Genomic DNA, 288358 nt, shown 5'->3' with positions numbered 1-288358 from the left:
ACTGGGTAAGCTCAGAGGTAAAGGTAACAGAGGAGCTAGGAATGCAGGGAAAGGACCCACACTGGAAAGGATCTAGCATGCTTTATAGACCTGTGACCCAAACTTTTACTCAAGAGTTTGGGCTGTAGCTCAGTGGCAGAGTGCTTGCCTAGCACACATGAGGCACTGGATTCAATCCTCAGCATCACATAAAAATAAATAAATAAACACATGTTGTCCATCTACAACTACAAATAACTAAAAAATAACCTTCACCTGAGCTGGTAGTTATATGATATACTGATGAGTAAGGTCAGGAGGAGTCAATTTGTGTAAGGATACCCTCAGTCCATGATGGAAGTATTCTGATGTCAGCCCAGGTTCTAGTACATCTTCCTGGCCTCCAGCTTAGGCTCAGGTTCAGCTTATTCTTGTTTCTCCCACATCATGGATATGTTTTTTTCCTGCCTATTTGCCCTGAGTCTTCAGGTTCCAAAACCAATAGCCCTTGAAACAACAGCCATATACTGACTCTAACTAGCTCCCACAGTGGGAAAGGTCCAATCCCTGTAAGAAATATATAATTATGTAGTATAGTGTATATGATATAAATTATTTATATAAAATAAGCTATACTGTGTAAGATATAATATTAGCAATGTATTCTGTTTCTCTGATAGAATACTGAGTGCTGTGGTTTGGATTATAATTGCTCCACAAAGGCTCATGTGTTGAAGGCTTAATCACCAGCCTGTGGAGCTACTGGAAGGTGGTGAAACTTTTAGGAGGTGGGGCCTAGTGGGAGGAAGTTAGGTCACTGGGAGCATGCCTTTGAAGGGGATATTGGGACCCTGACCCCTTCCTCTCTTTCTCTTTGGTTTTTCATGAAGCAAATTGGCTTCCTTCACCATACATTCACTCCATGGTATACCATGGCACCATAGGCCCAAAAAAACAGGATCAAGTGACTATGGACTGAAACTTCTGGAACCATTAGCCAAAATAAACCTCCCTTATTAAGCTGATATCTCATGTAATCTGATACAGTACCAACCAGAAAGTTGATGAACACACTGAGCAATACAGACAGCCTAAAAAATGAGTAGAGAAAACTTCAAGATGAGTAGAGAAAACTTCAGGTGGCCTCCTCCTGAAGCTTGAAAATAACATTCCTGAGACACCATCAGAAAATCGGAAGAGAAGAAATGTAGAGTACAGGAGCAATGTGGGTACTGCACCATCTAGGGTTTCATTACAAGAGATCCTGCAGCATAAGGGCACCCACGCTTTTTGCACTTGCCAAAGCAGTCATTGATGAGAAAAGAATATTGGAGAATTTATTCAGAGTGGGGAAACCAGCAGCTGGAATAAACACACACACACACACACACACACACACACACACACTGATTAGGGCCTTAGCAACTTAGCAAGGCCCTCAGCAACTTTTGGAGACCCTGTCTCTAAATAAAATATAAAAATGCTGGGGATGTGGCTTAGATGTGGCTAAGTGGTTAATTACCCCTGGGTTCAATCCCCAGTACCAAAAGAAATGGCCTTTAACCTTTTCTCCATTGCAAGAGTCATAATTATACACCTATAATTAAGCAAGATGAAATTTAACATTTCCCTGCAAAAGAAATTCCTGCTTAGGAGGTATTATTTATATAGGCACACACACCACATACACGCACATACAAGTAGATAAACCCAGAAAGGATGTCAAACAGGGAGGTATCCCAGAAGATAATAGATTTAGTGTGATGAGTGCATAATCAGTGTTAGGGATGGCACAATGAGGAAGAAATATTAGTAGGGAATGATGAAGAGACTTACATGGCAAAAACTAATCAGGCTGATAGAATAGTGGGTTGGGGACATTGGTGTCTATATAGTGAGAAATAATCAAAGCCTTATAACAAAAGAAGTTTGGGTCAGTCACAAAGGCAATGAGGTGCTGGGCCTGGTGGTGCCCAGCACCTCAATTATTAGGGAGGCTGAGGCAGGAGAATCACAATTTTGAGACCAGTCTGGAGAATTTAGAAAGACCCTGTCTCAAAATTTAAAAAGGTCTGGCGATATAGGTCAGTGGTAGAGTGCCCCTGGGTGGTTCAGTCCCCAGTGTCACAAATATATATATATATATATATATATATATATATATATATATATATATATATATATATATATATATTTTCAATGTACAGACAGGTACACTCCACAATTTATCAGTTCTATTTATATCACAATCTACATCATGAATTTCTCTGGACTTCTCATATTCTTGATGTGAGAATAAGTGTTAGCCACACAAAATTAGGTTGTGCCATGTATTTTGGTTGTAATGCAAAACACAAATAGTCCCAATCATATTATAGTCTATGCCATGGATCTTCCTAATCTCTTCATATGCTTAATGTGGAGCTAAAAGATGGACACATGGAAATACATTTACCCATACATTTTTAGAAGCACTATATACCTGAAGAAGTGTCATTCACTATCTGGTAAGCTCTATAGTTCTTTCTGAACTGCTCATTTACTAATGTAGTAGGAAGTGATGGTCTTCTGAGTGTTGACTTATTTCAATTATAGATGTAGTATATAAGGCACTATTTAAGGTGTGATAATCACAGTCTCTTCTGCATCATGGATCTTTCTGGAATATTCATGTGGTCAATGTGAAAATTAATGACAGTCATGAAACTAGATTTATTCATACATGGCTGTATACTGTACAAGTTAAGGAGTGCTACACATGTGATGAGTTCTGTACCCACTGTACTGCAGAACTCGAGGGATGACAGTCACATTCTAATCTGTGACATAGATTTTTTTTAAAAAAAATTATATATTATTTATTTATTATTTTATTTATCATTTTATTGTTTTATTTCATGCCACCAGAGATTAAACCCAGGGGGCTCTACTGCTGAGTTACACCCCAAGTCCCTTTTTATTTTTTATTTTGAGACAGGGTCATGCTACATTGCATAGGCTGGCCACAAACTTAAAATTATTCTGTCTCAGCCTCCTGAGTAGCTTAAATTACAGGCATGTACCACTGTACCTGGCTTGTTCTGGTTTTACTCTGAGGCACAAATAACTTCTTAAGTTTTTGCTCTTATTGAGCTACTACTAAGCTCTTTACATATTTGATTTCATTTACTTATTGCCATGACCCTATGAGTTAGATACTATTTGCATGAGGAAACTGAGGCAGTCATACAGCTGGTAAATAATAAAGCCAAAATTTAAATTCAATTCAATCTGAAACCAGAATTTACGGTTTGCTATATTGTTAATAGCTCTTTGAAATATGTTGTCATTCTACAAATGGTCTTTGAGCAGAAAAATTAGCTGTTCTGTAAATATTAATTTTGAAAAAAATGAAACATCTATTGAAGGGAACTAAAAAGTCAGAAGATCTTAGACTGACATAACAATCATCATGTGTGTTAATTAATATAATCTGGTAACTGAGATTTTGTTCTATTCAAAGGAGACAAAATTTAAAGTTAAAAAAAAATCATCTTGGGGCTGGGGATGTGGCTCAAGCGGTAGCGCGCTCGCCTGGCATGCGTGCGGCCCGGGTTCGATCCTCAGCACCACATACAAACAAAGATGTTGTGTCCGCCGAAAACTAAAAAATAAATATTAAAAATTCTCTCTCTCTCTCTCCCTCCCTCCCTCTCTCACAAAAAAAAAAAAAATCATCTTGATTGTAGCCTGCACTTGGATCTATGCCTTAAACAGATAAAACAGTCAAGTATGACTGAAGCAACAGTTCACACACCCCTTCTTTGATTTATTGGTTACTCAGAGGAAGCCCAATCCATACTGGGAAAAGTGAATTACTGCAAAGATAAAAAGAGGTTTCTTGAGGAAATCCTTGAAAAACTGTTTCGTTCCTGATGGGTCTGAGCCTTCAAGCCAATCTTGAGATACTATATCAAGACCTCTCTCAAAGCACAATTATGTAAATTAAAGACTAAATCACTGAAAAGTAAAACTAAACTAAATAAAGATCACTGGGAAAAGAAAATCAATACTCTAGAACAATGATTCCACGACTCAATTAGGCTGACATAATTCTAAAAGTTCTAGCTCTTGGGCCAGTCCATTTTGTCTATCAATTCAGCATTGAATTGACATGCTTTCCACCCACAAGATGCCATTTATAAACACCAGATGTTTCTGGAACCACCACTTCTGCTAAGAAGGTTTAATGTTTCCTTGCAATTCACTAAGAAATAAAAATTGCAGTGGGCATGGTAGCTGAAGCAGAAGGATCTCAAGTTCCAGGCCAGCCTGGTCAATTTACTAAGATCCTATCTCAAAATAATAGGGCCAGGTGAGGTGGTGCACACCTGTAATCCCAGAGGCTCTGAAGGCTGAGGCAAGAGGATTGCCAAATTCAAAGCCAGCCTCAGCAATTTAGTGAGGCCCTAAGCAACTCAGTGAGACCCTGTCTTTAAATAAAATACAAAAAAAAAAAGGGCTGGGGGGTGTGGCGTGTGGTTCAGTGGGTAAGTGTCCCTGAATTCAATCCCCAGTACCAAAAAATTGTTTTAAATAAATAAAATGGCTGAAGATGTATCTCAGTGGCAAAGAACATCCCCAGGTTCAAACCCCCAAGCCAAAAAATGAAAGAAGGAAAAGTAGTGAAGAAAGGAAGGAAGGGAGAATAAAAGATACAGTGGGAGGGAGAGAAAAAAGAAAAATTTCGATAGCTGAAATATATTCTGTAGACTGAAGCATCCCTGAACTTGTGGAACAACCAGTAACAAGTATATTTATTCAAACTTTAAAGTTGAAGTTTTATGGATAAGCAATTCTATGAATATTGAACATCTTTTTAAATAAGAAAATCCCACACTGATTTTTTCGAAAGCCTAGGTTTGATTGAAGTATATCTCCATGAAGCATATCAATTGATGTAAAGCTTTTAAATTTAAAAAAAAAAAATTTAACTGTTTCCTCATTCTTTTGTGTGTACGTGTGTCTACATATTTAGAAAAAAAATTACACAATCCATTATTTTATTTATTTATTGAAGTATTTATTTTTTAGTTGTAGTTGGACACAATCCCTTTATTTTATTTATTTATTATTACATGGTGCTGAGGATTGAACCCAGGGCCCCCCCCAAACGCTAGGGTGTGGTGAGTGCTGTACCGCTGGGCCCACAACCCCAGCCCACAAGCCATTATTTTAGACTAAGCTCTGAGCTACCCTCCAACAAACCATACTAAAAATCAAAATAGAGCACTTGTACTAAAGTTCCAAGTCACCAAACTAAAACTAAGTAGTTTTCTTGGCCTTTCCAGAAATCAAAATGACAGCCAAATTTCCAAAACCAGCCATCAGCATGATAATGAAGTTCCCTCTACTTTAATCCTTATAATCCTTTCAAAAAATAACTGAGAAAGTAAGCTGCTGCTAATCAATTAGTTATTTTTCTAATGTTCTGGCTGCCTGTCTCCACCTTACAAGGGAAGTAAATTTGAAAATGTCCAATCCACTGTACTCTGTCTATAAAATCAACCTCTTCTGCTCAGTTCATTGGATCACATTCTGTTTTCTAGAATTAAGTGTTGCCCAATTCTAGAATCACAAAATACAGACTATTAAGTTCTCCCAATTAAGGAGTAGGAATGTAACTCAGTAAGTAGGTTGAACATTTGCCTAGCACAAGTGAGCCCTGGATTTGATTCTCATTGTTGCACAAAAAATCCTTAAACTATGTTTTTTTTTTTTTTTTGTAATTCTGTTTTTTGACAACACTTATAATCGTCTCAAGGAACAGAAATATGAATAAGATCACTTTAAAAAGAGTTTTCTCTGGTATTTTTTCAAAATAAATTTAAAACAGCCAACAATTCTGTCAAAGTCTGGCTTCCACAAACCCACAGAAGCCCCTTGAGCCTTGAATTTGCATTCCTATTTAATTTGTTCCTGAGTCTCTGCTGTGACTATTTAGTGTGGAAAAATACAACTATTTTAACTAGTGATCCAAAAGAAACAATATTTTTGGTCACAATTCCTCTAGAACTGGAGTTAATAAAACTACATTTGAACTTACTATAAATTTGCAGTGGGTATTGGTGAAAAGACTAATACATACATCAATTGACAGAATAGGATATGTCTAAATAGACCCACACCTATATAAGCAATCATATATAGTTGTCAATGGACCTTTATTTTATTTGTTTATATGTGGTGCTGAGAATCAAACCCCCAGTGCCTCACACTTACTAGGCAAGCACTCTACCACTGAGCCACAACCCCAGCCCAGCAATTGATTCTTTTTCTTTTTTCTTTGCTTTGTATTTTGAACAAATTTGGGAATTGAACCCAGGGGTGCTCAACCACTGAGCCATATCCCCAGACATTTTTTTAACATTAATTTTTTAGTTGTAGGTGGACACAATACCTTTTATTTTATTTTTATGTGGTGCTGAGGATCAAACCCAGTGCCTCAGGCATGCTAGGCAAGCACTCCTCTTCTGAGCCATAATCCCAGCCCCCAACAATTGATTTTTAACATAAAAAAGATCAGTTGCTCTTTAACAACATTAAGAGTCTCAACTTTTTTAAAAAGGCTGTTAAAAAACAAAATAATAAGACAGATTAGGATAAAAATATGCAACAGCATATCTTTGTTTTTGTACTAAAGATTGAACCAAGGTCATTTAACCACTGAACTACATCCCCAGCCCTTTTAAAAAATTTTGAGACAGGGTCTAAGTCCTTAGGGCCTTACTAAATTGCTGAGGTTGGTCTTAGAATTTGCAATCCTCCTGCCTCAGCCTCCTGCATTGCTATGATTACAGGCATGCACTAGCAAGCTCATTGTAAACTGCATATCTTATAAAGAATCAATTATATTAAAAAACAGTCAAATTTTGATAATGAGAAAACAAAATAAATCAATTTTAAAATAGGCAAAAAATTTGAAAAGATACTTTACCAAAGAATACATATGTATGTCAAACCTGTAAACAGATGGTTTAACATCATTTGTTGAGGGAAATGCAAACTAAAATCACAATGAGCTACTACTTTAACACATCTATTAAGATATCTAAAATTAAAATGACTAAACATGGGATGGGGGGAAGATGGTGAAATGAGAAAGACATTATTACCCTATATAAGGGAATGATTGCACAAATGGTGTGACTCTACATCATGTACAATCAGGGAAATGAAATGTTGTGCTCCATTTGTATAAAAAATAAAATAAATTTGTTTAAAAAATGAGCATACTGTTGGTGAGAATGTGGAACAACTGGAACTCTCAAAAATTTCTGTTGGAAATGTAAAAATAATGCAAACATTTCAGAAATTGGACTCTTTAGCTGGGCATGGTGGTGCACCCCTATAATCCCAGTGGCACTGGCCGCTGAGGCAAGAGGATTATGAGTTCAAAGTTGGCCTCAGCAACCTAGCAAGGCCCTAAGCAACTCATGAAGACGCTGTCTCAAAATAAAATATAAAAGAGGGCTGGGGATGTGGCTCAGTGGTTAGGGCCCCTGGGTTCAATCCCTGGTACCCAAAATAAATAAATACAAAGAAATTGTACACTTTATTAAACAAACATACACCTACCACATATATGATTCAGCTATGCACTCCTAGGTATTTGCCCAATGAAAAAGAAATGAAAGCATATATCCACACAAAGACTTGTATACAAAGGTTTGTAACACTTTCACTTGTCAGTAGTCAAAAACTGTTACCAGAATTAAAGATTCATGTTGCTCACTGGGAGACAGAAGTTAGTGAAAGGAAATAGGTTTATTCCAGGCCAGCACTGAGGAAAATAGAGGAAACTCTTTTCTCAAATATCCATCTTCCAGGGGCTCAGTGACGCAAAAGACTTTTATGGGAGAAAATGGAGTAAAATAAGACAATGAGCAGGAAATCTATAGGCTGGGTGGGGCTTTCCTCTCCAAAATACACTTGTCTCTGTCTCCTCTTCTCCCTCTTAGGAATGTGGAAAGGAACCTTGCTCAGCCTCCTGAGAACAACATCTGCATTCTCTTTTCAGACAGACAAATTGCTTTTCTGCAAGTCAATTCATATGAACTGAGGAGAGGAGAAGGCCTTACCAGAAGGGTTTCATTTAAAATTTAGAATACGCTGGGCATTGTGGCCAATGCTTGTAATCTCAGGAGGCTGAGGCAGTAGGATCAGGAGTTCAAAGTCAGCCTCAGCAAAAGCAAGGTGCTGAGCAACTCACTGAGACCCTGTCTCTAAATAAAATACAAAATAGAACTGGGGATGTGGTTCAGTGTTCCAGTGCCTCTGAGTTCAATCCCTGGTACTCTAAATAAACAAATAAAATTTAGAATACTATGTGAAAGGGGTGGGTACTTAAAAGATTAGGGAAAAGATTGCAGAGAATGGTTGGAAATAATGCTGTTAAACACTCTTCCAAGCTGGGAGTGATGGTACACGCCTGTAATTCCAGTGAATCAGGAGGTTGAGGCAGAAGATCACAAGTTCAAGGCCAGCCTCAGCAACTCAGTGGGGGCAAAAGCAACTCAGTGATGCCCTAAGCAACTCAAGGAAACCCTGTCCTTAAATAAAATATTAAAAAGGGCTGGGGTTGTGGCTCAGTGGTTGAGAACCCCCAGATTCAATCCTCAGTACAAAAAAAAAAAAAAGTCTTCTAGAAGGAACTACTCTGTTGCGAGCACCTGCCTAGCAGACACAAGGCCCTGAGTTCAATCCCCAGTACTATAACAAGCAAACAAACCTGGAAACAAATGTCCATCGATAAGTGAATGAACAGGGGCCAGGGATATAGCTCAGTTGGTAGAGTGCTTGCCTTGCATGCACAAGGCCCTGGGTTCAATCCCCAGCACAACAAAATAATAAATAAATATAAAAAGTAAGTAAATGAATTTAAAAAATGTGGTGTGTCATACAATGGAATATTATTAAACAATAAGAAATGGATTCTTGGGCTAAGGTTGTGGCTCAGTGGCAGAGCACTTGCCTAGCACATGCAAGGCACTGGGTTTGATACTAAGCACCACATAAAAATATGAAAATAAAATAAAGGCATGCAGTTCATCTACAACTATGAAACAAATTGCTTTAAAAAAAGAAATGGATTATTGGTACATACAACAACATGGATGAGTCTTGAAATAATTTTTCAGTGTAAAGAAAATGTCAAAAAATGAGTACATACTATATGATTCCATTTAAATGAAACTCTAGAATTATACTAACAAATCAATAGCAGCAGAAAGTATATCAGTGTTTGCTTTGGGATGGAAGATGCAGGAGAGGTTTACAAAATGATACAAAAAAGCTTTTGGGAATACAATGTTTATTATTTTGATTATTGTGATGACTTCATGTGTGTATAAATATATCAAAACTCATGGGGCTGGGGATATGACTCAAGTGGTAGTGCGCTCGCCTGGCATGCATGCCACCCAGGTTCCATCCTCAGCACCACATACAAACAAAGATGTTGTGTCCGCCGAAAACTAAAAAATAAATATTAAAAACTCTCTCTCTCTCTTTAAAAAAAAACTCATAAAATTTTACCCCTTAAATATGTGAAGCTCACTGTATAACCATTATATCTCAATAAGTATATTTAAAATAATATACCTTTTTATTTCTGCAACGGAAAGAAATTTTTATTTCCGCACTGTTAAATTTGGCTTCAGTGCAAGAGATTCAAAGCGATAAGCAAAATGAGGGACATGGTCAAACAGCAGCTGATTCATGAATTAAAAGAATATATAAAAAAAACTTGAATCAACTAAAAAGATAGTACAGATAGAGGAAACAATTTTAGCAATCACTCTCAATTTCATAAATTATTTCTAAATATATAATGCTAGTAGCCTGTTTTGTTCCTTGAAGTGTTTTATTATTGTTTAACACTTTGAAAACAGAAATACCCACATCACACCTCAATAAGGAAGGAGATAGCAATCATTGTAACAAGTCATCAAGAACTCTAGCATGTTTTCCAAAGTAAATTAGGACTAAGAGAAGAACAAAAAAAATCTCTTTCAGTACTGAGGATTGAACCTAAGAATGTTTTAGCACTGAGATACACCTCCTGCCCTTTTTAGTTTTTGTTTTGAGACAAAGTCACTCTTATTTGCCCAGGCTACACTCAAATTTGCAATCCCCCTTCCTCATTTATTTTTTTTTTAATTTATATATGATGCAGAATGCATTACTATTCATATTATACATATAGAGCACATTTTTTTATATCTCTGGTGTTTTTTTTTAGAGAGACAGAGAGAGAGAGAGACAGAGAGAAAGAGAGAGAGAATTTTTAATATTTATTTTTTAGTTTTCGGCGGACACAACATCTTTGTTTGTATGTGGTGCTGAGGATTGAACCCGGGCCGCACGCATGCCAGGCGAGTGCGCTACCGCTTGAGCCACATCCCCAGCCCCATATCTCTGGTTTTATACAAAGTATATTCACACCAATTTGTGTCTTCGTACATGTACTTTGGAAATTATGTCCATCACATTCCACCATCATTTCTAATCCCTTCCCCCTCCCTTCCCCTGCCACCCCTCTGCCCTATATAGAGTTCCTCTATTCCTCCCATATTCCCTTTCCCTATCCCACTATGAATCAGCCTCCTTATATCAGAGAAAACATTGGGCATTTGTTTTTTTGGGGGGGATTGGCTAACTTCACTTAGCATTATCTTCTCTAACTCCATCCATTTACCTGCCAATGCCATGATTTTATTCTCTTTTATTGCTAAGTAATATTCCATTGTGTATATAGGCCAACTTTTTTTTAATCCATTCATCCACTCTGTAAAAGATTGACTTATAACCAAATTCAATGTCAAGACCACTCAGCGTAACTCTTACTTAGAAGTAATTATACTTCCTAGGTGCTCTACGTGAATTGTCAAATACTCATTATTGTTACTCTGTGATAAGTACTTTTTTAATTCACATTTTATAGGTGGTGAAGCCATGAGCAGACAGACTAAGTGACTTGCTGCTCCTCACTAGGCAACTGAGGTGGGATTTTAACTCTGGAAGGTTGATCCCAGAGTCCTTCCTCAGAACTAGGATACTAATCATTTCATGTTAGGAGTTTTTATTTTATTTTATTTATTTTTTATTATTAGTTGTTCAACACATTACAAAGCTCTTGACATATCATATTTCATACATTTGATTCAAGTGGGTTATGAACTCCCATTTTTACCCCGTATACAGATTGCAGAATCACATCAGTTACACATCCATTGATTTACATACAGCCATACTAGTGTCTGTTGTATTCTGCTGCCTTTCCTATCCTCTACTATCCCCCATCCCCTCCCCTCCCCTCCCCTCTTCTCTCTCTACCCCCTCTACTGTCATTCATTTCTCTCCCTTGTTTTTTCCCCTTTCCCCTCACTTCCTCTTATATGTAATTTTGTATAACAATGAGGGTCTCCTTCCATTTCCATGCAATTTCCCTTCTCTCTCCCTTTCCCTCCCACCTCTCATCCCTGTTTAATGGTAATCTTCTTCTCATGCTCTTCCTCCCTGCTCTGTTCTTAGTTGCTCTCCTTATATCAAAGAAGACATTTGGCATTTGTTTTTTAGGGATTGGCTAGCTTCACTTAGCATAATCTGCTCTAATGCCATCCATTTCCCTGCAAATGCCATGATTTTGTCATTTTTAGTGCAGAGTAATACTCCATTGTGGGGCTGGGGATGTGGCTCAAGCGGTAGCGCGCTCGCCTGGCATGCGTGCGGCCCAGGTTCCATCCTCAGCACCACATACAAACAAAGATGTTGTGTCCGTCGAAAAATAAAAAAATAAATATTAAAATTCTCTCTCTCTCTCTAAAAAAAAAAAGAAAAGAAAAAAAAATACTCCATTGTGCATAAATGCCACATTTTTTTATCCATTCATCTATTGAAGGGCATCTAGGTTGGTTCCACAGATTAGCTATTGTGAATTGTGCTGCTATGAACATCGATGTAGCAGTATCCCTATAGTATGCTCTTTTACGGTCTTTAGGGAATAGTCCAAGAAGGGGAATAGCTGGGTCAAATGGTGGTTCCATTCCCAGCTTTCCAAGGAATCTCCATACTGCTTTCCAAATTGGCAACACCAATTTGCAGTCCCACCAGCAATGGACAAGTGTACCCTTTTCCCCACATCCTCGCCAGCACTTGTTTGACTTCATAATGGCTGCCAATCTTACTGGAGTGAGATGGTATCTTAGGGTGGTTTTGATTTGCATTTCTCTGACTGCTAGAGATGGTGAGCATTTTTTCATGTACTTGTTGATTGATTGTATGTCCTCCTCTGAGAAGTGTCTGTTCAGGTCCTTGGCCCATTTGTTGATTGGGTTATTTGTTTTCTTATTGTTTAATTTTTTGAGTTCTTTGTATACTCTGGACACTAGGGCTCTATCTGAAGTGTGAGGAGTAAAAATTTGTTCCTAGGATGTAGGCTCCATATTTACCTCTCTTATTGTTTCTCTTGCTGAGAAAAAAAAACTTTTTAGTTTGAGTAAGTCCCATTTGTTGATTCTTGTTTTTAACTCTTGTGCTATGGGTGTCCTATTAAGGAATTTGGAGCCCAACCCCACAATATGTAGATTGGAGCCAACTTTTTCTTCTATCAGATACAGAGTCTCTGATTTGATATCAAGCTCCTTGATCCATTTTGAGTTAACTTTTGTGCATGGCGAGAGAAAAGGATTCAGTTTCATTTTGTTGCATATGGATTTCCAGTTTTCCCAGCACCATTTGTTGAAGATGCTATCCTTCCTCCATTGCATGCTTTTAGCCCCTTTGTCAAATATAAGATAGTTGTAATTTTGTGGATTGGTCTCTGTGTCCTCTATTCTGTACCATTGGTCCACCTGCCTGTTTTGGTACCAGTACCATGCTGTTTTTGTTACTATTGCTCTGTAGTATAGTTTGAAGTCTGGTATCACTATACCGCCTGATTCACTCTTCCTGCTTAGAATTGCTTTTGCTATTCTGGGTCTTTTATTTTTCCATATGAATTTCATGATTGCTTTACCTATTTCTACAAGAAATGCCGTTGGGATTTTGATTGGCATTGCATTAAACCTATAGAGAACTTTTGGTAATATCGCCATTTTGATGATGTTAGTTCTGCCTATCCATGAACAGGGTATATTTTTCCATCTTCTAAGATCTTCTTCTATTTCTCTCTTTAGGGTTCTGTAGTTTTCATTGTATAAATCTTTCACCTCTTTTGTTAGGTTGATTCCCAAGTATTTAATTTTTTTTTTTTGAGGATATTGTGAATGGGGTGGTTGTCCTCATTTCCATTTCAGAAGATTTGTCACTGAAATACAGGAATGCCTTTGATTTATGCGTGTTGATTTTATATCCTGCCACTTTGCTGAATTCATTTATTAGCTCTAGTAGTTTCTTTGTAGACCCTTTTGGGTCTTCTAGGTATAGAATCATGTTATCCACAAATAGTGATAATTTAAGTTCTTCTTTTCCTATTTTTATGCCTTTAATTTTTTTTTCATCTGTCTCATTGCTCTGGCCATGAGAACTAAGTTTGGAGAACTATGTTGAACAGAAGTGGTGAGAGAGGGCATCCCTGTCTTGTTCCAGATTTTAGAGGGAATGCCTTCAATTTTTCTCCATTCAGAATGATGCTAGCCTGAGGCTTAGCATAGATTGCTTTTACAATATTGAGGTATGTTCTTGTTATCCCTAGTTTTTCTAGTGTTTTGAACATAAACGGATGCTGTACTTTGTCGAATGCTTTTTCTGCATCTATCGATATGATCATATGGTTCTTATCTTTAAGCCTATTGATGTGGTGAATAACATTTATTGATTTCCGTATATTGAACCAGCCTTGCATCCCAGGGATGAATCCTACTTGATCATGATACACGATCTTTTTGATATGTTTCTGTATCCGATTTGCCAGAATTTTATTGAGGATTTTTGCATCTATGTTCATTAGAGATATTGGTCTGTAGTTTTCTTTCTTTGAAGTGTCTTTGGTTTAGCAATCAGGGTGATGTTGGCCTCGTAGAATGAATTTGGAAGTTCTCCCTCTTTTTCTATTTCCTGAAATAGCTTGAAAAGTATTGGTATTAATTCTTCTTTGAAGGTTCTGTAAAACTCTGCTGTATACCCATCTGGTCCTGGGCTTTTCTTAGTTGGTAGTCTTTTGATGGCTTCTTCTATTTCCTCAATTGATATTGGTCTGTTTACGTTGTGTATATCCCCCTGACTCAATCTGGGCACATCACATGACTTAATAAATTTATTGATGACTTCACTATCTTCTATTTTATTGGAGTATAAGGATTCAAAATAATTTCTAATTATCTTCTGTATTTCTGTAGTGTCTGTTGTGATATTGCCTTTTTCATCCCGTATGCTAGTAATTTGAGTTATCTCTCTTCTTCTCTTCATTAGCATGGCTAAGGGTCTGTCGATCTTATTTATTTTTTCAAAGAACCAACTTTTAGTTTTGTCAACTTTTTCAATTGTTTCTTTTGTTTCAATTTCATTGATTTCAGCTCTGATTTTAATTATTTCTTGCCTTCTACTACTTTTGCTGTTGTTTTGCTCTTCTTTTTCTAGGGTTTTGAGATGAAGTGTGAGATCATTTATTTGTTGGTTTTTTTTTCTTTTTTTAAGGAATGAACTCCAAGCAATGAATTTTCCTCTTAGAACTGCTTTCATTGTGTCCCATAGTTTCCGATATGTTGTGTCTGTGTTTTCATTTATCTCTAAGAATTTTTTAATTTCTTCCTTGATGTCTTCTGTAACCCATTGATCATTCAGTAACATATTGTTCATTCTCCAAGTGATGCAGGATTTTTACTTCCTTCTCTTATCGTTGATTTCCAGTTTCATTCCATTATGATCAGATAGGATGCATAGTATTATCTCTACTCCTTTATAATTTCTAAGAGTTGCCCTGTGACATAATATATGGTCCTTTTTTGAGAATGATCCATGTGCTGCTGAGAAAAAAGTGTAACTGCTTGATGTTGGATGGTATATTCTATATATGTCAATTAAATCTAGGTTGTTAATTGTATTATTGAGTTCTATAGTTTATTTATTCAACTTTTGTTTGGAAGATCTGTCCAGTGGTGAGAGAGGTGTGTTGAAGTCTCCTATAATTATTGTATTGTGGTCTATTTGACTCTTGAACTTGAGAGGAGTTTGTTTGATGAACATAGCTGCACCATTGTTTGGGGCATATATATTTATGATTGTTATGTCTTGTTGGTGTATGGTTCCCTTGAGCAGTATGTAGTGTCCGTCTTTATTCCTTTTGATTAACTTTGTCTTGAAGTTTATTTTATTTGATATGAGTATGGACACTCCTGCTTGTTTCCGAGGTCCATATGAGTGATATGATTTTTCCCAACCTTTCACCTTCAGCCTATGTATGTCTTTTCCTATCAAATGCGTCTCCTGTAGGCAGCAGATTGTTGGTTCTTGTTTTGTGATCCATTCTACTAGCCTGTGTCTCTTAGTTGGTGAGGTTAAGCCATTAACATTTAGGGTTATTATTGAGATATGGGTTGTTCTTCCAGCCATATTTGTTTATTTCTGTTACTAAACATGGTTTGTTTTCCTCTTTGATTATTTCCCCCCCTTTACTGTCCTACCTCCCACTGTTGGTTTTCATTGGTATTTTCCATTTCATCTTCCTGTAATGTTTTGCCGAGGATGTTTTGAAGAGATGGTTTTCTAGCTGCAAATTCTTTTAACATTTGTTTATCGTGGAAGGTTTTAATTTCATCTTCCATCCTGAAGCTTAATTTCGCTGGATACACAATTCTTGGTTGGAACCCATTTTCTTTCAGTGTTTGAAATATGTTATTCCAGGATCTTCTAGCTTTCAGAGTCTGTGTTGAAAGATCAGCTGTTATCCTGATTGGCTTACCCCTAAATGTAATCTGCTTCCTTTCTCTTGTAGCTTTTAAAATTCTCTCCTTATTCTGTATGTTGGGCATCTTCATTATAATGTGTCTAGGTGTGGATCTCTTATGATTTTGCACATTCGTCATCCTGTAGGCTTCTAAGATTTGGAATTCTGTTTCATTCTTCAAGTCTGGGAAGTTTTCTCATATTATTTCATTGAACAGTTGCTCATTCCTTTGGTTTAGACCTCGATACCTTTCTGTATCCCAATAACTCTTAAGTTTGGTCTCTTTATGTTATCCCATATTTCTTGGATGTTCTGCTCATGGTTTCTTAACAGTCTTGCTGAGCTGTCTATGTTCTTTTCAAGTTGAAATACTTTATCTTCATTGTCTGATGTTCTATCTTCTAAGTGTTCTACTCTGCTTGTAGAATTCTCATTTGAGTTTTTAATTTAGTTTATTGCTTCCTGCATTTCTAGGATTTCTGTTTGTTTGTTTTTTATAACCTCTATCTCCCTGTATAGTTGATCTTTTGTTTCTTGGATTTGTTTACATAATTCATTGTCGAGGTGATCTTTCATTGTCTGATTTTGCTGTCTAATGTCTTCCTTGAGACTCCAGATCATCTGAAGCATGTATATCCTGAATTCTTTATCTGACATTCCATCTGCTGCAGAAATTACCTCTTCTAAAGTTGAGTTGACCTGCATTGCTGTGGTCCTTTCTTTCCTTGTCTTTTCATACTGCTCACGTTTCTTTCTGCTTTGTGAAACTGTTGTGTTATTGATTTTTCCCCTATATATTTATATTGCTCTTGTATAGTTGCAAAGTCTCCCTTTTGTGGAGAAAGACAATGTTAACAGTTCCCAATATCAATAGTACATCATCTAAGCACACGTTTTCCTTATTACTACATTTATAGCTAGACTTTATGTGTATAAATATTGATTTCGATTATCATTTACAAATATAGTCATTAGTTTCATGAAAGGCATACCGTTTCTGGTAGCTTGAAGTATAACTGAATTTCAGGTGTAGGATGTTATGTTTGGGGGAAAGAGTGGGGGTATGGGGTTAATCTAACTTAGCAACTTTGGAAAGCTCTAACCAATAGATGGGTAATTTATGGAAGAATGTATAAATTCAAATTCCTATCTGTATTTATAAGATTACCCTACTTATAAATAGTAAAATTTAGGGGGTTGCAAGTGGGATAGAGGAAGTAAGAAGTAGAAAAACAAATAACAAGGAAAGAAAGAGAAAAAAGATAGTGGGAAATAGAAAATAAGAGAAAAAAGAAAAGAAATAAAAGGGGGGAGGGAGGTGGGGCATATGCAATTCCTCTATATTATATTATTCTGATGATTCAGTTGTTAAAGACCTTTTTCAGGCACAATTCTTGGTTTCACATATGTTGAGGTTGTGAGGACTAGAGGGGGAAGGGTAGAAGAGACTGGATGAATGGATGAAAAGAGAGAAGAGAAAAAAAGAAAGAAAAAAAATGTCTCTCAGAACTCTTGTTTTCTTTTCTTCCAGTTGGTGGCGTTGTCTATTCCTAGCTTGAGTCTCTGGGTTCAGGGTGGTGGTGGTAGTCAGTGTGAGAGGACTTGAGCTTCCACCTGGGGCCTCTCTACTCTTATTCTCTGAGATGTAAACCAGGTGCCTGATCCACTGCAGAACCAAGCTGGTAGCCATGCCCACCGGTTGGTGGGTTTTAAGGGTTGGTGGGATTTTCCAAGATGAGTTCCATCAGTTTTTCTCATAAGGTGTTTGATGAGGTGGGGGGTGTTGGGGAGACCTTATGTTTGTCCAGAGCTTGGTCAGGTGACCACACAGGCAGGTGGCTGGGCTCCTCCTCCAGTTAGGGTGGTCTGTCTACCGCTCAGGCGGGCCTCTGGGCCCCTTCTCTGGGTCACGTGGTTTGCCTACCGTGCAGGCGGGCCGCTGGGCCCCTCCTCCAGTTAGGGTGGTCTGTCTACCGCACAGGCGGGCAGCTGTCACATGGTAGGATTTTTTAGTTATCATTCTCTCAATTCAAGTGTAATTGAGATAATTCAGATCTGAGAGAACATTAACTTAATAAATCGTGGCCTTACAGCCAAGCAATTGAACTCCCTCACCCAGGTAATTGTTTTTTGTTGTTGTTTTTTTTTTGCCCCTCACCGGGTCTTCCATAACTACCTCTTAATTTCCAAAGAGCAATTAACAAATCCATTAAATATTGCCCAACAGAGACAAGATTCACACAAAATCTAGTTCTTTATTAACTTACGTTAGGAGTCTCTGCAGGTTAGAGCATTGGCTGAACTTTGATTCCTCCTATAAAATACAAAATGAAAAAGACATAGGTTTTTCATTTTCTGATAACCTTGAAGTGGCTTTACTAAATGACCTTCATTAAAAGGTGACTAAAAGTAATAATCTTTTACTTAAAATAAATATTTAATGGTTATAATAGAAATGTAAACAGAGCAATGAAGTGTGATTTCTCAATATGTTCTTCCTCACTGAAGGACATTTAACTAGCTTTGATCCGTAGTCACAATAAACAGAGTGCTAACCTAATATTTCTAACAGTAAGGACACACAGACAGGAAAGACAAACTATAAAATAAAACTTATTTGGAAAAGAAGCATAGCACCATTAAATTTATAATACTAAATTTTTTCCCATTAACTGAGGAAACATAGCTTTATGAAAGTCACCAGGTTGGTCTGGGGGTGTTAACTTTCTTTGGATTTTAACAGAATAATTTTTTAAAAAAAAATTGTTTTGTAGTTGTAAATAGACAGAATGCCTTTATTTTATTCACTTATTTATTTTTTATGTGGTGCTGAGGATCGAACCCAGTGCCCCACACATGCTAGGCAAGTGCTTTGCCACTGAGCTACAGCCCCAACCCCAGAATAATTTTTTTTTCAGTTGACGTGCCTTTTTTTCCCCCCTGAATTCCAAAGTCAATGAGCAAGTTGATATTCAACTTTGAGTGAAGGGGAAAAAAAAGATATACAACTTATAAACAGCTGCCAATGAAGGTATTGCCTTTCTTTGTTGTGCATTTCACAATCAGATTACATAATCTTTCAGGATATGGCAGAAGCAACATATTTAAATAACATAGGCTAAGTACATGAGAATACTTGGTTTTTCAGCAAGGGTGGTTTGAAGTGGGCCTTGTTACTTCCTGTCTTTCCTCTTAGTGAGGAGAATGGAAAGAGAAGGGAGAGACAGGGATAACAGAAATGTTCTTATAGGTTTGCTCAGAGAAAGTCATGAATGTGCTCCTTATTCATCCCCCCAACTTAACACCCACACCCACACCCACATTACATAAGGAACCCCATACAGATGAAAGAAGCTCTTTATATTGCCTTGAAAATGACACAATAATTGTGTGCTTCTCAGCTGTCTTTTCCTGTATTTACATGCCCAAAGCCACACAAAATTTCCACTTCTTATCAAACCCCAACCCTTCCTCATCCCACACCCACACTCTCTTAATATCATTTCCTGGAGAATCAACCATTGTGGAGGCTGTTGCCTGGTTTCTAATATTGTTCACCTTTAAACCAGATGAAAAAATATATTACACTCAAGGGGAAACATGTGTCAAGCTTCAAGCAAATATTTGCTGAGAGCCTGCTGTAGGCCCACACCTTTACCTAGTGCCAGGTGAACAAAATACAGAAAATGCTCTCTTAAGCAAGAAACTATAACCCTGTCTTTTGTCAGTAATGAGGGATTCTGCTCTCTGCATAATCACCTTAGCTTTGAAATTTTCCCTATCCCTTCCAGATAAAACAAGCCTGAATTTTGTCTCCACCTTATTTTTTAGTTTTTTTGGTACCGGGGAGTGAACTCAATGGCACCCAACCACTGAGCCACATCCCCAGCCCTGTTTTGTATTTTATTTAGAGAAAGGGTCTTACTGAGTTGCTTAGTGCCTTGTTTTTTGCTGAGGCTGGATTTGAACTCATGATCCTCCTGCCTCAGCCTCCCAAGTCACTGGGATTATAGATATGCACCATGGTGCCTGACTGTGTCTCCATTTTAAAGAGTAAAACCTCTGGAATTAGAAGTTCTGAGACCTGCACTTAAGTTCTGGCTGAGTTCCCTAATAACTTATACCGCCTATGTAGACAGGTCACTCTTGTTCATGATTAATCACCCCCATTTTGATTCCATTAACTTCATTTCAGATGATGATATCTGTAGGGCATGAAATAACATGTGGGGCATGTTGCATCAGAAAAGAAGAAACCTAACTTGCTACCCGCTTCCAGGTCCTGGGGCCACATGTGTCTAAGATAGTGCCTGGCGATTAGCCAGAAGGCTTGCCATGGGTGGTGATGAAAAATCAGATGCCCTCTAGGATAGGCTCAGAACCCTTCCGCACATTATGACCTGTAGGATGGGTATACACGTGAACTCTCCCCACCCTGCTGACCTTTATCCTGATTGGCTCCTGTACATTATATTAGCTGTGTGTGTTTTCTCATTAAATGAGCTCCTGCTTTGACTGGTCTCCCTGACGCGTCTGATTGTCCTCCGGGAGGGAGGGCTGGGTGCGGGCCGTCAGTTGGCCTTTTCCTTTCTTGGTTCGACCTGGTCAGAGTGTGCTTTCCCCATCTCTCCCACAGGTCAGGAGGAAACGGGGAGGGGGGGCTAAAAACCCCCACAGATATCTTTTTATAGCCTTATTTTCAAATTTTGGGTTGGGTACTACTAATGCCACAAAACCAGGAAGGAAGATTAAGGTAGTGGAAAATCATATAATTATTGAAGAAAATGTGCACTTCTGGAACTTAGGAAGGAATTGATATTCCCAAACTATGATTTTATCTGATCATAGAATCAATTTCTTTTATTACCCCTCAATTAACTTTTACTCCTGAATTTTGCATTAGGTTTTCATTTTAAGCCACACTGAATTCTTTCTTTTCTCACCCAAATCTCCAGAGTAAAATTCATGTATGTGTGTCTATGTATATTACACATACATACCTCAAATAAGCCTTATAAAGCCTGTCTTTTGTCAATTTAGAGTGATGAGAAGTGTGATACAGCAGAAGCTCTAGAAAGTGGTAGAACTTTCTCAAGAGGTGTGCCAAGGACACAAGGAGAAAATACTTTGTGAGAAGACCTTTCTGTCTTTGAAAGTTTTAGGTGTTCTGATGGTTTACAAAGGACTCTGCAAAAGAGCAAATGTACTGATGGAGAAGCAGGGGTAACAAACACATCGTAAAACAAAAAAGTAGCCAGGCTTGGTGTTGCACACCTGTAATCCCAGTGGGTAGGGAGGCTGAGGCAGGAGGATTGCGAATTCAAAGCCAGTCCCAGCAACAGCAAGATGTTAAGCAATTCAGTGAGACCCTGTCTCTAAATAAAATATTAAAAAGGCCTGGGGAAGTGGCTCAGTGGTTGAGTGTCCCTGGGTTCAATCCCTGGTACAAAAAAAAGGGTGGGGGAAGGATGAATTAAGCATTTAGAAGTCCTATTGCTTCCCAAGATCAATTCAGGTATGAAACTAGCATAACAGGTTTTCCTTCAGACTGTACTGAACTAAGTACAGTCAGGGTGAGATCATAAAGCCATATTCAGCCTCTCCAGATAAATAACCAGCATCCCAACCCTTCTGCCTTACATTGGAGACATCTCCACATAGTCCCAGAAGTGGTCCTTGCCTTTAGGTGCTCGGAAAGCAGAATAATGGTATCTGCAAAATGTCAATATTCTAATTCCTGGAAACTGTGAATATGTATCCTTACATGGCAACAGGGAATTAAGGTTAAAAGTTGAATTAAGGTTAATAATTAGATGACCTTATGATGGGAAATTGATCCTAGATTATCTGCTGGGCCGAATGTAATTATGGGCATTCTTAAAAGTGGAAGAGAGTAATGTGATATGAGAAATACTGGGCTAGACTCACAATGCTGTCTTTAAGGTTGACCTGAACCAAAGAAAGTAAGCAATCTCTGTAGTTGAAAAAGAAAACATACTCTCCCCTCGAGCCTCCAAAAAGATAATGAAATCTTGCCAATACCTTGATTTTAGCCCATGAGATCCATTTTGGAATTCTAGCCTCAGAAGTATAAGATAATAAATGTGAAAAAAATAAAATAAAATAAAAATAAAAAAATAAATTGTGTGTGTGTGTGTGTGTGTGTGTGTGAAGTCACTAAATTTGTGGTAACTTTCTACAGCTGCCATGGGAAACTAAATAGATACCATATGACCTGTTTGGGTTTTTTTGTTTGTTTGTTTATTTGTTTGTTTTACTTTCTTGGATGTTTATAAATTTCTTGCTTTATATATAAAGGAAAAGTGTTTTTTTTTTGTTCTTCCTTACTTATTCATCTTAGATTATGAATGAACAGCTATCCTTTCCCAGGTCTTTTTTTTATTATTTTAAGCTTTATTTATTTATTTAGTGTAGCCCTGAGGCCCTATTTTGTATTTATTTAGAGACAGGGTCTCATTGAGTTGTTTAGTGCCTTACTTTTGCTGAGGCTGGCTTTGAACTCATGATCCTACTGCCTCAACCTCCCAAGCTGCTGGGATTATAGGCATACACCACTGCACCCAGCACAACTTGCTTTTTTCACTTAATATTCCATAGGCATGGCCGAGCACATGCTTGTAATTTCAGCTATTCAGGACACTGAGGTAGGAGGATAATAAATTTGAGGTCAATCTCCTCAACTTAGTAAGACCCAGTCTCAAAATAAAATTGAAAAAAAAAAAAAAAGACTAGGGCCAGGCGTGTGTGTGGTGGCACATGTCTGTAATCCCAGTGGCTTTGGAAGGCTGAGACAGGAGGATCACAAGTTCAAAGCCAGCCTCAGCAACCTTGAGGCCCTAAGCAACTCAGTGAGACCCTGTCTCTAAATAAAATACAAAATAGGGCTGGGGATGTGACTCAGTGATCAGTGCCCCTGAATTCAATTGATCCCCAGTACCAAAATAAATAAATAGATAAGAGCTAGATGTGTGACTCAGTGGCAAAACACTCATTGGTTCAATCCCAGTATTGAAAAAAAAATTAAAAAATTCTATGGACAGATTCATATGGATATAACTCAATATAAAAGTTAAAATTTTTTATCCATCTAGGGGCTGGGGTTGTGGCTTAGTGGTAGAGTGCTTGCCTAGCATGCATGGGGCACTGGATTGGATCCTCAGTACCACATAAAAACAAAATAATGTGTCCACCTAAAACTAAAGATACATAAATAAATAAATAAATAATTTTTAAAAAATGTATTCATCTAAATGGAAAAATATAAAGAAAACATACACAGAAGTTGAAACCATAATGAAGGAAAAAATATTGGCCCAAGACTCCATAACCAACTCTGTTGGTAATTTTTAAATATTAGTAATACATGTAAATGGGCAGATTGGTACAAGATTTTAAGTGAAAGCTTTCATCTTTCCCTTCTTCCACATTCCCTCTCTCCAAAGGCAGAGAATGTTCAAAGTTTCTTCTGTTTTATTCTAGAATTCACACACACACACAATCACACACACACACATACATACACATGCATGCTATGCTTTGGATGTCTAAAACTCAAGTTAAAATCATATTGCCACTTTTAAAAATTTTGCAGTACTGGGAATTGAGCCCAGGGGAGCTGTACTACTGAATTACATCCCACATTTCCAGCCCTTTTATTTGATTTTGAGACAAAGGTTTCTAAGTTGCTGAGGTTGCCCTTGAATTTAGGATCCTTCTGCCTCAGCATTCGGAGTAGCTGTGATTACAGCCATGCACCATCACAAGGTGGTGCCCGGCTTATACAGCCATTCTAAAAGTTTTAAGAAGTGAGGTCTTAAAAAAGTTCTAGACTGTGAGGACTTCACCCTCATGGTGTCTTTATGAAAGGTTGGGTTTGGGCCTCCTCTTGCCTTCTCTTGCCCTCTTGCCTTCTGCCACATGTTGACTCAACAGAAGGCCCTTGCTAGATGCTGGAACCTTGATATTGGACTTTCCAGCCTCCAGAACTGCGAGCTAATAAATGTGTGGTCACTAAAATTACCCAATATTGGGTATTCTGTGATAACAACATAAAATGGATTAAGACAACATATACACACACACAAGGGTTCATTCGTGATAAACCTGCTGTTAATTTATCTTATAAGCCTTTCATAATTTCACATATATAGTCTTCCTTATTTTTAGTGGTTGTATAGTATTCCATCCAAAGGATATTCCATACTTTGTCTAACCAGTCTTCAATGATAAATGGGAGTCATTTCTTCCCCTCCCCATACAATAATGTTATAACAAACATCCTTTTGAACACATCTTGAAAACTTTTGCAAACATATCTCTAAGATAAATTCTTAGCAATAGGATTTCTGGATGAAAAGCACGTTTAAATGGTTGGTAGCTAGTCCCATACTGCCCTTCATAAATGACTGCCAATTAATTCTGTCAGTTGACACTCCCTCCAATAGACCATAGTGATGCCTGTTTCCTCACACTATCACTATCACTAGATACCATAATGTATTTAAAAATTTATTGCTAATCTTATAGGTGTTGCATTATGTTTTATTATTTTGATTTTCATGAACAAGGTTGATGCAATAATATTTTTGCAAATGAGTAACTATTTGGTGGATCACATGTTCATTTGGAGGAATAATAAATCAATTTATATGAAAGCAAATATATATATATATATATATATATATATATATATATATATACATACATACATACACACACACACACACATACACACATACATATACATATACACATACACTGGAGATTGAACCCAAGGGCATTTAACCATTGAGCCACATCTCTAGTCCTTTTTGTATTTTATTTAGAGACAGGATCTCACTGAGTTGCTTAGCGCCTCATTACTGCTGAGGCTGACTTTGAACTTGTGATTCTCCTGCCTGAGCTGCTGGGATTATAGGCATGCACCACCACACTGGATGCTAATATATAATTTAAAAATTAATTAGCAACTACAGGGCATGGTGGCATATGCCTGTAATCCCAGCAGCTCTGGAGGCTGTGGCAGGAGGATCAAGAGTTTAAAGCCAGGGGGCTAGGGATGTGGCTCAACTGGTAGCGCTCTCACCTAGCATGCGTAAGGCACTGGGTTTGATTCTTAGCACCACATAAAAATAAAATAAAGATACTGTGTCCACCTAAAATAAAAAATAAATATTAAAAAAATGAGTTCAGGGCTGGAGATGTGGCTCAAGCGGTAGTGCGCTCGCCTGGCATGCATGCAGCCCAGGTTCGATCCTCAGCACCACATACAAAAAACAAAGATGTTGTGTCCGCCGAGAACTGAAAAATAAATATTAAAAAAAATGCTCGCTCTCTCTCTCTCTCTCTCTCTCTCTCTCTCTCTCTCCCTCTCTTAAAAAAAAGAGTTCAAAACTAGCCTCAGCAAAAGTGAGATGCTAGGCAACTCAGTTAGATCCTGTCTCTAAATAAAATTAAAAAAAAAAAAATAGGGCTGGGCATGTGGCTCAGTGGTTGAGTGCCCCTGAGTTCAATCCCCTGTACAAAAAAGAAAAAATTAATTAGCTACCAACAACGGACAGTCATTTAATCTCCTTGGGCCTCAATATTCTCATTCTCAAACTCAGCATATTGAGCTAGATCATCTCTGAAAATATATTTATTCCATGTCTGCAAGTTTAATTGAGAAAAGAAGAAAGGATCAAAGGGAATCACAATTATAAATAGTAAATAAAACTATAATTTGTAAATGTGAAATATTTTAAAAGACAAAAATGATGCATAGTGCCAGGACAGAATTTTAGTCAGCTCTGACTTTTTCAGGTACTTTTACTTTTTTCGGAGGGGAGGGGGGAGCTGAAGATTAAACTCAGGGAGTCCACATCCCCAACAATTAACCACAGAGCTGCACCCCTAGCCATTTTTTTTTTAATTGTGAGACAGGGTCTCACTAAGTTGCTTGGTGTCTCAATAAATTGCTGAGGCTACCTTGAACTTGGAATCGTCTTGCCTCAGCCTCAGGAATCACTGGAATTACAGGCCTATGCCACCACACCCAGCTCTCATTTTTATGTATTAACTTTTAAGTTAGATGGTATCATATAAGATCAAACCAATGTATTTAAATAAGAGGGAACTTTCATTTAAAAAGTATTTGTTACCTGAGGCAGAAGAATCAATTGAGTCCAGCCTAGGCAGTACAATGAAATTCCATCTCATTAAAAGTAAATAAAATAAAAATCATATTCAAGGGGCTCGGAATGTGGCTCAAGTGTTATGCGCTCTCCTGCCATGCATGAGACACTGGGTTCAATCCTCAGCACCGCATAAAAATAAAGATATTGTGTCAATCTAAAACTAAAAAATAAATATTTTAAAAAATCATATTCAAAATCCCACTCATAAATTGATAAAAATCATAATTTGGAGTCATAGAATTTCCTGTTTTATAATAGTATCATTGTGTTTAATAAATTGCTGTAATAAACCTACAGATATTAATTTTAAAAAAGTAAATAAATAATATAAACATTATTTGTTACTTTTCAGAGTCACTTTTGATCTTACTGTTTATATTAGATTTGGAAAATGAAAAACCCCCAAAATAGTGAGACCCAGAGAAAGGGAAATGAGAAGGAAAGCCATACATTGAGACCATTAATCCTTTCCCAATACATTCTTTCCCAGTGACAAAACAAACCCTGGGAAAGAGGCATGTGTCCATCAAACCCAGAAAGGCAGTCTCTGGGAAGAGGCCAAAGCATTAATCCTTCCATAAACAAATCCTTTCCAGATGCCAACCACTGACCCCAGGCCCTCCATGAGGTCCAGTAAGATAAATCCCAGAGACTGACCAATGACCTTGGACTCCCTCCCATTTTGCCCAGTAAAACAGACACCAAATTCCAAAGCACTAACCCCTTCACTGATTCATAGAAAAACCCCAAATTCCTGGGTGCCCAAGAAAACTGATATGCTCACTAGACCACCTCTCAGGCTAACCTCTATAAGACCAGGCCCTTCCTTTGTCCGGGGGCTCATTTTTCACCAGGAAAGTGGGTCCCACTTAATATTTTGTCTCTGCATCCCCTGTTCCTGTGTGAAACTTCATTCCTGAATAAAGCACTGAGCTGATATGTGAAGTTTGCTTTCATCCTGTTTTTTTTTTTTTGTGCTAACAGTTTATGCTATAATTTTTTTGAGGCTGGTACCAAAGTATGTACAGATTTTATTTAACATTAGTTTATATATTTATTTTCAAATTTATATGGTCTTCACATTTGTAGAGACAGGGAATATTAATCGATTGCCTAAATATATTACAATTTGTCTAGCCATTTCTCCATAGGAGTATTTCAAATACTTTCCAATTTTGAATAGAATACAATGTGAAAATGGACTGGGGCTGTAGCTCAGAGGCAGAGTGCTTGCCTAGCATGTGTGAGGCACCAGGTTCAATCCTTAGCACCACATAAAAATGAAATGAATAAAATAAAGACATGCTGTCCATGTATGACTACAAAAAAAAAAAAGATGTAAATGTCTTTGCACAAGTGGGTCATTTTCTCTTCTTTTGAAGTATATCCTTGGCCAACATTCTATCAGCAATGTATAAAAATACCTTTTTCCCACAACCCTGTTAACAAAGACCCATTCAAGTTGATTTATATTTACTAATTTAATGTAACTAAAATGACACTTCACAGTTGCTCTAAGTCATGAAATTTAAAATTCTCCTGGAAGCTTAACTTTCGAATAATGATTACTTACTCCATATATTTCTTGTTGTATAACTATACATTCATATTCCTTGAACATTGCTTCCATTAGAGTGATTATTACTTTTAAAAACCAGTATCTCTTCCTCGTATATTTTGAGACTAAAACTTCTGTTCCTACATATTAAGTAGGAATATGATTCTTGCTCAGTCGCTCATTTTATAATTTATGTTGTCTTACAATATCCTTTTAGCACAGATATTTATATTACTTTAATTATCAAGGAATTTTATTCCTTATAAAGCTGATTTAAGATCTGTGATTTCATCTTCTTCTAGTTTTGTTTATAGATGTTTTTAAATATTTATCACTTTAACTAATTTTAAATGTATTTTGAATGTAACAAAATATATTACTGCATATTTATTTTTCTCCATATTCATATCCATTTTCCTTAACACAATTATTAGTGATTCATTTTTATTCCTTAATGTCACCTGATTTGCCATATATTCATCTTTTTTTTTTAATGATTATAAATATTTTTTTAACCTTCACTTTGTTTATTTGTTATTATGTGGTGCTGAGGATCAAACCCAGGGCCTCACACGTGCTAGGTGAGCACTCTACCGCTGAGCCACAACCCCAGCCCCTGCCATATATTCATCTTAAAGTGCTTTTAGTCTGTCTCCGGAGGAGAGAGGTCTCCAGAGAAGGGTCCTAGGCATTCCCAGAGAGGAGGGGGAACTCACTCAGTACTAGCAAGGTTCTAGTCCTGAGAACCGAAAAGAATTTTAGCATGAGCCAGAGAAAAGGTAGATGGAGGTTTACTTAGGAAGGGGGATACACATTCAAGGGAGAATGCAGGCTGTCTCCAGAATGAAAAGTAGCCTTGATTTGGGCTGGGGGTCCAATATTTATAGAAAGACTATATCAGGGACCAGACTGGAAGTGGATCCAGAGTGGAGCTGCACAGTTTCCCACCAGTTTTCCTGTGCTTGCCTATTTCCCTCATTATACAAGCACAGGGACCAAGGACAAGAGCCAAGGCTTAACATCTGCCTTTTCTGAATCTCAGTTGCTTAATTCTGCATTTCAATGGCTTGATTCTGCATTTTAATGGCTTAAGGGTGTTTCCCTAAAAATTCTGTATTTCTCTCTCCGTATCCTAAATCCCTATCTCAAGTCTACCTTTTATATGTATTCTACTTCAACATTCCATTTTTTTCTAGTTAAGATAGTACCATGGGGGGGAGAAATGAAGGTCAATAGGGGGGGTAGAGAGAGAAGAAGGGTGGGGAGGGGAGGGGAGGGGGGATAGTAGAGGATAGGAAAGGTAGCAGAACATGACAGTCACAAGTATGGCAATATGTAAATCAATGGATGTGTAATTGATGTGATTCTGCAATCTGTATATGGGCTAAAAATGGGAGTTCATAACCCACTTGAAGCAAAGTGTGAAAGATGATATATCAAGAACTATGTAATGTTTTGAACAATCAACAATAAAAAAAAAAAAGAAGGAATAGGGTTGGGGACAGACAAAGAAAGTTGCAGGATCAAAAAAAAAAAAAAAAAAAGATAGTACCATGGGCTGGGGATGTGGCTCAGGAGGTAGCTCGCTCGGCTGGCATGCGATCCTTAGCACCACATACAAAGATGTTGTGTCCGCTGAAAAAATAAAAATTAAAAATTTCTCTCTCTCTTTAAAAAAAAAAAAATAGTACCAGAAAATTGTGACAGTTGTTTAAAATTTGACACAGTAAATCTTACACTTTTATCTTTTTTCTAAAAATATTGCTGGGTGGCATGTTTTTCATAAAAAGTTTACTACAAATACTCAAGTTCTGTTAACTACTCTGTTGAAAATTTAATTAATAATGTACTGAATCTATAAATTAACTTGGGAAAATATCTCTTTATCATACTATCTTCCCAAAGAAGAATGCATATATTTTTTCTTGTGTTCAGAGTTATCATTTCTGCTGTTTGAGTTGCCAAATCTTCCTTTAAAAATTACAGATGTATCTCACTAGATTAGTACCTAAAACTTAATGTTTTTATTATTTTCTACATTTCTAAAGCATGAATCAAATCCAGACTTATTTTGTTGATAACACAGCATTTTCCCATTCATTATCTCATTTGAGCCTCCTACCAATCCTGTAAGACAGGTCCAGTTCCAGGCATGTGACTTCGGAGAAGAAGATTTGTAAGAAGTTAGTCCAGGGTCGCTTAGCAGATGACTACTGGAAATGAGTTTTAGGACTCCAACCTAGACATCTTCTGACCTTCTTATTGAATTGCACAGGAAAACACTGAAACACTATTTTTTTTGTTGTTATTATTCCCTATTATAATTTCCTTCAGAGCAATTCAAATTCATGAAAAGTCACATGGTGGAATTAAGAGCACAACATCCTGGCATGATAATTTATTAATGCTGTGTTAATCAATTAGCAAGTCTCAAACTCTTTGAACCTTAATTTTCTTAGCTATAAAATTGAATACCACTTGTCACATCTACTTTGCAAGGCTTCAAAGATAAAATGACACAAATATACAAAAGAACCCCCAAATGTTACTTAGCAAAGTCACCAAATTTCTCTTAATCTATTTTCAATGTAGAAAATTATAAGTTATCTCTAAGGTGTCTTCCAACTCAAATATTCTGTCATTCAAGACTGCTAATTAGAACAGCTATTTATATTTAAAGATACAATATTGGGCTGAGGTTGTGGCTTATCAGTGGAGCACTCGCCTAGTGCCGCAGTCTGGCTGGGCACAAATGCCGCAGTCTGGCTGGGCATACAATCACGAGCCACCACACAGCTTGTAGATTCAAACAGCAACTCTTTATTCCCGAACTCACACCAGCCGTCTACAATCACGTTCTGGGGAAATCCACGTTCTCTTCCCAAATCCACGTTCTCTGCCAAAATCCCCCTCCACTGGGCTTCTCTCTCCAAAAATATACTGTCTAAATCCCGTGAGAACTCAAGGGGAACTCAGGCAGCAGGATACGCCCTATTCCCAGCAGGAATAATCTTAAACCTTAAACCTGGAACCTAAACTGGGAACGCCCTAAACACGATTATCTTAAAACCGGGAACACCCTAATCTGCCTTGGTCCTTGAGCAAGGTCACCTACATTCAATGTCACTGCAACATGTCAGCAACATGGGGTACGCTGGCAAGGAAATTGTCATACCTACTTGGCTAATGGCTCCCAGCAGCCTAGCACATGGGAGGCCCTGGGTTGGATCCTCAGCACCGCATAAAAATAAATAAATAAAATAAAGGTATTATTTCCAACTACAACTAAAAAAAAATTAAAGATGCATTATTTGTACTTGATAATTGCAATTTCCACCTCTTACTGAAGGTGGCAATGCTGGTCTCTATAGAGAAAAAAATATTGTACAATGGAACAGCAACCTTATTATTTGTTAGATTTCCACAAAATCCTTAGTACCTCTTGTTAACATTTCATATGATACCTGTATATTTTTTTTTGATGGAAATGAAGTGAAGCTCTGTTTTGTGTTAGAATGTGTTGTTGTTTTAAAGGCACACCACTGGTGTCATTAGTACTGAGGTTAGAATTTCTGTCCAGTTATTTGTGCAACTCTTCCAAGATAATTTTTTATGCTTACTTTCCATGTTATGACATTCTTGTTGGCTATCATCATTGCATCCACGTTAGTTAAGTAGGTTAGAAGTCATCCTGCTTCCCCGTCCCTTTTTATTACCTATGTAAATGGTAATGTCAAGTATTTAAAGCAGAGAAGAGTTCATGGAAAGGGTGTAAGATGCTCAGGTCTACCTACATGTACTTGGTATACCTTATTAAGCAGAATTAACCTTTGGGCAAAAATTGGGAAGGTCATATCATTTTTCCTCCGGTTCCTAACTTTTCTCTTGGAGCTCCTGCCTAACCTTTTGCCCAGTTCTCTCCTATCAGAGAGAACCAGATTTGAGAGGCAGAATGTAGAGGAAAGAGCATGGCTTTGGCATCAGAAAGCCTGTGTTGTCATCTTTACTCTACCACTCTTAATTTGATTTACTCTAAAGCAATCATTTGAACTCTGAGCCTTGGTTTTCTTGCTTAGAAATTGAGGTTAATGGTAGCTAACTGAAGACTGCCAGAAGATATGACAATTAGGAAAGTATTGCATAATGTATCTAAACATGAATATCTAATGTATTGCTCCTTATAACAATTTGTAAATAACCTCAGGGCCTTCTCACATACACCTGGCTCTGCTGGAATGACTTATTCCCTATTTACTCTCAGGAGTCTCACTTTTAAAAATTGGTTAGCATTACCTTCTTAGAGTCTCTATAGCACTTATGCTTACTTTTGTTTAGTCTTTACCATATGTTGCTATTCTAGTTTACCTGTTGCATCTCTCTCTAAAGCAAATGGAGTCTTTTGAGAGCAGAAACTTTGAGGATGTGCATCATAGTATGTCCAGAAAATATGGGATGCCCAATAGAGAATTAATACAGAAAGAAGCTGGGAAAAAGATGGGTAAAACAAATACTGGTAAAATAATAATATAAAGCTGACTATGAGATGTGCTATGGGGGTTCAAGGAGGAACAGGTCATGTAGGTTTAGGGAATATACTTTATAGACAGAAACAGGAAAAGGCAGAATCCAAGATGGCTGGAACAGCATGGTGTAAAGCACAGAACAGGGAAAGAGCAAGATGTCTCCAGAGAATGGGAAGCACTCTCCTTGGCAATGGTTAGAGTACACATGGGGAAGTTGTGATACATAAGGCTCCAAAGGTAAACAGGAGCTTACTCTGAATTCAGAGATGAGGAAGTGCAGAGTTCAACCTCCTACTTGGCATATGTCAACTTCTTCCCCTAAGTGCTGGAAGTGTTCCTTTAAACTCTGACATTTTGACTGGTAACAATCTTAAAAGTCAATCCTATAGACAAGTTAGTCCCTCTGTTTTGTGGACCCATTTCTTCTAACTCTTTATCAGTAGTCACCACTACTACCATCCCTGCTAATCCAAACATGAGTATTCAAGACATGAAAAGAAAAAGGTGTACTAGGTGGCATTACTAGCCTCATTTTTCCAGCCCTACTGGCATGCACCTACTTGTCATAGTGTCATCCTGAGTAAAGTTTACTTTTCTGCCCCTTGACTTTGGGCTTAGTCAAATAACTTACTTTGGAGAATGATATCTGAATGGATTTCCAGTGTGACAGTTACAAGTCTAGGCCTTAATGGGCTTGCATGTTTCCACTTATTCTTTTACACTTTTGCCATCAGCATGTAAACACATCCAAGAAAAGCAATCTCATTGGTCCAAGGAAGTTGAGAACACATATCCATACACGGTCTGCTATAAGAATAAAGGTCACCCTTGTTGCCAGAACCTCAAGTGGGAACTCCCAACTGAACCCAGCCTAGATCAGCAGAACTCTAGCCAACAAGCAAATGCACAAGATCTTCTTTCATACTCCATCTATCCCATGTCACCACTATTGACCAGATCATGGTGATCTTAGAAGAAGTAAGAAAAGGTTGAGATAGTCAGATCTTCTTCTTCAAGGTTTGATTTGCAAAATTGATCATAATAAATAAAGGATGGAGCCTTCTAGACTTGGAGACTGTGGTGTCATTTGGAGCCCTGTGCCACCTGAGGAATGGTTGAGAAACCAGTCTTCAGAGTGAAGTAGGAAAATAGAAAAGATGTTGAAAGAGTTTTAGAAAAGAGTGTGCCACAATAGCAAGATTGTGGAACCAACCTAGATGCCCTTCAATAGACGAATGGATAAAAAAAAATGTGGCATTTGGGATTCCACCTCTTGGGTCCCCTTCTTCCTCCAGGAGAAGTCTTTTCTGCTGTCCTTTAATAAACTTCTAATTTCTACTCTGAAAAAAAAATGTGGCATTTATACACAATGGAGTATTACTCTGCATTAAAAAATGACAAAATCATAGAATTTGCAGGGAAATGGATGGCATTAGAGCAGATTATGCTAAGTGAAGCTAGCCAATCCCTAAAAAACAAATGCCAAATGTCTTCTTTGATATAAGGAGAGTAACTAAGATCAGAGTAGGGACGAAGAGCAGGAGAAGAAGATTAACATTTAACAGGGATGAGAGGTGCGAGGGAAAGGGAGAGAGAAGGGAAATTGCATGGTAATGGAAGGAGACCCTCAGGGTTATATAGTGGAGGGGGTAGAGAGAGAGGAGGGGAGGGGAGGGGAGAGGTGGGGAGGGGGGAGGGTGGAGGATGGGAAAGGCAGCGGAGCACAACAGACACTAGTATGGCAATATGTAAATCAATGGATGTGTAACTGATGTGATTCTGCAATCTGTGTATGGGGTGAAGGTGGGAGTTCATAACCCACTTGAATCAAAGTGTGTAATATGATATGTCAAGAAATTTGTAATGTTTTGAACAACCCACAATAAAAAATTAAAAAAAAAAAGAAAAGAGTGTGCCAGAGGGAGTTTTTTGTTTTTAGTTAGCGTAAATTGTTAGTGATTTTGATACTTTCCATAATGACAGAGGAGGAAATGTTATCACTGTTTACTAGTGATGAGTGCTTGCTTCCCCAACTGCTGAAGTATAACACCAGAGAAGCACTCTGAGGCAAGTGTAGAGTGGAAAGTGGAAGGCTTTATTAAAGGACAGCAGAAAAGACTTCTCCCAGGAGGAAGAAGGGGCCCAGAAAGGCGAAAGGCGGAATCCGTGGAAGGGGGAGGTCTTCCCTTTTTTATAGCTAAAGTCTTCTTTCAGCTTTCCCGCACTCCTGTCATCCTCTGTTTCCCTTTATCTTTCAGTGTTAGAATGCAGGTGGGAAGGCCCAAAGGGTAGGAGATAGGTGGGCTGGAGGAGTAATCTGGGCAGGAAAGGGCCTGGGGCAGCTTTTGATTAGCATTTCCTTGTTTTCTGCTTTAGGATGGGTTCCAGGGCATTGGGGACAATAACATTTCAATTTCCCCAAGTGCTGCTTTGCTTTCCAGGACTCCATTCTCAATAATGGCCTTATTTTCTTTATCTTACTTGACATTAGACCCGATTTACCTAACTACCCTAACTACCTATCTTTAAATCTGGCTTCAGAAAGATGGCATCCAGGTGCATAATTAGATGGTATTCCCATCTAATTGACATAAGCTTCAAATTCCCATCAAATATGACATAAGTCTCTGCTTATGTGATATTTACCATTGCTTTCATAGCCAAAAGCAAGTCATTGGTTAGGTGTAGACTCAGGGCACACAAGATGTTAGGGATTGGATATGAGTTATCCCCCAAAAAGCTCAAGTTTTAGGCAGTGCAAGAATGTTCAAAGGTGAAAGGATTAGACTGTGAAAGCTATAGCCACATTGGTGAATTAATCCATTTGATAAATTAATAATTTGAATGGACAACTGGGTGCTAACTATAGGCAAGTGGAGCATGGCTAGAGGAAGTAAGTCACTATGAACATGTTTTGTTTTTTTGTTGTTGTTGTAATTGGACACAATACCTTTATTTTATTTATTTATTTTTATGTGGTGCTGAGCATTGAACCCAGTGCCTCACACATGCTAGGCAAGCGCTCTACTGTGGAGATGCAATTCCAACCCAGGACGTGGTCTTATGGACTATATCTCTCCCCATTCCCTTCTTCTAAGGTGCCATGAACTAAGTAACCTTTTTCCATCATGCCCTTCCACCCTTATATTCTGCCTTACCTCAAGCCCAGAACAATGGAGTCAGTCAGCCATGGACTGAACCTCTGAAACCATGGCCCAAAATAAACTTTTCCTCTTCTAAGTTGTTCTTGTCAGGTATTTTGGTCATAGCAATGAAAAGCTGACTAACATAGAAATTGGTACAGAGAAGTAGGGTCATTGCTATGACTAGCCTGGCCATGTAGTTGAGAGGCGTTTAGAACTGGTTTGTGGGAGGTTAGAAAAGTTTGGAGATTCAGGCTGGAGAAGGCTTAGAATATTGCAAGCAGAACTTTCTGGGTGATTCTGACAGAAGCTCAGAACAGATTGCCCACAGGAAAGAGAATAGTAAAGACTGCACATGAGATTTCAGATGATACCAAGGACTCTATTGAGAATTGGACTAGAGGTATTCCAAGAGTTTTTGTAAGACTAAATTTAAAGGTGATGGACAAATTAATTTGGTGGAAGAAATCTCAAGGCAGTGTAGCATTCAGTGGTAGCATGGATATTGCTATTAGCTTTTAGCTAGGTTTAGTGTGATAAGTGGGAGCAGATAACAGAGTGGAAGAATTTCAAAAACTTATAGTTTGGTCAGAAAAATGTGCATAATATTAGGGCCAATGAAAATGAAGAGATTATCACTACTAAAGAGAAACTAAATATTTTTCACAGAAATATGGGGAAATGCCTTGAGGGTATCTTATCAAACTGCAAAACCCTACCTGTCACAGACTCAAAGGTGTAAAAGTAAAAACTCCTTTGGGAAGAGACCTTGGGGCAACCTTGCATGGGGAAATCTAAAAAGTTGCTTCCCTATGATTTGTTTCATTATGTTCAGATGTCTAGCACTCAGAGGCCATTGCAGCTATGATCCGAGGGGTGGCAACTAAAACAGGCAGCAAACCTTGATGTCATCCATATGGTGCTGGTTCTGCAAGAATGCAGAATGCTGGAGTTAAAGGGTCATGGAGATTTTCATGGTGATTTCAAAGGAAGGCTTGGGAGGCCAGGCAAAGTGTAACAGGGTCAGAATCCCTGGGGGCTACTGCTAAGAAGGCAATGTGTGAAGCTGTGAGATAAACTGAAACTAAAATGGAGAACCCAGGAATTAAGAGATGCCAGGAATGTGAAATGCTAGCTAAGGAAAGCTGTAGGAAGGGAGCAGAACCAGATCAAGAGACAGATCATGTGGGCTACAACTGGCAAGGTTGTAGGGCTGGGGCTGCCCAAGCCCTTTGGAGATCACATCTCACTGCCATGTAACGCAGAGTCGGACATGGAGCTACAGGGTTTAATATTTGCCCAGCTGAGTTTCAGTCTTTTTTTAAATTTTTTTTTTAGTTGTAGATGGACACAATACCTTTATATTATTTATTTTCACGTGGTGCTGAGGATTTAACCCAGTGCCTCACAAGTGCCAGGTGACCACTGAGCTACAACTCCAGTCCTGGGTTTCAGTCTTGCTTTGCTTCCATCCTTTATTTCTATGTCCCTATTTCTCCCTTTTAGAATGGGAATGTTTACTCTGTTCCATTGTACATTGGATGTATGTAACTTGCTTTTGAATTTTATAGGGACTAACAGCTAAGAGTTTCTCTTTAGTCTCAGAGAAGAATTTGGACTTGGAATTTGGGTAATGTTGGAACTATTAAGATTATAGGGACCCTTGGAGATGGAATGAATGCATTTTTCATTGTGAGATGGGCATGAACTTTTGGGGGCCAAGGATCAAATGCTATAGTTTGGAGATGAGGTGTCCCATGAAAAGCTCATGGGTTAGGCAATTCAAAAATATCATCCAGTGATGCCACAAAGGACACCACTTTAAATGGGGTTTGTCCCTTTAAGCTTCATAATCACATAGCTGTGAATCATAATTTAACACTGGACATTCTGTTTCTTATTCTTGAATACATGCCATTCTGGGTCCACATTGATACTGCCAGTTACCGGTACCTAGTCCTCCTTCCCTATATGTTGAAGTTTGAACATTAGAGAAGCATGCTGAGGCAAGCATATAAAACAGAGTTTATTTAAAAAGAGGTAACATAGACTTGTCCCACGAGGGAGAAGGGGACCATAGCTGGTATCCTGATATCCCAAGAGGCGAGGTGTTCCACCCTTTTTATATGTCCTAGGATTCCTTTGTTCTCCTGCTTTCCCCCCTTATCTTTCTCCTTCCTGTGTACGTGTCTAGGCCCAGGAATGCTCAGTGGGGTGGCCAAAAGGTGAGAAATAGGCTGAAGGGGGAAGGGCAGGATGGAGTAGACAAAGACACATTAACAACCTTATAGCTCCCTGTAGGGAGGGGAAATTCTTGGGACAGGTTACATTGGCAACAGGTTGGAGCAGGGGCAGGTTCTTGATAAGATCCCTCAGGGGACAGTCTCCAACTTCCCAGACTTACTCAAAATTGGCCTCCTAGATCCAACCTGACTCCATTTACCTATCTATACTGACTACCTAACTACCTGTCTAATATCATTGCAAGATGCGCAGATCAGAGGTTTCCAATGCTTGAAACAACATGGGCTCTGTAACCATGTAATATGCAGGTATCCCAAAGTGTGTACACATAGACACTACATCAAAGCAAATTCTCTTCAATGGAAAGAGATAGCATATCACCCTATCCAGAAGGAGGAGTCAGGAGTCATACAAACTTACATTTTCTACATTGTACAAATACTAATTTACAAACAGAGGTTGTTTCCCCTTTAACCATGTTCCTCTTATTATGTTGCCTAACTTCAAACCAATGATTGTGACATCACCATTTCCAGGCAGTCAGACACAGACTACAAAAGAGAAAATTTCCATTTGTGGACAAAAGTGCTGTTAACCAGCAACTGGGGGAAGGGGCATGAAGGGGAGGGAGAAATTAATGTACATTTGAAAATGTAAATAGAAAATATACTTGAAATTGTTCTTAATGGTAGGGAATTGGGAGCCAATTGTCTTTAAAAGGAGAAAAAACTATTTTATTCTCCATAAGTTAGTGACTTCATGTTGTGCTAATAGTTTACAAAATAGCTAAAATAGTCTTAGCTTTTAACAATATAATTTATTAATTTAATAATTTAAATAATTATTAATAAGTTAATTATAACCAAAAAGCATTCCAGTAAAATCAATGTCATTATAAGCAAGGAAATATACCAATGCAAGCAATGTGGCCAACAATAAGGAAGGTTAAGTCTGGGGAAATAGAAATGGCAACTGAAAGGGGAAAGTGGTGATTTCTCAACCAAGGTAATGAATGCCTAGCAATAAGCAGTCAGATGAGGATGAGTAAGTGACAGAACCATCCATATCTATCAAAATAATCTCTTTAAAATAAAGTCTTTAAAATACACTTTATTTTGAGAGCAGTTTAAGATTCACAGTGAAACTGAGCAGAAAATACACAGTTTTCCCCACATGGACCCTACCCCCAGAAATGCATAGCCTCTCTCATTATCAACATCTTATCCCAGAGTGGGTGCATTTGTTACAATCAATAAATCTACACTGAGGTCTGGGGTTGTGGCTTAGAGGTAGAGCACTCACCTAGCATGCATGAGGCACTAGGTTCAATCCTCAGCACCACATAAAGTAAAATAAAGACATTGTGTTCTCTTATAACTAAAAAATAAATATTTAGGAGTTGTAGCTCAGTGGTAGAGTGCTTGCCTCCCCCAAACCACATATAAATAAGCAAATAAACAATTTTAAAAATTTAGAAGATATAAATAAATATTTTAAAATAAATAAATAAATCTATACTGAAACATCATCATTCATAGTTTGCATTGGGGTCACTCCTGGTGTTGTAAATTCTGTAGATTTGGACAAATATATATTGATATGTATTCACTATTATAGTATCATACTGAGTATTTTACTGACCTAAAAATCTCCTGTGCTTCATTTATTCATCCTATCTCTCTTTGCATCCGTGATTATCAAAGACCTTTTTCCTGTCTCTATAGTTTTGCCTTTTCTAGAATTTCAAATAGTTGGAATCATGCAGAAGGCAGCTTTTTAGACTGGCTTTGTTCACTTAGTAATATGCATTGAGTTTTCTCCATGTCTTTTCATGACTCAAGAGCTGATTATTTTTGTACTGGGTATTATTGAACCCAGGGGCACTCAACCACTGAGCCACATCCCCACCCCTTTTTGTATGTTTTATTTAGAGACAGGGTCTTTATTTAGAGACTAGGGACTTGCTAAATCCCTGAGGCTGGTTTTGAACTCATGATCCTCCTGCCTCAATCTCCAAAGCTGCTGGGATTACAAGGGTGTGCCACCATGCCCAGCTCAAGAGCTAATTTATTTTTATCACTAAATAATGTTCCATTGAACAGATATACCATAGTTTGTTTATCCATTTACCTACTGAAGGACTTCTTGTTTGCTTCCAAAGTTTTGGAAATTAGCAATAAAGCCACTGTAACTATCCCATGCAGGTCTTTGTGGGGACATAAATTTTCAACTCACTAAGTAAATATCAAGAAGTGTGATTGCTGGATCATATGGTAAGAGTATGTTTAGTTTTGTAAGAAATCATCAAATTGTCTTCCCATTTGTCTATAACATTTTGTGACCTCACCAGTAATGAATGAGGGTTCTTGTTGTTCTAAATCCTTTCCAGCATTTGATGTTCCTCTACAGTTTTAATCCCCATCTCTAACGTCAAGAGATTAATGACAAGGATGAAGACCTAGGTTTTGTAAAAGTGGTGAGGAATGGGGCATTGAGACAATGGAGTACTGAAAGTATAATAGAAAGTTCTCCGAAAAAAATTACTTTTTAAAAGTCATGGCTAAATTATTTATACATATTATGTTTATATGTATTCATTATATTAATTTATACAAATAATGTTTATAATATCTTTGGGGAAATAGTATTGTTGGTTGATTATAGGTTAGGTATGCTCTTTTTATCTTCATGAATAGTGATAAATACAAAAGACATACATGTATATCTCACCACCTGGTGACCATTTATTTAAGTGACCTTGAACAAATTACCCTGATTTTTGTCCTTATTTACTTCATCTCTAGTAAGTATAGTTGAGCTACACAATTTAGGGAGCTCCTTCTGATTCTTTAATTAATAAAAACTAAATCCATACATTGCTTCACAAAGCAGAAATACCCCCCAAAACAAATGTGATCCCAGTGGAATATTTCAAAAAGGTGTAGTACTTTCCCACTAAAAAAAAATACACTTCAATTAAAATCATCATTCCTCTTTCCCTACATGCCATTAAGTAGTGAATGATACGTTTTCTTCATAATCAAGTCTAAATAAATAAAATATAAAGTTGTTTTCAATAGCACATTGTTTAAAGAGCAAATGAATGACTGTGATCTCATTGATTCAATCCATTCGATATGCACTTCATTCTTAATATATTACTTGTGCAGGAGGCTGAATATTCTTTCCTTTGTATGATTTGAATGTTGGATGAAGTATTGAAATGTCAATGCCTCAAAATTATATAAGTAAAACAATTGAACACAATAGTGGTTAAGGCTTCATTTTTGGGGGGAGGGTACTGGGGATTGAACTCAGGGGCACTCGACCACTGAGCCACATCCCCAGCCTTATTTTGTATTTATTTAGAGACAGGGTCTCCCTGAGTTGCTTAGGGCCTTGCTTTTGCTGAGGTTGGCTTTGAACTCACAGCAAGGCTTAATTTTTATCAGCATCCATGTTGCTTTACTTCTATCTATATAGTGGCAAAAGGCAAGAAATCAAAAAGAGCATACATTGTTGTCTCTCTTCAGTAGCCAGTGGTTCCATCTTAACAGAACCAACTATGATTTTAGGGCATTCCCGGTATCATTCTTGTCCCAGAACCTTATTAGGAACAGGTTTTTGAATGGAAGATGTCTCAAATTGTACTAGTTACAAGTTTTCCAAAAATATTTGGGCGATTATAAAGTTTCACATTTGTAATTTTCTGAAAAACCCAGTGCCTTTGTTATAACCAAATATGACCAAGAATTAAATTATGGGGGCTGGGGTTTGGCTCAGTGGTAGAGTGCTTGCTGAGCGTGTGCGGGGCCCTGGGTTTGACCCTCAGCACCATATATAAATAAATGTTAAGATATTATGTCCAACTACAACTAAAAAAGAAATATTAAAAAAGAATTAAATTATGAAGAATAGAGATCACATCAAAATTATACTGATCAGGCTATTTATCTATTGCTGCATCAAAAATGACTTCAAGTTGGGCATAGCGGCGCATGCCTGTAATCCCATCGCCTGGAGAGGCTGAGGCAGGAGGATCTCGAATTCAAAGCCAGCCTCAGCAAAAGCAAGGCGCTAAGCAACTCAGTGAGACCCTGTCTCTAAATAAAATACAAAATAGGGCTGGAGATGTGGCTCAGTGGTTGAGTGCCCCTGAGTTCAATCCCTGGTCAAAAAAAAAAAAAATGACTTCAAGCCAGGCATGGTGCATATGCCTGTAATACCAACTTCCTGGAAGGCAGGAGGATCACAATTTCAAGGCCAAACTGGGCACTTTCAGAGACCCTGTCTCAAAACAAACTTAAAAAGGGCTGGGGATACAGCTCAGTGCACAAGGCGCTGGGTTCAATCCATAGTACCACCAAAAAAAAAAGATGACTCCAAAACCAAGTGGCTAATAACAATAATCGATTATTTCTCATGAGTCTGTGGATTGTGGGTTCATTGGTCTCAGCTGTGTAGTGTTTTGTTGCAGGTGCTATCTAAAGTCGTTCAGTAGCTGGGTTGCTCATTCGGCAGCTGCAATTGGCTGGGAGCTTGGCTGGAGCTAAAATATCCAAGATGGTTTCATACATATATCTAAAGTTGGAGCTGGTTACCTGGGGTGTCTTTGTTTTCCCCAACATGGCCTCTTATTTGGTTGCAGATTACACTGAGTTCCAAGAGGGAAACATTCACTTCTGCACAAGTGCTTTTTGCGGTTCCTATCATGTTTCCTATTATCCCACTGTCTATGCATATCAATGGTCCAAGTCAGAAGGTCATTGTGGGATGGCACAATAAAAGGGCTTTATTACTAGAAAGCATGAGTCATTAGGAGCCACTCATTTGGTTTTTCAGTCTACCATATTTATTCATTCTTTTGATAATCACTTATCATTCTTTTGATATCACTTATAGTTCCTGGGATCATAATAATGATCAGGACAAAATTGCTGGTATCAAGCAGCTTACCTCATTGCATTTATTGGGGTGGGGTAAAAGAGAGTGGCACAAATAAGCCTCCTTAACAAGTGCCCAAGATGATTCTGACATAAACTAATGTTTGAGAACCTTCTTCCTTAAGCCTTCATCTACCATTTTTTAAAATTTAAAATAAAAAAAAATTACTTGCCAATGGATCATTTATTTGTTTGTTTGTTTATTTATTTATATGCAGTGTTAAGGATCAAACCCAGCACCTCACACATGCCAGGCAAGTGCTCTACCACTGAGCCACAACTCCAGCCCCTCATCTACCAATATCTTAAGTAGATGACTTGATTCTTAGCAGAGACCGGAGGTTTAGGAAAAAGGGACATTAACAACTCATAAAACAGAGACCTCTTTTTACCTCAGGGTTTTACTACAGTTTTGTCAAACTCTATCCAGAGCCTAATTGTTCTCAATGTGGGGTCCCTGTATCAGAAGTATCAGCACCACCTGGGAATTTGTTAGCAATGCAAATTCTCAGACCTCACCCATGAAACAAATTGTGGGGTTGTGGCCCAGCAACCCCCGTTTTAACAAATCCTCTAGGTGGTTCTGACACAAGTAGTGAGAACCTGCCCAATCCTTATGTTTTTATGAGTACAACATTGTGTAAAGTGACACACAATTTTAGGCAGTCACGTTTAGATGATTAACATGCATGTGAGTGGATTCTCCAATCTGCAAGTGGAAGAGAGAGGCTCCCAATTTGGCTATTTTTAACAAATACATTTAAATTCTTTTTTTTTTTTTTTGTGGTGCTGGGTATTGAGCCCAGGGTCTTGTGCATGCAAGGCAAGCATTCTACCAACTGAGCTATATCTCCAGCACCCCTATTTAAATTCTTAATCTGTTTTTAACTCCCTCTAATTAGCAGAGGCAGATTACTCCATATATCTGCTTAAAGCATTTCAGTTCTATAAAATAATAAAGTGCCTGGGTTTTTATTGTAAATATTTCTAGCACTAACTTTCCATGTTATGGTTTTCCTATCCATACCAATTCATATTCAAGTCAATAGAATAGTCAGGAGGAATTAAGGAAAGGCTAGTTTTCCAAATAGACTAGACTAGAAAAAGTAAGTGCTACAGCTCAGGAGAACATGAGATCAAGAAGCGATGCCAGAAACAATTAAAAAAAAAAGATTCTCTAGGGAAATGTAGGCTTTTTCTGCTTATATAAATTCTGTGTAAGTTAATAAAGAACAGGAAAAACTAGAGGAGGAATAAGCGAAACACCTAGAGACACTCTAAAGGGGCTTAACTTTGATTTCCTGCTCTACTAGGCAGAAATTATCATAGCAAGCCTTAGATGACTCAAGCTACTTAAATCATTTGCCTGTGAAGAACTTTGGTTCTTCACCTCTAGATCTCTTTGGTAGAAAACAGAAATGACAGGGATACTGCATCTTGCCTTTCATGACACAGGCATTACATCAGTCAAGTCACATTAACCCATCCACGTCAGTATCAGTGACATTTTCCCTATTTTACACATGAGCAAAAGGAAGCCCTGAGAGGAAATGAGTTACTCAAGGTCAAGAAGAGTAAGAGTTCAATGGCAGGGCCAAAATCAGACCAAGTCCTTACATTTCCACTTAAGTGTTTACACCTCTGCTGTTGGGAAAAGTATAAACGGCAGCCATACCCCAGAGAAAAAACCCCAACATGGCGCCTAAGCACCTCTTCTTCCTACCTTCTTCTTTTCTGCAGTGGCGCGAAAAGTTCCCCACCGTGTGAACTCTCCCGCCGGCGCCAATTTCAAATCTCGATGGCAGGGAACCTTAGCCCCAATGAGAACTAATTCCTGGGCTCCGGAGCTGATATCTGAAAGAACTTGCCAATAAACAGGTTGCCTGCCATTTATCTAAGCCCTACCATCTCCCCCTTAGTTCTATATAAGCACACAGCTTTTTGCAATAAAATTGGAATTCTCCCGGCGAAGTGTCTTTGCGTGGGGAATTCTTTCATCTGCTACTTTGCCTTCAGATCTGCAGTGCATGGTAGGGAAATAAAGGTGGACCAGCATCCCATCTTTTCTCTTTTAGTCCATTTTCCTTCAGCTTCCATTGCCTCCATCTGCTGTAAAAGGTTTGCTGCACTAGGTTTGATGTCAGGAGACTGAAATTCAAGTCCTGGTTCTGCCACAGAGGAGGGCTGGTCTCAAACATGCCTATCACTTATCCTGTTTGGGCCTCAGGCCATTGTTATTTCCAATTCTGTCTCAGTATGAAAAATGGAATCAGAATAGGTATTGGTTGATTTTTACATTTATGTAAAATTTGGGGGGCTGGGGTTGTGGCTTAGTGATAGAATGTGAAGCACTGGGTTTAACCCTAACATTTTTAACATTAAAAAAATAAATAAAGTTATTTTAAAAAATTAAAAAAAAAACTATTTTGGACTGCAGCTGGGGCTTGAAGGGGTGAGAAAGGGCAAGCAAGAGAATAATTCTAAAAGGGTAAGAGAAAATTGATTTATGGGAGTTTAGAGTAAATATTTAGAGTGTGGAGTTTAGGCAGGCTGAGGTTGATTCTTCCACTTAGGACACTTCCTTTTGTCTTCCCCTTGTCTTTTAGAGGGCACTTAGATGTGTGTAACTCCTGAAAATTCAAATAATATTTTGGCTTTTCAGTTTTGTTTTGGTGAAAGGATTGAGGATGTGGGGTACACACTGCTGTAGGAACCAGAGGACCAATAAATTTAAGGATCTATCATGTACATACAGTGCAACTTATTTTGAAATGACTGAATTCTGATCCCCACTGTGCCGCTAAACAAATCATTTGCTGTCCTAGTAGAATCTGAGCCAAAAGTGTGAAAGTTCAAACATGGTCAGGGCCTTTTTTTTTTTTTTTAAATAAATGGATCAATGTGATAGGTTTGGCGGCTTTGTTTTTACTGACTTCTAGAACCAAGGAAATCTTTATTTATATATCACTTATTCAATTAATGCCTTTCACAATTTTTAGAGGCAAGTTGACCTAGTTCCTCAACATTTACCTATATGCGTGTCTCTTTTTCCTCTTTCAAGAAAATTCAGAAATACTTACCCATCTGCCCTTCTACCTCAAAGCAAGTCAGTTTATTAATAGTTATCAAGTCCAGTAGCTCCACAAGCAGGCTTCATTTGGAACACCAGAATCTAATGGCTAAAAGGAGTATAGGAAAATTTGCTTCCAGAACAACTGTGGTGTAACTAAATAAATAAATGGAGAAGTAAGGTGGTATAGAGTAATGCAAGAGGAGGAAAAAATAGAAATGATGTTCCAAAAATACTGGGAGATTTGGGAAAGGGATGGAAAGAAATGAGAGAGCTTTTGAAAACTGATAAGCGCATATGATTTACTAAATCAATTTAGTGATTTTTAATATTTCTTAAAAGTGACACACTATAATATAAAAAATATAGACTGTATAGAGCATGGAAAGACAAAAACTGTTTAGGAAACATAATACATACAAATATATATAAAATGTATCTATATATGTAACTGTTATATTTTATATAATGCATGCACGCTCACATACCCACAATCCCCAAGTTGTTTGGAAATTATTTCACATTATGGGTCTGGGTCCAAAATTTGAAAGCCCCTAGAACACATGACTCAACAGGATCTTGGCAAGGTAAATTCAAGGTCAAGTGAGAATCCCTTTTCTCTTCCCTTGACTGTCCAAAGCAGTTAACTAGGGGAGCGGAAATGGCGTGTGGGGGGAGGGGACACCAGACAGAAGCCCAGCCTGGAGCAAGGGCGCGTCAGGACAGGGAGGTGCCGGGTGTCTTCTGTGTGGTTGGTCAATCGAGGGACTCGGGGAAGTTGCTTTTAAATGTTTCCCTTAAATACTAAACCGAAAGAATTACGGTATTTCTTGATTCTGAAAAATCTACAAAGGTTAGGGATTCGCATTGCTCCTTGTAGTGGTCCCACTTGGGGCCAGTCCCAGTAGGCAAGATTATAACTATTATTAACAGGGGCCAAGCGCGGGAGGTGGGCGGGGCGTGGGAAGCGCGGGAAGGTCGGACCCCGGGGAGATTCCCACTGAGATTCACGTCGTTCTCAGCACAGCCCACCGGAGGGAACAAGCAGTTCTGCACTTTTGGACCCATTTGTGGGCTCGGGCGGACTTGTGTTCTTTCTGCGGGGCAGAGGCGCTCCGAGCCAACGGTTAGTACTCGCCTCCGCCCCAGACACTGCAGCAGGCCGGCTAGGCAGCCGGCTCCCTGGCCTCCTCTCCTGTGACCTGCTGCGCGGGCCACCGCCTCCGCCGCGCCCAGACCCCGCCCCCATGACGTCTCACCGCCCTCGGACTGTCCGAACGTTCTTTTTCTTTCCGTGTTCGCTAATTGGCCAGCCTGGCAGACAGCGCCCCCCCTCCACCACGCCCCCGAGGCCGTGGGGGAACGCTCTGGGGGGCGGAGTTTGGGCCGGAGGGGCGGGGTGAGAAGGCTCCGCGCGGGTAAAGGGGCTGCCTCCAGCGCGGTCCGAGTGTTCAGCAGACGCTCGTGGTCTTAGTCTCCGGTCTCTCCGCCCGCCCCTCCCCCGCCCACCGCGGTCACCCGGGAAACCGGCCGCGATAGCCGGACGACTTGAAGCTGGTTTCATGGCAGCGGCGAAGAAAGCAGTTTTGGGGCCGTTGGTGGGGGCAGTGGACCAGGGTACCAGCTCGACACGCTTTTTGGTGAGCCTGGGGTGATATCTGAGGAGGCGGTGAGCCGGGGCGGGAGCCTGAGGACGCTGGGGCTAGGTATCGCGTCCCCATCCCGCGCCTCTCGCGGCCCTGAATTCTGATGGCCGGGCAAGGGGGGAAGGCCGAAGAGGGGCTTGCCACGCTGGGGCTGCCCCGCCCGGGCCTGAGGAACTCAGCTTCCCAGGACCCCGGAGGCACAGTTGAGCAGTTGCAGCTTTGGTCGTGGAGCTGGGTCACGCACTAATAGGGGGACTCTTTGCCCAAATAGAGCGAGGATTATCTGAGCATCCTACGCAGAGCGGCCCGCGTGCAGCAGGGGACAGGTGGCCAAATTGACCGCTGCAGCGGTTTTCCCCAGGAGCATTTGGCCTGAGAGGCACAGGACGTCCTTGGATGGAGGGAAAGCTGTGTCACGGCTGTGGTAGCTCAACCCAGCGTCCTTTCCAGCAGTAGAAAGAATGAAGTATTAGCGTGATGATGCGTTGTCATTCTCTCCCACAGAAATTGCAGAGGGTAGCAAACTGAGGGGGTGGCTGAAAAAATTAGGAAACAGTCACACTACACTGCTTTTTCAAGAATCTATTCAACTTCAAAGATTCGAAAATTTTGGTTTGGATACTTTGCCCATTATAATCAAATGTTGTCCTCTCAGTGCTTCCCAGCATAATGTGTCAGGGAAATTCTTTGTTTCTTTATTTACCATGTATAACAGTAGAGTTTTACCATGTAAGAGTGCTATTTAAGTAACTCTGCTACCATTAGGAAAGTTACTCTTAATGTACAATTGAGTTCATGCTTTCAATGGACATTTGACTAGCCTGGCAAGTTGATGTAAGTATTTAGTGATTATTTAGCTCCCTCTTCATGGTACTTCGAATCATTTTTCCTGTTTTATTTGGCATGTATGTGTGTATATTTGCATTGTGTGTGCGCACATATATTATTCTATTTAGCTGGCACTTGACAAAAAAAATGCATTTGTGCTTTGAAACTGAGAAACTTTCAGTCCACTTTTAGTTTGAATCTTATTTAATAACATACCCTGGTTTGAGCTGTCACACTGACAAGGCATAGTTCCATGTTTTCTGTATTGTGTATCTTTTGATCACCCAAGCCAGGTTTCATTTTGTCTTAAATTTATATAAATGTTCTAATCCTGAATCTTAAGTAAATCTGCTTAACTGGATTTGATTAATATATAAAATACACAATCATTATCTTCCCAACTTAAGACCATTAAGATGTGTGGGTTGAGTTTTAAAGCCATATTCAAAAATCTGACAAAAATGCCTGTAGGGGTCAGGAAGAGGGCCAGCAGATTAGAGGCTAAGGGGATAGCCAGCAGCCAGTAACTGCTAAGTAGAAATGCAAGCACAGGGCTGCTAGATCTTCAGATTCTTTAAGAAAGCCAGTAGTTTAGAGTTCTCAGTGAACTCTTCCAGTTTTGGGGGAGGGGGTACTGGGGATTGAACCCAGAGACACTTGACCACTGAGACACATCCCCAGCTCTTTTTTATATTTTTCTTAGGGACAGGGTCTCGCTGAGTTTCTTAGGGCCTTGCTAAATTGCTGAGGCTAGTTTTGAATTTGGAATCCTCCTGCCTTAGCCTCAGGAGCTGCTGGGATTACAGGCGTTGACCACCCACCCAGATGAACTTTTCAAATTCTTAAGTGATGGCAACTATTTTTTTAAGCAAGGCAATTGTTCTCAAGTTTATACAGTGTTTGCCCTATGTAAAAGTGGATACAATATTTCACAATTTTGTAAGCTTCCTTTTAAGGAGTCAGCCTGAACATGCTTGCCTTCCTTTTTTAGTTTTTCATTGTTGCTGTCCATGTAGCCTAGTGATTGTGGTTATCCACTACAGGTTGTTCCTAGTCCTTATGATTCTGTTGCCAAAAGGCATCTGTCTACACTGATAGAGAAGGAATTGATCAACTTCATAATGCCACAATCATTTGTTCAGCATGTAACATGAACAATATGAACTTTGAAAGACTGGGTTCCCTTTACTAATTTCCACAGGGCATGATCTCAAGCAGTAAGCTAAGTTGCAAATTCAGAAGATTCCCATCCTGCTTAGAGAATGATGTATAAAAGTTAATCAATAAAATCATCTGTTCCTTGAGAAACAACCATGAAATAACTCTTCAGAGACAGATAAAAGACTTAAGGATCATAAGTGAAAGCGGAAAAACTTGGGAATGGTTTAGCAAGGGAGATTTTTCCCTTTGGTTATAAGGAAGAGGTTGCTAAACCACTCCCTGTGAAATGCAGATAATACATTTGCTGAACCAGTGCTTCAATCACAAGGTGATTCCCGGGAGTTATTCCAGTCATATTGTTCTACGTTGTAATTATGACTCAGGAGAGAATATAGTGGATAAGAACTGTCATAATGAAGCTTATGAATTTAAAAGCATTTAATTTCCTGGCCATTATTCATCAATTTGCCTTAGGTTTCACAAGACCAATAACCTCTTTCTTCTCCCCTTTTTTTTATTAGTAATATTAGCTTTCTCCCATAAGGAGAAAAAGCCTTATTTGTGCTCTTTCATCAGAGTAAAATGCCTCCTCCCCTGTCCCCATATCTGCCTCTTGAAATTCTATCCTATCTCTAAATAATGACTCAATCACCACTTTTTAGTAAAAAATTCCTTAGTTGGATTTTCTCTCCCACCCTATAGCACTTTTTTATACCTCTATTAATAACTCTTTTAAAAATATTTTAGTTGCAGTTGGACACAATACCTTTATTTTATTTATTTTTATGTGGTGCTGAGGATTGAACCCAGGGCCTCACACATGCTAGGCCAGCGCTCTACCACTGAGCCACAACCCCTACCCCATCTATTAATAACTTTTATCACCTTCTCCCTTGTATTTGTATACCTTCTATACTTAGGAGCAGAGACCTCCTTTTTAGGTTTGTTCTTCTTTGAATTCCTTAAAACATCTTGATCAAAATGACAAATGAACACATGTTTTGTTACAGAAAGATCTTTATACATGTTTATTGAATAGATTTTTAAATTTCTCTTAATAGGTCAACCAAATTTTATCCCTGGTTTTCTTTCTTATGTTGCCAAAAAAAAAAAAAAATCTGAAAATTTTCTGACTTGGATATACTTGATTAGTTCATTTATTTTAGTGTTAGACCTGTAATTTTAAAATATGTTCATTTCTTCATTAGGTGGAGCCCTATGCATATGTTTTGAACTGGAGGAAAATTTCCACCTTGTCTGATAGGAAAGTGAACTGAGGTTGGCACATGATTACTCAGATTTCAGAATAGGAACTTCCTGGAAAGAATATTAGTGTAACAGGTTTTAAGGAGGGGCCATTTCTTTATGAGACAAAAGTTTCAGCTTTAACAGTCAACTTCCTTCTTTAATTTGGTAACTTAAATTTTCCCCATTACAGAAAGGCTTGAAATATGTTGTGACTTGAAATTTATCAGGTACTGTGTTGGGGACTTCTCCAGCATTATCTCATTTAATGTGATGTAGATGGTATTAGTAAGCTCCTTTGCTATGGCTGAGGATAGTGTCCAAGGTCACAGAGTAATGTTGGAACTAGGATTTAAGTCCAGATCTGTCATACTCTGAAACCAGTCCTCCTTATTACTGCCTTGGGATCCCCAGCTACCTGGAGTACTGTGAAGAGGAGATGGAAGAATGGGGAAGACTATCTCCCCATCTGTCACTCAAGTGTCAGTTTTGATTATGGAATTAGGGTTACAAATGAATGGCTCTTCACCAAGAAAAACATACTTGCTAATTGGTTTCACAAAATATAAAAATGTTGCTTTGGATAAGAACTTCAGGTTAAGATCATCTTGTGACTCATATTCAGCGGGTCCTGGGCAGGGCTTAGGTGTGTCACCATGGATAATGGTTGCATAATCATTTTGTTCCAACAGCCAGTGTATATGAAGAATGACTAGAATTGTAGTTCTGTGCTTGTTTTGGCAGGAAACATTGCCTTGGCCCCAGATGTCTCATCATACCTAGAGATCTCATAAGGTTTATGGATAGATTTCCTCCTTCTTTGTCGCTTCAATTTATTTAACACATATTTATTAGGCACCTGTTATGGGCCAGAGACTGAGAAACGGTAAGTTTCTTAAAATGAATGTGGCTTGCAACTGGAATGAGACCACTTGTATAACAACTGGAACTTGTGATTCTTTTTTGTTATTTTTTTCTCCACTACATTGGCTTGTTTTCTTGCCCATTGTGTTATACAAGGTGGCATGAACACATTCTCCTCAGACAGCTGCCACCTGCACTTTTCCTCCTGTCTCTCAGGCCTAAATTTTTATTGATTGATTAATTGATTGACTGCTACTTGGGATTGAACTCAGGGGCACTTGACCACTGAGCCACATCCCCAGCCCTATTTTGTATTTTATTTAGAGACAGAGTCTCACAGAGTTACTTAGTGCCTTACCATTGCTGAGGCTGCCTTTGAATTTGCAATTCTCCTGCCTCAGCCTCTCCTTAACTTCTGGGATTACAGGTGAGCAACACTGTGCCCTGCTCTCAAGCCTACTTTCATGTTAAAACATTTCAACTTTGAGCCCCTTGAGGATCAAAACAGTGTCTTTATTTCTCCCAAAGGCATGTAATAGGTGATTATTACATGAACTGACCTCAGCAGTGAGGGGGCATGTAGGGCTCAAATGTGTTGACTAGAAGTCTTGTATTAGAAGAATAGCACAATAAAACTTGAAAGGGTCTTTGAACATAACATATTTGGCAAGTATAACTGTGTTAGATACATGCATACCATATTTAATATGATTTCATGTAGAAGAAAAATATGTCTTGTGCTGTTTTCTTTTTCTTAATTCTGTGGCTTGTTGGAAGATGCCATTAGGACTTTTCTGGTAAAATTTGCAATGTGATATATTTGTAGTTCGTATTTTTATTCTTGGTCATTCAAATTTATGCAGTCATGGTGTTCTTGAGAGAGTTTACATTCCTGAACAATGTCTTATCACATAGTGAAGTTTAGTGTGCCATAAAAGACTAGTCTAGTGGGGAAGTCACGTGGGGAGGGAAATGAATGTGCAAGTTTATGATGGGATGACCGAATTAGTAATAGGATGAGAGAGGCAAACCTATAAGACATTTATTTAGTTAGGAGAGCATTTTGTCTGTCCACAATTCTCCTTATGAGACTGGTAAGGCATGCATTTGTTTCAACAGGTTAATTTTTTAATACATTTATTTTATTTATTTTTGTGTGGTGCTGAGGATCGAACCCAGTGCTTTACATGTGCTAGCAAGTTTTCTCCCACTGAGCTACAACTCCAGCCCCTCAACAGGTTATTTCAAAACTTATTGTATAAAAACAAGTTTTCTTGTTTCTTTAATTTTTAACTACTTCCCTACTCCAAACCTAGAATTGAGTCATAATTTAGGCATGGGGTGAATATACACCTGGTGACTTGTACCACTTATAGGTACTAGTGGTAATAAAACACAATAATGTAACAGTAATGGTAGCAGCTACAGTAATAGTAATATCACTTGAGTGTATACTGTGTATCTGCACTTTACTAAATTCTTTTCCTACATTAACTTCCCTTGTTTCTTTTTCTTTTTCTTCCTCCTCCCTTTCTCTTCTTCCTCCTTCTCCTCCTGCTGCTTCTTCTCCTCCTTTAGCCCAGGGCCTCCCACATACTGGGCAAGTATACTACCACTGAGCTAAAACCCCAATTCCTCTTCTATTTTTAATTGTCCTTCCCCCCCAAAACAAAATCTGGAATTAAGACATGATTTACGGTGATGAATCTAGAACTGACATATTGATGTTGTTGGTGGTTGTACTAATAATAGTAATAAGTAGTAACAGTAGTAGTACCAACTATAGTGATAACATTTATATATAGTATGATGTGTATGGATGTGTATATACATATATATGCATACTATATATATATATATATATATATATAATGTGTTTGCTCTGTGCTAAATAATCTTCTTAAATAATTTTACTCAGTCCTTTTACAGGTAGAAAAATTGAGGCTCTTAAACTGTTGACATGGGCAGGACTGGGGGCTTGACTTTCCCAAATCTGTGTGCCTCTGAGCCCTGTGTTCTTCACCTTTACATTACGGCAGACATGAAATTCTCATCTGCCTTCCTGGCCCACATGAAATTCTGAGAATGAATCTCTTTCTTTAAACTTATGACCTAAAAATAGAAGCAACTGACTGCTGGGCATCTCCACTCTAACAGAGCAACACCTCAAACACACAATATCTAAAATGAAGTTTGCAAACTCATTACCTATTCCTGTCCTGCAGCTACTGCTCTACCCTGTCCCTTGGCTTGGAAACATTGCTTACTTATTTGTGCTAACCTGGAATCTATCATCCCTGAGTGTTCCTTCTTTTCCTGTGTATACTTCTGCGTTTACATTTCACTCTTCTCAATCCCTATTTCTGCTGCTGTCCTAGTTGGAGTCTTGTGCAGCTTACCAGGATCTCTACAGACACACTTTGACTGCTCTCCTGGCCCCAGCCTCACCTCCCTAAACAGTAGATAGCAGTGTGTACCCTCGCCCACTTGTACACCCTGTATAGCTGTACTTTGTCTCCCACGTGAATTCACATCTGTTCAATTTGAAGTCCTACTTTAGAAGTTACCTGTTTGGGGAGCTCTTCTGACTCCCACATGTCCTAATCAGAAGATGACTTTTCTCCTCTTCATAGCCCTTGGCAGCCCTATGCAATTATAAGGCTTATTTGTATTCACTGCCACTTAATGGGTGATTAAAAATTGTGAATTGTATCAGTATGATTTTGAACCCAAAAAGTATTGAATTAGTATTCAAAAAACCTGGTGCTTAGTTCTGTTTTTCAGTATTATCTAACCTCCTGGATCTCACCTTGTAAATATGAGAGTATTATATTAGGGCTATGGGTTTGAGTTGGTGGTGTCATTTAATTTTCACCTTGGAACTCCATTGCTAACCATTTTTTTTTCTGCTCCCTGTCCCTCTTTCCCAGCTTCTGGAGGTGCAGTAAGCACATTCTGAAAATGCTGGGCCACAGGATTTCTAACATGCCTACTAACTCCCATGGACTGCTGTGTCTTAATTATTCCTTTTAATTTCTTTAAAAATTTTTTTTGTAGTTGTAGACGAACAGAATGCCTTTATTTTATTTGCTTATTTTTATGTGGTGCTAAGGATCGAATCCAGTGCCTCACACATGCGAGGCAAGTGCTCTGCCATTGAGCTATAGCCCCAGCCCCTAATTTTTTTTCTTAAAGATACTCTTCTAGTCTATATTGTTGTGTATCAGAAGCTTTAAGTGACCTTTAAGTTTGGTGAATTTCAAACTTGAAAAGTGAGTTAAAAAGTAAGGAGTATCTGTAATTCTGCAATGTTTGGCCATTGCCATCAAATGATTTTTAAAAAATATTTATTTTTTAGTTTTAGGTGGACACAACATTTTTATTTTATTTTTATGTGGTGCTGAGAATTGAACCCAGTGCCTCATGCATGTTAGGCAAGCGCGCTACCACTTGAGCCACATCCCCAGCTCCCATCAAATGATTTTTAAACAAATGTCCATGCTAGGCATTTTATAAAACAAATTATACAGCTATTGTCATCTTTAATCTGCATGCTTTTTGAAATCTTAATGAAACCCAGCTAGTATTCTTGCTACTGGGCAATGTGTTCTCATGTGGAGATAGTTACTCTCCATCATAGAATCTTGTGGAAACATCATTAGCTTTCTTTCTACCTTTTTCCAGCTGCAGACAAAAGGACATCCAGGAGGCTTCATTATAATCCTTATTGTAAACCTAGATAATGTAAGAAAAAAGTACTCTAGGAGTTTGTGCAATACAATAGTCATTAGCCACATGTGGCTAGTTCTGGGATGGGGAGTGTAAAGTGGTGGGAGAATGCTTGCTGAGCATGTATGAGACCCTGGATTTGATCCCCAGCACTGCAAAAAAAAAAAAAAAGTATGTATGTATGTGTATATATATATATAAAATGTATGTATGTATATATATATATATAATGTATGTGTATATATATGCTAGATTTCAAAAACAGCATTAAAAAGTGAATGATCTTATTAATAATTTTTTAACATTCATCACATGTTGAAATAATCATGTATAGGCATATTGACTTAAATAAAATATATTATTAAAATTAATTTCACTGGTTTCTTTTTACTGGTTTTATGAGAAAACATAAAATTACACATTTGGATGCCTATAATCCTGGCTACTTGGGAGTCTGAGGCAGGAGGATTGTAAATTCAAGGCTAACCTGGTCATCTTAGTTAAGACCCTGTCTCAAAATAAAAATAAAAAAGGATTGGAGACATAACTCAGTGGTATAGCACTTGTGTGAGGTCCTGAGTTCTATCCCCAGTACCTAATTACATATTTGACTTGGCGTTTATGGCTTGCATTATATTTTATTGGAGAGTGCTATATTGAGAAGTTTCAGATTCTGAAAATATTAAACCTATAAAGTATCCCACAAACTTGGTAGTGGTACCTGCCTAAGGTTCAGAGCTCTATAAAGTAGGGTTACAAATACTGTGTTATTGGATGGCATCATGTTTTACTTAATACAACAAATAGAGCTTGCTAAAATTCTTCTGTTTTCTGTGTCTATTTCAAACGCCTATGAGTTCATGTTTAGCATGAGGTCCTGAAGTTCATTTAGTTAAAAGTAGGAGGTGATGGAAGAGGGATCCCAGTTCATTCAGAGTCCCCTCTGTTTGCTATGAGGTCTTTATTAATTCAACCAGCAAAAAGGGACACCTCATGTCCCTTGACCCAAACTCCTTTGGGGAATTGAGAGTTAAAAGGGAGCAGCAGTGATATGAATAAAAATAATATAATTGTGGTTGATAATTCTTTTATTTGATTTGATAATTTTTCTTCTAATAAGTGCTTGTGACAGACCATTTTTTAGAACTTTAACAAATATTTGTGGTGCACCAGTTCTATGCAAGATACCTTTCTAGGTCTTAGGCATGCTTCAGTGAATAAAACAGAACAAATGGAGCTGACATCCTAGATCTCATACCTTAATGCAAAGTTATAATTGCAGGGATGTTACTTGGGGTTCTGCCAGGTGTCTTTTATTTAGAATGTGTTGGATTAACCTTTGACTTGCAAGATATTTTATCTCCTCTGAGAACTTTAGAATTTGCCCTCTGGGTTTCATTATGTTTATCCTTTTTTCCCAGAAAAGAGGGTGTGCATATGAGGAGGGAGGGAGGCAACAGGTCACAGTGTGTTTTACTTCATCTTTTCCTAGCCTTTGTTGAACAGGTAATTTTCTCCCACAGGAAACCTAGACATGGTAACTCTTTAACTAATTGAAAGTGATTTCACTGCTATAACTACAGTGATTTGGGGAGTTAATTTTAATTAAAATATGCATTCTTACTCTGAAAAAGTAAGTGCGTTGGTACTCAAGTATAGGGACTACCAGGTGAAAATATATAAGAAAAAATCTGCCAATTTTTTTTAAAAAAGTTAATGTTTCAGTAGCACTAAAATTACGGAGGATTATGTAGCAGTTCTTTGTTAGTATTCATCCCTTGATTCTCACGTTTTATCTCAAGGGTCAGGAGTTTATGATAAGGATATCACAGAGAATGCTTGGTTGGTTGGGGCCAGTATATACTTAACTTTGCTGATTGTGCTGTTTCCCTCTCATGATAGCTAGAGGCATTGCAGCACTTCCCTTCAAAGGAATCCACACAGTATGCATCCTTGCCTGTGTGTCATGTGACCCTTCCTGACTACATCTCCAACATGAGTGAGGAATGAATCCTTAAGCCATAGCTATTAGTATTGTATCAGCTCACTTTTATTATTAAGTTTTCCTATTCTTGAAAGGAAGTTCATACTATTAGTTGGTTGATGTATTAAATTTCTTAAAACCAGAGTCATTTTGGTTTATTAAGGAATTTTCTCTTAAATTTACCTTTACCCTCAATAAGTTTCATTTCTTCTAAAGGGAAGTTATTTCTTTTGATTTCATTCAGTTTTTTTGTTTTATTTCCTTTTCTAAGGAGAATTTATTTCTTCTTTCTTTTTCTTTAGTCTCTATGTTGCCTACTCTGGCCTCAAACTCCTAGGCTTAAGTGATGCTCGCACCCCAGCCTCCCAAGTGGCTGGGACTATAGACATGTGCCCTTGACCCTGGCCAGGAGAAGTTATTTCTAATGCTGTCTTATAACTTTTACAATTCCATGTGAAGAGAAAATCTTGTGTATCATTTAATCTGATTGAACTTATTAAAATCTGTGAACAAGAACTTCAGTTGCTGAATAAATTTAGACATGTTTAATATCTTCTTGCATTTTTACACTAATATTGCAATATGTTTTTTCAGGTTTTCAATTCAAAAACAGCTGAACTACTTAGTCATCATCAAGTAGAAATAAAACAGGAGTTCCCAAGAGAAGGGTATGTTTCCTAATTTGATTTGTGAAGACAAATTGTGTTTATTGGTTCATTTTACCCTTCCCTGTAGATTTGTAAAGTAACCTTCCCCAGGCACCCTCCTGAGAAGACTTGAGGGATTGGTATTAGTCAAGAAAAAAAGTAATAACTTTAGGTCAGTAAAAAACATGTGGGTAATTCGTGGTTTATGAAATCAGTGACACAAAAGGAATGAATAATAAAATAATAAGACAAAAGTTTGTGTGTGTGTGTGTGTGTGTGTATGTATGTGTTGGGGGGCAGTGGTGATGAGGGCAGGGAGAGAAACTGAACAAGATATAACCTTCCAGAACATGCTCCCAGTGACCTACTTCCTCCAACTAGGCCCTACCTCCTAAAGTTTCCACCACTTCCCAGTAGTGCCACCAGCTGGGGACCAAGTCTTTAACATATGAACCTTTGGGGACATTCTAGATCCAAACTATAGTAATTATTAAATATCTGAAATTCTATATTTAGTTTTGTGTTCCCATCATTGCCATATGGAGTTTTTACTAATATGAGTGTAAGCTTTTTAAAAAGCATGTATATCTTATCACTAATATGAAATAATCCTTTTTTATTTTTTAAATATATTTTTTATTCTAATTTGTTATGACAACAGAATGTATTACAATTCATATTATACATATAGAGCACAATTTTTTTTTTTTTTTTTTTTTTTAAATAATTGCACAATAATGAATTATAATTCTTTTTTTTTTTTTTTTGAAAGAGGGGGGGGGAGAGAGAGAGAGAGAGAGAGAGAGAGAGAGAGAGAGAGAGTTTTTTAATATCTATTTTTTAATTCTCGGCGGACACAACATCTTTGTTTGTATGTGGTGCTGAGGATCGAACCCGGGCCGCACGCATGCCAGGCGAGCGCGCTACCGCTTGAGCCACATCCCCAGCCCCTAGAGCACAATTTTTTATACTTATTTTTTTTAGTTGTAGTTGGACACAATAACTTTATTTCATTTATTCATTTTTATGTGGTGGTGCTTAGGATCAAACCCAGGGTCTCACACGTGCGAGGCAAGCACTCTACTGCTGAGCCACAAACCCAGGCCTAGAGCACAATTTTTCATATTTCTGGTTGTATACAAAGTATATTCACACCATCGTGTCTTCATACATGTACTTAGGGTAATGATGTCCATCTCTGAAATAATCCTTTTTTAGAATAACATGTGAGAATTGTAATTAAATATAATGTTGTACATTATTTAAAATTTAATGATACTCATGATACAACCCCTTCAAAAACCATATGGTAGTTTCTTGTAATGTTAATCATATATCTGCAGCATTTCAATCTTATGAAAACATATAACTATAGAAAGACTCACATACAAATGTTTATAGCCATTTTATTCATAATAGTCCCAAACTGGAAACTGCCCAGATGTCTGTCCTCGGTACAATGGATAACAGTGGAATGCTATTCAGCATTTTTAAAAAGTGAGCTGATACTTTCAACATGGATGAATCTCATTGAAGTAATGGATGTTGAAAGAAGTACAAAAAAGTATATACTGCATGGCTCAATTTATCTGAAATTCAAAAGTAGACTAAATTAATATAGGATGATAGAAAAGTGATTGCCTATGGGGTATATGATTGAATTGAAAGGAGCATGAAAGAACTTTCTGGGATATGGATTGGGGGAATAGCTCAGTGGTAGAATGCTTGCCTAGCATGTGAGGGACCCCAGGTTCCATCCCCAATACCCAGGTGTGGGGGAGAATTTTCTGGGGTATGATAAATTTTTTTTATCTTGTCTGGGGTATTGATTATATATATATATATATATATATTTGTCCAAACGTGGCCAATTGTCAACTTTAGATACATGTGTTTGAGTCTAAACTTTACCTCAATTTGAGAAAAAAGAAAAATACAATGTCTTAACAAATTGTATTATTTTTTTCCCAAGAAAAAATGATTTGTTTTTTTCGTACTGGGGATTGAACCCAGGGGCTCTCAACCACTGAGCCATATCCCCAGCACTTTTTATTTTATTTTTAAATTTTTATTTATTTATTTTTGATGGTGCTGAGGATGGAACCCAGGGCCTTGGGCATGCTGGGCAAGCACTCTACCAACTGAGCTATATCCCCAGCCCCTTTATATTTTATTTTGAGACAGTGTCTCATTAAGATGTTTAGGGCTTAGCTAAGTTGCTGAAGTCACTGCGCAGCAAAAGACAGCGTCCCTGGATGGGCTCAAACCACCAACCTTTCAGTTAATAGCCAAACTTGCTAATGGATTGCATCACAGAGACTGTGGTTCTCCTATTTTTAAAAGCATTCCTTTGTTAAATATTTAGGAGCATTAGAATGACTGTCTATAGGCCTGATCCTAGTACAATTTGGAAAGAGGATACCTGGTTCTTGGAGGGATGCGAATTAAAATACTGGGTTTTTGAAAAAAAGAAATGTTCCACACAAAGCTTAAAGCTCAGGAAAGGGAAACATTTAATCTGGCTCCAGGAAGGCAGAGAGAAAAGGTGTTTGGAATTCCATTGCTATTTCCAGAACCTCGAAGTAGAATTCTTTTAGTTTGTGTCATTTCTACTTTGGGCTTCCTTAAATTGCTTGTTAAATTGTTTGTTACTCCCAGCCTTCTCTTCCTTCTCATTTTTTATTAGTCTTCTACCCTTCTGAGGTGCTGGGACCTTACCAACACTTTACTCGGATTGAGTATGAATATATGGATCAATAATTCATCTACATGAAATAGTTATTAGAAGTTTAAAAATTTCCCCTAAATTTCAACAAAACATTTTGGGGAAAAAGTGTGGCAAATAATATTACTATATGCCAGGCGTGTTTGGCGCACACCTGTAATCCCAGCAACTCAGGTGGGGGCTGAGGCAGGAGGATCATGAGTTCAAAGCCAGCCTCAGCAATTTAGCAAGGCATTAAGCAACTCAGTGAGACCCTGTCTCTAATAAAATATAAAATAAGGCTGGGGATGTGGCTCAGTGGTCGAGTGTCCCTGAGTTCAATCTCTGGTACCCCCCAAAAAATATATTACTAATGAGTTCCTTTTGATTCCAAAATATATAATTTATAAGAATAATGTATTTTCATCTACTTAGAAGTAACTAATGAAACATGAAGATAGTTTATCAAAATTCATCAAACCCACAGAATATAAAGAATTGGGGAACTAATACATCTTATTTTTGGACTTGAAAAAATGGTCTCCTTTAAAATGATTGATTGCTGTGCAAAGAATAATAAAAATGTAAAGGAAAGCTTTTCTTTAAATCATTTTTTTAGACTATGGGATATAGATATATTTTGTTTATGCACCAGCCACATTCATAAGTTAACATTTTTGTAGAAATTAGTTACAATTATATTGCTTTCTTATGGTTTAACCAAACACATCCTTTTTTTTTAAAGATGGGTGGAACAAGATCCTAAGGAAATTCTGCAGTCTGTCTATGAATGCATAGAGAAAACATGTGAGAAACTTGGACAGCTCAATATTGATATTTCCAACATAAAAGGTATTTTAATGGAATATTATATTTTTGTGGTATGACTCTCAGTTGGATTCATTAATTCATTTTTCAGCTCACAATGAGTACTTACGCAGGGCCAGCCATTTCTTTGGAAACTTGAGGTTACAACTGTTATGAATAGGAAGATTTAAGTTCCTGTTCTGGAGCTTTTATTTTGGTGTGTGTGTGTGGGGGGGTAAGACAACTAAAGCAGACAAATAGAAGCTAATTTCAGATACCAGTAAACTCCATGCAGAAAATAAAACTTAAGTGATGTGGTGGGGTATACCTAGAGGGGCTTACTTGAGGTTGGGTATAAAGGAGACTACACTTTCTGACATTTCCAAGGCTATAAGGGGTCAGCCAGTCATGTGACTATTTGGGAGGAAAGAGTGTTTAAGGCAAAGAAAGTGGCATATGCAAAGACCCTGAGGTGAGAGTGAGCTTAGGACATTCCAGGGTCAGAAAGAAGGCCAGCATGTCAAGAGGACAGTAACAGAAGGTTCAGGTGTGAGAGTGGCTGAGTAGGTGTTTCAGTAGGAATTAAACTCAGGAAAGTGGGTAGGGCCTTGTCAGTTGTAGTTAGTAATTTGTTATTCTTAGCATCATAAGGAGCCATTAGGAGATTCTAAGCAAGGTGGCTAGGGATGGCTTGCACTTGAAAGACAATTCCCCAACTGCTCTGTGGAAAGTAGACCATATATGGGTTTAAGTGCAGATACAGAGAGACCAATATAGAGGCTGAAAGAGGATGGTGGCTTGACCCAACAGTGGCAACACAGAGGTGGGGAAGAAGAGCCAGAACTTGCTGATAGATTGGATATTAGGTATTAGAGAGAGTAAGGGAAAAAAAGATAAGAAAGATAAGAGATGAGTCAAAGGTGATGCTTGTTTATTTTTTCTATTTTGTAGTCCTGAGTATTAAATCCAGGACCACATGCATGCTAGACAAGCGGTGTACCACTGAGTCACACCCCCACCTTAATGCTTGGGTTTTTTTTTTTTTTTCCTGGAGGTCCTGAGTAGATGGGACCTGGATAGATAGACCTCTTATTAAAGGGAGAAAAACTTAAAGGAGCAGGTTGGGGGAAGGGTGTTTGAAATCTAAATGCTTTTCTTATAAAATTTCCTTGCAATAATTACTTGAGGGCTGAGGCCGTAACTCAGAGGCAGAGCGCTCACCTGGCATGCCAGGTGTGAGTCATTGGGTTCGATTCTCAGCACCACATAAAATAAAATAAATTATTGTGTCCACCTATAATTAAAAAATAAATATTTAAAAATAATTACTTGAAAATGTGAGATTATCCAGGCACAGTGGCACACTCCTGTAATCCCAGCAGCTCAGGAGGCTGAGACAGAAATAATGTGAATTCAAAGCCAACCTTAGCAACAGTGAGGCACTAAGCAACTCAGTGAGACCCTGTAAGATAGGGCTGGGAATATGCTCAGTGGTTGGATACCCCCCCCCCCCAGTTCAATCTCCGGTACCCCCCCCAAAAAAGTTTGAGATTATAACAGTTCTGTCTGAATTCCTAGTATTTTAGTAGAATATCTACATTTGATTTTCATACACACAGAGAGAAAATAATGCAGTCATCCAAGATTGATATAACAGCATAAAGGGTAGAAGCATGATGTGGTAATTGCTTTTTTATAGCTATGTTTTTCAAGTTGACCATTCAAGGATAGTTCTGATCTTCTTAGTTTGGCCATAGTAGTGGTGCCTTGATTCACATCATCTTGGCTCTAAGAATTGCCTTCACTCCTGAGACTTTCCCATATTTGTATAAATAGAAACTCATTTAAAAATAAAGACTATGCATAATCACATCATTTAGCAAGTCTGTAGAAAGCCTATCTTATACAGTATACACCTAGGTATACAGTGGGGGCACAAATAGAGTCATGTAGTTAACAGTCAAATGGGGGAAACATGTTAATCTTATAATCACAATGAATGAACAATCAGAACAATAGTAGCTTCTGTTATTACAGAGTTTTAATAGAAACACGTAGGTACAATTTGAAATTTTATTAACAGGTTTTTGTTGTTGTTGTTGTTTGTTTGTTTAGTACTAGGGATTGAACCCAGGGGCGCTTAACCACTGAGCTACATCCCCAGCCCTTTTTTTGTATTTTATTTAGAGACAGGGTCTCACTGAGTTGTTTAGGGCCTCACTAAATTGATGAGGATGGCTTTGAACTCATGACACTACTGCCTCAACCTCCCAAGATGCTGGGAATACAGGTGTACACCACTGTGCTTGGCTATTAGCAGTTTTTAATATCATGTATCTTTTGTGGTATGGGGAATTTAACTCAGAAGTCCTCTACCACTACATCCCCAGCCCTTTATTTTTTATCGTGAGACAGGGTCTCACTAAATTGCTGAGGCTGGCCTCAAACTTGTGACCTCCTCCCTCAGCCTCCCAAGTCACTGGGATTATGGGTGTGTGCCTCATATGGGGATCATTCATGTTTTAATCGTACACTTGTCTTATCCCTACATCTAATTTGGGGTACTTCAAACTTAAGAGTTGCAATCACCAAATTTTAGATGAGTTGTACATCAAAGTGATTGCTCTTGATCATTTCTTAAAGCTATGTTTACATCTCTCGCGTTCTAAGCAGTGCAGATAAATAATAGGCATTCAGAAACACTGTCAAAATAGTCATTCCCAAGACATAGGTAATCTACGTGGCTTAAAGTCATGTTCAGAATGTGGAGTACAGGGGGACTGACTATGCATTGACATTGTTCTACCTTCCTTACAGGTAAGTTGGGCTGTAATATGTTATTCCTTCTGCACCCACTCGGGTGCCACTCATTTTTCCACTTTTTTTGTGTGTGTGTGGTTTATATGAAGATGTACACAACTGCCCAAGGGACTTGTCTTCCACTTGCACTAACTGTTCTATAATTGAACATGAAGCCCTCTTCTTTACACTCCTCTTTCTTTGGCCAACGTGAAACCCCTACCTGAGCCAAGGTGACCCAGCATTTTTTATTCTCCATAATTACCAGCCTATGGCCAAGGATGAAAAGTGTCTCACAAGCCCCTCTATACCAGGCCAGTTGTACTAATCTTTTCTTCTGATAATTTATTGAATTGGCATTGCCAATGGGCAAGCTTTCACTTTCCTGTGTAGAGATCTAAATCTCAAATTGTTAAAGCTCTAAAGATCTTCACTAATATAGACCAATTTCCTCGAGCTGCAATGAGGGAAGGGGACTTACTAGAGATCATGCTGCTGTTTAGTGTTCAATAGCATTAAAGTACAGCTCCTGTAATTCCTAGACCAGTGCTTTTTTCCCCTGAGCTATGCTGATGATAATCTCAAAAACCATTTATTTATATATTTGCTGTGTGGCAGGTAAATTGGCTTTACCAGCTGATGAGTGATGCCATTTATAGTCTTACCTAGTAATTATTAACAGAGCTCATCATACATATCTGGTTGTATTTCCTTCACAAATTCCTGCTTCATTGGTTTTAGTTGTCTTCATCTTTCAAAAAGTGTTGATTTCAGATTACTATGAACAATGTCCTCAGAATTAAAATTCATTCTCAAATTTAACTGCACATTCTAGCCCAAAGCAAGAAAATATTCTGCTTCTTTCCTACTCAACTTTCAGTCAAGCACCTGTGTCATGGGACTTAAAGAATCAGCAAGTATAAAGAATTACAATAGCAAATATTCCTCATTCATTCTCTTTCATGCAAAAAAGCAAAATAAACATAAACTGTGTTAGTAATAAAGGCACAGAATTCTAAAGAATTAAATTCTCTTGTACCTAAAGCAGTTACTTTGTTCTGAGAAAAGGAAAACTCACAAATCCATTCCTTCACTGCCTTACCCTACCCAACATTTACACATTTCTGTCACTCCCGGCCTTCTCTTCCTTTGCATTTATTATTAGTATTTTTTATTTGTTGATAGACCTTTTATTTTATTTATTTATATGTGGTGTTGAGAATTGAACCCTGTCCCTCACAGGTTAGGCAAGTGTGCTACTGCTGAGCCCCAGCCCAAGTACATATCTTCTATATAAAACTGTATAAAGTTTTTGGGGTTTATTTTTTTAACCTGTTAATTTTCGCCTGCCTCTATGTGGTGCAGATGAACTATGGTGGAGAATTACAAAACTTGCATATATTATTCTGAGAAAGGGGATTAAAATTAGGAGCTATTAAAAATGGCATATACATTGGGATTAATAGTCATAAAAGTTTTTTTAAAAGACATAGATTTTAGGGTAAAATAGGAAGAGGTTTGGAAAAACTCAGTCATTGCAAAAGACCTGTGTGCCTTGGGGAGAAATGGGTAATAAGGATGTGCTGGCTGAAAAGAATACTGAGAAGCTATTTTGCTGGACTTTGATTGTCTGCAAGGAAAGCAATTTTACTTGGCATGAAAGAATAGAATTAAGATAGAGGAGATTGAGTAGTCGGGGAGGATCACATGACCAAAGAATCAGATGGAAATAGCTGTAAATTAGAATCTGTGTACAAGTCAGGAGGAGCCAATAAAGAAGGTAGCACTATTTGATGCCTGTCCTAATGGTGACTCAAGGATTGTAGCTAAGGGAGCAGCCAGCTGGTTTACAGGAAAATTAATGTAGTAAGGAGAAAATAGGAGACTTTAGTTTACCATTATAATTTATTATGATTTTGCATTGAAAAGTTGTCACTAAATTAACAAGTTTACAAAACTCCACTGTAGCAACCTACTGCCAAAGTCCCACTGTTGTACCCACAGAGCTTCTGGGAAATTCCTCTATGTGTCTGCTTAATTCTGTCCCATTTTCTGCAACTGTTATGTCACTCTCTCCTCAGTAATGATGATAATGGCAACTGCAGTAGGTAATATTTAGTACTTACTATGTGCCAGGGATCTGTTTTAACATGTATCGACTCACCAATATAACCCAGTAAGGTGGGAACTTTTTTGCCCCTTCATTTTATAGGAGACAAAACTATGACAGAAAACAAAATAGGAAACTCAGAATTGTAATTTGAACCTCAACTGTCTGGCTTCAGAGCCTAAATTCTACTGAAGATCCCCAAACCCCTGCCAATTTTTTTTTCTTTGTATAACTGGAAATTGAATCTATAGTCTTGCACATGCTAGGCACTGAGCTACACCCCTAGCCATTTTTATTTAGTTAATTTTGAGACATTTGAGACATGGTCTCCGTCAGTTCTCCAGGCTTGCCTCAAACTTTAGATTCTCCTGCCTCAGCCTCAGCCTTGAAAGTAGCTGAGATTACAGGTATATCACCTATCCTGACTGCCTCAAACTTTTTTTTTTTTTGTACCAGGAATTGAACCCAGTTATGCTCAACCTCTGAGCCATTTTATATTTTTTATTTAGAGATGGGATCTTGCTGAGTTGCTTAGGGCCTTGATAAATTGCTGAGGCTGGCATTAAACTCACACTCCTAACTTGTTGCTTCTGAGCCACTGGGATTACAGGTGTGTGTCACCATGCTCAGCCCTGCTCCAAACTCTTGATACTGTTTTTGCTTGGCCTCTTTTTAGTATATAACCTTGCCTCCTACTTCACAGAGAAAGGTGAGGCTCTAGGACCTTAATTCCTTCATTTCTTATTTCTGTACTTAATGTGTGGATTTCATGCCCCCCTGTGCCCCCTTTCCTTAATCATAAGGGAAATAGATTCTGTCCCACTTGGGGCTCCTCCCTCCACCTGTGCTATTCATGCCACCTCCTGTCTCTGCACATCACAACCATGTCCCTTTGAATTTCAGCCTCAGTCCTCATTGTCTCTTCTTTCTTCCTATTTTTATAACCAACTAACCCAGGATCTCTTGCCTTTAACTTATGCCTCTAAGTATCTTTGGAAGAGAAGTTCAATCATCTTTGTACCTTGTACCTCTACAAAAGGTGTCAAATGAAGCAAGTAAATCCACATTGGATAAATGGTATTAGAACAAGAGAACTGATGGTCATCCTCAGCTCTGAGCTACTCCAAACACTGCTAGAATATTGTATTTTATTCTGCGTCTACAGTTTGAATGATATGGACAGATAGTTGTATATTCCCAGGAGCTATAGTAAAGGAACTTGTTATGTGGAAACAGAGGCAGCTGAGGAAATTGGATTGTTTAGCCTGGACAGTGGAAGAGAAGACTTAAGGTACAAAGTAGCTACTTGAAGTTTTTGAAAAATTGGCATATGGAAGGAAGATTAACTTTATATTTTAAATACTCCAATGAATATGGCTAAGATCTGTAGGTGGAAGCCACAAGGCAAAGGGTTTTTAAATTTGATTTCTGTGGTGCTAGGGATCAAATCCAGGGCCTCATGAAATCCTAAGCAAATGCTCTACCACTAAGCCTCAGGATTTTTTTTTTTTTTTTTTAAATACCAAAGTTGTCTAGTAGAGATTGGTCTGCCTTGAGAGCTGTAGTATCTTGTTACCAGAAGTACAGTCTGTGTGGTCACATGACAGATGATTTTAGAGGAGATTTGTGCATAAAAGTGTAACTGATTATATAACCTTTAAGGTCTGTCCTCCTCTTAAATTCAGGAAGTGCTCCATTCTTTGGCTCAGAGTGTTCTACCTGGGATGCATGTTAGAATGACCTAGGGAGTTATAGGAACTAATACCAATGTTCAGATCCCACCCCAGATCAGTTAAATTGGAATGTTTTGACCAGGGCTTAGACGTTGATTTTTGTTTTTAAGAAGCTCCCCAGTTGATTTTAAAGTACAGCCAAGTCTGACAATCTCTGATTTACCAGAACCAAATGGATCTGAATAAGATGGTAGAGATTTATACTTTACTTATTAAGTTATTGTAAGTATATAGCACCTGAGTTATGTGTAGTTAGTATAATGTAAATGCCATTACATATTATGTTTGCGCCTAATTCAAACTCTTAGGTTTTGTGACACATTATTAAAATATGGAAGTAAAACTTCATTTCAAACCAATGATAATATGAGGTTGCTCAGCATGCAGGATTTTGTCTGGGCTATTTCTTAAAATTCAGGTCTGCACCCACGCATTTTCATACATATACACAACCACACACATATGGGAAGGGAAATTTTTTATACCAATTGGTAAATAAATGAATGAGGTAAATGTTGGTCTGCTCAGAATAATAAATTAGGTATTATAAACTTGGAAAGTTATTGCATTCCTTAAAGCAATCTGGGAGCCTTTCCTTTGGGTACTTAACTGACTCTATATCTATGTGCTAGTGTTGGAGCTACAAGGCATATGTAGAAATAAAAAGAAAAACTTGACATTATGTGTTTGTTTTTCTTAGGGCCACTCAATGAAAACAAATTTAATACCACTACAAATCTTCCAAAATTTTGGGGGGAATTGTTTGTTTAGTCGTGCCTATAAAAAAACTTGAGATCTGTTCTCCTAAAGCAGTTTTCTATTTGTTTAATTTTCTACTCTCTTTAACTTTTGCTTTAAAGCTATTGGCGTCAGCAACCAGAGGGAAACCACTGTAGTCTGGGACAAGTTAACAGGAGAGCCTCTCTACAATGCTGTGGGTAAGCCATTATGCTTGGAGGTCAAGTACAGGGCCTCTTCCACTTACAAATGTGGTCACACTAAAATATCTTGCTAAAAAAGTATGTAGTCATGTTTTATATAATCTGGGATGAGTAGAAGAATTCTGAATATTTATTTATAATATTATTTATTTATAATATTTATAATATTCAGATCATACTTATTCACACATTGAATTAACTTTCTCTCATATTCTTTCCTATTGTTGATTATTTGTATTACAAAAATGGGTGACTATTACCAGAACTGTTTTATAATTCCTGTTTTTATTATATCTAAATGAGATTCCACATCTTCCTACCCTCAAATCAAAATTACAAATGTTCATAGTCACCTATCTATAAAGTGCTTGTGTACTTCTTCTTTCCTTTAAGAATCTGAATTACTTTTCTGAGGTTATAAAAAATGAAATATCATAATTTTAGCTGCTTATGCTACAAATTTTGCCATTTTGGCATGGGTTAAACAACTCAAATCTCAAATATATTAATTTTAGATATCACATCTTAGATATACATGACCAGGGTTATTTTTCTAGCATGTAATAATTAGTGAACACTGAATGATACTGCCACTTCCTAAAAGGAAAATTGTGTTCTAAGTCTATAATCATTAAAACACTTCTGTCAGAAATAGCAAAGCACAATTTTTTTTAATCAGTAAAATAACAGGTTGTAGGATAGGGAATGAAGTAAAAATTGTCAGAAATGGGATTGATTTATAGAGTAGGCCTTTATTTTCCTTTTGAGAATGGCTCTGGCTATGTTGCCCAGGCTGGTCTGGATATCTTAGGCTCTTGAGTGCTGGCACTACAGGTCTGCACCCCCACCCAACTAGAGTGAGCTATTTTTACTTTATAGTTATTTTAGTAATATAGTTACATTAGTTTTAATTGGGATAAAGAAATATTAAAGCAAAAGGTATGTGAAAAGGGTATATTGTAAGAGTACTGTAAATTCTTTTATAAAGAAATTAAGATATTGGGCTGGGGTTGTGGCTCAGTGATAGAGTGCTTGCCTAGCATGTGTGAGGCACTGGGTTCGATTCTCAGCATCACATATAAATAAATGAATAAAATAAAGATCCATCAATAACTAATAAAAATATTTAAAAGAAATTAAGATTAAATGTTAATGTTTATAAGAAAACATTTAGTGTATGTTCTATATTTGTGATAAAAAATACTTAAAAAAATTTCAAAGAATTGTAACCAAAGATTCTATCACATAAAAGTCCATTTTTTAAAACCTTTTTTTCTCAGTGTCATGAGCAGTTTTTTTTTTTTTTTTTTTAGGTTGAATCTTCTTTATTCTAGCAGTTGGTTATTTTCATTCTTGAATATATGAAGTAATTGTAGGAGGAGCAGCCATTTAGCTCATGAAGACATGAGTTTTGAATTATAATTACCTATCAAAATTTTGAACATACTTTATTTTTTTATCAATTTTTCACGCATAATTGTAATGATAGTTTAATCCAAATGAAAGACTTTAACACTTAGGGTAAAAACTGTTTTTTTTTTATATGAGCTGGGTTTTTTTAATAAATAAAGCAAAACTATTATAATTTTAATAACTGGTATGTAGGGGAATATTTTTCGTATATTAATATTAGCTAACTTCTGGAACTAGTTAGGGTTTGTTGTGACTTAGGATCTTTAAAATGGGGAGTACCCCTTAAATGATTAGGAGAGTCATAAGATAGAAATAATGATATTTTTATTTCTGGCCCCTGGGGATACACATGCCTGGAGTCCATACTCATAGAGATCAGATAACTTAGGCAGGGAGAGATAGGGAGGGACCTATGGGCCAACACCATAATTGTATCCAAAACTTTTTCAAAGAGATTGCCTGTGGGGAATTCTGTTTTATGGGTTTAATACAAGGACAAGTTTAAAGAAGTCATTCTTACTGAAAGGTGGTCACTGGCATATTTGTACAGACCATGTGGGGCATGAGGGTCAGTGGGGCCAGTCAAGTTGGCCATATGTACTGTCCCTTAGGGAGGTGGACACCAGGAAAAAGTGATATAAGGCAAATATCTGGATCACCTATGTCCAGGAACCAAGATAAGGTGTTGAACTAGAAATTGTGTCAAAGGTGACTAAGCCCTGTATGAGAAGTTAAACATATTTAAAATGGATGCTGAGAGAACATAAATGATAAAAGAATTCACAGTAGAATTTTACTTTTTTCCCCTAGTGAAAGGAAGGGCCTATTCAGGGAACCAGAAAGTGCCTATTAAATTCTAAATTTTGAATTGTAAAAATGGAACTTTGGAATTTTGATACCAGAGGTGGGAACTCCTGACCCAGTGACAATAGAAATGAAACTGGGTCAAAGATTATGAACACACAGTCAAGGCTTTAATTGGGAAGATAAAAGCAGTGGTAGTTTCTCCTTGAAGAGAAAGGGGAACAGCAACTGATTAAGAGAAAATTCAGGATGAATAAAGAAAGGAGCTAGCATTACATTGCGAAGCTGAGGTAGGACTGTAGTATTTTTCCTCTAGTCATAAGTATGGTCAATTTTTTTGGAGTTTCTTGTGGAAGATCCTTGGAGACATCTTGGTATCATCTTGTTTCTGTGGTAGAATTTGATTAAAAGGGTAAGGAAGGGCATAGTTCAAAATTGTTGAAGTTGGGGACAGTAGGGAAAGATTTTAGGAGGTAATAGGTTATGGATAAAGGTTCAAGAGTGTATTCCCCTCTTGTTCCTACCTATCTCAATTTGAATTATCATATTTAAATAATGCAACTAGGTTAATTGAAGTCAGGTTTACAGTGAAAATTTTAAGTAAATACTTTTTCACAAAAGTTTTCTATGATGTGCTTTTTATTTCCTTTTCTTTTACCTCTGTACCTCTCCTCTATTGTGTGTTCTTTGGAGTATTCAAATGTACCTATCACAAATGAAGAACTTTCCTTTTCTATACTGAGGTACATCTATGTTTTGAGAACCTCTAATATGTTTGATATTATTATATTATAAAGGATATAAACTTTATTGGTTGTTTTGGCAAGTACTTTATAGTCTAGTTTTGGAAAGGGAACAACAGAAAATTAGGGAGTAGTTGATAATTGTGTCCTGTTAAGTGGATGGGAATTAGAACAAGTCCATATCAGTATGGATTTTTTTCCCATGCCTGTTATAGTAGAAGTTCATCTTAATTTGGACTTTACAGCATGTATTGGATGGCATTAGGAAAAGGGAAAATTGAGGAACAGCATGACCAAGCTTTGAAGTTAAAAATATGTATATATATATATTTTACCAGAATGAAAATTGATCAGATTCAAGCATAGGTTGACTTACATATTATTTTTAATAGAACTAATAGTGATGATAATGCTCAGTAAGTCCTAACTGCTATTATAGTAGGATTGTACTGACCCTGTGAAGTAGATTTACTAGACTTATTTTATGAATTAATTACAGAAACCTCTATAACTTATTTAATATCATGTAGCTTTTAGTTGAAGTTAAGCCCAAAATGTGTGTTCAAGTTTGGATAGATTTGGATCTGTAAGAGCACACTGACAACCATGCACAGAATAGTAGACTTAATACCTTGGACAGCTTGGGACAAAAAGGGTCATGAAGGAGAGTTTAACATGCCATGGGTGGAATGTGTTATTTCAAACACATCATTCTACTGAGAAACAGCTAGAAAAATGAAATGAAATTCAGAGGGACTAGAAAGAAGGTTACTAGAGAAGTGATAAATTATGGGACCAAGATAGAATAGAGAAAGGGAGCCCTGAGAGTTAAGCCTGATATTTGGGGTTGCTTATCCCCTAATGATATCCATGGGTTCTGAAAGGAGGATCTGAGAGGCTAAGCAGCACTTTTTATAGATTCATAAAGATAGGAGTGAAAAAAATGGAGTCAGGTGCTGCCAAGAATGGGGATGAGTATTGGTAAAATACCAGACTTAGGATTGGGACTGTGAAGAGTCAAATCCCAAAGATTAAAATAATATGAAACTCTGATTGAATTGATATTATTTGAGATTGCTAATGCTACTAGCCTTTCAGAAACAGAAGTAAACCACTTCTTGGTAAAAGACAACATTACATGGATTATCTCTAAAAATTTCCATATGTAATGTCTACTTTTCAAAAATAGTCACACATATAAAACAAAACAAGACAGGAATGAAAACCAACATGAAAGAGTGATATTAAAGCTAAACTCATAGGAAATTCCAATATTAATCATCAGATTTTTTTTCTGGTACTAGGAATTATATCAGGAGCACTTTGCTGCTGAGCTACATCCCACTTTTTTTTAAGAGAGAGAGAGAATTTTAATATTTATTTTTCAGTTTTTGGCAGACACAACATCTTTGTTTGTATGTGGTGCTGAGGATCAAACCCAGGACGCACGCATGCCAGGCGAGCGCACTACCGCTTAAGCCACATCCCCAGCCCCCATCCCCACTTCTTTTTATATTTAATTTTGAGGCAGGGTGTTGCTAAGTTGCTGATGCTGGCCTCGAAATTGCAGTCCTCCTGCTTCAGCCTCCCAAGTCACGGGGATTACAGGCATGTGCCACTGCATCATCAGATTTAAAATAATAATAATAATTAACATGTGCAAGGAATTAATTGATAAGATTGATATTCTTGACAAAGAATTGGAAATAACAAATGGAAATTTCAGAGCTGTATTAAGAGCTCACTTGATACATTTTACATCAGAATAGACACAGCTGAAACAAACCAATGAACTGAAAGAGAGATAAGAAGTAAATATCCAGACTGAAACACAAAGGAAAGTTTAGAAAATACAGAAAAAAAATTCAAGTGAAATATGGGCTAAGGTGAGAAAATCTAACATTGTAATTGGAGCTCCAGAAAGAAGGGAGAGAGGAAAATGAGGAAGAAATAATATTTGAAAGAAAATTAGAAAAAGTTTTCCAAAATTGGTTAAAGATATCAAACTGCAGATTCAAGAAGCATTATGGTGCCCAGACAAGAGAAATACTTAGAATATCATATATAAACATATACTGACATCTGAAGACAAAAAGGAAAATGTTAAAGTAACCACAGGAAAAAGAAACATAATCTTCAAGATAGCAACACTGGGGAGTTTTAGGTGATTTTTTTTTTTTTAATTTTTTTATTGTTGGTTGTTCAAAACATTACATAGTTCTTGATATATCATATTTCACACTTTGATTCAAGTGGGTTATGAACTCCCATTTTTACCCCGTATACAAATTGCAGAATCACATCAGTTACACATCCATTGATTTACATATTGCCATACTAGTGTCTGTTGTATCCTGCTGCCTTTCCTATCCTCTACTATCCCCGTCCCCTCCCCTCCCCTCCCCTCTTCTCTCTCTACCCCCTCTACTGTCATTCATTTCTCCCCCTTGTATTATTTTCCCCTTTCCCCTCACTTCCTCTTGTATGAAATTTTGTATAACCCTGAGGGTCTCCTTCCATTTCCATGCAATTTCCCTTCTCTCTCCCTTTCCCTCCCACCTCATGTCTCTGTTTAATGTTAATCTTCTTCTCATGCTCTTCGTCCCTACTCTGTTCTTAGTTACTCTCCTTATATCAAAGAAGACATTTGGCATTTGTTTTTTAGGGATTGGCTAGCTTCACTTAGCGTAATCTGCTCTAATGCCATCCATTTCCCTGCAAATTCTATGATTTTGTCATTTTTTAATGCAGAGTGATACTCCATTGTGTATAAATGCCACATTTTTTTTATCCATTCATCTATTGAAGGGCATCTAGGTTGGTTCCACAGTCTTGCTATTGTGAATTGTGCTGCTATGAACATTGATGTAGCAGTGTCCCTGTAGCATGCTCTTTTTAGGTCTTTAGGGAATAGACCAAGAAGGGGAATAGCTGGGTCAAATGGTGGCTCCATTCCCAGCTTTCCAAGAAATCTCCATACTGCTTTCCAAATTGGCTGCACCAATTTGCAGTCCCACCAGCAATGTACAAGTGTACCCTTTTCCCCACATCCTCGCCAGCACTTGTTGTTGTTTGACTTCATAATGGCTGCCAATCTTACTGGAGTGAGATGGTATCTTAGGGTGGTTTTGATTTGCATTTCTCTGACTGCTAGAGATGGTGAGCATTTTTTCATGTACTTGTTGATTGATTGTATGTCCTCCTCTGAGAAGTGTCTCTGAAATGGAAATGAGGACAACCACCCCATTCACAATATCCTCAAAAAAAAATAAAATACTTGGGAATCAACCTAACAAAAGAGGTGAAAGACTTATACAATGAAAACTACAGAACCCTAAAGAGAGAAATAGAAGAAGATCTTAGAAGATGGAAAAATATACCCTGTTCATGGATAGGCAGAACTAACATCATCAAAATGGCGATACTACCCAAAGTTCTCTATAGGTTTAATGCAATGCCAATCAAAATCCCAACGGCATTTCTTGTAGAAATAGATAAAGCAATCATGAAATTCATATGGAAAAATAAAAGACCCAGAATAGCAAAAACAATGCTAAGCAGGAAGTGTGAATCAGGCAGTATAGCGATACCAGACTTCAAACTATACTACAGAGCAATAGTAACAAAAACAGCATGGTACTGGTACCAAAACAGGCAGGTGGACCAATGGTACAGAATAGAGGACACAGAAACCAATCCACAAAACTACAACTATCTTATATTTGATAAAGGGGCTAAAAGCATGCAATGGAGGAAGGATAGCATCTTCAACAAATGGTGCTGGGAAAACTGGAAATCCATATGCAACAAAATGAAACTGAATCCCTTTCTCTCGCCATGCACAAAAGTTAATTCAAAATGGATCAAGGAGCTTGATATCAAATCAGAGACACGGTGTCTGATAGAAGAAAAAGTTGGCTACGGTCTACATACTGTGGGGTCGGGCTCCAAATTCCTCAATAGGACGCCCATAGCACAAAAGTTAATAACTAGTATCAACAAATGGGACTTACTCAAACTAAAAAGTTTTTTCTCAGCAAGAGAAACAATAAGAGAGGTAAATAGGGAGCCTACATCCTGGGAACAAATCTTTACTCCTCACACTTCAGATAGAGCCCTAATATCCAGAGTATACAAAGAACTCAAAAAATTAGACAATAAGATAACAAATAACCCAATCAACAAATGGGCCAAGGACCTGAACAGACACTTCTCAGAGGTGATTTCTTAATGGAAACAATGCAAAGTCACAATGTGATGAAATAATCTTTAAAGTGCTGAAAGAAAAAAAATCTTCCTAGAGTTCTAGATCCAATGAAAATATCATTCAGAAATGAAAGTAAAATATAAAGGCCAAGACAAAAACAAAGTACTGTAGACTGGTAATTTATAAACAACAGAAGTGTGTTGGTCACAGTTCTGGAAATCTGTAAACTCAAGAAGAACAAAGGCAGCAGCAAGTTTGATGTCTGATCAGGGACTTTTCTTCATAAACTGCCTTCTGTGTATTCTGACATGGCTGAAGGGTCAAGGGAGTTTCCTCAAGCCTCTATTTTAGGGTACTAATCCCATTCATAAAAGTTGGCCCTTGTGATTTAATCACTTCCCAAAGGTCCCACTATGTAATACTATTGCTTTGGATGTTAGGTCTTAACATACAAATTTTGGGGAGACCACATTGTTCATATTGTAGCACCCACTAAAGGAAAAGCTTAACAGTGTTAAGAACAAAAATAATAATCTCAAATGGAAATGTGGAAATTCAGGAAGGAATGCAGACCACTAGGAAGGGTGAATATGCAGATTTTGACTGTATGAAGTGATAACTCATTTTGATGCTTAAAACATATTTAGAATTAACACATTTGGTAACAGTTCTATGTGAAGGGAATTTGGTAAATGAATCTATAGTGTTTAAAGGTCCTTGTGTTATCAAAGATGCATGTTGTAAGCATTAAAGGAAGAGTGATATATAATAAGTGGAATGATATTTTAAAAGAAGGAAGGGAATACGAAACAGGACAAGTAGCAATTTTTTCTTTTTTTGAGATAGGTTTCTGTAAGTTGCTGAGGCTGATCTTGAACTTGCCATCCTCCATCCTCAGCTTCCTGAGTAGCTGGGATTACTTGTGCATTTAAGTAGCATATAAATCTAAATATGTATGTAGTTATATATAAAATGACAAGATTCTTCTCTCTGCCATAAAATCTAGCAAAAGATTCAATTAAAACTGCCAGTGAGGGCTGGGATTGTGGCTCAGTGGTAGAGTGCTTGCCTAGCATGCATGAGGTACTGAGTTTGATTCTCAGCACCATGTACAAATAAATAAAATAAAGGTCCATCAACAACTAAAAAATATTTTTAAAAAATGCCAGTGAGTTGCTTAGTCCAATGAGAATGAAGAAAAGGAAATATACAGCCTGTATGTTTGCATATTGGATATGGTATAAAGTTGAAGGGAAAAAAAAAACAGAGATGTGAGATTTCTATCCTGAGATACTGGAAGGAAATTAAGTCATATATAAGGGATACCAATCTGGGATGAAAAGATAGGAAAAAGTAGCTGTTTTGGATGAGGTAAGTATTAGACTTGAGATCAAAGCTGATTTCTGGGCCATTAGAAATTTGGTTGTTCAATATGTAGACTTGAAAGTTGATAACAGATGTAGTCATCTCAATTTATTTTATGTGAATTCACTATAGAATGAATATAAAATTATGCAATGGAAATTTAGGTGCCTTTCTATGTTCCAAGTTCTGTGATGACCCCTAAACAAATAATGACAAACCAGGTATACACACCAACCAGAGGTCCTTGCCTCTGTGTCTCAGAAGTTCCTAAGGATATGAATTTGGAAGTTAGAAGGAGAACGGGGAACAGAACAGGAGGAGAGAGAAGTAATTAGTTAGAAAACCAAATCACCAAGTAATTGCAAGGATAGATTCTACATCCGGTTTTATTTCTTCAAAGAAAATACTAAGGTGTCATATCTTCATGTAATTCTTCAGTTAAAAATACCATCATAATATAAAAACTTTAGAATCTTTATTCTAAAGGTGGGATTGATAGAACGAGATTTTCTTTTTTTTTTTTTTTTTGTCATGCTGGAGATTGAACCCAGGGCCTTGTGCATGTGAGGCAAACACTCTACCAACAGAGCTATATCCTCAGCCCTCTGGAAGCAGATTTTCACATACATTTGTCTTTGAGCTACTTTGGTTTTATTTATATCATAGTATGTACGTTTCCCTCCCCCTCCCTCTCCCCCACTATCAGTTTGAGCTGCTATAGTAAAAAATATTATAGATTGGATTGCTTATAAAGCAGAAATTTACTCCTCACAGTTCTGTAAGCTACAAGTTTGAGATCAAGGTTGCCAGAAGATCCTGTGTCTGGTGAGGCCCTATTCTCTGATTTGTACATTTATACATTTCTACTTGTATCCTCATGGTTGGTAATAGACAGCAAGAAAGCCAGCTTTCTTCTATCTTTTTGTAAAGGCTCTACTTCCATTCATGAAGGCTCCACCCTCATGACCTGATTATCTCTGGCCACCTCCTAATACCATCAAATTAGGGTTAGGATTTCAAGATGTTAATTTTGGTAGTATATAAACTTTCAGTCCACAACACTCTCTTTGTGTGTTTTCTTTCTTCCTTGTCTCCTCTTCTTGTAAATTTCTGACACTTTAGGTCCATCCTCTTCATTTTTGTCTTTTACTAAATTAAGTAACTGATGAACAATATTTATTACAAACAAGAAAACGAGAGGAGCAGTTAATGTTTCTCTTTTTTTAAACAAAATTACCTTTTATGTGGCCTTATACTATGACTCGGGTGTCCTTGGTAAGCAATAAATACCCTCATCCCCAGTATGATAACAGGGAAATCAAGATAAAAGAATTCCAGAGTACTGTGGATAGGATGGCATAGGTTTGTTGAGAGGAAGTTGAATATTGAGAAAAGCTATTTGTTTTTGATTGCAATAAAGGTGTGTTTGTTTACTGATATCTTTTCTAACAGATAACAATTATAAGCATAGGAGAAAAGTTTTGATGGTCCATTGAAGTACAGATGGTTTGCTTTAGAAGTTCTGTGTATTTTTTATAATTTATGTGTCAGTTCTGAGATTAACAAGGTAAATTCTAGTGCCACTGTGCCATAATGCAGCCATTTACTATGATGACTTCATTGGTGGAGTCACAAGAGCTTTGGGGCCCTGAATCTGAAGCAGGCCTTTGACTTCTCTCCCCTTTCTTCAGTTATCCTTGTCTCCCTGTAACTTTTGTCTTTCCCTTTTAGCATTATCTTCACTGATATTCTTTTCCAAAAGATTTCTTATGCCCACTGAATTTTCTAAGCCTTTTCCTTCCAAATTCAACTTTTATTAGTGGTCTACATGCCTTGCTGTCTTCAAACCATACACTAAACTGATAAACACAAAACTTATCCAAGTGATTCAAATGCAGAGTGGGAGAAGTCTTGAGTCCATAATATTTAAATGTGCACACACACACTCATTTCATTAATGCTACCAGTAAAATGTTCGAACTTAACTAGGATTTTTGAAGAATTTCCCCTTATTGGCCAGGTTGGGTCACTCGCCACTGCAATTGATTATTATACATGGTACACTTAGTACTGTAAGGGTCCGGCGAAGCGTCGGAGAAAGAGACCACCGAGAGACCACTCATGCAATTGGCAGAAGGGGATTTATTGAGAATCCGATTCAGCGCGCTGAGGCTCCAGGCTCACTCAGGAAGGGAAAGCAGCCCAGAGCCCAGAGCAGGGGTTGTGCAATGTTTAAGTACACTTTTTGGGGAGGGCGGGACTTTACATACATCACAGTCTCCTTTAACAAATCATCATACACCGCGGGAAAGTCAAACAACAATTCCTAGACTTGATTAGTACATTCATTGGTGGGAACAGGTCAGGCTGGAGATAGGTCATTCCTAAGGAGGGGGTTACATTCAAACTGATTGGTTTGGGCCTTGAATGCTTACGTGACAAGCTGCACAGGATCTTGGGCTATAAATCAACTAAATGGCCAGTAGGGCATTGTCTTAACTGCCTCAGGAATTTAACCCATGCTTTGCAGTTTAGAAGCAGGTTTACAATGCCTGCTCCTTTACATTTTAACTCAGGCTTTGCAGCTTAGAAACTTTACAATGCCCGGTCTTTTACACTTTAACTTCAATTTCTTTTACCCTTACAGTACAATATGACTCTCACTATGGTAGCTTTCTACAGACACAATTAATGTTTTAATGTAAAAATATCAGTCATAAAAATCAGTCATAATAAGGGATAATATCCAGTGAGACAAGAGTCACTGGCTAAAGACTTTTGGTGTATTGAAAAACCATCCACAAAAATAATTTCTTTGTAAAACTTTTTCCTTATTTAAATGGTATTGAAGTTTTTTTCTAACACGTTGGATTTAAAGTTCCCTATAATATAACTCTGTGCAACTGTTAAATTTAAAACATTGTTCATTCTTGCCCTCCTTTTTTTGACTTATCAGTTAATTCTGAGCCAGTTATTAAACCTCTCATCATCTGTGAGATCTGAATGAACCTTGAGCTCAATGCTTTTATATTTTTTTGTAGAACTGGATTTTGTTTCAAAAAATTAGCAAGAAAGAAAACCAGAGATGGCAAACCACCTAAAACTACTAAGTGCACTTGTGTGCATGTGCATGTGTGTGTGTGTGTGGGGGTGCTGTTATTGTCTCTTTGGAAGTGAGAAGATATTTTATCTTTGTAAAATCTAGGATATTCAGCTTCATCAAACTTTATTCTCAATTACTTCAAGTCTTTTATTACCTAATTCTTTGAAAGCTTTGTAACTCCTTGAATCCTGAGAAAAGTAATACTACTGTATTTTGTAGTGATTGAATTCTTCAACACTGGCTAGTTTAAATTTTTTTTAAAAAGTCTTAGCTTTCAACATTGAAGTCTTTAATCTTTAATATTTCTTTTTATCCCATTTAAGACCCACATCATAGATATTTAATTCTGGATTCAAGAGTCTGAGTTCAAATTCTGGATTTTCCACCTCCACCCATTCTATATCTTTTCCTTTGACAGTTAAACTGAAAATTTAAAGTTTGGACATTGTAGGCGTAAGGTGAAGATCAGTGAGTTAATTCATGTAAGGTACTTTAACTCTGGCAGATTATAAGGTACTTCAGTAGGTATTACCCATGGCTACTGTTCTGAACTAGCCAATAGCCTTTAAATCCAGAATGCCAGGTAAAGTGATTGGTTTATAACTGGATCATTTTCCTAGGGGAAATGGAAAGCCTATCTGGGGTCATCTACACTTGGGCCTGTCATTGGCATTTTGGCTTTTATATACCTAAGAGCCAAAGTAGATTCCTTTCTGGCCCATGTGCATGTGTTTATACACACACACACACCTCTTGAGGAAATAGGTTTTAACTTACTCCTTACCTCCACACTTTCCCACCTATTTCTCAAAATGTCATCAAGTAAGGGACAGTCATCAGTATAGTGTCTTAGCCCTCACAAATGACCTCTTACCCAACTTAATAATTTAACTTATGACAAGTGGTAAACAGTAGTTAGATCTATTTTACAATTATATTAATGGGGAAAACTCGATAAGATGGTGTGCAACTGTTGGTCCTGGCTTAAGATATGTTTCCATAAGCTGGAGTCTCCCAGTCATTTCACTTCTTTTCAAGCTAGAAGTTCTTCAGGACAAACCCTCCCAGTGGAGATTTACTATTTGCCTTTGTTTCTGGTCAGCTGAAAGTAATTTAGATGATATCTAGTGGTTTGATTTTTAGCTTTTATTTTGTTTCTTAGGTGCTTTTTTCTTCTATTGTTCTGACAATCCCCAAATTATGTAAATTTGTGAGGTTTATTATTTTAAATACTCCAAAATAATGTCTTTCTCTGTACTATTACTACATAATTAAACCATGGTTCACGCGGACTGAGGCTACTACATTTCTCTTCACTCTTAAAACTTTTCCCAGTACTAAATCTGACATGTGTTGGATATGACTTTATTTAATACATACATGTTTCAGATCATCCAGTTTTTTTAACTTATTCATTTGATAGTCTGGACCATTTAATTCCAATATACTTACTGTAGATAAAGGACATATCTTCTAGAAGAAGGTGTACGATCGTCTGGACTCCCTGGTATCTATTTTCCTTCAATTGTTTTTTTCCTAATCACTTTGGAAGTTAGCAATTCCCTGTTCTTTTTAGACATGCTATTCCTTTCTGTGGAGGTGGCCTTTACCTCCAGCTACCTTACTAGGAAAGTGCTTTCTTGGGGCTATGCTTTCCCAAAGGAACCCTTTTGTATCTTATAGCAGATGGCCACAACAGAGTGTAGCATGCTCCTTAGCATTCCTTTCTAACATCCCTTGGGGATGTACACACTCATAACATCATGCGTTGTTTCAATTCAGTGGTCAATAATCAACTGAGCCACTTTTCTAACTATGATGCATGCATGTGGGCAGGTAGGAAAGAGTCACTTTGAATAAGAAGCAGATATTTACCTGGTCTTCATCCAAATGGAAATACTATTGAACTAGATGTTCAGACTGCCTTTCCTTTTTTCCCCTTCTACTCCATATCTCTTCCTTTTCTACACTCAACATGTGTAGAAAGATTTTCATTCTGATGAACTTGCCCAACTGATCTAAAGTTCCTAAGTGGTCAAAAAGAGTAAATAGACCTTGAACCTGGCCATCTCTAGCATGAACTGCCATTATTTCTCCTAATGCTCCAGCTGCTCCAGTTTCTCCTGGCCCTTCAGTTCCAGTTGCCGTTGTTCCCTCTGGTGCTTCAGTTCCAGCTGCTGGTACTTCCTCAGGTATTGGTGCTCTGGCTATTGCTTATGTCCCAGCCTTCCAACTCAGATGTGTTGGGGGAAATTGACTGCTGCTGCCAGATCTGGATCTGTCACTTCTTTTGATTGTTCTCAGAAAGTACTTGCAAAAGCACCTTAGTCCTCCAGCTTGGGGTCTTCTCTTTGGCTTTTGATCTCTTATTCTGCAAATCTAATTCTGTTCATCTTAGCTTCTTTAATGAGTTTTCTAATTTTTTGTTTTTAATTCAATTAATTATGAGCATTTGTGAATTGCTTGGTAGTTATCAACCACTGACACATCTCCTTGGCAATTTTACTAATTCATTCCATGCATTTTAATTGCCTTAAAGTCTTTGGCTATGAAAACAAAGTAAATATTATGACAGCCTTCTGTGAGCATGGAACAATGGAAGGAGAAAAACTTCAGAAACCATCAAGTCTGGTTTCCTTATTTTGTATTTAGGAAATCCAGACCAAGAGGGTAAAAGACTGGTCTAAGTCACAAAGCTATTGGTGACAAAGCCAAACAAAGAACTTGTAATTCATGATGTCACATGCAGTGTTTGATTCTTTCTGGTGAGGATTAACACGCTGAGCACCACTGTTGTCAGTCATAACTACAAACTTTCATGTGAAGAATAAAAGACCAGTTACTAGAGTGATCCTTGTTAAGGAACAGTAGAGTCACAGAGCCACTGGGACTCAGGGAGCATCAAAATATCAGTTTTTTAAGAGATTGAAACCCATATAATATTATAAAGAACATGTCCTATGAAAGAGGTTCTCAAGTTTTAGTAATATATTGGATATCTTGAAATCCTCTTAAACAAAAGTACAGAGGTTCAGGTTTTATCTAGGCCTGTAACCAGTATCCTGGTGCATAGGGCCTAAATATGTGATATCAAAGTTTTTCAGGTGGTTTTGGCTTGCTTTCTAAATATGAACCACTGCTATGGAGTCTAGCAGTGTTTTTCAAGATAGGACACTTAAAATAAATAGAAATACTACTTGAAAAAAAAAAGATAGGACACTTATTTAAAAGGCATTTTTCTGGGCCCATTCCCAGACCTACTATCCCACAATTTCAGGGAATGGGGCCCATCATGAAGCTTCCTGGTAAATGGTATGTCCATTATTAAAATATGAGAAAACACTGGTCTAAGAGGCTTAAGTCCTTAAATAAAAGGGCTAGAACAATGGCTTTCAAATGTATTGTTCATGTCCTTTTTTTTTTAAGAGAGAGAGAGAATTTTTTTAATATTTATTTATTATTTGTTTGTATGTGGTGCTGAGGATCGAACCTGGGCCGCACGCATGCCAGGCGAGCGCGCTACCACTTGAGCCACATCCCCAGCCCCTGTTCATGTCCTTTTGGCAAGAACTATATTTTACATTGTGGTTCAGCAACCCACATAACTAAAACAAAAGTTTCATAGTATTTATCTTATCTAGTGCACTGAACTCAGTATTTACCATTCTAATCTATCCTATTTTGTTTTTAAATTAGGCAATCAGACCCACTAAATTGATTTTTAAACTCATATCTCACTGTAGTTTGAAACACTGAGGATTGAGATGTGCCTGTTAACGTTACATATCACAAATTTAAAATTTTTCGAATTCTTTCACTTTACTCTTTTTTATGCTAGTAATACCTGCTAGGGTTGCTTGCCTGAGAGGAGGTTCCACCTTTTTTTCCCACAGTCATACAGTACTTTCACTGTATGTACGTATAAAGTGGATTGCCCTTGTTCCCTGGGCATGAGATCTTGCCACCTCTATGATGATATCACTATCATATCAATCAGTATGAAATAATAGAAAACTCTAATTAAGTGAAGTGGGGGAAAAAGGAATTACTTTGCTATTACAACTAGTCATCCAAGGGTAGCATAGTGCTATTAAGTGCTGTTTGATTTCAAATTCAGAGATCCCCCTCAAGTCTGTCTTTTCCCAGATGGCTCCTGATGGGGCAGATTGAAATCTACCTTCATGAGGGTAGCAGGCCTACACCACACACTGGCATACTTACCTGGGAAGAGTTGTGCTTGCAGACTTCCTAGAACTTTCTCTTGGGCTCTTTGATCACATATTTTCTTCTGAATCAACCCCTGAGATCCAGACCCAATATTGGAGATAGAGGTAGGGTCAAAGCTCAGGTAAACCATAAGGCTAAGGATGAAGGAGACCTGATTTACTAAAGAGAATTTGAGGTACTGGTTCTAGACTTAGGAGGAGTAGATACTGGGCAGCAAATGCAGATCTCGTCTATAAGCCATCTATTTTCATAGTCATCTTTTCCCTCTTATTTTCTTGGTTGTGATGAGTCTTTTTCTTGATGCTTTTTATACCTATGGAAACCATTATTGTATCCTAAAGTCCCCAACTTAAATCTCATGGGAAGTAGCCACTGCCAGAATCAAGCACAGGGCCCTCAAGAGAAATGACAGTTTAAGTAACTAGAAAGAATTGATTAAAATGTACCACAGTTAAGAATGGATTTTAAATGAAGAGAACAAAGTAATATAGTTAAAAGTGAACGAAACTAGACTATAATAACTGTCAGTATTCAAATGTGTAGTGGGTAAGCTTGTATTATCTTCCCTGGAATCCTTTAAATAGAATACAGGCCTTGAGTTTTTTTTTTTTAGGAGGTCCTAAAAATATTGAGTGACCATTAATAGATTTAGTTAAGCACAAGACTTAAATAATGACAAATAAAGCTCATTCGATTGTATTTATTACCTTTCACAATTGTTGTATGTACTATTTAATGCTTTCTCTTCCTCAAGCCTTCTGTCATGAAGCTTTCTACTAGGGGATCAGAAAGTATTTGATAGCTATTTAGTGAAGATAATGTTGACCTCTTAAAATGGCCATTTTTGCCCCCTGCAATCCAGCATAGGGAAAGAATGGTGTCTTTTACATGATTCCATTAACCATTTTAACTGAAAGTTTTTAATGTAAATAAGCATTTCATACACAAGAAACTCAATATTTTGTTCTTTCAATAATAGGATCAGGTTCTCTTTGTCACAGATTGCTACCGAATTTTCTGAGATACACATATTATCCTGGGCTGTGCATTTTACACTGCCGACCAGACTGCCTAGGTCTCAGGTCTTCCTTGCATTCATATATGCTTAGAAAATCCATACTCCAAGCACTTCTTTCATATTTTTTCTATGAAAAGAATAAAAGTAAGAGGCCTAAGGTTTGTATTGTTCTCCTAACTTGGTTTATAATTTAGCATAAAAGCTTTAAATTCTCCTTCATAAATTTATCCTCTCCTAACAATATGCCCATTCATTTCTAATTTTCTAATTTCTGTCTATTAAAAGCTATAGCATTTCAATTGCTTATGTAAACTAATCAGTCTCCTATCCTTGAGAGTGATTTCATTATGAAGTTTTTAATGAAGTTTTTTATATATATTATTGTATTTTGGTCCATAGTGTGGCTTGATCTAAGAACCCAGTCTACCGTTGAAAATCTTTATAAAAGAATTCCAGGAAATAATAACTTTGTCAAGGTAAGAGATCTCTTTAAAAGTATATTATATGAATGTTTGTTTTAAAAAAATGTTTGCAGTTTCACCAGAAAGACTATCTGGGCCTTATATCTTTTGGCAAAAAAGATAGTTATTTTATACAATTTATAGAATATTTCTTGCAGATAACTGAGGCCAAATCAAGTCTTTGCCTTCCTCTCTTCCTAACCCATAGTAGGTTTGAAAATAATACTCCACATTGAAAGGCTGGAGGGGATTATTATGAGTCTCAGTGGCTTAAGCCATATTCCCCAAGGGGTGCTTTCTGTATTTAAGCCATGTTTTCTGAATTCATCCATATTGTTTCCTGTCTGGATTCAGGGGGAGAAAGTAGAAAATACTCTAGCACTTGGTTGAATACCTTTTCCACTTTCTTCATATGAAGAAGGCTAGTAAAAATTGCCTAATTTTTAGTCCTTGTGTTGATCTCTCTCTTAAGATAAATGAAGGGAGAGAGAATTTTTGGGCAAGACATTTTTCTTAGGAAGGTCAAGATCAAGTTCTTCTAGAATCAAAAGGAAGTTCCCTTTTTCTGTTTTTTCTTTTTAAATCCCCTTTTTTGTTGTCAGTGGGACACTTAAGGCATTTTCTTTTGGTTCTTGGATCCAAAAATAGTGATCAAATCCCATTATTTGCAGTGATCTAGCAAACCATTCCATGCCCCTCTCCCTACCCAATAACTTCAGGCTCCTCCTGAAAAACCCCTTAAAACCCCTTGCCCATTTCCTATTCTGTTCTTTTTGTCACTCTGCCTAACCCTCACTCCCACCTGCAGCTGCACTCTGCTTCAAGGGATGCATGTTTTTCTTCTCTACATTGCCATTTAGGCAACTTTTACATTTCTTGCCTTCATCATAAAAATGAGATGTTATATACTATCTCACTTTTGACTTTGTGGAATCTTCCTGGGTCATCCTATGGCATGACCCTTGGTCCTTCAAGTCAGATAATAATTTTTCCATAAGTTATTTTCTTCCATTATTTCTGAGCATTGATCCTTTTTCTAGGAAAGCTAGGAAGCCTTGAGTTAAGATTCTTAACTTGTAGGTTGCATTGAAGTAAATTCTTTGGTTTGAGTTTTCTTATGAAACATGAGATAAGAAGGGGAAATGTTATCACTTTCAGCAGTTAAATGAGAATAGAGATCAAAGGGAAAGATACTTGTATTATTTTTAGGTATGAATTTTCTTAACCACTTAACTTTAATCAGCATTTGCAAATAAATTTGATAGTAAATATTCCAACAGAAATAAGAATTGGACCTGATCCATTCTCAAGGAAGATTGATAAGCCCATATGTAAACTAATCAGTATCCTATCTGACTGTGATTTCATTATGAAGTTTAGCCTTTATTTATTACCTCTAGCCTTTTATTCAATCCACATTCCTTCTGTTCACTGTACTTGCTGACTTGAGCCAGCTACTTTGTTACACAGAGCAATTCTGTGTCACTTTACCCTGGTGTGGCTTTGAGTTCTATTTTAGTTTCCAGTAATTTTATATTATTATATTATTTAAATATGTGTATGTGTGTATATAAACAAATATATTATTATTAAGTTTCGTGTTGGAAAAAATTAAATTTTCCAGCTGTAGTCATTTTTATGATTTGATGTAGTTATGATTTAATGTAGTCTCTGCGAATGGGTTAACTATCATTTTTGTGAAATATAAAATAAACTGCAGAGTTTTGGGTTAGGCTCTACATATGATGGTAATGTATTGCAGAAGTTCACATCTACATTGTCAGTATCTAATTATAGGACATTGCGTCATTTAATTTTCTCTTTACTTTGCTACGTGGATGTTCTTTGAACTGCAAACATAATCACTCTGATCTTTGTTCATGAACGTGCTTCCTGTGCCATGAGATAGGAAAAGTATTTCATTCATAATACAATGGGATTGCCTTTAGAACCAGTGAATATTTTGTGATTTGTTGAGTTCTTTGGTTTGGAGGTTTTATTTAAAACTGTTATAAATTTAATTTTCTGACCGAACTTCATAACTGTTTTAGTCCAAGACAGGCCTTCCACTTAGCACTTACTTCAGTGCAGTGAAACTTCGTTGGCTCCTTGACAATGTGAGAAAAGTTCAAAAGGCTGTTGAAGAAAATAGAGCTCTTTTTGGGACCATTGATTCATGGCTTATTTGGGTATGTTTAAATATAATGTATACGTGGAGGATTTTTTTTCACAACTTTTTTTAGACTGCCTTGCCTATCTATTTTCTACCACATTTTAAACTTTTAGTTAGCAGCATTCCTGACAAAAACCACTCAAGGCAGCAGAACATTTCAGTCTCCGTTTGAGAGTCATTTTTGTCTACTTTCTCTTTATTTTTTCTTGCCTTATTTCAGTGAAAATGGTGGACAACTATCAAACCATATCTCATATATCTATTATTTTTAGGATAAGTAATTTAGGTATAGCTTTTCTCTTCTTTGCCACTAGCCATTTCTTAAGAAGAAATAGCTATTTAACACGACAAAACACTTAGGGTACTTTTGTCATTCGCTTTCAACATCACACAGATGTCTTTTGTGTAATCAAGCCATAATATGAAGGTAAATCAGAGTGGAAATTTCTGTTAATCTTTTTGCCTAGGCTGAACATGGACAAGTAAAACTTAATATTTCAAATATTTCCAACAGGTATCTTAAAAGTACATGTCCTGTGGTGCTTCTCCCTCTCCCTCATTATATTATTTTTAAAATATTTTATATACCTTTATTTTATTTATTTATCGTTATATGGTGCTGAGGATTGAACCCAGGGCTTCTTATGTGCTAGGCGAGTGCTCTACCACTAAGCCACAACCCCAGCCCTCTCATTATATTATTTTTATGATGATTTTACAGTATTTCCAAGAGTAATATAGACAGTAGTATAATGAACAACTTCAACTGTGAGACAGGGACAGTGATCATCAACCTGTGGACTATTTATTTCAAAGATACCCATATATTCTTTTCTTCCTGTAGATAATTTTAATGCAAATCCTAGACATAATATTTTATTTGTGAATATGTAAGGTTACAAGGGAACTTCAAGGGAATTTTGTCCCAAATCTCACTTGCTGGATCCACAGAGCAGGTCTTTCAGAACCACTTCTAAAAAGAGGTGCCTTCTCCTATACTTGGATGGGGCAAGTTGGGCTTTGTGCTCTGGACCAGGTGTTTTTCCATGTGTGAGTCATAATTGAATGAGTAGCTCTGACAATGCCTTGAACTAGAGTGAGGCAAGAGTAAGAACTGTGAACTGCAGGAGACTGGAGGGAGCACATCTTGGTTTTACCCGGGTGGGATGCCATTTACCCACTTTTGTTCCTTCTTATCTCGTATTGCTTCTGCATAAAGGAAGATAGCATTGCTTCTAGTTCCAGTGAGAGGGTGTTAACATGGAGAGTTTAAAACTCCACTTTCAGAATATGTGCTTGGGTCAGTACAGATACAGCCCAGTGCCAATTGTCATAAAAAAGAGAAAAATAAAGCAACAGTGACATGGGGCTCTCAAAAATCTTCAGGAGGCAGATATTTCTATTTATTTCACCCAGCCAAATTTAACGAGACTCTGAATTTTCCAAAGATAAGATGAAAACAAAACTGATTTTTTAAACCATCAATTAACTGCAGTTGCACTATTACAGTAAGCCACGAGCCACATGAGGCTGTGAATACTTTAAATGCAGTCAATCTTAATTGAGATATGCTATGAGTGTAAAATACTTAGCCCAAAACAAGAAAGTAAAATGTCTCAGTATCAATTTTTTAATTGATTACATGTTCAAATGATATTTTGATCCATTGGGCTAAATAAAATCTAGGGATTTATTAAAATTAATTTCATGTGATTATGTTTTTAATGTGGCTACTAGAAATTTTGCAATTATGTACGTTGTTTCTATTTCATTCCCATTGGACACTTGAAAACTAAAAAGCTACATAATTGAGACATTTCTTTCTTTTGTTTTATGTGCTCTGTTGCTGATTGTGGCCCTTAACAATGTGTGAATTAAGTAGCAAGTAAGTACAAATTTAACCTGGCTTTTTATCCTGTTTAGAGTTTGACAGGAGGAGTCAATGGAGGCGTCCACTGTACTGATGTAACGAATGCAAGTAGGACAATGCTTTTCAACATTCATTCTTTGGAATGGGATAAAGAGCTCTGCGAGTGAGTTGTGTTTTGTCCCAAGGATAGCTTTCCCAATACTTTACCTATTTGTAACCTAAATCACACTGTTTTCAGATGTCAGTGAAGCAGTAAAATTTAACAGTTGATATTTCAACTACAATATGCCAAGTTTATGTTTTGTGTCTTTTTAAGAGAGGCATGCATGTATAATAAAGAGGCCAAATTAACTATTCTTCATGGATTTGTTCCTTTTAGAAATGTTCTTTGGTTTTGTGTGTGCCCTTAAATTTTTATTGGTTCTATTGCATAAAGTTAGATTATTGAATATTCAAGTATATTTTTTATTACTCTCTATACTCAAATATATCCATTTTCTAATTTAAATTTTTCTTTGAACATATACATATGTTTCTAGATGTTTATTTAAAATTGTTATATACCCAAACTTATTCTTTTTCAGTTTTTTTGGAATTCCAATGGAAATTCTTCCCAATGTTCGGAGTTCTTCTGAGATCTATGGCCTAATGGTAAAAAATGAAATAAAATAAATGGAGGAGGGAACTTTGTTTTTTAAAAAACTTTACCATTCAGAATTCAGCAGCCAATATTGTTGTATTATAGTTTGGAGATTTGTGACTTTGCTGTGAAAGTTGGTAGTATGTTAGCTAAGAATTTAGTATTATTTAAATAGTTTATAACTGAAAACATTAGAATTCTTCTTACCAATTGATTTTATATTCATAAACTTTAATTGGCTTTTCTTTGAAAAATATTAGTATTTTTTAAGTATGAACAGTGGTGTGGGAATGTTTGAGCCAGTTTATTCTTTCAATCCAAATAACTGTTTTGTAGTTGTGATGTCTGCTTTTAATTTAGAGAATGACTGTTCACATTTTAATGGTGTTCTTTTTTCCTGTTGAATCTCTTTTAATAGCCAAAACATTGTTATATATTATATTCTTAGCCTGAGAAAAATTTATGGAAGAAACTGAAAACAGAGAATCTAGTCTTGAATTGGGATGACTAATGAAACTGACATCCATAATGGACATTTTTACTTTTGTTTTCATTGAAACCCAGGGAAAAGTAGTTTTAGCAAAAAGTGTGCTTAGCATCATTGAGAGTCTATCATAACAAAGGAGGAATGAAAACCTCTAAGAGGATTGAACTGGTGTTTGAGCACAATATCGTGGAATTTATGATAAAACTTAAAAAATAAGTTTAAGATGAAGTGCAAAAAGATTGTGTAGATATTTCATGAAGAATATCAGAAATTCCATTTATAGAGTTACTAATCATGGAGTTGAACACTAAGTGCTCTGGACAAAGCTTGAATAAGAATTCTGAACTGTTTCATTTATTATAAAGCTTTAAGGCAACACAGAATTCTTCTTTTCATTTTTTTCTGTTTTTTATTCAACATGGAATTTCTTAAGGGAGACATAGTCACTGCTTATCTATAATAAAAGCACTTTTGTGGTTTCATAGCTATTACAAACTGGATCAGAGAAAAAGAAACTACTCTTGAGAATTAGTTTCAGAGAATGATTGAAAGAAAACATTTAACTGGCCTAGTTTTCTCTTGCATTTAAAATATTGTGCTTCTGTCCCTTTTTCCCCCGTGCTGACTATAGAAAATCTCTCATAGCCTGGTGAGTAGGTTGCCCACCAATTATGCTACCCATTCATTTGGAAAAGATACAGTGCATTTCCATTTATATTTAGACAAGTGGAAGTCTATTTACTTAATATATGGATCTAGAATGTTCATGACCCTCCAGAAATATTATAAGCTCTAGTCAGATTTTAGATTTTTTAAAAAGAGTTTAATTTTGTTTTTTCATTTCTTTAAAAAGTTTTCCATAGACTTGAGAGTGATGGTTCTAAAATAAAAGACTTAGGTAGTTTCCTGGAATGAGAGATTCTAATATTATCTGTTACAAAGCACAGTTGTGATGTGCTTTGGACTTTAGCATAAAGTAGGGAAATTTTGATACAGTTTTTAAATGTCTTGAACATCTATCTTATGAGATACTTTAAGCAGACTTTCAGACAAGTTAGTTGGAAATGCGCTGTCACTTTTTCTGCATGCTTCATCAGAAGACACTCCGGGAATCCTCTAAATGCTCCCCACTGTGAAGAAAAAGGAGTGCTTTACATGCCTGAATACACAATAGATCCTGCTGAGAGTTTGATAATTTCAAAAGTACAAGTGGACTTCTTGTAGTATTTAAATATATCAAGATTTAAATTCTTAGGGGTGTAACTCAGAGGTAAAGCACTTGCCTAACATGCACAAGGCCTTGGGTTCCATTTCTAGCACAACAAAACAAAGAAGACATAAAGCCTAGGTTTTCTATTGATTTAGTTTAAGCCTCTTTATGGAATTTAGGCTTTACTTAGTATCCAGGTTCAGATTCTCAAAGAAATATACAATAAATAAAAGTAGCAGGTCTTGGGGCTGGTGCTGTGGCTTGGCCATAGAGCACTTGCCTAGCATGTGTGAGGCACTGGGTTCAATTCTCAGCACTGCATATAAATAAATAAAATAAAGGTCTATCAACAACTAAGAAAAATATTTTTTTTTTTTTTTTACAAATAAGTAGCGGGTCTTTAATTTAAACAGAAGGCATGAAAGAAATAGAATAATACCAGATATCTAGAGGGCATTTTTTTCCTTCCATCATGTATGAGGAAGGATTTTATTTTTACCCTCACTTTAACAGATAGGGTACCCAAAACTCCCAGGATCCAAGAGACTTGCTCACAAATGGCAGAGGAGTGAGTCCAAAGCTTTAATTTGCTCTTCCTGGTACATCATCATTACCTCAAGGATTATGTTTCTTAATCCCCCTAATTCCTTAAAATCAATAAAACGTGCTTTGTATTAGTGGTTTTTTGTTTATTTTTGGCAATGCTAGGGATGAAACCCAGGGCCCTGCTCATGCTAAGCAAAGGCTTACCACTGAGCTAAACCCCCAGCCATAGTAGATTTTTTAATTAAATTTATAGTATCCACAACCAGCCACTTCAATCTCAGTATTCTTCCTAGAATGTTGGCCATATTGATCAAAATAAAGTCAAGTATTCGGTTCATAATTTAACTGTTCCTTATCTAAATTTGAAGATTGATGTTTGCTATGAACAAATATCTAATACCTGTATACTCTTGTTTCTTAAGAGCAACTTGAATAGAAAGAAGAGTTGATAAAAATACAGCCTTCCCCCAAAAATATATTCCATGTTGGTCTGATAGCTATTTAAAGGATATATTAATCATATAATTTTGTAATACGTTGAGGCATAGAGAGGTTTCAGCAGCCTGCTTGTGCCCTAACACCAACTAACCAGGAATAGAGCCCATGTCTCCCGACTACCAGTCCAGTGTTCCATGTTCATTCTCCAGCACCACGTCTATTCTCATCGTTCTAGGTATACTTCTAGTATCTGTCTCTGTACTACTCATGTAGTTGAAACACTTGCTTTGTCTTGTCTGCCCACATCCTCTGGCACGTTGCTCTCTCTTTATGTCTATTCCTGTTGCAATAATATTAGCAGAGTCAACAGTTTGTGACTGTTCATAATCCTTTTTTAAAATTTTTATTAGAAAGCTGGGGCCTTGGAAGGTGTGCCAATATCTGGGGTAAGTTTTGTCACCAAATATCTCCCTGATGCTTCTCCTTGCCCACTCCTCTGTGTTGTGGTTTTCTTCCTCTATCTTAATCAGTCAGCCTCTCCCTAAACTGGAGAAAACCAGTGAGAGTCACAAAATTGGCTAATTTTTGTTCTTTTGTGACAGTGTGAGTCATTGAGAATCTTTTGAAGAAATTAATTTTACCTCTCCCTTCCCATACCTATTATATTGTAGGGTATGGGTATTAACAAATGTGGGGAATGGCCAAATAGAGGACATGCAGGAAGCATAGATAGAATGATAAATAAAAAGAAATTCTGTCACTCTTTTAAGAAAGAAATTAGTAATGTTATTTTAGTGTTCTTTACTATCATTTTATACTTTCAGTGTCTGGGGGACCAGTCTGCTGCTTTGGTGGGACAAATGTGTTTCCAGGATGGACAAGCCAAAAACACGTGAGTTTAAGAAACAGAATTAAAAACCACTGTGGTGTGTGTTTGTTTTTCTCCTTTGGTGCTTTGCGGAAGGAAAACTTTTAAGTTCATCCAGACTGAAAATCAATACCTTACTCTCTCCAATATGAATATGTAGTTTTTACATTATTCTTATTTATTTTATTTTGTGATAACGAAGATTAAACCCAGGGGTGCTCTACATCTCTAAGTTGCCCAAGCTTGCCTCAAACTTGCTATGCTCCTGTCTCAGCCTCTGAAATTGCTGAAATTAAAGATATGGGCCACTATGCCCAGCAAATGTGTACTTTTTATTTATTTATTTATTCTTTTTACCGTTTGTTTTTCTTTGTCTCCTTCAAATAAAATGCATTATACCATATGCAAACACACTGATGCAGTTTGGAAAGATCTGAGTTTATAGTTTATTACCTTTTTCTCCACAGGAACTAAATTTAGGTTCATAGTATTCTTGCCTTTTTATGGGAAGATTGGTGGGGCAGGAGAGAGGGCTGGGAAGAGGTGAGGTAGAGCCATAGAATAAAGTACAATTTTGAGCATATTACTCCTACTCAAGTTTTCAATGTAATCATAAGCTCATATTTTTAAGGTTATTTTCCTGGCACTGTGCTTCCCCTACTCCTAATCTGAAGTGTCTTCTGTGACAAGAAGTAGAAAGAATGAAGGAAGTAGAGAGGAGTATTTTTCTCCTAATCTTATCTCCTTACTACTTACCCATGTAGAGTCTGGAACAAGCCTCTTACCCACTTTAGGGTAAGAAAATGGATGCTCAGAGAAAGGTCATAGCCTTGACTTAAAAGGCAGAGCCAGATCTCAAGCCCACATCTTCTCAGTCTGGTGCTCTTTCTTTAATACCATTAATTGTATTTGAAGGTAATCTTTTAAATTTTAAAGAAAACACTTGTCAATTACATGTATTTATGAACAGAAATAGATATGCCCCAAAGACTGAAATAATACTGATTATAACACAGGCTCAGCCAATGGCTATTGGGTTATATATAATGTTCCATATATTTGAATGACATTATATCATTTCATCCATATTGTATGATTATCATTTTATGGATTGGGGAACTGAGAATTAAATAGGAGAACTAATTTCCGCAGCATCACACATTCAATGAGTGTGAAATGTATTATTTGCATCCCAGTCATCTCATTCCTTAGCTGGGGCTCTTACCCTCCATACTTTACTGTCCATGTGTGGAAAAGATTTCTAGTTACCTAGCAAGAGGCAAAAGACTCTTTATATTTAATGGTTCTCATGATGATTTATTAATTTTCTCATCAGTTTTTACTTCAGTGAATAATGGAATGGCTGGATGCAGTGGCTCACACCTATAAATCCATTGACTGGGAAAGCTGAGGCAGGAGGATCACAAGTTCAAAGCCAGCCTCAGCAACTTAGCGAGGCCCTAAGCAATTCAATGAGACCCTGTTACTACTGAAATATAAAAAAAAGGGCTGGGGATGTGGTTCAGTGGTTAAGTGCCCCTGGGTTAAATCCCTGGTATAATAATCATAGTAATCATAATCATCATCATCATCGTAATAGAATGTCTAACAATTTTAATAAATGTTCTTATAGTCCAGTGGTCCAGCAGGGTCATCAGTCCTCATGTAACGAGTGTAGCATTATTTATGTGAGAATTTGTTGGGGATGGTGAAATATGAAAATTCTTTGCAGGTCTTGGTAAGGTTACTTATGTCAGCTTGAGTAAGGGAACATATTCTCCGAATCCTAGTTTCAGGCAGCTGTTTGAGGTGTCATAGAAAATGAGGATATTTTTGCCTTATTTCCTCCTCTGCCAGGAACACTAATGCTAGTAAATCAGATGCTGTCTCTGTATGTCAAGTGCCTACCATAGTAGATAACACATGGTAGGGACCCAATGAAATAGCATATTTTTCCTTCTTTATTTCTCTCCCCCTTAAGCATTATCAGCCATATCCTTAAGTGTAATCAGTGAAGTTAAGGAGTGCATGTTTGAGTACCTCTGTTGCTACTACAGGTTGGAGGAGGGAAATAACAAATTATAAAACCCTAGATTTCATATTTTTTTTCTCTGAGAGAGAGGACACAGATACACAATTATATATCAATCAGAACTTACGTGCTGTAAGAAAATTAGAAGTAATGCTTTTAGATTTCTTTTTCTATTTTCTTTCCTTGGGGGGCGGGTCAGTAGTAGGGAATTGAACTAAGGGGCACCTTGCCACCAAGCTGCAGCCAGAGTCCCCCTTTTTTATTTTTAATATTTTAAGGCAAATTCCCACTAAGTTGTTGAGGCTGGTCTTAAACTTTCCATCCTCCTGCCATAGCCTCCTGAGTAGCTAGAATTACAGGCATGCACCACCACATGCAGCATGCTATTGGGTTTTAAAGCAAGAGAAGAAAAATCACAAAAGATTATGTTAGGGGCTGGGGATGTGGCTCAAGCTGTAGCGCGCTCGCCTGGCATGCGTGCGGCCCGGATTCGATCCTCAGCACCACATACAAACAAAGATGTTGTGTCTGCTGAAAACTAAAAAAATAAATATTAAAAAAAATTTAAAAAAGATTATGTTAGTAACGAGATGTTTTACAGAATGAGCAATATTGGAGAGTGTAGAAAACATTGAACAATGATAATAGGGAAATTGAAGTCTTAGTTTAGAGAATGTAGAGAACCTTAGAGTAAGGTAGTAGAAAATGGAATTAGGATCATGTTATGAAGCCCCAAATTTCAAGCCAAGAAGCTTTTTCTTGATACGTAGTGGGAAACTTTTGAAATGTGTAGAGAGATGGTGGGAACTTTCAGTTAATTATATGGCAGTCCTGGCTTAAAGCAAGGAGAAACAAGAAAAAAAGAGACAAAGAGGCCAAGGAAGAAGCCACTCCCAGTGATGAGGATATGGACTCACCAGAGGAGGACACAGAAGGAGACTGTAGGTGGATGTGCATAACACTGCAGAAATTAATTATGGAGTCTAGGTCCTGGGACAAAGTGGTTAGGCTTAGCCAAAGTAAGGAATAGGTCCATGTTAGGAGTATTACTGTTTGTGGTATAGGTAGGTAATATGTCACAAATACTTAAAAATGTGAAATAAGTTTGATATAAAAGGCTGGGGATATGACTCAGTGGTAAAGTGCTTGCCTGGCATGCATGAGGTTCTGGGTTAAAATCCCCAAACACCCCCAAAAAAGTTCAATATGAAAGTTGAGATTTTTTTAAAATTTCCCCTATAAAGAAGTAATAGTTATAGGTGATATTACCAAGAATAAGTATACGGGTCAAGGAGATATTTAGGACAATTAGGCACCAGAATAGAGAACTCAGAAACATAGAATACAGTATCCATTAGTGTGGAAAGCCACAGTAGGGATATTTAAAACTGAGGCATGGTCAGCAATGCAGAGTATTACAAAGAGGTTATGGAGGCTGAGAATGGAAAACAGACCATTGTGTGTAGAAATTAGATCTTCATTTGGTTATCTCCAAGAAGGAAGTTTTAGTAGAATGCTCAAGATGGAAGCTAAGTTGTAAATGGTCACAAAGAGATGTGAGTAGAGACATGATGGAATGTGTTTTCCAGAAATGCAACCATTTAGGAATAGTGACAGAAGTACAAAGTTTGTGGCGTTCACAGAATTATTGAACATTTTGGGAATTTTGGTTTTATTTTTAAGTTATAAACAGAATGTTCCTTTGGAGTCTGAGCAGAGAACAGATGGAAGTTGTAAAATACATGGTAGATAGATGATAGGCAGAATGAAGTTCTAAGAGGCTGGAAAAATTAGGGTTGAACAATTAGTTAATCTCTCCCATTCTCAGCAGGGAGAAAATGACAGGCAGCACAGAATTTAATGGAAAGCCCATCACTGATTTAGGGTGGGAGAACAGATTGTGCCTGCTTCTAATTTGTCTTTCAGTTTAGCTGTATTTCCCAATCTTTCTAGAAAGAACATGGATTCTTTGAATATTAAATTACATTTTTCAGGGGCTGGGGTTGTGGCTCAGCAGTAGAGTGCTTTCCTGGCACATGCAGGGCCCTGAGTTCAATCCTTAGCTCCACATAAAAATAAATGGAATAAAGGTATTGAGTCCAACTGAAAATAAATAATAAATGTTTTAAAAAATTACATTTTTCAGGAAGACAACCTCCTCTCCCTAGGGACACTGATTAGTATAATACTGTCTTTTACCTCCCTCCCAGCTTTGCTCAAGGCTACTTGCCCTGCCCCTGTGTGCCATCTTCTTTACCTTTGCAGAGTTAGAAAAATCAGATATCTTTCTGGGATATTTAAAATGGTACAATGTTGAGACAAGTTATGTAGACCACATAAATGCTGATAGCTTCACATGTGTTTGATGACTGAGAAGACAGAATAATATAATTTAAGAGGAAATTAATTGCCCGTGTACTGCTTTGAAAGCTACAGTCTAAAGGTACCAAAAAAATCTCTTCATACATTGATAAAACTTATAATTACTAAGTATATTAATTGAAGAATTCACTTCAACACTTATACACAACCATTCAGTATAAAGAGTGTTTAAGCCACCAGGTATGGTCGTGTATGCCTGTAATCCCAGTGGCTCAGGAGCCTGAAGCAGGAGGATTGAAAGTTCAAAGCCAGCCATAGCAATTTATCAAGGCCCTCACCAATTTAGCAAGACGTTGTCCCAAAATAAAAAAGGGCTGGGGATATCGCTTAATAGTTAAGCACCCTGGGTTCAATCCCCAGTAACCCCACCCAATAAAGAAAGAAACAAACAAAGAGTGTTAACTGAAAAAAAAAATGTTAAGATAGGGTGTTTAGCCGGACACTAAATTGGTACCTGCTTTTCCCTTAAAAAGAATGGAATTAGCTAGGCATCATGGTGCATACCTGTAATCCCAGCCCCTGGGAGGCAAAGGCAGGAGGATTGCTAGCTCAAAGCTAGCCTCAGTGACAGTGAGGCACTAAGCAACTCAGTGAGACCCTGTCTCATTTAAATAAAATACAAAATAGGACTGGGATGTGGCTCAGTGGTCAAGTGCCCCTGAGTTCAATCCCGAGTGTCCCCCCCACAAAAAAAAACCGTGAAACGAATGACACATGCTTGTAATTCTAGCCTCAAGCCACTGAGGCAGGAGGATCACAAGTTTGAGGACAGACTGGGCAGTTTAGCAAGACCCTATTTCAAAATAAGATTATTTTTGAAGGAGTGTGGGTTGTAGCTCACTAGTAGAGCATCTCTGAGTTCAAATCTCAGTACCAGTACCACCTCCCCAAAAAAGAAAAAACACCATGAAATGATAACTAAATTTTATTTTATTTTATTTATTTTTTGTGGTGCTGGAGATTGAACACAGGACCTTTGCATGCGAGGCATGCACTCTACCAACTGAGCTATATATCCCCAGCCCTAAATTTTATTTTTATTAAGAGATTAACGTGGAATATACAATATAGCCTTTTAAGCAATTTGGCAAGAAAAAGGTACAGCTATTATGTGTTTTCACTTGTAAATGTATGTATTTATTTATTTTTAGTTGTAGTTGGACACAATACCTTTATTTAATTAATTAATTTATTTTTATGTGGTGCTGAGTTCAAACCCAGGGTCTCGCATGTGTGATGCTAGAGCTGTACTGCTGAGCTACAACCCCAGCCCCCTGTAAATGTATTACCTGTATCTGGTGTTATTTGGCAAGTGTCTTTACAAAATTGGGTATTCATTAGTGCTGTGCTCCTTGAATGTGTCACCTGTTCATCAAGCAAGCCAAGAGTCTGGGTAAGAAGAGATGGAATTACCTTGGGCTAAATGTTTATTAGGAAAAAATTGCCTTTGGTTCATGTTTGTTGCACAAGAAAAATGCAGCTGATGAATCTGTTGACTGATAGTAAATTCTGTTGGGACCCTTCTGCTAGCCCCTGGACTGAGCACTATCCCTTGTCCCACTTGTGGAATGTTACCAGCAGAGAACTGTGGTAGCTCAGTGCACATTAAGCAAGGCTTGAGGGGAGGGAATCCCAAGCTTGGGCAGAGCCATCGGTTACCCTTGTTACCCCATCTCAGTTTAAAACTGTTTCTTTATGACTCTTACTGGTATCAGTTAGGACTGCTTATCTGCCTGGCACAAGTCAAAACTACTCATTACTGTCAAGTGCCAGACTGGTTGCAGAGTCTAAAGCTTATACTGATAAGTCTGCCATAGGAAATTCCGTTCTTCCCTATCACCTGTGTTGCATTCTGGCTCTGATTATGCCACCACTGTTATAATTCCCTCTCCTGCAGAAAGAATGGGAAATGTAGACCTTGAATAGTTTGTCTTTCTATGCTGCTCTTGTCCTGGCTTTTCAGCTACACTTTTCCATACTTTGCTCCTAGTCTCCTTACCCTGCCAGAAGATAGAGATATTTCTCAGTTTATTAATGTATTGAAAGGGAAGCACAATGAAATGAATATGACCAAACTGAATAGAGCACAGTGCATCCCAACATCAAGACATTAAATATATATATAAATTACAGAAAAATCAGTAGGGTAGAGGGAGGGAAGCAGGGGGAGGGAGAAAGGAGAAGGGGTAAGTTCTGGGGACTGAATTAGAGCAAATTATATTCCATGCTTTTGTGGTTATGTCAAAATGTATCCTACTGGGGCTGGGGATGTGGCTCAAGCGGTAGCGCGCTCGCCTGACATGCATGCGGCCCGGGTTCGATCCTCAGCACCACATACAAACAAAGATGTTGTGTCCACCGAAAACTAAAAAATAAACATTAAAAAAAATTCTCTCTCTCTCTCTCTCTCTCTCTCTTTCTAAAAAATGTATCCTACTTAAAAAAGAATTTAAAAATGCATATTAAAAATAACTATTAATGATAGAGCTAAGCTGGTGAACTCCATTGGTGAGTGGCTGTTAAGTCATGATGCTTTATTCCACATGACTTAGTAACATCACTGCAACGAAACACAGAATTTGTTGTAATTTAATCTTTTTTTTAAAGTAAACACAGCCATGGGTGATGACCAAGTATAAATACTATAGCTACATTTTTGTCCCATTATACCAAGTAAATTTTCTTCTAGACTGATGTGTGAAGCATTCTACCATAAAGGGTATATGATACTTGGTAGCTTTCAGGACTTGCCTAAAACTTTAATATAATGACTTATGTTGTACTAAATTAAATGTCAGTTTAGATCATTTGTATTGTTAATACTTTATCATTTGTTTTAAATAAAATTGTCATACTCTTTATTCTTCCTTCCACTTATAGGTATGGTACAGGATGTTTCTTACTATGTAATACAGGCCATAAGGTTGGTTTTTCTTTTAAATAAAAAGATTGATGACAGTCTTCTTTAAGTTCATATGAATAATGCTTGAATATAATTTGCTATTAATTGACTTTTGAGACTTAAGTTTTTACTTAATCTTTATCAGTGTTTAACTTAGAGTTCAATAAAAATGATGAAACTCATGACATTTGAATGATTTTTATATAGGAAGAACCATTTTATGTTCTTTGAATTCTATGTATGTGTATGTGTGTTTTTTTAAAAAAATATTAGTTATTGATGGACCTTTATTTATTTGTTTGTTTATACTTGGTGTTGAGAATCAAGTGTCTCCTGCATGCTAGGCAAGCACTCTACCACTGAGCCACAACCCCAGCCCCTATGTGTGTGCTTTTAATTGTGTTAGTTGAAATCTAGACAGTGATCTTGTCAGATTTCTAATACAAATCTAATTTGGAATAAGCAATAAACTTTTTGCACAACTCAAGTGTTTTTTAAAAATATTTATTTAGTTGTAGATGAACACACGGTATTTTTTATTTATTTTTATGTGGTGCTGAGGATTGAATCCTGTACCTCACACATGGGAGGCAAGCACTTTACCACTGAGATACAGCCTCAGCCCCTCAAGTGTTGTTAATACTGATGATTTTGACTAATATTTTTTAAATTGACCTATTGATTAAATTAGTTTGAAGCTATCACTTTAAGATTTTTCTAATATTATTTTTATTGAGATATAACTGATAAATAAAAATTGTATACATTTAAAGCATGTAGCATTATGAAACTATGTCAGTTTAGATTTTAAAAATATGCTATGTTTTAATTTTCTCCACATTGACGTGTTTTATTTTTCTTTCTGATAGTGTGTATTTTCTGAACATGGCCTTCTGACCACAGTGGCTTACAAACTTGGCAGAGACAAACCAGTATATTATGCATTGGAAGTAAGTTCTTTTCAATCAATATGAATGATATGACAAACATTCAAATGAAATGAAAATTACAGTGTTTTCTAATATCTTTTCTGCTAAATATAAATATATAGGACTCAAAAATTTCCTTTTTTTCCCCTTTGCCTTTGATTGAGTGGAAAGAACCTGGGACTGAGCTGGGGATCACTACATTGTGTCCTTAATTATTATACCAATTAATTGTGTCACCTTGGGAATATTATTTGACTCTGTAATGTAAGTTTTGTTTCTACCCTTGAAGTTTAAGGAAGGGATTGCCTTACTTGAAAAAGTCTATTTTTATGATTGCACAGTTTTTTTAAAGAGAACCCCAGCACATAAAAAGGCAGAACAGATTTCTTCACCTCTATCCTCGTTAAAATCAGTTCTGTGTAAAATTTTTTGGTTTTTGTGTAACATTTGACGCAGAAAAGAAAGTGAGGTAATTTACCCTATTTGTTATTGGAAGTATTTGTTTCAGACACTTGTAAATTTTAGATGAATATATCAGCCAAATCCTATAGGATATGGTAAGTTCGTGTGAGAAAAATTAGAAACATTTGTTTATAAAGTCAAAGACGCAATATTCTTTTTGTAAAATCAGATATATTTCTTATGAGCATTTCTACACAAATAATTTAGGAATGGCTACCTTGTAACATTGATAATATTATTGATTCGAAAACTTTTTAAGGTCTGTTTTCTAGAGTGTCTGATAATAATTTGGTCAAAATTTCAAACTTATAATTATAGTTTTAAAATATTTTCTTGTTCATTAGGCTTAGAACATGAAGAATATTACTTCATTCCAGGTTTTCTGCACATTTCCCCACCCCCCACCCCCTATAAACAGTGTAATCTCTCCCTCTAGTCTCTTCTTTGGAGAGAAGAATTTTTGAAATACTTGCTCTGTGTATTTAAGGTATCTTAACATTCCTCAGAACTTAAGACCCTATGAGCCCACTTTCTCTCTTTTCCTTCTATGGAGAGTACTTAGCATGGCAATAGCAACATAGAATATGCACTTGATCAGTTTTACCTATGATGATGATGATGATGATGATAATGGTAGTAAGATGTTCTCTTTTTTCCTTGCACAGGAGACAATTAGCAGTTAGAATTAGTTTCCTTAGACTTGGCAAAGACCTCAGGGATAGGAGACACCTGATCTTAACTTCCCACCCAATAGGAAAGCCTTCTCTTGGTCTCTTTACCAACTTGTTTGAAGATGGCACCCAAAACTGCTTTTGTAATTTTTTTTTTTATTATAACATTATAATTATACATAGTATTTGGGTTCATTTTGACAAAGTTACACATGCAAGAAATTTGATTTCAATTCTTGTCCCCCTCTTTTACTCCAGTCCCCACTCTTTTCTCCTCCTCTATGCTACTGATCTTCTGTTCAACCCTTTATTTATTTTTGATTGGCACTTTCTACATATGCATAAACATGAAATTCTCTTTGGCACATTTATGTATCTATATAACATGATTTTGTTAAATTAATTTCATATTTTTTTCAAAACCCTTTCCCTTCCTCCCTCCCTCCCTCCCTCTGGTTCTGCATCTATTCCACTGATCTTGCTGTCTTCATAATATTCAATGCCCTTCCCACTGCTTTCTTTCCCTTATTTTGCTCTAGCTTCTACACAAAAACACTTCTTAATACATCTTGCAGTGGACCTAGTTTGTTTGTCAAGTGTTCAAACACTTGGAGGCAGCTATCAGTTTGTGTGAGTCTTGCTCCTCCAGGATAAACTGCCCCAGTGCCTGATATCACATGATTTCTAGATGCTCGCTAGTTCTGAGCTCCCTGTAAGAAATGCATTCCGATTGGCCAGTCAGTGTCTTCCCAAACAGAACATAAAATCCTACATGTAATCTGACCTGTGCTCAATAGTGTGATTTTTGCCTCTTAAAGTATAAGTACTATTTTTGGTAATCTAGTCCATGAGTTCATTAATTTAGTCTAATAGTTCCTTCATACATTGGCCTGGAAATATGCTAAAATACCTACCTCACTTTCAAATGAATCATTGTCAAACCATATCTACTCCATTGTATGTACAAGATTTTTTTATTATTCTAATTTTAGATCTTTGTTTCTTTCTGTTTAATTTCACAATAGATATTTAAGCCTATTCTGGTATAGTCTGAATTATTTTTCATTGTTTGGTCTATTACTCTTAAATTTTTGTCTCATCTGGAGACTTAACAAGCTTATGTTTCATGATTTTCTTTCAATTCATGTAATATTTTTAGATTTATAGAATTTTAAGACTGAGAGAGACATTACATTAGATCACAGGACAACACACTTAGTACACTCTCCTTATTGTTTTAAACACAATCTAAAAATAGAGAAGTGAAATTGGAGTAACTTGGTCAGTGTAATTTTTGACAGGCAGTGAGTAGCAGATAGATACAGGATGCAAATTCAGGTTAATGAACATCAAGGTTTCATTGTATAGGACACCCCATTTACTATCTCCTTCTTTCTAAGTTTGGATATGTTAGGCATCAGCCTGAGTCCTGTGTTGTTTTCATTGCAAACTCACATGTGTCCCCCCACCCTTTGTCTGCTAATTTAGCAGTCTCAGCAGGAGCAACACACACAGACAGGAATATGTTTACCTTGCTAATTTTAGTTGATCAAATTATTTTCAATAATTTTTTCAATTAATGAACATTAAAGAACGTTTAAAAAATTAAACCACATTAAAAATAGGAAATAATACTAATCTGATAAAACTTTTTCTCAATAAATTCACACCAATTCCTTTTTTAAAAAGTGCTTACAAAATATATATTGAATAATCAAGTCTTTAACTTGACATGTTGTCAATAGGCTTGGAAGTCTGAGATATTAAAATTTTACTTTCTACCCTCTTTAAAAACTGAAACTGTAGCTACCCATCTTTAGTCAGTAAGCCTGCCTTCATTTTCCCTCTGCTGGTTTGAAAGTAGCATGATGCAAATCTGTTTTGGGGGGTTTAGTAATCTTTTTCTCTTTTGTTTGTAGTTTGAAATTTTTAAGATATTATTTAATATATAGTTGTTTAATATTTTTAATCTCCCAAGGATTAAATTTGAGAACCTCAAATACCTTACCCCCACTATCTCCACCAGCAATCAATATTTTAAGTTTTCATTTTCCTATTATCCTTCAACATACAATAATTACTAATATTTGCTTCACAGTCGAGTAATTCATATCTACTGACTTGTATCCATTTCTGTGCTAGTATCATGTCTTTGATTTTGCCCCTTTTTTGTCCTCATCCACATAATTTTTCTTGCTAAGGGACATCATTTTATATTTCACTTATTAAGATTATAGTATAGTAAGCCTATTTTTTTTAGGTTTATCTTTATTTTGCTTTCCCTCTGAAGTAGGTATAAAATCCTAGATTTAACAGTTTTTCCCACATCCCTTCTGGCTGTTTTTTATGCTAATGAGACCTGCTGTCATTTGTAAATGTGGTTCCTTTGTAGATAATCTGGTTGGTTTATTGTCTGAGAGTTTTTAATATTGTCTCTTTATCATTGATGCTCTGTAGTTTTACTGTGATGTGCCTGGGTTTGGATTTATTTTTATTTATCCTGTTAGGTGCTTGGATCCAAGTCTGTCTTCAAATCTGGAAAATTCTCAGCAGTTATTTCTTCAAATATTGCTCCTCTACCATTACCTCCATCCTCTTCTGGAATTGCTATTGGATGAATGTCGGAACCTTTCAAACCATCCTCCATGTCTCTTAACTGCCCTTTATATTTTTAAAATCTCTTTGTTTCTCTGTGCTGCATCCTTGGTGAGTTTCTCAGTAACTATCTTCCATTTCCAAATACTTTCTTTAAAAACAGACAATAAACCTCTTTTGTATTGTAAAACATAAGATACATACAGAAAAATTCATCTAAACATCACTGTCAGCTTAACAAATTGTTATAAAGAGAAGATCATGTAACCTGTGCTCAGGTCAGGAAATAGAACACTGCCAACACCTGGGAATTCCTATAAGCCACCCTTGCTCTTCCCTGAGATAAATCCTGCCCTGCCTTTTATCATTAATCACTTCCTTACTTTTCTTTATAGTTCTAACACTAAAATGATGTACAACCCTAAACACTAGAATTGAGTTTGCATGACTTTAATAGTTTATATATTAAAAATGTAAATGAAATCAAGAAAGAGCACGTGCATGCATGTCTGAGCCAGATACTGTGGCTTCTTTTACTCAATATTTGTTTGTGAGATTCATCCATGTTGTTAGATATAGCTGTTTTTTTTTTCATTCTTTCCCATTGCTACAACTTAGTATGTATTCAGTGTCGATGACATTCAAGTTTTTGATATTGGCTCTTATAAAAAAATACTGCTGTGAACATTTTTATATATGTACATGTACACATTTCTGTAGGGTTAGAATTTCTGTGCCATGGAATGTGTCTTCACTTTGAGTAGATACTGAAAACCATTTCACAAGATGTAGTAAGTTGTACTCTCATCAGCCATTTATGGGAACACAAATTTATTCATCATCTCCGTTTAGACTAGGATGTATCCCAACTATTACATTTCTAAATTTAATTCAGTATGTTAACTTACATGGTTTTTATTTGGTTATTTTTCAGATCAATCCAATTTTGTTTCATTCCTCTTTTCTTTTGATTATAATTTCATGTTTGTTTTTAATGGAAGTCATGCCTCAATTTATCTCTTTGAATACGTTCAGCATATTTATTTTAATGTCTTTGTCAGACTAAAATGATTTCTATTCCAGATGTTCAGTTTTGTTGGCTGATTACTTATCATAGATTTCTTCATGTAGTTTAGAATTTTCAGTTCCAGCCTCCTTTCTTGTTAAGCCATAGCCTTAGTCAGCAAGAATAGACAGTTACTTTATTTTTCCAGCATCCATGCACAAGTAGGAGAGCGCCACCTAGCTCGTGGCTTCAAGCATAGAACCTGATTCTGTTTCCTGTCTTGCACAAAGCATTTTGGACACCTTTCCTCTGGAGGAACCAGTTCCTGGCCATTATTCCTACTCCATGACACAACCAGAAAAATAAGTCAGAACCCATCATGCTTCTGCCTTCAGTCCTACTCAGTAGAACATTTTCTCTTCCATCCATGTAGACATTATTCTGTATTTCATCATGTGTTGCTTTAGTTCTCTCTCTGTTCCCTTTGTGTTTAGAATAAATGGGATTTTTGAAGTACAAATTCACTATCTTTGTTGATATAAACATGTGCATCTTCTTTTTTTTTTTTTTTACCACAAAGAGGACTCTTCATATTTTTTTTTTTCCTCTCAAGGCCCTGTCAGGTGATTCTAAACATGACATTTTAACATCTCTGATTTCTTATTTTTATATCTGTATAAGGAAATTGGGGCACATGATCCTTAAATTATTCTACAACTTTAAATTTGTCCTACCCTTTCTAGTTTGGAAAATGTTTCCCAGAGGTGGAAGATACTGGAGCAAATAGAGCAATTGAGTGGTTCTGCTTTCCTCTGTCATCTGCTAATAGTACACTATCTTCCTGAAGCCGTGCTTTCCCTTTTCCTTGTTCCTCTTCATTTTCTAAGTATTGCTTCATAAAACAAAAATCCTTTGGCGGGTTGCGGGAGCTTCAATATAATTATGAACTTGAACTTACTTAGGTTATGAGACTTCCATGTTTGGGATCTAGGATTCCTGAGGTCGGGGTATTTGTCTGTATTGTTCATTCCTCTATCCTAGCAGGCTGGCAGACAGACAGTAAATATTATTTAAACACCAAATTCTGTTTTTATGCCATTTTTCTTTTTAAATATAACCTTCAAAGAGGATTTTTTAATATCACCTCATTGGTTTCTTTAAATGTCTTTGCCCATCTATTCTTTGGTTTAATTTATGATTATAGTATTAAGATTTCCTTTGTGAGAGCTTTTCATTCTTCTTGAGCTAACTTTTGCATTTTAGGTATAAGCCTATGTAGTAGTCATTTATTGCTATATAACAATGTCATCACAAACATAAGTGGCTTAAAATAACACATTTATCATCTCTCAGTTCTCGTGGGTCCAGGCACAGCTTAGCTGGTTATGCTGTTCAGAGTCTCATGAGGCTGCAGTCAAGGTGTCGGCTGAGGCTGTGGTCTTATCTGAGGCTCCATCTGCTTCCAAGCTCAGGCAAGCTATTGGCAGAATTTCATTCCTTGTGGTTGTAGAACTAAGAGCTTCAGTTTCTTGGTGGCTCTCAGCTGGAGGTGACCCTCAGCTCCTAGAGGTCACCTAGAGTTCCTTGCCACGTGGGGTTTCCCAACATAGCCTCTGCTTCCTCTAAGCCAGAAAGGGAAGGGTTTTCCAGCAAGACAGAGCAATGATCTTATGTATCATAATCATACCTATATCATTGCATACATAGTATCACCTTTGATGTGTACTGTTGGTTAGAAGAAACTCAAAGGTCCCACCACACTCAAGGAGAGGGAATCAAAAGGGTATAAACACCAGGAAGTGAGGATTATGGGGACCACCTAAATTAAGAGTTTGATTGTCAAAATTTATAAACATTGTTTATAGACTTTCATAATGTACTTTCTTGAGAAGTATATCTTCTGATCAATAAATGCCATTTTGAATTTTAGTTTCCTCACTTATTACTGAAATATCAATGAAATGGACTATGTTTCAAAATTATGTTGCCCCAGCTCAACTCTGTAATCCCCTTTTCTCTGCGGTTAATGTTGCTATGGAAGCTGGGCACAGTGGCACATACTTGTAATCCCAGTGCTTCAGGAAGCTGAGGCGGAAGGATTGAAAGTTCAAGGCACCCTACACAACTTTGAGACACTGTCTCAAAAGAAAAAAGGGGACTCAAGATGTAGTTCAGTGGTAGAACCAACCCCCTTCCAAATTCAATTCCAGTACCTCCAAAAAAAATTCCACAGAGCCAGACACGGTGGTACACAACTTTAATCCCTGCTACTTGGGAGGCAGAGGCAGAAGGATCACACATTTGAGGCCAGCCTGGGCAACTTATCAATACTGTGTGTGTCTCAAAAAATGTTTAAAAGGGCTCGAGTCTAGCTCAGTTGTAGAGTACTTCCCTAGTATGTATGAGGACCTAGACAAAATCTCCTGTACCACCAAAAAAAAAAAAAAAATTCTGTGGAGTTAGACTTTGCATTTGTAATCTAATATATACAAATTAAGTACAGTATAAATTATACATGTAGGATACATTGTACTGCAGTATGCACAAAATTGTGTTTACCATGCCTAATGAGTGGTTTTAAACAATTTTTAATGATAATCTTGATTTTACATTATTATCTCCACTCTCACCAACTGCCTTTTGAGATACAAGTCTAGCGCATTCTGAAGTATTCTCCTTTGTACATATACTGTTGTGACAGTGGCATTCATGTCAAGGAATTTTGGAGGAAGAGTTCATGCACTTGCTATGATGTTACATCAGTGCTACTTGATTTTTTAAAAAAATTTTTAGTTGTAGTTGGACCCAATACCTTTATTTCATTCACTTATTTTTATGTGGTGCTGAGGAGCAAACTCAGGGCCCCAAGCATGCTAGGCAAGCTCTCTACCACTGAGCCACAGTCCCAGCCCCGCTATTTGATTATTTTTAATCTAGTCTTCCCATAGCCTTTCATTTTCCAGACTACATTGTCTAATTTTTACATAATTTATTCCTCATATCATTTAATTTATTCTTCATTATACCCTCTCGGTTCCATTGTGTCTTCCTTAGAGTACAACAATTGCGTGCATGTTTCCCAGGGGGTCAAGACTCATAACTAGGGCTGCTTCATTTTTGTAGATAGTGCACCAAAGTATTGGATTTTTATATTTTAGCTTTGTGGTAACTTAATTGATAACAAAGTGGACAGTTACATTCTATCATATCATTTTAGGTTTCTGTTTCTGTTTTCTTGTCCAGCTTCAAAATTTTATACCTTTCATTTTATCCCCTGCCTCTGATTTCAGAAAACTACATTTTTGTGTGAATTTAGAGGTTTCTCTCATTTTTAGTAATTTCTGTAAAAGCTAAACCACACTGTGTATTATATCCTGATACCAAAATTTTATACTTCTTTCAGATCAGTGTTTTTAATCTATATTTTATTTTCTTATATTCACTCTATTTCTTTGATTACAGCACAATACTTCTATATCTCCTGATGACCAAATTTAACACTTTTCTTCTGAAGTCTTGGCAGTGGCTTTGTATTTTGTTTCTTTTGTTTTAAGTCAAAGTAATGCCCTCTGCTTGTCAACCGATAATCAAAACCTTGATTTTCATTTTGCTGAAGCCATATTGCTTCCTCTTTTTTAAAAAATGTCTCAAGTACATAGTATTCTACCATTTTCAATGGAAATATGGTATATCAGCACTTGGTTTCCCAAAGTTTTCCACTAGCTAATAGGCATAGAATCACCCTGCTAGACTTCTAGCAAAGCAACTTTAAAAAATTCATAGTTGAATTTCGTTCAGAATTCACTCTACTTGCCTTAAACTATTGAAAATGTATGTTTCTTGATTAGATCCAAGTTATGCATAGTGTCCTTTGAGAGCAGAAAGGGAAAAGACGTTTGTTTTATGAATGAGGTCTAGAACTGTGCTGCCCAATATGGTAGCCACTAGCCATATCTGGCTATTGGGTATTGGTAATGTGGCTAGTTTGAATTGAGATGTACTGTAAATTTAAAATATTTACCAGATTTCAGACATAGTACAAAAAATAAAATATCTCAGTAATTTTGTCTTGACCTTGCAATCCTCCTGCCTCAGCTTCTCAAGTCACTAGGATTATAGGCATATACCGCTGCACCCAGATGTTTAGTTTTTTTTAATGTGGTAAAAATTTACCTATGATTCTCATTATATTTCATTGGATAACACCAGACTAGTAGTATTTGACAGTTACTATCTTTGAATTGTCTGCTCCAAAGGAAATCCAAAGGTAAAGTCTCTCTAAAAAAATTTTTACTTAGTACTCCTGAATAGTCCCTCTACGTGTCTAAATGTAAACATATCAAAGATGGGAAATGTACTAATAAGATTCACTGGGAGTAGTGAAGTAGGTTAAGGTTTAAGGTTGCTACTTAATTGAATTGCTTTTGTCCTGCCCCCTTGTTTTTTTTTTTTTTTTTTTTGTTTGTTTGTTTTTTTACTGGGAGGAAGGTGTTTTGTTTTTGCCATGCTGGGGATGGAACCCTGGCACTTATTCATGGATAAGCACTCTATCACTGAGTTGCACCGCAGCCCAGTCCCAGTTTTAAAGCTTCATTATCTTTGTACTGTTATGTAAATATGCTCCACATATAATTATTTGTAGTTAAAAAGCCATTGTATAAATAGAACAGTTATGGCATTCTGTGGCTTTGTAGTAACATAGTGACTTCTCATAGAATGTATGAATGAAGAACTTTATCAGTACATTCATCCTCTGATTTGTATATATCTTGAAAAATGACAACAAGAAGGGATGACATTTGTAATTCAGTTAATTGAACTGACAGGTTTCTACATTTAATATCATGTGACATTTGATTTGGAGTGACTCGGTGGTAGTAATTTACATTGAAAATCTATATCATCAGAGCAAAATATTTTTAAAAATTCCTGTTGATTCACGCTGATACTTTTTCTGACCTTAATGTCTTTTTTGTAATAGTTTTAATTTTTTTAGCTATAGATGGACATAATACCTTTATTTTATTTTTATGTGGTGCTGAGGATTGAACCTAGTGCTTCACATGTGCAAGGCAAATATTCTACCACTGAGCTACAACCCCAGCCCTATAGTAGTTTTATTGAGATTTAATTCACATTCCACAAAATTTACTCCTTAGAAGTATATAAGTAACTGGTTTTTAGAATATTCACAGATTTTTACAACCATCATCACAGTCCAACTTTAAAACTTTTCATTATCCTCAAGAGAAACCCCATGACTGCCAACCTTTACCCTAAACAACTACTGATCTTTCTGTCTCTATGGCTTTGCCTATGCCAGATATTTCATATAAATGGAGTCATGCAGTACATGATATTTTATACCTGGTTTCTTTTACTTTACATGTTTTCAAGGCTTCCCCATTGTTGTACTTCATTCATTTTACTGGACAAATAATATTACATAGTGTTATTGTTTCACATTTTTATCCATTCATCTGTTGATGGAATTTGGCTGATATATCTGTTATATAAATATATTTTTGGTGATATTAGGAATTGAACTTGGAACCTTATACATGGTAGGCATTGGGTTACACCCCTAGCTGATATTTATTGAACACTTTAACAAAGTTAGGGCTGGGGTTGTAGCTTCAGTGATAGAGTACTTGCCTAGCATGTAAGGCATGGGGTTTGATTCTCAGCACCACATATGAAGAAAAATAAAGGTCTATCAACAATTAAAAAAAGAAATTAACAAAGTTAATAATTTTACATTAAGAACCTTTACATGTATTCTCATACTGAGCCTTACAGTAATTTTGTTTAAGTACATATTGTGATAGTCACTGTCATTTTACATGTAAAGAAATGAAGTGCAGAGCTGGGTGCAAAGATACACACCTATAATCCTAGCAACTCAGAACACTGAGACAGAAGGATCATAATTCAAGGCCAACACAGGCAATTTTTTAAAAAAAATATTTTAGTTGTAGATGGACATAATAGATATTTCATTTACTTATTCATTTTTATGTGGTGCTGAGGACTGAACCCAGTGACTCACAAGTGTGAGGCAAACGCTCTACCGCTGAGCTACAACCCTAGCCCCAGCACAGGCAATTTAGCAAGACCTTGTCTCAAAAAAGAGGCTGGGAGTATAGCACAGAAAAAAGGAAGGAAAGAAGCTCAGAAAGCCTAAATAATTTGTCTAAGATTACACAGAAGTTAAGTTCTAGAAATGGGACTCAAACTCATTTTATCTGACTCTGAATTGTATTTTTCATCCTTGTGACACAGTCCCTACCTCCAAATCCATTGGTGATTGATTGGTCTTAAAGAATAATTACTTTGGAGCTAGTGTCTTTGTTAAACTTCTTTGGGGGGTATTAAATATTGAACCCAAGGGTGCTTTGCCACTGAACTACATCCCCAGTCCAAAAATAATTAAAAAATTATTTTTGCAGTGCTAGGGATTGGACTCAGGGCTTCATGCATACTAGGATTTTTTTTTTTTTTTAATTTTGAGATAGGGCCTTGCTAAGTTGCTGAGGGTTTCACTAAATTTCTTAGGCTGGCCTTGAACTTCTGCTCCCTGTCTCAGCCTCTCAAATCACTGGGATTTTACATCCACCACCATGACCAGCTTTTTGCTTGATTTTTATATGCTGTTGGATGTGGAAAATGGATTTGAAGAAACTTATTTTGACAGTACTGGGGAATGAACCCAGTGACACTCTACCACTAAGCTACATCCCAAGCCTATCTATCAATCTATCTATTTTGGTACTGAGGATTGAACCCAGGGGCACTTAACCTCTGAGTCACATCCCCAGCCCTTTTAAATATTTTATTTAGAGACTGGTTCTCATTGAATTGCTTAGTGCCTTGCTAAGTTGCTGAGGCTGACCTTGAACTCACGATCCTCTTATATTAGCCTCTTGAGTTGCTGGGATTATAGGTATGTGCCACTATGCCCAGCTATTTTATTTTCTTTTATTTTGAGACAGGATCTCTAAATTGCCAGGCTGGCCAGTCAGTCCTCCTGCCTCAGCCTCCAGAATAGCTGGGATTATAGGCATGCATCATTGTACCCAGGTTGAAGAAACTTAATGCGGCCTCTCCCAATAACTTTGTGAATAAAATGGAAATTTACTCTAGGTGATAGCATGCCTCAGTAGCTTAGCAACAAATAAAAATGGTAAAAGAATCAAACTGCTTAAAAGATTCGACAGGGGACAGGTCCAAGGGTATCTGGAGGGCTCATTTTTCCCTATCCCATGAAAAACTTTTATTAGTGAACTATATTTATATTAGAAGTACTATATTCATATTAGAAGACCTAATTTATTATATTTATGGGATTCCCAAGGTTGAATTGCTTGGAATTTATCCATTTGCTAGTGCCATATACAGAGAATAGGGTCAATAAAAATGCTTTGTAGTGCTAACGTATATTCTGTCTTGGATTTCTTTTTTCCCTCAGGGTTCTGTAGCTATAGCTGGAGCTGTTATTCGCTGGCTACGAGACAATCTTGGTATTATCAAGTCCTCAGAAGAAATTGGTGAGTATGTTCTAACAACAGGTTAGAAAATCTGAAAAATGAAAACTTCTAATATTTTATCTCTGCATAGATTGCATTGCCACACAGATGTTCTATAAGTGAGGTGGGCCCCTATTATAGATTTGACTTAAACTATATTGTGAAGGTTTCTTAAACAACAAATTGATGTAGTTAGCAGTAGTTATTAATAAACTGGAAATGGAAAGGGAGGGCATAAAAATTACCCAAATGTAAAATCAAACACCAGAGATCGCCCAAATTTGCAGGTAAAGCAGTCTATTTACATTTATCTGATAAGAAAGAACTTTAGCTGTGTGCTGTGACACATACAAAATAGGTGGGGGATGCGGGTTAGTGGGCGAGTGCTCCTGAGTTCAATCCCAGCACCCTCCCCACCCCAAAAAAAGAGCTTTAACCACTAGATTACAGTGAACATTAAAACTCTTTACTAATATGGTTATAGTCAATTGATGAGTAATTAGTTTGAACTTAGCTACTCACTCTCCACTTGTATAGACACTTGTATAGACAATCAGAAATATTTAGGCACAGAAGAGGCCACTTCTTCATCTTTTAATCAGCAACCTTAAAAAAAATAGAAAAGAGCTAAAATACCTTAAGGAAATGAATCCAGTTCCTTGATTTCTTGAGCTGGGTTATATTTTAGTGGGGGAGGGGTTTCAGTGTAAAAAAAACTTTTTGTTGCTCCTAACATACTTCTATAATTAGGAACATTTGGCTTTCCCAATGAATTGGAAACCAAAACCCTGAAATAATTTTGAAAATAGGTATATTTATTCAAAATGTAGGATATTTGTGTGATTTTTGATCTTTTTCTTTTTCTTTTAACTATTAGAAAAACTCGCTAAAGAAGTAGGTACTTCTTATGGCTGCTACTTTGTTCCGGCATTTTCAGGGTTATATGCACCTTATTGGGAACCTAGTGCAAGAGGGTAAGTATTGCTATAGTTAACAATAATTTACTATGTATGTCAAAATAACTAGAAGAGAGGATTTTGAATGTTCCCAACGGAGAGAAATGATAAACATTTGAGGTGATATATATGCTAAGCATCCTGATTTGATCATCACATATTGTGTGTATATATTGAAATACCACACTATACTCCACAAATATGTAAAACTATTATCAATTAGAAAATAAAGAAGGTAAGTATTGACAATATGTTCTACTTTTTGGTGTTTTGTTTCTTTTAACAAATTAGTTAACAGTTTCCTATTTTCTTTTAAATTAATTTTTTTAAGAGAGAGAGAGAATTTTTATTTATTTTTTTTAGTTTTCGGCGGACACAACATCTTTGTTTGTATGTGGTGCTGAGGATCGAACCCGGGCCGCACGCATGCCAGGCGAGCACGCTACGCTTGAGCCACATCCCCAGCCCTGGTTTCCTATTTTCATGATTTTAAAATGTTAAGAAAACCTTTCCTGTTTGGAGACTCTAACTTCAGAACCTTAAACTACAAAAAGTTATAAATCAGTTTACTATAGCTTCTGCTATATTCATATTCATGATAATACTGTTATCCTTTTTCTTCATGGCATCTACAAGTTGTATAGCAAATGGCCATCATCTAAATGAATATAGATTTGATTTTGCCTTACTGTCATCTATTTAGATGGCTCATGAACTTTTCCATATGTGAATGCAGGATTGTGTACTATAAAGACTTTCCAAGTTATTTTATGATTATATTGAATTTTCTTTTTCTGAATGTTTCTGTTCACCAAATTCACTCTTTGCATATTTGGGACATTTCAAATGGATGACTTATTCATAACACTTTAATCTGAAAATGTTTTGTGTATTTTTAGGATAATCTGTGGACTTACTCAATTCACCAATAAATGCCATATTGCTTTTGCTGCACTAGAAGCTGTTTGTTTTCAAACCCGAGAGGTAATAAATATTGGCCTGTTTTCTTGTAAATTATCCTCTATTATGAATTTTAAAATGATATATTAATGCCTGAAATTTGTTAAATGCCAAAAGTATACTTAATAAAAAAAACAGAACTAGTATAAACAAATATAAATGTTTCCCCCCGTTTCCCAGCTTTTATTACTAGGCATTTTATAATTTCAGGGAGTCTGAGTGCTACATAGTAAACAGAGGAGACAACACAGACATAGACTTATCAAGCCAGGAAACCAGGGTGCAGAACAGAATCATATGGCTTGCTGAATATCATAGTGCAGAGATAAAATGAGAGAAAAGATTGACTGTGACCAGATCAAGGAGGGCTTGGAAAATGAATATAAGATATCTCAATTTCATATTGTAGGTTTCGGAAAGTTCCTTAGGGTTTTTGAGTGGAGGATTGCTATTTTCATAGATGATACTATGAAGTAGTTTCATAATGTTAATTGCATTGGTTTATTTAAGATTTTGGATGCCATGAATCGCGACTGTGGAATTCCACTCAGCCATTTGCAGGTAGATGGAGGAATGACCAGCAACAAAATTCTTATGCAGCTGCAAGCGGACATCCTGTATATTCCAGTAGGTTAGTAAGTCTTCATTCCTTTAACTCCAGGAGTAATGGTTCCTTCAGAAGAACTTAGGCATATATAACTGCAAAACTGTTGATGTATCTTTCGCCCCTCAGTGAAGCCCTCCATGCCTGAAACAACTGCACTCGGTGCTGCAATGGCAGCAGGGGCTGCAGAAGGAGTTGGCGTTTGGAGTCTTGAACCTGAGGATTTGTCAGCTGTCACGATGGAGCGGTTTGAACCTCAGATCAATGCTGAGGGTAAATATAAAGAATGAAACTTTGAATGGTATTCTGTGAAAATGACTTCAGTTTCAGGGGGTTTGCCTTTCTGTTTACTTTTTAAGTTAAGGAACAAAGTAAAATAGCAAAAGTTACTATTTCAAATGTGGCTGCTAAGCCATATTGGGCTATGCTGAATAAGTGTGGAGGAAAGAATTGTTTCCTTTTAAAAAACTTCTAAAATCACTTTATTTTTTTTCAGTTGTAGATTTATACAGTGCCTTTATTTTACTTATTATCTTTATGTGGTGCTGAGGATCGGACCCAGGGCCTCACACATACTAGGCAAGCACTCTACCACTGAGCTATAACCCGAGTCCCTAAAGTCACTTTTTAAACCATTCATTTCTACACTGTTTAGGAGAATAGGAGAATAACAAAGTGATAAATGAGATATATTAGCCACCCACCTCTAATGTGTATACCAAGTCACCCTCAGTGTGATGGCCTGGCTCCTAGAATATGATTAGCTGATTTAAGAGACACTCTGGTAATGTTTTAGCACAACAGGACTACCCTAACAAGAGTGGCAGCAATTTAAATAAATGAGCATTAAATATCAGATTCACTGTCCTCAGCAATTAAACTAGGCCAAAAGCTCTGCTCAACATGTTTATTAAAATATAGTGATACTTTTCTTAAAGATGTGAATAGGAAAATATGATTTTATTTATTAATTTGATTTTATAACCTTTTATGCATAAAAGAGCATCAAAGTGGATTTTGAGCTTTTGGAAAATAAATTTTCAAATGCATTTTTCTTGAATTTTCTAGAATTTATACTAGAGTTTCATATACAATAAAATGAGTTATAATACTATAATTTTATAGTCAGACATTAGACCATGTACCAAGATGTAGAAATTTGTTTCAAAATCTGATATTCTGTCGGAATTTTTAAATTTTTTTAAAATAATTTTTTAACCTTTATTTATTGATTTTTATGTGGTGCTGAGGATCAAACCCAGGGACTCGCACATGCTAGGTGAGTGCTCTACCGCTGAGCCACAGCCCCAGCCCTGGAATTTTTTAATTTTTGTAATACTGGATAAAATATGAAGTTCAAAATTTTTTTTCTTCTGAAAAAACATACCAACTTAATAGGCAGATTATATTCAGAACATGTATGTGGCCTCTAAATGCTTATCCAACTTTTAAAGCAAGGAAGTTTTGAGCAAAGGGGATAAGATTATTGTTTCCTTAGGTGAGCCATCTTTGACATCATTTAAGGCCTTATCCTGGAGTTGATCAGTTCTGCCAGCTTTCCTCCCTTTCACGGATTGCTTCCCACTGTCCCCCACATACTAATAGGCACCTACTTCATCCTTTCAGCTAACAGTTATTTAGAGCCAACTGCATGTCAGAGATTGTTACTTTCATGAGGCTACAAAGATGTAAAAGACCAAATCCTTTCCCCTCAGGAGACTCACATAAACTGGGAGAGGTAGACCAAACCATAAAAATTCACTTGGTAACCAACATCTTAAGGGATGTGAGAAGGCAAGGGTGGGGATGGGGTTACAAGTGGGACATTGGAAAACTTTCTGAAGCAAGTGATCTTTGAGCCTTATCTCCAGGGAGTTTCAGGTTTCAGGAGCTGTGGAAAGGCTGGGGAGGCTTGACAGAAGGCTAGTCTTACTCATGATTTGGTAGACTTTAGAGTATAGCGTCAATGTTCATTTTTTTGTTTAGTCCTCCTGTTGTAGATTTTCACCTTAAGAGATCTTGCTTTCAGGTGTCAGGGGAGCCTCACAGGAATTCACTTTGAATCTTGTGAGAAATCAGTATTTGCTAAATCCTTTAACTGGACCAAAAGCAATTCTAGTTTTTCCACATCATACTAAACCCTTCTCCTCACATTAGTCCCCTCTTCCTGGAGAGGGGAGGAGGGGGAGGGGGAGAGAAAGAGAAATCAAATGGGAAATGGGATTCCGTTTTCAAATTGACCACCACTTATTTCTGAATAGCCCCATCTTCATAGCAGGTAGTCTGTCTCCCAATCTCCCTTCACCCTGCGGTCCCATGCGGAATTTCCCATCATGCTTCTTTCTCTACAACACTCTATAACATCTAAGCAAATGTCTCTTTTTGTCACCGCCCATTAACCTACAACCATGTGCTCCCAAATCTGAGTCCTCACTTTAGTGTAATGTATACAACAATGTCAAGAATACAAAGTGATGCCAGGCACAGTAGCACATACCTGTAATACCAGCAACTCAGGAGGCTGGGGCAGGAGGACCACAAGTTCAAAAGCATCCTCAGCAACTTAGCGAGACCTGTCTCAAAAAAGGGGTAGGAATGTAGTTCTGTGATAGAGCACCTTTGGGTTCAATCCTCAGTACAAAAAATAATCATTGTAAAATGCAGAGTGATAAGTATGACACAGAACACCTCTGCAAATTACCTTTCATATCTGTTTTCTTTTTTCTCCTTTCAAATTCTAGAAAGTGAAATTCGTTATTCTACGTGGAAGAAAGCTGTGATGAAGTCAATGGGTTGGGTTACAACTCAGTCTCCGGAAAGTGGTAAAATATTTTCATTGTTTATTATTTCTATCTTTTCTAAGTATATTAAACAATTTATCTACGTATCTGGCCATTCATACTTACTTAGCCAGGCTGTTTTGAAGAAAAGCATTATCATATGTCCAAAGTTTCTAATATTTTGAAAGCACTTTAAAGTTCTTAACATAAAATGGAAATTATCAGGTTAATGTAAATTCTTTAACTCTGTTCTGTCATATCTTTCCTTATAAGTTTATTCCTGGCACTTCAATTGATAATTAAATATTCCAAAAGTAAAATTATTTCTAGTTTATTCTTAATGAACAAAAAATCAACTAGAATCCTCTCTCTTTCTCCCTCCTCTTTCCTCTCTCTTGTCTTATCTTACCTTTTTGGGAGGCTATCTTTATGAACTGAACCAGTCGAACCTATTTTAATTTCAGAATATATTCTACTACTTCCTATCCTGATTCAAAGTACTTAGGAAATTTATACAATGGGAATACTCTAGAAACAGGAAGAAATCTACCAAACATTGTAAATCAGAAGTATTATAACAGATTGAGATAGGCTTTTAGCAGAAAATTAAGGACTTTACTTTTCAAATCATTTAGGCAGGAAGATATTTAGCCCAAGTAAACCATTTAGATTTAAACAGCCTCAAACTGCCTTTAATTAAATTCTTTGCTAAATACAAGAGTATAATGAACAAAACAATGGCCAATAATATGATTAGGAATATATTTTAATGGAGAAGATTTGTAAATGAAATATTACCTGCCTTACAACCCCCAAAGTGAGTATAGAACCACTTTTGAATTTTTTAAAAACAATTTTTGTAGTTGTAGATGGACAAAATGCTTTTATTTTATTTTGTTTTATTTTTATGTGGCACTGAGGATCGAACCCAGTGCCTCATGCATGCTAGGCAAGTGCTCTACCACTGAGCCACCCACTAGAACCACTTTTTAAAAATATTTTTTAGTTTTCGGTGGCATCTTTATTTTTATGTGGTGCTGAGGATCGAACCCAGCGCCCCACATATGCCAGGCGAGTGCGCTACCACTTGAGCCACATCCCCAGCCCCCTAGAACCACTTTTAAAATATCTGGCTTTTAAGACAAGCCTCTAGAACAGTCTATCACCATAGCTCCGTGTGTGATCTGTATTTTCAGTCCTGATGTTCCTACTTTTGGAGCTTTCATTTTTTCCTCCAAAATGAGCTTGATATCCTTTTTGTTCTCAGATTCAGCTGCCTTTTCCAAGATGACAGCCAAGCCTTTCTTTCAAGACTGCTATTTTGAGATCCTTTACAATTACACTTCTTAGTCATATGTATTTTTCTAGCATAATGCTAGTTATGTGAGATGTATGTATTATATGTGATGTTACATTATATACATATGTTATGTGAGATGTAATAGATGTGGTACCTGACTTCTTTTTTAATTGTTCTGAATTAATGAGAAGTTGGGTTACAAGATTTCTTTTAGTAGGTGAATTTTTGTTAATAGCACAATCTTCCTGTCTTCCTCCTTGTATGCCATACCTTGTACTCTCACAGTTCTCTATATTGGTAGTTGAAGATATAACTTTTAATTGCAGAATTCCCCCCAAATCAATTTTCCCATTTTTATGTACCTATTTTTTCCCATTTCCCATTGTTTATGTACCTATCAATTAATTTAAAATGCTAAGAAAAAGTTGGTAAAAACAAACAAAAAATTACATTTCTTCAGTTCTGCTTATCAGCATTGATGACAAAAGTAATTTGAGTTTTTGAGAGTTTTAGATTTTCTTTTGTTTTTGTTTCAGCTAGACAATAGTAGCTTTAAGGTCAAAGTTCTAAAAACATTATTTAATATGTGGGGTATTTCTAAGCTGTTTATTAATAAGCTCCAAATAATATTTAATTAATAAATTGCTAATTATATTCTTTTAAGCTATATAATTATAATATAATGAGCTATGTGATAATAGAATTACAAAGGGCCCTATTTTAATAAACTCGAAAGGATGTTAGAATTGCTTTAAATTATGGGAAGAGTATTGGTTGCTTGATTTCCAAAGCACTTTGTCAACATTAGAACAGTCATTTATTTTTTGCTTGTAACTATATGTGAATGCATTATTAATATACATTTGTTATGTGTTTTAGATGTAGAAGTAATTAGAGGTTTGGGCTTGGTTTGGGCTCCAACCCACCATAATGGCATTTTGAAAGCAGGTCAAATTGGTTTATATATATTATACATATCAAATAGAAAGCATATTACATATATAACTATATATACATATACTATATATTACATAATAAGTATCTGTATATTACTAGTATATGTATATAATGTAACATCATGTGGGTATATATATGATAATATATCAATATGTATATTAATTATATATATGATAATATATCAATATGTAATATATATATGTATATATGTTATGTATATATATATATATATATATATATATATATATATATATATGATAATCTTAGACTTATCTGCATCCAAGAGTTACTATCAACTTAGGTGGGATATTTTTAATGAAGTTATTTCTCTTGGTGGAATTAATGAGAAATAGTTTCATTAACACTATATATACATATATGAGTGATATAAGCATATATGTAATATATAAACATGTATATATTCCACCAAAAGAGAAATAGCTTCATCAACATCATAAATAAATAGCAACTCCTGAATATAGATAATCTTCAGAAATCTTTTCAAAATAGAATTCACTGTAGGAATATCCAAAAATCAGATGTTGTACCTTAGCATATCTTATAACTTGCTGTAAGAGAACCAGAACATAGATTTTCCTTTTCTAAAATCTAATTAAAATATAGTCTCTGTTTTATTCAGCTTTTCATTGCTGTGACCAAAAATATCCTACAAGAACCACCTAGACGAGGAATAATTTATTTTATTTAATATTTTTTTAGTTGTATATAGACACAGTACCTTTATTTTATTTATTTATTTTTATGTGGTGCTGAGAATTAAACCCAGTGCCTCACACACGGTAGACAAGGACTCTACCACAGAGCCACAACCCCAGCCCAGGAAAAATTTATTTTGAGCTCATGGTTTCAGAGGTTCAGTCTTTGGTTGATCCTCCATTGCTCTGGGCCCCAGGTGAGGTAGCACACCATGAAGGAAGGGCCCAGCAGAGGAAAGCTGCTCAGATCCCAGCTGAGTTAGGAAGCAAAGAGAGTCACAAGGGGCCACAGGGAAGATGCATGTTTCCAGGGCATGTCCCCAGTGACCCACCTCCTCCACGCCACACTTCCTCGTGGGTACAGGTACCACACAGTCCATTCAAACTAGGATGGACTGATTAGGTTACTGATCTCACAATCCAATCATTTCACACCTCCAGACATTCCTAAATTAACACAAGAGCTTTTGGGGGACACCTCATATCCAAGCCTTAGCAGTCAGTATAAATAGGGAATAAAACCCTATTTTATTTGAAAACAAAAATAACATAAACAGTGACAAAGTAGGGAAAATGGATAATGTCCCTCTAATGAAAAATTACCTCTACAGGGAAAGAAATGCATGGTGAGGGAGGAAAAATCCTTTCCTTGAAAAGCAAAGAAATTACTGTCATTAGTTTACTGTATTACACAGTACACCCACAGAGAATCTTTAACCACATTTCAGTGAAGCCCCTGTCTAATGGTTATGCTTCCTCAACTCTTGGGCGTTGTTTTTTAATAAGCTTCTTCTTTAAAGAGTTATTAAATATTCTAGGGGTTAGAGATATAGCTTGGAAGTCCTAGGTTCAATACCCAACACCAAAATAAAAAGTACTATACATTCTAAATATATAATCTCTTTAAACTTTATTTTAATAATGTTATTGTATTTAAAGTTTTTTTTAGTTGTTGATATTTATTTATTTATGTATTTATATGCAGTGCTGAGACTCAAACCCAGTGCCTCACACATGCCAGGCGAGTGCGCTACCACTGAGCCATAGCCTCAGCCCATTATTGTATTTTTATGCCTTTATTTAATTAATTTATTTTTATGTAGTGCTTAGGATCGAGCCCAGTGCCTCACACATGCTAGGCAAGTGCTCTACCACTGAGCTACAACCCCAGTACCCCGCCCCTTTTTTTTTACTTTTTTAGAAAATATTTTTTTCGTTGTCAATGGACCTTTACTTATTTATATGTGGTGCTGAGAATCGAATCCAGTGCCTCACACATGCTAGGCAAGTGCTCTGCCACTGTGTAACAACCCCAGCCCTAAATATATAATATTTAAATTTTAAAAATGGGTATATATAAGGAATGTTCTTTAAAAAAGGGATTCCAATAGATGTCAGATTAGAAAATACCAAAATAGTTGTTCTTGGGTAATTTTAAAATGTAGATTAATATATTACAGGTACATTTCCTTACACATCAACATCTATTTAAAAAATGAAACAGAATCAATGTTTTAGCAAAGAAGGGATTTGGAATTCATTTTTAATAGACTAATATAACTCTTCTCTGACAGCCAAAGGATGTATAATTTGAACTTTGAGTGCATATGCTCATTTAGTATCTTTGGGGGAGAAAACCCCAAAACTCATCAGCCTCCCAAAAAGTTCTCCATAGGCTCTCTTTGGCTTTGCCAAAGAGGCTAATGTTGGTCTATATGTACTATGTTCTTGGCTACTTGTGGCATGGTCTCTGTATTGTTTGTTATCTGTCATAAGCCTTTGATATTGATTATATTTTTGATTTAAAGTAATAACTCTTTGCTAGCTTTTATGAATATGCTATTTTTATAACTTATTTTGTTTTGCTATCATGTGATTCTTAACATAAATATTGTAATTATGTGTCTCTCTTTTGGTTTGCTTGACTGGAATTCCCTTCTACTTGGATGACCACAGGTGACCCTAGTATCTTCTGTAGTCTGCCCTTGGGCATTTTTATAGTGAGTAGCATGGTAATGTTAATCGGAGCAAGGTACATCTCAGGTTAGTTACTCTTTAAATTAGACAATTGTTATTAGTTAGCTTTAATGTGTTTATGTATAATTCAGCAGAAAGTTTTCAGTGTTTTTCATTCTTTCTGTGTTTAGGAACCTGGAAAATCAATGAAAGATATAATTATATCAATTAATCTTTTGGAACAATTGGAATTAAGGACTGTGACTTTGCTTAAGCTTTTATTTTTAGTATATAGTTTCTTTCAGGGGCTACATTCTGCTGTCAGCTACATCAATAAGTTAAAGTGGAAGACTACAAATGTTAATGTTTAAATGAAAGGACTTTCAGAGTGACTGATGAAAGTCAAAGTGTAATTTTGACATTAATTAAGTATATAAATTGTTTTTCATACTTTTGAAAATTTGCTAAACAAGACTTGATAGTTCATTTCTGGCAAGATTCTAAGCCAGAGCATGTTAGTAGAGTTCTTATAAAACTCTAAAATCAGAGAAGATTTGTAGTCACTTCTATTTTAGTTAAAAGAATATATTTGGTGAGCTGAAATTTTTAAATTTATTATGTAAATTGGAGATTAAACAAAAACTGAATTATTTTTGCATATTAACAGCTACTGAATATTCTTGTAAAGTAAAATGTCTCAGCATATTATGAAATGGAAAACATAATCTGTGTTTATTTAAATAGTAGTCATTTTGGAAGTTGCTCCTGATGATAGCTCAGTTTTTCTTCAAATTACTGGCTTAAATGGAAATAACTTGCTTCTTATTTATGTGCTTCCATGAAAGTAAAACATTTTATAAAATCATAATGATTACAGAAAGAGTTAAATTATCTCTCTTCGTTAATATGATGATGACCTGGATTTAAAATGCAAATTTTAAACATATTAATGTGGGAGAAACATCTGTTTGTAGAAATTTGAGAAGTATTTATTTTGCTTGGCATCATCAGTTTAGTGCTATGTGTTATGAAATGAAAATTACATATCAGAACATTAGATTATCTTTTAATGAAAAATTTGAGTTACTTGCATGAGAATTTAAAACTAGATTCCATATTCAAGTATACTCAAGATAATTTTTTTTTTCCAAATCATCGCTTGTGTACTAACAGTATCCTGGTATTAGTGCTAATGTGCTAAGGGATTCTGTATACATAAATCTATATGGAATTAGCAAATGTCTGTTCTCTTTCTGCTTCTCGGGAATGTTTAGTGGAAGACTCTAAATGTTGCAATGAGAACTGTAATTTAAATTTATAGAGAAATATAAACATACACTTTTAGAAACTGTTCTGTTACTTTTCATTATCCCGAGTATTTTGAGATGCATAATGATGGTATGGAAAGGAAGGAAAAAAAAAACAAAAAACATTGCAGCTGAAAGTTTTCATTGATTTTTTTTTTTTTTTGGGGGGGGGGCGCGGTGGCAGTGGTAATGGTGTTGGTATTTTTCTTTTGGTACTCTGACAGTGAGATAAGGCTGTAGCCTATCTGTAAACTAAAGGACACATTGTATTCAAATTGGTAGGCTTCTAGAATACATATTGTCACCATCTTTAGGTTCTTTTTGTGACATATACCAAAATTCAAGAATAGTGGAATTGTTTGCCTTGTAAACAACTAGCAACAGTAGTTGTATTTGCCAATTTTGGAATAGGCTTAGTTACATTTGTTGCATTTTAACTAGAAGGCATTATTTTGAAATCATTGAATTTCTAGCTCAATAAATGATTGAATAGTCTTCATTGCTTTTACTCCTGAATTGCATATATGTCTTATTGATTTATATGGTTTTTGTCCCCTATTTTAGGTATCCCATAAATAATACCAACTCATGGATTCCCAAGATGCAAGCTTTTTATGTAATGAGAGAATCCAGCAATTCTGTCTCTTAATGTGATGACACTATTCATAGACTCTGATTTTATTTATAAGCCACTTGCTGCATGATCCTCCAAGTAGACCTGTGGCTTGAGATAAAGAAAATGCCGCAGAAAGAATGCTACAGAAATATGTGGTGTGTTTTTTAACACTGACAGTTAAGGTTGGGCCAGCTACATTTGGGGCTGACCCCCTCCATTGTCATAACATCCTGCCCCATTCCCTCTAAGATTTAGGAAGAATTCAGATCCTATCCATTGGAGTCTTTCATCAAACATATTCAGATTCTAATGGACCAGGATTTTGATTATCTGCACCTTACATGCCTGATTAAGGGGTTAATACTAACCTGTTAAAAAGAGTGATTTTTTTGGTTTGCCAAAAGTTTTCTTTTCTATATATTAGAAAACCACATCTTCATTGAATGTTTAAATGTAAAATTCTACTAAAATTATTAAGACGACAATTTAGTATCTCATAGTTTGGATATTTTTCTGAAAAGTATTTGCCAAAACTGAAATGCTTCAGTATTTTACATTGTCTGACTAATTAGAGTGACTTTTTGTCTGGATCTTATAGGAAAGGATGTTTTCTTTTTCTTATTTCTTCCATCTCTCCTTTTTATATTTTTTTACTTTATATGTATAACATACATGCCTATATATTTTATATACTACTGGTAGCCCATTTATAAATTTAGGAGCACATTGTATTTAGTAGGTTAACATGGCTGGTTTTAAGTGGACTACTATGTATATAAATAGTTTGGGGGAAACAGCTGTATACATGTTTGGGCAACGGTTATGCATATTATTTAACCAAGAGAAATTTTTCTTAAAGAGCCAATATTTAAAATTTAAGTATATCTCCTATGTCAGTAAAAGAAAATGTACTTTATTATGATTTCAGCTATATTTCTTATACTTTACCTTTTTATTTGTCTAGCTGGATATATCTTTTAAAAAGAAAACTATGGAATATTACAGTAAACATTGTTCTCAAACACAAGCGTTAGTCAAAATAAAATTATTTTTTGTTTCAATTAATCTTTTATATATTTGGGATTCTTTTGAGGGATTGAGGGAATGTCAGATTTTAAAAACAAAAGGAAAATGTAGGAATAAAGACAATCTCTTTCAATCTGGAGATGCTAGAGAATTATCAATGCTCATTGTCATATTACAAATGAAAAAAGGTTTACCATTAGAAATGCCTTCCAGTGAAACTAATTATTTCTCAAAATATTTAGTATTATATAAGAATTCACCTAGTTCCTTAACATTCATTTTTAAAATTATTTTTTGTAGTAAACAAGAAAATATTGCCTCCTAATTCTTTTCTTCTATCAGTGTCAAATGGGAAAATATTTATATGTTGATAAAAGAGGTTTTGTTTGGAATTAATCATAGTTTGTATTTACTGTTCTGATTGTGCTGTTTCTAAATTATTAAATCTGCTGGGTTTTATTGATGCAGCTGGCATTTAAGTGACACAAATGCTAAAGAAAGGTACTGTGAAATTATCACTTTTTGGCAGGGATAATTTTAAACATAATTACCTTTCTACAAAGGTAGGTTGAGATAATTGTAAATAATGGTGCAAATCACTGTTCAGATAATCTTAATATTACATTAATTTTTCTACAGATTGCAAGATTTGTAAATGTTTGAATTGTACACATTGATATTTATGATAAATTTTCACAAAATAAATTGACCCCTCATTCTTACTTGCATTTCTCATTTAGATCAAGTTAAATTAACAAAGATGTTTCAGCAAACTTGAAACTCAGCTGTTAGCACTTGATCAGGCATACTCGGAAGAATTAAACAACAGCCGAAGAAATAGTTTCTGGAATGATGAACACCTTAATCAGTCTATTAGAACAGACTAAAATGTTCCATCTCAGCATTTCCAGCCTCTCTCTACCTGGGTTAGTCAGTGGAGTCTAGTGTACCATTGTTCTCTCAACTCGATAGCCAACACCTCAGTCTTTTGTTCTCCAACTAATCAGTAAAATAAATAATGCATCTTTTCTTCTGTGATGATATCTTAGAGTTTTCCATGCATTTTTGAAGTGTTCAAAGCCCAATACTTTGGAATGTTTATTGGTATACTGTAGCCTTGTGCAAAATGAAGAGTAGAAGCTATTTCAGAGAAACCACCCAATAAAAATTGTCATAGCATAGAAACTAATGACATTAACAATAGGGTAGGAACTATTTATTCCATGTTTACCTAATAGTAATAGATGTAAAAAATATTTTTATTCTTTTTAGTCATACATTTGCAGTAGAATGTTTAAAAATTTTTTTTAGTTGTACATGGACACAATACCTCCATTTTATTTATTTTTATGTGGTGCTGAGGATAGAACCCAGTGCCTCACAGGTGCCAGGCAAGTGCTGCACCACTGAGCCACAACCCCAGCCCAGTAGAATGTATTTTGATATACATGGAGTATAACTTCACATTTTTGTGGTTGGGCATGATATGGAGTTACATTGGTCATGTATTCATATGTGAACATAGGAATGTTACGTCCTAATCATTCTGCGGTCTTTCGCATTCCTATCTTTCCTCCCTTCCTCCTTTCCCCCCACTCCCTCCTGTCCAATCTGGCGAACCTCCACTCCTCTCTCCCCTGCTGCCTATTGTGACAAAAATTATTCTTAACAAACTGTTTAATAGCTTGTTTTAACTAATATTTAAATGTTGAAGTTTAGTTGATCCCTTGTTCTTGCAACTTAACAAGTATCTTAATATATTCGCATAGTAAGCAATTAGAAAAATGAGAAAGCAGTTTGGTTGCTACATTGTCTATACTTCTTAGGTTTGTATCTTAAGTTTTTCCTATATGAAAAAACCTCTTAGATTTCCCTGTATTGGATTTAATGAAAATGACCCATTAAATTAAATTTGAGGACTATAAAAATATTCTGAGAAGGAGAAGTAGTTTAAAAACAAATTGCTTATGTGTAAGGCCCTGGGTTGCTCCCTCACCATACAAAACCCCACGTTGCTTAACTAGGCTAATATCTTTGATTACCGATTTTTCAGTTTCAGTTTTACCTAATGACATAACAATTAAGAGGATGGCACTTCTTTTATTTCTCATTATTAAATCTCATAGTATTTATCTCATTGGTTGTTTATTATTGTATGACTAGTTGACAAGTGAATTTTGTAAAAAGCAAATATTTAGATCACCAAAGTAATCATAAAAAGGAGAGTAGATAAACTGTGGTATAGCTGCTCAAGAGAAATGTGTAGAAGAGAATGAAGATACTGTCTAAAAATAAATAGAAACATTCAAGATAAGTGAAAAATCAAGGTACTGAGAAGCACATTTCTATTAAAAAGAAAAAAGCCTGGGAGTGTTACCTAGCATGCATGGGGTCCTGGATTCCATCCCCAGCACCCCTCCTCCAATAAATAAATTAATTTATTTAAGTTGTAGATGGACACAATACTTTTATATTTATGTGGTGCTGAGGATCAAACCCAGTGCCTTCCACTTGCAAGGCAAGCACTCTACCACAGAGCTACAACCCCAACACAAATAAATTATCCTGCTTTCAGGAATACATAAATGATTAATGGGGTCCTGGGCACAGTGGCGTACACACCTGTAATTCCAGGGGCTTGGGAGGGTGAGGCTGGAGGAACAAGTCAAAGCCAGCTTCAGTAATGGAGAGGCACTAAACAACTCAGTGAGACCCTGTCTCTAAAATAGGGCTGGGAATATGGCTCAGTGATCAAGTGCCCCTGTATTCAATCCCAGCTACCTAAATAAAAAATAAAAATAGTGTTCATCTTCTGGGACAGAATGGAGGGAATGAAAATTGGACATTTGGGAGACAAGGATGGGAAGAACTTTCACTATATATTTGAACTATCTTAAGTGTTAGTATGTATACTATTGAATCATGTTTAATATATCCACTATTTATAAAACTAAAATTTGAACTTAAATTCAGAAGTCATTGCACATGAATAATTATAGCATTATTCGTAATAGCCGAAAGAGGAAACAACCCAAATATCCATTGATGGGTTAATAAACAAAAGTTGCATATCCATATAGTAAATGTTATTCAGCCATAGAAATGAGTAAAGTACTGTTGTGTCTTGAAAAGATGGATGAGCCTTGAAAATATTATGCAAAATGAAAGAACCCATACACAAAACACTACATATTGTATGATTCCTTTTATATAAAATGTTCAGAATATATAAATCCATAGAGACTGAAAGTTTAGTGATTGCCAGGGGCAAGGAAGGAAAAATGGGAACTTACAGACTGTGTATGGGGTTTCTTTGGGGGGTGGTGAAAATTATCTGGAATTAGATGTGAAGGGTGCCAAATTTTGTGAATTTACTAAAAACCACTGACTTTACTTGAAAGGGGTGCATTTTCTAATATGAATTCTATCTCTAAAAGTAATTTAAAATACCAGAGGTCATGAGTTAGTAATCTACATGCCAAATTCACTCCCACGGGCTCATTTAAAACAAAATTATTTTTAAAATTTGCACTATGTAAAGTAACAAATACCTAGTCCCTGATGGAAGGTGAATTTGAGATCCCTAAAATGAATTTTATTTATTCCTTGAAAAATGGAAGTTAGTAAGTTTGACTCTTCCCTCCTTCTTGGTGGTGCTGGGGAACTTTTATTCCACTTCCATTAACTTATTGTTTCAAGTGTTTAATATTGGGGAAAAACTAAGGTGCTTTTGTCACTGATGCCTTTCCATTCACCCTCTAGGGATTTTTATGGTATGCTCAATAGAGTATACTGATAATAAGGGATGCAGATAACTGGTCCCCACTACCCCCACCAAAAAAAAAAAAAAACTTGATAAATGAAGAGGAAGTCTTCTGAAAGTATTAACCACAACATTATCATAATTCTTAGTAACTTGACTTTTTCTTAAGTGAAAATTTTAACTGTGCTATTTCCTAAAAGGTTTAATTTTATCTGTTTATCAACTTCTTTAAACCGTCAGCCTTTAATTAATTTTCTACTAAATGTGCTCTTTGTTTTCTACAAAGCTTCTGGAAGACAACAGTAGGTTTGTTTGTAATATACTGCTTTAAAACAAAGTATAAAAAGGTGTTGGGTTTGTAGCATAGTGGTAAAGCACCTCTGGGTTCAATCCCCAGTACCAAAAGAAAAAGGGACATTGGAAAAATAAAAGGTTACAAAGACTGGAAAAATCATCCATAATCCTAAAATAATCCCTGTGGTTATCATTTTGATCCCCCCAAACTTTAAGGGAATATTTCACACATCTTGAATATTCATAAACTTTATATAAAGATTTTTAACATGTTAGATTATATGAGGTACCATGTACCTCATACAAATGAACATGAGGTATAAAACATGGTTAGAGATAATAACCAAGTTTAGAGTGGTTACCTCTGGAATGGGGGATGGAAAGGGACTTCCCTGAAACCTGAAAAGCTGTTTCTAAAAAAATAAAGAGCTACAGCAAATATCACAAAATCTTTAGATTTGACACTGCTTAATGGTAAGTACACATGTATTTACTATATCCCCTACATTTATGTACTTGATCTATTTATGTAATACTTGATCTATTTCATAATAAAAAAGATATATTGCCTTCATGATTGTTTGAATCTAAATCTATCACTCACTGGCCATCAGTTTAATTGTTTATCCTGACATCCTTCTCAATTAAAAAAGTTTGAAATCTTATCTTGTTTTCCAGCAAAAAAATTCTAAGCACCTCAAATACAGAAGAGGTATAATTTCAAATATATCCTAAAATTATATTTGAAATTATATCCTAAAAATAATTTCACCCTTAACCATTCACTTGTTATGAAGTGAATTTTAAAAGTTCAAAAAGAAATTCCCATTTGTTTTATTTTTTAATTCAGTAACTACTTATTAAGAAGTGTGTGTGTGTGTATATGTATGTGTGTGTGTGTATGTATGTGTGTATATATATATATATATATATATATAAAACTTTAGTCATTACACACACACGTATTTTTTTCTTGGTTTGTGGTTAGGATTAAGTACCTTCACCAGATTTTTTTTTTGTAACCTGGATGGTATTCCAAGAGATAAAATATACTTGGGCTTTCCTGTGATAAATTCAATATAAGGATGCCTAACCCACATCTAAGGAGACTTTACCAGAGAACTCAAAGGGCCTCAGATATTTTCACCTGAAAAAACTGTCCTAGGGAGAATTAAATCACATCTTGAGGCCCTAGTCTTCTGATGTAACCATCTGTGTTAGCTAATTGATTTTAAAAGAATAGTCACGAGTAGTGACTAAAATAAAGTTGTCAGGATCCTTCTGAATTTCAATGTTTTCCATTCCATGGACAGAGTTAATTCTCTAATTCTATGTGTTAAATATATATGTGTATATGTATATCCTGTAAAGTTGTACTTCTGCTCCCCAACACACACCAAGTAACTTGGGGTTACTGGAGATTGAATGCAGAGGTTCCTTACCACTGAACTGCATCTATAGGTCTCACCAAGTTAGCTTTCAATCCTACTGCATTAGCCTCTCAGGTTGCTGCAATTACAGGTGTGTGCCACTGTGCCCAGGCAGAGTATATATTTTTATTCAGTATACTCACATGTGAGCATACGAGAGTTCTGTAAACTTTCTATTAAGTCTGTACATTTAGAATACCCAAGATTAGGGCTATTCTATGGGTTACAGAATGGAATAATAAGTATTGCTGAAGGGACAGCTTGGGAGACTAAAGCAGGAGGATCACAAGTTCCAGGACAGCCTGGGCAACTTAGCAAGACCTTGCCTCAAATAAAAAGGGGCTGAGGATGTAGCTTAGTGGTGAAGTGCTTGCCTAGCATGCTCAAGATCCTGGGGTACCACAAGTAAGACATTATTGAAGGGAAATTTTTACCAGGTGTCCAGTGTACACATTTGTTCTTCTACAACAGCACATTCCCCTTCCTTCTCTCTCAGACACACAGATGTATGCTAGGGCTGAGGGCCTATACCTATTATAATGGCTTCATATACTCTGGAGCCTATTGCATTTTATGGCTGTCTCCTAATTAACTCCAATGTCTATGTTTAGCTAATTGAACTACTCTTTGGTAACCACATGGGCCTCCCCCACAAAAAAGATTGGCCTTCAAAATTAAGGAAAGAAAATCCTCCATCCGTACTCTTGTCTCAGATTCTTGGCTTGAGCCAAGATATTAAGTCGCTCAAGGTAAAGATTCTTGCCCCCATCTTGAAGGACTGGGGAAGGTACAGTGTAAAACTGTGTTAACACAGGTTTCTTTTATTTGGTCATAGTAGACAGGACTTCAAATTTAGTGGTGCTGTTTTTTTTTTTTTTTTTTCCAGTTGAATCTGAAGACACCATAATGCCAATAAAATAATCATAACATACACAGATGACAAGTCGTTTATGCTGAAATGTGTCAAGTATCCAATCACATTTATTAAGGAATAGGCCATACAATACTCCCAATCTTTTCCAAATCCATCACTTGTAGTCTAAACTTTTATCAGCTTGCTAAAGGCCATCTGGAATAGTATCTGGTTACCTTTTGAAAAGCTGGTTTCGTGTAAGAAACAAATTTTACCACTAGATGGAGCTGCTTCCCACAGTCAAGGATTCTCTGTCTTCTTGAGACTCCCAGCAGCAAGTGATGTAGAAATTAGTCTTTGGTAATCAAAGTTAAACAAAAGCACCGTTGGGAGATGCACACGGTGCTTTCATGCTAGATGATAAAAACCAAAAGCTTAACTCATGCCATAAATTCACCTACACTCTCCCGCATCTTTGCTTTTCCTTAGACTTTTCAATATATCATAAAAGTCAGGTTTATAGATATTCATCTTCATAACTTAAAGTTCATCATTTAATAGTTGAAACTTTGATAATTACACATTATGTACTTGCCTACATTTATTCAGTCACAAATATATTCTTAGTTATGTCCTGTTTTATTTTTGAAACTTTAAAATATAAAAACTGGGGCTGGGGATGTGGCTCAAGCGGTAGCGCGCTCGCCTGGCATGCGTGCGGCCCGGGTTCGATCCTCAGCACCACATACAAACAAAGATGTTGTGTCCGCCAAAACTAAAAAATAAATATTAAAATTCATTCTCTCTCTCTTTAAAAAATAAAATAAAATAATAAAATATAAAAACCTGGGGGCTGGGGTTATGGCTCAGTGGTAGAGTCCTGGCCTAGCACGTGCAAGGTGCTGGGTTCGATCCTCAGCACACATAAAAATAAATAAGTAAAATAAAGGTATTGTGTTCATCTGCAACTAAAAAAAATACAAAAATAATATAAAAACCTCTGTTCATAATTGGTTGTTTAGATACTATATGTAATAGAATCAACCAATTCCAAGGCAAAATACAGTCCCCATTATAGTCCCAATACAAACCAAATTATTTTTCACTCTTCCTTATTTTATTATTTTTGCCTTTCACCTATTTGGTTGTAGAAAATTTTAAAGAAAAAGAATCTCTCTCTAATAATCCATAAACATGACCAAATTAAAATAAAGTCGTGTTAATTGTATGGCATAATTATGGTCTCAATATGTGGCAAATCTTTTTTAACTATTATCATTGTCATTAGCTTCTTACATATTGAACTTTACAAAGCTATTAAGAAAGTTTTCTGTATTACTATAAACCATCAACATTTTGATCAAATGTTCTAAGCACCATAAGCACCATAGCATTCAAATATATTAAAATCTAGCTAATTTGGAAAAAGATGAATAATCTAATTTATAGGATATTATGTAGTTAAAATAATGAATTTATACAGTTGTATGAGACAATGGGTATACTTGTAATATAAGATCACAATAAGGGGGCTGGAGTTGTAGCTCAGTGGTAGAGCGCTTGGGAGGCACTGGGTTCAATCCTCAGCACCACATAAAAATAAAATAAAGGTATTGTGTTCACCTACCACTAAAAAAATATTTAAAAAGATCACAATAAGTTCATGTCAATGTTAAAAAGCTATAAACAGGATTAAATTCTTTTAATCATAAAACAGTTACTGAGCCAACAACTTTACCATCCTAATTCCAAAGACTTTTTTTTTGAGTAAAGCATATTTTCCATGGAATTGTTTTTATAAAAATAAGAAATTTAAATTTTCTTCTTTAATATAGTACTCTTAAAAGTATCATGAACTACATTGGAATTGAGCAATCCAAATTAATTATTATCCAAGGGAGGTAATGACATTCATCATTGCATTACACTATTAGTGAGAAATTTAGTTGTAGATGTATAGATGGATGCTAAAAATACTCACCATAAAGATGTAGTCAAAGAGATTGTCTTGCTTCCCAAACTGTTTTTGGAGTTCTCTTGTAGAAAGTTATAGAAAAGCTTTTTTTATTTAAAACATAAGTAAGATGTTAACTTGAAATACAGTGAATGGCCTTAGGGTTATACTATTTTTTTCCTCTACTTTCAGGTTTCTAGGTTAAAGAGTCATGAATTTTGTTTCTAAATATTACTATAGCAGTTAATTTTAGTCCTCTAGGAAGTGATTAGAGAAAGGAAGGTACAATTTTTCTTACCAAGGTTTAGTAATCAATTGACTATGGTGTATCCAAATGAACTTGGCAATTTTTAATATTTATTTTTATTTTAGTTATAGTTGGACATAATACCTTCATTTATTTATATTTATGTGGTGCTGAGGATCAAACACAGAGCTTCACAAGTGCTAGGAAAGTGCTCTACCACTGAGCCACAACCCCAGCCCTCAACTTGGCAATTTTAAGTGTGCATTCAGGAAGATTTTCCTGAAATCAAAAGAAAATTATCCATTCTGCTATCAAATATTGGGTTAGTACTATAAAATATATGTAGTTTATTAATACATTTTACATAAATATCTTCTTAGAGTAATGCATGACAAAAACTTAAGTTAATGATGTTTTTGGCATTAAAATTTCAGTTAAGGCTGGGTGAGGTGGCGTACGCCTGTAACCCAGCGGCTGAAGAGGCTAAGGAAGGAGGATTGGGAGTTCAAAGTTAGCCTCAACAACTTAGTGAGGCCCTAAGCAACTCAGCAAGAGCCTATCTCTAAATAAAATATAAAAAGGGCGGGGGTGTGGCCCAGTGGTTAAACGCTCCTGGGTTCAATCCCCAGTACCAAAAAAAAAAAAAAAAAAAAAAAAAAATTCAGTTAAAGGTGATTGTAGATTTTGATATACAGTAAGTTGTGTGTATGAGTTATCTATTGATTCATAATAGACTACCCCAAAACTTAGTGACTTGAAACAGCAGCCATTTTACTGGTCACAATTCTATAGACCATTAGTCTGCTCTGGCCTCAGTAGGGGCATTTCTCTTGGTCTCACTTGAATCACTCCTGGGCCTACAGTCAGATGGCCCATAGGATGCAGGCTGGTTGGCCCAGGTTGACCTCACTCACACGTTGGCAGGAACCTGGGCTGTTGAACAGGACAACTCAGTTGTTTTCCACACTGGCTATCCAGCAGGATATCTCAAACATCTTTCCCCTGGTGGCTGAGTTCCAAGAGGGCAAAAGTGTAAATTGTAAAGCTTCTTGAATTCCTGGCCTAGGAAACTCCACAGTGTGATTTCCACTGTTTTCTATTGGTCAAAGCAAATCCGAAGGCCAGACTAGATTGAAGGGAAGGGAAAATAGACTTAAGTGCATGATAACAAAGAGAGAGAGAGCTGCAAATAGTTTGTGGTCATATTAATCTATCACATAGGGTTATTCAGATCAACTTTCTCATTGTAAATGTCAAAACAAGACCTTTAAAGTGTTGAGATGAAGAGACAGTAATGAACTTCTCAGGCAATTTAAAATATTTGGATGATAGCCTATAATCAGAGAGATGAGCTATTGGAGCATCAAAGATGATCAGGCTTCATGCTTGGGGATCCAGATCCAGAAGATCAGAATGAGGATGTATTCAAAATACAGGGAATCTTACAGGGGATTCTCCAGGTTTATAGAAGGGTTAAAAAGACCACAACCCCAGGATAAGGACTGGTTCAATTCCTTCACTCCCTATCTGAGGAGAAGGCTGCCTTGGATCTGAGCAGAGCAAGAGAAAAAGAATGAAAATGTAAAGAATCCCTGAGAGGGACATATCTTCCCTTATACAAATGTGCACCCCAATGAGCAGGGGCCATCAGGCCCTGAACTTGGTTGATGCAACTGGACTAGAAGTGCTCTCAGGCACATGACTGAATTGAATCACAAAGTCTCTTCATCCTAGGCCTTGGGAGGCCACCAGAAAAAAATTCTTCAAAGGCAATGACCAGCACGAAAGTCAGATAGTACTAGAAAACAAGGCACCATGAAAGAGAACCTGATAACATATATTTTAACAATTTCAGATATTTTTTGACAAGTTTCAAAGAATAAATGCCTTGCAAGGAAGAAAGTTGTAAAAGTCAACATAGCCAGTTTGAAAAAGAATGAACCTGAACTTCAAGGAATGGAAAACTCAATTACCAAAATTAAGAATACTGTGGCTTGCCAGGCATAGTGGTGCAAGCCTGTAATCCCAGTGGCTCGGGAGGTTGAGGCAGGAAGATTGTGAGTTCAAAGCCAGCCTCAGCAACAGTGAGGTGCTAAGCAACTCAGTGAGACCCTGTCTCTAAATAAAATACAAAATAGAAAATAGGGCTGGGGATGTGGCTCATTGGTTGAGTGCCCCTAAGTTAAATCCCTGGTCAAAAAAAAAGAAAAGAAAAGAAAAGAAAAAGAATACAGTGGCTTACAATAAGGGAGGGAAGGGAAAAGTAGAAGTTAATTGGGTTAGACACAGGCAATGAAGAGAAGGGAGGAGAATGGGAATAGGAAAGACAGTAGAATGAATCAGACATAACTTTCCTATGTTCATACATGAATACATGACCAATGAAACTCCACATTATGTACAACCACAAGAATGGGAACCTAATTAGAATAAGTTATAGTCTATGTATGTATGATACGTCAAAATACACTATACTGTCATGTATAACTATAAAGAACAACAACTACAAAAGAATCTGGTGGCTTACAACAGATTGAACATATTAAATCTTCCCCTAGTAAACCGGAAGGTAGATCAGGACAAATTACCCAATTTGGAGAACCCAAAGAAAAGAAGGTGGAAAATCTCTGCCACCCCAAATGGGAGTTCTGGAATGAAGATTGCTAAAGGAGTCCCATATAGGGAAGAAATGTCCAGGCCTGAGTATCACCATCTGCTCAGTCATTGTCCAGAGGCCACCCCTTGAGAAGAACATGACGTCTGTTCAAAATCTGAAAGGGAGACAGTAGAAATATTCTGACAGAACTCTCCTCTGTTCATATATGAATTCATGACCAGTGAACTCCACATCATGTACAACCACAAGAATCGGAAGTGATACTCCATGTATGTATGATATGTGAAAATATTTTCCACTGTCATGTATAACTAAAAAGAACAAATGAAGAAAGAAAAAAACAAAATTGGAAAGGGCCCTGAGGAACTAATAGCTGGGAATCATACATAGATAATAAAACTATCAAAATTGCAAGGGATTGATAAGCATAGAAGATTGGACAGTGGAGGGGCAGTGGCTGGGCAGTAGCATTGCTAGAAGCTTTTAGGATGATGGCCGTACTAGCTTATCCATACAGGAGTATTCACTTTATAATAACAAATAATTTGTTTAGTTTTCTATTCATCTCTTATGTAGTTTAAAATTTGGGGGGAGAGGGGTACAGGTATTGAACCCAGGAGTGCTTAACCAATGAGCCACATCACCACCCCTTTTTATATTTTATTTAGAGACAAGGTCTTGCTAAGTTGCTCAGGGCCTTGCTAAGTTGCTGAGGCTGGCTTTGAACTCATGTTCCTCCTTCCTCAGCCTCCCAAGCCACCAGGATTACAGGTGTGTGCCACCATGCCAAGCTTCTTGTGTACTTTTCTATCTATCAATTATATATTACAATAAAAAGCCAAAAAATCAAGCAGAGGCAAAATCACAAGCCTACTCAATATACTTGACCCTCTTCCCTAATATTTTTTTTGCATAGTATTTATCACCACCTCACACACTAAGTATTTTGTTAAATTACTTTGTTTGCTGCCTATTTCCCTTACCCACTTCTAGAAATGTAAGCTCCATGAAGACAGGGATTTTTTTCACATTTGTTTATTTTTAACCTCCAGTGCCTAGGAATGGGTAGCACATGTTAAGTGCTGAAAGGACATGTATTGAATGAATGAATAACTGAGTGAATGAATGAATGAATGAATGAATAACATTCTAAGAATTTACCTTTAGCTATAAGAGATACTGTACTAAGTACATTGGGAATGGCACTTTAGAATGACACTCTATGAATGATGGTCCTCCTGATGGCTTAGGTAATGATTTTTCTCCCCACGTGTGGTGATCAGTCATTGCAGTTTGGCATGAAGGAAGGAACGTTAGCCATTTTATCTCCTGGAAGTTGCCCCTGGAGTCACTTTTCGGCTTCTCCATTCTCCTTAATGGTTGAGGCAAAGTGAGGAAAGCTTAACAGAAATTGTCAGAACTCAGAGTGCAATTCTGGACATAGTTCGTGCTTATTGCAGTCATCCAACTATAAACTCCATCATAGTAGTTTTCTCCTAATACGGCCATTGTGGTGTATCCAGAGAATGCTATTGAGATTTATAAAAAAAGTCTACATCAAACTCATAGTAGTAATTTCCTAGTGAATTATGGGAAAGTGAACTTTCTGCTTCCTATTGGATACACATTTGTATTGTTTGATTTTTTAAAAGGTTTAATAAATAATTGCAACTCTATAGAGAATGGCATAAAACTAAAAGCAGATCACAACTCGTGAGAATCCTGACGAAAAAGAAACCACATTTTTAAAACATTAGAGGAAAACAACGTGTGGAGGGGAGCATATTAATTAAAATCTTGAATTGTCTGCTTGGATTTGACACACAATGAGTTATGAATCAGTTATTAATTGTTAATAATTTATTTGATTGCATCATTCCCTCATCTAGAAAATAAACAATCCCTACCTCTTAGAGATTGTGAGGATTAAATAGAACAATACATACAAATTTCATAGAGCATGGATGTCATAGAACAGCTGCTCAATAAATACTAACTAGTGTTATCATTTAATAAGCAGAAAAAATAGTAATAAAAAGGCACATAAAAGGAAAAGGGGTTACTGAGTTTTTTTCTCCTTTCCTTTGTACCCTCTGGTTCCTATGCCTGTGTCAAAATGTCCGATGCCCAAAGAAGCCAGATAAGCAATGTAAAGAGGGAAGAGGGAAAGTAAAGAAGAAAAGGAGACAGAGAACTCTGTAGAACAAGGATTATATACACTGTGTGAATGGGAATTGTCACCATGAGGGGAATAAGGGCCCCGGTTGCAAGATCCATCATGGTGGGAGTACCCAGTGGAGCAACACCACTCACTTCATTATGCCTTGAAGGGGGCTGTGGGACTCCAGAACCCCCCCACACTTGCTTCCTGACAATAAAGTGTGGTGCTAATGGGAGGTGGTGGAAACTTGAAGGGGTGAGACCTAGCGAAGACTTCCACATTGAGGACCTAGACTTTAACAGTTCAGCCGTAAACTATAACAACAAACTAGACCTCTGGGGAATAAGAATAGATTACATTAAATTTTGGAATCTTTTGGGAAATAAAATTATTCCCAGAGCTTGAAAAAGTATTGCATTTCTCTACAAAGAAGGAGCCAAGAGTTGAGTCAAGATCTCTTACTTTAAGGAAAAATGTAAAAAAAAAAAATTAGAAATTTTTTAAATAAAGCAAAATGCCTAAGAGGTTTAATATAGTGTATATTAACAGTTTATAAACTGTTGCTCAGGTGAGGGAATAGGCAAGCAACAATAATATTTATTTAATTGTTACTATGTTTGCAGCTTAGGTGTTTTAGGTGCTTTTTCATACAATATGACTTCTTGTTCTTTCCTAAATACCCTTTAAATTAGTTACTATTATTTCCCCACTTAAACTAGACAGTTTATTGTGCTAAGAGAATGTTTTTTCCCTGGTGTACATTTTTCCATTTTTACTGCTTTGGGGGATTTATGCTTTGAGGGAAGGGAAAGAGATAAATGTTTCTAAATGCAGTGAGTGAGGAAAAAAGGAAAAGAAAGAGGGAAGCTCAGGTTCTGCTCCTTAAAGAGACTTGGGAAGAAAACTTCAGAGCCCCAAAGAGTAGTCAAGAATGAGAAGGGGCAGATGACAGAATGGTACAAAGAGGTTGCTCCTAGGACTAGAATTTTCCCCAAGAAGAGACAAACTTCCTGAATCCCTAGCAGCTGCTCAGAGAAGGGTGATTTGCCCAAGGTCAAAGAGTGACAGAACTGAGTGTGTCAGACTTCAAAGCCAAATCTCTTAACCACTCTCCCAAACTTCTTAGCACTGTTGATTCTATTCTTATCATAATCAATTATTTTTTTGTCATATGCATTCCTGGGGCCAAAAGTTGGGTGATGTGCTGGGCACGATGGTGCACACTGGTAATTCCAGTGCCTTGGGAGGCTGAGGCAGGAGGATAGCCTCAGCAACTTAGTGAGGCCCTAAGCAACTCAGCAAGACCCTGTCTCTAAATAAAATATAAAAAAGGGCTAGGGAACGTGGTTAAGTGCCCCTGGGTTCAATCCCTGGTGCCAAATAAGTAAATAAATAAATAAGTTGGATGATGTACACATGCAAATATGCTACCCACAAATGCTAGTGACCCAATCTATGGTCATGTGCATTGCTTCCACCTGTCTTAAAATCCTGCTAGAGTTAGCTTAGATTCCACATACTAGTCTATGACACAGACATTCTTCCTACTATATTTACTTCCAAGCCTTTATTTTCTACTTCAGTACCTTCTGTCATTAATACTTATTATAAATCCATAAAGCTTACATGACTGTACCTAAGTAGATGACCCTAAAGTAACAATTCTTATCCTATCAACCACAGAAGATTTATTTGTTCTAGGGTTATTATTTTTAATCACTGGTTCTCTAAGGGGATTTTAGAACTGCTTCCATGGCCATTGCTTCTCAGCTAACTGGCAAAATAGCCTGAGTAGCCTTTGAAAGTGTTAGATGCTTGAAAAATGTCCAGAACTTTTATTTAAAAATGAGAACAGAAGGTGATCCTTCCTCTATGAATAATAAAATACCACAAAAGAAAATAATCTGTTGTCATACTTGGGGTTAAGAGGACATAGTGTGAAATATACTCAATAATTTAGTTTTACAAATTTCTTACTCACCTGTGCTGGGAACACACAAGAACAGAAACAATGGGCAACTAGAATGTCTCCATAATTTTTGTAAATAAAATGGAAAGAAAGAAAAATATTTCCAATAATGTTAACTGCCATTTAGGGAAGAGATTGGCAGTTAAAATTATTGGAAATATTTTTCTTTCAAAAGATCAAAGAAATAAATCTTCATGTCTTAAACTTTTGAATATGTCTTCTTGTACATCTGTCATCATAAGAAGAATGTGCCTTACTTAGCTCACCCTTGGGATCAAGGACAATGAGACACATGGAGTTGACCCTGATCCAGCTTAGATCAGCAGACTCCCTGGCCGATCTACAGCATGTGAGCAAGAGCAATGTTTTGTCATATACTATAGACATTTTGTAGTTTATCATTACTTCCCATATCTATTCTAAAGAGAGGACATTTTTAAAAAGAAATCCTACATAAACAAGTGTACAGTGATCCAGGATGCACTTTGAGTCAGCCACAAGATGTTTGATAAACCAAAAGATAATTCAAAGAATCATATTAGATACACAAACCCACAAGAAAAGAAGCTGCAGAGATTCTAGAATTTTCTATGAAATAAATGCATCAAAGGCATAAGATGGGTGAGCATCAATCAACTCCATGCTTCAGTCTTGAATACTTAAAATTTATATTACCTCAATACACACTAGATCTAGAACACCAGGTCAAGTAGTTGGTGTTCATAAGCTAGTATTTTGACCCTATATAAATGTGAATAAATTCCTGGGATCACAGAAAATCCTCCCTCTCTCTCTCTCTCTCTCTCTCTCTCTCTCTCTCTCTCTCTCTCTCTCTCTCGGCAGCAGGGTGGGTGGTGGTACCAGGGATTGAACTCAGGGGTACTCAACCACTGAGCCACATCCGCAGTCCTTCATTATATTTGATTGAACTCAGGGGTACTCAACCACTGAGCCACATCCGCAGTCCTTCATTATATTTTATTTAGAGACAGGATCTTGCTGAGTTGCTTAGTGCCTTGCTTTTGCTGATGCTGGCTTTGAACTTGTGATTCTCCTGCTTCAGCCTCCTAAGCTGCTGGGATTACAAGTGTGCACAACCGCACCTAGCTCCTCTCACAGTTTTGAAGTCACTCACTGTTAAAACAATGAAACCACATGTGGCAATTTGTTTCAGTAATGGTCTCCAATTTGGTCATGGCTCTCTATATCCATGTTCTTGTACAATGATTCTGAATTTGTCCAAAAGACAAGAGTAAATGAGATGCAAGCAAAACTGGAAAAGTGGCAGCACTTAAGGGATGGTCTTTTTTTGTTGATTTTTGGAGCTCTGACAATACCATGTGAAGAAGCCAGGCTAAAAGATGAGACCACAGAGAGCAGCCACCAGGCCATGTGGGCTGAAGGCTCTTAGCTGACCTCCTAGCTGACTGTGTTCACAAGTGTGAGCCCAGAACTACCCATTTGAGCACAACCCAAATTGCCATGCCTCAAAATCATGGATAAAAAAAATTATTGTCATTACATTTTGGGAGTGGTTTTTTTATACAGTTTCAGCTGATACACCATGTGAATGACTCACATGGACAACCTCATGTGAATGCATTTGCCATTCTTCTCCAAAAGAAAACATGGATTGTTTCTACCTCTAGGAAGTTTGTCAAAACCTTAATAAAGGTAATAAACAACAGCAAAAAAAGTTCAATGTTCAAAGAAACCATTCAACGACCTGTTTAAAAAATAAGTTAATATTGAAACTTTGGGAGATTTAGGAGTCAATTTTGGTGTTTCCCTCTCCCTCAGAATTAAAAAATTTTTTTTTTTAGTTGTTGATGGACCTTTATTTCATTTATTTATATGTGGTACTGAGAATCGAACCCAGTGCTTCACACGTGCTAGGCAAGCACTCTTCCACTGAGCCATAATCCCAGCCCCTCTCCCTCAGAATTTATGACAGAAACACTACCAGTTTCAACTGATGGGGACAGAGATTTTCCAAAATAAGGGAAGGCTGTTAGATTTCTCTTTTTCATTGGAAAGAGATAATTCAGGTATGAGCACACACTATTCTTCAATACCTTTACTTTATTTATTTATTTATTTTTTATGTAGTGCTAGGGGTCAAACCCAGTGCCTCATGCATGCTAGGCATGCACCACTGAACCACAATCCCAGCCCACTTGTGTTCTTCTTATCAGCATGGAGGAGACTTTTGGACCTGCATTTCTCCTCCAAGTAGTACCTGGTTGGTTGCTGAGGAATGTAGCATATTCTATTGACTTGAGCCAGGCACTGTCAGAGCAGCCTTAGGCAAATCACCCTTCAGATGAAAGCATATGGGGGTCACTACAGTAGGCCCAGCCTATAGTTATCCATCACTGACATGTACCCACCTCCAAGGTCTGTTTTTATCCTGTGTAAATCTGAAATCCATCTCCTTTTCTCCATTTTCACTGACCCCAGTGTTGCCCAGACTCCCACCTGGAATGCTAAATGGGGATTGCTCTTAACCTGTTTCCTTGAATCCACAGTGGCCCCACTCTGATCTGGGCTCCACATGACATTCACAGCAATCATTCTTGTATTTATTCTATTTAGATATACATGACAGTAGAGTGTACTTTGACATATTATACATATATGGAGTATAATTTATTCTAATTAGGATCCCATTCCATATTTTTGGTACCAGGGATTGAACCCATTATAAACTCTAGAAAGCAAAGAAGGCCGAACATTGCTCACTCTTGGAGCACTAACATCAAGCACAGTGATATGCTGGCACATAACTGATATGCAGTACGTATTTGTTGATTGAATGAATGAGTATGATGTGTGGAGTTGCAATTATACTTGGGGTACAAAATCTACTTGATTAGATATTTACTGAATGAATGAATAAGCCTGGGATGGGGGTTTAGCAAATGGGAAACTCTATCTTACATGGTGTTGAATATTGTTCCTTGCACAAAATAAGCCAAATAACTATTTTTGGAATAAATGACTAATGAGAAGATTTTAAAGAGATTACAAAGACTATGAACAAAAAGAGAATAAGAATTTGTTTCCTTTATATTTGAAGTAATCATGAATTATGGTCTCCTTTGTGTAGGCATGGAACTGATTTGTAAACAAAAAATAAATTCAGTGCTAGGGTATAGCTCAGTGATAGAGTACTTGCCTATTATGCACAAGGTCTTAGGATTTGATATCCAGCTTCATAAAAAAAGTAAATAAATAAACAGTTACTTCTCTGGATGTGAAGCGGTAAATAGTGGTGACAATACCCCGTGATCATAATTTCCTAATATTTCTATAATGTCTATGGGATGAAATTTCTTATAAAGCCAGTTTAGAAATGAGCATAAGCCATATAGTGAACTTTTCTTAAACATAAATAGAAATCAAAATAGAACACATATATTAACCTGTTACCCAATTGTCCTCCTTGTTAACCTTATTTAAAGTTTCATCTTTTTTTTTAATATTTATTTTTTAGTTATAGGTGGACACAATAACTTTATTTTATTTTTGTGTGGTGCTGAGGATTGAACCCAGTGCCTCACGAATGCGAGGCGAAAGCTCTCCCTCTGAGCCACAATCCCAGCCCCTAAAGTCTCATCTTTTTTGCTTGTTTATTGTGCTGGGGATGAACCCAAGATCTTACCATGCTAGGCAAGCACTCTATCACTGAGTTACATTCCCAAACCTTCTTGTCTTTTTTTGTTTTTTTTTTTTTGTTGTTGTTTGTTTGTTTGTTTTTTAGACAGGATCTCACTAAGTTACTGATGCCTTGAGCTTGTGATCCTCCTGCCTTGGCCTCCTGAGTAGCTGAGAATATAGACATGTGCTATTGCATCCTGCTTTATCACCTCTTGAATATACACAAATATATAAACATCACCAGGGTCATAGAATATCCACCCATAATGTGTTTGGTTTGTTTTTTGAGATAGGGTCTCACTATGTTGCCCAGGATGGTCTTGAACTTTGGTGAGCTCAGGTGATCCTTTCACCTTAGCTTCCTAAATAGCTGGGGCTATATTGTGTGCCACAGGACCCAGCTCTCATCCTTAAGGGTTTGTTTTATTTCTGTTGTTGTTGTTTTATTTTGGTACCAGGAATTGAACCTAGGGGCACTTAACCACTGAGCTACATCTCCAGCCCTTATTATTTTTTATCTTGGGACAGGATCTCACTAAGTTGCTTAGGGGCTTGCTAAATTGATGAGGCTGGCCTTGAACCTAGGATCCTTCTGCCTTAACCTCTTGAGCTGCCGGGATTATAGGACTATGCCACTATATCTGGCTCCATCCTTAAATTTTAAAGTAACTCATTTGTGATACAATTAAACCCTCTGCTGCAGATGGCCCAAATTGATCACACCTTTCTGTATCCACGCCTTTGACTGGGCCCCATGTGTACTAAGTTAAGAATTGAAGAAATAAGAATATTTTAATAATTTCCTTTACCCTTGGACTCATGAGCAATAAAATAATAGTTTAAGTTTCTATGTTTGGGGTTCATTGTTTTACATAGCAAAACCACCTCAACTTGACACTAACAAAGTTTTCTAAATGTTAGTCTGATATATCACTCCACTACCTTAAAATGCTCATGATTCAGTAGTGGCCTTGAAGAAGGAACCATCAACTCTGAGGGGTCAGGGTCTGGATGAGGAGATGCCTTTCAGAAGAGAAGTCATTATTTATTCAGAAGTTTGGTCAGGCATCTGTGTGTGTATGCACATGCATGCACACACATGCATGTACACACATGCATGTGTATGTTTGGGGTAAGAGGAGGCAGGGAGAGACTGAGTGTCCATGAAATTACATATGCTTTTGTAGAGTCTAATCTAGTGGCAAGTTCTAACCTTATTTATTTATTCGTACCAGGTACTGAACCTAGAGGCACTTAACCACTGAGCCACATCCTCAGCCCTTTTTTTAAAAAATGTTTTTTTTTAGTTGTAGTTGGACACAATACCTTTATTTTATTTATTTATTTATTTTTATGTGGTGCTGAGGATCAAACCCAGCACCTTGCATTTGGTAGGTGAGCACTCTACCACTGAGCCACAACCCCAGCATCCCCCCCGACCCAAATCCTTTTTAATATTTTATTAGAGACAGGGTCTCACTGAGTTGCTTAAGGCCTTGCTAAGTTGCTGAGGCTGGGCTTGAACTCACCATCCTCTTGCTTCAGCCTCCCGAGTGTCTGGGATTACATGTGTGAGCCACCATGCCTGGCTTTTAACCTTATTTTAAAAATTCAAAAACACTCGAAAATATGGAAGCATGAATTGGGGACCTGGGGCCATACATGACACTGAGAGTTCTAAGTCTCTAGGGAGGGAGAACTGTTGGCAGTCATTTGCTCCCAGTTGAATTTCTTTCTGATGCCTATTCAGCATGTCAGTGCAATCCTCTGGTTAGGATGCAATCTCCTTCACATTGTTAAACAGTGATAAATAGGTCCAGATGCTTTACTTTAAAAGGACATTTTAGTTAATGTTCCTTGAGGAGAGGCAATAGTAACCAATGTTGCCCATTTGTCTGGTCATTCTGGGCTCCAGATGGCTTCATCAATGCTTGAAGAAATAGGAATGTTTTATTGAGCTGCAAGAATAAATATTTGCTGAGCCATTTCTACCACTTTGGGAGGGGTTTTAAGGCAAAGCCTACAGCATTTCTGGTAAAACTCACATGAAGTGTGACAAAGCAATCAAAAGTGCTTTCTACTGCAACAGGATGAGCTAGCTGTTTTTGTGTTTTCCACAACCAACAATTTATAGAACTGTTCTTCTGCCTACTAGCAGAAAAGCACTTTGGAGTATTACCAAGTGCATTTGCAAAGGAAGCAGTTTCAGGACAAAGAATAAATATACACAATATGTGTCTCTGAGATCATTAATTAAATAGCCCATCCAAAATCCTTGCAAATGGGAGTACCCTGTTAAAATGCCAGCAGGAGATTGCTTTGAAGGCACTGTTGGTTTAAAACCTTGAAAAACATTTCTTGTAGTTTGCCTGCTTACTTGTAAGTGATTGCTCTTGCAACGAGATATGATTGTAAACATTATTTCACAAAAACACTTTTCTTTATTTGTATTGGCATTTGGAGCACAAGTAATAAATCCAATTTGAAGTAGCTGTGGTAGATTGCAAACGTCACCAAAATTTGTTTCTTCCCTTCACAGGGTGTAGTCTATTTCTCTAGCAGAGGAATCGAGTTGACCACATGACTTGCTCTGGCCAATGGACACTAAAATATGTGAGGCAATCAGAGGCTTAAAAAGTGTTTGCACATTGAGGCTTGCCTCCTCCTATGTTTTTTTTTTTTTTTTTTTTTTTTTTTTACTGGGGATTGAACTCAGGTGTGCTTAAACACTGAGCCACATCCCCAGCTCCATTTTGTATCTTATTTAGAGACATAGTCTTGCTGAGTTGCTCAGGGCCTCACGAAGTTGCTGCGGCTGGCTTTGAACTTGTGATCCTCCTGCCTCAGCCTCCTAAGCCACTGGGATTACAGGCATGCACCACCACACCCAGCTTTCTTTTGAATTTTGAATGGAAGCCTGCAATTGCTATGTGGAGAAACTGAGATAGACTGCCAAGGAAAGGAAATTACATGGCCCAGTCACTGCCCCTAGTACCCTGGCCAACAGCTATTGGGTGAGGCTGGGCACGTGACCACAAATTTGCATGAGTAGACCCAGGTGAGAGCAATAAAGTCAACCCAGCCCGGAATCATCCAGGTGATCCACATTGTTAGAGACTAAATAAATACTGGCTTTAAGCTACAGAGTTGTGGGAGAAGTTGTGCAGTAGAGAGTGATGGCTACATTGCTTAAGCTAAAAAAAAAAAAAAAAGAAAAGAAAAAAAAGATTCATCAGAAGATTCTTGTGCATTTTGAGGTCGAACCAAGTGGGGATAAAAGGAGAAGATATCCTTGGCCTCAGAAACAACCAGAATCAAGGATTTGAATATCAGCACAAAAACAAAACCCATATTGTCTGAGGTGAAGATATTTTACAGGCTTGTATATCTGGTAAGCAATGAAAAAACCCAAACGTCAACCCAAACAGATTTCCCAGTCCAATTTTTTTAACCCATCCTCAGTACCTCCCATTTTACTGTTTCTATGTATTCGGTTTTCATATTTTAGGATTCCCTCTGGGTGCAGTGGCACACTTAGCAACTTAGCGAGAACCTGTCTCAAAAAAAAAAAAAAAAAAAAGAGCTGGAGATGTTGCTCATTGGTTAAGCATCCCTGGGTTCAATACCTGGCACAAATATAAATAAATTCCACATATAAATGAGATCATGCAGTACTTTTCTCTCTGGCTTATCTCAATCAGCATAATGTTTTTAGGTTTTTCCGTGTTCTTATAAATGGCAGGATTTCCTTTTTTTTTTTTTTTTTTTTTTTTTGTACCAGGGAATGAGCCCTGGGACACTTAATCACTGAGCCACATCCCCAGCTCTTTTTATTTTATATTTTGAGATACAGTCTCACTAAATTGTTGGGGCTGGGCTTGAACAACTGATCCTCCTGCCTTAGCCTCCAGAGCCACTGGGATTAAAGGCATGTGTCACTGTGCCAGGCCCTTTGCCTGACTTTTAACCAGTTATTTGGGGGGTTTGCTATGGAGTTATGTGGGTTCCTTATCTCTTGGATATTAACCTTTTATCATATAGCTCACAATATTTTCTCCCAACCTCTAGGTTGCCTTTTCATTTTGTTGAATGATTCCTTTGCTATTCAAAAGTTTTTTAGTTTATTATTCTACTTATTTCTGCTTTCTATGCCTGTGCTTTGGACATCATAACAAAAAATCAATCCCAAGACCTTGTGAACAATTTCACCTGTTTTCTTCTAGGATTTTTGTGGTTTCAGTGGTTTTGGATTTTATGCTTAGTTCTTTAATCCACTGTTTTACTTGACTTTTGTGTATGATATAAGATCAGAGTCTGATTTCATTCTTTTGCATGTAAATATTCAGTTTCCCTAACACCATTTGTTGAAAAGGTTATTTCCCCATGAAATATTTTTGGTTCCCTTGTTGAAAACTAGTTGCTCATATATGCTTGGGTTTATTTCTGGGCTTTCTATTCTGTTCCATTGGTCTAAGTATTTGTTTTTATGCCAATATTATATTGCTTTGATTACTATAGATTTGTGGTAGATTTTGAGATCAGGTAGCAGGATACTCCAACTTTGTTCTTTTTGCTCATGCTTGCTTTGGCTACACAGGATCTTTTGTGATTCTATATGAATTTCAGGATTTTCTATTTCTGAAAATGTCATTAGGATTTTGCCATGAATTGCATTGAATTTGTAAATTGCCTTGGGTAATATGAACATGTTAACAATGTTAATTTTCAAATCCATGAACACAGGACATCATTCTGATAATTTGTCTAATCCCTTTCATTGATGTTTTGTAATGTTCTGTGTGCAAATCTTTCGCTTCTGTGGTTTAATTTATTCCTAAGCATTTTTACTACTTTAAATGGGATTATTTTCTTGGTTTTATTTTTTCAGTAAAAATGTTCATTGTTATATGGAAATGTTGCCAGTTTTTGTTTTTTATACCCTATAAGTTTACTAAATTTGTTTATTCTAATGATTTGTCTAATGAAGACCTTTAGGGTTTTCTATATATAAAATTCTGTCATTGGTGAACAAATAATTTAACTTGTATCCCATTTAGATGCCTTTCACTTATTTAAAAAATTTTTTTAAGTTGTAGATGGACACAACATCTTTATTTTTATGTGATGTTGAGGATCAAACCCAGTGACTCACACATGCTAGGCAAGTGCTCTGCCACTGAGCTACAACCCCAGCCCTCACTTATTTTTGTTGCCTAATTGCTTTCACTGGGACTTCTAGTACTCTGTTAAACAAAAGTGATAAGAGTGGGCATCCTTAACTTGTTCCTAATTTTTACATGAAAAGCTTTCAACTTTTCACTATTATGTTAGCAGTGGGTTTGCTGTAAATGGCCTTTGTCATGTTGAGCTACATACAATGAAATGCAGTGTACAATAAGATACTGATATATGCCTATTAGAATGACCCAAATCCAGAACAGTAACACCAAATGGTGGTGATAATGTGACTCATCAGACACTCATTAGTTGGCTGGTTAGAATGCAAAATGATACAGCCACTTTGAAAAGCAGTTAGAAGTTTCTTATAAAACTAAACATGTTCTTTTGTATTAAGATTTTTATTGATTCTTTTTAGTTATATATGATAGTAGAATCCATTCTGATATAATTATATAGGCATGGAATATTTCTTATTCTAGTTAGGACCCCATTCTTGTGGATATACATGATGGTGGGATTCACTGTGGTGTATTTATATATGTACACAGGAAAATTATATCAGATTCCTTCCACTGTCTTTCCTATCTTCCTCCCTTCCCTTCATTCCCCTTTGTCTAACCTACAGAATTTCTTTTTTTTAATACCTGTATTTTATTTTTTTTATGTGGTGCTGGGGAGCGAACCCAGTGCTTCATGCATGCTAGGCACGTGCTCTACCACTGAGCCACAACCCCGGCCTCTAACCTACAGAATTTCTGTTCTTCCCCTTTCCCTCCCCACTTATTGTGGATTAGCTTCCACACATTGGTGAAAACATTTGACCTTTAGGTTTTTTTTTTTTTTTTTTTTTTTGCATTTGGCTTATTTCACTTAGCATTTACTGGCAGATGTCATAAAGTCATTCTTCTTAATGGCTGAGTAATACTGTTTTTATCACATTTTCTGTGATATATATATACCACATTTTTTTCATTCATCTGTTGAAGGGCACCTAGGTTGGCTCCACAGCTTAGCTATTGTCAATTGTTCTGCTATAAACATTGATGTGGCTATGTCACCATAGTATGGTGATTTAAAATCTTTTGGATATCTACCAAGGAGTGGTAGTGGTTCCATTCCTAGTTTTTTGAGGCATCTCTGCTTTCCAGAGTGGTTGCGCCAATTCGCAGTCCCACCAACAATGAAGGAATGTACCCTTTTCCCCACATCCTCACCAATATTTATTGTTCCTTGTATTCTTGATAATTGCTATTCTGACTGGAATGAGATGAAATCTCAGTGTAGTTTTGATTTGCATTTCTCTTATTGCTGGAGATGTTGAACATTTTTCATATACTTGTTGACCATTTGTATTCTTTTGAGAAGTGTCTGTTCATTTCTTTTGTCCATTTATTGATTTACTAAACATGTTTTATTGTATGATCCAGCAATCATGTTTCTTGGTATTTACCCAAAGGAATTGAAAAAACTTATATCCACACAAAAACCTGTACGTGAATATTTATAGTGGTGGTATTCATAATTGCCAATATTTGAAAGCAATCAAGATGTGCTTTAGTGGGTGAACATATAAATAAAAACTGATACATCCAGACAATGGAATATTATTCAGTGCTAAAAGAAATGTTACCAAGCCATCAGGCTCCTGTCACTCTTTTTGTGTCTCTGCAATCAAAGCTGATTCTTCTCTATCACTCCAAATAGGCACTATTTCTAATTCACAGATAACAAATTACACCTACCACAACTGCCCAAGCTTCAAACTTTGTTTAAAGGATCATGGGGACACTCCATCACTCTTTCTCTTGCAATTGTAAAACCAAGTGTCTTGACGGAGCCTCTAAGTCCCTACAATAGCCATTTTAATCAGAAGTCACAAAATCTTTCTGGTGCCTAGCCACTGAGATTTGGGATTTTTGTTACCATGGCCGGTCCTCACAATCTTTCCAGGCTAATAGGAAAATCCTTAGTGTTTAAAGCCTTTGTAGATTTTTCTCTGAAATGGAAATTTTAGAAAAGGAACTTACTCTGAAAAATAATGGGCATCTTGTATATCAAAGCTTATTCCACAAGTGATCATAATGGTATGAATAGCAACTCAACAACTGGCGTTAGCCAGAAACTAAAACATGATCTCCTCAAAGAGTGAGTTTGCTTATTGGCTAGAGCATAATTTTTTTATAGTATATTCTTGCCTACCAGTAGAAAACATAGTATTTGAAAGCTACATGGGGAAAAAATTGGATATTTGATTGATAAAATCGAGATTTGAATAATTTATTGCAGTTATTGCTTTAAATAGATTATAAATAGAACATTATAGAAGTATATTTAAGTGGTTTATGTTTGTCTAATATCACTGTAGCAAAAACTGAATGAATGGAAGTGACCAGGGTTAGAAGCACTTCCAGGCCCAGTATTTGATAAGTTCAAAGCAATACTTTATTGTAGTTCTAATCTAGCAACTTCCTTCTCTTTATCTTTCTCTTTCTTTGAGATACAATAGAAGGCCAAAAGTAAAGGGCAGGGAGAATATGATTACAAGCAAACATCATTAAAATATCAAATATGGGCTCATAAATATTTGGTCATTCACCATTACCATAGGCAAGAGCAGGAAAATAGAATTTTTTAATCATAAATTTATCAAGAAGTCTTTTCCTTGAACGTACTATTATTGAATTAAATATTGTATGCTAGAATAGAGAAATCTAATATTAAAATTATAAAATACTACTGAATTTAATTACATATAATATTTGATTTTTTGTATATTGAGTGAAAAGTATATATTTGTGTATGATACTTTTAAATCTAGTTTGAAATTAGTTATGATTTCATTCAATAGATATGTCTTTTAACAGGAAATTTGGCTTCAAAGGGTATTTTTCAGATTTGCATGTTATGCTACCAGTAAATTAAACTTTGACCTCTTTGTTGATCTACTGATTATAGTTATGAGAAATTTGTTTCATATCATCTAAACTTTATTGCTTCCAGACAGTTGTTTCTATTTTGTGTGGATTTTGTGCTTATGTAGGTGGTAAAGCACTAAGGTCATAAATTAATATTTAATATAAATATTAAAATTAGCTTATGAAACAGGATGTGAGCTCAGAGATAGAGCATGTGCTTCACATGTGTGAGGCCCTGGGCTCAGATCCTAGCACCCCCTGAAAAATTAGTTTTTAATTTCCTGCTTGCTTAAATCAATATTTTGTCCTTAAGTCATTGCCCAATATATTCCAAGAATGCAAATTATGTGCATTCAAATATTTAGGTATGTTTGAAAGATGTTGTAACTATATTCCTGTAATCAAGAATACTTGTTTTTGGTAGTACAGGGGTGTTGTATTTTGAGACAAGTTCTTGCTAAGTTGCTGAGGCTGACTTGGAACTTGTGATTCTCCTGCTTCAGCCTCCCGAGTTATTAAACAGAAAATCACTCCTTTTCCTTCCAAATGAGGTTTTGGGGGGAAAAATTGGTGAGGATAGCTGTTTAAAGTTCTTCATTAATGTTAATTGGGGCATTTGTTTCAACCAATGGATCAAATTGCCTTAGGGGCAAAAGCCTGGGGCAAAAATGCACATATCTCTACAGTGTTACAGACCACAAGGCAGAAAAACTTCCTCCCCAGCCACGGTTTAGAAAAGTATAAGGAAGAAATTTGGCCCATCTCAGACTAAGGAACTCTGAATAAGGAGGTGGAAGGAGTACAGGTGGCAGTTCCAAAGGCATAAGGAGGTGAGGGAGGAACAGCTCCCTAAAGATCATTGTTCTGTTGAGATAGACAATAAACATTCTCTAAATAAAGCTTGTAATCTGATTGTAAACCAAGATACCTAAACATAGAATAGAATGCAGAAAGTCTTATCAAAAAAAAAGTTTCAAGTGATCATTACATTATGATATAAGGTTCAATGTTTCTAAGAAGTTATAACAATTTGAGCTGGGGCTATAGCTCAGTGGCAGAGCGCTTGCCTAGCATGTGTGAGGCACTGGGTTTTATTCTTAGCACCACATAAAAAATTTTAAATAAAGGTATGCTGTCTACAACTGTTTAAAAAAAGTTTTAACAACTTAAAACTTTTCTGCACTTAAGACTCCAAATATATAGAGCAAAAATAGATCAAGAAAGAGACGAATCCATATTCTTAACAAGAGACATTCATCTAGATATTCTAGTTTAATATATCAAGAAGATAGTCTATATCCTCAATGATTTCTTTTTTTTTTATTTATTTTTTACTTCTTGGCGGACACAACATCTTTGTTTGTATGTGGTGCTGAGGATCGAACCCGGGCTGCACGCATGCCATGTGAGCGCGCTACCGCTTGAGCCACATCCTCAGCCCTATCCTCAATGATTTCTATTTCAACTACACAATTAATCACATTTGACTGGCTAGAAAGACTATTAAGCAGATATCAAGATATAGGGATTATTAGTGGAGTGAAAGGAGATTGAGGAGGAATGGGAAAAGGGAGGAGATATAGTGTGATTTTTATTAAATTTATTCCATATGTGTATATTAATATGCCCCAGGGAATTTCACCTTTATTTATGAAAGCACTAATCAAAAATAAACAAGTGAAGTCCGGTGCAGTGGCAGGCGCCTGTAATCCCAGAGGCTGGGGAGGCTGAGGCAGGAGGATCACAAGTTCAAAACCAGCCTCAGCAAAAGCAAGGCATTAAGCAACTCAGTGAGACCCTGTCTCTAAATAAAATACAAAATAGGGCTGGGGGTGTGGCTCAGTGGTTGAGTGCTCCTGAGTTCAATACCTGGTACCAAAAAATAAAAAAATGAAATAAATGAGTGAAGGGAAGATCAGTAGAGTGGTGGAAGGAGAAAAACGGGAAGTCGAGAGGTGGGAAAGCAGGGAGCACTGGGGATTGAAATGGAGTAAATCAAATTCCATGCATGTATGTTTTTTGTCAAAATGAACCCAACTATTATATATAACTGTAATGTTCTAGTTAAAAAATAATTACAATAAAGAAAGATACTGCATCAGTGGCAAAATACATATTTTCAAACACACAATTGATATAAAAAATGGTCCTTAAGACAAATATCAATATATTTCAAAGAATCCGCATCCTACAGTGTAGTTCAATAGGAGCTGCACTTCCTGTGTGGCCAAGCAGGTACCCAATTAAATGATCCTATAATAGATAACCAAAAATCACTGGACAAAACACAAAAAGCAACTACCTAAAGACTCCAGAGAGTGAACCAAAATATTAAAGTTGAAGTAAGATACTAGTCCAGAGTGACTTAACAATGTTTATGGTCTTTTACTTCAAACTTTCCTCTAAAACTAGGGCTGGAATCTCAACAACTCAGGAGGCTGAGGCAAGAGGATTGCAAATTAGAGGCCAGCTTTAGCAACATAGCAAGGCTCTCAGCACTGTAGTGAGACCCTGTCTCAAAATTAAAAAGGCTAGGGATGTGGCTCAATGGTAGAAAGCCTCTGAGTTCAATCCTCAGTACACGCCCCCCCCCCCCCCCCCCCCCCCCCCCCCCCCGTCCCACACACACACAAAGAAAAAATTTAGGGCTGGGATCAAGTTTAGTGGTAAATCATTTGCAAGGCCCTGGGCTCAATCTGCACACAAAACAACCACCACAACAAAACTACCAGTGTGCAAAGATTTTCAGCAATGTTCCTCACTTATTCATGGGTTGCTTGATGTGGGAAATTAACTTGAAGTAGAGATTTTGTTACTACTTGGTTATGATGTGGGAAATTAACTTGAAGTAGAGATTTTGTTACTACTTGGTTACTACCTTTTTATTGTGAAAGTCTGTGCCTGTCATCACCTTGGCTAAATAATCCTTATAGTTGCCCCCCCCCCAAAAAAAATCCATCCCTCCTAAAATCAATCCTGTCTGGAATCCTATCCCTTAAGCTAGTTGGACTCCCTACATCCATCTCATAATTGTGATCCTGAAATTGAGTAGTTGTAGCTCACTGCATTCACTTCAAAAATTCATTCCAAATAACATGCATTTTAGGGGCTGAGGTTGTAGCTCAGGGGTAGAGTGCTTGCCTGGTATGTGTGAGGCACTGGGTTCAATTCTCAGCACCACATAAAAATAAATATATTGTGTCCATTTAAAATTAAAAATATTTCAAGAAAACTTTTAAAAACATGCATTTATGTCAATATCATGGTAAGATGACCAAAACTTTCACCATAGGGGAAATTATAATTCATTTACTATTCTTCATCACTCCATTCATTTTCTTCCAATAAGTGAGAAATTTAATGCCTCTGAAATCTTATTTTTAGATAAGTTAATGATTGGTTTGTAGTTAGGGTGAAATTTTTTCCATTTGCCCATGTTACTTTTTCAAGATGAGTTTAGTCTCAGTAATAAGGTAGAAATTGGTAAATAGAGCCAACTTAAGCTTTACTGTATCTATGTGGCTTTTGTACATTTGTGACAGTTTTGACTGGGAAAGGCTCCAAGGACAAGTGTCAATACACTTGCTAAAAGTCTGATAAGAAATTGATCGGGGTAGTTGAATTAAAGAACACATTAAAAAAACAATAATTTGCTGAAAAAACATAGTACCCCCCCCAAAATGTCAAGATCCCCTCAAAAAAGTAGAGGTTCTTGAACAATCTGCTTTTCACTTTTGCATGGAGAAGGTACTCTTGGCAAAAAGGTCCTTGTAATGAGTCAAGTAAAGGAAATGGTTTTGATTATATGAAGAATTTTCTAAAGAAAGAGAATGGGACATATTTATAACTTGTCAGTAATTGTGAGTTTTATGGCTGTAACTTCTTGCTTAACTGCCAAGTGAGCAAGATGAATGCTTTTCTATCTTCTGGCACTCCCTCAGTCTCCATTCCTGGTACTCTTAACAAAAGTTAAATGGGGGGCTGGGGTATAGCTTAGTTGGTAGAGTGCTTGCCTCCACATGCACAAGGCCCTGGGTTCAATCCCCAGCACCCCCCCCCCCCCACACACACACAAAATTAAATGGCATGTCAGTCAGTTGGGTTTTATTTCAACACATAAATGTTTTAAATACATTTTAAAAATAGGGAATAGTTAAATCCATTTGCTCTTTTCAGAAGAAGTTTTTACTTTGCTTGGAAGTTAGTAACAAGATGAGAATCCATAGGAAAAAAGACTGAAGAATAATCTGAAGCATTAAGAATGGTTATTTCTTAGCAACTGGATTTTACTTAATTTTACTGTCCTCTTTTCATTGTTTTTCTTTTTTTTTTTTTAAATTTTTAATATTTATTTTTTTTAGTTTTCAGCGGACACAACATCTTTTTTTGTATGTGGTGCTGAGGATCGAACCCGGGCTGCACGCATGCCAGGCAAGCGTGCTACCGCTTGAGCCACATCCCCAGCCCCCTTTTCATTGTTTTTCTACCGTGAACATATATTTCAAAATCAGGAAGGCAAAAGAGACATTTAAATGAAAATATCTGAGAAAAGCCGCATTAAAACCAGTACATTTCTCAAGGCAATAATTTCATTTATGTAATGTTTTAGTCAGCTTTTTCACCACTGTGACCAAAAGACCCAATAGAAACAATTTTAGAGGAGGAAAAGTTTATTTGGGGCTCATGGTTTCAGAGTCAATGGTTGGTTGATTCCATAACTCTGGGCCTGAGATGAGGTAGAACATCATGGCAGAAGGTATGGAGGAGGAATACAACTCAGGATATAGCAACAAGGAAGCAGGGAACTCAACTCACCAGGGACAAAAATATAAAATCCAAAGGCTCACCCCTAGTGATCTACTTCCTCTAGACACATCCTAGAAAAACATCCTACGGTTACCGTCCAGTTAATCCATTCAAGTGGACCAATCCACTGATTAAGTTTCAGCTTTCCTAATCTGATCATTTCACCTCTGAACATTCGTGTGTGTGTGTGTGTGTGTGTATTATATATATTTTATATATATATATATGGGCATTTCTGGTCTAGGCTATATATATATTTTTCAGTTGCCAATGGACTTTATTTACTTATATGTAGTGCTGAGAATTGAACCCAGTGCCTCACACATGCTAAGGCAAGTGCTCTACCACTGAGCCACACCCCCCAGCCCCTGAACATTCTTGCATTGTCTCACACATGAACTTTTGGGGAACACCTCATATTAAACCATAATAGAGACCCTGGGTTGAATCCCTAGCACTACAGAAAAAAGTATATCTTGAATATATAGGTCACATGATTTGCTATGCCCAATGGGACATTAGCAAACTGAATACAAGCAGAGCCTTGAAAAGTACTTTGCCACTGGGGATTGTCCTCTTGTTGCTCTTTGAAATGCTGATTCTTTCATATGAAGAAGACTGAGCCAGTCTGTTAGAAGATAAGACATGTGGAGCAGAAAGGAGCCCTCACCGCTGAGGTGCACATGACACACTAGTCTGACAGTTGCTGCACATGTGAGTGATGTCAGACTTCAGTTTCAATAAAGCATCCAAATAATTTCAGGAATCAGGTGAGCTAGCCTGGACCAGAACTGCCCAGCAAGGTCTACAGAATTGTAAGAAACAAGGTTTATTGCTTTAGTCCATTAAGTTTTGGAGTAGTTTTTTATGCACACAAAGGCTGTTATGTTATCTGGTGACCAAATCTGAATTTGATCTTTCTCCATTTCCCCCCTCTGAAACTCTGATCTTTCCTGTCATATGCACTGACTACCACTCCCTGCCAGCTTTCAAACAAATGAAAGGGATGTTCATGACCCAAATAACTAAAATAGCAGTGTTAGACACATGTGCAATTTATAGTCTACCAAATAAAAAGTCTGCCCATAAGACTAAATCATGTAGAGATAAAATTACCCTTGAAAATGTCTTAGGTCCAGGCAGAAGACCTGAGAGTCACAGAAGATGGTCTTAGAGAGGTAGGTAGGGCCTTGCAGACCATGGTTGAAGAGGCATTTATCAACAAATGCAATGAACTGTGGGATTTTTATTTTATAGGAAAAATGAATAGATGTAGATTTCCAAGCAAAATTATAGTAAGATGGATCAAAAAATAAGTGGAGGAAGGAAGAAGAGATGGGGGGATGATTGCAGCAATTTAGAGAAGAAGCGAGGTTATAGCCATATTGATGGAAAGGGTACAGTAGAATCCAAGCAAGCCACTAAAGCTTAGTTGCTAGCATTTACTGACTAAGTATATATGGAGGATGAAAGCAAAAAAAAAAAAAAAAAGTCATCGAGCATTTTGAAAAGTACATGGAAGGATAGGGAATTCTATAATTTGTTCTTTTTAGCAATACATGAAAGTAGAATACATTTTGACAGATTATACTTGAAGAGAATAAGTTATGATCTACATAAGATCCCACTCTTGTGGTTATAATCTATGTAAGATCCCACTCTTGTGGAGTTACCCTGATCGTGTATTCAAATACAAGCCTAGAAAGTTATGACCAATTAATTTTGTTTTTCCTATTACCCTCACCCTCCCCTCTCTTCATTTCTTTTTGTCTTATCCAATGGATTTCTATTATTCCCCTCCCCCACCTCCCTCGTTTTGGGTTAGCATCCACAATTCAGAACATTTGGACTTTGGTTTTGGGAAACTGGCTTATTTCACTTAGCTTGATATTCTCCAGTTTCATTCATTATTTACCAGCAAATTCCATAATTTCATTCTTTATGGCTGAGTAATATTCCATTGTGTATATATACCACATTTTCTTTATCTACTCATCCGTTGAGGGACACCTAGGTTGTTTCCATAGCTTGACTATTGTTAAATTAAGATGCTATAAACATTGGTGTGGCTGTGTCACTGTAGTATGCTGTTTTTAAGTCCTTTGGGTATATACTGAGGAGTGGGATGACTGGGTCAAATGGTAATTACATTCCAAGTTTTCTAAGGAATCTCCATAACACTTTGCATAGCGATTGCACCAATCTGCATTTTCGCCAACAATGTATAATACCTTTCTCCCCACATCCTTGCCAACATTTATTGTTATTCGTATTCTTGATAATTGCCATTCTGACTTGGAGTGAGATGGAATCTCAGTTTTAATTTGTATTTTTCTAATTGCTAGAGATGTTGAACTTCGTATTTTTTGACCATTCCTATTTCTTCTGTGAAGTGTTTGTTCAGTTCCTTGGCTCATTTATTGATTGGGCTATTTTTCTGATAAGTTTTCTGAGTTTTTGTATATCCTGGAAATTATCGCTTTATCTGAGGTACTGGTGGTGAAGGTTTTCTTCTATTCTGTAGGATCTCTGTTCACATTCTTGACTGTCTTCTTTGCCTTGAAGAAGCTTTTCAGTTTGATACATTTTTTTTTTCTTGATTTTACTTCTTGCGCTTTAGGAGACTTGTTGAGGAATTCAGTTTGTAAAAGCTGACATGTTGGAGAGTTGGGCTTACTTTTTCTTCTAGTAAGTGCAGGTCTGTGGTCTAATGCCTAGGTCATTGATCCACTTTGAGTTGAGTTTTGTGCAGGGTGAGATATAGGGATTCAATTTCATTCTACTATGTATGGATTTCTGGTTTTCCCAACACCATTTGTTGAAGAGGCTATATTTTCTCCAATGTATGTTTATGACACCTTTGTCTAGGATGCGATAACTGTATTTATGTGGGTGTGTCTATGTGTCTTCTGTTTTGGTGCCAATACCATGCTGTTTTTGTTACTATAGCTCTGTAGTATAATTAAAGTTCTGGTATTTTGATGCCTCCTGCTTCACTTTTTGTGCTAAGGATTACTTTGGCTATTCTGGGTCTCTTATTTTTCCAAATGAATTTCACGATTGCTTTTTCTATTTCTGTAAAGAACATCAGTGGGATCCTTGTGGAAATTGCATTAAATCTGTATAGTATAGTACTTTTGGTAGTATGGCCATTTTGATAATATTTATTCTGCCTATCCAGGAACATGGGATATCTTTCCATTTTCTGAGATATTCTTCAATTCTTTCTTTAGTGTTCTGTAGTTTTCATTATAGAGGTCTTTCAACTCTTTTGTTAGGTTGATTCATAAATATTTTTTGAGGTTATTATAAAAGGAATAGTTTTCCTGATTTCTCTTTCAGATGATATATCCTTGTTGTATAGAAATGCAATTTGATTTATTAGTGTTGATTTTTAAACCCTGATACTTTACTGAACTTGTTTATTCTAGGGGCTTTCTAGTAGAGTTTTTTAGTTTTCTAAATATAGAATCATGTTGTTGGCAAATAGGGATAGTTTTAGCTCTTCTTTTCCAATTCATATCCCTTTAATTTCTTTCTTTTTTTCTGATTGCCCTGGCTAGGGTTTTGAGGACTATGTTGAATAGGAATGATGAAAGAGGGCATTGCTCTCTTGTTCAGTTTTTAGAGGGAATACTTTCAATTTTTCTCCATTTAAAATGATGTTGTTCTTGGGTTTAGTGTATATAGCTTTTACAATGTTGAAGTATGTTACTATTATCCCTAGTTTTTCTACTTTTTGAGCATGAATGGGTACTGAATTTTGTCAAATGCTTTTTTCCTCATCTATTGACATTATAATGTGTTTCTTGACAAGGAATTTTTTATATGCAGTATGCCATGCATTTTGAAGTTGGTGTCTCCTTTAATTTTTACACCAATTTTAAAGAAAATAAATATTATCATCCACATTGTACAAAAGAGAAAATGAAAGCTAGAGAAATGGGCTAAATATCAAGGGATGGTAAAGTCAGAATCTGAACCCAAGTCTGTGTGCTATCTTGTTGGGTGGGGTTAGTACCATCGGGACAATGAGAGAGTCTGCAGGAAGAGTTAAGGTGAATTTGAAACCTAACTGCCTTTGAGGCACTAGAAAACATTCAGGTATGGATGTTCAGCTACTAGGGAAATGGGGACTATAGAGCTTTCATTAGAAGCAAGAAAGCCATTTGGGATCAGCTTTGTTTGAGTTGGCCTCTTGTATATACTGAAATATTTTCATATTAAAATTTAATCCTAAGTAAAGCTATACATACCAGTTTGTATTCCAGGTCATATCTTTATTTCCTTGAACTGGGTGAGTTAATTCTCTCCAGTGGGGGAAAAATAGCTCATCTTTAAACCATTTTTAATGTTTTCAAGGAAACAGTGGCACAAATAATCAAGGTCTTATATTAATGATGTCAACTTACTGTCAACAGGATTTGCAGGAAGCAAAAAATCAAGTCAAATGTAGGTCAAACACTGGAAACTATACAAATAACAAGAAAAACTTTGGTTTATTTTTCATTTATCAATTTCTAATTTTATTGCATTGTACTGAAAAGTTACTTGATATTAATTCGATTTTTAAAAATGTGTTGAGACTTATTTTGGGGCCTAACATATGATCTATCTTGGAGAATGTTCCATGCACTGATGAGAAAAATGTGTATTCAAGTTTTCACCAGACAGCTGGACCTGCTAGCATCTTGATCTTGTACATCCCAGTCTCCAGAACTATTAGAAAATAAAATTATATTATTTGTATTCAGCAGCGTTGGATGTAATGTTCTGTAAATATCTGTTAAGTCCATTTGGTCTAGGATGAAATTTTACTGCTGGTTCTTTATATTTTCTGTCTGGATGATCTGGCCTTTGATGAAAGTAGGGTGTTAAAATCCACAATGATTATTGTGTTAGAGATTTTTTTAACATTTATTTTTTAGTTTTAGGTGGACACAATATCTTTATTTTTTATTTTTATATGGTGCTGAGGATCGAACCCAGTGCCTCATGCTTGCTAGGCAAGCACTCTACCACTGAGCCACAACCCCAGCCCTGAGTGTTAGAGTTTTTAATGTTTGAGAGGTGTGTGTTGTGTATGCACACACTTTCTGATATTGGGTGTGTATCCATTCAGCATTATTTCCTCTTACTGAATTGACCCCAGAGTAATTTTATTTTGACATCTTTTCTCACTGCTTTTGATTTAGTCTATTTTATCTGACTATAACTATGGCTGTTCCTACTTTCTTTTGGCTCCTATATGCATGGAATATCTTATATAAATTATCCCTTCACTTTTAGTCTGCATATCCTTAGATGAAGCAAGTTTCCTTTACAAGCAACATATAGTTGGGTTTTATTAATCTATTCACTGATTTTTTTGTTCAATTGAAGAATCTAATACATTTACATTCAAGGTAATTATTGATAGGTAAGGTCTTACTACAGCTATTATGTAACTTGTTTTCTAGTTTTGTTGTAGTTCTTTTTAAAACTTATTTTCTTACAGTCTTCCTTTGTGGTTAAGTGAATTACTCTAAAAGTTTTTTGATTCCTTGCTTATTCTTTGTTTAGTTTCTCTTATAGATTTTTGCTTTATGGTTACCATGAGACTTACAAAAACATCTTTTGATTATAATGAGCTATTTTTGAAATGATAGCAGCTTAACCATGATACTTAACTTATAACAATAAGTATTTTCTGGTTTAAATGTACATTCTAAACCTTTTCTAGGGTATATATTAATTTTATTGCTTTAAAAATTATCTTACCTTTGCATGTGGATATAATTCAGATTTTGAGGGAAGAAACCATTTCTTATTTATCTTTGTATCTCCTGCACCTCACTCAGTGCATGACATATATTCAGTGCTTGCTTAATGCTAACTTATAAACTGATGAATAAATTGCACTCAACCAACCAACCTACTCACCTCAGAGGTAAGGGTATGGTACCTTTGAAGAAGCACTGAAGCTAGTACAGATGTTTGGATGTAGCTTCTACTTCTGATTCTGGCTGTAACACTAAATTGCAACAAGCTGCTTCTCTGGTCTAGATAACAGTTTCATCATCTGGACAAGGGAGTTGAATTGAGGCAGACCCTGTTAGTTGCTACATGACTGTCATTCTTAACCTTTTTATACCTTGTCTATCTCCCTACATATGCTAAATATGCCATATTCTCACTTATCCATTATAATCTGTTGTTAGAATTGAATATGACCTAAATTTAACCAGAAAGAGAATCATAGGAGGCTTCTGAGGAAGAATTCTCCCACCTCTGAAAGGAGGAAGTCCTATAAGCAGATTCCTTTTTATTTTTCACTTTGGATACCCTGTCCTTTGAGGACAGAATACCTACAGCTGTTGCAGCCATGTTGCAACAATATGGCCAAAGCCTTTAGGAAGCCATAGTCATGTTTAGCTCTGTGGCTATTATTTTACTGCCAATGTGATTTTCATAGTACCTTTCCATCAATGATTAGTCATATATGCAGTTATAGAGAACTGAACTGAGCCTTGAACTTGGTGGTGGTGGTGTTGTTGTTTGTTTTTTGGTACCAGGAATTGAACCTAAGGCTGCCTAACCACTGAGCTATCATCCCCAGCCCTGTTTTAAATTCTTAATTTTGAAATAGGGTCTCACTAATTTGCTTAGCACCTTGCTAAGTTTCTGAGGCTGGAGTTGAACTTGACAATCCTCCTGTCTCCGCCTCTCCAACTGTTGGGATTATGGGCATGTACCACCACACCCCGCTTAAATTCAGTTCTTAATGTGCATGCTTACTAGTATACAACCCTTTTTTTAAAATTTATTTTTTAGTTGTAGTTGGACACAATACCTTTATTTATTTATCTTTGTGTGGTGCTGATGATCAAACCCAGGGCCTTGCATGTGCTAGGTGAGCGCTCTACCACTGAGCCATAACCCCAGCCCCGTAGTATACAAATCTTTATTTAAAAGTTCCAGTTTATATTTGACTCATTCATTGACTAAACTTTATTGTGACTGGCCTATAACATAGTCACTGTATTAAACAGACATTGATGTCCATTGTCCATAGAGGGTATTCTTTTCATGGATATCTCCCAAAAGGACAATTGACTGAGATAAGCCACAGCAAATACTGAGGGCTTTTTTTTTCCCTAAGTATGTATGCCAACAAAAAAAATTATAAATGGAATTTTGATATGTAGAGTTGGAAAACACTGAGCAGTGTTATTTGATATTTGATGAAAACCAAACTGTTCAATTCTAAGTAGGCCAAATAGAACACTTCTGGTTCAGCTGGGGAAATGTTGCTGTGACAACTTGCAACACAAATTCCCTTTCAGATTACACCAGAAAAATTTAGAAGACATGGACTAATTAAAGTTTATTCAGTTGCCTCCAATTCAAAATAACCCTTTCATTAGGTATTTTCTTCTTTTTGTTATAAACTCAAGAATACCCTTGCATAGCAGAGAAACATTTGAGACCAAATATTTAAAGAAAATTTATTTTGTGCAGTCAATGGACCAGAAAGGATTTATAGAAACATAGGAATATATCTAAGAGCTGGAGGGAAATTAATCAAAATCTGATAATCTGGAACATTAATGGGACAGATGGCACTGTCAAAATATCAAAATTAAAAAACAGTATCAAGACTTAAGCTGTTGCTTACTAGTGAATTAACAGCAATATGGCATCTTGGAATAATGTTGCAAGTTTTAATTATAGAAAGTTTTATTAAATGGAAAAGAAAAAAGATAAAAACTAAGAAGAACAAGTAAATGAAATCAATAGAGCAAATATAATTTGAATAGTCACTTCTATCTAAACAGAGTAGGAAGGACCCCCCCATTCTTCCCAGCCTCTAAAAACCACTATCCTACTCTTCAACATCTGTTATAGCAACATTTTTGATTACACATGTGACATTTTGCAGTCCTTGTCTTTTCTGTTACTTCAGTTAACATAATGCTCTCCAGTTCTATCCACGTTGCTACCCATGACAGGATTTCATTCATTTTATGGCTACAATTGTGTAAATGTACACAATCCATTCACCATTCAGTGGACATGTAGGTTGTTTCCATTTTGTTTTTCCTTTGAAGGGTATATTTTTGTCCTAGATCCCTCCCCATTCCCCATCTCTCTGCTTCCCAGCCATCATGAGGTAAGCAGCTTTGATCTACCACCACCACCATTATCCCTCACTATGATGTTCTGCCTTGCCACAGGCCAATAGCAATGGGACAAAGTGACCATGAACTGAAACCATGAGCCAAAATAAATCTTCTCTTTCCCTTTAAAGTTACTTTTTTGGGTATCTTGTCTCAGTGGTAGAAAGTAGAATAACACATGATCTCTTCATGTTTTCTATTTCTTCATGATTTGGTCTTGGTACAGTGCATGTGTCCAACAGTTTGTCGTCTTCTTCGATGGTATCAAATTTGTTGCTGTATAAGTTGTTCATAATAATCTCTAATGATCGTATGTATTTCTGTGGTGTCACTTGTAATATTTCTGTTTATAAATGATTTACAGAGCAGCAATAAGTAGAGAAAAATATAAAATATCATTAAAACAAAGAGCGAGTATTTCAAAAAGAACAACAAAATTGAAAAATTCTTATCAGAGCAGTGATTTTTTTTCTTAGTCTAGCTATTAATTACTTTTTCCTACTACTAATTTTGGATCTGGTTTATTCTTGTTTTTCTTGTTCCCTGAGCTATACAAATAGGTTGTTTGGGGTCTGATTTTTTTTTTAATTTAGATGTCATTTGCTATAAACTTCCCCTGTAGTTGTATTTTTCTGGTTATACACAATGCAGAGTTGCACCATTAGTGCAATCATACATGTACGTAGGGTAATAATGTCTGTCTCATTCCACTATCTTTCCCATCCTTACACCCCCCTCCCCTTTTTTTCTTGATTGGTCTACTTAAAAGTTTGTCAATGTTCATCTTCTCAAAAAACAAATCTGTTTAATCTTTTATATCTTTAATCTCCATTTTATGTATTTCTCCTGTGATTTTTTTTTTTTTTACTTTTTTTCCTTTACTAATCTGGGGTGTGGTTTATTCTTTTCTAAATATTCAAATTGTATCATTAGGTTGTTTATTTGAAATCTGGTGTGTGTGTTAGGTTGTTTATTTGAAATCTGGTGTGTGTGTGTGTGTGTGTGTGTAAATATATTTTTTTAGTTGTAGGTGAACACAATGCCTTTATTTTTATGTAGTGCTGAGGATCAAACTCAGAGCATCACCCGTGCTAGGCACTCTACCACTGAGCTACAACCCCAGCTCCTGTGTGTGTGTGTGTGTGTGTGTGCGCACGTGCGCGCTAAATATTTTTTAGATGTTCATGGACCTGTATTTTATTCATTTATTTATCTGTGGTGCTGAGAATCAAACCCAGTGCCTCACACATGCTAGGCAAGTGTTCTACCATTGAGCCACAACTCCAGCCCCTGTGTGTGTGTTTTATGTTTGTACTCATTGCTATAAATTTCCCTCTCAATTTTGTGTTTGCTCTATTCCATAAGTTTCAGTATGTTGTTTCAATTTTCATTTGTTTTGAGAATTTTTTGAAACTTCTCTGATTTCTTTGATTCTTCATTCAAAAATGTTTTATTTCTTAAATTTCATTATTGACTTCTAGTTTTATTCCATTATAATTGGGCAAGATACAATATATGACTTCTTAAAATTTGTTAAGACTTTTTATGTGGGCTACTATATGGTCTATTTTAGAGGAAGTTTCAGGCACTAATGAATGTGTATTCACTGATTGGATGGAATGTTCTATATATGTCTGTTAATTCCCTCTGATTGTTTAACTGTTTTATCTGATGTCTATTGATAAAAGTAAGCTATTGGAATCTCTCACTATTACTATATTTGCATCTATCTTGCCTTTAAGTTTAATAGCATTTATTTTATATAATTTGGTGCTTCAACATTAGGTAAATACAGATTTAGAATCATATCTTCTTGTGGAATTGATCCCTGGACTATTCTATAGTGATCTTCTTTATCTTTTTTTTGTTGTTGTTGTTTTGTACCCAGGATTTAACTAAGGGATGCTAAACCACTGAGCAACATCCCCAGCCCTTTTTATAATTTTCTTTTTTAATTTTGAGACAGGGTCTTGCTAAGTTGCTTAGGGCCTCACTAAGTTGCTGAGGTTGGCTTTGAACCTGTCATCATCCTGCCTCATTCTCCTAAATTGCTGAGATTATATACACATTGTCCACTGCATCTGGCTTCTTTGTCTCTTACAACTCTTGTCTTAAAGTTTATTATTTTTTAGGAAATATTTTTAGTTTTATTTTTAGTTATAGATGGACACAATACCTTTATTTTGCTTATTTAGCTTTTTTTAATGTGCCCCTGGGGATCAAACCCAGTGCCTCACACATGCTAGGCAAGCACTCTAGCACGGAGTCACAACCCCAGCCCCTTAAAGTTTATCCTTTGAGATACAAGCATAACTATTCCTGCTCACTTCAGGTTTTGATTTGCTTGAGATATCATTTTCTATCCTTTCACATTCAATCTGTGAATGTCCTTACTGATGTAAGTTTCCTGTAGGCAGTATTCTGTTAACCTTTCTTATCCATTCAGCCAGTCTGTATCTTTTTTTTAATGCTTATAATTTTATTTAGGTATTTTGGATTAGAATAAAGTTTGAGAGCCAGTGTACTATATCTAACACACACATGCTGACACAGAATCATGTATGTAGATAAATTCCCATAAACACATACATACCCATTAACATAATATTCTGCCTCAGAGTGGTCCAGCCAAATCATCACATCAAGAAATTTGCATAGGTGCTGGGATTGTGGCTCAGTGGTAGAGTGCTCACCTAGCATGTGTGAGTGCTGGGTTTGATCCTCAGCACCACATAAAAATAAAATAAAATAAAGGATTGTGTCCAACTACCACTAAAAAATTATAAAAAGAAATTTGCATAATGTATGATTATGATACACCAATAAAAAGAAATCTGCATAAGGAATTTCACATTCCTGCCTCCATAGTAAAAATGGGTATGAAAATATATTGGCCTCACAGGAGAGTGGCTGGCTGCCCAGACTTACACCCTTTCCTCCTCCCGCTACTGACTCCAAGTCTGTCCATTAGATTATGCCATAAGTCAATTTCAAAAGAAGGTGAAGATGCAAAGGAGGCACAGGTATAAAAGATCTTTGGTTTGGCTAATTCTCAGCTATGTAGATTTAAACAAGTTAATAATCACTCTTGCTTCAGTTTTCTCATCTGTAAAACTGGGATGATAATCGGTCTGTGTCTTTTAATTGGATAATTTAGCCCATTTAAATTCTAGGTAGGTAAGGACTTCTGTCATTTTGTTTTCCTCTAGTTTTGAATATTTTTCTTCCTGTGTTCATGTTTGTGGTTTGATGGTCTACTACATTGTGTATCTATTCTTCTAGTGGGATTTATACTTTCACATGCTTTCATGATGTTATCTTTCTTTCACTTCTGGATGTAGAGCTTTCCTAAGTATCTTTTTTAAGACTGGCCTGGTTGTCATGAATACCCTTAATTTTTGCTTGTCTTAAAAAAGACTTTATTTCTTCATTTCTGAAAGATAGCCTTGGTGGGTAGAATAGTCTTTGTGGGAAGTTATCTCATTTCAGAACTTGGAACTCTAAAACTCCATTCCCTCCTGGCTTATAGGATTTGTGCTGAGAAATCAGCTGTTAGTCTAACGGAGATACACTTTAATATGACTTTATACTTTTCTCTTGGAAGTTTGCATTTTTTCCCCATCTTGTACTTCTGACAATTTGACTACAATATACCATGGTGAAGACTTTTCTGGTTACATCTATTCAGGGTCCTACAAATCTCCTAACCATACGTGTCCTTATTTCACTGGATAGTTTTGCTATGCCATTAACATTTTTCTCTTCACCTTTGGATATTGTGAAATTTTGGACATTTGTACAGTTAATCACTATTAATATCAATGTTCTTGAATAATCTCTCCATGTCTTCTAGTTCTTTTCTTTTTGTCTGCCTAGAATATTTCAAAAGACCTTCTTCAAGTTCATATATTCTTTCTTCCACTTGATATAATCTGTTAAGAGTTCCCACTATGTTTCTTTATTTGACTTATTAAGCTCTTCATTTATAAGATTTATGTTTGGTTCTTTTTCAAGATCTCTCTTTGCTCAATTTCTTATCCATATCCTGCATTTTCTTCCTAATTTCATTTAACTGTTTACCTGTATTCTGTTGGATCTCATTGAGATTTTTTATAATCATTCTTTTAAATGACTTATCAGATATTCCATCTGATATTCAAGTTATTATGTTCTTTTAGAGGTATCATATTACCTTTTTTCATATTTCTTTTGTTCCCATGTTGAGATTTTCACATCTGTTTAATGACATATCTCTATCACTTTCATGAAGTTGCCTTCTTAATAAGCAACATTCTCCTGGAAATGTATAAGTGTCAGTTTGTTACTGCAGTGTTGGCTTTGATTCTACTTGGGCACCATAGTGTATTTTCCTAATAACTTCTTTGGGTGTGATTAATGACATTGGGCACTGTGGTTACTGTGCCAGAGTGGGAGAGAACCACTATCTCTGTGGGCCATGTAAGAGTAGGGATAGTGTATCCATTCAGGCAGATGAGATGCAAACAGCAGTATGTATAGCATGCTCACTGTGTAGCTACTCCCACAATGGGAGTGGTGGCCCTTATTGGGTGACTGGGAATTTCCTCAAGCGCTGTGATGCTAGATCTACTATTAGCAAGATTCTCTGGCTCTGACAGACCCATCAGTGGTCAGAGTCTTGAAGAATTTATCCTCCAATTGGCCAGTGGTCCAGGCCCAGATGCTGCACAGGGAGAAGCCATGGTAGGAACCACATGACCCCCTCTGTGGGGCTCATACCAAGTTCTGATAGTAAGGTGTGGTCAGACAAGGGAGGGTAAGGTGATTGCAGGAACCACATAGGTTGGGTAGCAATAGGAACTGTGATGACCCTCTCTGCCAGTGGCAGTTCATACCCAGGAACAGGTCTTTGGCTGAAATTGGGTAAAGTTCTCAGTTCCTTTAGTAATTTTCACCCAGGGCTGGAGGCAACAGCTGAAACCACCCCCACCCCATACACACATACTCCTTCAATTTTAGCACATATCTGGGGACAGGGTGACAGAAGAACTCAAGTTGTTCAAGGTTCTCTCAGCTTGCCCTTGTGGGCAGGATAGCAGTAAGAACCAGGGTATTCCTTCCCTACTGTCAGTAACAAGAACCTGAGCATTGGCAGCAGAAAACACATGGGCACCTGCCTTCAGTCCAGGCACTGGTGAGAGACTGTGTGCCTGGCCATGCCCTTGGTCTCAAGACAAGCACCCTGATATCCTGGCTTTTGAAGGTGGTATCCTCCATTTCCCTCTGTCACAACACCCATCCCCTTCAGTGAAGAACATCCATCAGGCATATATCATAGTCACTGTACTTGGCTAAGTTGATTTCACAATTCAGCTACCCACAAGCCAGTACAGTGTAATGTCTGCAGAGTCTCACAAATGGGAAATCATGTCAGGGTCTCTGACCCCTAGAACTGTTCAAACTCTCACAATAGTTCACTTCTCTACATGGCTCCCGGGTACATCACTGGGAGATTATGTGAGCTCCTTTTCCAAAGCAAGGCTACTATGCAGATTTCAGGTGACTTATCTAAGTTGGCTAAGCCTGTGAAGGTTGTATAACTTTCTAGTAGCTAGGATTACCAATATCTGCATCCTTAGTTCGCTGGGACTCTTTCACCCTTACAAAGGAGACTACCCATCCCCAATCTATGGAGATGGCAGACACCAGGGTACTTTTTTTTTTTTTTGGAAGAGAGAGGGAGAATTTTTAATACTTATTTTTCAGTTTTTCGGTGGACACAACATCTTTATCTTATGTGGTGCTGAGTATCGAACCCAGCGCCCGGCGCATACCAGGCAAGCGCGTTACCGCTTGAGCCACATCCCCAGCCCAGGGTACTTTGTTTCTGTGCTTTGGTTCCAGGTTTCTGAATTTCCACGGTTCCAGTCTCTCTCTTGATTATTTCCAGTGTTTCTCTTGTGGGCACCACCTCAAAATGCAGCTATACATTTGTTCTGTTTTTTTTTTTTTTTTCTGTGAAGGAGGTGATGAGTGCTGAGTACCTCTTTTCCACCATCTTGGTTTTCTCCTGAAGGCTCTTGATACTTGTTGACATGCAATATCATCTGGGCATTAAATGGTTAGATATAAATCACAGTATTTGCAATCTGGCTTTGTCTGTGCCTATCTGTCCAGAAATTCTAGCAGGCTGCTTATTTTCTCTGTTCCCTGTAGTCACTTCTACTATTTCAGCACTGGATGGTACCCAGGCCCAGGTTTGCTGAATGTGCTCTTGGTGCATAGTCGTTGTTTTGGCACTAGAGGGCTATCAAAGCCCAGATTCTTCCTACATCGACAGTTGGGTTTGTTATCCAGAATGAATTAAAGGAGTACCAAGAAACGGGAGTTTCTCTCCACAAGCCTCTTCCTAGAGCGGGGTAGGTTCTGATGCCTCATCTACAGTCACCAGCCAATGGTCATGTGCAGAGTCACCAAGGATGGGCTAGCCAGTCTATGCTGTGCCTATAGCCACTAATGCCACCAAGCTGTTTTATGCTGCATCCACAACCCTCCAAGAAGAAACAGTTTTAGCCAGATTATCCCTGATATTTCCTCTTAGCAATTTTCTACTGACCTTGCTTGCCCTGCTCCTTAGCTATGAATTCTCACTTTTCATTGCTTGATCTCTCTTCCTTACTGAAAACCCCCACTGAAGTACTCCCTATACATACTATGATGATCCTGAATAGGTTTGCCTTATGGTCTTTAACAAGTGTTATTAAACATTTTAACATTTTTTTGTGTAGGGGGGATAGATGGGTGGGTGGTACTAGGGATTGACTCTAGGATGCTTCCTCACTGAGCTACATCCCCAGCTCTTTTTCTTATTTTGAGACGGGGTCTAACTAAGTTGCTGAGGCTGGCTTTGAACTCGTGATCCTCCTGTCTCAACCTCTTGAGTAGCTGGAATTATAGACTTGAGTCACCATATCCAGCAATATTTTTGATTTATCAACTTTATATCTAGTGATGTTCTGCTTTCATAGAGGATTTGACTCATTCACATCTACTTCCCATTTCCCTTTTCTCCAAATATAGTAATATTACTGTTTGTTCCCTTCTTGGTTGCCTTTGAAACTGTGAATAACATACTTATGGTTCTACTTTTTATGAACTATAGCTGATGTCCTTTGTCCCCACTTCATAAGTTTGTGACATCAACTTCAGTTTCAACTCCTGATTCAGGTTAATAGCATTTATACTGTATCCTGCAACCAAATTCAGTCATTCTGGCTTTGTTTCCAAGTTGGCACTAACAGCTGAAAATCAATAGTGTTCACAATGCTATGACTTATTTACTGCAGAACCATATTGAGTATTAATGTGTTGTTTCCTGGAGTTTCTAAGATGGAACACTTCCGCTCCATAGACTTCTGTCCACAGGATGCAATCTGAATTGATTGCTTTTGCACAGCTGTCACCCAGAGGTGGCTTTTCACTGGTCACCTAAGATGCACCATCTGTTTCCTAGTGACCATTTCTCTTCCTCCTCCTCCTCCTTGTTTACCTGCTCCTTTTGCCAGAGCATATCCCTCAGAAATTTCTCCAAAAGGGTGTAGAAATGGGAATCTGCTGAATATTCACTTTGGGTGTTGCTTTGTCTAAGCATGTCTTTATTCTCAACTCATTCTTGACTGAAATGTCCTTAAGTATATAATTTCAGTTTGAAAATCACTTTTTCCTTAAAAATTAGGATGGAAATTCAATGTTAATGTTGAAAAGGAATTGTCATTCCTTTTTAGATGATGAGTTTTATTCTTTCTGGATGCTCTGAGTCTTTTAAGAAAATTCCATGGGAGGTGTGTGGGTCTTTTGTTATTTATCTTGAATGCCACTTAGTAAGATATTATGTGTTTCTTAAACTTCTAGGAATTTTGTTTTCTCCTTTTTGATAAGTTTCTCCCACTGTTTTCTATTTAGAGCTGTCAGTATTTGGAGATTAAATATCCAAGGTTGAAATTCTATATAATTGGTTTCCCCGTATTTTTCCTGTCCTTGTGTTGCTATACATTTGGGAAATTCAGTTTCCACCAAGGAAGTAGATATTTAGTATTTTAGTAATTGTATTGTTCTGTTTTTTTTCTGTACTCCAGTTATTAGTGTTATGTTTTAGTTTAATGAATGTGATTTCTCCCCATTCTTTTCTCTTGTTGAAATAGATTTCATAGACATATCTGATCCCTGAACTTTTTTTTCTGAAGTTATTTCTGTTTCACTTGGTCAATTTTAAGTTGCAAGTTTTGCTTAAATTCCTGGTGATCCTTGATTATCAGTTGGATTTAAAAGCTGAGAAACAGGGCTTACCTCTTAGCAGAATGTATTGGCAAAATCAGCCAATATTCCCAGTTTTTACCTTTTCTTTAGAGAAATTGCCTGTTTTGTTGCTCTGTTTTGCCAGATGAGTAAACACTCTGTTTTGAGCTTGAGTTAGAAGCAGTATAAGGATTTTATGGTTTTTCCAATTCTATTTCTCTCTTTTGTCCTCCACAGAACCTACAGATTCTGAACCTAAGAACTCATCAGGACTTTCTATTAATGCTGGCTGCCACTCAGTTGTGAGATCTTCCATGCATGCCTAAACTCTGAGTTCCTCCATCTACTTTCATCATACCCTATTACTCCCACCAGCAATCTGTTCTGATCTTTTGTCTCTCAATGTTCCCCATTATCCTCTATGCAAAGTTGTAGGTTTGTATCTTTTAAAATCCTTTATTATTTTAATAAGCTCTTCATAGGGAGAAGAAAAATATGTGCTTATTTCAAGACTTGGAACACAAATTCTGGAGGATTTGGGGGGGGATAACTTCTATATGGATAAAACTTCAAACTTTCGAGATGATTTCATCAAAGACTGTAGATCCGATTCACAGATTATTCACATTACTTTTGGCACCTTTAGCATCTACTGCTCCTTCTAAAACTGGATATGGCGTGTAACTGAGGAAAAGAACCAGATAGGCAAGGGACAGGAAGAGAATGATCAATTTGCATTCTATGCTTTTGTATAACATTCAGATGATGAGCATTTTGGTCACATTACCGTTACAACTATCAATTGGAAAAGAGTTTTCCTAATCGTTCTGAAAAGTAGTTGATTTTTTTCTTTACCAGTTAAATTGGACAAAAAAATTAATGATTCATAATTATCATAACTTTATCAGTATTTTTTCTAAGTACAACTATTATTGTAAGTTTGTCTTTAATTTTTTTCATTGAGCTCTTTCAGACAAGTGTAGATTTACATGCAGTTGTAAGAAATAATAGAGATCCCGAGAAACCTTTACCCAGTTTCTTCCAAATGATACCATTTTGCAAAACTATAGTATAATATACAATTATATTTCAGTTATCAAGAATACAAGCAACAATAAGTGTTGGTGAGGCTGTGGGGGAAGAGATACACTGTTTACATTGCTGGTGGGACTGAAAATTGGTGTAACCGATCTGGAAAGTATTATGGAGATTCCTTAGAAAACTTGGAATGGAACCACCATTTGACCCAGCTATCCTACTCCTTGGTCTATATCCGAAGGTCTTAAAAACATTGATGCAGCCACATCAATGTTTATAGAAGCACAATTCACAATAGACAAACTGTGGAACCAATTGAGATGCCCTCCTATAGAGTAATGGATAAAGAAACTGGTATGTATACATGATGGAATATTACTCAGTATTAAGATTTAAAAAAAATATATTTTTTAGTTGTAGATGGACACAATACCTTTATTTTTATGAGGATCGAACCCAGTGCTTCACACATGCTAGGTAAGCACTCTACCACTAAGCCACAACCACATCCCAAAAGAAAAGAAAAAATTATGGCATTTGCAGGTAAACGTATGGAGTTGAATATCATGCTAAGTGAAGTAAGCCAATCCCCCCAAACCAAAGGCTGAATGTTTTTCTCTGATAAATGGATGCTAATCTATAATGGGGGGCAAGAAACAAGTGGAGGAACTTTAGACTGGGCACAGGGTGGGCGGGGAGGGGGAATGGGGGTAGGAAAGAAGGTAGAATGAGATGGACATCATTACCCTAGGTACATATATGATTGCACGAATGGTGTGACCCTACTTTGGATTCAACCAGAGAAGTTAAAAATTGTACTCCATTTGTGCACAATGAATCAAAGAGCATTCTGCTGTTATAAATAACTGATTAAAACAAATAAAAATAAATTTAAAAACATACATACAATTATATAAAACATATATATACAATTATCACATTGATACAGTCAAGATACAGAGTACTTCTATCACCACAGGATCCTTCAAGTTGCCCTTTTATAACCTTACCTGCTTTACTCCCATCTTCACTTCTCCTTAATGTTTGGGAGCATGACTATTTAAGATGTGTTGAGCATGTTGCAGTGGTGTGTGGTTGTAAACCCAGAGGCTGGGGAGGCTGAGGCTCACAAATTCAAAGCCAATCTCGGCAACTTAGTGAGACCCTGTCTCAAAAAATAAAAGGGGGGGGGTGACTGGGGACATAGCTCAGTGGTTAAGTGCCCCCTGGGTTCAATCCTTGGTACAAAAAATTTGTGTTGATTGTGTATATATTTAATAAAGTTCTTTTTAGATATGAACTCCTATGATATAAAAAGGAACATAAGGTATTGTCTTCTTTTCCTCTGCCTTTATTAGTAAAGTAGCTTAGTAAGACTAATTCTGCCTACTAAGGTTATGTAGATGGAAAATATTCATGATCTTTTCTATCAAAGGCTAGTGGAACTTACTGCTTTATTTTGGGGAACCAGGGATTAAACTAGGGCACTCAATCACTGAGCCACATCCCCAGCCCTATTTTGTATTTAGAGACAGGGTCTCACTGACTTGCTTAGCACTTCACTTTTGCTGAGGCTGGCTTTGAACTTGTGATCCTCCTGCCTCAGCCTCCTGAGTGGCTGGTTTTACAGGCGTACACCACCACGCCCAGCTACTACTTTATTTTTTTAATAAACTTTATTCTAGAATAACTTTAGACTTATAGAATAGTTGTAAAGATAGTACCATCTATGAATGGTTTATCAAAGTGCATAAATGCAGTCTACTGTCATGTATAACTAATTAAAACAAGTAAAAATATTATTAAAAAGTAGAGTTCCCATATACCCTTTACCCAACTTCCTTTATCAGGTCACTTTATTCAGCACTGGAATTGAAACTAGGGCAGGAGGTATGCCAATACTTGCTTTACCACTGAGCTATACCCACCAACCCCCTACCCAACTTTCTCTAATGTTAACAACTTATATAACCATAATATATTTGTCAGAAGTCAAGAGTTGACTATTTATATTACTGTTTATAAACTCCAGACTTTATTTGGAATTTATCATTCCCCCCCAATATACCATAGTATATTTAGTTACAGCATTTTAGTTATAAGAATTTGTCCATGCTGGAGAGTGATATTGGCCAAATTATGTTACATATTTGTTACATGTACACAATATAACAACAAATCCCATCAAGATGTACAACTATAATGCACTAATAAAAGAGTAAGGGGAAATTTTGTCTAGTACTTCTTAAAGAACAAAAAAATGAACAATTCTATTTTTCATCTAAAATAGTTGCATGTTAAGATGCTACCCATAATATTGGTTTAATATTATGTTAGTTTGGTCACAGTGAGAGAAACTGACTGCCTGACAAGAGCAACTTAGGGGAAAAAAGTTTATTTTCGGCTTGGTTTCAAAGGTTTATTCCATGGTGAGCTGACTCCATAGCCTTAGTACCAAGGTGAGGTATGATCACAGTGGAAGGATGTGATACAGGAAAACTTCTCAGTTCATGGTGGCCAGGAAGTGAGTGGGGTGGTGGTATAGCAGAGGGAAGATGCACCCTTCAATGGCATACCCCAGGGACCCAACTCCTTCAGCCATGATCCCTCCCATACTGTTACTACCCAGTCCATTCAAACAAGGATGAAGTAACTAGGTTATAGCTCTCACAATCTGATCATCTGAACATTCCTGCATTAACACAGGAGCTTTTGGTGGACACCTCATATCCAAACCATAATAAACATTTTTCCTGGAATATCTGCCCTAGTACCAAGAGGGAGAAAAAAGTGAACCAATAAACTGATGGGTTATTAGGTAATTCCAAACTGCTTAGGGGATTGTGCTCATTGTTTTAGGATTATTTGCTTGAGAGACAATTGAACTAGGTGCCGCAGTCTGGCTGGGCACAATTCAGGAGCCACTTGTCAAAAGAAACGAACTTTATTTTTAGAACACACACACCACACCACACAGCTCCTCAGGAAAAACCTTCAGAGCCCAACTGCCACCACCAGCTTCCCACAAGCCTCTCAACCTCCACCCCCTCCTCCTGTTCTTGAGGCCGATTGGCTGGGTCGCGTGGGCAGAGCCAAAAAAAAGTCCCCCAATGAGCAGCTCTGTAGTCTGAAAGGGCGGGGAAACAGCCCAATGAGCATCACTGCAGAGGAGCCAATCTGCTAGAAGTTGCTGGGGCTGCTGTGAGCCAATCATTAGCTGGCAGTCTGAAAGTTTGCTGGGGCCCCTTCGGCTGTGGCTCTCAACATCTCCCCCTCTCTGTTTAAACAACAAGCATGTGGCTTAGAGACCGTGCCTGCCTTAGGTTGTCCAATAGTACATATGGTCCTTACCCGTTATCAGATGAGCTGACCTCAAGGCGTCAGCCTCCTGTCTTAGGTTGGTACCATTGCAATTGGATCTTACCCGTCACTGACTACCGGTCCAGTATACAGCCACACCTGTGGATAGGTCTTTGTACCAGTGGGGGGGTGAGGTTCTTTGCCTCACCTCTGTTGGCCCCCAAATTTTAGCTGAACGATCATGACAAGCAGAAGGGAGGAAGATACACCAAGCCAATTGATGGCTCCTTTTGGAAAAATTGTACCACCGATGACATCATCAGAAAAAATACCCCAACACTACCACAAGTTGCTGCACCAACAGATAGTTCACAATGCATACAGGTGAGTTCACAATGCATACAAGTGATACATAGTCCAGGCAAGTTCTGCAAGCAGTTCAGTGATGGCTATTGCAGAAGCTGTAGATTGGTTTTATCTTTGTCTTTACCGGCACTGGGATGAAGATAGGAATTCTGGCAATAATGGCTAAAGAAAAAATTATGTAACATTCCAGAAGGCACTAAAAGAAAACAATTTTCTTAACAATTTACATTATCTTGAAGAGAATTATTAAATATAATGAAAAGGAAAGGTGAAAGTAAACAAACAGATCTGTTAACCTCCTTTTTTGTTCACATATTAAAACAATCCTCAACAGTTGTTTACCCAATTTAAATTAAACCATTTAAATCATGTGAATAAAAAAAAATATTTGGATCCATTTTTTCATGAGCGCTCATCATATATGATATATGGACATACATACATACAAACATACAACATAAAACACAAGTGTGCACACAACACATAACATAATAGTAAAGGCCTTATAACTTTTTACAGGTGAAATCTCCATTGCAATGTTTAAAAACTCTATAGTCAAAAAATAGAACTGATCAGCAAAACATTAACCTAGGTCTGTATGAGCTCAAAAAACAAAATAGAACTTCATGATGTGGGAAAGGGCAATAATAAAATAGATATTGAAAAAGCATCCTGGTTCTGTCACAGATGTAAGTGTAGCCAAACTGGAGTTCTGGATATCAGCTGTTATGGATTTGAGCCAAATCATCTTCTTTTTGGTCTGTAGAAATCGCTTTAGTTAATCTTTCTGGAATCCAAATTGGCTGCTGTTCTCCCTGTGGAAACACACAAACAGACCCCCGACTCCAGACAATTACTGGGTCAGGACCTTTCCATTGTCCTGTTAGAATATCCTTCCAAAGTGCCTTGGGCTTATGTACATTTTTTGGACACATATGCCTTTCCGCAGCACTAAGCCCTGATGAATCCAAATTTAAAAAGTTTAGAGTAAAAAGGGTTATTTTAAGTTTATCTTTGGGGAATATATACCCCTTCCCAATTCCTTCTTTTTGCTTTAATAAGTACATTTTAATAGTTTGATGAGCTCTTTCAACTATGCCTTGTCCCTGTGGATTGTATGGGATTCCTGTTATATGAGTAATGCCAAATGTTGAGCAAAATTGTTTAAAAGAGGTAGAAGTATAACCAGGGGCATTATCTGTTTTTAACTGTTTTGGAATGCCCACAGTGGCAAAATTTTGTAAGCAATGAGCTATAACATCTTTAGTTTTTTCTCCGGCATGAAGGGAACCCATCAAAAATCCAGAAGTAGTATCAACTGTAACATGAAAATATTTTAATTTTCCATATTCTGGCAAGTGTGTGACATCCATCTGCCAAATATGGTTAGGTATCAATCCTCTAGGATTGACTCCAAGATTAACTTGTGGTAAAAAAGGTCACACAATTTTGATATTGTTTTATTATTTGTCTAGCTTGTTCCTTAGTTATTTTAAAACGCTTTTGTAAAGTATTAGCATTGACATGGAACTTTTTATGAAAATTTGTAGCTTCTTCTAGTGTAGAGAAAATATGTATGTCATGTGTAGTTTTATCTGCTAAATCATTGCCCAAACTAAGGGCTCCAGGCAATCCTGTATGTGCCCTGATATGTCCTATAAAGAACGGATCTTTTCTGTCCCAGATTAGACTTTGTATAGTGGAAAGCAAAGAGAAAACAGTAGAGGAAGGGGAATCCTACCAGCATCTTCAAGGGATACTATAACATTAACTATATACTGACTATCGGAAAATAAATTAAATACAGAATCTTTAAACATCACAAAAGCTTGTAATACTGCATTAAGCTCTACCTTTTGAGCTGATTGTTTGGGTACTAAAAATGTAAAAGTTTGATCAGGTGTAACTATTGCTGCTGTACCATTATTTGACCCATCAGTGAATATATTTGGAGCATTCTGATAGGTGTTTTTCTTGTCATTTTTGGAAAAATTACAGGATGCGATGACCAAAAAGACAATAAAGGATTAGATGGTAAGTGGTTATCAAATGAAACATTAGATTTGCACATGATTATTGCCCAAGTATTTAACTCATTAGCTAACTCATCAATTTGATTCATAGTATATGGAGTAATAATTTTATTGGGAGAAATTCCAAACACTCCCTTTGCTGCTTTTATTCCTTTGAGTATTAATTGTCCTACAGCCTCAGGATACCTAGTAAGAATAGTGTTAGGAGAATAAGATAAATGTATCCATAATAATGGACCTTCTTGCCAAAATACTCCTGTAGGAATATTTTTTGTTGGTAGTACAATAAATAATAAAGGCAAACTTATATCAATTCTATCCAAATGCATATTTTCCATATATGTTTCAATGATTTTTAATGCCTTTCTCGCTTCAGGCGTTAACATTCGGGGTGAATTTGGATCTGATGGACCTTTTAGGATATCAAATAAAGGTCCCAACTCTCCTGTTGGTATACCTAGATAAGGCCTTATCCAATTTATGTCTCCTAATAACTTTTGAAAGTCGTTAAGTGATTTGAGTTGATCTACTCGTATTTGAATTTTTGGTGGACGGACCATGGTTGAGAATAATAGAACTCCTAAATAATTAATTGGAAAATTTAATTGTACTTTATCTATTGCTATCTCTAGATTATAATTTTTTAATAAGTTTGTAAGTGTGGCATAACATTCTAGCAATGTGTTTTTATCTTTGTGTGCTAATAATACATCATCCATATAGTGAAATATTTGTAGTTCAGGATTTTGATTTCTAAGTGGCTGGATTACTTTGTTAACATAAATTTGACACATAGTTGGGCTGTTAGCCATCCCTTGAGGGAGTACTTTCCATTCATATCTCTGATCAGGACCTTCATGATTCAGTGCAGGGATAGTAAATGCAAAACGTGGACTATCCTCAGGATGAATTGGAATTGAAAAAAAAACAATCTTTAATATCTATAACTAAAACATACCAGGTTTTTGGCAAAGCAGACAACTGAGGAATCCCTGATTGAGCAGGTCCCATAATAACCATCTCATTATTAATGGCTCTTAAATCTTGCAATAATCTCCATTTACCAGATTTCTTTTTGATGACAAAAATGGGAGTATTATGGGGAGATACAGAAGGTTGTATATGTCCTTCCGCTAATTGTTGTTTGACCAGGTCATGGGCTGCTTGTATCTTTTCTTTAGTCAGGGGCCACTGAGGAACCCATACTGGTCTTTCTGATTTCCAAGTAATTTTTATTGTCTCAGTGGCCCTTTCTGAAAATCCAATCCATGTCTGTCCGTTCCTTGATCTATTTGTATTGGTGCTGCTATACCTTGTTCTTGTTTTTCTAATCTTTTTCCTTTCCTAAAACCTTGTCTAGTCATAATAGTGGGTGCATTTTGGTTGATGTTATTTGTTAATGTCAAACCTAATTGATCTAGGACATCTCGTCCCCATAAATTCACGGGAAGATGATCCAATACATATGGCTGCATAGTTCCTTCACATCCTTCAGGATCCTTCCAATCTAATACCATTGCACTTCTATGGGGATTAGTTGCCACTCCTAGGCCTCGAAGCGTTTGAGTGGCTTGTTGTAATGGCCAATGTTTTGGCCATTCTTGATGAGAGATGATGCTAAGGTCTGCACCTGTATCCAGTAGTCCATTAAATTCATGTCCTTGAATATTTAGTTTTAGCATGGGGCGAGAATCTAAATTTAAAGAAAGCATAGCCCAATCTACACCTGTGGAGCCTAATCCCTTGGAACCTCTTTCTACAGCACGACTGGAAAATTTATCATGTAGGCTGGGTATTATTAGTAACTGTGCCATTCTATCTCCTGGTGAAATTACTGATATACCCTTTGGAGAACTGACTATAATTTTTATTTCACCTTCATAATCGGGATCAATTACCCCAGGACTTAATCATAAGTCCTTTTAGAGTAGAAGAGCTGCGTCCCAATAATAAGCCTACTGTTCCTTTGGGAAGAGGTCCTTTTACCCCTGTGGGAATGATTTGAACTCTCATCTCTGGAGTTAGTACTGCTCTGGCGGAGGCGCAGATGTCCAATCCTGCGCTCCCTCTGGTTTGTCTGATGAGGGATCTGATGGACAATGTGTCCTGGGCACTACCCTGATGGGGTTGCTGGGTTCCTCCAGTGCTCCGTATATTTGTGGTTTTGGGCCCCGGAGCATTGGGCCCCCCTGTCCATTTTTTGGCAATGGAGCCCGATGCCTTTCTCCACGATATCCTGGATAAATACCTGGTCCTTGTTCGTTTTTTGATAATGGAGTACCCTCTATGGTGGTTTGAGAACGGCATTCATTAGCCCAATATCTCCCTCTATGGCATCGTGGGCAAATACCCGGTGTTCTACTCCTTTGATACCTAGTTTTGTTAAACCCTCCTCCTATGGGGCAATTACTCTTAAATTGTCCTGTTGTTCACAATTGTAGCATGTTCTTGGCCTGGCATCTAAAGCCTGTTTTACTGCAGCTGCCACGATTTGCCCTTGTTCATTAATGTGTCTGGCATCTAAAGCCTGTTTTACTGCAGCTGCCACGACTTGCCCTTGTTCATTAATGTCTCTACATAATTTAATATATGTGTTTAAATCTTCATGTTTCCATGGTCTAATGACTTCTCTGCACCAACGATTCACTTGCTCATAAGCCAGGTGTTTTAGTAATGGCATTGCTTGTTCTGTATTCCCAAAAACTCTGGTAGCTGTTTGAATAAGCCTATCTACAAATTCAGCGTAAGATTCATTAGCTCCTTGTATTACCTTAGATAATTGACCTTGTAAACCTCCATGCCCTTGTAATGTCTTCCATGCCCTAACTGCATCTGCAGCAATTTGTGCATATACACCAGGATCATATTGTTGCTGCTGATCCTCATAAGGTCCCTTTCCTAACAACATATCTAGATTTCTCTGAGGATAACCAGCTGCTGCATTTTGCCTAGCCGTCTCCTTGCAAAATTCCTCATTGGCAACCTTCCATAACAGTATTGTCCTCCATTTAGCACAGCTGTACACATATTAGCCCAATCTGCTGGCATCATGTTCAAGTTGGTAATGGATTCGACCATGCTTACAGTGAAGGGTGTTTGAGGACCATATGTTGTTACAGCCTCTTTTAGCTGCTTCACTTTTTTGAAATTTAAAGCATGGTAAATTCGCTGCCCTCCTTCCTCAATTACAGGGCATGTTAATATTTGAGATCCTGTCTCAGGATCCCAACTATCAACTGCGGGAGTTGGGAGCCTCCCAGCATATGGAGGTGGCACTGTTGGTTGGACACTTACGCCCTCTGGTGATAGAAAGGTGTTAGTAGCAGTCTCCTGTAGAGGTGGTGCTGTTGGTTGGACACTTACACCCTCTGGTGATAGAAAGGTGTTAGTAGCAGTCTCCTGTTGTAACTTTCCCCCTGATGGCTTTTTCTGTTTTACACTTTCTTTCTCTGTCTGACTAGCTTGAGAGACCTTCTCTTTTACTTGAATCTTTTCCTCTGTCTAACTTGAGAGACCTTCTCTTTTACTTGAATCTTTTCCTCTGTCTGACTAACTTGAGAGACCTCTTTTACTTGAATCAATATGTCTTCTCCTTCCTCTACCATTGTCTGAACTGAAGGCTTTGGACTAAGCAAACAAGATACGAACATCCACAATGGCAATGTGCCAACTGGCAGAGTCCCTGGGCTTTTCTTTTCTTTTTAAATCTTCACCATGATGGTTCCATTGTGATATATTCAACAACTCCTCCTTAAAAAGCCATGGGCTACATTTTTGTATTGTATCAACGTATGCCCTGACTGCTCTTGATTTTACTGGGATGCCTCCTTCCTCTAACAATTTACTTAACACTCTTTTGGTTTGTTTTTTTACTAATTTCTGATCCCGTATTTCTACTATAATACAACCCAACAAGATGACGCCAAACAAAACCGAGACAGAATGAAATAAAAAGGGAACAACAAAAAAGTACTCTTATAAAATGATGGTTTGTAGCAACATTGTGAAAATTTCAAGGCCTAGACTGGATTCAACATTCAACAAATCACTTCTGAGAATGGAGATGATTTGTGTTTAAGATAATTTGATGTTTTTACAAACCTTTGGTGTCATTTTTAAAATTTTTATTTGGAAATAATAATCACACAGGAAGTAACAAAAACAATACATAGAATCTGATGAACCCTTCACCCAGCTTCCCATAATGGTGAAATCTTATGTAAATGTAGAATATTGTCAAGATAGCGTTTGTTGTTTGTTGTTAATGTCTTAAGTTCCTTCAATATTTGCAACAGAGGAAGCAAAATAATTGGCTAAATTTCACCTTAGATGTAACCACTGAGAATATTGCATAGAAAAGAATGGTGGGTTTGCCCTTCTAGGAAAAATAACTCTTAAGTAAGAGGTGTTCATTTGTATATACAAAATAAATATTCTTTAGTTAGAACCTGGTCTAAGATTCATCTGCTTTAAATTTAACATAGTGTGTAATGGTTATCTGATAAACCTCACTTCTCTACAAATTCATGTAACTCTGAAATTTTAGTTGAAAGTCTTCTATATTCACTTGCCTATAATTAATGTCACAATTCTTAAGTCACATCATAACATTCAATTCTGTAGAATTAATTAGGCTTTGATAAAAGATGATATGGCAGTTTAAAATCTGATACTCCCACACATTAATATTCCAATGTAAATAATCATTATAATCACTATTTGATATCTGCTTAACTGAAGTATCTATAATATTTTGGCAAAGCAACTCATCCATGTGAATGGATGAAGACAGCTAAGATTTCCAGTATCTTTATTTTTTATATCATTTTATATATAAAAACTATATATATTTAATCTTGGTAAGTTTGGGGATAAGTAGATACTTGTGGAACCATCATTACCATTAAGATCATCCACATATGACACCTCTAAAAGTTTCCTTTATTTTTTTCCTTTTGCATGTGTATAGTCAGAGTTCTTAACATAAGATTTGCCCTTCTCAGCAAATTTTAAGTGTTCGATAAAGCATTGTTAGCTACAGGTACTATGCTGTACAGCAGATCTCCAGAACTTACCTTTCAAAGCTGAAATTTTGTACTCTTGAATGATCACTTCCCTATTTTCTCATTCCCCCAGCCGTGGCAACCATTCTACTTTCCATTTCCATGAATTTGACTATTGTTTGTTTTTTGCAGTGCTGGGAATGAAACCCTGGTAAGTGCTCTACCACTGAACTATGTCCCTGTCTCCCGATATTGACTACTTTAGATTTCACATATAGGAGACATCATACAATATTTGGTTTTCTTTGTTTGACCTATCTTACTTGACATACTGCCCTCCAGATCTGTGTGTTATAGCAAAGGCAGGATTTCCTTCCATATTAATATTGAATAATGTGGGCTGGGGTTGTGGCTCAGTGGTAGACTGCTCACCTGGCATGCATGAGGAACTGAGTTTGATCCTCAGCACCACATAAAAATGAATAAATAAAATAAAGATATTGTGTCCATCTTCAACTAAAAAAATTTTAAATTGGTAAAATCATAAAAAAATTGAATAAGGTTTCTGTGTGTGTGGACGTGCGTGGACGTGCACATACATGTACAAACACGTGTCTTACAACTTTATCCATCTATCAATGAACATTAAGTTCCCATATCTTTTAGTGGGAATAATGTGTCAATGAACATGTAACTAATAGATATATAGTCAAGATTACAATTTCAATTCATTAGAATAACAAACTTAGAACTGGAATTGTCAAATCATAGGGTAATTCAATTTTTAATGTTTTGAGGGAGCTCCATACTGTATTCCATGATGGCTGCAGTAATTTGTATTCCCAACAATGTACAACGATTCCCTTTCCTTTACATTCTTGATGACATTTGTTTAAATAATAGGCATACTAGGCATACTAGCAGATGTGAAATATCATCTCATTGTGGTTTTGATTTGCATTTCCCTGACAATTTGTGTTGAGTATTTTTTTCATGTATATGTTAGCCATTTGTAAATATTCCTTAGAGAAATGTCTATTTAGGTCTTTTGCCCATTTTCAGTCACATTGTTTGTTGCTATTAAGTTGCTCGAGTTCTTTATGTAGTCTGGGTATTAACTCTCTATCAGATGAATACTTGGTTAAATGTTTTCGCACATTCTATAGGTTGTCTCTTCACTCTGTTAATTGCTTCCTTTTCTGTGCATTAGTTTTCTAGTTTGAAGCAATCCCATTTGTCTATTTTTACTTTTGTCTCCTATGTTTTGTGGTCTTGCTCAAAAACATTCTTATCCATTCTAATGTCCCAAAGTATTTCCTCCATGTTTCCTTTGAGAAGTTTCATGGCTTCAGGTCTTCTCAATAAGCCTTTAAAGGATTTTGAATTGATTTTTATATTTGGGGAGAGAAGGGGTCTATGGTTTCATTTTTCTGCAGGTAGATACCCATTTCCAATCATTTTTTAAAACTTAAAAAAAAATTAGTTGTCAATGGACCTTTATTTTATTTCTTTATATGCGGTGCTGAGAATCGAACCCAATGTCTCATGCTTGCAAGGCAAGTGCTCTACCACTGAGCCACAATTCCAGCCCCACTAGCATCATTTTTTGAAAAGACTATGGTGTGTGCTCTATCATCTTGTCAAAGATCCACCAGCTATAGATCTGTGGATTTACTTTTAGGCTCTATTTCTATTCCAATGGTCTATTTGTCTGTTTTTATGCCAATATCATGCTGTATTGATTACTACAGTTTAGTGGTACATTTTAAAGTCATGTAGTGCAATGCTTCCTGCTTTGTTCTTTTTGCTCAAGATGGCTTTGGGTATTTGGGGATTTTTGTGGTTCCACATAAATTTTAGGATTTTTTAAGCTCTGTGAACAATGCCATTGGTGTCTTGATAAGGATTGTATTGAAACTATAAATTGTTTTGGGTAGGATGAACATTTTAACAATATTGATTCTTCCCACCCATGAACTCGGTATGTCTTTCTATTTATGTCCTCTTCAATTTCCTTCATCAGTGTTTTCATTAAGATCTTTCACATCTTGGATTTATTTCTGGGCTCTTCATTTGATTTTTTTTGTAGCTATTATACATGAGATTGCTTTCTTGATTTCCTTTTCAGATAATTCACTATTGGCATATAATAGTGCTACTGATTTTAGCATATTTATTTCATATCCTGCAAATTTGCTGAATTCTTTTATTCTAATAGTTTTATGGAATCTTTGGGTTTACACACACATGGGAGCCCACTCAGGAAATCACATCATGTGGAAACAGTAACAATTTGACTTATTCTTTGCCAATTTGGATGGCTTTTCTTTCTCTTGCCTGGTTATTCTGCCTAGGACTTCTGGTACTATGATGAGTTAAAAGGGTAAAAGTGAGCATCCTTATTTCGGATCTTAGAGAAAGCTTTTAGCTTTTCTCTAATAAGTGTGATATTACCTGTTGGCTTGTTTTATATATAGCCTTTATTATGTTGACATATATTCTTTCTATAACTAATTCAGTATTTTTTATCATGAAGTGGTGCTGAATGCATTTTCTGAAACTTTTGAGGATTTTTATGCTTCATTCTGTTGATGTGGTGTATCATGTTTATTGATTTGCATCTATTGAACCATGTTTGCATCCCTGGGATGAATCCCACTTGATCATAGCAAATCATTTTTTAATGTGCACTTGGAGTCAGTTTGCTAGTATTTTGTTAAAGATTTTTGTGTCTGTTCATTTGACTTGTAGTTTTCTTTCTTTTCCTTTTTTTACCATTTCTTTTTTTCACTTTTTTCTCATTTTGCATTCACACGTATATATGTGTATCCTTGTCTAGGTTGGAAGAATTCCCTCCTCTTCAGTTTTTTCTTTCTTTTAGAATTGGTATGAGTTCTCCTTTAAATAAATATTTGGTAGAACTTGGCAATTAGAAGCCATCTGATTCGAGGGGCTTTTTGTTGATGGGAGACTTACTAATTTGTTTTCATTACTTGTTGATCTGTTCAGATTTTCTATTCAAGATTCAGCCTTGGTAAAGTGTATGTGTCCAGGAATTTGTCTGTTTCTTCTAGTTTATCAAATTTGTTGGTGTATAATTATTCATAATAATCTCTAATGATCCCTTGTATTCATGTGGGGTCAGTTGTAATGTTTCCTTTTTCATATCTGATTATATTTTTGGCTTCTCTTTTTCTTAGCCTAGCTAAGGATTTGCCATTTTTTTCTTTTTCATAATAACCAGCTGTTTTGATGCCATTTCACATTTTTTATTTATTTCATTTACTTCTGCTCTGATATTTACTATTTTTTCTTCTACTAATCTGGGTTTGGTTTATTCTTGTTTTTCTGGTTCCCTGATCTATAGCAATAGGTTGTTTGAAATCTTTTTTTTTTATGTAGGTGTCAATTCCTGTAAACTTCCCATCTAGCTGTGCTATTGTTGTATCCCATAGGTTTTGGAATGTTCCATGTTTATGTGTTTCAAGAAACTTAAATTTTATTGATTCATTCCTTGAACCATTGGTTGTTCAAAAATAAGTTGTTTAATTTCCATGCATTTGTATAGTTTCCAAAGTTTTTCTTATTGATCTCCAGTTTTACTGCATTGTGGTTGGAAAAGATACTTGATATGACTTCCATTTTTAAAAAATTGAGACTTGTATTGTGGCCTACCAGGCCTATCCTGGAGAATGGCTTATGTGTTGTTGACAGAATGTGTACCCTGAAGCTTCTGGGTGGAATGTTCTGTAGATGTCTGTTAGGTGTTAGGTCCGTTTGGTCTAGGGTGCAATTTTACCTTTTTTTTTTTTTGGTTTGGATATTTGTCCATTGACAAGTAGGTGTTAAAGTTCCCTACTATTATTGTATTGAAGTCTCTCTCCTTATAGGTCTATTCATATTTGTTTTATATATTTGGGTGTTCCAATATTGGGTGCATATAATATTTATAGTTGTTATTGAATTGACCCCTTTATCATTATGTAATGACCTTTTATATCTCTGTATTGCTTTTCATACAGAATTTATTTTATCTGATATAAGTATGGCTATTCTTGCTTTTTTATTTTTTTAGATTCTATCTACCTTTGGAATCTGGCCGTGTTTGTGCCCATCCCAGAAATTCTAAAGAGTTGGCTTCTCTAAGCCTAAGGATGCTTCTGCTCTTTCAGCACTAGATGACACCCTAAATCCAGATTTGCCTGAGTCGGCTCTTAGTGTATTGTTGCTGTTTTGGCACTAGAGGGCGCTCTAAGTCCAAGTTGTCCTAAATCTGCAGTTGGCGTATCATTCAGAATGAACTGGAGGAATACCTAAAACATATAGTCCATCTCTGTTGTCCTCCATTTGAGGTCAGGATAGACCCAGATGCTTTGTTCACAATCACTGGCCTCTGTTCGGGTACCACAGGATTCTTCCTGGCTCTGGGCCTCGCCTTGACAAGACCAACCCCAGGTTTCTATATTGTGACTTGGCACCTACCTCCCTTTGCCCCCACCCCCAGTGGATAATTTATCTCTCCATATTGTGCTACCTGGGGTGGGAAAGTTGGAAAATCCCATGGCCACTAACACTGCAATGGTAGGTCACACCTGGAGTTCATGGCTTGCCAAGACCACTGCAGTGCTACTGTAGGATCAAGGCCCACACTGCTATGGACTGCCGTCTGTTAAGGTAGACTCATGGACCAAGACCACTGCAGCCAGATACAGGTAATACTGGTTGGATTACAAATCCAATTGACTAGGGCCACAGGTCTCTTCCTAGCATGGGGGCTGATTCGGAGGTTCTATCTGCAGACACTGGCCCTGGAAATTAGGACTCTGAAGATCAGCCCACAATTAGGTTTCACTAGCCCTGCACTGAGTCTTGGAACTCACTTTTGCCCTACATCCAGTGGGAGGAGCCTTGTTCTTCACTGTTCTGCCTGAGGGTGGTAGAAGCAGTCCCTAAGCTGATGCTAAGCTGGATCACACCTGATTCTCACAGCTGCAGAGACCTGCACAATCTCAGGCAATGATGTGCCATGACTGGCAGTGATGCAGGCTGAAACATGAGTGTATTCCACTGAGATTCAGGTTTCTGCATGATGTAGAGGCAAGTCTAGAGTTTTAGTCCATGAGGACTGGCCTGGGGATGGGGGCCATGGGGCTCTTTCTGGTGCTGGGTCCCAATGCAGCAAGTCTTGTATAGAACTCCAAAGCAAAGTCTATTCTCACTTTCCTGCCTTACTTACAAGTAAGTAGTCGTGCTCCCCACTCTGTTGCCAGAGGTTGAGGGAGGGGGTGGTGGTGGCAGTCCCTTGGCCACCTTGGCTAAGGAAGATCCAGAAATCTTTGGGCACTGGCCTGGGGACAGGGGTCCTGAGTCTCTTCCTGGCACTGTTTCCCTGTGGCAGGCCCGGTATTGGGGTTCAAGTCTAAAGTCTGTATTTAATTGTTCTCCCTCTCCCAAGTGGGAGGGGTGTCTCTCCATGCTGCACGGCTTAAAGTTGGGGGGAGGTGTGAAACAGGCAACTCTATCCTTTCTGCCCTCCTCAATGTATCTTTTCTTAGGCTAAAACTAGGCCTGGTAGCCTCTTACCTGGTTTCCTTAGCTTTTGTGGTGTTAGTTTGATATGTGAGTAGCTGTTCAAATTGGTTTCTCTGTGGGGAGATAGTTGCTTGAGCATTTTGGCCATTTTGCTCCCAACCCAAGGTAGTGTCCAAATATGGATGCCTTTTAGTTCTGTAAGTGCTTTTATTTGAATTCTTTTTTGTAGTTGTCGATGGACATCATGCCTTTATTTTTAAAATTTGTTTATGTGGTGCTAAGGACTGAACCCAGTGCCTCACATATGATAGGCAAACACTTTGTCACTGAGCCACAGCCCCAGTCCTCTGTAAGTGCCTTTGCTGGAACTTCCAACACAACGTTGAAAAGCAGTGGTGAAGGTAACCATCCTTACCAAGTATGATGTTAACTACATCACTGAGCTACATCCCCAGCCCAGCTTGATTTTTTTAAAATATATTTGCAGCTGTAAATTTTTCTCCAAGCACTGTCTCTGCTGTAACTCTAAGTTTTGGTATGCTTTGTTTTCCTTTTCATTCATATCTATGCATTTTTGTATATCCCTTGTGATTTCTTTGACCCATCAGTTGTTTAAGAGTATGTTGTTTAATTTCCACATATTTGTAAATTTTCTGCATTTCCTTTTTAAATATCATTCCATTGTCGTCAGAGATACTATATGATTTTACTTTTTTTAATATATCTATTGGGATTCTTATATGACCTAAGATTTTGTCTATCCTGGAAAATGTTCTATATGAACTGGAGAAGAATGTGCATTCTGCTATGGTTGAATGGTGTGTTCTATATGCAACGGTTAGGTATAGATGATTTATAGTTTTATTTCAATCCCCTATTTATTGATAGTCTACCTAGATGTATTATCTATTTAAAGTCTTGTATTGAAGCCTTCAAATAATTCTCACTGAAGGATATGGAAAATCACAACCCCCAGAGAGAAAAGGAGAAGAATGGGCTCTGGACTTTCACAATTTCCCATATCTTTACAACTGTTCCCCTGACTGCCCAACTGACACATCCCTGCTATGACTCAGCCCCAGTGAACCTTATAAAACTCAGACCCCAATTGTAACCAGTTGACATTTTCCTCTTGAAAATGTGCCCCTCTGCTGCTTTATTAAGCATCACTGATCTGTTGAGGTCTGTTCTTTTTCTTTTTTCATTTGCTTTCACTCACTATCTTGATTCTGTTTGCTTCTTATATTTGTAATAATAGTTTTAAATAGTAATCATAGCATGTGATAATTGCTAACATCGTTTCAGCACTTAGCATATGCTAGGCATTTTTCTATGTGCTTTAAATACAATAACTCAGTTAATGTTCACAACCACTCAATGAAGTTGAGTTTTATTAACTGATACCACAGAAATACAAAGGATCATAAAACTTCTATGAACAACTATATATCAACAATTTGTATAACCCAGAAAAACGGGTTATTATGTATCTAGGAATTTATCTATTAAGACTGATCATGAAGAGAGAGGAGATCAAAACAGACCAATAATGACTAAGGAGCTCAGATCAGTAATAAAAAGTCTTCCATCAAAGAAAAACCAGAACCTGATGCTGAGTTTTACCAAGCATTTAAACAAGTATAACTAAAAAGAACAAATTAAAAATTAAAAAAAGAACTAACCCCAAACCTTCCAAAAGTTTCCCAAAATTGAAGAAGAGGAAACACTTCCAAATTAATTGTATGAAGCCAGTCTTACCCTAGTATCAATGCCAGTTAAGGACACAAGAAAATTATAGGCCAATATCCTTGATGAAGATAGATGCAAAATCCTCAATAAAAACTAGCAAACTGAACTCAACAGCACATTTAAAAAAGCATATAACACAATCAAGTGGCATTTATTCCTGGGATGCAAGAATGTTTCAACATAAACAAATCTATAAATGTGGTTTAATAACATTAACAGAATCAAAGACAAAAAACGTGATTAACTCGGTGATGCAAAAAATGCATTTGAAAAAAGTCAATGTCCTTCTGTGATTAAAAACTCTCAAACATTAGGTGCAGAAGGAACTTTGCCTCAACATAATAAGTCACATATGACAAACCCACAGCTAACATACTCATCAGTGGAAGTTTTTTCTCTAAGATCAGGAACAAGACAAGGATACACACTGTTACTTCTATTTAACACAAAACTGAAGATCCTAGTCAGAGCAACTAGGCAAAAGAAAGAAATGAAAGGCATTCAAATTGGAAAGGAAGAAGTTAATTTTTCTCCAGAAGACATCATTTTATATATCGAGAACCATACAGACTCTAAACCAACCAACCACTGTTTAAAACTAATAAATGTATTCAGTAAAGTTGCAGGGTACAAAATCAACATCCAAAAATCAGTAGTGTTCCAATACACTAACAACAAACTATTGAAAAAACAAATCAAAATCCCAATTCTTGGGAATAAATTTAATCGAGGAGGTGAAAGATTTGCACACAGAAAACCATAAAATGTTGATTAAAGAAATTAGACATAAATGGATTGGTATCATGTGTTCACAAGCTGGAAAAATTAATATCTTTAAATACCACTCAAATTGATCTACAGATTCAGTATACTTCCTATCAAAATTCTAATGATATTTTCACAGAAATAGGAACCCTAAATTTCACATAGAACTACAAAAAAAACCCTCAAATATCCAAAACAAACTGAAACAAAAACAACTCTGGAGGCATTAAACCACCCGACTTCAAAATATATTACCAAATGATAGTAAAACAGCATGACACTGGTATAAAAACATAGACCAATGGAGTGGAATAGAGAGACCAGAAACAAATCCACAAATTTTGTTAATTTTTTTAACAAAAGTGCCAAATACCCAAAATGTGAAAAGGATAGTCTTTCCAATAAATGGTATTGGCAAAACTAGAAATTCACATACAAGAGAATGAAATTAGGCCTTTGTCACATCATATACATAAATCAACTCAAAATGGATTAAAGATTTACACATAAGATCTGAATTTGTAAAAATTACCAGAAGAAAACACAGGGGGAATCTCCATGACATTGGTCTTGGCGATGTTATTTTTAATATGGTCCCCAAAGCACAGGCAACATAACTAAAAGTAGGCCAATAGGATTATATCAAACTAAAAAGCTCTGCACAGCCAGGGAAACGCCTGACAGAGTGAAGACACAGCCTACAGAATGGGAGAAAAATATTTGTAGATCCTGTATCTAATTAAAGATTAACATCTAAAACATATTAAAGGGGCTAGGGATGTAACTCACTGGTAGAATGCTTGCCTAGCGTGTATAAGGCCCTGGGTTCCATCCCCAGAACCACGTACACAAAAATTTTATTTATATATAACAGCAGAATTCATTGGCAAGAAAACAACTCAATTTCAATTAAAAAATGAGCAAAAGCCTTCTTTGGTAAACTGTCTCAAAAGACGGCCAACAGGTATATGAAAAATTAATCAACACCACTAATCAACAGGGGAATGGAATCTAAACCTGAATGACACCTGTTAGGATGACTACTTTCAAAAAGACTAAAGCTAACAAGTACTAGTGAGGATATGGAGAAAAGGGAATCCTTGCACACTGTTGGAGGGAATGTAAAAAATACAACAATTATAGTAAATACTATGAAATTTCCTCAAAAAATTATAAATAGGCCTACTATATGATCCAGCAATCCCACTACTGGGAATAATTCCAAAGGAAATGATGTTAATATGTCAAAGACATATCTGCATTCCGTGTTCATTACAGCATTATTTAGGATAGCCAAGAATGGAATCAACCAGAAAAAGAAAATGTGGTACATATGCACAATGAAATACCATTTAGCCATAAAGAATGAAGTTCTGTCACTTGGGACAACATGGATAGAACTAGAGATCACTTGCTAACTGAAATAATCCAGATATAGAAAGACATACTGCATGCTCTCATATATACAATCTAAAACAGCAAACTTGTAAAAACAGAGTACAATGGTAGTTAACCAAGGGCCGGTGCATGGGGTAAATATCTTTCCACCCAAGTGGCAGATGTAGTTTGACTCCTTTGTGAGTAGTTATGTGCCTTCTTAAAGCTGCTCACGTCTAAAAACACTTTCCCACAGGTTATATCCCATCTTGGCCTTGGAATGATTTTGATTCAGCCCTTTCTTTTTTTTTATTTATATATAACAGCAGAATGCGTTACAATTCTTAGTACATATATAGAGCCCAATTTTTCATCTCTGGTTGTATACAAAGTATATTCACACCAATTCGTGTCTTCATACATGTACCTTGGATAATAGTGATCATCACATTCAACCATCATTAATTACCCCATGCCCTCTCCCTTCCCCTCCCACCACTCTGCCCTATCAACTCTTCCTCAGAGCTTTCTGGCTGGTAAAGATTCTTGACATGGCCATCTTAAGAGTGTTCTCTTAGCATATAGTTGTGATTTCCCACCCCCCACCCCCATTTTCCCATTTCACTGTTAAGAGTTGCCACAGAGACATCTTGTGCTGGAAATATTTCCCCAAGAGACATCACTTTGAATTCTGAATTGTCATTTCATGTGACTTGTTCTGTTATAGGTGTGGATTACTTATTTCCATCTAGAAATAATTCAAAATTTGCAGCCTCTGAAATGTCACTAGGATATAGTATTCTTATTCCATTCTGTTATTTGGGGAGTTGAAAGTCTTTTTAATTTGAGATAATGTCTTTGCTAGAACCTCTTTTTGAGAATTTGCCTGAACCAATCTGTTTTATTCCACTTTTGAATCAAGAGTTTAGAAGAGCTTTTTAAGTTTTCAGATGGCTTGATTCATTTTACTAACTTCTAGATTTAATACCTTATGGTAAAAAAAAAATATGGCCTGTATAATTGTTTTTGAAATTGGGATTTTCTTGATTTCTGTGTGTAAATGTTTGGTGGATATTAGGAAAAATAGTTTTTACAAAATATAAAGTTTCAATATATAGAGAATTAACCAAGTTAATCATAATACCATTAAGTCTATTTTGCACATCAAAATAAGAGAATTGTATCTTCTATACAAAGACTTAGGAAAATTCTGATATCACCTGGATTGTTTACCCTTGTAGGTAATATTTTCTCAACCCTCCTGCCCCCATGTCTCTATATAGTTATGTGTCTCTTAACAGGAATATGATCTGAGAAATGTGTTGTTAGGTGCTTTTGTTATTGTGCAAAGATCATAGAATATACTTCCACAAACTTAGATGTCTTCTTAATGTAATTGAGATGTAGTGAATGAGTTGTATGGGGTTGCTGCTAACATATCATGGCACAATTTTCTTCTATATCCACTGTCTGTTCCCTCTGGTATTCCTTATCACATTTCCTGGATATACATTAATTTTATTAGTTCTTTTTAGTTATACATGACAGTAGAGTCCATTTTTATATAACTATACAAACATGGATTATACCCTATTCTAACTAGGAGTCCATTGTGGATGTACATGATGGTGGGATTCACTGTGGTGTTTATATGTGCATAGGAAAATTATGTCAGGTTCATTCCATTGTCTTTACTTTTCCTATACCCATGCCTTCTCTTCATTCGCCTTTGTTTAACCTACTGAATTTCTATTCTCCCCTTCTTCCTGCTTTTTGTGGGTTAACTTCCACATATCAGCAAAACATTCAACCTTTATTTTTTTGGGACTGGCATGATATTCTCCAGTTCCAAGTGCCATTATTTCTTTGTGGCTGAGTAATAAATATTCCCAAATATATACCATATTTTCTTTATCCATTCATTCATTGAGGAACACCTAGGTTATTTCTGTGACTTGACTATTGTGAATTGAGCCGTTATAAACATTGACGTGGCTGTATCATTATATATGCTGTTTTTAAGTTCTTTGGGTACGTACCAAGCAGTGGAATAAATGGGTCAAATGGTGGTTCTATTCCAAGTTTTCTAAGGAATCTCCATACTGCAGATTGGTTGCACCAATTCCCACCAACAGTGTATGAGAGTACCTTTCTCCCACATCCTTGCCAACATTTGTTACTTGTATTATTTATAATTGCTATTCTGACTGTAGTGAGATGGAATTTTAGTGTGGTTTTTTAAGAAAATATTTTTTAGTTGTAGACGAACATAATACCTTTATTTTTTTGTGGTGCTGAGGATTGAACCCTGTGCCTCACACACACCAGGCAGGCAGGCACTCTACCACTGAGCCACAACCCCAGGACTTCAGTGTAGTTTTAATTTGCATTTCTCTAATTGCTAGGGATGTTGAACATTTTTCATGTATTTTTGACCATTCATATTTCTTCTTCTGTGAAGTGTTTGTTCATTTCCTTTGCCCATTTATTGACTGGGTTATTTTTCTGATGTTAGGTTTTTTGAGTTCTTTGTATATCCTGAAAATTAATGCCTTATCTGGGGTACTGGTGGTGAAAGTTTTCTCCCATTCTGTAGGCTCTCTGTTCACATTCTTGACTGTTTCCATCACTGTGAAGCTTTTCAGTTTGATACCATCATATTAATATCCAACAAAACTGAAAACAAGTTTTCTACTTTGGTAGTTTTATATATCACTTGGTTGGAAATTACTTGATTACAAAGTATTGGGAAGATTGGGAAGTTCAATACCTTTTAAGCATTTGTTTTTGGCCACTCAACAGTAGACAGTGAGTACTGTTTTCAGTATTTACTGTGGGGTTGAAAACCTCTTCCTGGAATCCTCAGGGGACCAAACAAGATTTTTATCTGTGTTCATCGTGGCAGCCTGAAGTTACTTGTTGCCTTATGCCCCTTAACTAGTGGCCAAGTAACTCTCAGTAACTGTTTTCCTTATTTTAGTGAACTGTGGTGCCAAGTGAGTCAGGAAGCAAATGCAATCTACATGCTTTCTGTCTAGATTCTATTTGCTCACTGTTCAGAGCTTGGGGATCTTCATGGGTCCTATTGGGGAATCCCAAAGGCATGCTTTGCAGGTTGACCTTCACTCATGGCTAGAGTTGTGGCCTGGTTGACAGCAGTTGCTATTGCCCTCTATACATCCATCAACTTCCTGTCATTTCTGACCCCTTGAGAGTACCCTTCCCTGTTTTCCAATCCTTAAAAATGTTTTTTTTTTTAATGTTTCAGTGGAATTTGGGAAGAGAAACTAAAATTGCAATCTTGAAATCAGAGTCCCCTGCCACATGTGGCAATTTGAAAAATATATTCACCAATGTTCAAAAGGCAGGAAAAGTGAGATGATTTGATTGGTCACAATTTTGCAAAATAAAATCTCAACCACAGGTTGGGGATATAGCTCAGTGGTTGAGCATCTACTTAGCATGCTTGCCCCACTGGGTTCAACCCTCAGCAATAACCCTCCACATATTGTATATACTATCTTAAAAATCTCCATCATAAAACATTACCTGTTCTATGTTCTAGAAAAAGGCCAATAGGACAAAGTCAGGAAGTCTTTGGAGGAATACAGGTGGGATACAAACACTGGGCATCTCCCACACAACAGTCCCCCAAGTCTTCTGTATGAAAACTGAGCTGGTCAATTTCTAAATAAATCATTATATGGATACAGGAATTAAAGGTAAATAATGTAGTCCTCACAGATAACTCTACAAAACAGACACCACAGCAAACCACATCTGTGCTAACTGAACATTTGAAGTAACTAAAAATAATTCAACTGCTTAAGGCAACCTAGGATGTGGGAATTGATTTGGAGTTAAAAACACTTTACTACTTTTAAAGTTATCTTTGATATTTAGTGTATGCATTAACTGTAAGATGTGGTAGAGTATAACTAAATAGGTGATGAAGAAAACTTTCCTTAGAAGATATTCCAGTTAATAAATGACTGGTTTCCTGGCAGGGAGAGAAGAAAACTCTGAGGATGTGCATGCATGTACACATACTGCACATTGTGAGACATGACAAATTTCAAGTACTCCATCTATACTATAATTTGAGAAACCTTATTTTTAAAAATGTGTGAGACTTGGGAAATTTAAAACACTGGATATTCAATATTTAAACAGCAGTAATTCTATAAGGTGTGATGAGTACAATGTGCTTATGTTAAAATGTATTTCCAAATGAACTGATGTCTGGGATTTATTTAAAAATAATCCAGGGAAAAGTGAGAGGTGATAAGAATATAGATGAAATAAGGATGTCTATTTAATTTTGGAAGCTGGGTAATGAATAAATGGGGTATCATTATACAATTCTATACTTATGTATATAAAATGTAGAAATGATTTAAAAACATTTTTTTAGTTGTAGATGGACACACAATATCATTTTTTTATGTGGTGCTGAGGATTGAACAAAGTGCCGCCTCACACATGCGAGGCAAGTGGTTTACCACTGAGCTACAGCCCCAGCCCTAGAAATGATTTTTAAATGTATTTAATCACAAAAGAGTTGTCTAATAGAATTCATCTGTGGTGATTTCTGTGCAAAAAGTTGGGAAGGTTTACTTCAGACCCTAGGCAAGGTAAGTGACAGAACCTCTGTTTGCCTTTGGAAAACTAATTACAAATTATATCAATAGCTAGATGCAGTGGTGGGGCCCTATAACACCAGCTATTAGGGATTCTGAGATAGGAAATTGCCAAGTTTCAGGACAGCCTGAGCAACATGGCAAGATGTAGACTCAAAATAAAAATAAAAAGGGCTGGGAGTGTGGCTCGGTGGTAGAGTGCCCCTAGATTCAATCCCCAGTACTACAAAAAGGAAAAAAATGTAAAGAAGAAAAATAGTTTGTTGGTAAATAACATTAAGTGGAATGAAAAAAATATTAAGTTTCTAACATGTTCCAACTTATAAAAACCTGCGCGCACACACACACACTCGCCCACAAATTTTCAAGTCAGAACAATATGCACTTAATACTTACCCACGTCTAACATTACTAATGTTCTAAGAAGATGAAATGTGATAGTTAAGTTAGTGCATCCAGAAATGTTTAGAACTAGAACTAGCTTGATATTATGAATTATTTCTAACTATACAGAAAAGATGCAGAATGTAGTGTTTGCTTTTAGTTTATTAATTTATTTTTCAGGAAACTTTTGACTTTCTGAATATGTACTGTTTGGAAGTACGATGCATGCATAGCCTTTTAAAATGCCTTTGTACAATTTCATCTCAAAATAATTTCATTCACAGCATACACAGAAATCTAAGAGACATGGTATTTACAAGATTTAATAAGTTCTTGCTGCTTTAATGAAGAAACTGATCAATTCCTTTACAGTAGGGAAAGAAACATGGACATTGCGTGTTCTCATAAATAAGAATTCAGAATTGCTCAGTCTCAAAGCAACTTTTCATGGCTTTAGAAATTAAAATTGACTCATCATTCTATAAATCTCTGAATGCCCAAGCCATGCAAAATCTACTTGTATTAAATATTTGGGGATGCAAATAATACAGAAAAAAAATTTCTGGTGAATGTGAAAACGTCATCAGAATTAACTTTCACAATAGGAAAATACTGTTAATTCTTTCAAAAAGATACAGTAGTGGTGCAACACAGACAGTGCCCAACTTTGATTTTTTTAAAGTAGCATTTCACTTGTCATTTTCCTTTCTCTACAGATATACATACACACACTGTAACATAGACTCATTCAAGGTCTAACAATGGTACAATATTAAAATAATTTTTAACTATAAAGGGACATCTTCACATTCCAGGATACATCATTGATAATTTTTAAAGAACAATTCTTCTATGTCTTATATTCTTGCTTTTTGTTTATACTGTCAGCAAGACATTACAATTACCTTTTAAAAGACTATATAAAATTGAGTTGCCACAGAAAGTTGGATATGAACCCTAGATAATTGTGACAAAGCAATGACAAAATTTAAGGAAACATCGATTTATAATTAAAAAGTACTAAAATTGAGACCAGCTCCTTAAAAATTAAACTGCTTATCACACTTCCCATTTCTTCCAGGGAAATAAACAAATTAGCAACACTTTCCCCACCATCATTAATCTGCTCTAAAACTACATTTTTACAATGCATTTCTTTTGTTTCTTTAAAATCTCCTGCCTCTACTCTCTCCCAAACTAGCTCAATATCAACATTTTACAATGCTTAGAAAGTTTCTGGCTCCTCTATTACCACTTTAAACTTTTAAGAACTCCAAAATTTAAGGGGCAATGTACTGTAGCAGAATGGCAAACGTGCTTTCTAAAAACCCAGTTACGAAACGGTGAAATAATGTAAAATGTATAGTCAGGTCTATATGTTACCAGATATATCAAACCAGTTGTATTTTAAGAAAGCAAATCTCTTACAAGAAACAAGGAGTGCACCAACTCAACCAAAGGGCGTAGGTGCCTCAGTGGCTAGGCATCACCCAACTTAATTCCTACCAATTGTTTATGCATACCAATCTGACTAGGAGATCCTTTGGAAAAGATACCTTGAAAGCTGGGTGGATTCTTACTCAATCTGGTCATAGGCAAGAAGAAGTCTATGGGATACAGTTAAACATAGCAAATTTATCAGTGTCAAACAATATGCATATTTTAAAAAACTGAATACGGCCTAAGTTGGCAGATGAAACTTGTGCACAATCACAAATTGGCATGTACAAAACTTCCTTAAAATCAATCTCTGATATCTCATACCCCACCTTCCACACCTAGCAAATGGACTGTTTTCTCATTTTTCCTGGCAGGAAAGCAATGATTGACTAGATATGTCATCAAAGGACTGAAACCATGCATCTACTGTATGATAACAGCTTATTAACCTGGATGTATTTTCATGCAATAGTTTTAAAAGTCATCTACATGGTTTTAATAAAGCATCTGACTATTTTCAAACATGCTACTTTCATTTCAACTGACAACTGCCAAGTTAATTGCTGCCACTTCAGCGTATCATTATGAATACTGGTAAACCTTTTAGCTAGAACACCAAGCAGTATATATAGGTTTGTCCCCCTAAATTGTTTATTAACACCAAGTGGGGTTGACCACCACCAACATGATACAAAACCACACAGAGGCAAAGGAATCTTACAGGATAGTAGGACTGCTGGACTGTTGTTGGAGACTGACAGATACCAGTGTTACAAAAGTCTGTTTAAAAAAAAAAAAAAAACTGTTTTCAAGTCCATGCTTTAAAGCCTGTCTGCTTTCTCACCATCTTTTTCACAGTTTTGCCACAATTGTTATATGAGAAATGTTTTATCAGTGTAATTACATAACCACATTTAACTTTGGGAGACGAGTGGACATATTTTGGGGAGTTTTCCACATATGAAAAAATGTTTTCAAAGCTATAGGCAGAGTATGAAATTATGATTTGATGGAAAACTATGATGAGTTATGCCTTTGGTTTCATTATGCTATTAAGTGCAGCTTGTTTTTCCAGGCCTGCCAGAGATTACTGCTAAATTAGAATACAATGAGAACACAAAGGGTGTGTGTGTGTGTGTGTGTGTAGGGGGGTACCTGCTGGTATTCCTAAGGTTATAACCTTAGCCAAAATGCTTCAGAATGGGAAAATATACCAACTTTATTGCTGTTTATACTCACCCAAATGAGGGGTTTGGATTTTAAAATTAATTCTGAGCCAAGAAGGAAACTGAACAGTGGCAGAGACCTTATTTAGATGTGCTATTAAATTTCCAGTGATGCACCCTAATGAGTCACATGATTTTATCTCTTCAGTTATCCAAACCTTGAAGTTCTGTTTCATAGGTTGCTGTGATGCCTGGACAAATTCAATATGACCTCTGAAAACACTTTTATTTAAAAAGTTGTTCATTTTAAACTCTTGTATTCATCTTTTTTCTTTTTGTGGTACTGGGGGGGTCAAACTTAGGGCCTTGTGCATGTTAAGCATATGCTCTACCACTGAGCTACACCCCCATCCAATATTTCCTAACCATTTTTTTCTTGCTCCCCAAACAATGCAGTGTGCAACTTTGATATTGGCCAACTGTAATTTCCCTCACATTGGTTTATTACATATGTGTAAATAAATCTTTATTGAACAGCTAATATTGATTTTTTTTCTTCAGCTAAATTAGGATTATGGCACAAAGTATTATCTGTGCTGTAAACATCATGAATTCATCACAAAATTGGAAGGAGGCAAAAAAAAAAGCCCTATGAACTGCAAACATTTCTTAAGAACCACAGCTGAGCTCAAGATTTCCAAATAGATTTTGGAATGGACTTGCATTTGGCATACATTCACTGTGCTATTGGCAAAGCGCAGTTTTACAAGAATGTCATTTATAAAATCATACTTTGTAAGGATTTGTTATTTTTTAAAACGGCCTAATAAAAGCATACAGTAACTTAAAAATATATCTCTTATATGGCATAATCAGGTCTTAGTTACCAGTGTTGATATAGCTTGATGAAACCTTGTACAAGCCAAAGGGATCTTACCACCTCTGATTGTACTTTCCAATGATGGGCATAATATGCCTAATTCCTGACTGCTACAAATCACATTTTAAAACATATTGTTTGTGTTTGAAATTACCCCTGAAAAAAAGCAGCAATTAAAAATATCTCTATTATTTTGCAAAAAAAAAATCATATTCTGGGTGCTTTTTCCTGTCCTTCTCTTCATAGGAAGCATGGGAAGAAGCACAGGGAGCCTTGGTTTTCCAGAGAGCTGTGGCCAGGTAAGCCTACTCTGGAATTCACAGTTTGTCTGCATAAACTGTTAACTTTTCATAATATCATTCAAGGTTTGACTTCAAAAAAAACATAAGGGCCACTCAGCAGTAACTTTAACAATTGGGATTCCACAGAAGAGCTCTTGACTTAGCTCTGTGTACATTCTTTCAGGAGTGAATCCTTCCCCAGTTTCAAGTATTCCTTTCTACCTCTAACTCTGCAATGAGTTAAGAAAGGAAAAAAGAAAGACCTCACCATATTCCTTTTGTGAGCACAGTGACCACAGTGCCATTCCTCCTCCTACCCCCCCCCTGTGCAATTGAAAATGAAAAGGCTGGGCAGATGAATAGACTCCTGAGGTTTCCTTTTCTCATGGTGCTCAAAAAGTTTCACTCTTAACCTGGTGCCAACTCTTCTGAATTCAAGTGTACCGTGGCATCTCACACTGCTCACAGCGATTTAGTGCTGGGTGGTTAAGAAAGGTGCAGCTGTCACAATTCCACGGAGCCCCTTCGTAGTCTTCATCTCGGGGTTGTATCCGAGGACTGTGTGTGGAGCCAGTTAGATTCTCTGAGGGAAGTGAAGATTAAAGAGAGAGGGGGGTAAAGATAAAGTTTTTTTCCCCCCAAGTACAATCCAAAAAGCAAGGGACGTAACTTTCTGCCTTATGTGTAAGGCACTTAGTAAGCACATCTACTAGAAAAGCATAACTGAGCAGAATGCAAAATATAAAGTTTGTTCTAAACAGTCCATTTTTTTTTTTTTTTTTTTTTGCTATAAGACAGAAGCTGAGTGTGGTGTTGCTCACCTGTATCCCAGCTGCTTGAGAGGCTGAGACAGGAGGATGACAATTTCAAGACCAGCCTGGGCAATTTAGCAAGACCCTGCCTCAAAATTAAAAAGGGGGCTGGGGATGTAACTAATATCTAGCATGCACAAGGCCCTGGGTTCAATCCCCAGCACTGCCAAAATGAAAAAAGATGGACAGAAGTCCAGAACAGATTATCTTCCTAAAAGATTACTCATAGATAGTGGATATTTATGCTTTATTCCAGCCAAATGGAAAAAAAAATGGACATGTAAGAAAACATGTCTTCCCTGACAATCTCGGCCTACTTTGACTTTTTTTCTGTTACTATACACATAATATAGCAAATATCTGATATATGTGCCTTTTCCCATGAGATATTTAAACTCCAATACACATGTGCTTTGTACTAATGGTTCATAAATGGCAGGGGAGAGTTCGTAAGAAAAATTTCCCCAGAATAGTGAAAAGATAGACTTCAGTTTTTCTGAAAGCCAAATTACATTCAATATAAAAGGCTATTATTCCCAGATTCTTTCTTACTTTTTTGGCATTCAAATGTCCTTCATATGTTTTGAAAAAAAATGTCTATAATTGGCAAAATCAAATGCTGGCAAATTTAAGTTGGCCTCCAAGGTTTTATAAAAATTCGAAACTTGTATTCGTGTTGAATCTTCATTCTTCCTAATCATCACACTTAAAAAGGCTCTGCTTCTAGGGTCCATTTGTAAATCCTGCCTTTTAGGAACAGTCCCTATTAAGAGCAGGGTGAGTGAAGAGAAGGCTAAAGGTTTCCTGATGAAATCTTCCCTGGAATCTGGGGTAAGATCAAGAGGCTGGGAATGTCCACCTATAGGACACTGGAAACCCTCACTATGTTCTGGAAATACGATTAAGATCTAAGGTAAGCAATCTTTCCAAATAGTTAACAAAAATAAACTGAGATATGGGAAAGCTCTGTCAGTTATGGTTCTGGGTTAGCATATTTCCCACTAAAAATTAACTAGCTTACTTCTGGGTTATCAATTTGTCTTTCATGGCAAATGACTAGTGTGACCATTCCCTGAGAACTGAGGTTCAGATTCTGAACCTTACCCTATGATAAGGCTCAGCCCCTATTGGGAAGGTTGTCTTAGTTATACAATGACTAAAAATTGCTGGGTTCTTTACCCTATTCCTTTGACTACATAAGAAAGATGGGCTCATTTCTCTTGTTTCAATTGCTGCATTAAGGGGAATTTAAGAACTAGCAAGTAGTATACTTACACAAACATATACAATACTTTTAGAAATCTCATTTCAACTGAATGCCAGGATAAACCATTAGAATATTTCAGTGAGAAGTTCATAATAATCCAGAACTTTCAAGTCATTTTGAAATTGTTTATTTGGCCTTGCTCTCTATATATGCTATTTCCTTGGAGCTTGACCCACCTAATATGGTGGCCACTGAGTGTTTGAAAGGTGATGAGTCTGATTTGAGATGTACTGTAAGTGGATAAAAATCACTAACTTTACCCTGATTTCATATTGAAATATTTTATATATATTGGATTAAATAAAATATATTAATCTTTATTTACTATTTAGGGTGATTACTAGAACATTTTGAATTATATACATGGCTTGCAATATATTTCAATTGGACAGCATAGCCTTAAAATTTAACTCTGTATAGAGAAAAAAATTTGCAGGGTAGCGGGGTGGTTTCTGGGAATTGAGCCCTGGGGCACTTTTGTCACTCAGCTATATCTCTAAGGTCTTGCTAAGTTGTTAAGACTCAAACTTGGAATCTTCCTGTCTCAGCCTCCCAAGTAGTTGGAATTATAGGTGTGTGCTCCCTATTCCTGGCTTAGGGAATAATTTTTGAAAGCAAAAATTAAGTTTGGTTTTACTTTTATGGTAACTCTACATAAGTTAACATGTGTCTGTGGACATTCTGGACACACAAGTACAAACCATCTGCAGCTGCTGCCTGGGTGTCATGAACATCCGCCTGTACTTTGGAGGTCACACTAATTCTTCGAGCTTTTCTCTCAATTGTGCAGGGGTCTGAGGAGTCTGTTTATTTAAAAAAAGGAAAGAAAAAAGAAAAAGAAAAAAAGAAGAAAAAGGAAAAAAAAGCAAGAAAAAAAGAAAAAAAAAGAAAAAAGCAAAGCCAGTAAGAAGAGATCAAGTGATTCTTTAGCAAGAGTAAAAAGGCTCACAAAGTTTACTCCTGCAACCCACACAGCTGAGTACATTTCCTATCACTTCATGCTACCTTTAGTTGTCCTGTGAGGGCAAATACTACATTTAATTCTGCACTGCAACCTGAGCCACAACCTGGCTCTTACAACTTTTTCCATTCTCTGATTACCCAGAACCAATGGCCTATTTTATCAGATTCCTACTTGTTAGTGGATTAGGGGTACAAACAGTGATAGCAATGAAATGTCAATGTGGAAGTAAAATTAGGAAGATTACAATACAGTAATTCTCCAATTAAGCAATAATTAACAGGAAATTATAGGGTGAAAACAGACTACCCATACAAGGCTAACTATTACAATAATGATGATGAAATACAGATTTTATAGTTAAAGAGCAAGAATAATAGTACTTAAAGTCAAAATCGACTCAATACTATGTCCTGATCAACCTGTGCTCCCAAATTGTTTCATGAATTCTAATTACCCACATCTGCAGCAGACATTTTGCAACATAGGCAATAATTGTATGTATCCTGACTTCTTGTAGAATGTTTCTATGAATTAATAGGTTATTAGTAAATAATCTTTGTATTAAGTAAAAATGAAAAATGGCAGACTTCATATTATTTTTGCATTTAAGAATCAAAGAAAAATATTGCATTTTCTAATTGGTTTGGAGCCCCTGTGCAATCCCCTAATGCAACCCACCTTTGGAGATCACTGTTCTAGAATTCTAAGCATGATGCTTAAACACTTCAACACTCCATTATCAGAATTAAACAAGAGCAGAGTCAATGTTTCCATAGACCCCAACAAACAAGGGTAAAGTTCTATTTCTTAGGTTTTGTAAAGCACTTTTACAGCATCACATGCCTACATGTCACTAACTCTTAGAAAAACTTTGTAAAATATCCTGGTAAATATTTGAACAGATCAACTGTGGTGCAGATTAGAGCTGAACAAGGCCATGTGGCTAAGATGACCAGAATCAGTACTTAGCATCTGGAAGCCAAGGTCAGTGCTTTTACCACTGTATGAGTTTCCAATGGGGAAGTGAGGAGACTTGCTGAGTCACCTGAGGGGTAATACACACTGTATTGCTTAACTGCCAAGTCCAATTCAAAAAAGTTTGTCTTCCTTTCTGTCTCTCTTCTCTACCTGTTTTTCTCTTTATCACATTTATGCACATAAACTTCTATATCCCATATGGATTTCTTGCATATAACTCCAAGACATTTATTCAAACCAATATGCCAGTTCTACCAGTTGTGAGCATTTTATTCATTTGGTTTGTTACTGAGTACTATTGCAATCATTCTGTGCTAAACTAGATGTACTTTTACAAAGGCCATGTTAGTTTAAAAAACAAAGTGGGAAAATATGCAAGTGCCTAAAAGAAAACAAATTTGAATTCATAAAGAAAAATGAGTAGCTTTTGAGAAACCTGTTATGAAAAGGCTTCCAATGAAATTGGAGAATTTAATCAAGTTTTATTATAAATTTTAACAGAAAAAAAAATGTGAAAGTTTAGAAACTATGGTAAATAGTATAATTTTTTATTGACATTTATAATAGCTTATGCTAGTATATAATTAAAACAAATTTCTAAAATAAAATATTGTGAAATGTTTTAGGTGTCTTTCTAGCCTTTTATATTAAAACTGTACATATAGAGTAGAAACTGCTTAGGGTAGGAGTCTTAGAATCAAGCATCTGTATAATTAATCTACATATGAGCATCTGATACATATTTAAGAAATGGGTTGAAACTGGACCCATTACAGCTAACTTCATGGGACTATCCAATATCGGCTTTAGCAAATTTTATTTGAATTAAACAAGCCACGAAAAAAACCTTTTTAGTGTACAAGTACTTGTAGAGAGCTAGATGAAGGTTGATATTTATGAGACTACATCATGGAATATTAATGCAAACCTTGCACAATTTCTAGCCAAGTAGGATACCAAACAGGAACCTCCTACCTCAATTACATGGTGTTGGTCCCAGAGACAGAAAACAAAATGACATATTGACACTATCACTACCACTGCTAGAAAATCACCACTCGGACTCAACAGGCTCTTGGCAATAGATCCATCATGTCGCCTCAAGAAATTTCTTTGTATATGGTCTTTCGTGTGTATTCCTTTGTGAAGGTCTGATTAAATGTTTTTGCTTTTTAAAGTCGGGTGTTTTTTGTCTCTTTACTATTGTCTTGTAGAAGTTCTTTAGGCTATGGATACCAATCTTTTATCAGACATACTTCACAAATATTTTCTCAAGAGTCTCTCCAGCAGAAGTGTTGAATTTTAATGAAGGTTTGTTGATCAATTGTGTTTATTGCTTCTTGTGTCCTGTTTAAGTACACCCAAGTAGCAAAGATACTATGTTTGTTCTGGAAGCTTTATAAAGCTTAGTGTTTAAAAACACTTAGGTGAATGAACAACAAATTAAAATTTTTGTATTATGATGATGATGTGAGGCAGAGATCAAAATTTGTGTTTTCCCCACAAGGATATTCAGTTCTTCCAGTCCTGCTTGTTGAAGATTTTCCTTTCTCTGTTGGTTGCTTTGTTGCTTCTATCAAAATATCAACTGACAGTTGAGTGGTGGATCTATATCCAGGTTTTCTATTCTGTTCTAGTGTTCAATTTCTTTATTCTTATGCCAGCATCACACTGTAATTACCCTAGCTTTATAGTTAAGTCCTAAAGTTGGTTAGCTTAAGGTTTCTGGCTTTTGCTTTTTTTTTTTTTTTTCCAAGATTGCTTTGCATTTCCATTTGAATTTAGAATCAATTTTGTTAAATAAAAAGTTTAGTGGGTATGGTGGAACACAGCTGTTATCCCAGCTATTCAGGAGGCTGAGGCAAGAGGATTGCAAGTTCATTGCCAGCCTCAGCAACTTTGGGAGACCCTGTCCCAAAACTTAAAAAAAAAAAAAAAAAAAAGTGCTGGGTGGGGGTATAGCCTAGTGATTCAGTGCCCCAGGGTTCAATCACCAGTACTGCCCCCCCCCAAAAGGGGGGGTAAAAAGTCTTAGTGGGGTTAATTTGGTATTGTATCTGCATATCAGGCTTGAAAAATGGGTATCTAAACATTACTCAGTCGTGAATTATTAATCAAAATTTCTTAGTTTATATGATTTAGATGGAATTTATATATGGCTTAATTAAAACAAATCTAAGATTTTAAAATGTTATATCAAGTAATTTTAAAAAATATTCACTCTTCAGAATGTCTTTAATCAATAGTTTGAACTGCTTAAAACAAAAAGGACTAAAATATGAAATGTATACTTCAATTCAGCCTAGAACTATAATTATGAAGCAACTTGGGCTGTTCGTTAATAATGGGATAGAAATGTTACCTACATTTAATAACTCAAATTAATTTGATTAAACTTAAGATACTATAATGCCGAGTAAACATTGATACATAAAAATAGAACAGATTTTTTTAAAAAAATTATTCTACTTAGTTGTACATGACAGCAGAATGCATTTCAAATAAAACAGATTTTGATATTAAACCATTTCTACATAAAAAAAATCTGAAAATGTTTGTTATATAGAATTTATTTTGTCCTTGATAAGAAAACACCCCTCCCCTCCCCTAATTGTTATGCTCAACTTCTGAGTACACAAGGACTCCTGTTGCCTACAAAATAATCTCAGATCTATTACAAATCTAACTTTGTAGTTTAACATTAGACCTTTGAAATTCCTATTGTTTTGTACCATTAATTATATAATACAGTTTCAATAAAGTTATATATTCCATTCAATTCTGTGCTTTTAAAAAAATTAACATTTTGGGATGTATCATTATTGCCTTGCTATGGTAACATCAAGATGGTAACTTTGTTAATGATGAACAAGCTAAAGATGACCTCAAACGGAAATTTCTTCAGTTTCAAAGAATTTTGTCATTTGTTTCTACAATGATTATGGCATGTCCCTACTTACCTTTCTTGGATGGTTTTGGTGGTACAACTGGACCAGGTTCTATGTTGTCATAAAAATTATTCATGGCTTTTGGATCAAAGTTTCCTATAAATAAAATAAAATCAACCAGGCATTTAGGACTTTTTCTTCTGCTATTTGATTTTTTTTAAAAAAGAAAATATATAAAGACATAAGAAGGGAGAATGTTTTCCAGGGTTTCAAATCTCATTATACTATTCTGTCCTCCCACTGAAATTGTGTTTTCTTTATCACTGTGAAAAAAGAACTGAGAAAACCACATCAGTGTTTGTCTCCAATGTGTTACCTGAAGGACTATTTCTCTAAATGTAAAGCTAGTCCTCCTCAGGCAGGATTAAGCATGTTGGGCATTTGAAGAGGTAAATGAAGAAACGAAAGGATGGCTGACCTGTATTCTGTTTTAATTTAATGAACAAACCATAAGAGAAGACAAATAGTGAAGACTCACTTTCATGTCTTTCATAATTTACCTTAAAAATGTATCCATTATAAATTCACCTATGGAAGGGGCCAAAAAATTATTAGTTATATTTTGAGATAGCTAAGTGACCTGGATAACTGAAATAGCAGCTCATGGATTCCTATTTTCAAAATTGGATAATCTTAACTTCAATATTAAATTTAATGTAGCCCATATGATTTATCAATGATAAAAGATGATGTGGTGCCAATTTCAGTATAGAACATTCCTTGAGAAATCTGTCTTGCCACAAAATTTTTCACTTCTCCTAAGATATTCATTCTCTGATACAGACACTGGTCTGCATTTCAACTAGTGTTGAGTCCTACAAGGTTCATTTTGATATAGTGCCAGTTTTGAGTCCTAACCTCTCTCTCTCTCTCTACTCTGGTTGTTCTACACAATTCCAGTAAAAGTTTAACTGTTATGTTTATTTACAGAGGATGGAGTAGGATACCGACAATTTAATTATACTAAATAGTTAAGTCCTGATTTCTAGACTTTTTTTCTCAAAAATTATTACCAAAACCAACAATGAAGTTACTTTTCATCAATGTATACACTGATTTGTATCTAGTCTAAATGCCACCCACTATACCTCAAAAAGAAAGTTCAGACTGGAAACTTGGTCAACCTGGTATAAAAAGTTTTCTAGAGTGTATAAAAGTACAATTCAGTATAAATTAGCTAGGTTTGGACCCCTTACGTAAAGACTTGGAAATGCTTCAGTACCAAAAAGAACTCATTGCAAGGTCACTGCCCAACAAAGCCCCAAAACACAGCTCTTTACTTACAAAACCTTAATAGTGGTTCCCCCTTTGCAGGTCCTATTACAAGTAGTTTATCCACTTGGATATGTTTTGTTTTGGGAGAATTTCCTGTAAACAATTCCTATGGTAGCTCATAAATACCATGATGCTATTTGATGTTTTATGATAAAATGCTACATATGTATTTCTTTGATTCCTTAAGTCACAGCTAATATTCTAATTTCTAGATCCCATAAGGTTTACTATAAATCCTAACCAAATTTTTGAGTTAAATGTTTCTTGTTTTGCTTCAAAGACCACTCAAGTAAAAAAAATAGATGTAAATTTCTATGATATAGTAGCAAGAGTCTTTATAACCTACATGTTATGCATAGTAAATCTTTCACTGCTTAAAGCTATCAGGCTACACAGTGACTAAGCTTCTGAAAATAACTTCAAGGGTACCTGACGAGATTGCTCAACTTTCACAGTCCAATTTTTCTGTTTATTGTTCAGACAGTTCCATTTTGTTTGTGTTCTCCTGCCTCTACTGTTCAGTCTTGCCTAGAAGTGGCAATGAGATATTATATTGTATACTCTTAAAAGATCATAGAAGCTCTCTTAGCTGCCATAATTAAGAGAAATTGTGGGGGCTCAGGGAAAAGGCTGGCTAAAACATTAAGGAAAAATCTGCATCAACTTTAATGTAAAAAAAATGGATATAGCAGTAGTTTAATGTTTAAGACAAAGACCTTTTCTTTATGGCTCAAGTTCCATATTATCTTATGTAAACCAAACCCTGGGTGACCAAAAGCAAAGGTCAGCACAGTTTTTCTGTCAAGGGTCTGATAATAGTTTAGACTTTGTGGACCTGTAATACAGTCTCTGTTGCATTTGTGCCACTGATGCACAAAGGCAACCATAGATAACATACAAACAAATGGGGATAGTTATCATTTCACTAAAATTTTATTTATAAATAAATAAAACAGCAGACCATAGTTTGCTAAACCCCGGATCTGTAAATTTTCTGTTTTGATTTCTTTAGAATGGAGCAAGAAAGATTCTAAGGACATTTCTATAAATCACTGAGAATCCTTTTAGATTTTTATGATTTTAGTTCCTATCATAGCCCTTATCTTTTCAGTGTTTTGTCTTTGAGGCTTAAAAAAACATTTGCCTTTGGTTTTTAGACACAGGCTTTCTCTGGATTCATCTCAGCTTATGAAACATTACATTACAGAAGTATGGTAACTGGCAGAAACAGTGTTGGGGACTGACTCATGGTAAGCAGACAATTTGACCAATGAAAGCAATGGTACATGGGCGTATCACTCACATCACTTTATTTCCTAGAGGAAATGAATGAAGGCTGTCTCTAATCTAGTGAACTGGGTAAATGAAAGTTAAGAGAGCTGCTTTAGTAGTATACTAATGTAAGAAATCAAAACACTAAAACTCTTCATGTATCAAAAAAAAAAATGGCATAGAGTATTTAAAGCTGAAACATCTGATAAACTGATTTGGGATTCCCCATATTTTTCAGATATTTTAGATGACTGACTAAACTGTACTATATCTTAAAACCCATTGATTTATAAAACATTCACAGTAAGATTAAGAGGAATAAATGCAAAGATATGACATAAAACACTCTAGGTAAGAATAATGATGAAATCGCCAAAGTAAAACCGTTTTTTGATCCCCCAAATCTGATCCATGAGCAAGGGGAAGGGTGATCTCTTTTATAAGGATTATAATCTTATAATGGACAAAAATTGTCTCTTAAATCTACAAAATCAAAATTATTGCTATTTACGCAGCTTAAAAATACCACACTATTAACTTATGGTTTACCAAATAATCAAGTCTATACCTCTAGATTGAAGGAGGTCAACTTCTTTCAGTGTACAGTCAACATTTATCTGGAGTTGTCTGTTCATGCTTCTCAATCTTGTCATTTCCTCAGGCTAGTAAGAAAGGACCCAAAATAGCAATTGTGGGAAAGTCATTATCAAGCCCAACATTTAAGAACTGCGTTTCATGTTAATTGTTCTGATTGGGTATTACCAAGAATTCTGCCTTAGTCCATAAGAGGGCATGTTTAAGAAGTCCTAAATGTATATTTTTAAAGGAATAATCAGGTAAAATGGGGACACTGAAATGGCCACATATAAACAAAAGCTGCAATGTAGTGGTAGGCTACAATATTGGACTGTTCTATCATACAATATACTACCATTTTAATCACAGAATATTCTGCTTCTATATTTTCATGACAAGGGAAACTAAGATAAACAACCTTCTAAACAAACAATGTTCATGATTTTGGTTTTGTCCAACCTGCTAAAAATTATAACAGTACTAATTTTACTAAGTGCTTAGTGTCAGGCATTGTGTTTACCAGGATTCTCCCATTTCTTCCTCTGAACAATTCCCTATTTACTGAATAGGAGATGGAGGCATAGGTCAATTTTCCTTTCTTCAACTGTTTCTTCTGCCTCAACCTTTCTAGCCCACCCAGTTCCTAGGCCTTTCAGGAGCACACATAAGGAGAGAGTTCTAATCTTCAGGTAAGTAAGACTTTTTGGAAGTCTTTACTTCTCTTGCCATTGTCAATTTCTTTACTATTTATATATGCATATATGCGTGTGTGTGTGTGTGTGTGAGAGAGAGAGAGAGAGAACGGTAAAAAAATAAGGTCAGTGTTTGGACTCTAGAGGCACAGGTACTGAAACTTTCAGCATAGTCCAGGTATTAACTCAATTACTAGGGTAGTTTCAACTATAAAAAGAAAAAAAAAAAAACATGTATCTGCTACTGCGGGAAAACAGAAAAAAAAATTCTATTCTGTTAATGTCTTTAACCTTTACCAAAATACATGTATTCAACAGTGAAGAAAAATGAGAAAGAATATCTTAATTCACAAAATTGTATGCTATTAGGAGGTATTATTAGAATAACTGGGAATGTCCATTAAATGAGAAAGGATCAAAAGTTTAAGAGATTTAAAAGGCTTAATAGAAGCTACTATCCCTTAGAATGCTAGAAAAACAAACAAACAAAATCACTCAAAAATATTAGGTATTGTTTTTCTTTCCTCACTTCTATGGGAAACTATGTAGCATTAACATGTAAAATGCTTATACCTTGCCTACCAGGCAACATTGTAACAGTTTAAAAGGTATAATTGAGCATTTACATTAAAGATAAAGCAATTAATTAAGGGATCCAAAGAGTGATGCTATCTTCCTAGGACCATGTAATATAGTCTCTTGAAGGCACTGATCCTTCCTATGTATTTTTGACGGTGCAAAGAGATTTTTCAGCCGTGCCCCTGCATAGTAAAGGTTACTACACATTTGCTTATAACAAAAACAAAAAAATCACTCTGGTCATTAGGCTCATTTTCAAACACACCAGAGCCACTGGAATCCACTAAACTCAGGGTTTATCTGTAAAATTCCTATGTCCCTTTCCTAACTTCTGATTGAGAGGGGAAAGTTGTTTCTGAATAGTTACTGCCACTTGCCAAAAGTATGCTGTGTTTTCATGGAGGACAGGTTTTAGTTAGAATTATTTGCATCTAAAATTCTAAGTTTTTTTTTTTTTTTTTTTTTTTTTTTTTTTAAGGGTGGCAGAAATACCTAAGTCAACTGTTATGGCACTTTAACTCTGTGGCAACCATTGTGCCACAGAGACCAACATCGAAGACCACTGTTGATGTTTGGTGACTTATCCACAGATATGCATTTGGGACTCAAAGCTGTGGGGTATCCAAAAATCAACCAGAATAAGATGAATAGTGAGAAATAGCTTGGTAGAAGGAAAACTGGCAGTTCTTTGCCTAAAATTTCCCTTCCTCCATGAAACTGTCTCATCTTTGGATCCAATTAGCAAAAGGCTGTTTCTATCTCTGAACTCTGAAAGTACTTATGTCATTACCAATTAGCAGGCCAACACTTTTGATTTACTACCCTACATAACTTTTCTCTTTCTCACACACACATATATAGATTTACAGTTAGATGCACATATCTAAACCATCTTCTGCATCATTTAATATAGTACTTTGTAAACAGCAGACTGAGGGAAAATGACATGCCACATCTCAACATTTCTATTCTCCTTAGGAAAAGATTATTTCACTTCTACACTAAGTTTCTGAAACACACATATGGCTGGTCACAAATGTGCCTTGCAACCTCATTAGGCAAGCACTTCTTAACCAACTTTTTGTACACTGTTTGATTAGAAATTAATTTGTCTAAACTTGAAGGTAGCAATATGTGCAAAAATGTCAACACTCTATTGGCTATTCTTACAACAAAGTGGGACAATGACAGCATTTGCCGAGCACCTACTTCATACCAGGCATATTACATACATTGTCTCTTTCATGTTTACAACAATATTGTATTTGTTATAATTTCCCTTTTATAGAAAGGACAAATCAAATAAGACCAGTTGACTATAGCCAGTGAGTGCCAGACTCCTAAGCCTAGACAGTTATCTTTTCCATTATCTTATGATTCCTCAAATGAGCCTCAATGAGAATTTTGACTAAATGATTTATTTCTTGGTTAATTTCTTACACTAGGAACATGCACAACATAATTCCTTAAGTTAAAGCAAAACCAAAGTTTTGTAAATTGCTTCGGATTTGTATATTAACAGGTGGGGGTGTGTGGGGGTGTGTGGGTGTGTGTGTGTATCATATATAGTAAGCAAAATTCTAGTATTTTGCAACCAATGTTTTATAAGAACACTACTGCTTATTGTATCTTATATAATTCTAAAGAAAATCCCATGGGATGGGAACTCTCCCATACACATTTTATAGAGAAGAAAATAAGCATAGAGAATGTAATTTATCCAAAGATATGAGTGACACAAGTAGGGGAAATAGAAATCAAATTTATACCCGACTCAAAAGCCCACTCACAATCTTAACCACCACGTACAACAAACTGTTCCTCAGCCATGCACTCCTAAGTGTCTTCCATTTTACTATAGGTCTGACAGCAGAATTACAAGGCAATCACAAACCTCTCATCTCTTGATTATCACCCATCTAACTACCAATTTCTGAAGCTTGAAGATGGTTCTACACACACTATACTCACTTTATCTTTGAAATCCTCTTTTTAAAAAGTTAAAAATATAGTCAGGGAAGTTTTATCAACTTATCTTTTTTGGTTTTCGAAACTGACTCATCAATAAAAGCTCCAATCTAAAATCTGGGTGCTTTTTTTTGAAGAACGAACCCAGGTTACATTAGACAGTTTCTGACTTCCAATTTTTTTTAAATAGTTTTATTTAGCAGAGGGTATCATGTAGCAAGTAGTTGATAAGCAAGGTTTATAAGATTAAAGAAAATGCTTAATTTGTTTATGCTGTACAGGTAACTAGAGAATTACAAAGTACACAACCATCATTAAGTAGATTCCCATATGGGTTTTATACTTCAATAACTTTCCTAACCAGAAGACTCAATTAAGATTTTCAAATAGAGAAAATGAGGCAGAAACTGAATTTACAGTAACATCACCTTTAGTTAAAAGATAGCATTGTAATTTTCCAAGTGCTTAATGAAAACTCTTCCTTCTAATGTTAACTGAGAAGAGTCAAAATTAGAAAAAATCTGATTAAATTATTGAATATGCCTAATTCTCAAAAACCCCTTCCTCAAATACTTCTACTGGTTCCCTGTTACCAGCAGAATAAAATTCAAATGCCTTGATGCAGCTTTCAAGGTCTAAACCATATTATACCTCTATGCACATTCATCTTTGGAAACTCATCAGAAATCAGCTTAAGCCAGGGAACTCTATTTATTGCCTTGAGAAAATTAGTCCCTGTCTTGACTTCAAGCCCTCATTATCTTGTGTTCTTTACCTTTTAAAATGCCTTCCCCCTTTCCTCCCTGACTATAGCAATACTAGCAATTGTTTAGGGCAGTGGTTTCTCACCCTTTTTTTTCCTTTAATAATTTTATGAAAATCAGATGAAAGCTATTTTTCCACCTCCCATATGATCACACATATGAAACTGTGCACTTAATTTCAGGGATTTCACAGATCCCCTTTGAAGCTGGGAACCTCAAGTAAAATTTTCTCTATGAGAAAGGAGCTATAGCTATGCTGATAAGAGGCCTGATACATATATGCTTGTTTCTTTGAACCTATAAGCTGAGAGATAACCCTAAACTTAGTGAGGGAAGGAAAAGTGAGGAAAGGCTCCACAGAAAAAGGTAGAGTTATGTGAGCCTTGAACTACAGGATTTATACATGCAAAATTTTAGAAGGGTCATTCCAGGAGGATAATGTGAGAGGAAAGAAGTGCATAGAATATACTGACAAACCAGATAATGTAGGTGTTCTCTCATTAACCCGGCACCATATATGGCACTTAACCCCAATGTATTAATACAATTATCTATTTTTCCCATTGGCAGGTATGCACTAAGCACCTAGCATAGCACCACACTCCTAAGCTGAATGCAAAAACTGGAATCCATGAATGTTGAAAGGTGAAATGATAGGTTGGATCACAGAAAGCTTGTGGAGTCCCAAGATTTTAGGAGACGTGCTTTAGAATTTTGGGAGTTATTTGAGATCATTAGAACTCCTATATATTAACCAACATGTTGAAAATACCCAAATATTTTCATTAGAGAAGTTCCCTGAAGGACCACTATCAATCAATACTGTCATCTCAGTTTCTACAATGACTTACATTTGGTGAAATTGCTTTGCCTTAAAACATCCTATAGTCAATACTGTCCCCAAATTCATATTTAACTATTTGAACAAATATATATCCTCTGCTTAGAAGAATAAATGAATACATGGAGAATAATTTATAAAACTTTTGATCAGGGTGCATATTTCTATTTTAACAGAAAGCAATTTGCAATAAATGAGATGCTATACCTTGATTATAACTGTCTTTGACAATACTGATGAGCCTATTTGCACATGTGAAAAAAAATAATTCTGACAAGTCCTGCATCCATTGTTTTAAAAAAAAAAACCTGTCAGGAACAGAACTTAAAAGAAAAACAAATGGCCACTTTCCTATCAAGATCACTTACCGTGGGGATCGCAGTGGTGCAGCTGACTCTTCTGAGGCGTCTCTGCATCAGGTCGTGCTCCATACCATTAACTTCAGCCTTCAACCGCTCTAGCTCCTCTTTCTCAACTTTCAATTGCTTTGCTAACCTCTCCATCCTTGCTCGCTGATGTAACAGCAAGGCTATAGCATTATAGATAAAGTCATTGCAGAGAATAACATTGAATAAGTGACTGGAAAATTTCTATACGCACTGCTAATGTATAAAGCACTCATCCAACTTGGGGGTCAGCATTTACTCTAATGCTTTAATTTAGCTCTTAACTACCAAAATACATCACCTGCACATCCGTCTTGTTCATTCATCTTTTATTTCCCTAAGGATATCCCTCAGTTTCCACAAGATTCTCTTTAACTGGACTTGTGTTTTAAAAGGCTTAATATCAGGCAAACTAACTTAGAATTATAATCACTCCCCATCCACTGCAAGATTACTAAAAAGTACTAAATTCTCCTCTCTTAAAACTATCTGAACATGGGTCTGGGATTGTGGCCCAGTGGTAGAGTGCTCGCCTAGCACGTGGGAGGCCCTGGGTTCAATCCTCAGCACCATATAAAAATAAATAAATAAAGATATTGTGTCCAGTTACAACCAAAAAATAAATATTAAAAGTTAAGATTTTTAAAAATCTCAATTTTCTATAGGTTTAGCTACTCCAATAATATTCTTCATTACTAATTTCACTTCTTTTATATTACTTATCAGTACTGTTATGCTCTTCAGACCATCTTCAGAAAAGATTCACATTCTTTGAACTACAGTCCACCCTCCACCCTGTCTGAATCTATTTTTCCTATTCTGTAGTTGTGACTATCCATTTCACTTATTATTTCACTGGTTGGTATTTTTCCCCAATGAATGTTCTCCCACACAAAATGTTAATAAGTCACAATTTTCACACCTATACATTCATATTTTAAAACAGTGTATAGATGACTCTGAAGCATTAATGTCACTGCCCAACATTTAATAAATATTAAACATTTAATTAAAACTAACCAGCTAACAGAGTGTTATTCAAATAGGAGACTGCCACTTTACCACAAAGATTAACTTTTATAAAAAGGGCTAAAATTTACCTTGTGTATAGGCATAGTCATCTGATCCAGAACTAGAGCTCCTCTGATATTTATGGCTTCCCTTTTCTCCCCCAGAGCCTGGTATCACTGAAATGGGCTGAATAGGTTCTGGTGCTGCAGAGTGCTCTTCTTGGTCCACTAAATTTAAAAGATTTTCAGTTGTTGCTCGGCCTACAGTAATTTTAAAAACTGTAGTTGGGTTTGGTATCACCCGAGGAGATGGCGATGGAGCACATGAAGGTCCAGTTGGTTGTGTATATGTAATATACACAGGATTAACATTAAATGGAGGTTTTGGTTGACTAGACATCCCTCTTGAAGGAGAACTTGAAGGTGGCGTGGTGGCTGTGTACAGTGAATGCTGATTCCGAGGAGAGGGTTGATTACTGATGGGTGAAGGACTCCTAGTAATTGTTGTCCCAGGTCTTTGAGGAGGTTCAACTGTAATTTCTATCTTCTTCATGGAACCTTTGGGTAAGCTAGATGCTGTGTATGGGAGATAGGCTACTGAGTGGCTTCCCTGTTTCTGATAGCTAGGAGGTCCTTGTTGATATAGATGGGGTGGAGTAGTTGAAGGACTAGGTGGCATAAACACATGGGAGCTTGGGTGGCCCAACTGGGAAGGTTGTACTTGATGCTGTGGAGAGCTGAAGGGTGAAGGACACTGAGAAGGAGGAGGTGAATGGTAAGCAGACTGGGGAATCTGCTGCTGTTTGGGAGAATACTGTGAAGGTTGATAGTTCTGTTGGTGTGGATAAACAGGTAAAGGACGTTGGCTATAATGAGGCACTGGGCCTTGTGGTGAGGACTGCCATGGCGTACTCTGAGGAGTTTGTCTTCCTGATGAACTCTGAGATGTCTGTCTAATATAAATAGAACCAGGAGACCCATAGAGATTGCTTGGAATTTGTGGAAGAATCTGTAAAGCTCTTGGTACAGTCTGTCCAGAAGGGAGGTTTTGGGACACTGTAACAGTAATTGGATTTGTACTATACCGAGGTATGTGCATGTATGAAGGAGGTGGTGGCGGCGGCGGTGAAGGCCCTTGCATAGCAGATGGATTCATTCCTGTTTGCAGGGAAGATGGCTGTTGAGGTGGCTGTGAAGGAGGAGTAGCTGCACTTCTGTTCTGTTCATTCATAAAAAATGGATTGTAGTTGGGAGTAGCAGCCACAACAGCTGGAGCTGAGTGTGGTTCCTGAACTAAGCAAATCAACTGTTTACCTGCTGTATGCTGTGGATCAATGTGTCCATCACTTGAGCTATGTACCAGTGTTCGACCACCATTAAGTTGAGCTCCATCTCCTGGGTGGTAGCTACCAGGAGAATGTATACCCAGGTTAATATGCAAAAGGCGATTTCTATTCATTCTATTGTCATCTGGACTATGGTATTCCATATATAAGTATTTGCTACTCTCCTGGGAAAGGGCTCGGCAACAGGCTTCAAGATTGTTGTTATTCTAGGGGAGAAAAATGGTAAAAATAACATTGGCAAAATTAACGAATCTTAATAGTGGAAATCAGGCTTTATACTACTGTCATAGAGTTAAGTAGAGAACAGTATTTTAAACACAAAAAAACTTGATGGTCATCTACCCTGAAAAGAAGATGCCAAATCAATCATATTAGTTTATAAACATTTAGTTCACATTACTAGTACTACCACTACTACTACTGCTACAGAAATGTAAAGTACCTACTAATGAACATTGTGACTCAACCCCAAGTTTTCTGACTCCAAATCCAGGACTCATTTTACACTTGTTGCATCTCAACAAATTAAAATGTTGGGCTAATCTTGGATTCACCACAATTGCTGCAATATATAAGTATAAGCAATATCCATCATTAATAGTTAAATTGATAAAATGAAAACCATTCTTTAGTTTTTAACAGGTACTCTAAACACTGAAGAATAAAACATAATAAAACTGCTGAAATGTTAAAAACAACAAAAATTCTAAAGCAGCCTTTTGCTTTTCTTTTACCCAAATTTATCCCTATATAATTTAAACCTCTATCACTGTAAAGATTTAGGCAAAGCAAAACGATCAGTTAAAAAAACAATTTCATATTTTGAACCATGACTCTGACTTTGCCAGAGTTGATGGTAATTTAACAAAAATGGTCTCAACTGCCTTAAATTCATTCACACTCCCGCTGTCTCAAGTTTCTATCTGCTAAAGGTGACTTGATAAACTTTCAAAATCAAAGATTTGAATTTTCTTAGTTATACACATAGATAGTACTAATAAACTCACATTTTAGTAGTTCTAATCAACAGAAATCAAAGTAATAAAGCCTCCTTTTTTAAAACTTTAAGATATTATAAAGCAGTTGTCCATTAAAATAAAGAATTTTTAACTATTAGAGTAAAACATTATATATGATAAATCTATATAATCCATCATAATCCAATTATGACTTTCTATGTAGCTCATAAACATACACACAAACATAAACATACATACATGTATGTATACACATACATATTTATTTAAGGAGAAGTACATTTTATATAAAAAATTAAACACTTCTGATGAAGCAAATAAGGTTAAACCTAAAACAGAACCAACAATACAGTAATCTTAGAATTGGGTGAACTCACGAGTTCATCTACTCAAACTCATACTTACAAATGAGGAAAGAGATGGCTGAGGGAAGTTACCATGGCTTAACAACAGGCACTGAACTAGTTAACTGGAGACCTAGTCTAGATTCCTGGTCTCCTGAGCCTCAGTGCTCTTTCCACACAGTAATTCCAAGGGAGAGGTTGTTTGGCCAAAAGGATATTACTAAACTGGAGCTTTAGAAGTGAAACAACACATTCAGTCAAGCAAACTTTTGCAAAATAAATTCTCAGGAATTTAAAGAATTGGCTTCATTGAAACTTCATATCTAATTTTGATCTTTTCCTTATATAAAGCTTTTGATATTAAACTTCAAATGCTTTAAAAAATACTAGAGAAAGAAGTGTTAGTTGACAGTTAAGAAAACAAGAACACAAAGATTTAACTTTTTCTTATCCTCCTTGAAATCTTGTTGAGCAAGAGAAAGGGGCTAGATATCAAAAATAATTTTGGAGCTAAAGGATTCGGACTGCCAACTAGAATGTGTCACTGACAGAGTTAAAGGAAAAAAATTGAAAAATGAAAACACAGTTATCTCCAAGCTTTTTATAAACTTATGGATTATGGGGAAACATATTTTACTATTTGATATTTTTATTAATACTCTTGAAATTGCATGCTTTCCACATAATGAATTATGCCCTCTAAATAGTCTCATTACAAAAAGGATCCAAATTCAAACTGATAAAAATGGATTTATCAACTTATTCAATTACATGCCTACAGTGACAGTAAATTTTCCTCTTTATTAAAACCACCAGACAGATTAAAATGCCATATTGGACTTGCTAAATGTCATAAAACAAGAAAAATGGGTGAAAGTGTCAAAGAGTTAATAAATGGTTAAATCAAAATTGTCCAGCTGGATAAAGAGATCAGAATGACTGCCCTGAGACAGGTTTTAAGGCCTGTGTTTTAAATGCAAACTTCTAAATTTCACAGTTTTAGAGTGAAGAAACTTTCTAGAGCCAGCAGGTAGTAAATCTGATACACTGTACTAATCCCAAAGGAAGAAAAAAAGTGACTTAGAACAATGTAAATATCAACAAATGTTCACCACACAGAATTTCAAAGGTCTATTCCTTCAGTACAGTTAAGTGACCATAAAATAATGCATGTAATCAAAGGCCAAACAAAATAAGGTCAGAACTCAGTGGGGCCCTAGAATGGGTGAAGAAAGTGATTCCTGGATGTGTTTTCAAGTGGAAGACTCTCTCCTGCTTGGTTTTAGTCCAGTGGGAAGTACCTTTGTTCTACCAGAGACCCAAATGGGGCTAAAGATCTGAGATTCAGACTGGGAATGTGTGTTACAAAAAACAAAGGCAAGCAGGGCATGGTGGTACACCTGCAATCCCAAGCGACATGAAGTAGGAGGCTGAGGCAGGAGGATTCTAATTTCAAGGCCAGCCTCAGCAACTTAGTAAGACCCTCTCTCAAAATAAAAAGGGGATGAGGCTAAGTGGTAAAGTGCCTCTGGGTTTAATCCCTGGTACCAAAACAAACCAAACCAAAAAGGCAAGCTGTAACACAGAAACCATAAGCCCAAGGGCTAGACCTAGTAAAGGGTCTGCAAAGGAAGCACCTGTTACCACCATTATTCTGTACATCTCTATTTGTAACTAAACTTCCCTGTATATAGCTAGGTTATATCCTCAGCTACTTGTACTGCAGTAAGGTAGTATGAACATAAGTACTGACTACCATGTGAAGAAGACCATGGGTAGAGTGGTAGAACAGCTCCCCAAAGTAAATGAATTCGGGAAGTGCCATAACCCCAAACACACCAAGATCCTGTGAAAAATGATACAAAACAGAGGAAGCAGCAGGCCTGTTTTCTGTTATCTCTTTAGTGGGAAGACTTGTCCCTGTAGTACAAGACAAGGGAAATCCTTATGAACTAAAAGTGGATTTACACCTCAAATCAGATATTAGTTTAAGGATTTACCAAACGGAAAAATGGTAAGAAAGACTCAGAAGTGTATAGTCTACTTCTAAAGAAGTTAACATGATAAATTTGAGATTCAAAATTCAATTTTAGGGGTTGGGCTGTAGCTCGGGGGGTGGAGTACTTGCCTAGCATGCATGAAAGTCTGGGTTCCATCCCCAAAATTCAAAAGTTAAATGTAAAGAGAATATTTTTTTCTCTTTGGTACATGCCTTTACTCTTTTCTCAACATCAGCGGTTCTCCATGGGAGAGATTTTTGCCTCTCACGGCACATTTAGCAATGCTTGGAGATATTTTTGGTTGGTACAACTATGGAGAAGCTACTGATACCTAGTGGGTAGAGGCCAGGGAGGCCGCTAAACATCCTACTGGGCACAAAGCTGACGTCCATAACAAAGAATTATTCAGCCCCAAATATCAACAGTGCCAAGATTGAGAAATCCCACTCAAATTGTCCTAGCCCCCTGCTCCCACACACCTGAAAATTTAAGTTTGTTACCACAATACAAAGCCAACTCTAATTAGGAAAAACTAACTTAAAATCAGTATCACTGGCAGGAAATTTACCTGTAACATGCACTGAGAAACCACACCCTCTGGAATTTCAGGAAAACGTTGCCGAAGATCATGGAGAACCTGAATATCAAGCTGTGGACTGCTTTGCGCCATGCCAGAACAAATGATGGTCAAATTTCTCTTAGGAATTGATGCTAATCGGCTTTCCAAAAGTAATGATCTTCCAACACCACAGTCATTTTCTATTAAAAGAAATTAAAATACAGTTAAGCCTAGCTACATATTTTACTTTATTCAGTTATCAATATTTTAAAAATCAAAAATGCTAAGATAAGTATATCTAATTTTAAGGTTAGAAAACTGAGGGATTCAACTTAGCCAGAGAGTCTGCTGATGTAATATAACCAGTCAGTGGCTTAAAAAAATTCAGCTTCATTTTAATGTGAAAAAAATAATCAGCAGCTAGATTTAAAGTACGTAGTGTTATTATTTGGCAACCATATTATTTTAGCCTTGAGAGAATGTACTTAGGCATAATCACTCATGTTTTTCCAAGGGCTATTTCACTCCTTTAAAGCACAGTAATTATTTTGATGTCTGAAAAGTCACAGATGACACAACGGGACATCTGCCAGAAATGTTTTCTATCTTCCCTCCCAACCACCCTATTTCTCCAAGTCCTGCTGGTCCTGTACTTGTCAACTGTGGTATAACCTCCTCTAAGGAGGCTCCCATTGACATCCTGCCATCCAGTCCTGCTGCCATGCCTACATTAGCTAGAAAGCCTTCTGTGCTACCACTGCAGGATGTGCTTACCCTCATACTAGCCTAAAACTAACTGAATACCTAAGAATCTCTCATATAAAACTTCAGCATCTTCTGGACCATGCTATTATGCCAGAGAGTAGGGAAGTAATCAAAAAATGATGAGAGCATGTGAAAAGGAATGGAAGACAGCCTGAAGAGGCTCCCAACAGTCAAACCTGTAAGAATTTGGACAACAAAATAAAGAACAGTAATGAATTGTATGTCTGTGGAAAAGAGGACTCCATAAGTTCATACCAAAGATAGTTAAATAATAGGTGTGTGTGTGTGTGTGTGTGTGTGTGTATGTATGTATATATATGGAAGAGAAGGGAGGATTCCTACTGACAGTAGAATCCAAGTGGTAAATGTGCAGAATGCTGCAGCAGAAAAAATCATTTTGCAGCCATCACAGTATAGACTGCTTCAAGTAAGTATTATCCATCAATGGATGCTAAATCTCGGGGAAATTTGGATGAAGAATAGAATATATTATGCATGATCTCACAAGTGTTTTTCCAAAGCTTGTTAATTGGAAGGGAGTGAATGTAATTATCTAGTGGATAAACTGAACAACACCAGGCCTGTGTGATCAAAATGAAATATTGCCAATGAGGGCCAGATAGACAGTATATACTTCCAGATGTGACATCCTCAAAAAGATACATCACTTTATAGTATTCCAGTCAGGAACGTATAACCTAAAACTACTCATGAAGAAACTGACAAATCCAAAGAGAAATGTTCTATTTTTAAAAGGGGGGAGGAGCAAGGTGTGGTGGCACACACCTGTAATCCTACCTCGTTGGGAGGTTAAGGCAGGAGGATCAAAAGTTTGAGGCCAGTCTTAGCAATTTAGCCAGACCCTATCTCAAAATAAAAGAGGGCTGGAGATAAAAACGCAGTAGTAGAGCACCACTGGGTTCAATCCCCAGTGCTGGATGTGTGTGTTATTGAGGGCGGCGGCGGGGGGGGGGGGTGTTGGGTAATGTTGTCTTCAAAAATGCCAATGTCATATATGACAAAGGCCAGAAAAATGTCCCAAGTTAAAATAACAAAACCGTGACAACTAAAACTAACCTGATCCTAAATTGAATCTTAAGGTTCAGGAAAGATGTCATACAAAAAACGGATCAACAGACAAAAATGAAATATGGATGTTATATTACAAGTATTCTACTCACATTGAATGTACTAAGTGTACTGAATTGATAACTGTTGTGGCTGCATACAGGAATATTCCTAATTTTAGGAATTAGACAATGAAGCTTTTAGAGATAAAGGGTATACAACTTATTCTCAAATAGGTTAGGAAAAATATATATCTTATATATGTGTGCAGACTCAAACGTGCATATATACATATATACACACAGAGAAGAAACGAACTATAAAGCAAACAGGGAAACGTTTTGACATGTGCATCTAGGTAAAAGCTACACAGTATTCTTTGTACTTTTATTTTTGCAATTTCTGTGAGTTTCAAATTACTTACAAATAAAAAGTAAAAACAAAAAGATGAAAACAAAACCCAAATACCAAAAAAAAGCCTGTAGTCTTTTCAAGATCCATGCTTCATTCACTACTGCATTTCCACAGCCCAACCCCAATATCTGCTCAAATACATTAAAAGATGAATTGACTGTACTAAACTATCCTGATAAAACATTATTTGTATTTAGAAATATATATATATATTTTTTTTTCTTTGAGGGGGGACCAGGAATTGAACCCAGGAGCCTTAACCACTGAGCCACACCCCCAGCCCTTTTTATATTTTATTTAGAGACAAGTTCTTGCTAAGTTGCTGAGGCAACCGATCCTCCTATCTCAGTCTCCCAAGCTGCTGGGATTATAGGCATGCACCACCATGCCTGACCTTCCTAACTTGTCCCCCACCCAACCCTTCACAAACACTGGGGGAGCACAGATCACTTATGTACAGCAAACTGTAAATACTTAGGAAAAAGAAAAATAAGTTCTGGCCACTATATCAATGGGTACATTTTCCCAGTTTGCCCCTTTCAAAAGTATTCCAAATCTGAAATGCTGGGATTCTACTAGATTAATCATCTAGGCTTTAATTTAAAATGCAAATTATTTCAAAGCCCTAAGTAATTATTTAACTTTTTTTTTCTGAAACAGGGTTTTAATAATCCTCTTTTTTTTTGGAGGGGAGGAGGTACTAGGAATTGAACCCAGGGGTACTTTAGCACTGAGCTTCATCCCCTGTACTTTTAATTTTTATTTATTTTTTAAATAACTTTTTATTGTATTTATTTTTATGTGGTGCTGAGGATTGAACCAAGTGCCGCACGTGTGCTAGGCAAGTGCTCTACCACTGGGCCACAACTCCAGCCCTGTACTTTTTATTTTTTTGAGAGTGGGTCTTGCTAAAATTGCTGAGGGTCTCTCTCAGCTGCCGAGGCTGACCTTGAACTTGCAATCCTCCTGCCTCAGCCTCCCAAGTTACTGTGTTTACACATGAATACCACCTAATAATTGACCTTTTTGATCAAAACAAACACTGCCTGCCACTTTCACAATAAAGCAATCTATAATTTACACTAACCAAAGGAATCTCAGCTAGATAAGTACACTTGCCAAGTCACTGAAGCTCTAAGGCAACACTGTCCAATAAAAATATAAAGCAATTTTAAATGCTCTAGTGACTACATTAAAACATAAAAACAAATAGGTAAAAATAATTTAAAGCTAGTATATAAAAATAATGTCTTAACATGTAATCAATATAACAATTATTGATATTTTACATTATTTTTGTAAAACTAAGTCCTTGAAATCCAGTGTATATTTTATGCTAATAGCACACCTCAGTTCAGACTGTTCACATTTTTCAATGCTCAGTACCCATCTATGGTTAGTAACTATTGTACCAGAGAGTACGGCTCTAAAATTTTAGGATCTTCATTTAAATGAGAAACTAAGACAACTCTTGGATTCCTTAATTCAATATAGGTGGAGCATTCCAAATCCAAAGGTCCAAAATCTAAAATGTTCCAAAATCTGAAACTTTTTGAGCACCAACGCAATGTTCAAAATATTTTTGGGTTTTGGAACATTTCAGATTTTCATATTAGGGATATTCAACCAAAAAAGCCTATGCAAATATTCTCAAATCTAAAAAAATATGACCTCTGGAATACCTTTGGTTCCAAGCACTTTGAATAAGGGATATTTAACTTGTATCTCCTTTGAGGGTATACAAACGACGAGGCATAGGACCTAGCACAGACCAGGTATTCAATATATATTCATTAGGTGAAATGAAAAAAAAAATCAGTAACAAGAATGACTAATCAAATCTACTTGTATTTACAGAAATAACTTCCCTACCAGGAAATGATCCCTAACATTTGAGGTTCTGACCATATTCAGAATACCTCATAGCAACTTAATCAAAGCTTCAGTAAAGAGCTTCTCATGTACCCAAAGTCTTAACTTGAGATTTCCTAGTGGCACCAAAAAATTTCCCAACCCCAAAAGCCTTTAATACAAGGACAATATAATTGTCTTTTTATCAGATAGAAGAAAAGATGACAAGAGTCAACAAGGACAGAGAAGTTTCAGATGTCAAAAGCATAGGCTTTGTATATCTCAGAGCTACTGGGAGCTACTGGTTCTTAGATAGTTTTGTCAGCCTCCAGAGATCTCAGGCACTACACCAAGGCCAAAGTTACTGTTAATTTTATCACTATTATTAGCTACCATTTACTAAACCACTATGTCATTAGTAGCATATGATTATGTCCAATTTACAAATAAGAAAATGAACTCAAAGAATGAGCAGATGGCAGACTCTTGACTCAAATCCAAGCCTGTCTTTTTCAAAGTCTGCAGTCTTCCCTACATCACTCACTGGTAGATAGATACCAAGGACATCCTCAAGACACATTCCCAATAATTGAGTGCCTTTCTTTCACTGGCAGGGTAAAAAAAACACAGCAAACCCTCATTGGTTTATCATCCAAATAAAGAGTTATAGGTATGTGAGGAGGTGGAGGGTTGAGAGGGGGAAGGAATTCTTTAACAAATAAATTTAGCTTTTTCAGGACACACAAAAAACAGTTATAAAGGGAACAAGTTACCTTATATGTACATTTGAAAAATCATATTAAAGAATCTTTCAAATCAAAGCCAACAACTTGCACACCCATAAGATGATTACTATCTGAAAAGATGATTAATAGTAGGCTGACTTTTCACAACAAATAGGATCTAAACTGATAAAGAGCCATGGGTGGTGGCACATGCCTATAATCCCAGCAACTTGGGAGGCTGGGACAGGAGGATTGTGAGTTTAAGGCCAGCTTCAGCAACTCAGAGAGACCCTAAGCGACTTAGTAAGACACTCAAATCCAAGTCTCAAAATATAAAATAAAAAGGGCAAAGGATGTTGCCCAGTGGTAAAGCCCTTAGGCTAAATCCCCAGTACCCTCCCTACAAAAATTGATAAAGATATTTTCCTTAAGGGATTATGTATGTAATCTTATTTTTGGCACTTTGCCCTCTACATTCACTCACATAAGCACTGATTGACGTGGATAATCATTTAATATTTCATAGTACATTATAACACTCAAATAAACTTAATTTCTTAAACATTATATAACATTAAAATGTTTTAAAGAGTGATTTCCCTTTTGTGCACAAAGAGGTTAAGTCAACAGCTTACAAACAGAAAATATCCCAGTCAACAAGTTAAGTCAGCTTCCTTTAAAAACACTTAACATTTTACAGTAAAATACTATATTTTTGTGTTTAGTCCCATAGAAAACAACTAAAATGAAAATACTGTTGTCTGTCATATAGTGTTGTACAGATCTGGCCACAATGCAGATCAAAGCACACACTCTATTCTTATCCATAAATATCAATTTATGCACCAGTTACTATGAAAAATACACACTGACTTTAACATTAAAGTGGGCTATTTTTAACCCAATATTAAAACTATTGAATGATGGTTTGACACTTTAAAACTAGGCAGAGGACTCAAACAGTATCTACACCAATGTGACCAAATTCCTGGGACACCCTTGAAACACCCCCACCAAAGAAGCCCAGATGGAATGTGGAGCTGTGTGGGCAGTAACCCTAGATCAAGAAAGAAGAAATACTGAAGGTTTAAGCCCTACGATCACCGTATAGTTCGGGGCCAAGTGAACCAAGAGATTCTGCAGGGTTGAGCCATCATTGCTTGTCAGCTTTGTGGGGACTCTAATTTTTGAAGGCAAGGCAATGTCTGAAGGGACCAGATACTAGGCTCAGCAGTGGCATCATGGAGGCTTCCGTCAGTTGTGCAGCCACCTCCTAATTCAGGAGTACTAGCACCACAAGGCAGAGAGGGCTCTGCTTCTGAAAATGCAGCTGCTAGGATTTCTCCCCAAAGAATTTCTCCACCCACAGAGGAAGTTCCCCTACAGGTCTGCTCTGATACCACAATTCCCCACACTTGAGAGAAAATGACGTGGACAGTTAAGTGCTTTGTTTCTACAGCCTTTTCTGAGCTCAGCAAATACATAGGATGGTGCCATTACGGCTCAGAGTGCTGTACCTCTGCCAGAATTTTAGCTCACTTCCTAAAATAATTATATCAGAAGTTGCAAACCAATGGTCTGTGGGCCAAATCCAGCCCACAGCCTACAGATCTGCCTGGTTTGGACTTGGTGGTGTTTAAAAAAAAAGTTGAGCTACATTTTAAAATAAGAAAACTTCACATAAAAATTTAGATATCTACTTTTTTCTGAAAATTCAGACCATCTAGCAACTACTGGCAACAACTTGTTGAAGCTAGGGTACCACTCCCCTTTTAGAAAGGCCAAATCAGCTCCAGTTTGCCTAGTTCTTACACTCCCTAGGGATCCTAGATACTGAGGCCTGGCCTTGCTTCATTCACTTACACAGCTGCTGGGTCTGTCACACCAGAAATGTGTTCTAAAAGAGGTTTAAAGACACTATGGTAAGTATCAGTTTAGTCAAATGTGTCCAAAGACATACTATTGAGGCAATAATTTGGGGCATAATTATGAAAGATTGTCTCAGGACAAGGAAAGGAATTTGCTGCCCGGACCCCTTCCATAAAATCCCAGAAGCCCCATGCAGCCCCTAATGGCAATAATAGTTCATAATCACTGCTATCATGTTAACATTGGTGAGATGCCATCTCACAGGTTTGAAGTGTGTCTTGTTTTGAAGAACTTTTAAGAATAAATAAATGAAAAAACCATTCATTTTTCTGATTAGGCTAGCCCAGTAATAACTGTTGAACTAAAACAAGTATGTATACCAGTATAAAGCTTTGAATTTTATCCATTGTTTTCCTGTTTCGGAGGATTTGATTTTAGATACTATTAACTAAATAATATTTACATACCAATAATGGTGCTAAGTGCTTTATCTCATTTTATCCCCAAAATAATCCCATGAGAGAGCTAATAATATCATTCACATTATATAAGTGAGGAAATTTGAGACTCAGAGACAGTAAAAAAAATTTGCCTACTGTCACAATGTTAACAAGTAGCAAAGTTAGAACACAAACTTGAAGTCTAAACTTTTAACCATTATTCTCTTGTACTGCTGGCTACCTGGTAAAAATCTGACAATGTCATAACTATTAAAGACAGGATAAAGCAAGCCTTGCTTTTAAACAGAAGAATATTTGTACTAGACTATGAATTTTTCCAGTTAAATAGCAACAAGCTGTGGCTGATACTGGAGCATAAGCTTTCACTGACAGAGGGTTAGAGTTCCAATTTCAAGATTACTTTTTGTTCATATATTAAGAGTGCTACCAAATAACAACAGGTTAGGAAATAATAATTGCTATTTTCCCTAAATGAGTCTTCTGAATAATATATATATATATATATATATATATATATATATATATATATATATATATATATATATTTTTGGTACTAGGGATTGAATCCAGGGGCCGTCTACCACTGAGCCCCACCCAAGCTTTTTAAAATTTTTTATTTTGAGACAGGGTCTTGCCAAGTTGCTTAGGGCCTCCCCAAGTTGCTGAGGCTGGCCTTGAACTTTCGATCCTCCTGCCTCAGCCACCCGAGCCACTGGGATTACAGGCGTGTGCCACCATGCCCAGCAACGTTCCAAATAATTTCAAAAACAATCATCTTATAGGATATTCATTACAGTGGAAACCATTTTGAAATCATCACAATATTCACTACATCTATCTCATATTGTTACATTCTAAAAAGAGAAATGAGACCCAAATAATGTTTATATTAAAATAGAACTGAAACATTTTCAAATTAAATATAACCCCCAAGAAACAGAAGCATAATCAGATATCATTTAACTGTAACACCACCCCAAATGAATATTTATTTGTCAATTGCAACCTATACACAGAAATATTTATAGATATGCATAAATATGTAGGTAGCAAACGCACAGAATTCCAGCCAAGAAAGGCAAGAAGGAACAATGCCCCAGTTTTCTAACAGCATTCTCTAATAAAAGGAACCAGGGCCCTATAGAGAAATGGCTGATTCTAGAACTGGGTCAGGAAATATACAAGATAAGCCTGAAGCATCTTGTAGTACCAGAGAATATGGAAGTACTCAAACAAAACTACACATTATTTCAACCACAAGAATGGGATCATAGTTAGAATAAGTTATACTTCATGTATGTATAATATGTCAAAATGCATTCTACTGTCATGTATTTCTAAAAAGAATTAAAAAAAAATCCACGCTCATGGGGACATGACAAAACAACTGAAGGATCTCCCAATGGCCAAAGCGGGAAAAACTGGAACATCAAAACAAATAAAATAGTATTAGATTATAATTCAAGCTGTAAAATAAATATCCACAAACCCATACTGATATAAAAAAATGGTTAAGTAAATGGGCAGGTGGAAGATGAATCTCTCTCTTGACACTGAAGTATTCCAAATAATTTATGTGGATCATTTACCCAAGGAAGAGGAGCATACCTTCCCACTTCTTAATGTGCACTGTTGTTAGTATGTACTTTGGATGTGATGGGATAAGAATGTCAAAAGGCACTTAATCTTGTGGTCTTCTCAAAAATCCATAACTCTATTCTAACCATGAGAAAAACATCTAAGTAATCCCATCTGAGGCATATTCTTAAAAATGCCTGATCAGTACTCCTCAAAACTGTCCAGGTCATTAAAAACAAGGAAAGTTAAGAAAGTGTCACAGCCAAGAGAAGCCTAAGGAGACATAATAACCAAATGTGATGTGGTTTCCTACATGTAATCTTGAAACACACCAAAAAATATCAGATTAAAAACTAAGAAAATCCAAATAATATAGATTTTAGTTAATTAAAATAGTTTAGTATTGGTTCATTAATTGTAACAAATGCATCAAGCTAACATAGGGTATTAATAATACTGGGAATTATGTATAGGATCTATGGGGACTCTCCATACCAGTTTCTCAATTTTGCTGTAAAAATAAAACTGTTACTTAAAAAAGTGTTTAAAATTAGGAAGAAAAAAATACCTCAATATGGTCTGTGAACCCTGGCCCAGGAGTTTTTAAGTTCACATCTCTGGCTCTGAAAATGCCTTCTTTTCAGTAGTCTACAAATCTGCAAAAATGAAAAGATAATTATCTTTTTGTTAATTTCCCAACTCAATATGGAAAATGACAAAAACTAGTAAAGTTCTGGTGCCTTAAAGTAACAGCAGACAGAATGCTAGACCACACTTTTATGGCTGGTGGCTCTTTCCCAAGTATCATCATAAGCGAAATCTTCCACTTTTCTTTTAGATCATTTTAGATCAAAAATATCTTCTATAGTGGGGTTGGGGACATAGCTCAGTGGTAGAGTGCTTGCCTTGCATGCACAAAGCCCTGGGTTCAATTCACAGCCCCCCCCCCAAAAAAAATCTTCCATAGTAATTAAATTTTATATACTCCATAGAAGAAAGTCACAGATCAAAAAGGCAAAAACATAGTCTACTGCTTATTTTCTCAAGGTTTTTATGGCATTTGGTTGTAACTTACATGCTGAGCCTCCTATTCTATTTACAAATGATTATGCCTGAGCCTATGACATAAGCACATAGTTTGTAATTGCATAGGTGAAATAGTATATAACATTTTTTAAAGGCTGAATACTATACAAATTGTTTTTGTCCCGTGAAAAGCAATTTATATAGAATAGTAAAATTATTCACTTATTTTGAAAGATGGGCATACTCCCTCCACCATTTGGAGGTTATCTGCAATCTCAGTAAACCTAGTAATTCAATATTAATGTTATCATTTTAGGGTAAATATTGGCTTATATCAGAGCTATCATGCATACAAGTTTCTAACTAATCTACTGGGTAAACTTCATGTTACAACCACCATAGAGCTAAAATTACATACCCTGTTTATAACCTATATTTTCAGCATTTTATATACCTTTTTAGTATTTGTTAACTTCTCACTTTATCCTATTATACAAAAAATAAACTTCAAGTATGAGACAAAAGTACTGCACACCTATCTGAATACTGTTTCTACCATGCATAATATCTTTTTCCACTTTCTGATATGACAATGCAAAATCTATCACACAATCATGTTATTTTTCTATCATGAACCTCAATTAGCACAGCTTTCTCCCTTTCTTAACACCTATAAAGATCACTTTGTATTTATTACCTCTTTTAGGACTTGAAACAATATATTTATTAACTTAATTTCCTCTAGGTTTTATCAACATAAATCTTGAGAACAAGAACCAAATATACTCTTTTGACGACATTACCTTGTACATACTAAATACTCAAAATAAATGACAAAATATAGGACTTTAATTGGAAATGTAATTTGTTCTGGTTAAGGTGTTACAATATCTTTGTTGGGTCAATTCTTAAGTGACATTATTTAAAAAGAAAGGACAACCTATTAGTGACATAAACCAGAGGTAGATCATCTCTACATTTTATTACTTAATGTTTTTCAAATGCTGGGTTGTGACCTTTTACTAAATTATATAATAAATTTACTGATGATGCCCACTCTTTTTTTAAAGAGAGAGAGAGAGAGAGAGAGAGAGAGAGAGAGAGAGAGAGAGAATTTTTAATATTTATTTTTTAGTTCTCGGTGGACACAACATCTTTGTTTGTATGTGGTGCTGAGGATTGAACCCTGGCTGCAAGCATGCCAGGTGAGCGCGCTACCGCTTGAGCCACATCCCCAGCCCTGATGCCCACTCTTTAAGAAAAAAAAGGAAAGAAACAAAAGAGCATCAAAATGTTACATACATAGTAACGATAAATACTAATTTAAAAATCTTGTTTCAGGTATATGCATATGCACTAGACCATGGTTAAAATGTATTACTACTCTGGGTTGCTTTGAGAAATATTTAGAATATGGTGAGGAATAATGTAAGGTGACAGGTATGTAAAAAAAAACCACAAAAAATATTTACTACCTTTCCTGTTTACTTATTTCTGAGTAGATGGAAGCTAAGTAATTAATAAAGTAGAATTATTTTAGAGCCCTCTAGATATAAAAAACTGAAACAGCTCAACTCTGTTATGAATTTTTGTGTGACTTTCTTTCTCTCAGTCTAGATGTGTTTGTGTAGATCTCTCACATACATATAGGAAGCTCCTGTCAGCTAATCTATCTAAAAAAATCAAAAAAGTGGGTAATTGGTTTCATTAACCCAGAAATTCAAATTTGGTGGCAATTTCCTAGTGGAAGTGTTTGAAAGATTAACAAAAATGCCATTTGAAACCATTTACTTAACAATTTCTAATCTGATGATATTCCTGAATTCACTGTTCATAATAAAATCTGAGCTGAGAAATACAGGAGACCCATGCCCTAAAATGAGAGAAACACACTAGTAGTTATAGAAGAGTGGTGTTAAATTCTATAAGTACTCAAAAAAGAATTAAGGTAGGACAAAGAGGAAGCAATCTGAGGAAAACTTCATGGAAGAGATGACATCTAAGCTGGATTGCAAAGAGAAGGTTTTGTTTTTGTTTTAATAAAAACAACAGAATTATGAAGCTGCAAGGAACTCTAATACATCATTTAACCCAGTGGTTCTCAATCCAGGATGATTTTGCCCTATAAAGGACATTTGCCAATGTCTAGAGCCATTTGTGGTTGTCATACTGGAGAGTGGTTCTATTGACATCTGGTGGGAAGAGGCCAAGGATGCTCCTAAAGTCCGTAGTCCCTGTTGACAAAGAATTACCAGGCGCAAGATGTCAAAAGTGCTAAAGCTAGAAAACCCTGAGCCCAATCCCAATGTAAACCTCTGTTTTATACAATAAGATAACTGAAGGCTAGTAAGGTTTGTAAACTTGCTAAAAAGATGAACTGAACAGGCCACATAACATCTTGTCCAGTGCTTAATTTACAACAAGCACCAATGTGTGTTAATAATCTAGGACATAGACATTTAAAAGAGCAGGAACATTTTCATAAGGTGGAAAAACACACTATCTAGAAATCAAAGTCTATATTCTCAGTCTTTCTTGATACAGATCTGCCAATGGCCCAAAGCAAGAACTATCATTACAATGCCCTTATTTGTTCATAATAACAGTAGATTAACCATCTGTTCAATTTAGATATTGAACATAAATTTGAGAATTAAAAAATTACAAAAAGTACTAGGAAGCTGGGCGAGGCACTGTGGCACATATCTGTAATCCCTGCTACTTGGGAAGGTGAGGCAGGCGGATCACAAATTTGAGGTTAGCCTGGGCAACTTAATGAGACACTGTTTCAAAATAAAAAGGGCTGGGAATGTAACTCAATGGTAGAGCATTTACCTAGAATGCATGAGGTCCTGGATTCAATCTCCAGCACCACAAACAAAACAAAACAAAACAAAACAAACAAAAAACAAACTAGGAAGCTGGAAAATCTGCATATACACACATGTGCAGTTATTTTTGGTGGGGGGATAGCTATTTATTGGGGGATATCTTTCAAGATCCACTGCTCCAACCAATAAGGGATCTGGTCTCTGGGCAGGATTAGCCTCTTTTATTCAAAACCAACTGCTAAATTACCTTCCATTCTCTGGTGAGGTTTCTAATAGCAAATGAACTATCAAAAGAACTTGTACCTCCTACTGCTAAAGAGTGAGTAGCAGCTGCTTAGCATCCTGATTTAAGGCCTATTATCTACACAAATGAAATTGCATGATCCATGTGATACAAGAAAAAGTTGACTACGCGATGTACATACTGTGGGGTCGGGCTCCAAATTCCTCAATAGGACACCCATAGCACAAGAGTTAATAACTAGAATCAACAAATGGGACTTACTCAAACTAAAAAGTTTTTTCTCAGCAAATGAAACAATAAGAGAGGTAAATAGGGAGCCTACATCCTGGGAACAAATCTTTACTCCTCACACTTCAGATAGAGCCCTAATATCCAGAGTATACAAAGAACTCAAAAAATTGAACAATAAGAAAACAAATAACCCAATCAACAAATGGGCCAAGGACCTGAACAGACACTTCTCAGAGGAGGACATACAATCAATCAATAAGTACATGAAAAAATGCTCACCATCTCTAGCAGTCAGAGAAATGCAAATCAAAACCACCCTAAGATACCATCTCACTCCAGTAAGATTGGCAGCCATTATGAAGTCAAACAACAAGTGCTGGCGAGGATGTGGGGAAAAGGGTACACTTGTACACTGCTGGTGGGACTGCAAATTGGTGCAGCCAATTTGGAAAGCAGTATGGAGATTTCTTGGAAAGCTGGGAATGGAACCACCATTTGACCCAGCTATTCCCCTTCTTGGTCTATTCCCTAAAGACCTGAAAAGAGCATGCTACAGGGACACTGCTACATCGATGTTCATAGCAGCACAATTCACAATAGCAAGACTGTGGAACCAACCTAGATGCCCTTCAATAGACGAATGGATAAAAAAAATGTGGCATTTATACACAATGGAGTATTACTCTGCATTAAAAAATGACAAAATCATAGAATTTGCAGGGAAATGGATGGAATTAGAACAGATTATGCTAAGTGAAGCTAGCCAATCCCTAAAAAACAAATGCCAAATGTTTTCTTTGATATAAGGAGAGTAACTAAGAACAGAGTTAGGAGGAAGAGCATGAGAAGAAGATTAACATTAAACAGGGGAGAGAGGTGGGAGGGAAAAGGAAAGAGAAGGGAAATTGCATGGAAATGGAAGGAGACCCTCATGGTTATACAAAATTACATACAAGAGGAAGTGAGGGGAAAGGGGGGAAAAACAAGGGGGAGAAATGAATTACAGTAGATGGGGTAGAGAGAGAAGATGGGAGGGGAGGGGATGGGGGATAGTAGAGGATAGGAAAGGCAGCAGAATACAACAGACACTAGTATAGCAATATGTAAATCAATGGATGTGTAACCGATGTGATGCTGCAATCTGTATACGGGGTAAAAATGGGAGTTCATAACCCACTTGAATCAAAGTGTGAAAGATGATATGTCAAGAACTATGCAATGTTTTGAACAACCAACAATAAAAATTAAAGGCAAAAAAAAAAAGAAATTGCATGGACATCATCTTTTTCTCTTACTCTTGAGTAAACGGAGGGGAGAAGACTAGACAGTGGAGGGGTGTAAACATGAAACTTGTTATCAGCAACATACATTCGTTTTCAAAAAAGACATATATACATTTCTTACCTCTAATTTTACAACTGATGAAACTTCAACTAAGACACCTTGTGTAGTCTGATGTGCTACAATTCACGATGAAGTGAAGAAAACCTGAAGACACGGTCCTAAAAAATGAAAACTAAAGATTTTAGATTCCAACTATGAACAGTTTAAAAATGAAAGCATGAGCAAGTGATACACTGTACAAATAAAAGGTCATTAAAATGCAAGCAGTCATTTTCCTACATGAAATTTCAGTGAATGAAGTTTATATTTAATCAATGCTAAGATAAAATTATCCTGGCTGCCTGAGCCACCCTGCTTCCCTCTCAGTCACCTCTAATGCCTAAGGCAGAGCTCCAAATGGCAGAGGGCACAATAAAGGTTTGCTGAAATTCTGCCTTTAGAGAAAGCTAGCAAGAGGAGCTTTAGTTATATCCCTGGCAAATCATCAGGGGTCCCTGCAGCTTCCCAAGATATACTAGTCATTAAAATTTAATGAGTTCGATTACAAAACTGTGCTGGAGCCCTTTTTAGGGCCCTAGGTCTTTAAAATTTAAATGACTCCACAATGAGACTGACTTGTCTCTGGTTAAGCACAGGACTTTTTAAATTCCCACACTTCAAGCAAGTACCACACCCTCACTGCAAGCCAGTAGCATTAAAAAAGTTATACCATCTTTTCTTACTGTTATTTTCTCTGCTATCCTATGCCTCAAGAGAATGACAATTGCTCACTCAGGACTGGGAGACTCTCCCATAATTTGGCCCACTAAATCACTAATCTACCACTCAGGAATGACTTTAACTCCCTGAAAAAGGAAAAAAGCTAATTTGTTATAATCATAAATAAACTAATACCATTTTAGTTTACAAAGAGGAAAGCAGTCTTCAGTTTCCCAATTAGGGATTTTAATAGCTCAAGAACTGACTAGATATTTCATGTTAACCAAATAGCCCTAGTGAAAAAGGAAAAAAAAAATTCTACCATCTAGAAAAAATTCAGCTAATAATGCCAGAAGTGAGCAAATTAGAATAATCACAACTTCGCAAACTTTAATTAGGTAACTAATTCACTTACTCATAATCAATAAATAATAAGAACACTAAGTGAAAAGTTAAGCTTCATGAAAAGATCAAGCTGTCCACCTGAACCCTCTGATAAATCATGGCAATATTCAAAAAGTGAAATGATCAGACATTACATGCCTCTGGATGAGACATAATATGAAATGACAGCAAGTACTCTTATTTATTCCCCTAAGAAAGTATAATCTGAAAGTAATTAAGCATATAGTTCTAATTGTCAGTCCACATAAAATACAAAGGATAAAGGAACAAGTTAACACACCCCAAGAATGGACATGTGAGCATGAATAAAAGCAGAGAGGGTTGGTATAGTTTACAAGAGAATAAAGAGAGATTTAACTGAGGGAACTTGAATACGGACTGAAGTGTTGTCTATGTTATTAAGGAATTATTATTAGACGCGCTGTGGATGATAAGAACACTACAGTTATGTAAAAATGTTTTGTTTTAGAGGCATATTAATTTAGAGGTGAAATTATATCTTAGATATGCTTTAAATTCTCAGCAAAAGTAAAGGAGTAAGGAGATGATGAAACAAGTAGTGAACTGTTGATAACCACAACATCAGAAGTTCAGTGAACTTTTTATTTGTGTATATTTGGAATGCTCACAAAGTTAAAAGTAATGAACTAGAAGACACTATAGTCCTTTAAGGAGAAAAAAGTAGTATATTCAAAATATTTGCTAGAGATATAAAGCTACTAAGAGGGTTCTTCAGCCAGTCCAGAGGTTAAAAACCTTTAAAATACCAACACTATTTTATTTAAATATTTATTGAAAACTACAGTAAGTGATAAAGCAAGAAGTATGAAGGCCATGCCCGGTCTTGAACCATCTCTTGAGCTGGTGAAGAAGTGCACTTTCTGGAATCCTGATGAGAAAGTTCACAAAGGTAGTGACAGATTCAGTAAAACAAGCTTACTGAACAAAAATAAAACAGACAAAAGAAAAGATGAGAGATTAAACAATAAAAAGAGTGAAGATACAAATGTCCTACATGAGGAAATTCAGTTCTATCAACATTTCAAGGCAGGACAGATTTGTGAGTAGGACAGGGGAAAAATCTGATGAATGAACTTTCAAAACAAAAGAATCCTTAGGGATAAAGGAAATAGTTCTCAAGAAAAAAATGGAGTGATACTAAATTTTAGGAGGAGGCATTCTTATACCCCAAAACATGTAGTAACTGAATATGCTCCAAATTAAATAAGGGCATTTGACGTCACAGGTCTAATGTAAGATAACTAACTCTTTGAGGCTATCATTCAAAGGAGTAGCAAGAATGTTGAAAACAAGAATGTACAGGAGCACAGACTCTATTGCTGGGAAAGGGGTCTGAGGTGGGTCAGCTTTTGGCCCTAAGACTAAGAAGGACAGAGCTAACAAGATTTTGGTTAGGATTTCATCAAGAGTGATTGAAGAAGCAAAAAACAAAGACTTACAGAAGGTATCCAGGAATGAAGTTAGTAAAGAAGTATGACATTAATCATAAAAGACAGAAAATGCATTAGATAAAAAAGAGGCAATTTTGTTGGAACTGGAAAATGGAGGCATATCTGAAGAGAGGAAAGGGAACTATACATGTAGGGATGAAAGAAGACTTGTGACAAAGCAAGCTTTCAAACAGGGCAGAGGTTGACAAATTCAGAGCCAGTGGGACTATGTTCTAGAAATGAGGTGTGGTGGGGGACAGTGAGAATGGGATATGAAGAAATATTCTCCCAATTGTCTCTATCTTTAGGACATGAGTCATGGGGTCATGATACATGGTTTACAGAAAGAAGAAAGCATAGAACGATAAAACTTGGAGTCAGTGAGCGTCTGTAGGCCATTATAGCTGAAATAAAATGTGTAATAATAATAATAGACAAAGAACATACACAATTCGCCAGGTGTGGGACAACAAGAAAGTTACTTAAGCTCTCAGGCCCTGTTTCCTAATCCTTTGCTTAAAACCACACCTAATTATCACATACTTACTTCAGAGGCTCCTATGGGAATTAATTTACATAAAATGAAAAAGTTTATAACTGATAATGTACCATATTTATTCATTAGGTTGAGAGCTCTCATACGGCAGCAAATTTAAGAATCTCATCAGAACTGCCTCTTTCTTCTATTTCACAAGGGCAGATATATATTATACCCACATACAAGTATACTAAGAAGTCATAAGGGTAAACAGATAACTAAAAAAATATTCTTTTCAATTAGAGGGGGGAAACTTAGTTGATATTATGCATACTAATTTCAATAGCAATTAAGAGATATTTCATATTATGAGAATCATTTTAGACCACTGTAACTGACATTTCAGTAAATTTACCCATTGGTTAAGGTCTAAAAATTATCCAAGGTTATAGAGGCTCAAAATGTTGCTGACTAATCACAAAATAATGTACTTACATTTATATAAATATACAGAATATGTAGCTTTTAAATAAAAATGTACATAATTACACGAGTAAATAAACTCTTTAAAACAAAGCACATATGGAACTAGGGAACAAGTCTCAGGTCTTAAAAAAGAGCGATAAAGTCACTGCCATTGTAAATAAATTCTGCCCATAAAGAGCCAACAAGAAGCCTCCCTACCTTGGTTATAGAATATGAGGTAATTTGAATCAACCCTCCCATTGAGATAAGTAACAGAGTTGGACAAAATGTAAGTAATGACTTTCTTCAAAGGGTCAAAGAATTAACAGGACAGTGCTTTCAGATTCATTAAAGGACTGAAATTCAAAAAGGTAAGCTCAGCAATCTAAAAGAGGAAGTCAGAGGTTCAAATGTATCTGACAGTTGGGCTCTTGAATGTCCCTCAAAAGTTCGTATGTTGAGGACTTACTTGGTCCCCAGTGCAACAATGTCCAGAGGTGGGTAATATGGGCAGTGAGTGGATCATGAGAGTTCTGAACACACGTGTGGATTAATACACTGACAGCTGAATGGACAACTAGGAAATGGTGGAAACTATAGGCAGATGGGGTGTGGTTGGAGGAAGTAGGTCACTAAGAGTGTGTCACTGGGGATAAAACTTATTCCTTGCTCCCACCCCCAGACTGCCATAGCTGACAGCTTTCCTCTGCCATCCTGTTCCACAGTAATGTTCTGTCTCACCTCAGGCCCAGAGCAATGGAACAGACTGGCAGACTGACAAAGACTGAAACTTCTCAAACTCTGAGTCAAAGTAAATCTTTCCTCCTTTAAGTTGTTCTTGTCAAGTATTTTAGTCACAGCAATGAAAAGCTGCCAACACAGCCAGTCTGACAGACCAGAGGGACAAAGGGGAAAAAGCCCCTTCTCCCATCTTCAGGCTGGAATCCTTGAAGACCTCAGAAATAAGGGTAAACTAAAAATGAATCAGTCCATACACTGAATGTAATATGATCTTGTATGATCTTGAGTCATGTGGCTGACCCAGGAACGGTGTGATTTGATTAAGTAATCCTGGGTTCTCTCAAGCAAATGAAAATACACATACACACACACACAAACACAAACACACACAATCCTTTATGAAATGTATCATTTCAAATGATTTCTCAAATAAAATTCCATATACAATGCCCAGCATACAATTAGAACACGAGGAGACAAGAGAAGATGACCAAAAGCCAAAGAAACAATAACAAAAACAGAACCACAGGGACTACAAGTATTGGACTTATCAGGCATTGATTTTAAATTACTTACTATGTTGAAGATACTATCAAAACAGAAAAACCTCGGCAACAAACTAGAAACCATAAAAAGTGACAAAATACAGTTGTGTCACTTAATGGCATATGATTTGAGACATGCACCATTGTGCAAATATTACAGAGGGTACCAAGTAAGATGGCTACAATATCACGAGGCAATATATTCTTAAGGGACCTCCATCTTATGTGTGGTCAATCATTGGTAGAAATGTTATACAGCATATGATTATGGATCTTAAAAGGAACAGAGTAATTGTTACTAAAAAATGTAAAAAATTAAAATTAATTCAAGGAACAGACTTAACAGCTGACACAGTTGAGACAATGAACCAAAAGACAGATTGAAGAAGGGCTCAGAATGATGAGAGAGGGATGTAAGAAACATTAGGATTCAGTGAGATGGTCCCATATCCAATAGTTAATTGGAATCCCAGAAGGAAAAGAGAGAATGGAGCAGAAGCAATATTTGCATATATGAAAATTTTCCAAAAATGATGAAAGGCGCCAAACCACAGACTTAACAATCTTAATGAATTCCTAGCTGAAAAATCAAAAAAGGAAAAATTAAATGCATCCTTAAAAGGTAAAAACTACTTTCAAAGACACAACAGGTAGACTGACAGCTTAATTTTCAACAATAAAAATGAAAACTATAAGAGGAGCAAAAAGAAAATAATTGTTGGGCTGGGGTTATAGCTCAGCGGTAGAGTGCTTACCTAGCACGTGCAAGGTCCTGGGTTCAATCCTCAGCACCACGTAAAAATAAATAAAATAAAGATTAAAAAAAAGAAAAGAATTGTCAATCTAGTATTCCACTGCAGAGAAAATACTCTTCAAGATTGAAACTGAAATACATCTCAAATAAAAACAGAGTTAACATTCAGTGGATACTAAGAAATCAGCACAAAGGAAAACTGACCCAAGATGGGAGTGTCATAAATGCAGAAAGGAATGAAGAACTACAAAGGTATAAATGAGCATGTAAAAAAATCTATGGGACACAGATTTTACAAAAATCTCTTGTGGTGTTTAAAATATATACAGAAATAAATTCCAGGTTAAAAAAAATAGCACGTATGTCAAAAGATAGGTAAATGGAACGGAGGTGTTTTAATGTACTTACTTCAACCAGGAGGAAGGTAAAAGTACCTAAACACCAGACTTTGATAAGTGAGGGATAGATACATGCTCGACTAGTTATTCCAGGGTGATAACTATTAAAAAAGAATAATTATGAAGAAGCAAGAGATGACAATGATGACAATGACGAAGAAGACTGTAATTCTATGGTAATCACACACACAAATGGAATAGAAACAAATATGTGATATCTGAGCCTTAAATAAAGGGAAAAAGCTAATATAAAAATAAATCAATGGAAGAAAAAAGGAAACAGCAGAGTTAGAGGAATAAAAATGTAATGTTCCACTTAGTTCCCAAATATCAGTAATTACATTAAATTTAAATTTAATTTAAATAGATTGAATGTTACAAAAAGAGAATGATTATCACACTGGATTAACAAAAAGAAATCTACAAATGTATATGCTATTTTCAAGAAACCCATCTGAAACATAAGAACACAGAAAGGTTAAAAGTAATAGAAAAGTATGTATCATGCAAACAGCCAAAATAAAGATGGAATAACTATACTAGTTTCAGTTAAAATAGATATAAAAAAAGCATCATTAAAAAGAGTTACTCTAGGGGCTGGGGTTGTGGCTCAGTGGTAGAGTGCTTGCTTAGTATGTGTGAGGCACTGGGTTTGAATCTCAGAACCACATATAAATAAATAAAATAAAAGTTCATCGACAACTAAAAAATATATATGTGTGTGTGTGTGTGTGTGTGTATATATATATAGATAGATAGATAGATATAGATAGATAAAATACATTCTTTAAAAAGTCACTCCATAATGATAAAAGGTTTAAATTCACCAGAACAAACTAAATTTGCATGCACTTAATAAATGGCCTCCAATTATGTATAAAGCAAAAGTTCAAAAATTACTAGGAGAAATACACATGCATCAGTGTCATGCTGGCAGATTTTAAGATATCACTCTCAGTGAAAGATAGTTGAAAGAATAAACAGACTAAAAAAATTAGTAGAGACCGAGCCACAACACAATTAACATGCTTCATCATTGGGCATACATTGAAGGCTGTATCTAAAAACTGCAGAATATACGCTTTTCAAATGCTTACGTATTTTTAAAAAAATTGATTATTTGCTGAGCCAAAAGTAAGCCTCAAGAAATTTTAAAAGATTAAAATCACTCAAGGGAGTTCTTTAAAGTGTGATAAAGCCACAAACCAATTACAAAAAATACATAGAAAATTCTCTTATTATTAGAAATTAAGAGACACTTCTGAATAACCCATAGATTAAAAATAGGGTGGAAATTAGAAATATGAAATAAATAATGAAACGATTACATATCAAAAATCACAAGATGCTGGTAAAGCTACACTTGAAAGTGAAATGTGGTTTTAAATGTGTCAGGAAGGAAATAAGGATGCAAACTAATACCTAACTACCCATCTCCATTAGTTAGGGAGAAGGAAAAAAGAAAAAAAAATCCCTAAAGAACTAAAAGGAAAATGAATATAAAAACAGATCTTAACAAGATAGAAAAACATGCATATAGAAGAATCAACAATGTTGAAAGTTCTTGGGGAAAACCATTATAACTGCTAAACCTCTAGTGAAATTAATCATTTAAAAGAGAAGGATCTGGGCACAGTGGTGCATGCCTGTAATTCCAGTGGCTCAGGGGACTGAGGCAGGAGGATTCCAAGTTCAAAGCCAGTCCCAGCAACTTAGCAAGACCCTGAGAACGTTAGCAAGACCCTGTCTCAAAATTTTAAAAAAGGAGAGAGGGAAAAAAGATTCATATATCCAGTATTAAGAATTAAAAAGTACCAAGAGAATGAAAACAAATGGCTAGACAAAAATCTGTACACAAATGTTCACTGCAGTGTTATAAATAATATTCCAAAAGGGAAACAACCCAAATGTCCATCACTGATGAATAAATACAATGTGGTATATGCATACAATGAATACTATTTGGCAATAAAAACAAATGAAGTATTGATATATACTACAACATAGGTGAACCTAGAAAACATTATGCTAAGTCTGGTTGTTTGCATGATACCATTTATATGAAAATTTCAGAATAGGCCAGTCTACAGAAATGAAGAGACTTGTGATTACCTAACGATGATGGGAAGGGGAGAAGATAAGAATGACTATTAACAGGTGCAGAGATTCTTTGGGGGATGATGAAAATATTTTAAAATTGACTGTGGTGATAGATGTACAATTTTGAAAAATAATAAAAACTAATAACTGTACACCTTATTTATTTTATTTTTGGTACTGGATATTGAACCCAAAGGCACTCAAACACTGAGCCACATCTCCAGCCTTTTAAAAATATTTTATTTAGAGGCAGGGTCTTGCTGAGTCGCTTAGTGCCTCATAAAGTTTCTGAGCCTAGCTTTGAACTTGTAATCTTCTTGCCTCAGCTTCCCAAATGGCTAGTATTACAAGCATACACCACTGCACCTGGCTATAAAATAAATCTTAACATAATCTCTTCCAGAGAACGAAAAAAATAAGTATATTCTTTAAGTCATTTTATAAGGCTACCCAAACCTGACAAGGACAGTATAAGAAAACAATACTAAAGGTCAATCTCATTCATGGGCAAAGATCTAAAACTCCAAAATAAAATTAAACAAAAATGTGATATTGACCAAAGTGGGTTTATTTCTAGAATTCGAAGCCGATTTAGTAACAGGAAATCAATCAATGTAATTTAATTTGAGAAACAAAATCATACAGTTATTTTAACATTAGCAAAGCATCTGTTAAAATCCAATATCCATTCATGATGTAAGCTCCTAACAAAATAAAAACAGAATGAAACTTCCTTAATTTTATAATGTCTGGGGAAAAAATTAAAGCAAACATCATACTAGGTGGAAAAATGCTGGAAATTTTCCTTTGAGAAAGGGAACAAGACAATGGTGCCCACTCATACCACTTCTATTTAATATTACATTGAAGTACTAACCAGCACTATAAGAATAACAATTAGAAGGAATAAAATTTTCTTAACTTGCAGATCAAAAGATTGAATACATAGCAAAAGATTCTAAAGAAGAATATCATAAGTAGTAAAAGTTTAGGACAACTCCTATGTACAATGTCAACATAAAAATATAAACATTTATAACATCAAAAAATATCACATATCTAGGAATAAAACTCTCCGAAGTTGTGAACAACTTCCTGGAGAAAATTGTAAACATTATTGAGAAAAATTAAGAAGGACCTAAACAAATGGAGCAGTGTATCATGTTTAACAAGTATTGAAAACAGCCAGGCATGGTGGCACATGCCTGTAATCCCAGCAGCTCAGGAGGCTGAGGCAGAAGGATAACGAGATCAAAGCCAGCCTCAGCAAAAGCGAGGCGCTGAGCAACTCAGTGAGATCCTGTCTCTAAATAAAATACAAAATAGGGCTGGGGACGTGACTCAGTGGTTGAGTGCTCCTGAGTTCAATACCCAGTATCTCCCCACACACACACACACACACACACACAAAATAAGTAAAAACAATATTATAAAGATGTTAATTCTCCCTAAATTGGTCTATGGATTCCATGCAATTCCAATCAAAACCATGGACTGTGGGGTGCAGGGGTAGGGATTGATGGCAAGATGATACTAAAATTCATATAAACGAACAAATGGTCAAGAGTAGCCAAAATGTTGTCAAAAAGGACAACGTCGAAGAACTTGTTATACTGACTATTAAGACTTATTATAGGGGCTAGGGTTGTGGCTCAGAGGTAGAGCACTCACCTAGCACGTGTGAGGCACTGGGTTTGATCCTCAGCACCACATAAAATAAAATAAAGATAAAAAGACTTATTATAAAGCTTTTATAAGTAAGAAAATGTTGTATGAGAACAAGGACAGACAGACCACTGGAACAAAACAGCACAGAAATAAAATCAAATACATGTAGATATTTGATTACTCACAACAGTATCGAAAAGACAGTGCACTGGGACAATTAGCTATCCTTATAGTGGGGGGGGAACCTCAGTATTGTCCCCTAACAGGATACATAAAAATCAGTTTCAGGTGCAAAAGCCCAAACCCTAAAACTTTTGGAAGGTGAGAGAATATATCCCTCACCCTGGGACAGGAAAAGATACTTTAAACTGAACCTGATACCTGATTTAAACATAAAGGAAATGATTAATTACATTGAAAATGAGAACTTCAGATTATGAAGACACATTAAAAATGAAAAAGCATGCCACACAGTGGGAGAATATATTTGCCACCAGCAAAGGCTCATTTCCAGCTTATAATAAAGAACTCCTATAAATCAACAAAAAAAGGCAAGGAAGAACATGGCACATTTTCTTAAGAAATTATACCCACAATAGTTATTAAGGCATAAACCTCTGTCTGGAAGACTTAGCTACAAATACTGACACACTCTCTGAGATTTACTGAGTAAAAACTTTTAACTATATATTCACATTTTTAAAAATTTTTCAAATGCTCTTATTTCAGTAGACAAGTTCTCCTGTTCCTTCTCCAATCTGAACACTAAGAGGAATAATTATCATTGAAAAAGTCTTGTTTAAGAAATCTTTATCCACTCTAAGGTCACAAAGACATTTTCTTAAAAACAGCATCCAAACAACATATACAGTGGATATATTCACACAGTGGAATAGTATATAGCAAAAAGAATGAATACAACTACAAGTAATACAGATCTCACATTCACAATTCTGCACAAAAGAAGTTAGACACAAAAGAGTACAAGTAGCAACTTGATCTTGTAGGTTTTTGTTAAACAGGCCAGTTTTTAAATCTTATAAATTAACTAATAAATGTAAAGTATAAAAGTAGGCAAAACTAATCTAAAAGTGGTCAAGAAAATGGCTGGGGTGGGAAGGGTGGTAAGCAGGATTTCTAAGTTGCTGATGATGTTTACTTTCTTGATCTAGGTGCTGATACAAAAATGTACTTAGTTGGTGAAAATCCTCTGAGTTGTTCACTACTGATAATGTGTACTTTCTTCATATTAAAGTTCAGTAAAAAGTTTTCTTGTTTTTTTTTTTTTTTTTTTTTTTTTTTTTTTAAGTATGAAGGAGTACATTTTTTCAAATTTATTCAGGGAATAGAACAGCAAAAAAGGTTTCAAAGTCCACTGCTTCAAGTTATAGCACAAAAACCAAATGACAAACACTTTAAAAGCAATATGCTAATTATCAGAAAGCATTTATAGAGGTGTCAAACCAACTAGTAACTCTAATATTTGTAGTATTGTTGATATGGAACTACTTGGATAGGGAAAACTGACTTATAGCTAGATTTAGTGAAGAGTATTGAATAAAGATCTAAGTATGAATAAAGATCTAAGACAAGCAACCTGATCTTGTAGGTTTTTGTTAAATAGGACAGTTTTTAAATTTTATAAATTAACTATAAGATTTAAATTTAAATTTAGATTGACACATCCAGCCAAACCCCCTCATTTTACAAATAAAGAAACCAAGATCCTTTGAAGTTGGATGCTTTGTTCCAGGTCATAAAAAGCTCTGAATAAGTATAAACAATTGAAGTTATTTAATTAAGTTCACCCACTCCCAATTTTCTAAGTTCTGGGGGATTTCCACCCACCAAGAAAGTTTATTTACTGGCAGTGTCACTCAATACAAGCCATATTCAACTGAAACATTTTCATCCAAACAACTCAAAATGAATTTCTTTGCCACCCATGACTAATAGCCAAAAGTTATTTCTGTGGCAAAAAAAGATAAGACTTTCTAAAAGTGAAGTTCATGATGTGCAGCCTAACAGATAACTTTCTGTTACACAAGTGACGACTCTGACATCAAATTTAAGTCATGAGTGATAATTTAGAATAACAAGGGCACCTACTGCATATGCTAGTCCAGAAAAAGACCCTAAAAAATCAATCATGGGGGCTGGGATTGTGGTTCAGTGGTAGAGCACTTGCCTAGCATGTGTGGGCACTGGGTTCGATTCTTAGCACCACATATAAATAAAGATCCACTGACAACAAAAAAATGTTAAAGAAAAAAGACTTAAAAAAATCAATTATGACCACAAACTGAAATCAAGAATTTTCTAAAAGCTCATATAAACACACAAATGTGCTAAGTCACTGACATTACCTCAATACCAATTTCTTAAATCAATCACAATTATGAGTCCTAAAAAATTAAAAGTCTCCAATTCATCTCAATTCACTTGCATATATAAAAATAAGAAGTATGCTTAACATTTTAAAAATAATGTGTCATTTTGAAACTAAATACATCAAAAGTGAACAGTACGTAAAATAACTCATTTAGTGTTGTGAAAACATAGTTTAAAGTTATAAAAGTGCTTTAGCCTCAACCCAAATCCTATAGGGTTCTTTCCACTATCATAGCACTCCTTTTATTTCAAACCATAAAGTTCAGTACCAATATTAATGACTGTCCTTGTCATCCCTAAAGGAAACACCTGGCCTTTGAGGACCTGAGGAAAACCGAAAAGTAAATCAGAAAATCATTCTATAGTCACAGAAATTTATTCACCAAAGAACTGGAGATTTCAGCCAGGCATGTTGTCTCACACCTATAATCCCAGCTACTGGGGAGGCTGAATCAGGAAGATTGCAAGTTTATTGCCAGAGTAGATGGCAGATTTGGACTATGTTTGCAAATTTACTGTAAGTCAAAAATTATTCCAAAGTAATAAAATGTATTTAAAAAGAAATGAATAAGCCAGGCATGGTAGCACATGCTCATAATCTTAGCTACTTGGGAGGCTGAGGCAGAAAGATCACAAGCATGAGGCCAGCCTGGGCAACTTAGCAAGACCTTGTCAGAAATTAAACACACACACACACACACACACACAAACACACACACACACACAAACACACACACAAACACAGAGGTGGGGGGACACTAATGTAGATCATTGGTAGAGTGCTTGTCTAACATACATAAGGTCCCGAGTTTATCTACAGTAAGCAAAAAGGAAAAAGAAAAGAAAGAAATGACTTAGCAAAAAAACTACCTTAGGTTGAGAAATTTATATCTAATTCGGACCCAATCAAATGTCCATAGTCATTATGTATCTTCAATTTATCTAAGGCCTAAATGGGAGCTACAGTGAATTCACAGAAAGAACTACAAATGCTATCTATTTCTCCACCATTATAAAACCCCCCAAAAGCATTAAAAAACCCCACCATTTTACCAATAATGAAAAGTCTGATATCATTCCTCCATGGAAAATGAAGAAAAAAATTCCTATTCAAGAACAGATGTAGGCAGTGGACAGCCAAGTAACAAGGGTATTCTAGAGGTTCTAAAACCATAAAGCTTAATAAAAACACATTTCTTATGTACTCATCTACTGGTCAGGGGCTGCTTCACTTGCTTCACGTATATTAACACATTTAATCCTTCCAAGAACCCTACTGGGAGGACCCTACTTTTTAATCTCCATTTTACAGATGAGAAGTTCTATAAGTAATGGAACAGAGACTAGAAAGCAAGCATTCTGGGCAGACAGTCCACGCTCTTAACCACTGTATGCAGTTTAGCCTTTTAAGAAGCCTATCCAGGAAAAAGTCCCTGCCTTCTAAAAACCAGCCCCCATTATTCACCCTATTCTCAGCCTTCCCTAGAAAAAACTCTCTTCCCAAGTTGGGGGGGGGGAACCTTAGAAGGACCATGGAGGAAGACGACCCAACTGCCCCATCTACAAGACTGTGTTCATAATCTTTTAGTATAGGACGAGACACTGTTATATACAGAAGTTAATTTTTATAGTACTATCTATATTCAAATTCAGATATGTTGGGTTGGCCTGAGAATCTGAACACCATATGTGACATTTTTTTTCTGTGGGAAAATGGTGCTGATTTCAAAATAAAATGAAAAAAGAAAGTCTTTATAGACCGTTTAGAAATTGAAGCTCCTCTACACAGCCTTATAGATGCCAAGATCATTAAATTTTAATAAAGGCACTGACTGCAGTTACTCAATCCAGTTTTGCTCATACATCAAAGAAGCATAGCTCTTTATACTTAACATGATGGGAATGGAGCTACAGAAAAAAAATAGCTTACTATTCTATGGATTTCCTACACTACGGCCAATTGTGGATGTATCTAGCAGTTAATATATTGGTCTTCCTGGTCCCCTCAATAAACTGCTTTAAAAAACTACTATTGAGCAAACATACATTTTTCACAGCTACCTGCTGCCCAAGAATAGAAGGGTGTCATCTCAGAAGGTAGCTAAAGTAGTAACAGTAGTCATGATGATGACAAAGTAATAACAACAAGAATTAACTCTTTTTGAGCAGATACCATTGCTAGGCATGTTTTAAATACAATGCATCCTTTGGCTCATTTAATCCTTACAAGAGGTAGATACCACATTATCCCCATTTCAAAAAATGAGGAAACAGGTCAGAGATTAAGCAATTTGCCCAAGAACACAGAGCTAGCTAGTGTCAGAAGATCGCAATATTTGAACATTCACTCCCTAGAGATCATGTTTTTTAACCACCATACTCTGTATAATTATAAGAATTTTGTAAACTCTTAAAATTAACAGAGGGTCTTACTCAAATTCATTTTTTCAAACCAAAGAGTGGTTTGGAGAACAAAAACTAAAAAAGATCCATCTTGCCTTTTATTAGGAATATTTCCTTCAACCAACCTAAGATTAAACACATTTTATGCAGAACAAATATAAAATGCTTTGGCTTTGCTTTTATCACTTTGAAATCTTTCACTTAATTGTTTGAACACTACAAATAATGGTAACATTATGTAACTCCAACAGACTAATAAAACTTTATTTTAAAATCTTCAGGTAAAACAAACATACTGTCCATATTTACCACTAAGTAAACTAGGGTAAAATAGCTTCATGAGGTCCAATACCTTTGAAAAGTTTCAAAACATCAGCAAGAAAGGAACAAGATATTCCTTTCATGACAAACTAAAACTCTGTACTGTCAACAATACTGTAAGATCTTCTTTAACAACAAACTGAAATGGACTGAATTTAAATTTTATTTCCAAACATGTACCTAAATTCAGAAATTCTTTTTTGACAATCTAATAAGCCTATCAGATTATTTCCCAGAAGAGCCAGTACATTAGAAAAACAAACCTAATTTTGAATAGCTAAAGGTATGATACCTACCACCTCACTAGGTAATTCACAAAATGCTGACAATCTCCAGTGACTTCTGGGACTCAAGTTGATTTTTTATATTTATTTCTTTATTAGAGCATTATAATTATACATAGTAGTTGGGTTCATTTTGATATATGGAATTTTATTTACTCCATTTCAGTCTCAATTCCCCCACTTTCACTCTTCTCATCCCTTTCTCTATTCCTCCTCTGATCTTCCTTTCATTCATTTATTTTTGATTGGTGACAAGCTGATTTTTTAAATCATCTATTTGAACCTCAGATCTCAGCTTTCTGGAAACAATGGTCAATGTGCTAGGTTTCCAAGCTACCCCACAAAAGCTTGACCAAGGTTACAGGAGAATAACAAAATATTTAACCTGTGCGAGCAATGTTTCTATGGGAAAACCCATTTAACATTCCAACTTCAGATAAAAGCAACTACCCCTGCCCCATTCAGTCCTGAAAGTAGAAAAAGGAAATCTTCCCAGCCCAAACTGGGAATCTGAGCTTCTCTAGGACCACAGCCTCAGCCTCTCTGATCAAGGGAGAGCAGGAAGTAAGGCATGAATGCGGACAAAAAGTAGAGCTAGAGTAGAAGACTCAGAACTGGGAAGGCAAGACACTTAGAAGAGAAGTATCAAGCTGAAAAGAAAGAGGAAAAAGTATGACAGTGGGGTGGCTGGTGAAGAGGATGAGGGAACAGTGCCTGCTCCTGCAACACAAGGTTTTTTTTTTTGTTTTTTTTTTTTTTTTTACAAACTTTCCTCCTTAATGCTTAAGGAAAGGGAAGAAGAAAACCCGAAGTAGGTGTCTTGACACTACCTCCCTGGCCTGGGTTATTCTCATTCACTTCAGAGAACTAAGGGGAAGGACCTGGTACCACGGAAGGGAGGGAGGGAGGGAGGGAGAGAGAGAGAGAAAAAAAGAAAGAGAGAAAGAAAGGAAAGAAAGGAGGGATGGAGGCAGTCAGAAAGGCAGGCAGGAAGACAGGGAGGAAAATAAGATGAGAAATTTTAGGTAGGGAGGGAAGTGGGAATTTGGAGAATTGGAAAAATAAAATAATAGACCTGTCAATGAATTATACTGTAATAAATGTTCTTAAATATTCAGGATTCAGTTTGACAGTTACAAATATTTCATCAGGTCCACTTCACTATTAGACAAATATCTGTGTCCCTGGTAATAATTTGAGGTTTTATTATGCAGAAAGTATTAAAATAAACTTCTAAATACATGAGGCAATTTTCTGGTGTCTTTCTTTATATAGTGACAATATAAATCATTTCAGGAAGGTTTTCTTACTTGGTAAGCTCTCAGTTACATTATCACTTGTCAATTTTTTCACCCTCGTAGCCCAAATAACATGAGTCATTACTGTCACAAGTAAAGAAGTACTCTTTTTTTTTTTTTTGGTACTGGAGATTGAACCTGGGGTGCTCTACCACTGAGCAACATGCCCTACTTTTTATTTTGAGGTAGGGTCTTACTTCATTGGCCAGTGGCCTTGAACTTGCAATTCTCCTGCCTCAGCCTCCCCAGTTGCTGGGATTACAGGCATGTGCCACCACACTGAACTACATTTAACTTCATTCTTGGAAGTACAACTATAATTAAAAACTTGCTCATTCAGACTAAGAGACTGCCTGTCAAGACTCCAAGGTATTATTTAAAAATCCACTCCAACACTCTGTGTAACACACATGTATGCTGCTATGTACTGAAAAACACAAGATTTCTTTTTCCATTTCTAGAAGACATGACTATCTCATTAAAGGCAACCAAACAATTTACTTCTTAAAAGATGAAGTAGCAAATCCCAAATTGCGTAACTTTTCTAGAAATTCCTGCCAGAGATAATCACACAGGTAAAACTGACCAAATGACCTTTTAGAGATGAGGGCCACTTAATACCTTTATTTTCCTACAGTTGTTGTTCCAGTTGAACTCTACCCAGATACCCAGATGTAGGGCCTCTCTCTTGCAGAGATAAGGGCCAGGACGACAGGGCTCAACAGCACATCAGAGATGCAACAGCAGAGACCAGTGGGAGACAAAAGTGACACCCCCCACAATGTTTCTGCTTTCATCAACGTCTCAGATACTGCTGGGAACCTCTAAAGTTTTTCATTGCCATCCCCATAAGAGATTATGCTGTTTCCCATAATAACTGCCGTATTTTCTACAAACCATGACCTGAGTCCAAAACCTTTGTACTAAATTAAAGGGAAGAAAAACAGGGTAGGCTACCAAGTACTCTAATTGCTAGAGATGGTAAGGGTGTATGCATATACCTCCAATGTGCCAGAAAACAAATCCAAAACCCTATGAATAGTTACTATTTTAATAATGTAAAGGATCAGAACAAATAAAATATCTTTTGTGTGGGTGTGGGTACTGGGGATTGAACACAGGGGTGATCTGCCATTGAGCTACATCTCTAACACTTTTTTATTTTTTGAGATAGGGTCTTGCTAAGTTGGCCTGGCTGGTCTCAAACTTGCAATCCTCTTACCTTGGCCTCCCGAGTAGAAAATATCTGATCTTTGCAGTATTTTGGCATGCTGAAATAGGAGGAAAAGTTACTGAAAACATCTGAATTCCAGATAGGTCACTATGAGTTATTAGGAATCTTTTACAGATCAACAAAATTCTGAAATTTTGCCCAAATATTACCTCTGGGTAGAAAACGAACACATTTGAAAAGGAAAAAAAAAAAAAGAACCTTAAGATTATATTGAGTCAAGGACACTGAAAGCTTTCAAGATTACCAACAGAACTGAAAGGTTTCTTTGTAATAAAAATTCCCATTTTCATAAAATTTGTATTAGTCAGCACATAAACTTATGCAGAATATGATAGAGCATATGTTCTAGAATTAGTTTGAGTTCTAGTTCTGCAATTTACCAGCTATATGATCTCCTTAACTACCCACGTAAGTTACAGGATACTGGAGGTTATTGTCTATATCTGTGCAACATGTATAAGATTATCTTTACATAGGGTAGCTTCAAGGATTAATGCAAATGCACATTACACACTAAGCCCAGTGCCTGAACATACTCTGTGTTAGCTCCAGCACAAACTATAGAATGGTCTATAATTAAGGAGAAGAATGTATCAAATAAACATAAGGAAGAAAATTCAGGGTGAGTGAACACAGGTAATGTTCTGTTAGCTGTCAAGATGAAAATCATATTTAATATTTACCTTCACTGAAGTTTAATTTTCCCTTGACTGAGCCAAGTATGCTAATGGGGTGAGGGGATCTAAAGTTGTAAAAAAATTCTATCACACGTGGGCTTAAAATTATGGGTATATGTTTGCATTCTTCCAGTGTTCATAAAAAGACAAAGTGACAAAATGTACCATGGTTGGTGATGCCTTTTAATAATTTAACACTGCAAAATTAAACTCTCATCTCAAAAGCCCTTTCTTCATCAAAAAATGTTTTTTCTTACACATGCTCTTGTTTACTATTGCAAATCAGTACAAAAGCAAAGAGTTTACTTTCTGTAAACTCTCCTATCTTTCCAAAATAAAAGTGGGTATAGGGAGCTCAGTTGTCAAACTGTTCTTTTATCCCACTCATTCCTATCCTTTTACAAACCATAAGTAAATATATAATACACCAAAATTACTGTCTGATAGACAAACGTCAATAAAGAACACACCAAATTGAAAAGCTCTGTCTCGACCAAAGGTAGCTAATTTTTTAAAGAATTTAATGTTTCGTAAAGACAGAAAATGCTTTATATTTTAACACATCAACAATACCAACTTTTGATTTTCATGCAGTTTATTCCTCACCTTGTCCCCATCTCATCCGCACCCCCCCATCCTGCTTTTATGCACTTTATAGGCAGGCACACGGTACTAAACTAAAGAAGTCCAACTGGGATAATTCTAGTCTGTTGCTGGACCTCAGAGTACTGCTTATGTGATCTTTAAATGAACGCAGACAATGTTTTCTCTTTACTCGACACTTGCTAACAATTATTACTATTACTACTAACCTTTTCCACATGTCTCAACACACTCAACAGACCTAACCTTATGTGCTGCTAGTCCTCATCACCAAATACATTGCCAGGGTGTCAAACCGGTGCAGAGGTAGGAACCCGCGAAGGAGGACATCATCCCCTCACTCCGGGGACGAAAGCCAATCAAGCCCCCCCCCCCACCGGCCACTCCCTCTCCCCTCCGCCTCTCGCCTCTCGGGGTGTCCCGGGCGGGCACGGACGCGCCAGGCCCTGCGCAGACCTCCGGCAGCCCTGCAGTTCCCAGTGGCAGCCTCAGCTCCAGGCCAAGCCGAGCTCGCAGGATACCCGCAGTCGCGCACACGCCCACCGTCCTAGGCGCGAGATCACCAGGACGACCCCAAGGCACCATCGACGCCCTGGCATCGGCAGGTGCCGGGCCTCCTCGCGGACACTCACCCAGCGACCGCAGCTCCTCGTTCGCAGCCGCCGCCTCGCCCTCACGCCCGTCGTCTGCTCCCGCAGGGGGGGTCCGGGCCGGAGCCGTTTCCGCGCCCGAACCCCCTCGGGTGCGCGCCGCGCAGAGCCCGGATCCGGTGTGAGCCGCCGCCGCCGCCGCCGCCGCCGCCCCCTTCCCTCCCTCCTCCTTCAGTGCGTCCCTCCCACCGAGGCCCGCCTAGTATTTCCTGGATCCGGTCTCCGCGATAGCTTGGCAGGCGAGCCGCTGGCTTCAGGGCTTCCGTCGGGAGTCGTCGCTCGCCAGGCACAAAGATGGCGCCGCCGGGGACTGCCGTAGGCAATCTCGCGAGGCTTACCCCACAGGAACCATAGGGCGGGGGACCACAGGAAAGGTGATAAATTAGCCAGAGCAAACGCTCCCCCATATCGGAAATGGGCAGCACCGGTTACAAGGGGGAAGTTAGTGCGCCTGCGCAGGAGCGTGGGATAGCGCATGCCCAGAATGACCGTAGGGCGGGACCCAGTTCTCCGGGTTTTACCTGTTTTCTCTAGAGGCGGGCGGCGGAGGGACTGGGAGTGAAACCTGGTGAAGGGCTTGGCAGGACCAGGTGACATAGTGAGAGGCATCTCTTAGGGCTTGGTCATCCTTCAGAAGCTCAAATGTCCAACACACTTCTGCGTCCCCTGGAATACTCCAGCCCTTTGCTCTTCCCTATTCTCGTTGTGAGAAATTTCTTTGAAATCTCAGGAGCCTCTTCATCTTGTTCTTGGTTCATGTTATTTAACAAGAGCTTCCTGTGAACTTAAAGCTGGATTCACAGCTGGCAGCAACGGGCCTCCTGTTTCTCACATCATCTAACTTTCTCTTTCATTTTTGTGCTACATAACTCCTTTTCCTGCTTTATTTTTGCTAGCTCATTCATTTATTCAAGCATGTGTTCAGAGTTTTTTGTGTTAGGAACTGAAGAATTAATATACTCTGAACTTGGAGAGCTGTTGGCTTGGAATGGAGAAGAAAGACAACAGTGATGATAGTTTACCACAGTAAATTCTCATAGAAATGAATACAGAGAGGAGTGACAGATATAGAGGGAGGATGCCATGACAATACCTCAATGCAAAAGTTTTTGAGGGGCATCTCACAGGCACAGGATTTTAGTCCAATGAATTGGTCAAAGTAATGTCAAGAAACAAACCACCCTAATTATTTTAACATAATTAATATAAAGATTTGATTATTCAGCAACTGAAAATGCCACAGAATTCAATGTATCACGTGATGACAACTGCAGGAAGCAGCCATGATGTCTAAAGTGAGAGGGACAAAAGGAAGATGTTGGGAATATTACAATTTAGATGTTTAGAGAAGGGCTTTGTGGAAGAAAAACTCAGACCACTGAGGAGAAAGCAGCATCCACTTGTAATGATGTCTCAAACAGGAGTTGAAAGTGGGGAAACTGCAAACCAGATCCAACTTCACTATGGGAAGATGTGTACCTCTCCCTCTAAGAGCTTCAAATCTCTCTTCAGCCTGGGGATGAGAATCAGACACATGGGCTAGAGCTGAACTTGGTCTGCATCTTGAAGCAGAGAAGCTCCATCATCAAGAGAGTCATTCCCTGGGGAAGCTGAATGCGGTCAGAAAGGGGGCCATTCACTCCTGTCACACCCCACATAGTGAAGACCATTGTGCTAAAATATTTGTTGAAAACTTTTAAGATCAGAGTCATGCCAATCAGGGCAGCCCCAGCCAACTTACCAATCCATGAATGAGAAATAAACACTTGTTATTGGATAGCACTGGGACTTTTGCTTATTACATAGCAAATGTGTACTAATATAGAAGCTCTGTTCCACACAGTAAGCTGAGGTTAGTCTCCTTCTGTCTTCTTGATTCACCATCCCTAGAGTATTGTCCTAGTCTACATGGTCCAGAATGGCTCAGTACCTTATCACATTCCAGTCATCAGGAAGGATGTACCCATTTCCTTCAAGGGCATGACCCAGAAGTTAACATCACATGTTCGCAATCCCTTCACCCAAACTTAATCACATCATTGCATTCACCCACAGGAGAGACTTTGGAAATGTGGTCTCATTCTAAGGTACCTCATACCTAGCAAAAAAAAAAAAAAAATCCCATGACCTTGGAAAAAAGATCATGGGGGTGGGGACAAACAGCAACCCCATAATTAGAACTTGATTTAAAGTTGTATCTTGTCTTCTCTTCCAGTTGGAACCCCCTAGTGAGAAGTTTGAAATCAAGGAAGCATGGGGAACCTTTCCCTTTCTCTTCTTTAGTCTTCTACTTCACCTCCCCTATCTTGATAACCATAGCTTCTTCTCTAGGGGTGAAGAGGGTAGAAATTGAGCTGGCCAAAGTATTGCTTTACTGATACTGTCAAGACAGCTTTGTTCCCTGTGGACATGGCAGATGTTTAAAATTAGCTCTTTCTCTCTTGATTTATTTATTTATTTTTTTGGTTTCTACTCATGCTCACATTGGGAAGATTCATCAGCATGTCCCAGGAGAGAAGTCCTCTGTCTGGCCTCTCTCTCCTTAGCACCTAGTCTCTTTTACTTTTCAATATGTCAATACATCCTCTCTTGGTTGTCAGTAGCTTGTATGTGACTGGCATCCAAATGCTTACTCATAAGCATGATTGTTCAGGAATCTCTTCGCTGCTCAGTTATTAGACATGACTGAATCTTTTCTAACTTATTCTCAGACCCCAAATCTTGTAGAATACCCATAGCATCTTACCCCCAGGTTTCCCTCACCCAATGACAGAGCCTCAGACAGGAAGCAAGCACAGGGCTTAAGCTTTTTTTCCCCTTCTGTAACACTCATTGGATCCATGGGAAACCTATGTGGTCTTGCCATGGTGAACAGACATGTCACTGCTGCTTCAGCAAGCTTCCTTCCTTCAGAATTCCAAGAGGTATGCAGCAGTGTCTATGTTGATACAGGCTTCCAAACTCCAAAGATACATGGCAAGTTTTTTCCTAAAATTCTCCAATTCTACTTATAGATCACTACAGTTAAGTAATCAAGCAACTAGAGAGAAATACATCTTGAAGACACCTCTGAGCCCCCCTTGCTTAGCTTCCCCTTCCCCACTGGGAAAGAAAGTCTCCAACACTCTCTCAGAGGTAACTAATAAACATCTCCCTTGTAGTATTTTCTCTTTTTTTCTCTCTTTTTTTATTGGTTGTTCAAAACATTACAAAGCTCTTGACATATCATATTTCATACATTAGATTCAAGTTGGTTATGAACTCCCAATTTTACCCCAAATACAGATTGCAGAATCACATCGGTTACACATCCACAGTTTTACATAATGCCCTATTAGTAACTGTTGTATTCTGCTACCTTTCCTATCCTCTACTATCCCCCCTCCCCTCCCCTACTTAGGCTAGAGGACGTGTTTAAGTGATAAGTCATAGAACTGGTTTTGCCACTTCTTGGTAAGCCCTGTGGAAGACAGCCTGGAAGATTTCTGTATAATGTGACAGAATTTAGTGTGTATTCTCTTTATCTATGTCAGACACATCTTATGTACCATTTCAGATGTTTTTGATCTTGCCTGTTGTATCAGTAATCTATTGTCATGTAACGAACCATTTCAAAACATGATAGTCTAAAATAATAATCACTTTATTTGTTCATTATACAATGAGGCAGCAATTTGGGGTGGGTTCAGCTTGGCAATTCTCCTGGTCTTACCTGGGGTCTTTCATGGTGACCAGAATGGAGGCTATTCATGGGACCAACAATATCTATTGTCACCCTCAACTCCCCAAGTTATGGTCTAAAAGCTAAAAAGTTACCTGCTGCTTTGGCTGCCTGCTTCTGAGTGATGAGGGATACCATGAGAGCAGTGGTTCTCATAGTCATGTGCAACTCCATTGTAGTAAAATGGGTTCCCTGGCTTTAGGCAATACTGTTTGGGATACCATCTCAGTAGATAACTACTTTATAAACTTTTGAATGGTGGTGCTGGTGGGGGAAGTGTAGATAGGGAAAGGAAACTTCCTGAGTGTTTGAAGCAGTTCTGGGAAGAATGAATTACTGCCTCACAGTCACACATCCCCTGTGGAAGGGACCAAAGTAATCAATCTAGAGTGGCTGGCTGGTCTCCTTGAGAAATGGTTTCATACTGTGGGCTCAGTGTTGGTCTGTGCTGCTGGTATTAGCTAATTGAGCATTGGTGAGAAGAAGCCCTTGCTGGGCCTGAAAGGTGCCTTCAGGTTCCATTGAGAAGATCCCTTGGTCCCTTGCTCTCCCTTCTTTTGGTGAGCCTAAAAAGAACCTTGTCAGTGATGGACTACTCAGGCTGCTTGAAGCCAGGCACTCTGAATTTTGGGCGCCATCTGTTTATAGGCCTTGTATGGGACTTTGGATTTAATGGGATATTACAGTTCTCCTGTGAGGGAAATAATTCCCATGGGAAGTTAAGCTTGGGTGCAACCCATCTCTCTGTGAGAAGGGCAAAGCCCCAGTTCCAGTTAGCTTTTTGCCTGAAACCCTGGATGAGTTCTAAGGAGCACATTCAGACAGATTTGCTCTTTGTGCTAAAATATCCTATTTAAATTGTATTAATTTTCTACTTTGTAAATGCCTTGATTGATGTTTACCCTGTGATTTGGTGATTTTTCAATAGAAAATAAGTTCCTTATAATGTAATTTTTCCATAAATTCTACAAACTACTCTGCTTCCACCTAACCTTCACTTAGTACTTACACTTGTATTAGTCAGGTTTTCATCACAATGGCCCAAATACCTGACATAAACAATGTAAAGGAGGAAGGTTTTATTTTGGCTCATGTTTCAGAGGTTTCAGTCCATGGTCGACTGGCTACAAGTCACAAACGTCATGGTAGAAGGGTGTGGCAAAGGAAAGCTGCTTAGCAACCAGGAAACAGAGGAAAGATGGACTAGTGACAAGAAATATCCATCCATGGAGACCCCCCAGTGGCCTACCTCTTCCAACTATGCACCACTGCCTACATTTTCCACTACCTCCCAGTCATCTATTCAGTGATCAATGGATTAATCTACTGATGAGGTCAGAGCCCTCAGGATACAATCACTTTCCCCAAACTCCACCTATGAACATTGCTGCATTAGAGACCACGCTTATAATACATGAGACTTTGGGAAACATTCCAGATCCCAACATTTATACCCCTGTAATGGCCAGTACCCTATCAAAAGTCCGGAGACTGCCTGAGCTGGCTAGAAGAATTACGAGCAACCTATTCTAATTTTTCCTGCATAACTAAAGGAACAAATTAATTGAGCCTTCTTATACCAGGCACTAAAAGAGGATATAAAATTATTAATTTGGTACAAATGATAAAAAAAGAGGCATCAATTTCTTATCACCTCTACCCTTTACCCCTGGACCCACGCAGGACACATTCATTGTTTTATCTCATCATTCTCTGGCTTGTGAGTTATGTACAGATAATGGATTAATATTCTGTTTGGAATATGAATCATCTATACTCATCAGGGCTCTTTTGAAACAAGCTGGAAGATTAGAGTTGGGTCTTAGGTCATCACCTAAACTGGGCAGATAGAAGACACTAAGCAATTCCAGTTAAGGAGCATGATCAACCATTTCACATCCCTCCTTTCCCTTCTAGGACTTATTCTCCTAACCACCTATGTCCCCATCTAGTGGACTAAGGTCAGTTCCCTACTGGCTCATCCCTACTAAGGCTGTTATCTCAGGATGACCTATCTCTGAGAAGTAAGAGCTTAATTAAATTGGTTCAACTTCTTTTTCTTGTTCGAAGTCAAAGTTTAATTAATAGGAACAAAACATTTGGGGGGGGGCAATTCTCTTCACAAATATAAAGTGGTTTCTAATTGTTTTTTCTAAAAACACATTTCAAGTAGAAAACAAGTTCAGTATCTCCTAAATTCATCATGACTCTCAATTAGTTTTTCCTTAATGCTCAATAAGCTCAACAGTGCTCTAGAAGACTCCTATACATAGATGGACAGTTGCCCACCTCCCTCAACTCCCAAGTTGGGGGAATCACAAATATATTTCTCAAGAAAACAGTTTCCTCTAATGGGCCAGCAAGGTAGACTTGCTACATATCCAGTGGGTAAGTAATGATGGTAGGGGAAGACAGGACAGGAAAACTGAGTTTTTGGCTAGACAAGAAGAAGCAAATAAATGGGTGGGTGAATTAGAAAGAACACATATGGAATGACCTCACTATCAATGGTAGAGAACATGTGCAGTGGATACTGTGGTGCTCAACCAAGATCCCTGCTTCAGAAAATATGCTTATCCATAACTATTGGTTTCTGACACTTTACATCTATGTCCCTAATTAAGAACAGCTTTTGTCTATGAGAGAAAACATTCAATCCTTGACTTTCTGAGGCAGGCATATTTCATTTAGTATAATGTTCTCCAGTTCCATCTATTTACCACTGCGGAATAAAATTGACAAAATTATGTTGTGTACACATATGAATATACCACCTTTATGCATATCTATAAAGCATCAATTTTTAAAAGAGCAATAAATAAATAAATAAATAAATAAATAAATAAAAGGAAGATTAGCAGAGGAAGGGGAATAGGGGGAGAGAGGAGGGAAAATAAAGAGGAAAACCTGGCAACTGAAATGAAGCAAATTATATACTATGCGTGTATGATTATGTCAAAATGAGCCTCATTATTATTAATAATAATCACTTTAAGAAGTGATTAGGCCATGAGACTTCTCTTTCCATGAATAGATTAATGTCTTTATTGAAAGAGTGTGTTCATTATAAAAACACTAGTTTCCCTCCTTTCCCTTCCTCTCTTTATCTTCTCTTTTCCCCCTCTTTCCCTTTCACCTTCTGCCACTGGATGAGGAAACAAGAAGCCCTTTCTACATGCTGGCCCCTCAATCTTAGACTTCTTATGATTTAGAGCTCTAATAACTTTCTTTATAAATTATCTAGTCTCAGGTAATTTTTTGTGGGGGGCACCAGGGATTAAACTCAGGGGCACTCAGCCACTGAGTTGTATCCCCAGCCCTATTTTATATTTTTTATTTAGAGACAGGATCTTGCTGAGTTGCTTAGTGCCTAGCTTTTGCTGAGGCTGGCTTTGAACTTGTGATTCTCCTGCTTCAGCCACCTGAGCCACTGGGATTACAGGCATGCACCACCACACCTGACTCAGGTAATTTATTTATTAACAGAATACCCAGTCTCAGATATTTTATTATAGTAGCACAAAAATGAACCAATATAGTGGAAGTGTGTATAGTAGACTAAGTATTTTACTATCAAGTATCTACTAACACTTCTTCTAGCAATTGTTCCAGATTCCTTTTGGTGAGGGTTGGAGGAGACTACACTTCTCTTAAGTATATGTGCATCTGGTAAAGTAGACTCCAACTCCGGTTCCAATGGTGATCATATGACTCAGTCCTGGCTAATCAGAGACTCACATTCCTCAGGCCACAGCAACTGGCTCAGGAGTGAACACATGACTTTGGGAGAGACAAAGAGATGCAATGAGACTTTTGGTGAGACATCCAGGGAGTCACTCTCACTTTTTTCCATGAAGATATAAGATCTGGAATTGGGACAACCAGTCAGGACTACAGTGGGAACTCTCTCTAAAGAACAGTACCAACCCAAAGGAAGTGAACTCAAAGACTAGAGAGAGAGAAAGAGGAAGTAGGTTTGGGGAACATCATTTGAACCAAGCCTTATCCCTACACTATACAGTTTTATAAACTCATATATTTTCCTTTTGCATAGTCTGGGATAAATTTTCTATGACTTGCAAACCAAAGAATCTAAACTGATACACTATGAATGAATGTATGTACAACAATAATGCACCAATAAAAAATGTGAAAAAAGACAAAATTTTTTTAAAGTACATTTTTAAAGTAAAAAAATGAGTTTGAGTATTGAAGACCTTACTTGAGTACAGGGAAGGTAAAGTGACAAAAAACATTTACATTCTGTATTAATAAAATGCATCCATTTTGTGCCTAATGCTTAGTTTTCAACATATAAGTACTCAAGATACAGGTGCTCAATAAGCCTATGTTAAATAAATTATAATTCTTTAAAAGCAAACAACCCTGGAGAACCTAAGGTAACACAGTGAATTTGAACAGAGGCAAGATTTAAAACTCTCTCCTCAAAACTCAACTAAATCAGGCTGGGGATGTGGCTCAAGTGGTAGTGCGCTCACCTGGCATGCGCGTGGTGCTGGGTTCGATCCTCAGCACCACATACAAATAAAATAAAGATGTTGTGTCCGCCGAAAACTAAAAAAAAAAAAAAATAAATATTAAAGAAATTCTCTCTCTCTCTCTCTTAAAAAAATCAACTAAATCACTTAGGTGGTCTTACTGGCTACAAACATTATAGTTATTCCAGCATGGTGGCACCTGCCTATAATTCCAGCGGCTCTGGAGCCTAGACAGGAGGATTGCAATTTCAAAGCCAGCCTTAGCAAAATTGAGCTGGGGTTATGGCTCAGTGGTTGAATGCCCCTGATTTCAATCCCCAGTACCAAAAACGAAAACCAAAAAATATATATATTATAGCTAGGAGTGTTCTTTGTTCTTCGGAAGACTATAGCTAACCTCCTTCATACACATTTTAAAATAGCTTGTTTTCACTGCTCTCTTTTCCAAATGGTCTTGAGGTCTTTCTGAAGCACAGTTTCTTTTTCATGGTAAACATATAGTAATACTACAGAAAGACATTTGACAGATGAAAATTGAATTTAAGAGGATTACCCAAGGTAATAGGTAACTGTTCCAGCCAAGAAGGGAACCTGGCCCTTCCTGTCTCCAATGAAATGTGCTCTCTGCCAGGAACATCAGAAACAGCAAGTGTCATTTACTCATAGCCTTAGGGATTCATTCATTGTTCAACATACATTTATAAAGCTAGGTTCTAAGGATACAGAGATGAATAGAACAAAGTCCCTGACTTCAAGGTATTTCCAGTCTATTGGAGAAAAATGTCACATAAACAAATAAGTATAATGGAATATAGCAAATGAAGCTGTAGCTCTTGGCTTTGGTGTTCTAGAATCTGAGTCCGGAGGAAGTGTTTGGGAGAGTGGGGGCTGGGAAAAGTAATGGGAAGAAGAGAGTTGTCTGGGGTGGTATCCCAAAGGAAGTCACATGTAAACTTATAATAAAAATGAGTAAATATAGATCCAGCTGAAATGAAATAACAAACATTTGAAATTAAGGTTTATTATTATTTCAATTTAACCAAGGAGAAAACTCAAAGCAGAATTTTTTAGTGTCCCCTTTTGTTACTTAAAAAATAATTTATTTATTCTCAAATCTTATGCTTCCAATCAGAAAGTGGTAACATCACAAGAACTGTTTCTATACTTCTCATTCTACAATCTTTTTTTTTTTAACTGGGGAATAAATTCAAGGGTACTACTAAGCTATATCCCCAGCTCTTTTTGGTGTTTTGTTTTTTAATATTTTTTAAGATGTTGATGGACCTTTATTGTATTCATTTATTTATATGCAGTGCTGAGAATCGAACCTAGTGCCTCATATATGCTAGACAAGTGCTCTACCACTGAGCCACAACCCTAGCTGCCCCCCTCTTTTTTTGAGTCAGGGTCTAAGTTTCTGAGGCTGGCCTGAAACCTGAAAACCCTCCTGCCTCCGCATCCCAAGTCACTGGAATTACAGGTGTGTACCACTGTGCCTGGATCTGCCTCATTATTTTGAACTCAGGGATATGAGAGGGAATAATTGGCAAACCATGTGCATGACTGTTATCTTTTTTTTACATAGATGGTCCTTGATCTTATGATGATTTGATTTGTAATTTTTTGATTTCATGAGAAATTTCAATTTTATGGTGCAAAAATAATATGTATTCAGTAGAAACCATGCTTTAATTTTTGAAATTTGATTTTGCTCCCCAGGTTAGCAATGTGTGGCAGGATACTCTCTAGCAATTCTAGGCAGTGACAATGAGCACAACTCCTAGTCAGTTACAAATCACAAGGATCACTAGTGGAAACAATAGATACTCTGCAGAGTATTGTGTTGTAAGCTATGATGGTCTGTAGGTTAGGTATAGTAAATGCATTTTTGACTTATAATATTTTTAAACTTAGAATGGATTTATTGGGATGTAACCCCAACATGATGAAGTAGCTGATAAGCTACATGCATAGTTCTTTTGAACTAGGATGGGTAAACACTAGTATCACAATAGATTAGGAATTAGAAACCTAAGCCTACTCCCAATTCCATGTCTAGTCCCATAAACTTGGCCAAAAGATTCTCAGCTAGATTTCCTATGAAATGAGTCTATATCTTGACACTCCTCCCTTAGATGACTTCAGTGAGTCTCACAGGCTAAAATACTCCAAGGTATTATTTAAAATTAACTCCAACACTGTGAAGTTCTATGGCACACAACTATGTGATCCTTGGGATGTTTTGTTTTATTTTTACCCAGCACAATTTTAATTTAATTTTCATTCTTTTCAGAGCATTTCACAAAACACTACCATTGTCTTTTCTTTCTTTCTTTCTGTTTCTTTTTTCGTTGAATCCAGGGGCATCAAACTGCTGAACCACATCCCTAGCCATTTTTATTTTTGTATTTGGAGACAGGGTCTCACTAAGTTACTGAAGCTGGCCTTGAACTTATGATACTTCTGCCTCAGCCTCCCGAACCACTAGGATTACAGGCATATGCTCCCATGCCCGGCTAACTACCATTTTCTAAATATATCAAGATTTCAATCAAAAACAAAAATGAAGGCCCATGGATTGAGATGCTGGGGAGCTCATAAATGTTTTGATACTGTGACACATCTTCTCACCTCCATTTAATATAATCATTGGAATGTTAGAAGAAAAAAGCCACCAATATAGTTTACAAAGAATCTCCTTTTCCTTGTTCCACCCGGTATATTTCTCAATAAATAAATACAATTTAAAAAAACTGTTTCAAACCCATAATATAGTTCATATGAGTAATTTCCAGATAGTTGAGGAAAAATAGTTGAGCAAGCTTAACTTAGCCTATTAAGTTAGAAAATTATAAATGATGCATATTTAATTTATAGTCAAAAGTATGTTGATAATTATTTAAAATATTATACTAAATTACCTGTAATTCCATCATTGCAACATAATTACTTTCCTTTTTTACTTTTTCATTCATTCAGAAAAATATGTAAGGCACATCCTCAGTGATGCTAGGCTTTATGCTGGAAGCTAGGGTCACAGGAAGGAAGTTGTATGCACAATACTCTCTGATATATCATTGACCAGAATTTAGTCCCATGACCACATCTAATTACAAGGGAGAATGGGAAATGAAGTTTAATTTTTAGGTAACCATATATGCAGCTCAAAATTCTATTACTACAGAAGTGGCAAACAGATACTGGGGGAGAACTTGGCCTTTGCCTTTCTGCTATTCTGACCACACAAGCAGCTATATATGCCCTTCTTCTCACACATAGTGATGTCATCTCCTATATAAGGTATAGGTATGTCTCCTTGTGATCCTACAAATTATTAAAAAGTAAGAAAAGTTATGTGACCCATCCACAACATAATGGTGGAGGAGTAATGTAACAAGAATAGAAACACTGATACTGAAAAGGGAGAAATAGAACCACTTAGTAGTCATCAGTTTGTAGTAATTGCTAAGACCTACAGGCTTGGAAATGCAAAAGTACTTTGCCCTAGCATTGGATTACATTACTTAGTTAGCTCATCTGACAGCCCTTAGTTCTGCTTTTTTTTTTTCTTGGTACTGGGGATTGAACCCAGTAGTGCTTAGCCACTGAGTCACATCCCCAGCCATTTTTAATTTTTATTTGAGACAGGGTCTGCTGAAGCTGGTTTTTTTTTTTTTTTTTTTTTTTTTTTTTTTAATTTTTTATTGTGGGTTGTTCAAAACATTACAAATTTCTTGACATATCATATTCCACACTTTGATTCTAGTGGGTTATGAACTCCCACCTTCACCCCATACACAGATTGCAGATTCACATCAGTTACACATCCATTGATTTACAAATTGCCATACTAGTGTCTGTTGTGCTCCGCTGCCTTTCCCATCCTCCCCCCTCCCCCCTCCCCACCTCTCCCCTCCCCTCCCCTCCTCTCTCTCTACCCCCTCCACTGTATAACCCTGAGGGTCTCCTTCCATTACCGTGCAATTTACCTTCTCTCTCCCTTTCCCTCCCACCTCTCATCCCTGTTAAATGTTAATCTTCTTCTCCTGTTCTTCGTCCCTACTCTGTTCTTAGTTACTTTCCTTATATCAAAGAAGACATTTGGCATTTGTTTTTTAGGGATTGGCTAGCTTCACTTAGCATAATCTGCTCTAATGCCATCCATTTCCCTGTAAATTCTATGATTTTGTCATTTTTTAATGCAGAGTAATACTCCATTGTGTATAAATGCCACATTTTTTTTATCCATTCGTCTATTGAAGGGCATCTAGGTTGGTTCCACAGTCTTGCTATTGTGAACTGTGCTGCTATGAACATCGATGTAGCAGTGTCCCTGTAGCATGCTCTTTTTAGGTCTTTAGGGAATAGACCAAGAAGGGGAATAGCTGGGTCAAATGGTGGCTCCATTCCCAGCTTTCCAAGAAATCTCCATACTGCTTTCCAAATTGGCTGCACCAATCTGCAGTCCCACCAGCAATGTACAAGTGTACCCTTTTCCCCACATCCTCGCCAGCACTTGTTGTTGTTTGACTTCCTAATGGCTGCCAATCTTACTGGAGTGAGATGGTATCTTAGGGTGGTTTTGATTTGCATTTCTCTGACAGCTAGAGATGTTGAGCATTTTTTCATGTACTTGTTGATTGACTGTATGTCCTCCTCTGTGAAGTGTCTGTTCAGGTCCTTGGCCCATTTGTTGATTGGGTTGTTTGTTCTCTTATTGTCTAATTTTTTGAGTTCTTTGTATACTCTGGATATTAGGGCTCTATCTGAAGTGTGAGGAGTAAAGATTTGTTCCCAGGATGTAGGCTCCCTATTTACCTCTCTTATTGTTTCTTTTGCTGAGAAAAAACTTCTTAGTTTGAGTAAGTCCCATTTGTTGATTCTAGTTATTAACTTTTGTGCTATGGGTGTCCTATTGAGGAATTTGGAGCCCGACCCCACCGACTGTAGATCGTAGCCAACTTTTTCTTCTATCAGACGGCGCGTCTCTGATTTGATATCAAGTTCCTTGATCCATTTTGAATTCACTTTTGTGCATGGCGAGAGAAAGGGATTCAGTTTCATTTTGTTGCATATGGATTTCCAGTTTTCCCAGCACCATTTGTTGAAGATGCTATCCTTCCTCCATTGCATGCTTTTAGCCCCTTTATCAAATATAAGATAGTTGTAGTTTTGTGGATTGGTTTCTGTGTCCTCTATTCTGTACCATTGGTCCACACGCCTGTTTTGGTACCAGTACCATGCTGTTTTTGTTACTATTGCTCTGTAGTATAGTTTGAAGTCTGGTATCGCTATACCGCCTGATTCACACTTCCTGCTTAGCATTGTTTTTGCTATTCTGGGTCTTTTATTTTTCCATATGAATTTCATGATTGCTTTCTCTATTTCTACAAAAAATGCCATTGGGATTTTGATTGGCATTGCATTAAACCTATAGAGAACTTTTGGTAATATCGCCATTTTGATGATGTTAGTTCTGCCTATCCATGAACAGGGTATATTTTTCCATCTTCTAAGATCTTCTTCTATTTCTCTCTTTAGGGTTCTGTAGTTTTCATTGTATAAGTCTTTCACCTCTTTTGTTAGGTTGATTCCCAAGTATTTTATTTTTTTTGAAGATATTTTGAATGGAGTGGTTGTCCTCATTTCCATTTCAGAGGATTTGTCGCTGATATACAGGAATGCCTTTGATTTATGCGTGTTGATTTTAAATCCTGCCACTTTGCTGAATTCATTTATTAGCTCTAATAGTTTCTTTGTAGAGCCTTTTGGGTCTGCTAGATATAGAATCATATCATCTGCAAATAGTGATAATTTAATTTCTTCTTTTCCTATTTTTATGCCTTTAATTTCTTTCGTCTGTCTAATTGCTCTGGCCAGTGTTTCGAGAACTATGTTGAAGAGAAGTGGAGAGAGAGGGCATCCCTGTCTTGTTCCAGATTTTAGAGGGAATGCCTTCAGTTTTTCTCCATTCAGAATAATGCTAGCCTGAGGCTTAGCATAGATTGCTTTTACAATATTGAGGTATGTTCCTGTTATCCCTAGTTTTTCTAGAGTTTTGAACATAAAGGGATGCTGTACTTTGTCAAATGCTTTTTCCGCATCTATCGAGATGATCATATGGTTCTTATTTTTAAGTCTATTGATGTGGTGAATAACATTTATTGATTTCCGTATATTGAACCAGCCTTGCATCCCAGGGATGAATCCTACTTGATCATGGTGTACAATTTTTTTGATATGTTTTTGTATCCGATTCGCCAGAATTTTATTGAGGATTTTTGCATCTAGGTTCATTAGAGATATTGGTCTGTAGTTTTCTTTCTTTGAAGTGTCTTTGTCTGGTTTAGGTATCAGGGTGATGTTGGCCTCATAGAATGAATTTGGAAGTTCTCCCTCCTTTTCTATTTCCTGAAGTAGCTTGAAAAGTATTGGTATTAGTTCTTCTTTAAAGGTTTTGTAAAATTCTGCTGTATACCCATCGGGACCTGGGCTTTTCTTAGTTGGTAGTCTTTTGATGGTTTCTTCTATCTCCTCAATTGATATTGGTCTGTTTAGGTTTTCTATATCCTCCTGACTCAATCTGGGCAGATCATATGACTTAAGAAATTTATCTATGCCTTCACTATCTTCTAATTTATTGGAGTATAAGGATTCAAAATAGTTTTTGATTATCTTCTGTATTTCTGAAGTGTCTGTTGTGATATTGCCTTTTTCATCCCGTATGCTAGTAATTTGAGTTCTCTCTCTTCTTCTCTTCACTAGCATCGCTAAGGGTCTGTCGATTTTGTTTATTTTTTCAAAGAACCAACTTTTAGTTTTGTCAATTTTTTCAATTGTTTCTTTTGTTTCGATTTCATTAATTTCAGCTCTGATTTTAATTATTTCTTGCCTTCTACTTCTTTTGCTGTTGTTTTGCTCTTCTTTTTCAAGGATTTTGAGATGAAGTATGAGATCATTTATTTGTTGGTTTTTTCTTTTTTTAAGGAATGAACTCCAAGCAATGAATTTTCCTCTTAGAACTGCTTTCAATGTGTCCCATAGATTCCGATATGTTGTGTCTGTGTTTTCATTTATCTCTAAGAATTTTTTAATTTCCTCCTTGATGTCTTCTATAACCCATTGATCATTCAGTAACCTATTGTTCATTCTCCAATTGATGTATGCTTTTTCCTTCCTTCTTTTATCGTTGATTTTCAGTTTCATTCCATTATGATCAGATAAGATGCATGGTAATATCTCTACTCCTTTATATTGTCTAAGAGTTGCCCTGTGACATAATATATGATCTATTTTTGAGAAGGATCCATGTGCTGCTGAGAAAAAAGTGTAACTGCTTGATGTTGGGTGGTATACTCTATATATGTCAATTAGGTCTAGGTTATTAATAGTGTTATTGAGTTCTATAGTTTCCTTATTCAACTTTTGTTTGGAAGATCTGTCCAGTGGCGAGAGAGGTGTGTTGAAGTCTCCCATGATTATGGTGTGGTGGTCTATTAGACTCTTGAACTTGAGAAGAGTTTGTTTGACGAACATAGCTGCACCATTGTTTGGGGCATAAATATTTATGATTGTTATGTCTTGTTGGTGTATGGTTCCCTTAAGCAGTATGTAGTGTCCCTCTTTATCTCTTTTGATTAACTTTGGCTTGAAATCTATTTTATTTGATATGAGTATGGACACGCCTGCTTGTTTCCGAAGTCCATATGAGTGATATGATTTTTCCCAACCTTTCACCTTCAGCCTATGTATGTCTTTTCCTATCAAATGTGTCTCCTGTAGGCAGCATATTGTTGGGTCTTGTTTTGTGATCCATTCTACTAGCCTGTGTCTTTTAATTGGTGAGTTTAAGCCATTAACATTTAGGGTTATTATTGAGATATGGGTTGTTCTTCCAGCCATATTTGTTTATTTCTGTTACTAAACATTGTTTGTTTTCCTCTTTGATTGTTTCCCCCCCCCCTTTACTGTCCTACCTCCCACTGTTGGTTTTCATTGTTATTTTCCATTTCCTCTTCCTGTAATACTTTGGCTAGGATGTTTTGAAGAGATGGTTTTCTAGCTGCGAATTCTTTAAACTTTTGTTTATCGTGGAAGGTTTTAATTTCATTCTCCATCCTGAAGCTTAATTTCGCTGGATACACAATTCTTGGTTGGAACCCATTATCTTTCAGTGTTTGAAATATGTTATTCCAGGATCTTCTAGCTTTCAGAGTCTGTGTTGAAAGATCAGCTGTTATCCTGATTGGCTTGCCCCTAAATGTAATCTGCTTCCTTTCTCTTGTAGCTTTTAAAATTCTCTCCTTATTCTGTATGTTGGGCATCTTCATTATAATGTGTCTAGGTGTGGATCTCTTATGATTTTGCACATTCGGCGTCCTGTAGGCTTCTAGGATTTGGGATTCTGTCTCATTCTTCAAGTCTGGGAAGTTTTCTTGTATTATTTCATGGAATAGACTGCTCATTCCTTTGGTTTGGAGCTCTGTACCTTCCTGTATCCCAATGACTCTTAAGTTTGGTCTCTTAATGTTATCCCATATTTCTTGGATGTTCTGCTCATGGTTTCTTAACAGTCTTGCTGAGCTGTCTATGTTCTTTTCCAGTTGAAATACTTTGTCTTCATTGTCTGATGTTCTATCTTCTAAGTGTTCTACTCTGTTGGTAGTATTCTCCATTGAGTTTTTAAGTTGGTTTATTGCTTCCTGCATTTCTAGGATTTCTGATTGCTTGTTTTTTATAACCTCTATCTCCCTGTATAGTTGATCCTTTGCTTCCTGGATTTGTTTGCGTAATTCGTTGTCGAAGTGATCTTTCATTGTCTGATTTTGCTGTTTAATGTCTTCCTTGATACTCCAGATCATCTGAAGCATGTATATCCTGAATTCTTTATCTGACATTCCATCTGCTGCAGCTGTTACCTCTTCTAAAGTTGCGTTGACCTGCATTGCTTGTGGTCCTTTCTTTCCTTGTCTTTTCATACTGCTTGCGTATCTTTCCTGCAGGTGCGGGCGGCGGCTCTGCTCTCTCCTTATTCCAATTGGGGTGTCGTGGCTACCACGCCGGCAGGTCACTGGGCCTGTTCTGGGAGCTGGTGGCGGCTCTGTTCTGCCCCTACTCCAATTGGGGTGACGTGTCTGTCGTACCAGCAGGCCACTGGGCCTGTCCTGCTGGTCGGTCGCAGATCTGCCCACCTTTCGGGCACGAGTGGAGGCTCTGCTTTGCCCCTACTCCAATTGGGGTGTCGTGACTACCCCGCCTGCAGGATGCTGGGTCTGTTCCTGGCAAGGGAGGCGACTCTGCTCTGTCACTACTCCAATTAGGGTGGTGTTTGTACCCCGCCGGCAGGCTCCTGGGCCTGATCCGCCGGTCTGTTGTAGGTCTGCCTACCTTGAAGGCGCGGGCGGCGGATCTGCCCTGCCCCTCCTACCACGCCTGCGGACCCCTGGGCCTGATCTGCAGGTTGATCACTGGTCTGCTCACCCTGCGGGCACGGGTGGTGGTTCCGCTCCACCCCCACTCCAATTGGGGTCACGTGACCACCACACCGGCAGGGCCTGATCCGGGCGTGGGATAAGGATCTGCTCTGCCCCTACTCGAGTTGGGGTGACGTGTGTACCACACTGGCAGGCCACTGGGCCTGACCCGCCAGGCTGTCACAGGTCTGTTTACCTTGCAAGCGCGAAGGGCGGCTCTGCCCTGCCCCTCCTACCACGCCCATGTACTACTGGGTCGTGGGTCTGCCCACCTGGCGGGTGTGGGTGGCGGCTCCGCTCCGCCCCCTCTCCAATTGGGGTCACGCGGTCACCACGCTGGCGAGCCGCTGGGCCTGCTCCGGGGGCTGGCGGCGGCCCGGCACCTTCCCTCTGGCTCGAGTACAAATTGAGGAGACTCGGGTGACTGAGCCTCACCCCCCTTACCAGGAGACCAACTGCTTATGTCACCGCTGGTATTGATGAAGATCTCTCCTCCACCGCTTTCTGCTGACATCAGATCTCTGCCATGTTGGTATCCTATGCGAATGGCAGCATTTCGTTCCCCTTGCCAGGCAACCCAAGCAATGGGTGAGTCCTGACCTGCCCTCAGCAGGACCCGGACCGAGACGCAGTTTCCGCGGGCTCCTAGCCCCGGTCCAGGGAAGTTCCGGGAGCCGGAACTCGGCCGCTCCGTGCTCGGTGTAAGCTCCTATAAGTGTAGGCTCCAAGAAGCAGCCCCCGCGGGCTCAGTTCCGGGAGCCGGAATTCGGCCGCTTAGTGTTTGGTGTATGCTCTGATAGGAGCAGGGTCCAAGAAGCAGCCTCCGCAGGCTCCGCAGCCCTGAGCCAGGGCGGTTCCGGGACGGTTCCGGGAGCCGGAACTCGGCCGCTCTGTGCTCGGTGTAAGCTCCTCTAAGTGTAAGCTCCAAGAAGCAGTCCCCGCGGGCTCAGTTCCGGGAGCTGGAATTCGGCTTCTTGGTGTTTCGTGTTTGCTCTGATATTAGCAGGGTCCAAGAAGCAGCCTCCGCAGGCTCCGCAGCCCGGAGCCAGGGCGGTTCCGGGACGGTTCCGGGAGCCGGGACTCGGCCGCCCCGCGCTCCATGTTCACTCCGATAAGATCCTGAAGCTGGTTTTGAACTCGCAAATCTCCTGCCCTCAGCCTCCCTAGCCGCTGGGATTACAGGTGCACACCACCACATCTGGCTAGTTGTTTTCTTAAAGGAACTCTATTGTCCTATATGGCCCTTGTCTTTGCCTTCAAGAAGGTTCATTTCCATTTATTATTATGACCACATCTGCAATGAGCCTTTCTTGGAAGTTGCTCAGCTTTTAAGGCCTGTTTTCTGCTAAACAATTTGGGGCTCTGAACACTAGTTAGGGACTCTTTAATCATCATAGACATTTGGGGTTTTTTGTTTGTTTTGTTTTGGGTACTGGGGATTGAACCAGGGAGCTACATCCCCATTCACTCTTTTGAGGCAGGGTCTTCCTAAATTACTGAGGCTGGCCTCAAGCTTGTGATCTTCCTGCCTCAGCCTCTCCAGTTGCTGGGATTACAGGTGTGTGCCATGGTGCCCAACCATCATAATCATTTTTTAAAAATATTTTTTAGTTGTTGATGGACCTTTATTTTATTTGCTTATTTATATGTGTTGCTGGGAATTGAACCCAGTGCCTCACATGTACGAGGCAAGTGCTCTACTGCCAAGCTACAACTCCAGCTCCCCATCATAGGCATTTGTAGCCAAGCTTTGAGTTTCTTTGCCTTTCAGATTCCCTCTAACACATAATAGGTGTTTTAGTCAGCTTTTTTTGCATCTGTGACCAAAATACCTGACAAGAACAATTTTAGATGAGGAAAAGTTTATTTGGGGCTCACAGTTTCAGAGGTCATGGTGCATAGACTGCCTGTTCCATTGCTCTGGGCCTGAGGTGTGGCGATACATAATGGTGGAAGAGAATGGCAGAGGAAAGCATCTCAGGACATTGTACCAGGAAGCAGGGAGAAAGAGCTCCACTCTCCAGGGACAAAATATATACCCCAAAAGCATTCCTCCAGTGACCCACCTCCTCCAGCCACACTCTATCTGCCTACAGTTAGCACACAGTTAATCCCTTTCAGAGGATTAATACACTGATTAGGTTAAGGCTCTGGTAACCCAATCATTTCACCTCTAAATTTTCTTGCATATTCTCACACATGAGTTTTTGGGGGACACCTAATATCTAAACCATAAGAATAGGCTTCTGATATATTTGCTATTTGCCATTTACAAATAGAAGTGACCACAGCTTCAGATCTCTTGCAGGCAAATTCTCTGTGCTGACTCATATTCCTCTCATTTAACTTAATAGCTGCTTCCTTGAGGTCTTCTTAATAGGTTTGGGTGGGAAGTTGAAATAGTTAATATGATCTTTACCATTGCTTGGGCTCTTTTACTGGTCCATAATGAAAGTGGCGTGAGGAGCCACCAGATTATCTCTTGCCAAGTTCTCATTTTTTGACATCTCTTTAAACTGCTTCACTATGGAGCTGTAGAAAGCAGTTGGTTCTTACAATTATTTGGGGTTCTAAAATTGCAGGCCTCAGACAAAGAATGCTCTTTTGACAAAGTTTTGTTCCCTTCCGTATTTGTTAGCTGTCTGGGTAGGTCTGATCAGGGTCCATCCCTATGTAGGATGTTGCTAAAAGTAGCAAGAAGTGGCATACATTTACCCAACATTTCAAATCTTTCTTATAATTTATCCTAATATTATTGCTTCTGATACCTGTGAGCTTTCTTCCAAGATATTGCTGACTTTTGTTGATGTTGTACATAACTAAAATTTCTACTTTCTTGAAAGAAAGAGCAAATGGATACTGGGGAAGAACTAGCACCCTCTGTCACAAGTGCCTATTGATTTGAACTGGTTCCTAATTCTACTCTATAAAGTGAGTCAGCAACTCGTTCAAGGCATGGGGCCAGTGAAATAGAAAACTGGCACCCTCAGATTACCACATTGTACATTATGAAAGGACTCACTGTAAAAAGGAAACCCAGACAGCCTCCCCCACATAAAAAAAATTGTAGCTAAACTTTTGCTAGTTTCGATATGATTGGTACAGATGCCTAACGATTATCTCATAACTAGCTATGAAATTGACTTTCTGGGTCCTGTCAAAACTAACTGAAGAAGAACTTTATTTTTAAAGTCACGCAAAATAGCTGCATGCTGATTTAAAAACCTATAAATATGGGAAAAACCTATGTATTATCATAAGTTGTCAATATGGTTGTCAGACTACTGAAGTTACTTCTAAAATTCTTTTATTCTCCTTTAGATAGCTTTAGTGTAAATTTGGAGCTTGTAACATATTCCAGTGTCTCATGATGTTTCCTCCCTTCTTGCATTATAAAATAAATCTTTGAAGAAAATAAAATATTAATGGTTGTCACAAAGAGATTTTTCTTACCCTTCCCAGCATGTTCATATGTCATTTTCTTGATGTTCACTTTGTCTGATAAATGTACTCCAGAGTAATTTATCTCTAGCACTAAAGATACCTTCATTAGTCTTCACTGTCAAAATACAAATTAAATATCAATTTTATTTGAGAATGAAAACAATGACCATTTTAAGCAGAAGTTCTGGAACATAGCCAACACACTTTGAGAAGTTTATGCCATTATAGTTATTTATATCAGTATAGAGTACACAGGATTTTTGTCTATTTTGTTCACTGCTATATATCTGGTACCTAGAATAGCACTTGGTGGGCACTCAGTAGGTATTGATGAATTAGTGAGTTTTCTTTTTAGTAATCCTAAAATACACTGGAAAATATTTAACCAAAGTAGTTAGAACACAGTTGTTTATTTCCCCCCCAGGTATAACAAGGATAAGGCATAATCAGATTATATAATTTAAAGTATTAGTGTTCTCTCTCTCTCTCTCATTCTCTCTCTCTCTCTCTCTCTCTCTCTCTCTCTATATATATATATATATATATATATATATATATATATATATATAGACACAATGCTTTTATTATATTTATATGTGGTGCTGAGGATTGAACCCAGTGCCTCACACATACTAGGCAAGTGCTTTACCACTGAGCTACAAACTCAGCCCAAGTATTACGTTCTTGAAAGCCTTCAGACCAGGTGAAAAAGGCATTTAACCTCAGTTTAACATCTCTGAATACTCATGCCAGGAGATAGGAGTGTCACAAATTGTGAGGACACAGTTATGTGATAGAGTGTGTAAGTTGTGTCTCTGTTAGGAGATGATGGCTGAGGAGACATTGATTCATATACTTGGCAACATTAGTGTTGAAATAAACATTTCCAAGTGGTCTTCTGTATGACAGTGAGATAGTCTCCTGGCCTCCCAATACTTTTGATAAGTAGTTTGTACTACTATTCTCATTTTATAATTGTGGAAATTGAGCTTCAGAAGGGTGAGGAACTTGTCCAAACTCACAGAGCTATGGATTGATAGAGTCAAGACCTGAAGGTCTTTGACAGTAATGATCAAGATGGATAAAGAAGCCGTATTTTGCCAGACATAGTGGTGCACATCTGTAATCCTGGCCATTCAGGAGGCTGAGACAGAAGATCACAAGTTTGAAGTCAGCCTGGATAACTTAGTAATATCCTATCTTCAAATAAAAAGTGCTGGGGATGTAGCTTGGTGGTAGAGTGCCCCTGGGTTCAATCCCCAGTTTTTTTTTTTGTTGTTGTTGTTACTAGGAATGGAACCCAGGGGCACTTTACCACTGAGCCACATCCTCAGCCCTTTTTCTTTTTTTATTTTTATATAAGTTTTCACTAAGTTGCTTAGGGCCTCACTAAATTGCTGAGACTGGCCTTGAACTTGTAATCCTCCTGCCTCAAGCCTCTCAAGTTTCTGACATTAAAGGCATGCAACACAATGCCTAGCTCAATTCCAGTATGGCAAAATTTTTTTAAAAAGTCATGTTTTGAGCCCTTCCACTGATCCCATCATGAAGGCCTCACTCTAATTACCCTAACTTATCTTAATTACCTCCCAAAGACCGCATCTCCAAATACCATCACATTGGGGATTAGGGATTCAACATATGAATTCTGGTGGTACACAAACATTCAGTCCATAACTGGAAAAGGGGGAGGAGGAGGAGGAGGAGGGGGAAGGAAAGGCACCAAGGAAAGGCCATGTGAGGACAGAGCAAGAATTTGGACATCTGTAATCCAAAGAGAGAGCTCTCAACAGGAACCAAACCAGCTGGCATCTTCATCTTGGACTTCCCAGCCTCCTGAACTATGAAAAAATTAATTTCTGTGGTTTAAGCCACCTATTTTATGGTATCTTATTGTGGCAGTCCAAGCTGATTAAGATACTTTAAAATGTTCTGGCCCCCCCAAATCAGCCCGGGGGAAGTAGACTGGATCACTCGTGGGCAGCAAGCACTGTTTTTTTTATTTTTAAATATTTTTTTAAAGATGTACACAATTTATTTATTTATTTTTTATGTGGGGCTGAGGATCGAATACAGTACCTCACAAGTGTGAGGCAAGCGCTCTACCCCTGAGCTATAACCCCTGCCCCAGCAAGCACTGTTTATACCTAGACTGAAAATAAGCTTATGTGGCTTCTCCCATGAACCTGGTTTTTTCTTGGGCTTCTAAAGGATGTAGGTGGAGATAGGGGTCTTCTTTCCAGATGGAGGTGGGGAAAGTGAGGAAATAAAAGCATGTGGCCCATTTGTCATTACTAGTCACAGAAAGAGGCCAAGAGTTAAAATCTGATCAAGAAACTCCAAAATGGGAATCCAGAGAAATAAGAATGTCAATGACTTGTACATAGAACCATTTACCTTTCTGACCCTTATGGAAGCTGAGGTCATTGATGTGAGACCTTTTGTCTTTTCTAATATAGTACTGTCTGACTGAGGCCCAGGTCCTGGAAGGAAGGTTCAAGGTTCTGGCAGTTGAAAGAAGATGCAAAGCACATTTGGGATGGTCAATATGCTTTATTCATATGCAGCAGCTGCCCCAGCCCCCTGAGCCTTTCCATAGGCCTTTTTAATATGCAGGCCAAACAAAGAAGGCACAGTGCCAACAGGTTACATAAGTGAGTGCATGCTCACAAGCAGATTTATGACCTTGAGTACATATGCTGAATCAGGGTATTTATGACCTTTACTACATACTAAAACATAGCTGGCCAGAAGTCTCAGCAAGGGAACCTAACCCTAGCCATCTTTGGCCTATCCCACAAGTACTATAAGTTTTCTTCTAGGAACTGCTTTAGGTACATTCCACAAATATTAATTTGTCATATTTTCATTCATATATAGTTCAAAATTATTCTAAATAGATCCTCTGATTTCATTGATCCATGCATTATTTAGAGTTATGTTATTTGGTGACTTTTATGAGATCATCCTGATAGTGTTTTCTAATTTAATTCCATTGTGGTCTGTTATGGTTTGGATATGAGGTATCCCCCAATAAGCTCATATGATAGACAATGCAGGAATGTTCACAGATGAAATAATCAGATTATGAGAGTCATAACCTAATCAGTGAACTAATCCATTTGATGGATTAATAATTTGAATTGATTACTGGGTGGTAACTGTAGGCAGGTGTGGTGTAGCTAGAGGAAGTAGGTCACTGCTCCTGTGCTCTTGGGGATTATATATCTTGTCCCTGGCTCCTGGCTTCCTCATTGCTTCCTGGCTGCCATGAGCTGAGCAGCTCTTCTTTGCCATGCCCTTCCACAATGATGTGCTGCCTCACATCAGGTCCAAAGCAATGAAGTAGGCCAACCGTGGAATGAGCCTCTTAAATCATAAGCCAAAATAAACTTTCCCTCCTCTAAGTTGTTCTTGTCAGGTGTTTTGGTCAAAGTAACAGAAATCTGACTAACGCATGGTCACAGAACACACTTTGCAAAATTTGAATCCTTCTAAATTTGTTGAAATTTGCTTTATGGCCCAAAATATAGTCTATCTTTGTAAATATTCTTTGTGTACCTGAAAGGAATGTATATTCCATTCTTAGTGGATAGAATGCTTTGTAAATGTTAATTAGTTTACATTACTTGATAGGGTTGTTAAAATTTCCTATATACTTGCTGATTTGCTGTTTACTTATTCTGTTGATTCCTGTGAGATGAGTATTTAAATTTCCAACCATAATTTTGGAGTTATCTACTTTACCTTTCATTTCTGTCAGTTTTTGATTCAGGTAATTTAAAGTTCTGTTATCAAATCCATAAATATTTGTGATTGCGATATACTCTTGAGAACTGACTCCTTTATCATTATGAAATAACCCTCTTTATCCCTGATGAAATTCTTTGCTCTGAAATCTACTTTGATATTAATATAGCCACTCCAGCTTTATTTTGATTTCTGTTAGTATGGTATATATTCTCCATGTTTTTACTTTTAACCTATTTGCCTCTTTAAATTAAAAATGATTTTCTTGGAACTGAGGATATAGCTCAGTGGTAGAGTGCTTGCCAGCATGTTCAGTACTCTGGGTTCAATCCCTAGAACCTCAAAAACAAAAACAAAACAAAACAAAAAAATGGGTTTCTTCAAGGCAGCATACTTGAGCCTTGAGTTTTCTCCATTTGATGATTTAAAAAATTATTTCAAGTTCTATTTATATTTAGTTTCAAATATTCTATTCATATTTAGTTTGTGTATTGTATAGTATGTATGTTTGTACTTGCACAGGTATGTGTTTTCTAAATGAAGGTATGTGTATAGATATTGGAGAATGTGATAAAAAATCTTTATACTAATGGGGCAAATAACAAGAAAAAGCATGGAAACCAGGCATAGTGACACATGCCTGTAATTCTAGCTACTTAGTAGTTTGAGGCAGCAGGATCACAAGTTCAGGGTCAGCCTTTGCAACTTAGTGAGGACTGTCTTAAAATAAAAAGGGCTGCGGATGTAGCTCAATGATAGAGGGTCCAGTCCTCAGTCCAGGTGTGGGGGTATGAGTAGACCAGGGAAACTACAGTTTTAGGGAAAATATGAACAAGTCCTATGAACAGAAATAAGAACATAAGAGTAAGACAGGATGTGGACATTACACAACTCTAATTAAGTAGCACCCCCTGGATCATGCATGTGAATGGTACTCCCTAGAATTTTGTTAAGCTATGGCTTTTGCTAAACGATCCATTTAAAGGAAAGAATAATACAACCATGTGTAAAAGAAGTTGTGAGGGTTCTGTTCCAATTAGATATAAGACAAGTGATCTGTCCCAACATACATCATCATCCATGAGTCCAGAAAGATTTTCCAGTGAAGAGAGATGTACATACTAGGCAAAGGACTTGTGGAGAGAAGACAAGACAGAAATGATCCAGGATATCCAGGCATGGTGGAACATACCTGTAATTCTAGCTACTCAGGAGGCTGAGGCAGGAGGTTCCCAAGTTTGAGGTCAGCCTCTGCAGCTTAGGGAGACTCTGTCTCAAAATAGAAAATAAAAAGGGCTGGAGATGTAGCTTAGTGGTAGGGCACCACTGGGTTTGGTCCCAAATACCAAAAAGAAAAGATCCAGGAATCTGCTTAGGGATCTTTTTCAGACTGTGACTGAAATTAAGTTGCACATTCTCAGAGTATAAAATACATAGTATGTCTAAAAGTTGTGAAGATAAAAGGTTCAAGTACTACTTCTGAAAAGGAGATGTTTTTATTAAAGCTAACATACTATTCAGATAGTCTTCTTGGGTAATAAGTATATTCTACTGAAGAATATTAGTAATGATAGTTGTAAAGACTAAGTGTGTATGTGAACTATCTAAAGATTACCTCACTCAATATGGAGCTTCTTGAATTCATTTTGCAAGCTTCCAAAAGCAATCT

At 36.9% G+C, this 288358-nt stretch overlaps 2 protein-coding genes across 15 annotated transcripts; one reads left to right on the top strand and one right to left on the bottom strand.

Annotated features, from left to right (window-relative positions):
• The first annotated feature begins 47000 nt into the window (after nt 1-47000).
• Nucleotides 47001-211470, top strand: Gk (glycerol kinase). 12 transcript variants are annotated; one of them, XM_058572898.1, is made up of 22 exons: nt 47001-47221; nt 57633-57706; nt 61135-61241; nt 68699-68776; nt 82523-82606; nt 86059-86135; nt 88172-88309; nt 90217-90326; nt 90748-90814; nt 91922-91939; nt 93895-93930; nt 94309-94376; nt 101647-101689; nt 102538-102618; nt 114800-114878; nt 115735-115831; nt 116713-116797; nt 117284-117404; nt 117507-117650; nt 120119-120199; nt 206238-206290; nt 209142-211470. In XM_058572898.1, exons 1-22 carry the CDS (start codon nt 47144-47146, stop codon nt 209256-209258), a joined length of 1836 nt encoding a protein of 611 aa, XP_058428881.1. In that variant the 5' UTR covers nt 47001-47143; the 3' UTR covers nt 209259-211470. The 12 variants fall into 12 exon arrangements, with proteins under 12 accessions (XP_058428881.1, XP_058428882.1, XP_058428885.1 ...); XM_058572902.1 differs by lacking the exon at nt 209142-211470 and adding an exon at nt 207071-207733 and having other exon boundaries at nt 47002-47221; XM_058572901.1 differs by lacking the exon at nt 209142-211470 and adding an exon at nt 207067-207733 and having other exon boundaries at nt 47002-47221.
• On the bottom strand, nt 202650-261942 carry Tab3 (TGF-beta activated kinase 1 (MAP3K7) binding protein 3). 3 transcript variants are annotated; one of them, XM_046425296.2, is made up of 10 exons: nt 261785-261942; nt 242298-242395; nt 237130-237217; nt 227840-228030; nt 222695-224156; nt 221577-221737; nt 216357-216450; nt 213254-213337; nt 209053-209154; nt 202650-206855 (listed from the first exon to the last, which is right to left on the bottom strand). In XM_046425296.2, the coding sequence occupies exons 4-10, from the start codon at nt 227939-227941 to the stop codon at nt 206707-206709; spliced, it is 2154 nt and encodes a 717-aa protein (XP_046281252.1). In that variant the 5' UTR covers nt 227942-228030; nt 237130-237217; nt 242298-242395; nt 261785-261942; the 3' UTR covers nt 202650-206706. The 3 variants fall into 3 exon arrangements, with proteins under 3 accessions (XP_046281252.1, XP_058428880.1, XP_046281254.1); XM_058572897.1 differs by lacking the exon at nt 261785-261942 and adding an exon at nt 259861-261121; XM_046425298.2 differs by lacking the exon at nt 209053-209154.
• Between the last annotated feature and the right edge of the window lie 26416 nt (nt 261943-288358).

The sequence above is a fragment of the Marmota monax genome, unplaced genomic scaffold, assembly GCF_021218885.2.
Source record: "Marmota monax isolate L192 unplaced genomic scaffold, Marmota_monax_Labrador192_F-V1.1 WCK01_AAM20220418_F8-fsc00075, whole genome shotgun sequence".
Classification (NCBI taxonomy): Eukaryota; Metazoa; Chordata; class Mammalia; order Rodentia; family Sciuridae; genus Marmota; species Marmota monax.
This window is presented reverse-complemented; position numbering and strand designations above follow the sequence as displayed.

Bases quoted from the DNA above. Each gene is read 5' to 3' on its own strand.
- Gk (XM_058572898.1), top strand. From the start codon at position 47,144: ATGGCAGCGGCGAAGAAAGCAGTTTTGGGGCCGTTGGTGGGGGCAGTG. The intron at 90,327-90,747 runs GTGAGTTGTGTT...ATTCTTTTTCAG, and splicing joins TGGGATAAAGAGCTCTGCGA to TTTTTTTGGAATTCCAATGG. The intron at 94,377-101,646 runs GTGAGTTTAAGA...TTCCACTTATAG, and splicing joins GATGGACAAGCCAAAAACAC to GTATGGTACAGGATGTTTCT.
- Tab3 (XM_046425296.2), bottom strand. From the start codon at position 227,941: ATGGCGCAAAGCAGTCCACAGCTTGATATTCAGGTTCTCCATGATCTT. The intron at 221,738-222,694 runs GTAAATTTTAGC...ATAATGCTATAG, and splicing joins TGACTATGCCTATACACAAG to CCTTGCTGTTACATCAGCGA. The intron at 216,451-221,576 runs GTAAGTGATCTT...CTTTCTTACTAG, and splicing joins GCACCACTGCGATCCCCACG to CCTGAGGAAATGACAAGATT.